This window comes from Felis catus, chromosome A2 (assembly GCF_018350175.1).
Source record: "Felis catus isolate Fca126 chromosome A2, F.catus_Fca126_mat1.0, whole genome shotgun sequence".
NCBI lineage: Eukaryota > Metazoa > Chordata > Mammalia > Carnivora > Felidae > Felis > Felis catus.
Genome location: NC_058369.1, coordinates 151564255 through 151852612, shown reverse-complemented (window position 1 = coordinate 151852612; position 288358 = coordinate 151564255). Strand labels below are relative to the sequence as shown.

Here is a 288358-nt window from a genome sequence, read left to right as displayed (position 1 = left end):
CCTTCTCTAATTAGTTGAAATATCATAATCCGAATTATAGCAATCCCTTGCATCTGCTTCGAATATTTTGTCCCTCTCTTGCCTCAACTTACTTTGTTAAATCCAGTGCTCTTGCCTTTCTGCAGGTGAAAAATGGCCACATAAAAATATAGGCATGCTGGCTTGTCTCACTTCCAACTGGCATTCACCAATCTTATATGGACCACTCACTGATGGCAACCCTTCGACATTTCTCACACATAACTGTTTTGTAAGTTAACTTCTTCTAAAACCCCAAACCCCTTCTCCCCAGTATTTAGGTTCGGCTGATGACCTTGCTTTTCTTTCAGAAAGAGAACAGAAGAAACCAAGGGGGATTTTTCCAATTTCCACAACACATCTATTCACTCACCTTTATCTTTGCCTTGCTTTCCTCCCTGTGCGATGGCTACAGTGTCTCAAGCCCCAGCTAAGGCCGCATTCCACCTGTCCCTTGGCTCCCATCCTCTCTTACCTACTCAAGGATATCATTCTAGCAATTCTCCTCTTTCTCTCCTGTATCATCAGTTTCCCTTCGCTACAGCAACATTCCAGTAAGCACACAAACCTATTGTAATCTCTACTATCTAAAACAAATAATTAAAAAAAAAAAAAAAACCTTTCTTTACTACAAACCACCTTTTGTTTACCATATCGTTTCTACGCTACTTTTAAAAGAAGAAATTTCCCAAGAGTTGTCTCTATTCACTATCTCCATTCTGTAGGTCTCTGGTCTCTTTCAAAAAAGAAAAAAAAAGGCTGACTGAATGAGGGGTTTGTCCTCCCCCTCAAAACACCACTAAAACTTTCAAAGTCAGCAATAATCTCTTCCCGGTAAACTCAAAGGTCACTTTTCAATATTCCTCACACTTGACTGATCACCGGATGCCCTATTTCAGCAAAGAGTAACTCCCTCTTCTAACTACTCAGAGAAAAAAAAAAAAGAACTATCCAGGTCTTTGTATCCCTCATACGCACATCCAATCCATCATTAAATCCTGCCATCAGTTCTTTCAAAAGCTAAGTAGAATCAAACTCACCACATCCACAGCAATCGTGGATTCTGTGCTGTCACCATCATCCATGGCTGGAGAGCTGGCACGACTTGCTGACCGCCTCCCTGCTTCTGTCTTTGTCTTCTACGGTCTTTTCTAGAAAGCCAAGAAATTGACCCTCATAAAATGTAACCGATCTCCACGTGCCCCCCCTTAAATTCATGTATGCCAGCAGTGGTCAAACTCCTGTTTGCAGGTTAAATCCAGACAGAAGACTCCAACACACAAGCCAAATGTGATGTTCCCACTTTTAAGGGGGAAGCAGAAGGAGAAGCAGGAGCTTAAGTGGAGGAAGAGGATGAAGAAAAGGGAGAAGGAGGAGGAAGAGGAGGAGAATTGAGGAAAAGCAGAAGGAACAGAAGGGGGAGCGTATGTGACAGAGATTTCATGCATCCTGCAAAGCCTAAAATACTTACTGTCTAGTTCTTTAACTGCTATCCCCTGACCTGCACAAGCTGTCTCTCTCTAATCTCTAACTCTTCAACTTCCTCTACTTTAATCACATTAATATTCTTGTTCTTTTTTTTTTTTTAATCAATATTCCAAACATGCTTCTGCTTCAAGGCTTCTGCACTATTCCCAATTCTATGCCTTCCCTGACTATCCATACATGGGCATGCCCACCTACTTCTGGTCTTTGTTCAAATGCCATGTTCTCAATGAGACATTTATTGACTGCACCCCCCTTTTTAAATATCTATTTATTTTGAGAGGGGTGGAGGGGTCAGAGAGAGAAGGAGACAGAATCCCAGGGGGACTCCATGTTGAGATCATGACCTGACACTTAACCAACTGAGCCACCCATGCTTTTAAAACAGCAACGCTTTGCCTCTATGGCACTTCCTATATTCCTTCCTTGCTTCATTTTTCTCTCGAGCCCTTACTGTCGGAGGGCATGGAGAGACTCAAGAAACAGGCCAACCACCCCAGACCTGTAGGTCGCAGGTTTAACAAGAAAGAGAACTCATGTACAGAGTGTGCCTTGGGAGGCCACAAGACAGGAAGATCTCAGCACCCCCTTGCCAGATTCTTAAAAGTTTAGACAGAAGCCTGAACAATGTCCAGTCAGGTATTCAGTTGGTCTCAACTGATGGTCTCAACAACACCTTGCTGTCTGAAGGCTACACCTGTCCTTGAAAACAGTCCCCACAGTGGGCAGAACACACATCTGAGCATATGGTAAGGGGATGAGGAGACTCTGATGGCCCAGGTCCTGCTCTCAGGTCGACTGGTGGTCACATCTTCTTGAAGACCTCCTCCACTGATCACTATTTAGCCTATTATATATTTAACTCAAGTTTTATTGACTGTCTACCCCAACTTTAAGGTGAGATCCATGAGAATAGGAATGTGTGCTCACCTTATTCACAGCAACGTACCCAGCATATATGACTGTGCCTGGTACACGGTAAGCACTCAAAAAATATTTGTGGACCCAAAGAAATAACCTCATGTGAACTCTGCTAGGTTTTGGTCATATAAATATGCATCTTCTCTGCAGTCTTGTGGCTGCTTTTAAAACGTTAAAATGCCAAAGTTTTCTTTTGACTTGCAGTATATTTTGGTTGCTTATTGTTACCATCACAAACCTTATTCTACTATTTACCTAAGCTGAACCCAGTGTAAGAGGCAAGCATTCTCAGCAGGGATATACAAGAGTAGAATATTTTATTACGTCTTTCAGCAACTGCTTCACTTTGCTAATCTTCTCACAGGAAAGTGCCCCTCTTCTAGTCACACACGTCTGCCCTTCTCTCCCCTGTCCACTTCCCCTATTTTTCTTCATATCAAAAATATTTATGAGACACACAGAGAGAGAGATAGAGAGAGAGAGAGAATGAAAGGTTCAAGTAGAAAAAAAGGATAAGGCACTTTATATTCTGAATTAAAGATCCATTCAATCAATCAATAAGATTTATTTATGAATTAGGAAATAAGAGTACATTAATGAAAGAATGGGTAAAAGATCAGAAAAGTGAGTCAGAAGGCCACTCCCATTTAAAGATGGAGTGGCCATTACTAATCACCCCGTGCAAGGGGCTGGCATGGATCTTAATGCTGGGATATGGATGGGACTTAAAAAGGATGTTAGTGAGGCCATCATGGAAAGCTTGATTCTCATATTTACCAAATAAAAACTGTCATTTTCATTCCTGACTGTCAATTCTATAACTATAGATATAAATAAAAAATAGACTATAACTCAACCTTAATTTATCCTTACTTCTGTAAGCACATCAAAGCACATACTCTACTAGCAATGAATTTATAGAAACATCCTTGCCCATGAATTTCAGGACAATGAACCCATCAACTGATCTCAGACATCTGAGACTCCTTTCCATTGAAATTCTCACCAATTAATTCTACTACTTTCCATTCCTGGGAAGCAACAGTCCCCTGGAATTCTTGGGCTACGTTCTCTTCTTTTTTCTCTGGATGATTCTGACTTTTGCCCAGTCATGTCAGAAGCTGTAACTGTCGGTAACAGTCATCAGGAAACGGATGAAAAGCCAACATTAGACAATTTGAGGCGAATTTAATAAAGGCCATTTTCAATGACATGGGCAGGGTGCAGGGGGAAAATGCAATGATGTAGTACCCCAGGGTTGTTGAGATCAGGAAGCTACTCCTAGGCATGAAAAAGACAAGAGACAGGAGCGATAATAGAACTTAGAGAGAGTCCTCTACAGAGAGCGCCACCTAGGAGGAACTGTAGCCTTCAACAGAGGGCAGAGTTTACTCACAGATAACCTGCAGGAACTTCCTCTCCATCTCCTAATCTCTTATTGGTGTCTCCTATTGACAAAATCCAACTAGAAGTCACAGGACAAGGAAGACTGCCGACAGAGTCTATACGGGTCACTTTCCCAGGACAGAGAACAGGAAAGAGAAGCGTGGAGATGAATCGAGAACATTAAATGGCATCACTGGTTAACTGTAATCTCTATGCCAATTAAGTACTTTTCACAGACAGTTCCCAGATCAGTTAAACGCTGGGGGTCACAGAGAAAGAACAAGTATGTTCAAGAGACAGCATACAACTTTCAGCACATATTGGGAAAGACATTGAATAAGTGGAACCAGATTCTCGTTCCAGGTAAATTCCTAGGAGGATTCCTGTAATTTTTTCAGGTTAAAAGTTAATCAGGACTATGTTCGTAAATGTGTCACACAGCATGACTAACCGGGTAGAAGAGTCTTTATGAAATAGACCTCATTCTTTGCATCTAAAACACAAACTCAGTGGGTTTCTGAACTGGAATGACAACTCCCTCTGTCCCTTTGCTCCTTCCAACCTTGCTCTGTCCCTGTTCCCATTCCAGGTCACTGTTCAGCGTACTAATGCCAAGCCTGCTTTTACCCAAAGTGCCTGTTTCGTATGCTGTCATATATACGCTGCCGGTTGGATCTCAGCCAGTGGAATTAAATGAAATGGTTTTCTGTCAGACTGAATACTAATTATGTCTTCATGCCAAAGCTAGGTCTGCATAATGACATCATTCGCAAGTAGGCTGGAGATCGAGGCTCAGAGAAAGTTTGCTCTGATATTTATGGATTCAAGCAAAGCGGTGCTATGCTGTTTGGTCTACCTGTTTTGCATTGGTTTCTTTGCTTGATAGACTTGGCTTTGAAAATGGAAGGGCTTCTCTGAGCAGCACCATGGATTAAGTGAAAGCTTCGTCGCCTAAGTCAGCCGTTCTCCCATTTAAAGGCTACAAACCCACAATTCCATTCCCCAGGGAAGCCTTAGGGACACTAATTTTTTTGGACTGCCAGGAGCCTCACATCCTCTCCACGTCACTGACACATGCCTAGCATGATAAAGTCTCTGATTTGCTGAGGCAGGGTGGTTTACATCTGTTGGTGATTCTCAAATTTCCCCATCTTGTGCATGTCTGAACCTTGATCTCACCAGCCTATCAGAAGTAATATCCTTCATCCTTCAAAAGAGGTTTACATATCTTGTTGCATTCGCTGTGTTCAATTAGCTAAATTACTGATAATTCCATGCTACGATCATAATGAGAAGAACCTTTCCAAAGCCCTCGGTTTTCTCTCAGTTGGCATTTTAACAGATTTTCTAGAGCAGTAACTTTACCAATGGGAGCAAAAAGACAAGGAACGAACTAACGTTAAGGGAGGCCCACTGGGAACAGAAGTTCAGGTCAAGGGAAAACATATGTTATCTATTCAATTCAACATACCCATAACACAGTCTTTGAGTTTAAGGTATCTTGCTAGGTATATAAAGCATAGACGAACATATGAGAGTCCTATATCCCAACATCTCATAATTATATGGAGCTATGGAAAGAGAATCAGGCAGGTTATCAAAAGATGCCACTTTGAGGTCAATCTGTAGGTGGGTAGCCTTGGAAAACCATTTAATTCTTCTGGCCACTGAGTGTTGAGAATTTAATAAATGATCACTGGTTTATACAGGCTTTAAAATTACCCTCTCCTCTCAGGCTGTAATATATTGGAATTGAAATAATTCTTTTAAATTCTAAAAAATTTACTGTTATACAAACCTAATTGCTTTCTATTGCTGTCAGACAGTAGCCATTATCTCTGAACATTATAACAAGTTCCACTGATTTTTAGAGTGCCAGGCACAAGTTAGAAACTCAAGACACTGGTGATTTTTTTAACTTAAATATTTGGCCTACAATTAGGAAATTCTTTTTTCCAAATGAGGGATCCATACTGCTTATCCTCCCACAAAAGTCCCTTATGTAGCTTATATCTGTATGTAACTGAAAGGACACTTATATTCCCCATTTCCTTTATTATGTTGAAGCAGGCAAAAAGCATAGTAAACAAGCAAATGTCAACAAAGTTCAAGGCTGTGAAATATAAAGTCTGAAAACACTGAGGTCAAATCTCCAGACCAGTGCCCAGGGCAACTCAGTGGCAATCCACCACTGAGTCTTTTGTCAAAAAATTTCTTTCTTTCATTTGCTTGTACCACTAGAGCTACAAGGCATGACTCCAGGTGACTGTCCTGGAGTTGAAAAGTCTCGAACTGTTTAAAATTCATGTTCTGATCCACGCAGGGGGGAAAGATCATCATCATCTGTCCAAGACTTTTGTAGATGTGTTGGATAATAATCCATCATGAGAGTGATCATTAGAAGATTTTTTTGTTATACCAGTCAGTATATAATGTATACTTGATTTGGTATAAGCAAAGTTTTCTTGTACTTCAGAGTTTTAACCCCTTAATTCAAGATTTTTTTGAAAGAGGGGCCAAGATGTTGACCAGAGCTAATAAGCTTCTTAGACGATGGTATATACAATTATGTTTTACTTTGGTGTCTGTGCCACTAAAGGAATTTTTTAAAAACTAAAATATTTTTAAGAGAGAAGTTGACCAATGAATAAGTGAGGTCAAATGAGCAATGGTTCATTATCAAAGGCAACCTGAAGACATGACCACCACCTTCAAATACTTCAAGATCCAACGAATAGAAATATAAAGGTCAATGTAAGAAAAGTCCTCATGATCCTTTGTGCTTATGATGGCATGAACTTTTTGAGGAAACATATTTCCCCGCCACCTTGCTCCAAAAAGAATGTAAGGTGGTATTCAAGGATAAATAAAACTTTGGAAAGTTCTATGAATGAATTGCAGGCAAGAATATGTAAGAGATAGTAGGCTCCTACTGGCTTTAAGATCACATCCCAGGGCATTCTAGAAGGGACTTCCATGTAGGAGGTTGAACTAAATAATTCAGAAGAGTCACTGAATCTCAGAGTTAAAACTGTGTTAACCTCTGGACCAGCTACCTTATTCAAATGCAGAAAATCTTTCTTCAATAACTTTGATCGAGATAATCACTAGATTTTATGTTTGCTGTTACCTTTCTGGGCAATACCTCCTGCAGTGGTCTGTTCTCCTGAGGGATAATCAATTGTGATAGAGTTCTTTGAGGCAAAATCCACCATTTAACTTCTCTTCACTATTCCAAGCTTTAGAGCCTCTGGAATGGCCCAGGTGAAACGTATCCTTTTTGAAAATCAGTCCTTCAGGGACTGCAGACAGCTATCATGCCCCCGTTAATCTTCTCCTGTGCAGTGGTTAAGAGTTTAGGCTTTGAACTCAAATGGAATTGGGTCTGAATCCTGTATTCATAACAAGATAGCTTTTCCACCCAGACAAGTTACTTAAATGCTCTGAGCTTCCTCAGTTGTAAATGGGAAAAGAATATCTACCTAAACATTTTATTGTAAACATTTTTTTAAATGATATATAAAAAAGGACAATGGGGCACCTGGGTGCCTCGGTTGGTTAAGCATCCAACTCTTGATCTTGGCTCAGGTGGTGATCTCATGGTTCAGTCCTGGAGTTCATCCCCACTGGGTCTCTGCGTTAACAGCAGGGGTCCTGCTTGGGATTCTCTCTTTCACTCTCTCTGCTCCTTACCCCCTCAAAATAAATAAATAAACAAGCGTAATACTTGGTGCATATTATGTGTTCAATAAAGTTCCTCTCACATCGTCTCTATCCCCAGATATCTGACATTTTCCTTAAATGGCCCATATTCTAAATTCTTTATTAGCATGTCACAAACTGTCACTCTAATTCTAAATTATAAAGGACATCAAAATTTTTTATAGATGAGATATAGACATTTATAGCAGTGGCTTTCAAACCTATGTGATTCAACACCTCTTTGTATTAATAAATATTTTGTAAAACTCTCTTCACAATCCTTGAAATGTATTAGTAGAAAATTAATCTACCTGTAAAAAATTTTTTTAAATAATTAATATTTGAATATATCTGGATTCAGCGCCCTCAAGCCCTGAACCACAGACCTGACCATTGTAGCTGCTACAGCCTCAACGTGGCCAAGTAGCCCATGGTTGAGTGTGGCTAAGTGCCGAGCAGCAGCAAGGTTTGAACTTGGAGTTGGCCTGAAGCCTGTGAAGCCCTGAGGATGGCTGTGGCCACACCAGAGGCGATGAGATGTGTGTGCACATCTGAACCCTGTAGACACTGTCACCTCTGACTCCTTTAGCCCAAAGTACCTCATCTCTGACCCCCAGCACAGGAAAGTAGCGTAGACAGGAGGAACAAAGCTTTGCTGAGGCCAAGGTGCAGTGAACCTGCAGGCTGACCTCACTCTTGGCATTCACACCAAATCTGGGGAGAACCAACCCAATGCCAGCATGATGCTAAACATCTCAAGGCACAACTGGCAATCCTTGACCCCAAAGCCACCATTTCAGCTCTTCTACAACTAAGACCGTGCTTCTATGAGGCAGGGCCCTGATGGTGCTACTCCCAGAAGAGCATGGAGAGCCTGAAACCCAATGGGGGGTACCCCGCCGTCCTTCTCTTTCCCCTGGCAAGTCCAGCAGCAGCACTAACCAACTCAGACACCTCTGTAACAACAGAGACTTGGCTTATAGCTCCTCCTTCTCCCAGTTCTACAGTTCTGCAGGCTCTCTAAAAACTCCCTTCACAGAGGAATATTTGCTTACTACGCTAGAGAAGAGTCCAGAAAAGAGCCCTCCGGTATAGCCCAAGCAGAATTACACCGAGAAGGCCCAACCTTTCCAACCTCTGCCGCTGATGGGCATCCACCTGGTACCCTCCCTGGAGGCACACTTTGCCCAGGTGCCCCAGCCTTCCACGAGTAGTAACAGCAACATACTCCACCTTGCATTGGCCAAGGAAAGTGGACATACAGTTCCTTGGGAAGCTTGTGACAAGATGGCTGCCCTTGATGAGAACAGAAACCAAAATGCATCTAGAAGGCCTGAGTTTGCCTTCGATGAGCCCCTAGAATATGACTCAATGTCCCCAGTAGAGAGGAAACCTGAAACTTTAGCCAAATGTATCTCCTACAAAGCCTATTTCTCTTCCCTACCTGAAAACGAAGAGAATACCTCTCTAAAGAGACATCCCATACCTCTCCAAGGCAACAGCTCAGATTTCAGTGAGAGAAAGGGCACCCAGGGCAAGACATCATATAGCAATTCCCACAGCCTCAAACCCCCTCAAGCAAGTGGGTGAAGGGATCTTCCAGGATCTCAGGGCCTTGGGAGGACGATCTCCACAAAGACCACAATGAAGGCTAGAGAGAGAAGGCCTAGTCCAGAGCCTGTTGAGCAACTGTGACGGGACCAAGGCAGCTTTTTCCTCTTTCCACAACATTCCTGGAAGTCTAAGGAGCAAAACAGACTGGGGCGAGGAGGGGGAGCCCAGGAGGGCTACCCTGGAGGGCCTGCCCACCTGTCCAGCCAACGCCCAGGCAGAGGACGCTGGAAGGAAAGCCGTGACTGATCACAGGAGCCGGGGGGACAGACCAGTTTCCTATCCAAGGTTTGAGGGCAGAACCCGCACCTTGGTCACTTTCCTACCATCCAGACCCCAGGTAGAGGAGCCACCCTGCCTGCCACACCAGCACACATCCACTCTGGGCGGGAGCAGGCTCTGCGGGGCTATCCGTGCAGGAGACACCATGCTGGGGGCTGGAGGTTTCCAAAATGGAGCAGCAGAAGCAAGGAAGCCCGGACCCCCGAGTGTCGGCAGCTTCCGGTACAGCCACAACCACAGGCCCAACAGGGCCCTCCCAACTCCCAATACATTGGGAGGTGACTTCGAGGACATAAATACCAATATCTGGTTTTCTGAATTCCCTGAAGCCCTAGACAGCGGGGAGCAGCAATTTAAAAGGGGGGAGCCAAGGGGCACCTGGGTGGCTCAGTCGGTTAAGCCTGAAACTTTAGCTCAGGCCCTGAGCTCATGGTTCCTGAGCTCGAGCCCCGCAGCGGGGTCTGTGAAAACAGCTGGGAGCCTGAAGCTTGCTTCAGATTCTGTGACTCCCTCTCTCTCTCTGCCCCTTCCCCTGCTCACGCTCTGTCTCTCAAAAATAAATAAACATTGAAAAATAAACTTTTAATTAAAAAAAAAAAAAAAAGAGGGCGGGAGCCAAAGCTGGAAGAGGGTTCCTGACAGCCACAGGATGAACAGCTGAGGAGGGGTGTGGACAGGGGCCTGGCCCGCCACCCGCCACCCGCCACCCCCCACCCGGGGCCCGAGGACACTCACCAGCTCCGCAGCCTGGGCACCTTCGGGCTCTGAAGCCAGGACAAGGAGGCCCTGTGGCAGGACGACGGGCCCTCCACCCAAGTGGCCCACGCTGACGAGAACAGCCCAGGGGTGGGGGTGGGGGTGGGGGGGCACACAATCCTGCGTTCTCGAGGCTACCTACTTTGGAAAGGCGACCTCGAGCAGGGGAGCTGGTGTCTGTCTCCCTGCAGACCCTGCGGGAGCCGCACCACGTGACCCCAGGGGAGGGTGACCCCGCCCCTCCTCACCCCCCCCTCCCCGCTCCCACCCACTAGGGCCCTCGCTGAGCCTGCCCTCGGTCCCCCTGCCTGACCCCCAGCAGCTCCTACTGGAAGGCTGAGAACATGACCGAGGTGGGGGGGGGGGGGGGGGCTCAGGGGAGGCTGAGCCGGAGCCCCTGGGCGCGCAGAGGAAGGGGCTGTGTTTCCCAGGGAGCGCCACGACCCTCCAGGACCCGTGGGAATGCCTGGTGTTCCACATCCTGGCCAAGTACCTTCCTTTCTTTTTCTTTCTTTTTGTTTTTTTTTTTTTTCTTTTAACGTTTATTCATTTTCAGAGACACAGTGTGAGTAGGCGAGGGGCAGAGAGAGCGGGAGACGCAGAATCCGAAGCAGGCTCCAGGCTCTGAGCTGTCAGCCCAGAGCCCAGGGTGCTCGAACTCACAAACCGTGAGATCATGACCTGAGCTTAACCGACTGAGCCACGCACCCAGGCGCCCCTGACCAACTGCCTTTCTGAAGAGCAACTCTGATGACCAGCGTTTTGTGAAAACAAGTCAACCCTCCTCCCTCAGCAGCAAAAGCTGGGCAACAAGATCACAGGGGGCCCGGAGCAAGGCACGGGTCCGCTGGAGGTTCTTGCCTTGTATTTTCATTCCTCAGGCCTGGACTCTGGCTCTGCCCCCCAACTTTGCCAGTGAAATGACTCCTGGTGTGTGTGTGTGGGGGCGGGGGGTACTTTCAGTGACACTTTCCCAACATTAACTTCCTCTCCACTTTAACCTCTTCTGAAATACCCAACCAAAAGATTGCCCTTGATTTCAACACAATTTCAGCCGGAAAAGGATTCAATGTAAACCGCAGTTTAAACTGTATTAGTGGGGTTCCTCTGGATAAAAGGAAACAACTGTATCCTGTAAAAAGCCAATGTTTTCCTTCTCACTCTTCATGACTGATCTTTGAGAGCTTGAATGCTGTCGGGAAAGTACCCCTTTCTATTATTACTTTGTACTAGAAAGGGAATTCATGAAATCGTGAGAACTGATTGGAGGGTGTTTGATGTGTTTCAGTTTTTGTTTAATTTATTTATTTATTTATTTTTCATTTTTAAAAAGCTGAAGCAACATAAATCAGTGTGTGTCACCTTCAGGAATGTAGGCATAATGGTGTTCCTTACTTGTGGGCAGTGCCCCCTGAGGACAAGTAAAAATAGTCCTCATGAAGGGTCTGCAAAGCCTTAAAGACTTAAAAAGTGACATACATATAAAAGAAAACTGTAAAGCTTTGAACATTGTTGTTATTTAAATTTTTAAAAATGAAAAAGATTATTATGTCTGTATGCTAACCACGTATCTTACTCTATTTTGTGATGGACATAGACAACGATCTCTGAGTTTTGTATTTGGGGAAAACATTAATGAGATGAAGCACGCTAAAGATAGTAAAAAAAAAAAATAATGTAATATCCTAAGTGTAATATAAAGGAGACATTTTTAAAGAGTCGCATATAACAAAATAATGTGTATTTCAGTATGCAAAAGGCTAACAAAAAATGGCAGACATAACGAAGAAAAGAGATGATTGCACCTGTACATAAATAAAATCTGCATTGATGCACCAACCTCAAATGCTAGCTGATACAGGAGTGAATAGTATGGCTACTAGGGACATAATTTTCTGAACTTGTAAATAGCTCCTAGTAAAGTTCCGATCAAAAACCAAAGTATAAGCTTCCCTTTTTATACCTAGTAATTATACACCTGAAAAATTAATACTCTGTAGTAATATATTAAGATTTTATGTTACATGTAGTTAGGTTTTAAGCTTAGGTGATTATAAGCAATGTTTGCCTATAATAATACCCTGTAGGACGTTTGAAGGTCAAAAATGACAAAGGAAAATTCTTTGAACATGACCTGGTTCATGTACTGTAGGATGTGTAGCATTGCTGGATAGTAATGCTCACTGTTGCCAAAAGGTCTGGAATGATTAAAAAAAATTATATCTGCAAATTTCCAAAACACCTCTACTGCAAATCCCTGTTTTAACGGTTCTAGATCTATCTGTGCTCCTAATCTTTATCTGAGCCATTTTTTAGGAGCAACTATAGTATCATTTTGGTGACGTATCTGGCAGGTTGTGGATTTTCAACTACTTCTTTGAGAACTGTCCTCAATTTTTTACCCTTTAAACTAAGCCCTATCTGTCATATTGAGGTAAGTGACACTAAAACTAAATTCTGTATCTTACATTTGTTTTTGCTGAATTTCATTTTCTTTATTTCAGTCCATCTTTTCAGTCTATCATTCTGAATCTTGGTTCTGACATATCGTATTATCTCATCTTGGTTTTCATCACCTGCAAATTAGATAAGCATTTCTCATCTGCCTCCATCCAAGCTGCTACTAAAAATGAAGAAAGAGAAACAATGACAGAGCTGTTTGAACTTGACTAGAAACTTTCACATCTTGACATAGCTCCTTATACATTACCTTTGTATTTGTAAGGATACAGCCAAAAGGGACCCATGAGAAATGTGGTCAATAGCCTTACTACAACTAGGATAAACTACATCCATGGTATTTCTCTTATATGTGAAATTAATATTACCATCCACATCTAATTTTAGGGCAAAATGCTCAATAGACTTATTTTGGTCTTTAGTGGCCCCAATTTCCTTTTCTAAATTATCTCACAGGCTTAATTTTAATAACTTTAAGAACTCTGACATAAATATACACAGTCTTAAAATATTACTGTAGGAGTTTGGCTACTATAGACTCTGTTATCTCCATGGTCTAATGCAATAGAAGCCTATATCTTTCTCAAGCTTTAACCTGCAGGGCAGGTAGAGGGCTCTGTTTCACTAAATGGTTCATATAACCAAGACCAATCAGGTCATCTTTGGTCCATAGTTCCCAAGCTTACCCTGAATTTTTACCTATATCCAATAAAACAAAGGAAAAGCGAGCAGAATGTCATGTAGGAAGAGTATATAATAAGTTAAGTCAGAGAGTGGCATACATCATTTCTCTCCATACATTTACACACAACTCACTAGCTAGAACTCACATGGTCATACCTAACTCTAAGGAAATCTAGAAAATATCATCTTGCTGCCTGCCTAGAAGAAAAGCAAATGGATTTTTGGTAAACTAATAGTAGTCTGTGCCAATACCATTCTGAGACCTGTGCGAGAGGTGCTCCTGCTCTGTGCCCCCATGCTTCAGGCATCCCCATGTTTCAGAATGCCTTCCCACAATGTTCTAAGTCATCACCAGCCTATGCCTGGAACTCATCAGGGCCAGCACTGTTCTCTGGGCAGTGTACCTAGAGTCTAGACCTGGTCCCATATGAGTTTCTATCACTGGAAGCATCAAACTCAAAATTTTCTAACTCCTGGTAGCTCAAACCTGCCATGGCTAGTAATACTCTCCAGCTGGGGTGCCCTGAGTCAATACCAGGGGCTATGTGGGCCACAGTCTCTGCTTTTCCTCTTCAGATATTTGACCCTCTAAACAGACAGTGGGGTTGGCTAGACACTCCAATGAGACGGGGCCACTATGCACAATGTGCATAGTGCTGGCACATTGGTTTGGGATGACTTTTATCCAAGACAGAACATAGGACAAGCTTAGAACTCTGAGTTAGCAATGGTCCGCTGTCAGCCGTTGGGAATGAGTCTCATGGGTAGGACCCTGCATGGACCCCTTACCCTTCTGTGTTGGACCATGGTTGTGCCTCAGGTGTGTAGCACCCAAGGGTAACAGGGATGGCAGCAGCCAATATTTATTCTTAGGATTCCCACCATCAGTCCCCAGGGAGGTCACCCACTTTCTTCACAAGTTCTGCATCATGTTCCAGGCAGTCCCTCAGGAATGGCTGCACCTAATTCCTCTGAAGGTGATGAGACGGTACCTCCACAATGCCCAAGGGACCTTCTGATTAATGTCCTCTGGACTCCAACCAATGTGGCATGGTTGTGCTTTCCTCAGCCAAGCTTATACCCTCCTCAATGAGGGATGGATCTTCCTTACATGAGTGGATCCATGCTTGTTCTGAACACTGGGTCCTTGCCTCTCTTCTCTACCGGTGGCAGTATGTAGAAGGTATGGACAACATGAAACGAGATCATATTCTAAGAATGTAGTGATTGCGGCCTAAAGAGTTCAAGAGATGGAGTTGGAAATGTGTTGTTTTATGTTCTCAAATCATAACGTTACTATGACCAGATAAAGAATTACTGTTTACACTTTCCTTTGTTCTCTAGATAATGTTGGCCTTTGTGGTTATCATCAGTGAAGCAAAGTAACAACTTTTGAGTCATTGGGAACCAGAATTCATGGAGCGCACAATGAAGATGCTGTATCGTGGATAATAATGTGACCAGCATTAAACAAATGGTTATGAGGAGACTGCAGAAGCAAAAAGATCCATACTGTTTTTCATATGAATAGAATTCTAAGAGCCATGGTATTTGAGTATTAACAGCATTACAGCCTTTTACTCGGTAGGAGACAGGAAATAGCCAGGAATGTTGCATTTGACCCATGGATCAATTTGGGGAGTATTTTCATTTGAACAGTTTTAATTCTTCAGATCCAGGACTACGGGATGTTTTTCTTTCTGTGTCAATCTTCTATAATTTCTTTCAATGACATTTTGTAGTTTCCCGTGCATGCCTTGTGTTTAAGCAGTTTCTGAAGTATTTTATTTTTGGATGCCCTTTAAAGTAATTGCTTTCCCAATTTCATTTTCCTATTGTTCAGTGCTCGTGTACAGAAATGCCACTGATACTTGTGTATTGATTTTGTGTTCTGTGCCCTTGCTGAACTTGATTATTGCATGTTTAATATATGTTCAGATTTGTTTTCAGTGCTCCAAGAGGCAGTTTATAACTCTGCATTAGCCTTTACTTCCTGCTTGTACAGAGTCTCAAGGTCAGCCAGAGGTGAGAGCTTGGGGCCTTCTCAGGTCTTTCCTGGACATGTGCATAGCTTTGCACATGCTCTCAGTTCTGCATATGTGTACGGCCTTTTAGATTCCCAGGAATATATTAGAGCTTCTCAAAGCTGCTGAGGGATGTCTGATTCCCCAGGTTGCTTTTCCTTTTAAGGTTTTCTGTCTGGTCAGGCTTTTCTTAACCCCAACTGGTAATGCCACCTCAAGCAGCTAGCTGCAAGTTAAACATTTGCTAATGATTTGTTTGGTTTTTGTTCCTTTGTTTTTGTAAAAGGCCCTGTAGGTAGTTCACTTTGAGTGAGCTCCAAGTCAGGTGAAATAAAAACACACTCTGAGAATGAAGCTTTTCCAGAAGGGTCAAATGTGGCACATCAGTGGGAATGGGCTTTTGGGGTGCTCCAAACTCATTCTTCCCCATCCTGTGGGTGCCAGGCTGTCTGCTTTCCCAGCTACCATGGTTGGTTTTTTAAAGCTACTATGGAGCTGGGGAGAAGGGCTGGGATTAGAACAAGTTAAAAAGCCACAAGACTGTCTGTTCTTACCAAGATTCCACTGTTTGTCTTGAGTAAAAACATTACTCATTTTGTTGCACGTTGTTCGAGAATTCTGAAACTGCTGATTTTAACAGATTTTGCCAATGTTCTTGTTCTTATAGGGAGGAGCAGATTTTCAGAATACCATACTCCACCATTCTGGAAGTGAGATATCCACACCTACAATGCTTAGAAAAAAGTGAGATGCGCACAAAAATGCAGACAGTGTGAATTCACTTATATAATGTTCAAAATCAGGCACAACTAATTATGATATTAGAACTCAGAATAATGATTATCCTTTGGGGAGAAGCACGAGGAAAAGAACCCAAGGAGGACTTCTAATGTTCAGTTTGATGATCTGGGTGCCGGTTATGTCCGTTTATAACATCCATTACCTGTATATGTATGATTTGGGCATTTTTCTGTATGTATGTCACCCTTCAATAATTCTATAAACACAATCAAGAAATTAGGGATATGTTTTTGTATACTAGTTGTATAAGTAAGAGTCCTGTTGATAGCTCCAGTGATATTTGAGAATGTTCTAGTGCTTAGGTTGTTAGGTGGTTCATGCATGTTCTTTCAATCATGCATCAGATTGTACATGCATATTATGAATATTCTTTCATGTGGATCTAATATTCCATAATAAAATGTATTTAAAATATTTTCAGTGTTGGGGCGCCTGGGTGGCACAGTCGGTTAAGCGTCCGACTTCAGCCAGGTCACGATCTCGCGGTCCGTGAGTTCGAGCCCCGCGTCAGGCTCTGGGCTGATGGCTCAGAGCCTGGAGCCTGTTTCCGATTCTGTGTCTCCCTCTCTCTCTGCCCCTCCCCCGTTCATACTCTGTCTCTCTCTGTCCCAAAAATAAATAAACGTTGGAAAAAAAAATTAAAAAAAAAATATTTCCAGTGTTGTCCAAATCCTTCAATAGACTTTGACGTTTAGGGACGTAACTGCTTTCTATCCTTATTTGAATATTTAGAGTACTTCCAATATTTCATTTCATGATGTTGTAATTAGAATGCACACAAATAAATCCTTGAGTATACATCTGATTTCCTTAGGATATATGCCAAAAGTGGATTCAAGGGGTCAGAGTATGTGAACATTATACACACGTTTAGTATATAAAATCAGGTATCTGTTGGGAACATTTTACAAGTTAACTCTTTACTCTCCTCAGAAACAGAAGAGAAATTTCATTTTCCTGCCTCTTTTCAAACACGGGGATGAATACATACACACATATATATCAATATAATTATACACTAATATTTAGATATTTATTAGGTAGAATTTAATTGCAAGTTTGCCATATGTTAAGGGAAGGGTGTTATCTCATTTTGTCTTATATTCTCTTGAATAACAGCTATATTGAATATTTTTCCCTAAGCTTTTTTGTTTTATTTTTTTATTGGCTGTTTTGGTTTCTGACCCTTATTTATTATTTTATGTACATTTGGGTGTTTCCTATTTTTCTTATTGGTTTGTAAGATCACTGAGCATTTTTAATTGTCTTCTAAAGTCTATGAACCATATTTGATTAAGCCTGATCTTTAATTTTCTTTGATACATTAACCTCAAATATTGCTTGAGCATATTTGCTAAGGTTTCAACCACTTCCATTTCACCAAGGATCTCTTCACCGATGTTCGGAATGCTGTACAGAATAGTTTTCTCATTTTCTTTCCTTTCTCAAAATAAAATTTTCAGCTTCAATGCCGTCAGAGGTAATGGAGCTCTCACAGTGTTCTGTATGTTGTGGCCCCTTTTGGGTTCTCAAAACTGCCTTGCAAGAAGATGCCAAGGAATGAAAACATAACTTTATGTGTTCCTGCAGCTCCCCCCACCCTACCCCCCACCTTTCTCCAACAGTTGTAGTATCAACATCTAAATCTGTCTTGGAGACCATCAGAGACAATCCCGTCAAGCCTTCTGTCCCTGTTTGTATCAGTCGCCACGGAAAATATGGGCCCCCCAGATTCTCTCATCTAAACATTGTCCTGCCTATATGGCTTACTAAATCTTGAACTGACCCAATCTCATATGCCACCCGAAACCTCAAAGTGAGACACTGTGTCTTCTAGACCACACGATCAGTCACCCGAAAAATCCACTGTGTCCCTATCCTCATCTGTGAAAATTTCCCAAAGCATGACTTCTCCTGGGGATGATTCTTTTCACGTCGTTCTTTCAAGAGTTGTACATAGATCACTGTCCCTCATTTCTCCCTAAAACCCATGGGTGTAGGGATTAGCTTCCTAATTCATTTTATTAAAGGGATACCTGTTTGCCCTGTCAATGAGTTATGTTTTCTCTCAGTTTCTTCTCACATGTAATCAGTGACCAAATGCTATAGACTCTGCATCCTTAAGACTTTAATTTTCCTTTTCTTAATTATCCAGTTTAGTAACTTTTCACTTCTTTCCTGGGACATTGTAATATAGATCAACATGGTTCCAATTTTTTCACTTGAAAAATGTGATCCACTTGTCAGTTATTGTTTTATTTTTTTTTAAATTTTTTTAAATGTTTATTTATTTTTGAGACAGAGAGAGACAAAGCATGAACGGGGGAGGGGCAGAGAGAGAGGGAGACACAGAATCAGAAGCAGGCTCCAGGCTGGGCCATCAGCCCAGAGCCCGACGCGGGACTCGAACTCACGGACCACGAGATCGTGACCTGAGCTGAAGTTGGACGCTTAACCGACTGAGCCACCCAGGCGCCCCGTCAGTTATTGTTTTAAAACATAGATTTTATCAAGCCGCTGACATAAAACTCAAATATAATAATTGTGTACCTAAGTACACTTAATATGTACTTGATGCCTTATGCTCTTTTTTTTATGTTTTATTTATTTATTCTCATGGAGAGACAGAGTGTGAATGGAGGAGGGAGAGAGAGAGAGAGAGAGAAAGAGAGAGAGAGAGAGAGAGACAGAATCTGATGCAGGCTCCAGGCTCTGAGCCATCAGCATAGAGCCTGATGCAGGGCTCAAACCCAAAGACTGTGAGATCATGACCTGAGCTGAAGTCGGACGCTCAGCCAACTGAGCCACCCAGGTGTCCCTCGATGCCATATACTCTTATATATACTCTATGCCACTATTAGATAAACACCTCACACGTGATATCTAAGGTATCCTTGAACAAATCTTTGAGGAAATAGTATTATCATCAAGAGAGATTAACGAACTCGCCTCCAATATAGAGTTTGTGAAGGACAGAAGTGACAGGTGCAATTTAAACTCTGATCTGCATCCAGAGATCAACAAAGACTACCGGACATACTTTTCAAAAAATTTTTTTTAATGTTTATCTATTTTTGAGAGAGAGAGAGAGACAGAGCATGAGCAGGGGAGGGGCAGAGAGAGAGAGGAAGGCACAGAATCCAAAGCAAACTCAGGGCTCTGAGCTGTCAGCACAGATCATAACCTGAGTCAAGGTTGGACACTCAACCAACTGAGCCACCTAGGCGTCCCTACTGAACACACTTAAAAAAAAAAAAAAAAACAAACAAACAAACAAACCTTTCATTGACTCTCTGCTGAAATCTAAATTCCTAAATCGGGCATTCAATTTCAGTCATCAGATGAATGCCACTTATCCTTTTCAAGCTCATGTTTCTCTTTGCAACCTTCATCCTTTCTGTAATAAGAGCTCATATAAGTACAACAGGTGCATAATATTTCTTTAGGGTCTCGCTTCTCTATCAGTGGCGTTTATGTAGAGCAAATAATCTCTGTGAACACAATCAAATCTAACATTATGCGATTCTATAGTACTTTCCATCTCAAACTAGAAACAGCAAACAAGCCTGGCCATTCTTTCCCTTGGTTCATATTTTACCCTCCACCCAGAAATTGTATCTTGCTAACCCTACTTGTCCACATCTTTCACACGCTGTAAGGGCATGCCCAAGTGCCACTTTCTCCATAAAGTGCTGTCTGACCCCACAAAAATAATTATAATAAACCTATCTCTCTGCTCCTGTTACTCAGTTTGTGCTTGCATTGTAGGGCAATACGCACCACCTCACATTTTGCTTAGCTTTGTGCTTTCCCATCTCATTCACTTGACAAAAAGCTCCCCTAATTAAGCAGTCTGATTTTATCTAGCTTACTCTCCAGTCTACACTGCTACGGTTATTATGTTGCAAACAGTAGTCACTCAGTAAATTTTTAATAAATGATGTGATTATCAGCTCACTAGCTGAGTTCACTTTCATATGCGCTTGGCTAAATGGAAAAATAGTTTAGCACGGTGGTTAAGGGCTCGGATGGTGTGTATTTAAATCCTGACTCTGCTATCTGCTTAACTTTCTGAGCCTTCTTTTCTTCATCCATAAAATGGCAATACGAACAGTATATAACTCCTAGGGTTTTTGTGAGAATTATTTGAATCAATTCATATAAAGAACTGGGAGAGTATCTGTCATGCTTTAAGCAGTCAATGACTATATTATTACATATTATAAAACAAAAATAAGGATTTTAAAAAGAGATCTAAAATAATTTTCAACAAATGCAATGCATTTCTATAAGCTTTGTATGGGACTTCCTGGCAGGTGAAAAATAACAATAAACTTAATTAAGGGGTGACTTTTCTGGTCAGGATAAAGGACAGAGCAGTTTTAATCCTGGCAAGAAGCAGGATCTGGAAGCTTTTCATATTCAATCATTTTCTTTAACATGAATAAGTCGAGTGCTCCATTAGTTCTGGAGCAGAGAGTATAATAAAATCAGTTCTATAATAGGGGCATTAAGCCCTCTTACATTATAGGAAATTATTGAAAAAGGCTGCCAGGCTCTGATTTCCTTGCCAAAATATGGCTATGGATATTCAACAGTAGCATCAAGCCTAATAAAAACTTTTACTTTAAATAGCTAGAAACCCAAATGGCAGCATAGAATGTGGACGTCAGTCTTCAGCAAGAATAGGAATGAAAGGAAATAGACACAGGTCTGTCTTAAAGCAAGTGGATACCACTTTCTTCAGCTGCTTCCATCAGATGGAATTTCCATCACTTGTTTTTAATTTACGTTGTAACCATACGTTTTCAAGCCAACATCAGCCGTCTATGTAAAATACTGATATTTGTATCTTTTGAATGTTGACATGAGAGAGGGTCAACTCCATCATAGTAAATTGAGGAAAATTTAGCTTCATCATTCTTTCTGTTACCTGTCTTGAGAATTAGCTTATTTTCCTTCCATTACATTCTTTATTACCACTACATTTTTTAGAGGCACTAATTTGTCTGTCCATTATACACTGTTTTCCAATTTGCGAGGGGCAATTTTGAGTCAATCTAACACCACTAGGAAAATTCTCATGGTGGCATTTACCAGCCTTGCCTCAATTCCTTGTTAGTAGCGGTATCCTGTTTAGGGCTTATGCCACAGAGGAAAGAAAAAGGCAGACCACTGTCCAGAGGTGGAGAAGTCTTTGTGTAATAGGGTCAGAAATCCAGAGGCACGGAACATGCATGCATTAGGGTGATTTTTTTCTAGGCTTCAAACTGAGGGGAAAAAAACATAACTCATTGACAGGACACGTGGGCATTCTTTAATAAAATATGAGTTGATGAAGCTGACCCTTCAACCATCCTTTCTTTATCACACCTGTTTTGATTACTTGATGGTCACAATTCTCACACACACACTGTTCATATTCCCATCCCCACCATGGTAGGCCCAGACACAATCATTCCTCAGCTGGATTTCCTTCCTGCTTCTCATGCAGCACTCCATGAATCCAAATGGATTCATATCACCAGTGCATCCAGATAACTAACATCAGCCCTCTCTTCCACATCACATACAAATGAGTTTTTTTCCTTTCCCTTTGGCCTCAGTGCACTCTTATCAGCCCAAACATCTCATTATTCACAGAGACATTTTTAAATATAAAATTCAAAAGTAAAAGTAAAATTATTCAACACCACTGCAAATACTTCTCTTCCCAATGGCTTAAATGCAACAGTTTTCTTATGTCACCTTGCATTTCATTTAATAATCTAACAAAGCTTTTGATAACAATGTCCCATGTTCCCTTTTTGTATCTTTTAAATGAGAACCATCAGTGCCTTTTAGGATTTGTTCTTCACTCAGCATTATCAGATTTTAATAATTCAAAAAGAGAGAACAATAAAAAAATCAATAAAAGAAGGAGGTGCTTACAGATATGATTAAACTAAGATAAATGTAAAGAAGTTTAATCCCCACTTTTTTCCAAGACATATCTTCCCAGTAAAGAATCTAGGAGGCAGTTCTTAACAGTATCAATCCACACAAAAGGAGACCATTTCTCTGCCACCCAACCCCCCACCCTCAAATCCATGGTCGTGGTTAAAAAAAAGTAAAGTCTTCTTTCCTTATAAATAAAGTAAATACAACTTGAACCCCACCCACCAAGACCCAGATTATATCATGTTTTATAATATGCCAAGGATATGTTTATATTAAGTGATGAAATACACAAAATAGAATACAGAATAAAAGTACTTTAAATTTATTTTATATTTGTTCAAGTATATGTGTTATTATACCCTTAAAAGGCAGAGACTAGAGAATAACTGGAGGAAATGATACTATAGAATACTACAGAATTAGGGGTCAGGGAAAGAAATGCCATGGAGTTAAAAAAAAGTGTTATCTTTTTATGTTAAAGCCAGGTCCACTAAACTTGTAAATAGATAGACATCCTTCACTTAGGAAAAGTGACCTAAACTAGTTCAAGCTGGATCCCCAAGACCTTTTCCATAATGGCCTCTAGCTTCCCTGAGATAGGAGTGAACAGAAAGAAAATACAGCAAGAAGGAATCTCAGTCCACACACTGTCTTCCCATTGTTTCTATTTAGGACCTTCATCCAGCTAGAGTTGTGTTTCTGCCAAAATTGGTCCATGACATGTAGATATCAGATATGAGCTTACTGTGTATATTTCTTGGTTTGCAAACTCAAGATTTCCCCTGGTGAAATCTGAAACTGGCCCCTGTACACAGAGGACATGGAAAGGCTGAAGAGACAGACCGCACCCAAATTGGTAGGTGACAGGTTTAAGAAGCAAGGAAACTTATACATATAAGGCTTGTCTTGTATGCTGTGAGATGCATAGATCTCTGCATCTGCCCTCCAGAAGATTAAAAGTTTATACAGAGGTCTTAATGGGATTCGATCACATATTCAGTCCAGATGGTCTCAAGAACACCTTGCTTTCTCGAGGATACATTCTTGGAAATGGCTCCCACAATGGGAAGGACATAAAATCCAAGGACAGGCAAGGGGATTAAGAGCCTACAATTGCCTGGGGTCCAGCTCCTGGGTCAACCAGTGGTCACATCCTCTCAATGACCTCCTCTGATATTATTGGGGGTTAAGTTGTGGAAGTCGCACCAGATGGCCAATACAGTTTGACCATACATAAATCCACTAAGGCACCTGTCATCACTCCTGGTCCTTGGAGAGCTGACTGCTACCAAATGCATTTCTATTCACCTGGCCCCTTTGGGCCGATGGTGCTTTCTACTATGTCTTTCCATCTCAGGTACAAAGCAACCATTGTGCTACTTTGACAGTGTGCTAGGGTTGAGGAGATGTGAGATTACCTGAGACCACTTCTCCCCAGAGGTATCAGCCAGCCATTTCTTCTCCCAGGTCCAGATATTTCCCCTTGCTTTCAGCAGAAAATGACTTCAGTCTTGTTCTCATATCCCAGACACCTAATGGGGAGTTCTTTCCTCATTTCAGGGCTTATCCAGGGGAAAGCCAGTCTGGAGAAATTGATGATTTGGCTTCAATTGATTCTACTTCACTTTTCCAAGTCTCTTACCTGTGTTGAGTGTGCTTTTGGTTTTCCTCAGGACCTAAGCTTTTAAAACACAGCTTGGAGAGAAAATCCTTTCTTATTTTGAGTTACATTGTTTTATGTATCTCAGGACAACAAGGAACATAGAGTGACTGAACTATTTCAATAGTGGAAGGGCAGTAAGTTAATAAAGAAGAAAATAACTAGTTTAAAATGAGGCTGAAGACAGTTAAATTAAGACAAGCCTGTATAGCAACTTGAAGTTACACTATCTTTCCTACAAAGAATAGTTTACTCTTCAGCTATGTCTCTCGGTCAAGTTCTTTTTATGGCTTCCTGTAATGGATGCTTCCTTCAGCACTTGCCATCTAAATCCAACTGCTCCAACCTTTGCATGTGCTGAACATTAATACAAGAGAGCAAGGGATCCAGGGACATGAAGGAAGCTTGCCTTGTCAAGGTCACCTACTTGATCCTGTGACCCATCTAGACTGTGATGAAATACTAAGACAAAACGTCCATGAAGTTAGGAACTTGGTCTTTTTTGCTCATTACTGATCGCCTCCATTTAAAAGAGCCTTGCTCGTAGTAGCTGCTCAGCAATTATTTAGGTTATAAATACACCTTATAAGATCCCCCTTTTGAATGTATATACATCGAGATATATTTTGGTAGTTGCTCCTGAACATTATCCATTATTCTGAGGCTCTCTGAGGCACCAGGCAAAAAAGCTAATAAACCAACAATAGCAAAAAAATGGTAGAAAACTATATGAGGAGTGTAAGTTGAGAGTTGGGAAGAGGACAGAGATAAAATTTCCCCTAACAGCCTAGGGAACTGGCCTCCCCATGACAGCCTAGAGATCTGTAGCCTTCCTCCCAATTTTCAGTGAACAATGAGGATGCCCTAATCATATAACTGTTGTATTGGAGGGAAAAACCTTTTTCAGAGATGTTAACCTATCCAAATAAAAGCAATAGAAGCCACAGCTCCCCATCTCCCTCCAACATATTCTGAACCACAAAGACAACTAGGCTTTTCATGAGGAGGGTTCACTGTGCTGGTCATGCATCGTTGTCTTCTAAACCTGCTCCATTAGTACCTCCCCGTATTATACTCTAGAAAGAGAGCATAGAAACAAAGTTGGGATCCCAATGTGTTCTGGACAAATTCCTGATACGAATCTGAGCCCCAGGAGTTTTCTCGTGTAGCTGATAAATCTTCTTTGTGACATTATAACTAAGCCCTCAATCACTAGTTTCTGGTACCAATCCTGGCTTCTCTCCTCCCCTAACTTTTCTTCAGAGGTGTACCTGGCCTGACCCAGTGAAATATCCCTTTAGTTGCCAAGTAAAATGCACCTCAGTAAACTTAAATTTTTATGCCAGAGGCGTGAGTGTTTTATTTTTCCACTAGAGACTGTAAATGGGATATTTTATTAAAAACATCTCTTGAGCTATTGCTCTGAGTATTACGACTGGAATGCCTTTTCCACTGGAGAATGAAATGTACATCCATTATTAGTTCCATAATAATGCTAATAATATGAGCCAAACTCAATAAGCCTAACTAAATATGGATCTACAGAGTAATCTCCCGGATATGGAATAAGTGCTACACACAATGATTCATTTTAACATGCAACAATGCAGAACAATCTCCTGTGATGAGGTAGTTGCATTCCTAGAATACTGCAGCTTTCATTAAAATGCTTTGTATAAAATGAACACAGGCAAAATACGGAGCTACATCTTTCATAACTGGAGATGATCCAAAGCTATATGATGTTGGAAAATAGATAAAAGATTGAACCCATTAGAGATCCCTGAATTAATCAGGGCACTTTTGAGAAGCTCTGTTACAGAATGCACTTCCTGAAAGCAGCCCCCTCTCTTGCCACCTCAAGGCCCTGCCGATTTTGCTGTTTTTGCTTCGAATAGCCTTCTGGTCATTCCTCAAGTGGATGGCTCCTTCCTCCGTTAGAACTCAGCTGATAAATCAACTTTCACAGGAAGATTTATCTAAGCCTCTGTCCCCTGGCTACGCCAGATGCTTCTCCTCTAAGCTCCAAATCATTACCGAGAGTGTACAACTCTTCTGGGATTTATCACAATACTGTACTGTGTATTCATTTTTTGTGACGCCTCACTATGTCGTAAGCAGTTTCAAGATAACAACCACGTCCTTTATTTCTCTGGCTCCCGACTTGTCGTTGGCCTGGTATATAGCCATGGCTCAATGATTATGTGTTGATATCTCGATTATGTGTTGATATCTCTTTCCTTGGTCAACTGTTTCTCATAGCTGAGTTCTCAATTTAAATATGACTTTCACCAAAAGGCATTCCTTGATTCAGAATAAAAAGATAAAGAGATCACAATAACTAGACAGAAAACAATTCTCAGAAGAAAAGGCAATGTATCCAATTTATGGATAATTGGTCTCGGAAAGACAAACTAGAACACCCAGGAGTAAAACTTTTTTCCCCCAAGTATAAAGTATAGGGAAAATTTCCTGAAATAAAAGAATTTCCTGAAATAAATAGGGCATTCCTAAAGAGTCAGATTCAAAAGCAAGATGATTGAAAACAATGTGAACTAAAGCATATCCTGGTACATTTACAGAAGTCTGAAAATAAAGAATTTCCTAATTATCCCGGAAGTGCCTGCATGTAATTCAGAAGGAAAATTGAATATAGGTGACCTCTGACTTTTCTCCTAAGCAAAATTAGATTCCAGTATATTGATTGATCTACAGTGTGTTGGGAACAAAATTATGTAATTCGAAAATTCTACACAAATTTAAGTTTTTATTCCAGTTGGAAGACATTTTTCATAAACTGAAAAACATTTTCCTAAGCAAACAAAAAAAAAATTAGAAAACATAGGAGTAATACTTCCTTCATTTCACTCCTACTTGAAGTTGGAAAATACTAGGAACCAAAGCTGCATTAGAATATAGAAATTCTAGGGGTGCCTGGGTGGCTCAGTTGGTTAAGCGTCCGACTTCAGCTCAGATCATGATCTCGTGGTCCATGGGTTCGAACCCTGCATCGGGCTCTGTGCTGACAGCTCAGAGCCTAGAGCCTGCTTCAGATTCTGTGTCTCCCTCTCTCCCTGCCCCTCCCCCACTCGCACTCCGTCTCTCTCTCTCTCTCAAAAATAAATATTAAAAAAATTTTTAAATAAAAAGAATATATAAATTCTAACTGGTTAAATGATTAAATTATGGAAAGAAACGTCTGGCAGAGAGCGTTAAATCTGAATAAATGTATATAAGAAGGTCAATAACAATACTCTTAATAAGGACAGAAGGATATTTTATAAATCTTGAAAGAAATCTACATATTTAATAACAATAAATTGTTGATAATGGACTAGAATTAAGGTCACAGACATGCCTATAGGAAAGACAGGAGAAAGGAGGTGATACAAATGAAGTAACTTTATTATGTGCTGTGAAGGGAGTCAATATATTTGCTTGTATATTTGACATTACACATATATATGCATACATATATGTAAGCACATTTATATGTGACATATAGCTTTAAACACATCATTTTCTTAAGTTACCTATTAGTAGCATTGCATAGCTTCCAAGTAAAAAGATAACATAAAAACAAAGATCAAATAACAAAGACAGAAAAATTAAAAGAAGCAGTAAAGAGAAAGAAAAATAATCACCTATTAATTCAAACTATTGAAAGCCTACTATGAATTTGGGAGTATATAATAGAGAGTAAAAAAGACACCTTCCTCATCTCTAGGAAATTTAATAGTCCAAGAGCTTACACATATACACACACCACACACACACAAACACACACACACACACACACACACACACACACACACACACAGACAAAGAGACTCCAGACTGCAATCTTCATTGCTTTGAAGGCTGCCTTTCTAACCTCTAGTGCGCCTTCAGGGAAGTCTTCCTGTCAACATGGTATTCATAGGGAGCACTATCTTTCCCAGGGGACATGCCCATCACCTGTACTAAACCAAATCCTTCTTTCAAAAATATGGATTAAAAAACAAAGGTTCATTGAATATTTAAGAAAAACTACTTCTATAACACAATAAGCAACAAACTAAGAAAACTGATCCTAGGGGAAATAGATAATTTAGAGCCAAAGTGGAAATTCAAAAAATTGTTTTAAAAATCTATTAAGTTTCTCAGGATCCACATAAGAGTGAAAACATATGGTATCTGTCTTTCTCTGTATGGCTTATTTCACTTAGCATAACACTCTCCAGTTCCAACCACGTTGCTACAAAAGGCCACATTTCATTTCTTCTCATTGCCAAGTAGAATTCCATTGTATATATAAATACATCTTCTTTATCCATTCGTCAGTTGATGAACATATAGGCTCTTTCCACAATTTGGCTATTGTTGAAAGTGCTGCGATAAACATTGGGGTACAAGTGTCCCTATGCATCAACACTCCTGTATCCCTTGGGTAAATTCCTAGCAGTACTATTGCTGGGTCATAGGGTAGATCTATTTTCAATTTTTTGAGGAACCTCCACACTGTTTTCCAGAGCAGCTGCACCAGTTTGCATTCCCACCAACAGTATAAGAGGGTTCCCATTTCTCCATATCCCCTCCAGCATCTATAGGCTCCTGAAGAGGGCACCTGTTGGGATGAGCACTGAGTGTTGTATGGAAACCAATTTGACAATAAATTTCATATTAAAAAAAAGTAAAAAAAATCTAATTATTACCCTCAGATAGATTTAAGACAATAGTGCATCACGGGGTGCCTGGGTGGCTCAGTGGGTTAAGCGTCTGACTTAGGCTCAAGTCGTGATCTCCTGGTTTGTGAGTTTAAGCCCCGCATCAGTCTCTGTACTGACAGCTCAGAGCCTGGAGCCTGCTTTGGATTCTGTGTCTCCCTCTGCCCCTCCCCTCCTCCTACTCTGTCTCAGTCTCTCAAAAAGTGAATAAATGTCAAGAAAAAAATTGAAAAACAAAAAGACAATAGTGCATCCACCTACTAGGTATTTATCCAAAGGATACGAAATGGTGATTCAAAGTGGTACATGCACCTTAATGTTTATAGCAGCCCTGTCAACAATAGCCAAAGTATGGAAAGAGCCCAAACATCCAAATATCCATTGACTGATGAATGGATAAAGAAGATGTGTGTGAGTGTGTGTGTGTGTGTGTGTGTGTGTGTGTGTGCCCACACACACACACACACACACATACATATATAGAATAATATACTTGATCAAAAAGAATGAAACCTTACTATTTGAAACAATGTGAATGGAACTAGAGTGTATTATGTTAAGCGAAGCAAGTCAGAGAAAGACAAATATATGATTTCACTCATATGCGGACTTTGAGAAATACAACAGATGAACGTAGGGGAAGGGAAGCAAAAATAAAATAAACACGGGGGAGACAAACCATAAGAGACTCTTAAATACAGAGAACTAACTGACGATTATTGGTGGGGTGTTGGGTGGGGGGATGACTAAATGGGTGATGGACATTAAGGAGGGCACTGGTTGGGGTGAGCACCAGGTGTTATATTTAAATGACTAATCACAAAATTCTACTCCTGAAATCATTATTACATTACATGTTAACTAACTTGGATTTAAATTTTTTTAAAAGACAATCGTGCATCCTCCAACTAGGCAGGATGCTATGACATGATATTTGGCAAATAAATGTATAAAACAGAGAAACAAAGAGGGGAGGTTTGGAGGAGGGGGGAAAAGGAAGACATATCAGTTAATATACTAAACAATAAGATGGATAGTACTAAAATCCAAGCTGGTAATTTGAAAATTGAAATTTGTAATCTTACAGATGATAGAGCTAAAAGAAATGGAACGTATCCTGAAAAAGGGAGGGAAAAGGAGAAGTCCAAACAGGCCAACATCTACTTGTTAGCATGACAGTACCCATTACACTGGCCACAGAGGGCTACTGAACTCTTTAAATGTGGTTAGTTTGAATGGACACATATCCTAAGTATAAAGTACACAAAAGATTCCAAAGGCTTAATATTAAAAAAAGAAGAATGGATAATGTCTCATTAATAATTTTAACACCGTTTGAATATTAAAAGGATTATGTTTGTTATATGAGGCTAAGTACAATATGTAAATCTCTTCACTTGTTTCATTTTAGTTGTTTAGAATAGGGGTACTAGAAAATATAGCTACTAGAAAACTCGAAACAGCAGACATGGCTTGCATTATAGTTCTATTGGACATTACTAAAGCAGTTTCAGAAACAAAGGGGAAAAAAGAGACCAGAGATTATCAAGAAAATCAGAGCATATTTCCCAGAGCTCATAAAAGATAATATTCAAAGAGGCTTCCTAGTGCTAAGAAAAATAAAGACTCACAGCAAGACATATACTGTAGAAATTTCAAAACTCCAAGAATGAAAACAAACTATTAAAAGCTTATTAAAATTCTATATAATAGAATCTACATAAATAAAAAAGCAGCCTGACATCAGACTTCTCATCATCATTATTAGATGATAAATATAATTTCTCTGAATGTGTTTCAGCTGTAGAAATATATACTGAGCTAAGCTGTCAATCCAATGTAAGATTACAATCAGACATTTTTAAATAAGCAAGGACTCCGAAATTTACAAAGAAAATTATGAAAAACCTACTTGAAGAAAATTCAGGGGAATTTTTTTTAAGAAGAAATATTTAACAGGGAACAACATGGGATAGAAAACATAGTAACACATAAATCGTGATCGAGATCAAAGGAGTAACACTTGGAAGATTTTAAATGCCTGTAGCCAAACTGCCCATCCCAAACCCTGGCCAAAAAAAGAAAAAGAAAAAAAAAATCAATGTTTACAGGTGAGATTAGGTATCAGTATTTTGCAAAATTCCCAAGGCAACTGAAAACCGTAATTAAGTTGGAGAATCTAAATAAATTCAAAAGGAATGTCAAGATAATCCATGGGAAAAATGAGACTTAAGATTCACATTCAAGCACTTGGCTGTACCTAGTGATTTAATATTACAACCACATTACATTGGCTGTGTTGTGTATAATATTCTTATCATCATAAAAATGGAAATGCAGTTTTACTGCAGATTAAATCTTCAGGTGCAACCCTTAGAGAAAGCTCAGTAGACTTCATTGCAGTTACACAAAAAATGTTGTTGTCATAATCCTTGACAAGGTAAAGATAATAATCAATAAAAACCAGGGGTCAGAAACGGAAAAGCAATGAAAGGAAACTTGCATCAAATTCTTTATCTTTTCTAATGGGCAGTCAAAAGATACCATACAAACTTGATAAAAAAGAAAAGGGACCAAGATAAACAAGGGGGAAAATGTCCCAGAGAATAATTATGAATTGGGGGGAAAATTATAATTTTTTAAAAGGCTCCAGTTTTTTTCAAATGGTTTTGAAAAGCTGGGTCATCTTCAAAATCAAGAAGCAATGAAAAATGATCAGAGAACTATAGGAAATTCTTGAAAATTTAAAATACCAGTGGTGGGGGGCCCTGGGTGGCTCAGTGGGTTAAGCATCCACCTCTCGATTTTGGCTCAGGTCATTATCTCATGGGTCATGAGATCAAGCCCCGCATTGGGATCTGCACTGATAGTGCAGAGCCTGCTTGGGATTCTCTCTCTCTCTCTCTCTCTCTCTCTCTCTCTCTCTCTCTCTTTCTCCGTCCCTCCCATGTGCATGCTCTCTCTCTCTCTCTCAAAATAAATAAAAACTTTAAAAGAAAATAAAACATTAATGGTAAAAAAAAAAAATAGAGACATTTCAGAATACTGAGAAAAATCATCCATAATGCAAAAACAAAAACACAGAAAGGATAAATAATAAAAACAAAAAACAAAGAATCAATCCAGGAGAACATCTGCCTAATAGAGAAAAGAGAGAAATGCCAGGAAATTACAGAACAAATAACTGACATTTTCTCAGAGTTTCCAGATTGAAAAGGCCACCCAAGCAAATAAAGGAAGATCTATCTCTAGGAATATTACTGCAATATTTCATAACATTCCAGATAAAGAAAGATCCTAAAAATGTCCACAGGCAGGAAAGTTGAAACAATAATCCAAAAAGAAACAATAATCAAACTGACGGCCTACTTTCCATCCGTCAGACTGAATCCTAGGAAACAATACAGTGATACCTTCAAAGTTCTTTAGGTACATGAAAAATAATTTTCACCAAAATTTCCATATTCTACCTTGTTGTAGACTCTGGGTCTAAAGTTCTCTCTTGTCTGGCAAAAGAGCGGGATGCAGGATGAAAAACGAGAGATGGCTAACGTCTGGGAAAAGACAAGAGCCCCGAAAGGGGTCCTTGCCCCTTATTTATTAGGATCAGAAGGCTTACAAATATGGTGATGGATGGGCACAGAGAGACAATGAAACTGTGAACATTAACTCATGGATGTGAGGGAAAGGGGGTCTTGAAGATATTGGGGGTTTGGGGTTTGGGTTAATATGAAACAAAATCCGGGCACCAGGCAGTCGGGTGGAAGGTTGTTTACAGCGGACGTGAGGCAGCACCTCTGTTTATCTTAGGGAGCCTAGGAGGTGAGACAGGTAGGACACGTGACCTCAGAGGTAACAAGGCACCTTTTCTTTTGTCAATCATCTCCCATCTGGGCTGCTTCACCGGCAGCACAGCAGTCTCTAGCCCAATTTACCTGCTTACCCAACTTGGTCCTTCCTTCCTGTGAAAGCAGTTTTTTGCTATAATGCTAAATTGGGGGTGCTTCCACCCTGAAGATCTAGTCTTGGTTATTTTACATACCTATGTTCTATATTGGGGCCTCTGCACCCCCTCTCTATTCTGGGGCCTCTGCACCCCCTCTCTATTCTGGGGGCCTAAACCCCCTTTCTCTAATCCTTATTCACCTGATCTTATTTACCCAAACTCAGGTGTGAGCATCCTATGGCTTTGTCCTTCTTTATCCCTGGTAACCCACTGGGGTAAGCCCCAGGGATTCCTAAGCTTATTCCCCATGCTACCTAATTAGCAATCAAATGCCATGGATGGCTAAAAGCAATTTCAGATACATAAGAACTTGGAAAATTTTCTCCCACACACTCTGCCTTATGAAATTGGTTAGCAAACACATGAGTAATCTAAGAATTATGAAATATGAAGGAAAGGAAGTAAGAAATCAACCTAGAGGGGTGCCTGGGTGGCTCAGTCAGTTGAGTGTCTGACTTCGGCTCAGGTCATGATCTCACAGCTCATGAATTCAAGCCCCACGTCGGGCCCTGTGCTGACAGCTCAGAGCCTGGAGCCTGCTTCAGACTCTGTGTCTCCCTCTCTCTCTGCCCCTAACCCACTCGCATTCAGTCTCTGTCTCTCTCAAAAATAAACATTGAAAAAAAATTAAAAAAAAAAAGAAATCAACCTAGAAAAGCAGAGAAGGAATGTCAAGGTGAGAGCTCTTTGGATATTCTAAAGGACAACATTTGCATGAGGGGAAGGAATGCCAAGGGCCCTACCAGGGAGGTCTCTGGACCAAGTGGACTCCAGAGAAGGTGGAATTGGATGCAGGGCAGAGAGGGGGAAATGAGACTATGATAAAGGCCAACATAAAAAGAAAAATTGAACGTGAATGAAAAGACATGATAAATTATAGGTGGGATAGTAAAGACAAAAAATATAAATGTTGTGCTAGTACAATGCTTGGCTATGCAGTGAATAGTATTTCCACAGGTGCTATAATGTAAATACTGTTCAATATAGATTTTAGAAATTCTGGAATCAATCCACAGACAAATCACATACTCAAAAAGGACTTCATGGTTGTCTAACGCAATGTCGTAGAACATCAACCTTAGTAACGTTAAAATGAAAGTGTAGATGGCTGAAGTTATGAGGTAGAGCTGCAGGAGAAGGAAAAGAAAAGGTAGAGGCACTCACTTCCTCATCTTCTAAAGTGAAATATTAAAAGAAGTGCTATTCATTTCCCAACAAAGTTATATTTCCCAATCGCCTTTAACAATCTCCTTAGTTTTTCCTAAATAAGACAAAAGCAAAGGATGTCTTGTAACAGGGAGGGGTGGAGAAGGACAAATGGAAAAAGAAAAAAATCCCTAGCAAGTGCCATTAATATTTGAAGCAAACCGGTGACATCAACTCCATGGATTAGGCATCTCATACCTCCATGCCCAAATTTACCTTTGATATTGATGGTACACCAGCATTTGGTGATTTATTTTTTAAAACATTAACGCCAGGGGTTCCTGGGTGGCTCAGCTGGGTAAGCATCCAACTCTTGATATCGGCTCGGGTCATGATCTCACGGTTCATGAGCTCAAGCCCTGCATCAGGCTCTGTGCTGGCCGTGTGGAGCCTGTTTGGGATTCTCCCTCTGCCCCTCCCCGGGTCTCTCTCTCTCTCTTTCAAAAAAAGAAAACCTAAAAATGTTAATTCCATCAGTTCATTTTTATCTGTAAAATTTCCCCCCATCTTCTAAATTAAAACAGGTTTCCAAACTGAAGACATTATCCACCTAAAACTATTCATGCAACTCAGGGTCCGAATTGTATTCTACGAGGAGAGATGTGTGTGTTTTCTGAGCTGCCTTTATCAAATCCAAATCAGTGTTAAGCCTTGTTGATCTGTACTAGATAATAGGAATGAAAGTTTTCCACAAAGAGATCCCTCCTCAAAACATATTGTCCCAAAACATAACTAATAGGGTTTGCATCATATATGTTGAATGGTAACACAGTAGAAATTAAATCTATTTTATTATGCTTTTATTGACAGTGACTCTCTTTGCCTCATTTTTTTACTTCTACATTGTCTGATTAATAATATGGACATGTATTTTCTTGTTTGTATTATTCACCTTTCCTTTAAATCTTTTTTCTTTTTTTTAATAATGTTTATTTATTTTTGACAGAGAGAGAGACAGAGCATGAGCGGGGGAGAGACAGAGAGACAGGGAGACACAGAATCCGAAGCAGGCCCCAGGCTCTGAGCTGTCAGCACAGAGCCTGATGCGGGGCTCAAACTCATGGACTGCGAGATCATGACCTGAGCCGAAGTCAGACGCTCAACCGACTGAGCCACCCAGGCACCCCCTTTTAAATCTTTTTTCTATATTTGTGTTATGTATCTTGAAAGTGTCAGATGGTATTGATGCTAACACAATTCCAAACACTGCTTTTATAATAAAGTAGCTTCTCCCATTTAAACATTTTGTCATAATAGCTATACTTGCTCAAATTTATACTTAAATTTTTACACTCTGTTAATTTTTCCTTTGTCATCTATCTTGTGTTATAGTGTAGGTTTTATATACTTTTATTCTTCAGTGATTAGAAATGTTGATATTGGCTTTTAGAATACAAACTTTAGGGGTGCCTGGGTGGCTCAGTTGGCTACGCCTCTGACTTAGGCTCAAGTCATGATCTCACGGTTTGTGGGTTCAAGCCCCACCTTGGGCTCACTGCTGTCAGTGCAGAGCCCGCTTTGGATCCTTTGTCCCCCTCTCTCTCTGCCACCCTCACTCTTATGTGCTCTATCACTCTTTCAAAAATAAATAGCGCCTAGGAGGCACAGGAGACTATGGAGCAGGACAAGCCAGCCTGCCCATGCCACCCTGTAAGGGCTGCCTGAACAGCCTGGTTTGAGACACCTGGTCCAGGGAGGAGAGATTGGGGTGTTGCCATTTTTCTTTCTTTCTTTCTTTCTTTCTTTCTTTCTTTCTTTCTTTCTTTCTTTCTTTCTTTCTTTCTTTCCTTCTCTGTTATGGTTGTTTGTTTAATCAGGCATTTTTACTCTATTCTTTTTATACCTTTCTGCACCTCCTTCTTCTTTATTTTCCTCTCTCTCTCTCTCTCTCTCTCTCTCTCTCTGGATTAAGCCTTATAGTTTCTTTGATTCTCTGCCTGGTCTTTTTTTTTTCCATGCCTGTCATTTATCTCTTTGTATGCAATAAGGCTTCTTCCACCCACCCCCCTTTTTTCTTTTTTTCTAGGGTTACTTCAGTGAACAAATCAAAGTACACTTGGTGGAAGGTCGAAACCACCACTACAAGCAGTGAGATAAAGCCACCAAAGAGGCAACAGTGGAGTGCGAGCCACACACTCCAAGAACATTTCCTAAAGTTCCAGGCCCTGGACAGTGTATGACCCCTTTTTAACATAGTTGTACTCACAGGTGCGGTACACATAACAAGCTATTAAAACACATAAAAGACAGAAAACTAGCCAAAACGATGAAATGGAAGAATTGTCCTCAAAAGAAATTCCAGGAAGAAATGACATCCAGAGAATTGCTCAAAACATATATATATATATATATATATATATATAGCAACTTTATATATATATATATATATATATATATATATATATATATATATAAAGAATTTAGAATAATAGCCATAAGACTAATAGCTGGGCTTGAGAAAAGCATAGAAGACAGTGGAGAATCTATTGCTGCAGAGATCAAGGACCTAAGATAAAGTCATGGTGAATTAAGAAATGTTGTAAATGAAATGCAAAATAAACCAGTTGCAGTGACAGCAAGGATGGAAGAGGCAGAGGGGAGAATAAGTGAAATAGAAAATAAAATTGGAAAATGATGAAGCTGAGAAAAAGAGGGATAGAAAAAGAGGGATAAATTGCTGGACCCTGAGAGGAGACTTAGAGACCTAAGTGATTCAATAACACGTAATTAATATCCTTATCATAGGAGTTCCAGAAGATGAAGACAGAGGAAGGGGCAGAAGGTTTATTTGAACACATTATAGCTGAGAACCTCCCTAATGTGGGGAAGGAAGCAGACATCCAAGTCCAGGAGGCACAGAGAACTCCCTTCAAAATCAACAAAAACAGGTCAACACCATGACATATCATAGTGAAAATGGAAAAATACAAAGATAAAAAGAGGATTCTGAAAATAGCTAGGGACAACAGGCCTTAACCTACAAGGGTAGACACATAAGGATAATAGCAGATCTGTCCACTGAAACTTGCAGGCCAGAATGGAGTGTCAAGAAATATTCAATGTGCTGAATAGAAAAATATGCAGCCAAGAATCCTTTATCTGGCAAGGCGGTCATTCAGAATAGAAGGAGAGATAAAGGCTTTCCCAGAAAAACAAAAACTAAAGAAGTTCATGACCACTAACCAGCCCTGCAGGGGATCCTAAGGGAGACTCTGTGATGAAAAGCAGCAAAGACTACAGTGGACCAGAGACATCACCAAAGCACGAAACCTACAGATAACACAATGACACTGAACCCATATCTTTCAATAAACACTCTGAATGTAAAAGGACTAAATGCCCCAATCAAGAGACATAGGGTGTCAGAATGAATGAGAAACCAAGATCCATCTATATGCTGCCTACAAGAGACTCATTTAGATCTGAGGACACTTGCAGATTCAAAGTGAGGGGATGGAGAACCATCTATCATGCTACTGGAAGTCAAAAGAAAGCTGGAGTAGCTATACTTATATCAGACAAACTAGATTTTAAACCAAACATTGTAACAAGAGATTAAGAAGGGCATTATATCATAATTAAGGGTTCTATCCATCAAGAGCTAACAATTATAAATGTTTATACCCTCAACATGATTGCACCCAAATATATAAATCAATCACAAAAATAAGCACACTTATTGATAATAATACTGTAATTGTAGGCGACTTTAATACTGCACTTACAACAATGGACAGATGATCTAGGCAGAAAATCAATAAGAAAACAATGGCCTTGAGTGATACACTGGACCAGATGGACTTAACATATATTCAGAACTTTTCATCCAAAATCAGCAGAATACACATACTTCTCAAGTGCACATAGAACATTCTCCAAAATAGATCATATACTGGGTCACAAAAGAGTCTTCGACAAATATAAAAGGATTAAGATAATACCATGTATACTTTTGGATCACAACACTATGAAACTTGAAATCAATCACAAGAAAAAAATTTGGAAAGCCTCAAATATCATATGTTTTAATTCATATGTAGAATTTGAGAAAGTTAACCAAAGACCACAGGGGAAGGAAAGGAAAAATAAGTTACAAAATAGAGAGGGAGGCAAACCATAAAAGACTCTTAAATACAGAGAGCAAACTGAGGGTTGATGGAGGGTGGGGAGTTGGATTGCAGGGAAAATGGGAGATGGGCATTGAGGAGGGCACTTACTTGGATGAGCACTGGATATCGTATGTAAGTGATGAATCATGGGAATCTACTCCTGTAGTCAAAACTACACTGTATGTTATACACTGTATAAACTGTATGTTAGCTAACTTGACAATAAGTTATTTAAAAAATAATAAAAATAAAATAAAATTGAAAAAATAGACATTTAAAAAAAGAAATATATTTTAAAAAGTAAAATAATAAAATAAAATAAAAAATTTAAAAATTATCAATTACCAACTTAAGGACTTTCAAATGTATGTTTGAGCTTCCTGAAATTTTATGGGATTACAAAGAAGACACATTCTAATTTTTTTTGTTTCTTGATCTATGGAAGTATATTTCAAATAAGTATGACTTTCCCAAATATTCAAGTGACTGTTCCATGTTAGCTGCAAAAATTCTTACCACAATCCCTACACCATTTATCCATTCATCTGTCTTTAAATCTCATGGTTATCCAACTATACTAAGGATTTTTATTTGAAAGACATTTAATTAATTATAGTTCTTCTTGATCATATATTATATATTCCCAAAACAATTCCTTTTTTTCAGGTCTCTCCCATTCTCTGATAGCTCCTTCCTCAGCATAAGGTTTCTAGGGAGAGTCTACATCATTGTGTATGGTTCCCAACTGCTTATTTACCCCCACTCATGCCCTATTTTATACCAGGAATTGTATTTTCTAAGTACAGAAATAGCATTTCCAATGAGATATAAATAGTATACAGGGTATAAAGAGAAAACATGACCTGAATGAGCTCAGAAGACAATTACTAAATTTCTACCAAGAGGCTGCTTGGTGTTGGGTTTCACTTTTTAAGCCAGGTATATACAATCTTTTGCTGGCTAAACTGATAATTAGATTAACCTAATCAACTAATTGTAATTTTTGCATATAAGCTGATCCATGTAACCAACAGTAGAAATTCTTCCCTACAGTAAAGTTGTTGTTTGTTGTCCATAATTTCCAAATATAACTGAATATCCTTTTATTTGTCATTATTATTTTAATGAGAAGTTAAAAGAGAATATAGTGGACACTGTTAATCTAATTCCATCATATCTCAGGATGGGCTGAGGCTCTTCTTTATCTAAGTAAAGCTTGATTAGCATACAATGTTTACTTTACACAGAACTTGGAGTGGGAAACTAGCTCTGTGAAATCCACAGTAGCATATACAGAGAGCTAGAGCAAAGAGAAAATATTCACTTAAAACTGGAAAGAGGACAGCAAAGCAGAGACTTAGAAAAAATATATGTAAATTAATCAGAGAAATGGCAAGTTCCTAAAAACTGTCGCTGAAGGGTAGAGGCTTACTTTTCTCTCAACAGTCCTTGATGGACCTTGAGGGTGCTCTAGACCTGAAATGCATCATCATTGTAAGTGTCAGTGGTTGGAAAAGTAAAGGATACTGGATAACTCACTGACCTCATTAATCAATTAACAAGTGCCAACAATTAGCCAAAAACTAGATATACTCTAAGCCTCTACAGTGTTGGAGTTGCTGAAATTACCAGCATTCAAATAAGAGAAACTAATGTCAAATACGTTGCTAAAGGCAGCCATAAAAGCAAGTGCTTGTAATTAGGACACCTTAGCAGATTCTAAAGCTTACAGTTTATTTACATTTGAAGATGAAAGCTGTATGAAAGGGCTTTGTAGGCAGAGGCCATTAAGATTTGGATACTTAGAGGTAGCATGTCAATATTAGATCTTTCAGTTAAGGTCAATAGTCTCATCTGTTTAATGGAAAATTCTTTGATCAGGAATTCTTTTTGAAAAGGAGATCTGGAAAGCAAAGTTTTCCTTATCACCTGTGTAGTGGGGGTAACAGAATAACAAGAAGGAGAACTGACCCTGCCTTGTCCAGCTTAGTGATGCTAAGAAATGGAGATGCTAGCAACTGGCCAATGGTCTTGGAATTTAGAATTACTTCTGGTAATTTTTCAGAAATAAATGACACTCTACTTACTCAAAAAAGTCATTGATGGTCAGAACAATAGCATCTGGTAGTGTGGTAAGGCAGGAAGAGAAGTACAGCCCCTTTAATGAAATGAGCCACATCAGCCATGGCTACCAAGACAGTGAGAGACGCTTTCAGATTCCTAAATCCTAGCAGAAGTTGGTTCTAGACCCTGTACATTGTTCTGTTCCTTTTTTGAAAAGGAGATGCCTGCATCTCATTCCATAATTGATTATCTCTTGACCAAGCCATGAAATCACAATCTTGTGGTAGAGACAAAGAACACAACTATTGTAACCATAACATAAGGCAGTGATCAGTCCCATAGTAAAGGTGAAGCTAACTACAAATTGCTCTTTAGTTTCTTCAAGCCCAGAAGTGTAGTTCTTGGCAAATAGATTTCAGAAAGACATTCATGTAATTTCCAGACATGTCACTGAAATGGTTGGAGATAGTCAATACTCTGACTTCTTAAAGAATATGAAAATATATATATTTTAAGTGAGATAAATGAAATATAAGGGAGGAAAACATTTAATCCTATTAAAGCAATAGGTGAAGTCACCATGTTGACCTCTATCATGTGATGAAAATCCTTGGTGTATCCAACTGGGTTCCTAAGTATGAACATTATAAAAATCATATATACTGAGAGGGAAATTTGTTACTCTATTTTTATAACCCTAACTAACTTCATGTTTTTCCATACTGTAACACCAAAACTACCAGAATGAAGTCAGAAGGTTTTGGTCTACTATTTCACATATTTTGCCACAGAGAAACAACATCCCTTAGATTTCCCCAGAAAGTAACAACCTACTAGTATAATCCTTGAGTTTATTCTTCCCCTTAAACATCTGTTATAAAGACTTCAATCAAATGGAGACAATGTATGTTAAAGCACTGTAAGAAGTTTGAAACATTGTACAAATGTGAGATGGTATTTTGATCATAATTTACGTACATACTTGCCTCTGTGATTATGTGATTTGGGCACTATTATGGACGTTGAACCTAGGGTCCCTGAAAACAGAAACAAACGTCTAATCTTAAAGTGTTATTTTGGGGTCATGTGGGTTGATCAGTTGGTTAAGCATCCAGATAAAGTCTATCAGGGCAACTCCATGCTTCATCTTTGAATATGAAACCAAGCATTAAACCATAGTTACCTTTTTTTTTTAATTTTACTTATTTTCAGAGAGAGAGAGAGAGAGAGAGAGAATCCCAAGCAGGCTCCACACTGTCAGCGCAGAGCCCAATGAGGGGCTTGAACTCACAAACTCATCATGACCTGAGCCTAAGTTGGACGCTTAACTGACTGAGCCACCCAGGTACCCCATCTTTCTTGGAAGTGCCTCCTCTTGTTCTTTCAATAAAGATACTCTGATCATTGGACCCATCGGAGATATTGGTCTCTGTTTACAACTCCTTCAACATTCTGGATAAAAACGTGGCCCTGGGAGAGCAGAAAGTAATGATATTACCAGAGACCAATAGAGTCCTTTGACAAAGAGTAAGAATCTAAACTAAATGCCTACAGGTCAAAAAAGGGACAATTTAAAGACCAATAAAGGCACTAAGTATAATAAATGGAAACACATTCAATACATTTAAGACCACAAGGGCATACAGATACTAAATACAACACACAAATTCCGCTGGTCACTTCTGGGAGATGCTAGAGAACTGCTTCATTATCTCATATATATAAAGTGAGGTGACTGTTTACCCTGATTTTATTATGAAATCTGCACAACATGGTAACATAATTATTGAAGAAGGAATGTTTCCTTTTATATAAATTATGGCTAATAAATGCAAATGAATGACAGACATCATACAACCTCTAGTGGGTTAATGGGTTTATGCAATGGTTTTCAAGGGCTACTAGTGTTCCAGAAAGAGAGGCAACCAAACATCGTATGCCTCCTAATGGAAGAACACAGAACAATACCACCTATGAAGTAGTCTTGCAAAAGTAAACACATAAATAGGAACGTGAATTTAATTGCGCTTATAGATCTAACTAATGAATTACAGGAAATTCAAAGAACAAAGAAACACACAAAACATATTAAGTGATACCACGTAGATTCAGTCAAAAATTCACACTGTGGTAAAATCTATAGGATGGATGGATATATATATATATATATAAAATGGAAAAAGTCTTGACAGACAAGAAACCAACAAACCAGTTGTGATATATATACTGATTCAAACAAACAAAATGGGGGAAAAGGGAAAGAAAGAAAGAAAGAAAGAAAGAAAGAAAGAAAGAAAGAAAGAAAGAAAGAAAGAAAGAAGAAAGAAAGAAAGAAAGAAAGAAAGAAAGAAAAAGAAAGAAAGAAAGAAAGAAAAGCAATTCAAAGAAATAACATGTGAAAGATAATTCTGGAAATATCAACACTGCCTTAATATCTAAGGTTACTAAGGAATTATTGGTAATGATTTTTCAGTTATGACATTGATATGGTGGTTTTGTTAGAATAAAGACACCTTACCATTTAAAGTATATAATAAAATATTTAGAAATAAAATATGATTTCTGAGATTGACTCAAAAATAATACAGACAGAGTAAGTAGAGGTACAGATTAAACAAGATATTGGCCAGGTATTGGTAATAGTTGAATTCAAATGAATTGTCAAAGAGGGGTATGTTGAATTTATTGTATTATTCTCTTTGCTTTTGTACATATGTAAAACTGTTCACAGTAAAATATGTCTTGTCTTTTTTGTTTTTTTCATTTTTCTGAGAGAGAGAAAGAGAGAGAGAACGAGCATGGGAAGGGCAGAGGGAGAGAGAGAGAGAGAAAGAATCTTAAGCAGCCTCCACGCTCAGCGCCGAGAATGACTTGGGGCTTGATCTCACAAGTGTGAGATCCTGGACACCCTGAGGACACGGTCCTCAGACTGTGGACACCCTGATGAAAACCAGCAGAAATCCACATCATCTCCACAAATGGCCACAAGAAACCAGATCTCAAGATGTCCACGGCCAAGTATTCCCTCCCGTCCCCTGAGAGCATCCGATATTTTCATTTTTCAATCCAAATATATCTTTAATAAAATGGAATGATTCATAAAATCTGTCAAAATGGAAATTAATAGAAATCTATGTAAGAAAAGTCACTTCGATACAATTCTAAGTCAACATAATAGATTTTGGAAACAACACAGGAATATGAGATAGTAGAATAGACAGTAAGCTTACAGGAAGTCAATCATGTGAGTCTACCAAAAAGAAAGTGAATATTGCTGTGAATTCATAGCTGTGTACCAACCAGGACAAGGCAACGTGTCAGTCCCAGTCCACTCTCTGTCAGACCACACCTACTATATCTTCTCCACTAAAGGTAGTTGACCATATTGGAAAGGTTCTAGAATTAACTATATGACTAGGAAGTCTAAGAGACCTGTCCATCAGAAAAGTATGAAGTAAAATCATGCTTATCTTAGAGCAGAGAGGCTTGGGTGGGGCGGGGGCCTGATAGATCTATGCAGAAGATAGAAGTGTTGTCATATAAAATGAGTAGTTCCTCCCTTTTAGGCCCAATGGAAAAGGATTACAGGCAGCCCAAAGCCAGAAACCACAGAAAACTTTCAACTTTCAGGTTGGTTTACCAAAAGTATCAGAGGTCATCTCTCCCTGGAAATGTGCACGTACACACTGGACAGCTTTGTGATGTGATGTCATAAAAGGAATGATATTGATTCCTTATAAAGACCTGGATTTTATCATAACCACCCTGCTTGTTTGGCTTTTTTCCCCTCTCATTCTAAATGGCAGGTACTTCAGGGATTATTACTATTTCCTATTTGTGTCCAAATCACAGCTTCCATTCTTTAAAATTAGCCACCTTTCCCTCCTCCTGCCTGACGCGTTCACTGTTGTCATGATGTGTGGTTTGGGGTGTAACATTTGATCACAGACAGGCGGTTGTTACCTAGTTTGAGCTCAGCCAGAAGCAGATGGGTGATGAGAAAGGAGAAAGCTTCTATATATACACACCTAAGCATAAATGATGGGGAAGGGAAGAATCAAGATAAAGAACATGGCAAGTAAATTGTAGGCATTACTTTTAAAGTTTTTGAGTGGAAATAAAAGGCTTACATTGCAGTAGGTGTAAGTGGAAACTCTACTCTGTAGATTTAGGTTTCTAATTTACAGAAGAACATCCGGAACTTGTAGCCCACGGGTATACTTTGTCTATGTCTGTTCCAGCATCCTGCATTATTCTCTTGTCACTCCTTGACCTAAAGATGATGAGTGACTACTGTCAGAACTCTAAAAACAATGAAATACAATTAATGATATTGACTAACATTGACGTTATTCTGAGAGGATTGATTTCTTGCCCTCGAAATCCCTTTGGATTTTGTTTTGAAATGTGTAGCATCACAATAGAGGATTCTTTTTCCTTTTTTCCCCCCAGTACAATAAACTAAGCAATTTGTTGAAATGATAGATACTAAGACCTTTCTTCCCAAGCAGGATACATTTTGACTTTATATTCCTCTAGATATTTGGCCAGATTTTATGAATGTATGACATGACTAAAGCTAATAAAATCTAATGTGCACTGGAGACAAAATATTAGACTTCTATTTATGTAAAGTTATTTCTTTAATTATGTCATGCCACCACTAAAGCTAAAATAACCCAAAATGAATAATATAAACAATAACTGAGTTTTTAAAATGTGTTTCAATTTTAGAGCAGAATTTGGTTTTATATGGAGACATCAAAGTCCAAGCTCTGGCTCTCTGCTTTATTAGGTGTGTAACATTTGTGTAGTCTCAGTTTCTCAGTAAGTAAATGAGACATTCAGAATGGGATCGCCTTGTCGGTTCCTTCTAGTTTCAAGTCTTTGAATGTGAATTGAAAAAGTGGACCTAAAAATACATGAATAGCCAAAGTATTGTTGAAAAAGAAAACCAAAGCTGGAGACATCATACTTCCAGACTTCAAGCTGTATTACAAAGCTGTAGCCATCAAGACATTAATGATACAAAAAACAGACACATAGATCAATGGAATAGATAGAATAGAGAATAGAGAATAGAGAATAGAACAGAGAACCCAGAATTGGACCCATTAATGTATGGCCAGCTAATCTTCAACAAAGCTGGAAAGAGTATCAAATGGAAAAATGACAGTCTCTTCAGCAAATGGTGCTGGGAAAACTAGACAGCGACATGCAGAAGAATGAAACTGGACCACGTTCTCACACCATACATAAACATAAATTCAAAATAGATGGAAGACCTAAATGGGAGACAGAAAGCCATTGAAATCCTACAGGAGAAAACAGGCAGCAACCTCTTTACCTTGGCCACAGCAACTTCTTACTTGACATGTCTCTGAAGGCAAGGGGAAATAAAAACAAAAATGAACTATTGGGATCTCTCCAAGATAACAAGCTGCTGCACAGAAAAGGAAACAATCAACAAAATTAAAAGGCAACAGACAGAATAGGAGAAGATATTTGTGAAAGACATATCAGATAAATGGTTAGTTTCCAAAATCTATAAAGAAATTACCAAACTTGGGGCGCCTGGGTGGCACAGTCGGTTAAGCATCCGACTTCAGCCAGGTCACGATCTCGCGGTCCGTGAGTTTGAGCCCCGCGTCAGGCTCTGGGCTGATGGCTCAGAGCCTGGAGCCTGTTTCCGATTCTGTGTCTCCCTCTCTCTGCCCATCCCCCGTTCATGCTCTGTCTCTCTCTGTCCCAAAAATAAATAAACGTTGAAAAAAAAATTAAAAAAAAAAAAAAGAAATTACCAAACTTAACACTCGAAAAATAATCCAGTGAAGAAATGGGCAGATGACATGAATAGACAGTTTTCCAAAAAAGACATCTAGATGGCTAGCAGACACATGAGAAGATGCTCAACATCACTCATCATCAGGGAAATACAAATTAAAACCACAATGAGAGGGGCGCCTGGGTGGCTTAGTCGGTTAAGCGTCCGACTTTGGCTCAGGTCATGATCTCACAATCCGTGAGTTCGAGCCTCATGTCGGGCTCTGTGCTGACAGCTCAGAGCCTGGAGCCTGCTCCAGATTCTGTGTCTCCCTCTTTCTCTGCCCCTCCCCTGCTCATACTCTGTCTCTGTCTCAAAAAGAAATAAAAACATTAAAAAAATTAAAAAAAAAAATAAAACCACAATGAGATACCACCTCACAGTTGTCAGAATGGCTAAAATTAACAACTCAGGAAATAACAGATGTTGGTGAGGATGCAGAGAAAAGGGGAACCCTTTTGCACAGTTGATGGGAATGCAAACTGGGGCAGCCACTCTGGAAAATCGGATGGACGTTCCTCAAAAAATTAAAAATAGAACTACCCTATGACCCAGCAATTGCACTACTAGGTATTTATTCAAAGAATACAAAAATGCTGAGTCAAAGGGGCATATGTACCCCAATGTTTATAGCAGTGCTATCAACAATAGCCAAAATATGGGAAGAGCCCAAAAGTCCATTGACTGATGAATGGACAAAGAAGATATGACATATGTATATGTATATGTGTATATGTGTATATATACATATATATATATGTGTGTGTGTGTGTGTGTGTGTGTGTGTGTATACACACACACATATATAACGGAATATTACTCAGCAATCAAAAAAAATGAAATCTTGCCGTTTGCAACAATGTGGAATGAACTAGGGTGTATTATGTTAAGCGAAGTAAGTCAGAGAAAGATATACACCATATGATTTCACTCTTATGTGGAATTTAAGAAACACAACAGATGAACATAGGGGAAGAGAAGGAAAAATAAGATAAAAACACAAAGGGAGGCAAATCATAAGAGCCTCTTAAATACAGGGTTGCTCAAGGGGAGGTGGTGGGGAGATGGGTTGAATGGGTGATGGGCACTGAGGGCACTTTTAGTGATGAGCACTGGGTGTCATATGTAAGAGATCAATCACTGGTTTCTATCCCTGAAACCAAGACTACACTGTATGTTAACTAACTTGAATTTAAATTTAAAAAATAAAATAAAATACATGAATATCTTATATTTTAAAAAAAGAAGCACAATGTGTAGAATAATGTCATAGAAGCACAATATGTAGAAAGGTATTAGATGAAATTTTATCCAAAAGATAAGACCCTGCTTTGGGGGAAGGGGATGGGAAATAACTCATAGGTAATTTATATTTCTTCTGCTTATTTTTACTTGTATTTTCTTAAGAGTTTACAAATCATATGTGATAGATGTATAATAGGGGAAAGCAGACAACTTTCCCAACATTTAAGCGGCAATAGTTGTCTCAGGCCACTACTGTGTCTAAGTGTGAGACAGCAGATATTGTCAGCACAGGAAATAAGATTTGCCTCCCATGTGCTCCTTGTTTAGGATAAGGTTCCAAGCAGAACACTGCAGCGATGTGGTGTCAGTGAATAAAGCTGATGATATTAGTAGTGTCATTGGGCTCATTATGAAGAGAGGAATAAGGGACTCGAGTGAAACAAACATGCAATTTAAATATCACAGTATTTTATGCTGTAGCTTAAGGATGTAACACTTAAGTTCCAGTTCAAGATATTTTGCTAGATTAGAAACAATAAACCAGTAATTTTGGCCTATAATGTAGCTGTCTATATCCCACATACCACTGAAATTCATCATGGAGCTTGGTTCATGATTCTGTTCATTTCAAGCATTTGGTTGGAGTCTGAAAATTTATTTCTATGCCTATACCCGAGGTCTAGAACTTGGTTCCAAATTTGCCATTAAATAATGCACAATTCCCTCTAGATGAGTGAAGAGGCTCGTCATAAGTCCTGTATTCCCAGTGCTTTAGCAGAAAGGAAAAGATGGTCAATTCTTCCAGCAGAGAAGATGGTCTTAAAAGAAGTAATAGAGGATGTGAGGTTTTTACTGAATCCTTCCAGATGAGTCCATACTCCTTCCTATATTAGAAAGTAGACAGGAAGGCAAGGGAGAAGCAGAGAGGACATTCCAAACAGAGCAAGATAATATAATACAAGTTAGATTATGAAGAGTTTGTATCGACCACTATAGAGTGTGAACCTTGACCTTTAGGCAGTGAGCCAGAGAAGGACTATTTCAAGGCAATGGCAGATTCAGATTCAAATGTTACAAAGATTACTATGACAAGCAGTGTCGAAAGAGGATTGACGGGTTGGAAGAATGAAAGGGGGGGGAAGCTAGTAGAAAATAAAACATGAAATATTTAAAAATGAACCTGAGGCTAGTTTTATAGTCTTATATTCTTCTCATGGTATTCATTTCTAAACTGAAAGATCATATTAATTGGAAAGTATATAATGAAATTTTCTCATATTTTTTCCAGCTTCCAAGATCTATCCAACAGACACCATCATTTCATGCTAGATTGGATCTCTTTAAGTATGAGCTCCCAAAGTATAATATCAAAAAACTCATTGAGAAAAGATTTCCTGTTCTTCTCTTTCCTTAAAACCCAGCAATGACTATAACCTATAGGTAAGTGGAATATTTTGTTGTAATCAAGATGATTCTGAAGATAAAGTCCAGGCAAACTTTCTCTTTTACCCTGTGTGGTTGAGATAGAATATCCAATGTCGAAATGTGGAGATAGGGAAGGTTCTGGACTATTTGAAGAAATGTAGGTTGTGAAAGGGGTAATCATAGAATGAATCAGAAGAAGAAAAGTAATGGGGGAAAAACATAAAATCCATGGAACCTGTATGCTTTCAGAGAACACAAATGAAGGCCAAGAATGGGGAGAAAAAAAAAAAGACAAGAAAGAACAGTGATGGAAAGTAAGACCAGAGAAATCAATGCTAAATTGTGAGGTGAGTCTGGTCAAGCTGAAGAATGGCAGTAAATATAGGGTTCTGAGGGCTCAGATTTGTGGCATGATGGCAAATTTGAATGCATCTGGGACCCCCTGCAGAAGCAGCTTAATAATGAAAAGCACTGGAATTGGTATAAACAACAGAAAGTGGGGTCACATCAGGAGAAAAGATCCAGAAAGCTGCTGGAGAAGCTGGCGCATACAAACTGAAAAGACATTAACGAGACGCGGAACAGGGAGGAGGGTAGGTGGAATTAGGGAATGAGATGGAAAATTGTGATCTTAACAAGGTCTGATCACATTTGCATATTTTATAGAAAAAAAGTAGCACCATATGCTTTGTTTTGGGGATAATTGAGGACTCCCTGCATGAACTTGGACAAATTCTTTTACCTTGTTTGCGTCTGCACAAAAGAATGAACATAATTATATCTTCTAGAGCAGGGCTGTTGTATTACCTCAGTTAGAACCGGGAAAGGCATTGAGACCATAGATGAAAAGCTCTATAGCAACACAGCTTATAAAATCAGGAAGAGGATGTGTGGTCCCCCAGCTGCGACCATTAAACAAACCCTGTTCCCAGTGCAGAGCTGAGGTCACTGGATGAAGCTGGTACACAGAGGAGGACTTTGGCAGTGGCCAAGAGCTGCATGAATCAAAGTCGTGAAACAAAACGGCCATCAGCTGCATTCAAGCCCCATTGTGGATGAGAATCAATATTTGACAAACATTTTGTAGAGGACACAAATTAGAAAAGGAAAAACACTTAAAAATATTTCACAGGAGCCAAACAGCAGGAAATAAACATGCCAGGAAATGGGCTTAAACATCTGTGACGGCATTTCTGGGCACAAACGCCGGAAAACTCACACTCCGTAAGTGAGAATCTAAACCTGGCTCTGAGAAGGCTCTGATATTTATGGCAGATTCTGGATCATCTAAATCAAATACTCCACCACAGAGAGAAGCTAACTATGTCCGATGAGCAGGCCAAGCGAATCCCCATGCTTATTCAATAAACAGATGCTCAGTCAATAAATGGTAAGCGATTCTCATCAGTATGAAGCAACCACATGTAGGTCTTCCATGATTCTGTGATGGACTGAATGTACAGGAGGAAGAAATATGTCTAGGTAATTCACCAAAGAATAAAAATAAATGCCACTTCGGTACGTTATTCAGATGCTTAGTACACTCTACTCCATGACACCTTTTAGTTTTAAATCAGGGATCCACCAACTTGCTCTGTAAAGGACCAGAGAGTCGGTATTTTAGGCCCACAGACCATACGATCTCTGTCTCATCTGCTCAACCCTGTAGCTGCCATACAAAAACAACCACAGATAATATGTTGACAAATGGGTGTGACTGTGTCCCAATTAAACCTTATTTGCACAAACGCATGGCAGGTCTGATTCGGCTGTATTTGGCTGACCCCAGTACTACTGTGTGAGTCTAACTATCCCCAGGGCCTCACCATGTCAAGTGAATGTCAACACCGAACAGCTTTAATAGCTCTGTCCTCTCTTTCATTGCCTGCCCCACCCGCTCCAGATTCATCATCCAGTCACTGATAGATCCCCTGTTTTAACTCTGCACAGTTAACATGCTATGAACTTGTTATTTTCCTATTCATTTGCTGTTTCCTGTCGCTTCTCCCTACTCTCCAAGAAGAGGACAAACGTAATGAAAACAAAGACCTTGTCTGTGATCCTCGGTACCTGGAACAGCATCTGGCACTTAGTAGAACTACTAAATGATATTGGTTTATATCATACTAGGATGCTGAGGGACTTTTTCTGTTATCTCAGATTTCTAGCTAAAGCTCTGGACAATAGGCAATTAATATGGCCACATTCTAAAAAAAAATAGTAGATATAGCCTCACAGCATATGTTGTAATGTGGATTAACCTCCTCCACCTACTATTCTCAGCCTATAGAGAGAAAAGACTAGATATTCAATGTGAGGTCAAAGAATCAGGAACCATAGGCTTGGGGGAGAGTGCTTTTACTATGTTTCTGTTCCTCCGTCTTCTCAAAGCAAGTGAGAGTGGCTCCAAGAGACTCATTCTTTGAGTTAATGGGGGGTCTGTTTCAGATTCTGTGTCTCCCTACCTCTCTTTGCCCCACCCCTGCTCATGCTTGCTCGCTCTCTGTCTTTGTCTCTCTCTCAAAAATAAATAAACATTTTAAAAAAGAAAATGGGGGGGGGTCTGCAAGAAAAGAGGACTGAGGCCTCATTCCCCAGCTAGATGATGACTGGCCTTCAGAAACTCACAGGCCTCAGCCCACACATCATGAAAACTGTATGTTGGATAATGAAACTCAGGGACAAAGAATGTCATAGAGACTAATGCCTATGTCCAGCCAGGAGCATTCTGGGGGAAGGAGGTTCTTAAGCAGCCCAAAGGCAAAGCAAGAAAAGAGGGCATTTGATGTGCGCTTCTGCTATTTAGAAAAACAAAATGCATGAAGCCAGGCTCAGCACATCTTAAACACACCTCATAAAGAAGTTGGTTGGCAAGAGTGAACAACGAGGGGACAAAGGCTGGTCCTTTGTTTGATATTCGTCCAACTTAGATTTGCTTGGACAGGACTGGAGTGGGATAGACAATGGTAGCCAGTCACAAAGCATATACTCCATGCAATAAAACTGTTAAAAAGAGAGACCTCTAAAAAATGGCTGGCCACCAAATCCCTGCCACTCTTGGGGTGCCAGCTGTATAGATAACTACAAAAAACACCAGCCAGGTAAAACATTAGCTCCTTTTTCTATCACCTGTCTGTCCTCCTAGCCCAACATTGATTATCTCATGGTCTTGAGGGCTCAGCAGTTAGAGAAAAGGGGAAAGATCAGAAATTGTAAAGGGACAGTTTGCACCCTTTCCCATGCATCTTAGGGGTCACAAAGGGGTGAGAATTAGAATGTGTGATCAGAATTTAAGACTCTACTTTTAAATCACATAAGATTGGATTTTTGTTCCTGGGAGTTTTAAAATTACCAAAAGGAGACTCTTCTAATAATCAAAACAATTAGGAAGCCGTGGAATCTATAATAAAATATCATCAAAGGACATGGAAATCAGGTCCAGAGAATATTTAAATATAGTGATGGTGAAAAAAAAATGAAACCAAAACAAAACGATTTTTGTTTGTACAAGAGTTGAGGCCCATTAGGCAAACTCCTTAAAAGCACTGGTCTTTTCTTTCTCAGTCTTACGAGTCATTCAAAAGTCAAATGTACGTGTATGCACCCAGCAACATGCTTAGCTCGAAGAATGCAGAATGAAACTTGCCTTCCAAGTATAACCTCCTTCCACACAGCCTCAGTCGGGCACTTGGCTTGTTCACTTGTGGATTGCTACTATCTCTTCAATAATGTTAAAAACCACACTTTTCTCCCTCCCAAGTCAAATATCTTTTCCAATTCAGTTACCGTCTTCTATTGTCCCTACAGCACAAGGTTTAGAAATGTTGCCATTTTCTTGATGCTTCTCTCCCTTGCGCCCTACAGCCAGTCATTGTCTTTCACTTGGCACTCTTCCACATGTTCCTTGCTTTCAACCATCACAGTTGCCATCCTCATTCAAGTAGACTGGACTGTGGTGATGAAAGGTTGCTAGCCAACCAATGCCCATCGCTACTGAGTAATCATCCTAAGTGACTGAATACTATCAACCTTCACCGACACGATTTCCCGCTGTTAAAACCTCAGCCTCACAATGACAGCTGTCTACAGCCTGATAAACTGGTATATTTCCTATCTGATCACCTCTCATGACTTTATATTGTGGGCACCAAGGGCAGGCCACCACAAAATGTGCCCTTTACTTAAGAAACAGCAAGTGCAACAACACGCTGACCATACTTTTTCTCCAAAAAGTAGAAAAGAAATCTCCCATGTGAAAAGTACCATCTCTGTACCAGGAGGTAAAGAGACATCCTTACCACCAAAGATGGGGAATTCAGGGCCGAGAAATTATATAAACAAACTTTGTTCCTTTTATTAATTTACTGGCCTAGCCCAAATTCTGTTTATAATTCCTTACTAATTTTAACTCTCAAACATAAATTTTCTTTGTCCTGTCAATTCCTCATGGATTTATTGTTTCTTTGTCTAAGAAGTATGAAACCTGCCTGCCTTGGTCATTTCTTTGCTCCCAATTTTATTACTGGGCCTCCGTGAGCACGTAATTAAAAATTTCCCCCGTTAGTCTGTCTTGTATTGATTTCATTCTTAGACCAGCTAGAAGAATCTTGAAGGATAGAAAAAACATTTTCCTCCCCAACAATAGAAACCAACCTGAGTCACCTATTCGCCTTTCCCTAAATGTGCCTTTCCTTCCCACGTTCTAACTTCACCCACTGCATTCCCTTCTGCCTCTGAAGAGTCTTTTGAAAAAAAGGAGGTACAGTCATAAGAATGAGAGACAATATTCCAGACATAACCAATTATCATCTGGAATAAGAGTCCCCTATAAAGGGGTAACATTAGATCATGCATTCCTTGGGATTATCATCTAAAGTTTAGAATCATAGAAAAAGGAAGCTAAATCCTAAAAATAATTCCTCAAGAACAGTATTTCCCAAGCATGCTGTGATTCTGATTTTGTAGCTCCAGGGTGGAACCTATAAATCTCTAGGTTAAGAAAATTACTAATTGATTCTGTTGATCGGAAAGGTATGGGAACCTTTGTCACCTGTGCTTTGTCACTGCTCCTAGCTTGGGAGCCTAAGAGTCAGTGATCAAAGAACCCAATAGTAGTTCACCACTACCGGTATTGTCCCTAATTATTGTCATAACACGGGGAAGATCACATTGTCTTCCCCCAGCTATATACTACATCTCCTAAGAACTACATAGCACCCTGTACCTTACACTGTAGGCCTTTTTTTTAAAGAGTATATCACTTGTCCTTGGTTCTATCAACTACATAACATAAGCATCTAATCCAAAGGAATTTAGTCCATTAGCATGGCCACAAAGTCCTAATCTGAGTAAATTACCTCCCTTCTGAAGAGAAAAAGCAGCATTCTTCAATCCCCCCCCCCCACTCCCCCTGCACACACGCAGTAACTTCTTCACATAAAATCCAAACCTAAAAGAAGGCCCAGTGAGAAGAATTTTAGGATCCATGGCCAAGTGGAAGGGGAAGGGCATTGAAGGGCCTAATCAGAACCAAAGTTTCATCCAGCTGGGAGAATGGTCCTTGGTTACAGAATTTTCACCCTTCATCAAGTGAAGTCAGTCAACACAGTGTCTTTGAGTCATGGGCTGTTTGGGCAACAGCATCTGTGAAGGGGCATCTCCAGAGCTAACAGGTGTCTCGGCACTACAGCAACATATTGATGATATGGAACAGAATAGCATGCTGAACCTGCCCTCTACCTCCCCATCCTCTCATCTGCGAGGTAGAACAGAAAGCTCAGAACCAGCTCGACCACAAGCTTCTCTGCTTTCCTCTCCAGAGAGTGCTCTGTGTTTTAGCTGGGCTATATTGTATTAGCGATGTCATAATATTGTGATAATTGCCATAGCACTTGGTAATTAAAAAAAAAAATCAGCTTGGCAATGTTGTTGGTGGCTGTGAACCAGGTGAGACTAATTAGGGCTTAAGAAAACCAGACTCTTCTCACTGTCCTTGGTGAGTTTGTGCCAAGAGCCATTCATCTGCTTCCCTATGGAGACAGAAGGGTGAGTTTTACTCCTTCGGGGAAGCAAAGGCCATTCTCTAAAACAAACCTGGAAAATAAGTGGCCTGTGCTTTTGCTATTTAGCAAAGACCTAATATACCTTTCATTAGTGACCAGTTAGAATTTATTAAAATTCAATTACTTAAAAAACAAACAAACAAGAGCGACCTAAGTAAAATTTATTTTCTTGTATTTTAAGTTTATTTATTTTGGGAGAGAGAGAGAGAGAGAGAGAGAGAGAGAGAGAGAGAGAATGCATGCGTGCAAGAGCAAGAGTGGAGGAGGGGCAGAGACAGAGGGAGAGAGAATCCTAAGCAGGCTCCACACTGTTAGCACTGAGCTGATCTCAGAACCATGAGATCACGACCTGAGCTAGTATCAAGAGTTGGGAGCTTAGCCGACTGAGCCATAAGGCACCCCTAAAAGTTATTCTCTTAAATAAATAGAAGTCCAAAGTTAGGTAGTTCCCCCAGATGATTCAGTGGCTCAGTCATGTCAGGGCTTTGAGGGAGCATCTCTGAAATGACCTCACCTTTCCCTCGTGGTCACAAGATGGCTGCAGTGTTTCCAAGCAATATATCTTCACAGAGGAGTATCCAAAGTAGAAACAAAGAGAGTGGAGAGAAAAGCTGTATTTGTACCTTCTCTCTGAGGGAAGAAAATTATCCCCAAAAGACCTAAGATTCCCTTATGTCACTAGTGAGAATTAGCCACATGTCCTCCCGTAGTCAAATTACTGGCAAATAAGAATTTGATTACCACAAATGGCTTAAATCAATCATATTCCATATCCTGTGGCTTATAATCTTGCTGCTAGCACAAGGACTAATTGGGTAATGGTCCCTTCCATAGGAAAATGATGATATCTATACAATTAGCAAGGCAGAGTCCTTCACCTGATATGGGTTCAAAAGGGATAAGGGATGCTATCTACACACACCCCCTCTAGTTTTCATTGATAGTTATTAAGTGTGAGGTCAGGTTTCATGGTATTTGAACTAATAAGGGATGTACCACTGGAATGTCGCGGTAGAGTTGCGAGGAACAGTTTTAAGGATACAGCTCTATCAGGAACGCTAATAGGAGAGTGCCTGAAATTGCATTCGGAAGGGGTCACTAATGAAACTTCTCCCCCATTAGCTGCACAACCCCTCAGAGAATGTAGGATATCAGAGTTTCAAGTGGAGAAGTTATTTTCTGGAAGATATCATCAAGAGACTAGAAGACAATAGAAACCTATGGGGCCATGCTAGCTCATTTCAACCCAGAAGGAGCCAGAGAGCCTCAGTATTGATAGCTGTGGAAGATATCGGGACAGAGAGAGAGGAAGCCCAAGTCCCCAGCCTGTATATGAAAATAAGAACAGGTGATGAGAAGTTACGTCCATATCCCACTTTTCTACCAGTGGTTAGGAAAACTCTGAGCTACTATGAAAGGGAAAAGAGTGAAGTATTCCATTAAAAGATAAGTGGAGGTGCGCCTGGATGGTTCATTGGGTTAACTATGCGACTCTCGATTGCAGCTCAGGTCATGATCTCACGGTCTGTGGGATCGAGCCCCATGTCAGATGAGTGGAAAGGTATGTGGTGTTACAATACTTTCTATATAGCAACAACTGTAATTAGAAAATTTTAGCAAATGCATTCTTCACCAGGTATGACCTATGTTCTTGTTAAGACCACGCCCCTATAAAATTAAAAATAGTAATAAAATTAAGTATACTGGAATGAAAATAAGAAATGAAAATACCAGGCCCCTACAATTGTAGCTCTCTAAACCAACTGTCTCCAGATGTGGTCTGCAGAGCAGCAACATAAACATTACCTGGGAACTTGTCAGAAATGCAGATTCTCAGGCCTCACCTCAGCTGTCCTAAATCAAACTCTGGTGATGGGGTCTGGCAATCTGAGTTTTAACGGCACTCCAAATGACTCTTCCAATTCTAGTTGCTAATGTTTGAGAGCCATCCCCAAATACAAGTATTTAAATCTATTTTTAATACTAGCCAGAATCAGAGAATTGAACTGACCTGTTTGACTCTAGTTGTTGGTTTGTTTTTTGATTCTCATTTCTGGCCACATAACCCATCCCCCAGCTGATATTTCCATGCACTAAGCTGCTTTTGCATGTGACCTACCACTATATTTGTGGACTGAATCTAGAGATGAACTTGTCTAAAAAGTAGTGCTTTTACATTGAAATGAGCTTACTGTTCTGCTCTGAGAAATCATCGAGGTGTCAAACTTAGAAGTGGTCAATGCAAATTAGATAACACACAGATCCCTAAAAGACATCTAAAAGTGGCTCTCCCTGTTCAGCAGAAACAAATGAACTTGTCTTTCCTGCATTTTCTTGACAAGATTGTTTAAGAAACTTATGTCCAGCTATCCTGTCTCTTTAAGAATTCCTATGTGAGTTCTTGGCTGTGCTATAGAAAGGGGGATACTGTGCTTATCTCCTTTCCCCAGGAGGGCATAAACCAAGGCTATCATCAGAGCCAGATTTATGCTATTCTCCAAAAAAAAAAAATCATAGTTAGGAAAACCTATTTTCTTCTCTCCCAATAATAATGCCTAAAGATAAGGATAGTTAGCTAAAGAAAGCACTTAGGTGTTACAGAGCTTAATTTTCCCTCCTCAAAACTAGGATTTCTGTAAGCAATGAAGACTTCCCTACAACTCAAATACAAAATGCACCCCTAAATGTGAGAAATTTTCAGCACTGTTTCTCTTTGCCTTTGGCCCAACTGCTCCTTTTAACTTTGTTTTTTTTAGAGATAGCTTTGGGTGTTTGAGAAACATAGGTCCCAGTTGCAACGCAAAGGGTCCTAGAAAAGCAGTGCAAATGAGAGACAATGAATCCCATCCAAACATGACATTCCAGAATCAGAGATCACATCTCTTCCCGTCTAAGCAATTTATTTATTTATTTATTTATTTTTAATAGTTTTTTTTCAACGTTTATTTATTTTTTGGGACAGAGAGACAGAGCATGAACGGGGGAGGGGCAGAGAGAGAGGGAGACACAGAATCGGAAACAGGCTCCAGGCTCTGAGCCATCAGCCCAGAGCCCGACACGGGGCTCGAACTCACAGACCGCGAGATCGTGACCTGGCTGAAGTCGGACGCTTAACCGACTGCGCCACCCAGGCGCCCCATCGTCTAAGCAATTTAAAGACAATGTCTTGTGTACAAAACCTTGATCTTTTGGTACACCCACAATAATCTATCTTAGCTTTACACAGTCCTAAATTTCTGGCAGGCAACAGATGAGAGCTAAAGGAGCTAATGTTTGAAGGGTGGGCAGAGGGGTGGGGAGAGAACTAAGACTCAGGGGCTCCTGCTGAAAAGAAGTTGACTGAATGTAAGGACCGACTGAAGGGGGGAAGGGAAGGGGATAGGATGCCAGGAGACAAGAAGTTATCATTGTAGCCAAAATGTGAATTGTTGAAGCTATTGTGCAGTTACAGATGGACTGCCTTATAGTCCCGGACTGTCGTGATCTGTTATGGCTTCTCTTCCGGTTTTAAGAAGCCTTAGGCAAACATGGAAACCAAACAGCAACTGACCACATACATCAGGTTTGAAGGATAGTGGTAAAACTATTTCAAACAGATTCCTTCAGTCTTCTGTACCATAAGAAAGCGGCAATCATTATGGTTCCAACTCCAAAAGCCAATAGCAACTACAGGGCTTCAGAATGAATTGTTCCAAGATGTGCTACCTTGGCATGCAGATTATTTCAAGCTGAAAACAAACAAAGCCCAAGAGACCCAGGAAGAAATTCTGACCTTCTGTCTAACTGCCTAAAATAATTTAGATACAGGACTTGCTCCAGGAAGACAGTTATCGCCATAGATAGCTATGACATAAAATGACCTAGGTATGACAGATAGGGAGGAACCTAGTAAGGTCTGTTTGGTCAAAGTTCAATTTATGTCCCATTTTTTTCTGAAAAGTCCAAAAAACATTTGTTTAACAAACAGTCCTCTTTTTCATTTTCCTGTCAATTGCTTTCCTTTCCTTTGAAGTCCCAGACTCCTACCCACCTCTCTTTAGTTCAGGATGACCTATATACCTCACTCTGCCTGATTGTCCTTGGAATCGCATGTTTATGTGTATTCTCTATATGTACATATTTAAATTTGATTTTCTCCTGTTTATCTTTTTCATGTCAATGTAATTCCTTTTTTCAATGTTTAATTTTGAGAGGAAGAGATAGTGTAAGCAGGGAAGGGGCAGAGAGAGAGAGGGACAGAGGATCTAAAGTAAGCTCTGTGCTGATGCAGGGCTCAAACTCACGAACTTTGAGGTCGTCACCTGAGCCAAAGTTGGACTGAGCCACCAGGCACCTCTTTATTTTATGTTATTTTATTTATTTGTTTGTTTTAATGTTCATTTATTTTTGAGTCATGTCAATTTAATTCTTTTTTTTAATTTTTTTTTAACGTTTATTTATTTTTGAGACAGAGAGAGACAGAGCATGAACGGGGGAGGGACAGAGAGAGGGAGACACAGAATCTGAAACAGGCTCCAGGCTCTGAGCTGTCAGCACAGAGCCCGATGCGGGGCTCGAACTCACAGACCGTGAGATCATGACCTGAGCCGAAGTTGGCCGCTTAACCGACTGAGCCACCTAGGCGCCCCAAATTCTTAAACCAACCAGAAGAATCTTGAAGGATAAAGGAAAAACTTTCCTCCTCATCACAATACAATTTCTCATTCACCTTTCTCCCAAAGGCTTCAGGCCAGTTTTGGGGAGGGATGGGACTTCTTACAAGTTCAAGTCTCATAACAGTTACAAATGTCAATGCTACTTTCTAGAGGACGCCAATCTGGAAGAGGACAACAAAAGGATTAGAACTTTAATGCAATAAACCTTAATGTACTTCCAGCAGATGAACAGTCAACTCTGACAATAATCATCTAGAAAGTTCACCAAAATGATAGGAAAGTATAGTAACAAAAATGGAACCTGGGAATGACATTAGTCACTTAACTGGTTATTTTATATTTTGTGAAGTCAAATTCCTAAAGCAAGCAGTGTCTATATGAAAGGTTTAAGAAAAATCTTTAATAGCTTCATATTATTAGATTCAAATTATAGTTCCTTAAAGAAAGAAATAGACTAGGTTTATGCCAAGGGAAGGAAAGAAAGAAAAAGAAAGGAAAGAAAGAAAGAAAGAAAGAAAGAAAGAAAGAAAGAAAGAAAGAAAGAAAGAAAGAAAGACATGACAGAATAGAGGGGAGAAAAAAATTTAATGTGAAAAATTTCTTCTTTCTTTCCTAAGAGAAAAAAAAAGTCATTATGATACTTGTATGAACACAGAGCTAAATTTATCCCAAAAGGTAAAAAGGCCAATGTTAAAGAGGACTTAGAAATATTCTATGTGTTACTTTGAACCTGAAGTTTCTCTGAGCTAAACTAAAACTCTAGATGTACTGTATAGCCAACATAAGGCAACCAGTTGATTATGGGGCTCAGTATCTAATGAGGAGGACGGCAAATGAAGTTCAAAGTAGAAATTCAGAGTCTTAGACCTGAATAAGCTGTGATAGGAAGAGAAATTTCTAAGATAAGAAAGCATATCTGAGATTCTACTCGTATTCATTGCTCTTCTCCCATTACAGCTAACTGTAACCTTTTACTGGGTTGGTAATCTTTTTCACCAAGAAAGCAACTTTTTTGAAGTGATTACTAAAGCCTAAACTTTGAGGGCTAAAGAAACAAAGCTTCTGATGCCTTTTAACTAGCTTATACTAAGATTAAACTGGAGCTGTCCAAGTTACAGATGTCATTTGTACTATAACAAATTTATTTATTGCAAAAGGTATAGCAACTAGCTTTGATTTTTATTTCAAAGCTTAGAATTAGTGGACAAAATTATATCAATTTAGCTTTTCCTTAAACTACTTGTTAATAATATTTATTCTAGGGGCACCTGTGTGGCTCGGGTCATGATCTCACAGTTTGGGAGTTTGAGCCCTGCGTAGGGCTCTGTGCTGACAGCTCAGAGTCTGGAGCCTTCTTTGGATTCTGTGTCTCCCTCTCTCTCTGACCCTCCCCCTCTTGTACTCTGTCTCTGTCTCTCTTGCTCTCAAAAATAAATAAAAAATTAAAAATTTTTAATAAAAAATTAAAATATAGCATTTCTTCTAGACCAGAATTTCTCAACCTTAGATGCATGTTGGAGTCACCTGGGAAGTTTCAGAATTATTGATATGGGTTCTACACTATAAAGTTCATGATTTAGTTGTTCCAGGTTAGTGTCTGGATAATCACACTTCTAAGAGCTTCCTAGGTGATCACCTTTCTAGGTGATCCTAGGAGGAAAGAATATGGCTTAAGAGACATGGACATTGATGGAAAACCAACTTTGCCAGTTGTCTTAGTTATTAACAGCTACAAATTATACTTAAAAAAAGACCTCATAAAAAATTGTAATGTAAAATGCTTAGTTCCTTGACACATAGGTCAAACATCTAACGATGGTTAATATAAATTGTGGTCACAAATTATAGCTTTATTCTTCCCAGCCTGTTCTAACACCTGAGAAACTTGTTTTATACAACCTCAAAGGGCTACTTCTCTCTTCTTAACAACTTTCTGTACTTTTATTGAATTTGCCTCTATTGTGAATTAGGAGTTTATACCTAAAGTTGTCTAGTGCCATTGGCATTCAAATGCTCCAGTGGTTATACTCATACATTGCTTGATCTATTGAAAGAACAAGTCTTGTTTAAAGAATCTGGCTCTGGAAAACCGTGTGGAGGTTCCTCAAAAAATTAAAAATAGACCTACCCTATGACCCAGCAGTAGTGCTGCTAGGAATTTACCCAAGGGATACAGGAGTACTGATGCATAGGGGCACTTGTACCCCAATGTTTATAGCAGCACTCTCAACAATAGCCAAATTGTGGAAAGAGCCTAAATGTCCATCAACTGATGGATGGATAAAGAAATTGTGGTTTATATACACAATGGAGTACTACGTGGCAATGAGAAAGAATGAAATATGGCCTTTTGTAGCAACATGGATGGAACTGGAGAGCGTTATGCTAAGTGAAATAAGCCATACAGAGAAAGACAGATACCATATGTTTTCACTCTTATGTGGATCCTGAGAAACTTAATAGAAACCCATGGGGGAGAGGAAGGAAAAAAAAAGAAAAAAAAAAGAGGTTAGAGTGGGAGAGAGCCAAAGCATAAGAGACTCTTAAAAACTGAGAACAGGGGCGCCTGGGTGGCTCAGTCGGCTAAGCGTCCGACTTCAGCTCAGGTCACTATCTCGCAGTTCGTGGGTTCAAGGCCCACGTCAGACTCTGTGCTGACAGCTCAGAGTCTGGAGCCTGTTTCAGATTCTGTGTCTCCCTCTCTCTCTGACCCTCCCCCATTCATGCTCTATCTCTCTCTGTCTCAAAAATAAAAAAATAAATGTTAAAAAAAATTTAAAAAAAACTGAGAACAAACTGAGGGCTGATGGTGGGTGGGAGGGAGGAGAGGGTAGGTGATGGGCATTGAAGAGGGCATCTTTTGGGATGAGCACTGGGTGTTGTATGGAAACTAATTTGACAATAAATTTCATATAAAAATTGAAATAAAAAAATAAAAAATAAAGAATCTGGCTCATTTGATGCTTCAGTAGCCTTCAAATGGCACGTAATATAGATCTAGGGAATAATCCATCGCTAAAACTTAGATTGGACTCAGATATTTAGGATTTTAATGCTAGAGAACCATCGAGAAGAAATAAAAGTAACTCACCACATTGTGAATGACACCAGAAGACCTAAAAGCATCAATTCTGAACTGAAGATTATCTGCCTTGAGCCTTGGTGACATGAAGGTAGAAATAGCATCTGACTGAATATCCACCAGGCAACTAGATGTTGAAAGAGCCCTGGTTCATGAATTACTTTGTAGTTGGGAACTGACAAGGGAGCTTCATGTAATTTACCTTTTGAAATCAATAAAGACATGTCAAAGAGTCGGTTCTATGTTTCAAATTAGTGCACCTACACGTGAATCAATAAAGAGCCTTCAAGCAATGTGACTCCCCATGGGGACATCCGCTTGAACAGAAATAATATCTTAGAGTTGGAAGCCAGCATAGATCCTCTCAGCATCCCAAGTATCTGCATTAAGAGATCTATCACCTGTATAGCAACTAGTGGTGAAGAGTAGCCTCTAATTTATTCATGCCTCCATCTACCAGTCTTCAGTCTCATGGGAACTTAGGTCTCTGCTGAGACGACACAATAGAACTAAATGGAATCCAGCTGGGTTGGATGGTTTTGCTTCTCACATTGCCCCTGCAAATGAGACATTAATAGTAAACCAATTGAGGGAGGTGAAGTGGGGAATCGAGGTAGGGCAGGAGCAGCTATGAAACACCTCACTTGAGATAAGAACATTTTGCTGGTAGGATAGTCAGATTAATTCTCATGATACTAGACTTGTTGGCAGACAACGGAATGTAGTGTAGAACTGTGGCATACATCAGTGTATCAGAATTCATCTAGAAGCAATCAGACAAATATTTGTCACTTTAGTGGGATGATTTCTTGAGGGAGAGCTAGTATGTTGTATACATATATAATATATATAGTGGCATTTTCCACTATCTCTTAAACTCAAGAAGCTTTACACAGAGCCAGCTGGTATCTATATGTGAACACCATATGAAACTTACATTCCACACTAGTTTTTCCAGAGACTCATAAAAAAAACTGCATAAATCCAAGGTTCAGGATATAAATTAGACAAATCTGGGGTTTAGTCCTAACACTGCTAGTCATTACCTTTGTGGTCTCAAATTACTCAAACTCCCTAAACCTGTTTCTCCCCCTATAACATGATGAAAAGTAGGATTTGCCTCAAAGGGCTGAGGAAAAGTAATAGTTCTCACGTTGCATCAGACACAATTCTATGGGCAATTTGTCCTCAGAATTATATTATGAAGCTTATAGAAACTACTACTTCTCATAGCTTGATCTATTTTGATGAGATAGTTAACTCTTTTTTCAAGAGCAGAAAACATAAAGTGAAGCAACGTTAATGTGATTCTCAATATTCTCCACCAATGAATTAAAAGCATAGGAGCAGAAAGTTACCCAGACCCCCTAAAATGATGCTGACAGAGGCAGAACAAGAGTTCAGGTCTTCTGCTTTGGTTCAAACATTGTCATTATAGGTCAAAACAACATGACTTGCGTTTTCACACAAATAGGCCTTGTTATTCTTGGCTGTCTCAATTCTCAAGTAAAGTCTGTGGACTCCCTCATGGCAAGAGAGGGTCCCTAAACTCTATGAAGTCACTTGTTACAATAGCATAAGCTCCCTCACCTCAAAGCACACCAAGAATGAGAGAGTTGGTGCATGTAAGCCATGCATTTCACATTATCTTTTGCACACAGAAAAAGCAGTTGATTTGGTAGGCAATGAGAGTAAGATAGTTAGGTAGTTTGACCAACCTCCCAAAATGACTCTTAGAAGCAACTAGTTGAAGTCACGTCGTTTAAACGGAAGTACTCTATGTACTTCTTTATCCCTCTTGTTAGATTCTTAGTCAAACTATGGCATCTTAACAAATACCCAGTGAGGAGTCTTACCTGAACTGTACTGCCATGTTCATGAAGCCCACCTTCAAAGACAGCAGCATCGCTTATTGAGTCTTAATAGTTCTACCAGCAGCCAGCTGGGCCGAGACTCGAATGGGATGAGCTCGCCAGCTACCCTTTTCTAAACAACTCTCTCTAGTTACCACCCCCTTCTCTTCCTGACACCGCTCTTTAAAATAGGGAGTCATAAGGAGGAAGCCCTAGGAAGAGGAGTCTCCTGAGGAGCCCGAGAAGACACAGGAGAAGACTCTTATGCGGTCTTCCTATCTGTAAGCTGGAACTGGGTGGGAACAGGACCCCAAAATAGGAAAACCCCAAAGAGCAATGGACCCTGAAGGATTCACTGCCCATCAGGCTAATAGAAACCCAACCAGGTGCTGCTGGCCCATCTCATCTGCTGGCTACAACTAGCTACCTTAACAATCTAGAGGATATGACCTTTATATCCATCCCAAATAAACCAGCAGGCGCTGAAGTTAGATTGGAAATAATGCATGCAAGAATAACAGTCTACATCTGGAATTCAGCCAGCCTCTCCATGATTTAAGAAAGAGTCGCAAAGAGGAAGGAATCAAATGTTGACAAATTTTCAGTTTTCCTTAAGAAGGCACATGTGGTATTCCTTTTGGGAAGGTTGATGAGGCCCTGAAGGGGGTCACAACCTACAAAGGTTCAAGGTATACTTTCCTGTAACCAACAGCTGCCTTAAGTTGGTGAATTATGGCAGTAAACGGAGTTTTAAATCAAAGAGTTTAATTAGAAACTATTCTTGTCCTACTGACGCTAACAGGCAGCCATGCTGATTTTTTTTTCCCCTGCTAGGATTTTCAAGAATTCACAGTGGAGGGACTTTGAGAGGAGGTGGTTCAGATGGTTAACTGTCCAACTTGGGGGCAGGTCATGAGCACCACGTTGGGCTCTGCCTGGAGCCTGCTTCCGATTCTGTGTCTCCCTCTCTCTGCCCCTGTCCTGCTTGCTCTCTCTCTCTCTCTCTCAATCTCTCCCAAAAATAAATAAATATTTAAAATATTTTAATAAATAAATATCTTATAACTTAAAAAAAAAAGAAAAAGAAAGGAGCATCGAGCTAACCATGTGAAGGGAAACACAGTTACCCTTGAAATCAGCCACTGGTTGTTTTCTACACCAGCCACAAGCACTGACTGGGGCACAAGGGTCCAGCAGAAGAAAGTACGGGCCCTGGCGGGTGATAAAAATTGCCCCAAAGAAGCAGAACCAGGCGATACCCCTTTCATGTTTTACTTGCACTATTTTTAGTACTTTATTTATTTATCCCTTTAGGGGATAAATGTTGACTTCCCCACATTTTAATTCCCTGACCCCTGAGCTTCTAATCTGACAACTCTCAAATATCGATGTGAAGCAGATACATTTCGCCAATTTATTCAAAATGCAGACTGTCCCCACTCCTGGCCCCTGACGTTGCTCAACAGGTGTGGTTTGAACTCCACGATATCCACTTTAGTAAATTCCCCAGGTGATTTGATGCAATTGAGATGCTTCCTGGTCCCCTCGTTTCTGTTCTCCATCCTCCATCCTCTGTCATCGCTATTTCCTATGTCCTGTACACTTCAATCCATCTATTTCCTGCTTTTCTAATCCCCCTGCTTCGGCGACTATCTGATAAACGAGGAATCTTTGATCCAAAAAACTCTGGGGCATATTAATATGCAGAAAGCAGAGTAAAACCCATGGAGCAGTAGCATTACCTAAAAGGATGTTTACATTTTTACCAAGGAGGGTCAGATCCACATCACTCCAGGTCCTGGGAAGCCACCAAATTCTGGAGACTCTTGGAATTTTCTCTAGGGAGTCTTTAGGGTCTTAGACAATTTAAAACAGAGGTGGCTATGCCAGCCAGAATAAACCTTTGATCACAAAACTAGAAGGGGCCTTTGAGATAATTTAGGGCTCATGGGGCAGCAAAAGCAAAACACAGAGAGACGAATTGAATGGATAGAATCATGATAAATTCATTAGTTAGTGGTTAGTGACATTTCTGAGGATAAAATCTGGGTGGCTGCTCTCATTCCAGGAGTGGTGTATGTTGGGGGAGGGGAGGGATGCCTGGAGGGTGGAAACAGAAGAACATTGTTGATGATCCTTGAGCGAATCTGGCTTTCCTGGGGTTAAGGCCAATTTGCCTTCTGTCTCTTCCACTCCTACCCACCAAATAAGCCCACAGAGATCCACACAGGCTATCCAAGACTGGGGAAAGACAAACAAAGGAGTCTGAAGAGCATCGTGCCTATAAAACTTTATAAGAATGAAGATTTTAAATTTTAATGTTAAAAATAATAATAAATTTTAATCTTAAAAATAATAAGAAAACTGTATGCGTTAGCTGTGAGATCCCATTTTGACTTCTGCTCTCTTGGCTCTTCAAGCTGCACCTTTGAAAGTGAAAGGGCGGGCCTACGCCAGCCGACTCCATCTTGTTCTGTGTCCTTCACCTTGACCACACCTCCTCCCCTTGAGTAAACCCTCCCTCACCTGCCTAACAGGACTCGGACCCTTCCCCAGGACCCTTCCCCAGCCAATCGGCTGAGGCCATAGCCATTACCTCACCAACTGCCCCCAGGCCCCAATAAAACCTTTGTCCTTTTGAAACTCGCTCTCTTTCCCTGGTATCTCACCGCTGCGTCGGTGCAGGTAGGGGATTGAGCTCGAGCTAGCTCGAATAAAGGCTCTTTGCTTTTGCATCAGACTCGGCTCCCTGGTGGTCTTTGGGGATCACGAATTCTGGGCATAACAGAAAGCAGTCCCCTAGCTCCAATCTCCTCCCCTACAGGGCGATTTTCTTGTAAAAAGATTGTGTATGGTCATACGCACCATGCCAAATGTAAGCAGTAATCCTGTCTGACTTTGTCTTGTATATCTGTGGTGTATGGATATGTCTTTGAGTGTGTGTGTGTGTGTGTGTGTGACAGAGAGAGATTGAGTCAGCCTTGATTTCCGTCTTTTTAAAGCTGAGCCTCTTTAAAAGGGGAAAATAACCATTACTGATAACATTATAATTAATAAAATACATGAAAATAATCTCAGAACCAAGGGTGTTTGGGTGGAACACTTTCCCCTGCTCTCAGTTTCCGCAGGCAGAAATTTTCTGTAGCCCCACTCTTGGTCTCTTTATTTCCTCCTTGGGGAGCTGGAGAGACTTATCAGATCGCTCAACTCGAGAATGAAAGCAGACCAACCTTGGACTACCACACCCCTCATCAGTTGGGAGAGTCTGTCTTGAGAGTTCTCACTTCTCCTACATGGTAGAAGGCTCCCTGGGCATTGGCAGAAAATTCTGTTGAATCCTGGAGTCTAGTATTAGCAGATCTCAAGACTTGTTATTTTTCATTTGGACCATTTTTTGTTTCCAGTTACACCGGACTTTTCCAAGATATATTTCACATGGAATATAGAAAACCTACCGAAAGCCCGCGGGAGAGAAGGGCATGTTGACACACGACTCCTGGCTCATCCAAGTGGGAGAGAAAGTCTGACACTTGGTTTAGTGGAAGCTGCTCTAAGCCTTTCTCTAACCTTGTTCCGGGGCCACCTGGCTTAGCAACTCCTGCGTGCTTCTTTTAACTCGAATTCTTGAGCCCCACCTAGGATCTACTGAATCAACATTGGTGGTAGGGCCCCAGGGATTTATTTATTTTTTTCAATGGAAACATAGTTGTGATGAGCACCAGGTGTTGTATGTAAGTGTTGAAATCACTAAATTGTACCCCTGAAACTAAATTGTACCCCTGAAACTAATATTACACTATCTGTCAACTAACTGGAATTTAAATAAAAACTCAGAGAAGGAAATAGAATTCACATACAATATTATATTAATGTCATGGGCACATGGATTTGACTTTTATATACATTCAAAAATGCTCACTATGTCTAGTTGGCATCTGCCAGTATACAAAGTTACAAAAATATTACTGACTGTATTTCCTACGCTGTACTTCGGAACGTACACATTTAACAAGTTTCTCAGGTTATGCCCTTTTATTCAAAAGTTTGAGAACCATTACAACAGAAGTACCTCCTTTATTCCATAATATTCCACAACACTGTCCTCATGTAAGAGCACTCGAGATCTCTCAAGGAAGTTTCAAAAGCCTTCCTCGTAAGCATATACTTCTTCCCGTAAATATGTCCTCATTAGTACATTTAAATAAATAAAATAATTATAAATTATATATAAAGATACATAAGTTAATATATACATAAATTAGTAATTTATAATATATATAATTTATAATATATATATGAATTAGTGATATAAATACATAAACTTTAAAATAAATTAATTAAATAAATTTCCATTTTCCATCCCAGCACTGTTTCTTAGTTGGACATCCATGTTTGAACTAATAAGGATCTGTGAAATCTCTACAACGTATTAAATTTTGCATGTGTGTTAATATGTGCATTGTCCTAGAAAGAGTGTAGATTTCAATATTTCCCCGGGCTTCTACAATCCAAATTATTCTTGGAGTCACAAAATTAGAAGATAATGTCCATCCAGAAAGACTGATTTTTCCTCAACAACTTTTTTGGTGGCCAAAGCGTAACACAGTACAAGCCTTAGCAGTTAAACTTTTGTTAAAGGGCTTTATGTGTCTACATGTTAGTTCTCTGTAATTAAGCATACTTTGACTAATTTGAATTAAATATGCGTATACTCTAAACTCCCCAATGCTATTTGCCTTATACAAAGAACAAAAGAACAGGAAAGTCTGAGCTCCATTTTCAATGTTAGTTAGCTGTGGAGCATAGGTGTCTTGGCTTTTCTGAGGAATAAATTAACTCTAACATTTTCTCTGATGAGAGTCACAGATTCATCTGATTCCAGGTGCAAAAAGGAACCTTTGAAACTCCAGACGGATTAAGAATAAAGGAGGACCCCAGGGCACAAAGCAGATGCTGTAAGTAATCACAGAGGCAGAGATTTTAATCAGTTCTTCTGTTTTTCAGAGACAATTCTGTTTCCTGGATCAATAGGAAGCTGTTACGATGTTGAATTGCACAGGTGTGGCAGTATACTGTCCTACCTACCCTCTTCACCTTGGGAAGTTTAGAGCCCGGCATCTACATCTTTTCTATCATTTAGAGTCATCTAGAAAAAACTACTCGTTTGTTTTTAAAAATAACAATCCTATTAACATAATTTGTTAGGCTTTGGCTAACAAAAATAACAATCCTATTAACATAATTTGTTAGGCTTTGGCTATAAACAGTTTTTAGGGGGGTGGGGAAGATTACGTTACTTCTTCCAAATCTTCAATATGATAAAAATATTTAATACATGGGGTTGGTGAGTATGATATGCAAACACATATAAAACAATTTCTATCTTGGTGTTACTTTCTACCTATTTGGTGTTACTTCCTTCCCCTTACCAAGTCGAATGGAAGAGTAAACATTTTTAAGTATCTGAATTTCATTACAGTGGTGTGGGAGGCAGTTTCCAAGATGGCCCCCAATGATCCCTGACTCCTAATATCTATGATCTTGTGCAATCCCCACCTTTGAGTGGGCTGAATGGAGTGACTTCCTTTTAAATGACAGAATATGGTAAAAGTGATAGGATGTCACTTCTAAGATTAGGTAACAGACAGTGGTGACTTCCATCACTCTCTCTCTCTCTCTCTCTCTCTCTCTCTCTCTCTCTCCCCCTCCCTCCCTCTCCCTCTGCTTCCCCCTCTCCCTCTCTGTCCCTGCACTGGAGAAAGCAAACTGCCATATCGTGAGTAACCCTACAGAGATGCCCACATGTCAAGGAATGGATCTCTGGCCAACAATCAGTAATGATCTGAAGCCCGCCAACAGCCATGTTAGTAAGCTTGGACAGAGGATTCGCCCTAATGGAGTGTGGAAATGACTGTTGCTCCAGCTGATACTTGTTGATTAGAGTGTTAAGACAGACTCAAAGCTGCAGGACCCAGCTAAACTGCACCATCACTCTTGGCCAACACAAACTGTAAGGTACAATTGTTGCTTGCTTTAAAACACTTAGGTTTGGGGCATTTTGTTATATAGCAGTAGTTAGCTATGATAAATGGAAAGAAAGCATAATTCACCATCATGAGGAAGGAAGAGTTGTTTCTCTGGACAGCGATAACCCATTCAAACTCATTCTATAAACCTGTGGATTTTACAACAAAAACTATTACAGACGCACTGAAGTCGAAAGGATGAGACAGACATACAAAATCAGCTAGGCAACTTTCTCAGACATCATTTGCGTTACTACCCCAGTTTCTGGGACATAAATAATGATAACTTACTATTTGTGAAACTGTTAGTATGTACCTGAGTCTATGTAAAGTGCCTTATAGGGATCATTCCACTGAAACTTCACACTCACTCCAAGTGTTACTACTACGGACATTTGACAGCTGAGAAAACGGAAATAAAGACAGGTTAAATATCTTTCCCAGTCTACACAGCAAGGATCTGAATCCAGGTCCTTTGGAAACTAAGCTCCTATTTTGAAGCACAGCACTGTAAAGTGACCTAATAAGGGCGGGCATCAAGTGTCTACATGGCTTTCTTTGCCAAGTCCATTCAGTGATAATGGGAAAAATCCTCTCCCGAAGTGCGGAAAATCCTAGTTAACTCTATTAAGCTAACCTGTGATCGCTCCAATGCATTCATAAAAATGCACAGACTGTCAGAAGGAAATGTATTCCATTTACGTGTACATCTTTGTGTTCTATAGTGGTAGTTACACACAACCAAGAGATTTCAGAATTAGGTAGACTGACACGTAGGGCATATAGGACAATGACATTTAAATGTTTTGCTTTGCACTTTTCCTTCTCTTGCTCAGAAGAGCATTTCTGACCAGAATCATAGAATTATAATAGAAAGAGAAGGGGTCTTTTCAACCAGTCCAATAATTTCATTTGACAGGTAAGAAAATGGAGGCCTTTATTCGCTGACAGCCACATCGCTAGTTAATGGTAACAAAAATCAGAACCAGATCTGCTGAATCAATTAATCAATTATTAATTGATTAATCAATTATTAATCAATTAATAACCCAGTGCTGTGTATGCTCCAGTAAATTCTATGTAGTGCTGAAAATTCATCAGTTTCACTTTTTTTTTCCAATCAAAAAGTAGAATCACATTAACCAAGAATGAATTATTAAGCTCTCTTCGGAGGCCAAAATAAAATATAAAATTTATATTGAAAGACCAACAAGAAGGCTAATAGCTAATTCTTCAAGAGAAATAATAGAATCTGACGGTAATGGGACGTCATCTTTAAAGTGCTTAAAGAAAATACTTCCCAACCTAGACTTCTACACTTGGTAAAAAATCCTTCAAAAATGAAGGTTAAGATTAAATTCTTATTTTCAGGAAGCTAATAATTTATCATTAGCAGGAATTATGGAGGGAGATCTTTAGGCAATAAAGAAATATAGTTCTAAGCAGAAGCACAATCATGTAAGAAAGAATAAAGCCAGAAAAGACTAAATAAACTGGTAAAAAAAAAATGAGTCTTGACTACATAGATAATCATAATAATGATTTCAAGGCTGTAAAGTATAGTTAGCATAAAAAAGTATGACAGCAATAGTACAAAGAGATGATATTTAAAGTTGTCCTAAAGCTGTTCACATTTTTTCTGGTAGTTGGTAATGAATATATTTAAAGTTGATCTAATAAGTCAAAAATACATGTATGTCATCCCTAGGCTAACTGCTAAAAGAATGATAACACAAAGTATAATCCTGTGCTAAAGAGAAGAGAAAAATGAAAATGTTCAAATGTTTGAATACTCCAATATATATTAAGATTTTAATTTTTTTAGTGTTTATTTATTTTGAGAGAGAGAGAGGGAGAGAGAGAGAGAGAGAGCGCGTGCTCATGCAAGTGGGGGCAGGGCACAAGACAGAGGGACAGAGAATCCCAACTAGTCTCCATGCTGTCAGTACAGAGCCTGATGCCAGGTTCAAACTCAAGAATGGTGAGATGATGACCTAAGCCGAAAACAAGAGTTGGACACTTAACCAAGTGAGCCACCCGGGTGTCCCTAATTTTTGTTTATATTTTATGAATTTTTTTTGTAAAGCTTATTTATTTTGAGAGAGAGAGAGAACAAGTGGGCAGGGGCAGAGAGAGGGGGAGAGAGAGAATCCCAAGCAGGCTCCATGCTGCCAGTGCAGAGCCCAATACGGGGCTTGAACCCATCAACCATGAGATCATGACTTGGATGAAATCAAGAGTTGGATACTTAATCAGCTGAGCCACCCTAATTTGTTTCTTAAAAACCTTTTCACATTAAATAAGCCCAGATGGCTTCACTGAATTCTTTAAAAACATGTAAGGAATTAATAATTTCAAGAAGGCAAGTTTGTTTTAACATTTAGGACTCAATCAATATAATTAACCATATTAATAAAAACAAGAAGAAAAATTATGTAATCATCTCAAAAGATGCAGAAAAAGTATTCATTAAAATTTAATGAGTACTCATGATACTTGTAGCTGACTATGAATAGAAAGCTATCTTTAAAAGCAACTTAGAGGACATAGAATACTCAATGTTGAAATTTTGAAAGTTTAATCTTTTAGACCCAAAGTGAGGAAAGGATGCTCCATTATAACTTCCATTTAACCTTTTGTTGGATGTCTTAGGTAGTGCAATAAGGCAAGAAAAAGAAATAAAAGTACATGGACTGGAAAGACATAAATAAAAATGTGATTATTTGCAGACAACATGATTTTGTACATAGAAAATCCCCAGTAACCTATAAGTTGGTAGAATTAATAAATGAATTCAGCAAAGTTCCTAGATCACAGAAATACAAGGCCACAATTAAAAAGTTTCTATACTAATACCAAATAGAAGATTAAAAAGTTTAAAATCTAAAGATATGCATCTTCAGAGAAAACTACAAAATATCAAGGAAATTTAAAAAGACCTAAAAAAATAAAAGACTATATTATGCCACAGATTGGAAAACCAGTATTATAAAAATGTCAAATATCCTCATACATATTTATAGATTCAATGCAAAACCCAACCACAATCCCAATAATACTTTTTCTGTTAAAATCAACAAGTCACTTATAACTTTTAAATGGAAATTCAGAGTCAAGAATATTGAGGACAATTTGGAAAAAGAACTACAAAAAGAGTACTTATTAACAGCTATCAAGACTTATGTGATGGGGCGCCTGGGTGGCTCAGTCGGTTAAGCGACTGACTTCGGCTCAGGTCACGATCTCGCGGTTCGTGAGTTCCAGCCCCGCGTCGGGCTCTGTGCTGACAGCTCAGAACCTGGAGCCTGCTTTGGATTCTGTGTCTCCCTCTCTCTCTGACCCTCCCCCATTCTTGCTCTGTCTCTCTCTGTCTCAAAAATAAATAAACGTTAAAAAAAATTTTAAAGACATGTTAATAAGCATGGAGACTTATGTTAGAGCTGTTATAATTAAGACAGTGTGCTATTGATACAATATAGGAAGTAGATCTGTGCAGAGTCCTAAAACACATCTCCACAAATGTAACAAAGGTGTGACTACAGTTCAGTGGGGGAAAATTTATCTTTCCAATAAAGAGTGCTGGAAAAACGTGTTATTCTTATGGAAAAACACAAACACCATACCCAAAAATAAATTACACATAATACACTTAAATGTGAAAGGTAAAACAATACACGTTCCTGAATGTTGGAAGATATGTAAGTAGGGCATTATAAACACTAACCATGAAAAAATAACTAACTATAAAAAAGTACTAACTATCATAGAGCCTAATTAATCAGTATTCATAATCAGATGATTACTAAATTAAAATCATGGCATCTATTCATTAAGACACCAACTGAAAGGGGAAGGGTAAGTCAGAGTGAGAGAACATCTTTATAATACACATAGATGAAAAAGGACTCACATCTAAACTGTATTAAAAATGCATCAATAAGAAATTGATTGGCAAAAGACGAGCAAATACTTCTCAAAAGAAGATATACACTTGGTCAATAAGCAGATGAAAAGATGCTTAATGTCATTAGTCAGGGAAATGCAAATTGAATCCATACTCACTGGAATGGCTAAAATGAAAAGTGATCCTGAGAGTATCAAATATTGGCAAATACATGAAGCGATTTAAACTCATTCACCACTAGTGTATATTGATAAACCCACCTTAGAAATAATTTGACATTACCTACTAAAGTTCAGTATGTGCATATCCCATGCATATTAGTTTTTCATTGCCACAAACTTAGCAGCTCAAAACAACACACATTTACTATTTTACACTTTTAAGGTGGGGCGGCTCAAAACAACTTTGTTGCATTTTCGGTTCAGGGTCTCACAAGGTTGTAATCAAAGTAAACATTTGGACTGTCTTCTCATCTGGAAGTTCAACTGGGGAAGAATCCACTTCAAAGATCATTCAGACTGCTGGAAGAATTTGTTTGCAACCTGATGATTAAGGACCCCAAGTTTTGCTGTGGGGGTGGGGAGGGGATATTGGCTGGAGGCCAGCTGTCTTAGAGGCCACCCATAATTCCTTGCTAAAGGGTGTTTTCTTAACATAGTTGCTCATTTCATCAAGCCGAAAACATTTGCTCCACTCTGCTCACCTGTACCATGACACAGTCATAGGAGTTACATATCACCTTGGCCACATAATGTAACCTAATCAATGGAGAGACATCTCATGACTTTCGCCATATTGTATTGGTTGGAAGCAAGCTACAGGTCCTATCCTCATTGTGGGAGTGCTGGAGATAACACAAAGACCCGGATACCAGAAGGTAGAAATCACTGGGGGTGACCACAGGGTCCACCTGCCACACCGTGCCCAAACAATTGGACTACTGGACTTGTTATCAGAATATTCACAACAGCGTGATTTTAAATGTCAAAAACTATAAATGACCCAATGTCCATCAACCATAAAATGTATACATAAATCAGGGTGTATTCTAATAGTAGAAACTATATACCAATAAAAAATAAACTATTTTTCACTCAAAAATAGGGCCAAGCCTCTTAGATAAAATGATTAACCAAAGACACAAGACACAAAAGTACTTGTGGTATAATTTCACGTACGTACAACTCAAAAAGTGGCAAAAGTGGTTATAGAAATAAAATCAGTGGTGTTTTTAGGGAGAATGACTGGTAATGGCTATAAAAGAGGCTTTGGAGGTAAAAGAATGTTTATGTCTTTTCCTGAAAAAAAATTTTTTTAATGTTTATTTATTTTTGAGAGAGACAGAGACAGAATGCGAGTGGGTTAGGGGCAGAGGGAGAGGGAGACACAGAGTCCGAAGCGGGCTCCAGGCTCCGAGATGACAGCACGGAGCCCGACGTGAGGCTCGAACTCCCAGACCATGAGATCATGACCTGAGCCAAAGTCAGACGCTCAAGCGACTGAGCCACCCAGGCGCCCCAAGAAATGTTTATATCGTGGTGTGAGCATTGGTTCCATGCAGGCATACATCTTGCAAAAATGTACAAGCTCTACACCATATATATACACACATTCCATATAAAACTTCTCCCAATCTCTGAGTTATTTTCATTCCCTACACAAAAACATCCACTATTTCTGATTCTTCATCTCTTTAGGACTTTCCCTTCTTACATTTTTTGAGAAAAAATAATAGTACAATTTGTGAATGGCCAATATTAATGTTTGAGAGACACGAAAGATGCAACTGACTACCAGCTTCTCTTCCGTGTGGCGCTGGCTTCCTTGTTTCAGGCATCAGGTGTTCTCTTGCTTCGTAATCATGATGCTCCGGTTCCAGAAATCCCAGGATCCAGCGGTTAGAGTCTCCCACTTGGTCATTCAGCAAAGTGGTCATGCAACCAAAAGCGCTGTGGCTAGGCTTCGGGAAGAGCAGTATCATCAAAGAATAATAAAAAAATCTCTCTTTAGAGGTTTAGGGATGAATGGAAAGAACCCCTAAGTGTTATGAAACATGAATTAAATACTATAAGAGATCAAGGAAGGAAACACTTTATGTAGAGAATACAGGACTGTCTCCTCAAAGGAAGTGTTATGCAAACTGGTATTCAAAGCTGAGTGGGAGATTCTCTGAAAGAGATGGTCCCACAGCAGCTAACCTTTAAGTGTATACGCCTTGCTGGGCACCTTTCCAAATGTGCTCTCTCTCTCTCTCTCTCTCTCTCTCTCACACACACACACACATACATAAAATGTGTGTGTATAATTAATGTACTTAATTTCCATATCATTCTAGAGGTAGGCACGATGTTGTCAACTGTTACAGAAGAAGAAAGCAACAAAGAGGTAAAAATAAGTTGCCCAAGGACACAAGCTGGAAGTGGATCCGTAGAAGTTTGAATAGGAATTCTGCAAAGTCTGTGCTTTGCAACAGCAATGATAAAGGCAATGCCTTCTGGGAGAGTCTGGCCTCCTTTGAAGGCAAGCCTCAGAGCGTGGTTCAATGGTGGGAGAAGAGGCTGGCACGGTAGCAGGGATGATGGGGTCATTCCACAAAGGACATTGAGACTTGATTAAGTGGGAAGCCGTTAAAACGCTTTAAGGCATGAGTTCTGATATGATTCTGACTTAGATTACTTTAGGGGCCCCTGGGTGACTCAGTTGGTTGAGCATCTGACTTCGGCTCAGGTCACGATCTTGCAGTTCATGAGTTCGAGCCTCGCATTGGGTTTCTGCTCTCAGCACTTAGCCCACTTTGGATCTTCTGTCTCCCTCTCTCTCTCTCTCTCTCTGTCCCTCCCCTGTCTGCTCGCTCTCTCTCTCTCTCTCTCTCTCTCTCTCTCTCTCTCTCAAAAATAATAAATAAAACACTTTTAAAAATTAAAAAAAAAAGATTACTTTAGCAACAATTGGGGTAGAAGGTAGTAGCACAAGATGGGAACCTAAGGTAATAGTCTGGGCCAGAAATAAATTAAGACCTCTTGCAAGAAAGCCATGGGAATAGGGATGAAGAACTTTCAGAAGTGGTTCCCAAAGTGTGGACAGCTTTACCAGGAACCTGTTACACATAGGTATCTTCAAGCCCTACTTTAGACAAATGAATCCAAAGCCTTAGCAGCAAGGCCCAGAAATCTGAGGGTCAGGTCATCCTGAGTCACACAACAGTTGCAGGACCACAGGCCTAGATCATTAGTTTTGAATCGAAGAGTCCGCGATAGATTCACTGGGAAGGTTTTCAAGATTCATTACCCCTCCACCTACCCATTCTAATTTAGTAGATCCGGTGTGGTGCTCCAGCATGTACATTTTCTTGGAAGTTCCTTGGGGAAGGCTGAGACATCCCCTGATGCAGACCAACCAGAACGAGAATGGAATCTGATCTGGTTCTGGACTCCCCCATGAGCGAATACACGCCCACCTTTCAGAGAGTATTCCCTGCTTCAGAAAACTGAGAGCACCTCGCTAATATCTCCACCTGAGACTGTCTCTAAGTCTAAACCTTTACCTGGGGTCGTGCTTTTGTGTCTGCCTGTGCACACAGGGACGATCCTATCCCCTGATTCATATGCCATATGCCCTTCTGAGGTAGGTGGTCCATCCAGCAAATCCAAACAGGAAGAGTGGCGCATCTTCTAAACACTCATTTCTAAAATGTATCAGAGAATGGTTTCAGAGTGAATGACTCAGTCTCTAATAATAACACTGTATTAGCCAGTGAATCCAATTTAATCTGAATTCGTGGGAATCTTCACAAACAGTTTCATACTTGTCAGTCCTGAAATTTAACCAGCAAACAAACCAGCAACACAGGCGAGGCAGGCAGCTGTGCAAAGCTTAGCTCCAGTGTGGCCTCATTTCCTACCTGTCTCCCTCCATCACCGGGTTCATCTTTCAGTGCCTCCTTCGGCCACGTGAGTTTCTTTCTTCAGGCATTCACCATTGCCTGCTCCGGACACATGCGTAGGTAACTACCCATGCAGACATCCCCTTGGCTTGGTGAAAATTTCAGAAATCATACTAACTCTGGGGCGTATTCTCCCTCAGAGGCTCCCCAGAAGTTCTGGTATAAAGTCCAAACTCCTCAATGGCTTTTAACAGGGTGACCATGTAATTTCGCCTCCAATTCAAATGATTTGAGAATGAACAAGGGGTGCTAATAATATTTAGGGTGGGAGAGGGGTGCCTGGGTGGTTCAGTCGGGTAAAGGACCAACTCTCGGTTTGGGCTCAGGTCATGATCTCACAGTTCGTGGGATCAAGCCCCGCATGGGGCTCTGCGCTGACAGTGTGGAGCCGGCTTGGGATTCTCTCTCTCTCTCCCTCTCTCTCCACCCCTCTCCCACTCAAGCACCTGCACGCTCTCGCTCTCTTCCTCTCTCTCTAAATAAATAAACATTTTTAAACCATTTTAAATTTGTTAACATTTATTTATTATTACTGAGAGACAGACAGAGACAGAGCATGAGCAGGGGAGGAGCAGAGAGATAGGGAGACACAGAATCCGAAGCAGGCTCCAGGCTCTGAGCTGTCAGCACAGCGCCCCACGTGGGGTTCGAACTCACAAACGGCGAGCTCATGACCTGAGCCGAAGTCAGACGCTTAACCGACTGAGCCACCCAGGTGCCCCTAAATAAACCTTTTTTTTTTAGAAGTTAGAGTGGGACAGTTGGTAAACCAGGACAGGCTCCCATCAACAGGAATATCCATCAGCCTTGGGGATCTGGCCCCCAGTCACATAGCCAGTACTTTATTAACATCTACCTTGTAACAGACATGACCATATATCCTTTCCAGTCAGTACAAAAGCTCTGCAGTGTTTTATTACCATTATTTCATATACGAGGAAACGCGAAGGTATCCAATATTTTGCAGAACTCTTGCAAACAGAAAGAGGCAGAGTCAGAAGTCAGACACTGATCTGTTTGGTGTCTGTGCCTGAACTTTTCCTCAGATGGGTGTTTTCCTGAACACCTAATAGCTTTCTAAAATAGAATAAAAGAGGATTATTCCAATCCCCGCGTATACCAAAGCCTGTTTTTCAAAAGTGTCTATATAGCTCTCTTCCTGAAGAACAAATTATTTATGATGTAACTCAAAGCATATAAAGTAAAACATCTGAGTTCCCCTCTGCTGCTGCTCCCTGCTAACCCAGTCACCTTCTCAGAGGTAAATGCTGTTGGCAAAATCCCATTTATACTTCTGAAACATTTTAAAATGAAAACAAATGTGGTCTTCTTTTTCCCCCACTTAACTTGAGACGAGGTGTAAGAAGACCTTTCTTAACGCTTCATTAAGAAACCTGGACACTTTTAAAGCCAAAGATACAATGTGCTTCTGCCTATAAATCCGCTGACAAACAAACAAAAAGTCCACATTAATTTTTTAATAAAGATTGAAAGACACTTAGTAATAAATGCACGAGAGTGGAAGGAACAACGTACGTTTCGTGGTTAGTAAATTTTGTTCCTGGGATTGGCAGCTTCAAAGAGCTCAAACTATAATCGTCAAAGACTTCACCTGCTATGTGGAAGGTGAAGAATTTTTTTTTTTTGACTCCTGGATGTGGGTGACCATGAAGCCCCAACTCTTCCATGAATAACCTGGGTCATCACGCTATTACTCACCTGTCTGAATGTCAGCTTTCTAAGTACAAAATCAAAGATTCTAAAACCCTGTGTATCTACATGACACGAAGGCCTCGGCGACACCAGGCTGGGGTGGAGGGCTCCTTCTGTCTACCTCTTTCTCCGCAGGAGTGCATCAGACAACCATCACCACACTCTCTCCCTCTTTTATCTACCAACTGGGCCATTTTCTCTGAGGCAGAAAGAAAACAAACTTCCAAAAGGAAAACGCGCTGCAGAATTACTGAACTCTGGAGAGGAGATCAGCGCTCCCTTCCGCCACCCGCCGACTCCTGGACATGCTCCCACAGAGATTCACATCGAGAAGAAGAGAAATACAATTTAAAAAAATGGATGCATCCTTTCCCCTCCTGAAGTGTCCTTCTTGTCTTCTTAGATGTCAAAATAATGTAACCCTTGGGCACCCTCGACCTGTGTACTCATTAAGAAGGTCCTTATATGATTGGTAAGTCTTATAAGAATAAATGGTATGTTTGTTAGTCGGCTCCGGCTGCTATAACAAAATACCGTAGACTGGGTGACTTACACAACAGACGTCCCTTTCTCACAATTCTGGAGGATGGAAAGGTCAAGATTAAGGCGACAGCCCATTTTGTTCCTGGAGCGACAGGTTAATAAATTAGGGAACATTTTTATCGCAAATAGTAAGTTAGAGGGGACAGCTCCAAGACTGATTTATTCAAGCAGTTCATTTCAATATCTGGATCTCTTTTGACTTTAAACTCAACGTGTGTCACTTACTCACGGGAGCCTCTCTCATGGTCACTAAGTGGTTGCCACTGCTCCAAGCATCTCATCCATCCAGACATGACCAGATGCAGTGGAAATCAGGACTCAACCAGCAAGGAAGGACGAAAGCCTGTTGGGTTGGTAACCGGTAGTGTCTGTCACATTTCCCAGCCGGAAGTGATGGATAATGTAAGAATATGTTCATCTTGGCAGAATGTGGGCTCAGTTCTAATACCTGTCCTCCTCCACCCCTACTGCCCTCATGTGTGCCTCAAGTCCAAACTCCTCAATGGCTTATAACAGGGCGACCATGTAATTTAGGGGACTTCAAGGTAGATTGGAGACAAGGACTAAAAAACATTTGGGATGTTATCAACTGCATCGGCATATTGAGATAGGAAGGCAGTGATCACATTTAATTATATTATGTAAATCCTTTCCCAAATGGCTGGTGCTCTTGTTTCCTTTCATAAATGGATAAAATGAACAAATAAATTATAGAACTACTCAGATTCCTTTCCTTGGGAGCTGTCACATGGTCCTTGCCAACGAACACAGAGAGGCAGATATAGAGCATTGACTCTAATAGAATTTTCAGCAAGACAGTAGCCCGGCCAGCCTGGACTGAGGTTGAAATTAGATGTGCTTCTAGCAACACAAGAGAGAATCATTTAGCTGTTCTGACAGCTCCTTTCTGCAACCATTTATGTAGAATATACACAATTATTCAAGAAATGTTGGCAGTGATGTTATTCATATTAATTAGATAAGAGCCATCTGAGAATGCTAAAATATATCCTATTTTCAGCTAATAATTAAAGACTATTGCATAATAATCAAGCTTGGGAAACACTTTCTTAAACATTTCAATTTCCATTGACCATATTAATTACACTGAAGTTATAATAAAAATATCTGATGTTCCTGCCTTTTTTTTTTGGCTATGACGTTAAGAGCCAACTTGTGGATAGCCTAAACAGATCAAAGTGACAGGTTTCTAGCTAGCACTCATGGTAGATGGAAGGCAAAGCAATATGGCATAAAGATAAGATTTCAGGAGAGAAGACTGACTTTGGATTTCATCTCTGCTACTTAACTCTTTCTCACACAGGCCAATCAATTACTTCCAAACCGCACATCTATGAAGTGGGAATAATCTATCGTGTAGGTTGCTTGTATTAAACACTCAGTGCAGTGCCTGGCATGTAATAGGTACTCAGGGCTAACAGATATTAGTATTTATAATGGATCTGAAATCATTTACATATACTTGTGCTGTTAGGCTAAGTAATCCAAACCTAGAAATACAAGTAGCATCGATGTTATTTTTACAACCATGTGAACTAAATTTTCTAAACTGGTAAGAATTCAGACTACATATTCAAAAGATCAAACTTACAATCTCCTGTGATGGTTAATTTTGTATGTCGACTTGGCTAGACCACAGTGCCTAGATATGTGCTCAAACATTACCCTGGATATTTCTGTAAGGATGTTTTTAGTTGAGATTGACATTTAAATCAGCGGACTTTCAGGAAAGCACATCCCTCCCCGCCTCCCTGCCAAAATGTGGGTGGGCCTCATCTAATCAGTTGAAGGCCTAAATAGAAGAAAAGACTGAACTCCCTCTTGAGCAAGAGGGAATTCTGCCAATGCATAACCTTCAGACTTGAACTGAAGCATCAGCTTTTCTTGGGTCTGCAGCCTGCCACCTCACCCTGCAGATTTTGAACTTGTCAGCCTCCATAATCACCTGAGCCAATTCCTTAAAATCAATCTCTTCTACATATAAAGACATCTTACTCCTATACCTCCCCAGGCAAACACCCACCCACCCCCTCACACACACAAACCAAAAAACCTATCATGCGTTAGGCCATAACAGCAGTTGCCTATCATATGTTAGACCACGACAGCAGTTGACAGTGTGATGTTAGTTAGCATCATGGTCCTTCCTACTATCTCTACTCCCACCAGGCTCTACTCCCACCAGCCATGCCCCTTGACTTTGGATAAAAGGCAAAGTAAATTCTGTGTCCCTTCCTTGGGAACCAGAGCCATAATCTACTACTCTCGTTAATTTCCTTAAAAAGGAAGTTTGGTCTTTGCAATACCAGAGGTTTAAAGGTCTATTTACTGATTTCTCCGAAACATGTATCTACCTTAACAATATCCACTCATCTTATCTCCATTTCAGAATTCATTCAGGCTTCCTTGTCAAAATGTATTGTCTAACCTCTCAGATTCTCCACTGTCTCCTGCCATTTATCTATCTATATCTATCTATCTACTAATCTATCTAATCTATCCATCACATCTATCTATCTATCTATCTATCTATCTATCTATCTATCTATCATCTGGTATATTTCCAGGTGTTGTATCTATTTAGGTTTTGTTGTTGTTGTTGTTGTTTTCTGCTAAGGAAGAGAGCAACTCGCTAGAGGAATATATCTATACTTTCTAATGGCAAAATCGGGTCCACTTTTTAGCTAATTTATGGGAATATGCCTATCCCTTAAAGACAGTAATACTCTTTTGGAAGTGGTCTATGGCAGGTCAGGATAAAGTTTATAAAGCTAAACTGGGTTATTTCATTAAAAACAAGGACCGGGGCGGGGGGTGGGGAAGAGGTCTAGGGGACTGGATGTTTATCCGGTCGTCAAAGTTTATCTCTTTGAACTCAGTTTATGTTCATAGCAACCAAATTCATGGTAAAACTGTATATCCTGGCCAGAGTACTGGTGATGAATACTGTTTAGATGAACACCAATGTCTACAAAGTGAGCCAACAGTCAGCTATACTGTGAACTGACACCCAAACTGTGGAACTGTAAGCTTATGTGATAACCAGGTCACTTGTGTACTAACGAGGTCTTTTCACGTTGGTATTTACCCCTGAACCCTCCAGAGGCTCGACTCTCAATGAAATCATGGATTGCTTGGGAATATTTGTGTTCCACTTTCCCAGCAAGGATGAACATACACACTCATGTGAGACTTCAGAAACCCTGTTCTGAAACATCTACAGACAAAACTCCTCAAGGTGTGGATTTGGGGGAACCAACTCTCTGAATATCTGAAATGTATCAAATGTTTAGGCATAGCTTTGGAGGTTATCAAAACCATATTAACCTTTTGAAAATAGTGTGCGTACTCGTATCTCCAGGTTTTGAAGGGAAAAAAATATTGGCAACCGGCAAAATTTTAAAGATGTTCCCCCAAGATTCCATCTCCTGGTTATTCAAACACTGTCTAGGTAGGGCTGTGACGGGGCTTACAGATATAATTGAGGTTATGGATTAAATTAGGGAGGGTAGCCTGTTTTATCCAGGGGAGCCCAATCTAATTACTTGACTCCTTAAAAGCAGAGTTTCTCTAGCTAACGACAGAGAAGAGCTGGGGCAGCAGAGATGAGTCAGAGACACTCAGGAAGACTCACAGGAAACTGCAGTGGCTCTCTCCATGCTGAAAATGATCCCAGCCACAGCCAGCAAGGCAACGGGACCTCACTCCTGCAACCACACATAAGTCATTTCTGCCCACAAACTGAATGAGTCTGGAACCAGACCTTCTCCCAAAGCCTCTGATAAAAGCCTAGAGCATCCCGAACCATGATTTCAGTCCTTTGGGACCTGGAATAGAGCTCTTTGAGCCCCTGGATTCCTGACCTACAGAACTATGAGACAATAAATCCGTGTGGTTTTAAGCTGCTAAGTTTGTGTCTCCACTCCCTTGTTTCATTCTCTCCCCTCTAGAGTAGCAAATGAGGTTTCCAGAGGATCCACTAGAGAGACGACCTTTGCCTTGCAAATGCATCCTATAAATTTAAATTAGCCAAGAACAAATTATTCAAATTAGTATTTCTCCCTAAAATCAGATTGGTTAAAAAAACCCACACACATCTATATTGAGAAGGCATGTTCCAAATTCTCACTCTGCAATTTACTAGTCTCTAAGACTTTGTTCACAACTTGAATCCCTCATAACATAGTTATCACATTGATAAATGAGGGAGAATACACCTACATCACAGTGTCATTGTGAGCACTAAAAATGATTTTTTAAAAACGTATCCCCTGGGCGGTTTAGTCCATTAAATGTCCAACGCTTGATTTCAGCTCAGATCATGATCTCACAGTTCATTCTCCCTCTCTCTCTCTGCTCCTACCTCACTCACATGCACATGCTCTCACTCTCTCTCCCTCTCTCTCTCTCTCTCTCTCTCTCTCTCTCTCTCTCTCAAACACACACACACACACACACACATACACACAATCAATAAAGAAGCATTAAAATAATGTATCCCTTGGGGCACCTGAGTAGCTCAGTAAAGCATCTGACTCTTGATTTGGGCTCATGTCATGATCTCACTGTGAGTTCAAGCCCCACATCAGGCTCTGTGCTGACAGTGCAGAGCCTGCTTGGAATTCTCTCTTTCTCTATACTCTTCCCCTGCTCACACTCCCTCTCTCTCAAAATAAATAAACTTAAATTTTTTTAATGTATCCCTTATTTATGAAAGATTTTAAAATGGCTTTTAAAGATATAGAAGGACAAGGCTCTATTACCAAAAATTCATCTATATTCAATCTATATTTATTGTAAAATGAAAAATGAGAAAAACTAGATGACACAGATCTTTTTTTAAAAAAAAAAAGGAAGAAGATAATAACATAATTGGACATTTTAGAATAATTCCTGTCAATGTTTTGGTTATATATCCATTCAATCTTTACATCATACAATGCGTACATAATAAATTATATGCATTATAGACTGGCAGGGAAACTTATTCATGGTTTTTCTTTATTTTTTGTCACTATAAAAAGATCAGAAAGGAGGAGAATGGCTTCACTTTTTCATTTTTAAGGAAGTCAGAAATTGAGTTTCACAGACTCAATCTACCAACCTGAGACTCCTCCTTCAGTCCCCCGGGGAGAGAAGTTTCCCTTTACTGGGAAGAGAGGGTCACCCAGGTCCTTTGGGATGGGGATCCTCCTGGACAGTAGAGAACCCAGGGCCACAGTGACCTCTCAGAAGGACTACACCAGACTCTGCAAACGTCTCGTGCTAATACAAATCCCTGGTAACAATGTCAGATTACCTGCCCCCTAACTATATACAGTAGTGAAATTTGAAAATGTGGCATTTCTTATATCCAAAATGTGGAGGAAAAAATGTCTTATTCTTGTAATAGTTTTACAAAAATTCTATAACCTGCTGTTTCCCTGGATATCAACCTTTTTTCAACTCTGTAAATGTAGAGCAACAAAATCATTTTAATAGCTACATATTCTTTTGGATAGGTGGCCCATAATCTTTACTCATAGTTTGGGACATTTCAGTTAAATCCAAATTTTCATCGCTGTAAACAATTGTGCTTTCAAGTTCCATTGTCTTTCATATAATGAAAGGGTACATCAAGGTCCTTTTGCAAGGACCAAAGCCAGAAAACTGGGAGGCGCAACTGACGGAGGTCATAGCTAACCTACTTACCTGCATGGAAGAAAGGAAAGTCTCCATGTTAGGTCCATACAGCTTTGAACGTGGTCTCATACAGCTTTGTCATACCTTGTTACCTGTTACTTATTTTTCGGAGCCTTTTAGTTCAGTTTTCTCAAAGAGAGGTCGCATCTTGAGAGCAAGGCAACAAATGTATTGCTTTTCATCATCTCAGACTTCCTCCAGTGTTCATCAAAGAGGATGTGTATAAAACGTATAGAATGATGACTAGAATCATACAGGCTCCCCCCCACTTTCCGGAAGCACAGGGCTTCGATGAAAATTTTTGTAAACTTAAATGGCATAAAGCAAAGAAGGCATTACCATTAATGTATATGGAAAAAAGCTGTGAATGTTCCTAGACTCAAAAAATCACCTCTCTTAGGCTTTTCAGATACCTTAGGATACATCTTGGTAGCGGCTGCACAAAATAAACTGAGAGAGAGCACAGACTCCCACAGACACAGTTTAAGGCTCTGGCGACTTGATGCTGAGATGCTGAGTGTAGTTTCTGGGGAAGGAGCTGGGTGGGACCACTCTCACTGCTCAGGGTTGTTGCTGCCTCTGTAAGGGCTGACTGAAGCTATTTTTTGCTTTTTTTTGCTTTTTTTTTCCTAAAAGAGAAAGTCCTCTGGGGTGTCTGGGGGGCTCAGTCAGTTGAGCGTTGGATTCGACTTCAGCTCAGGTCATGATCCCACGTTGTGGGATCAAGCCTTGCATCAGGCTCCACACTGAGCATGGAGACTCCCTGGGATTCTTTCTCTTTCTCTTTCTCTTTCTCTTTCTCTTTCTCTTTCTCTTTCTCTTTCTCTTTCTCTTTCTCTTTCTCTTTCTTTCTCTTTCTCTTTCTCCTCTTTCTCTTTCTCTCTCTTTCTCAAATAAAAAAAAAGAGAAAATCCTCTTCAGATTTCTTCTAATTAGCGAAAACAGGTGCTAATGTAGGTCCTTCATAAAAGCAAAGTGGTATGATGCCAACATTCCAAAAGCAAGGGTTACCTGTGCTTGTTTTGTTGGCTAAACACATCTTAAGGTGAAAGGATTGTTTCATTTTTTTAAATGGGAATTAGACTTCCCTTTAAAATTATATTATGACTTGGCTGTCCCAAGTCCACAAGCCTGTGATGGTTCAGTGCCCTTTCTAGTATCTAAGATATGATTCTGTGACAGACACTTGCCCAACTGCTGCTTATCAAGGCAGCTGGACCATAAATGCACCTTCTTGAACCAATACAGATGCCAGTCTTGCCAGGGAGGCTGGATGTCTGGGTTTTTGTGATACTTACCCTTCGTGATTCGATAAATAAATGTGCTATAACTCGATAGGCTCATGTTTTACTAAATTTTATTATTCGAACATTTTCTTTTTATGTTATCGGTTCCCAGTGGTTGATTTTGCTTAAATATATGAAATTATGTCTCCAAGCAGAAACTTCAGATAGATCTAAAGAAGTCTAAACATTGAGCAAGAATTATTTTGAGGAGGGAAATCCCATGTATTGAATCTGGGCGGCAGTGTGTTGATAGAGTGCCAAGACAAATTAATGAACTATCTCATCTCATTGTTCACTGGTTAGATGGGGTCCCTTTCTCCCCTGGCTGGGATGCTTTTTCATTCAGGTGGCTTGTTAGCTAGAAAACTTCAGATGGACAGCCTATGGGTCCTGTTGCCTGGCTTCTGGCCTCCTTTCCCCCGAACTCCATTGGTGAGCAGCCACAGCGAATTCTCAAGATTGGACAATCATTAATTACCTCTCGGTAGTCAGGAATAAGCCCTGCGCGTAGAATTTAACTCTATCATCAATAAAATGCATCACGTAAAAACATGGCCTTGCTAACATGTCTTAAAAGTTCCATATAACTAGGAGAAGAGGGAAGTAGCCAGGAGAAAATCAATAGTCTCAGAGGGCTAGCCTTGCAAGCATAGTGCTGTGAAGTGATCCCCTGGCTCTCCAGCAAAAGCAACTATCCAAACTTCACCTATCTGTGTTCCTGCAGCGGGGTCTCAGACGTCCACCTTCACACAAATTCTTCAATGGGTGTAGAAGTCAGGGAAAAAATCACAGTGTTCTCTCTCTCCCTCTCAACATGTTACAGGTGCATTTTCTATCTTCAAACTAAAGAGACCTTTGAAAGGGAGAAAATGTTATCAAAAGGAAACAATCCAAAGTGATCTATACTGCAGGGGAGAGAAGTTTGACAATTGTGTCTCAGTTCTTGCTGGAATAAGGAAGAGAGAGAGGATTGTCGCCACACGCACCCACACACGCACACACACACGGTTTTATTTTTTTAACTTCAAATTTTATAGAAGCCCCAGATGATGAAATGGCTCTTCCTGAGGACACATCCATGAATCACTGTGCAGCCACCAGTAGCTTAGGGCCCGGCAAATGTCATCATCCTGATTTGTCTGTCTCCTGAAGAAGCAAAGTGCAGTAAATTAATAAATATAAAGATCAGCCTTGAGGGTGACTGTAATTATGTGGGAGATGAAAAAATAATCAGTCATTATTTTATTTTTTTATTTTTTTAACGTTTATTTATTTTTGAGAGAGAGAAACAGAGTGTGAGTTGGGGAAGGGCAGAGAAAGGAGACACAGAATCCGAAGCAGTCTCCAGGTTCTGAGCTGTCAGCACAGAGCTCCACGCGGGGCTCAAACCCACTGTTGAGATCATAACCTGAGCTGAAGTCAGATGCGTAACCGACTGAGCCACCCAGGTGCCCCAATCAGTCATTATTTTAAATTGACTTACAAGGATTAGTGGAGGGAGAGAGAAGATACTGCATATGTCCCTGGAATGCCATATGCATGTGCTGACTTTACTTTTGACCTCTTATGTCTTTCACATGTGTGTACTTGAATGCCACTGGAGATCCAGTGCGTTTTGTCAGGTAATTAAAGAATTCTAGGTTGGGTCCTACAGCATGACCAACAGGTGCCTATTGAGCAATTGTGAAATAACTGAATAACTGAATAACAAGAAAAATGCAGCTAAACTATTTGATTTTGATTTTCTGGTTTGTCTCAGCATCCATTTCTTTTCTAAAGAAAGAAGAGGGTAAACTAGCTGATGGCCAGAATGAATTTTATGTTAGAAACACATACAGCAGGTGTATGGACTTGAATTAGCATTTTACTTAGAAAATAGTTCCAGTTTCCATAATAACTTATAAGAGTGAGATATCTTGCAGGCCTTCAGACAAAAAAAAATTGATACATGACGTGCTAGATTCTGTTGCATGAATCACTCAGTACAATTGTAACTGAGCATGACAAACGGAAAGACACTGTCATTCTTCATATTTTTTTCTTTGTAGATGAAACCTTTGATTCAAATCAAAAGGAGAGACCTGCCCTTGAGATTCTGAAAAATGATCTTTGGAGTCACTGAAGTGCATCATACAAAGTAGATTCTCAAGTAGGAAATTATTCCTGTGCGGTTTTGGTGAAGTAACATATATGGAATTGTTTCTTCGGGATGCCAAGGCAGTATTGGGGTATTGACTCTGGTGTCCTGAAAGGGTTAATAACTGAAGCACTTCCTCCTTGTAGTCTTTTGGGGTAAGAAGAAAGCTCTAATTTCAAACAAATAAAACTATACAATGATTTAATTTCTAATGCTTAGACCATAATTAAGACCATCATTCGGAAACCAACAATACACTCAACCCATGCTCTGCAGTCAATTATTTGTGCAAAGGATTAAATCACTCAACACAATTTCATCAATTGAATTTCACAATTTCAATCTTGTAAACCCTAGATTTACACTTCTTTTAAAGAAGATACATCATTTACTTTAAACAACAAAAAAAAGGTAATGGAATAACCAAGTGTATTTCATTTCTGTTACTCAATGTGATTGGTCCAAAATGTTAGATGTGGTTTCTTTTTTTTTTTTTTAACGTTTATTTATTTTTGAGAGAGACAGACAAAGCATGAGCAGGGGAGGGGCAGAGAGACAGAGAGGGAGACACAGACTCTGAAGCAGGCTCCAGGCTCTGAGCTGTCAGCACTGAGATCGACATATAGGGCTCAAACCCTCAAACCAAGAGATCATGACCTGAGCCCAAGTCAGACGCTTAACCAACTGTGCCACCCAGGCACCCCGAAAATGTTAGATGTGGTTTCTAAGAGTGTTGTCAGTTACACAATCCAAGCCCAGTTTTAAATGTAGCATTATTTACATATCTGATTTTGTAATCTAAAGATTAGATGTCAGGTCGATGGACATGAAGGAAAAATCCTTTGGTGGTTTTACATGCAAATGTGAGATTTATCTACATTACTCCCCAATTCAGGAATCATAGCTAGTGAGATATATATATATATATATATATATATATATATATATATATATATACACATATATATATATAAAGATATATTTATACATATATCTATATCTATATAGATATAGATATATAAAGCTACCATTTTTAGAGTACTTAAGCATATCAGCTTTGTGCTATTTTCCATGAATTATTCATTAATTCTCACAGGAATTCTCTGAAATATCTATTACCATCTAGATTTTGAGGATGAGTAAGCTTAGATGTAAAAAATAATAGTAAGTAATCTGTCCAAGTTCAGATGGTAAGTGGTGAATTTGTGGCTTCATTTTTTTTTTTCTGACTTGAAAGCTCTCTTACTTGCTTTCAATATTTTGCTGTGAAGTGATGTTATTTTGATTTCTTTCCTAATTTAAGTAAGTTTTTGAGAACCTAATGAGTAAACGCCAGAAGAGGCTGAGTTACGCAACAACAGAGTAGAATTGGACCTCAAAACACCAAACTTGTTACAATGATCAAAAATGGAATACAACTGGGGAGCCTGGGGAGCTTAGTCGGTTAAGCGTCCAACTTCAGTTCAGGTCATGATCTCACCATTTGTGAATTCGAGCTCCGCATCGGGCTCTGTGTTGACAGCTCAGAGCCTGGAACCTGCTTCGGATTCTGTGTCTCCCTCTCTCTCTCTGCCCCTCCCCCACTCACACTCTGTCTCTGTCTCTCAAGAATAAATTAAAAACATTAAAAAAAATTTTTAATGGGATACAACTTTTTTTAAAACATAGATTTAATGTGTTTAAAGAAATGAAACAGGCAATCAAAAATATGAGCTGGTAACAAACCATAAAAATTTTCCAGTTTATTTTCTAGTCTACAGTGGTTTTATTCCTACCTCTGTTCAAATCCTAACCTCACCACGGAAAACTAGTTTCTCCTTTTAGCACCATTTTTTTAAAATACAAATCTTCAAACATATACAAAAGTAGAGAGAATAATATAACAAATAATATAACAAATCTCCATTACCCATCAATAATGTGCAGCAGTGGTCTACTCACAGAAACTTTGTTTGATAACATGCCCCCTACTTTCCCTACTGAATTTTGAAGTAAATTCCAGACATCATTTTATTTAACCCATAAACATTTCTGTATTTATCTCTAAAAGATAATCTTTAAAAATATACAGGCACAATACCCTTATCACCCTTAAAAAAAGACTCCTGTTTTCCTCAATTATCTCATAATGTTGTATTTTACGATTTGTTTTCATCAGGATTCAAATGAGAGCTATACACTGTGATTGTTTTTATGTCCCTTAAGTTTGTTTTAATCAACAGTTCATTCCACCATCTTTTTTTCTCCTTTTCCTCAAATCTATTTGTTGAAGCAACTAGACATTTATCTTCTCTAGTTTATTACAAACTGAATTTTATCGATTGCCTCTCTGTGGTGTCATTTAACATGTTCCTCTATTTCTTATATGCTGTACATTGGTACTTAGATCTAAAGCTCTGATTCAAGTTTTTTTGTTTTGGCTTTGTTTTTTTCGCATGGTTTTTTTATGGTAGCATCGCATACTTCTATCAAGAGACATGTAGTGTCTATTTGTCTCTCCTTTTTGATGTTAACAATTAATAATTACTGCCGAGATCCATTATTTCAGTCTGGGTTGCAAAAATGGCAATATTCAATTCCGTCATTCTTTCTTCAACCATTGGTTCAAATGCATCTACAAAGAGAACTTTCTCTTATCAACATTTGATTACCTTGAAGCCTAATACAAAAAGGAAAGACAGGATAAAAGCTTGATGCGATTCTTTTTTTTTTTTAAGTTTACTTTTTTATTTTGAGAGAGGGAGACAGAGAGAAAGGGTCAGAGAGAATCCCAAGCAGGCTCCACACCATCAGTGCAGAGCCCGATGTGGGACTTGAACTCACAGAACCATGAGATCATGACCTGAGCCAAAACCAACAGTGGGACACTTAACCGACTGAGCCACCCAGGTGCCCAAGCTTCATGCTATTCTTTTACCAATTTTCAAAACAATGCATTTGATCCACAGCCTTTTCCAAATGTCCAAATAACACTGTTTAAAATTGTTTTCTAATGTTTTTTTATTTTTGCGAGAGAGGGAGAGAAGGAGACACAGAATCTGAAGCAGGGTCCAGGCTCTGGGCTGTCAGCACAGAGCCTGACATGGGGCTCGAACTCACTAGCCGTGAGATCATGACTCGAGCTCAAAGTTGGACGCTTAACCTACTGAGCCACGCAAGGGCTCAACACCATTATTTTGTAAATTAATATTATTATTAACTTATAAACATATTGGTGTATTTTTTCTTAAGGGTTATCAAACTGGCCTGCTTTGGCAGCTTTTTCATATTGACTACTGAGTCTTTTTGACATGCCCAAATAATCTTTTAAATCTTCTCTGCTTTTCAGTAAAAGAAAAGAAAAAAAAATGGCTTTTCACTGTTTTTGTTTGTTTTTACTTCTTAAAGTAAAGCTTTCTTGCTTTTAGCCATAAAAAGGCTAAATAAGGCTCATACATGTGAGTGTAGCCATGCTGACAGTTGTCCATTGACATAATCACTCCTTCCAAGCAAAAAGATGGAAGAAATATCCAGCCAACCCACAGGAACATAAGAAAATGATAATTATTGTTTGAAGACACTCAGTCTTGTGGGGTTTTTAATGAAACAATATATAATCTTTAATATACTATACTCACATAACTCCATTATAGTTTGAATTTTTGTTGTTGCTGCTAGGGGCACCTGGGTGGCTCGGTCAGTTAAGCGTGCAACTCTTGGTGTTGGCTCAGGTCATGAGCTCACTGTTCATGAGTTCCAGCCCCATGTCTGGCTCTGTGCAGACAGCATGGAGCCTCCTTGGTATTCTCTCTCCCTCTCTCTCTGCCTCTGCCCAGTGTACTCCCTCTCTCTCTCTCTCAATCTCTCTCTGTCTCTAAATAAATATAAAAAAAATTTTCTAGTCTCTGAATACCACTTCATAGCAACATAAAAGGACAAAAACCACACAGAATAGATGGGAAAGTTAATCGTGATGACATTTACAGGAGACGACAGTAAGAGGCTGCTGAAAAGTATTACCTGAAGAGTTCATGGCCAAGAATATTCAAAACACATAGAAGACATGAATCATCAGAGTCAGTATAGTTTTTTTTTTAACGTTTATTCATTTTTGAAAGACAGGATAAGTGGGGAGAGGCAGAGAGAGAGAGGGAGACACAGAATCAGAAACAGGCTCCAGGCTCTGAGCTGTCAGCACAGAGCCCGATGTGGGCATCAAACCCAGGAGCCACAAGATAATGACCTGAGCTGAGGTCAGATGATTAATCCACTGAGCCACCTAGGCACCCCGCCACATAGTGTAATCAAAAGTAGTCCTTGCTAGATACACGGTAGTAAAATTGCAGACACCAAAGGCAGACTAAAAGGAGACTGGAGGAAAAAAAAATAAAGACCAATAAAAGAGCTACATTTATCCTGAGAGCTGGTCTCGCACTAGTAACAAATGAAACTAGAAACAAAGTGTAATAACATATATTCAGAGAGTTGACAGAAAGGAACTGCCAACCTAAAATTGGATACACAGAAAAAGCAGTCTTTCCAAAATGAAGGCGAAATAAAAATATTTTGGGCTTTAAAAATAAATGATCCTGAGGAATTTTACCACCAACAGACCCTCATCAAAGGAAAGCCTAAAAGGTGTACTTTGGGAAGAAAGAAAATGATCCCAGAAAAAAAAAAGGTCTACTATAAAAGGGACAATGACAAGCAAAAATAATTGTAAACACGTAGATAAGTGTGTCAACATAGATATGTATAAAAGTAATAATAATGTATAATTTGAAAGATTATCACCATTAAAATCATATTAAAACAGTAGATAATATAATGATATCTGAGAAATGGGTGATTTGAGTGACAGCCTTCTAGGATACTTGTTTTGATAGAAAGAAGGGTAAAGATATTGTTTATTTTAAAAATTAAGTGTAACTCAAGAGTTAACTATTAGTTACTATTAATTCAAGAGTAACTATTGGTAATTAAGTTACTAATAAGAGTAATTATTAATAAGCTAAAAAGACAGTATATAACGTCCAATTAAGAAAAGAAAAATGGGGGCGCCTGGGTGGCTCAGTCGGTTGAGCGGCCAACTTCGGCTCAGGTCACGATCTCGCGGTCTGTGAGTTCGAGCCCCGTGTCGGGCTCCATGCTGACAGCTCGGAGCCTGGGGCCTGTTTCCGATTCTGTGTCTCCCTCTCTCTGACCCTCCCCCATTCATGCTGTCTCTCTCTGTCTCAAAAATAAATAAACGTTAAAAAAAATTTTAAAAGAAAAGAAAAATGAAAAACACAATTATTTAATATCAAAATAAATGAGAAAGAGAAAATATGGAAAAAGATGTACTGCACAAGGAGCACACAAGTAAAAATATATGGATAACATAAAATTAATAATCCAAATAATTTAAATGGACTGAGTTTATTTATTAAAAAAAAACATTTTCAAAAAATTTTGATTTCTGACCTATATTGCTTACAAAGATACACATACATCATAAAAATAGAAAGAATGAGAAATTATATAACAGGCAAACACTCACCAAAATGAAACCACTATCGCTTTCAGATAAATAAAACCTAAGGCAAAAGTCTTTAACAAAGTGAAGAATCTCATTCACCAGAAAGATATGTCAATTTGAAATCTGAAGGCACCAAATAATACAGCCTCAAAAACAATAAAGTACAAGTTGAATGAAGTATAGGAGGAACTTGATAAATCCACCACCATGGTGGCTGAATCTCAGTTATTAGTAGATCAATCAAATAAAAGTGAGATCATTTAAGATAGAGAACATTTGAACCACGCAATTAACAAGCTTGATCAATGGATTTGTATAGAACTACATATTCAACACTGCAGGCTGGATTCTTCAGCATAAAAAGATATTTATGGAAATTACCTATATATTAAGCCATGAAACAAATCAAACATACACACACACACACACACACACACACACACACACACACACGAGTTAGAAAAAACACAGACCATGTTTTCTAAGTACAATGCAATTAATTTTAAATATAACCAAAAGAAAAACCCCCAGATCGCTTAAACTTAAAAAAAATTCAACGAAAAAATCATAATGGAAATTAGAAAATACTTACAAGTGAATAACAATAACAGTTCTGCACATTAAAAATGCATTAATGTAGTTAAAGTTATTCTCAAAGGAAAAATTTGATTTTTAAATTATATTTGAAAATGTTAAAAACCTGAAACATACTGAGCTATGCATCCAATCTGAAAAGTTAAAATAAAAGAATAAACTCCAAATACAGTGGAAGGTAAAGGGATTGTTAAAATCTAAATGTTTGTGTCCCCCCCTCCCCAAAATTCATATGTACAAAGCGTAACTACCAAAGTGGATAGTATTAGTAAGGGAGACCTTTGAGATGTGATTGGGTCATGAGGGTGAAACCCTCATGAATGGGACTAGTGCCTTTATAAAAGCGGCTGTAGAGAGATCTTCTTTCCTCCCATGATATGAGGACATAGCAAGAAGGTACCAGTTGTGCACCAGGAAGAAGGCTTTCATCATAAGGCTACTGCTGGTGCCTTGATCTTGGACATTGAGCCTCCTGAACTGTGAGAAATGAATTTCTGCTGTTTATTAGCCACCCAGCCCATTACAGCAGCCCAAACAGATTAAGACAGGGATTTAAAAACAATCCCCCCCAAAAATTAAGACAGGGATTAAAATTTATTTTTTTAATTGAAAAAATAAACAAAAATACAAAGATACAAACTGCCAAATAAAACTAACACACTCAGAGAGTTTAGTGTTGCATACGTGGAACACTACGAAGGTAATGAAAAAGTATAATTTGCTGATATTTAAAATAAGAGGCAAAAACAAATTGACAAAAGCTGAGCTTACATATTTTAATGAGTTTGAAGCCTAGTGAAAGAGGGACGAGTATTTGTCTCCTTACCCCTCAATCTGGAAATGTGGTAATTCAGACAAGTACCACGGAAAGGTGAACCCTGGGTGGGAATCACATTACTGCAGGAACATGAGGTACGCAGGAGAAATCATGACGAAAAAGGGTCATCAGGAGAGCCGTAGGGCTCCAGGTCGGGGGAGAAAAGCCCCTGAAGGGAGCATGGTAAGTACACACTTTCTGCAGCCTCTGGAAGGCATAAGTCATGGTACCATGTTACAGAGTGCACAGATTCCTGTCCTGTGGTCTGACAAGCTTATAGATGTACAATGAACATCTTTTTCATGTTTTATTTATTTTTGAGAGAAAGAAAGAGTGTGTGAAAAGGGGAGGGGCTGAGAGAGAGGGAGAGAGAGAGAATCCCAAGCAGGCTCCACACTGTCAGTGTAGAGCCCAATGGAGGGCTTTAACTCATGAACCATGAGATCATGACCTGAGTAGAAGTCAGACACTTAACTGACTGAACCATGCAGGCATCCCAGAGCTATAACTCTTAACTGGTTAACCATTTTCTCATTATTCAACCTCCCTGTCTGTCTTCTATGTTTTCATATTTCAAATCTCTAGAAAAATAATTTTCAAGTTGTTCCCCATAGATGAGCTAGCTGGCAAAGCAGATCTCTAAGAAGGTGAAACTTTCTAATCTGATCATAGAGAATGTTGAATATGGCTTACTGTCAAGATGAGTTATAGCTTTCAGTCACTAAAAGAAGAAGTCATGAAGAGATGCTAAAAATCTTCTGTACCGAACATTGCATTTTATTAACGAGTTCAATGAAATCAGCCCAAGAAACCACAGGAGAGATTCTTTTTCTTAATTCAGCTTTATTGACTTCTTTGGATTCAAAACACTAATATTTATGTGGCAGAAATTTCCCATTGCTTCTTAAAAACTAGTTTATTTTGTTTTGTTTGAAAGATTAGACCATGAAAATAGTGCGGTGAATAAGCATTTTGCACACATTTCCATGGAGCATTTCCTCCCTCCCTACAGTAAACATATTCACCCCGTAGAACCCCTGCCTTGGGCTTACTGTCAGGGAGAAAACTGGGAAGATTTTCATGCTCAGAAAAAGCAGATATATGCCATTCTAAGCCAAAGATGGGGATTGAAAGAAATAGGGAATAGCTACTTGGTGAACAAGAGAAAAAGGAAAGGGAGAACACTTCACAAAAGACATATGGATGGCAAAAACAAAACAAAACAAAACAAAGATACATCAGGAGATGTCCACCAACCTTAGTCATCGGGGGAATGCTAATAAAAACCACCACAAGGAGTTACTACTATGCCTCCGTAGAATGGCTGAAAGGGAGATCAAATGTAGGTGCGGATGTGGAGTGATTAGATCTCTCATACGCTACTGGTAAGAACGTAAAATGGTACAGTCACTTGGAAAGATATTTTGGCAGTTTCTTATGAAATTAAACACATGACTTACGAATTCCACTCTCAGGTCTGTGCCCAGGAGAAATGAAAGCATACATCCACAGAAAGACTTGTACAACAATGTTTATAGCAACTTTATTCATAATAGCTTAGAAGTGGGCACAACTCAAATGGCCAGGAGCAGGTGAATGAATAGACAAGTTCATTCAATGGAATGCTGCTCATTAAAAACAAAACAAAACAAACAAACAAACAAACAAACAAAGGAATTGCTGGTACAGGCAACATCACGGATATATCTCAAACACATTCTGGCAGCCAGATACAAACGAGTGCATACTGCATGATTCCATCCCTAGAAAACTATAGAAAATGCAAAAGAACCTATAGAAGCATAAAGGAGACCAGTGGTTGCTTGGCGGCACAGGTAGAGAGAGGGATAGGAAGTGCAAAAGAGCATTAGGAAACTTTTGCAGTGATGAAAATATTCTGCACCATGATTGGGGTAATGGCTACCTAAATGTTTATATTTGTCAATACTCATCAGGGAGGAGGGAAGATGGCGGCGTAGGAGGACACTGGGCTCACCGCGCGTCCTGCTGATCACTTAGATTCCACCTACACCTGCCTAAATAACGCAGAAAACCGCCAGAGGATTAGCAGAACGGAGTCTCCGGAGCCAAGCGCAGACGAGAGGCCCACGGAAGAGGGTAGGAAGGGCGGCGAGGCGGTGCGCACTCCACGGACTGGCGGGAGGGAGCCGGGGCGGAGGGGCAGCTCGCCGGCCAAGCAGAGCCCCCGAGTCTGGCTGGCAAAAGTGGAGGGGCCTGACGGACTGTGTTCCGACAGCAAACGCGACTTAGCGTCTGGGAGGTCATAAGTTAACAGCTCTGCTCGGAAAGCAGGAAGGCTGGAGGACAAAGGGAGGGAGAGCTGCTGAGCCCCCGGACGACAGAGCTCAGTTTGGTGGGGAACAAAGGCGCTCGCCAGCGCCATCTCCCCCGCCCATCCCCCAGCCAAAATCCCAAAGAGAACCAGTTCCTGCCAGGGAACTTGCTCGATCCGCGCAAACACCCAACTCTGCACTTCTGCGGAGCCAAACCTCCGGCAGCGGATCTGACTCCCTCCTGCTGCCACAGGGCCCCTCCTGAAGTGGATCACCTAAGGAGAAGCGAGCTAAGCCTGCCCCTCCTGCCCCCGTGCACCTTGCCTACCCACCCCAGCTAATACACCAGATCCCCAGCATCACAAGCCTGGCAGTGTGCAAGTAGCCCAGACGGGCCACGCCACCCCACAGTGAATCCCGCCCCTAGGAGAGGGGAAGAGAAGGCACACACCAGTCTGAGTGTGGCCCCAGCGGTGGGCTGGGAGCAGACATCAGGTCTGACTGCGGCTCCGCCCATCAACTCCAGTTATACACCACAGCACAGGAGAAGTGCCCTTCAGGTCCTACCTACGCCAGGGACTATCCAAAATGACCAAGCGGAAGAATTCCCCTCAGAAGAATCTCCAGGAAATAACAACAGCTAATGAGCTGATCAAAAAGGATTTAAATAATATAACAGAAAGTGAATTTAGAATAATAGTCATAAAATTAATCGCTGGGCTTGAAAACAATATACAGGACAGCAGAGAATCTCTTGCTACAGAGATCAAGGGACTAAGGAACAGTCACGAGGAGCTGAAAAACACTTTAAACGAAATGCATAACAAAATGGAAACCACCACAGCTCGGCTTGAAGAGGCAGAGGAGAGAATAGGTGAACTAGAAGATAAAGTTATGGAAAAAGAGGAAGCTGAGAAAAAGAGAGATAAAAAAATCCAGGAGTATGAGGGGAAAATTAGAGAACTAAGTGATACACTAAAAAGAAATAATATATGCATAATTGGTATCCCAGAGGAGGAAGAGAGAGGGAAAGGTGCTGAAGGGGTACTTGAAGAAATAATAGCTGAGAACTTCCCTGAACTGGGGAAGGAAAAAGGCATTGAAATCCAAGAGGCACAGAGAACTCCCTTCAGATGTAACTTGAATCGATCTTCTGCGCGACATATCATAGTGAAACTGGCAAAATACAAGGATAAAGAGAAAATTCTGAAAGCAGCAAGGGGTAAACGTGCCCTCACATATAAAGGGAGACCTATAAGACTCGTGACTGATCTCTCTTTTGAAACTTGGCAGGCCAGAAAGAATTGGCACGAGATTTTCAGGGTGCTAGACAGAAAAAATATGCAGCCGAGAATCCTTTATCCAGCAAGTCTGTCATTTAGAATAGAAGGAGAGATAAAGGTTTTCCCAAACAAACAAAAACTGAAGGAATTTGTCACCACTAAACCAGCCCTACAAGAGATCCTAAGGGGGACCCTGTGAGACAAAGTACCAGAGACATCACTACAAGCATAAAACATACAGACATCACAATGACTCTAAACCCGTATCTTTCTATAATAACACTGAATGTAAATGGATTAAATGCGCCAACCAAAAGACATAGGGTATCAGAATGGATAAAAAAACAAGACCCATCTATTTGCTGTCTACAAGAGACTCATTTTAGACCTGAGGACACCTTTAGATTGAGAGTGAGGGGATGGAGAACTATTTATCATGCTATTGGAAGCCAAAAGAAAGCTGGAGTAGCCATACTTATATCAGACAAACTAGACTTTAAATTAAAGACTGTAACAAGAGATGAAGAAGGACATTATATAATAGTTACAGGGTCTATCCATCAGGAAGAGCTAACAATTATAAATGTCTATGCGCCGAATACCAGAGCCCCCAAATATATAAAACAATTACTCATAAACATAAGCAACCTTATTGATAAGAATGTGGTAATTGCAGGGGACTTTAACACCCCACTTACAGAAATGGATAGATCATCTAGACACACGGTCAATAAAGAAACAAGGGCCCTGAATGAGACATTGGATCAGATGGACTTGACAGATATATTTAGAACTCTGCATCCCAAAGCAACAGAATATACTTTCTTCTCGAGTGCACATGGAACATTTTCCAAGATAGATCATACACTGGGTCACAAAACAGCCTTTCATAAGTTTACAAGAATTGAAATTATACCATGTATACTTTCAGACCACAATGCTATGAAGCTTGAAATCAACCACAGAAAAAAGTCTGGAAAACCTCCAAAAGCATGGAGGTTAAAGAACACCCTACTAACGAATGAGTGGGTCAACCAGGCAATTAGAGAAGAAATTAAAAAATATATGGAAACAAATGAAAATGAAAATACAACAATCCAAATGCTTTGGGACACAGTGAAGGCAGTCCTGAGAGGAAAATACATTGCAATCCAGGCCTATCTCAAGAAACAAGAAAAATCCCAAATACAAAATCTAACAGCACACCTAAAGGAACTAGAAGCAGAACAGCAAAGGCAGCCTAAACCCAGCAGAAGAAGAGAAATAATAAAGATCAGAGCAGAAATAAACAATATAGAATCTAAAAAAACTGTAGAGCAGATCAACGAAACCAAGAGTTGGTTTTTTGAAAAAATAAACAAAATTGACAAACCTCTAGCCAGGCTTCTCAAAAAGAAAAGGGAGATGACCCAAATAGATAAAATCATGAATGAAAATGGAATTATTACAACCAATTCCTCAGAGATACAAACAATTATCAGGGAATACTATGAAAAATTATATGCCAACAAATTGGACAACCTAGAAGAAATGGACAAATTCCTGAACACCCACACTCTTCCAAAACTCAATCAGGAGGAAATAGAAAGCTTGAACAGACCCATAACCAGCGAAGAAATTGAATCGGTTATCAAAAATCTCCCAACAAATAAGAGTCCAGGACCAGATGGCTTCCCAGGGGAGTTCTACCAGACGTTTAAAGCAGAGATAATACCTATCCTTCTCAAGCTATTCCAAGAAATAGAAAGGGAAGGAAAACTTCCAGACTCATTCTATGAAGCCAGTATTACTTTGATTCCTAAACCAGACAGAGACCCAGTAAAAAAAGAGAACTACAGGCCAATATCCCTGATGAATATGGATGCAAAAATTCTCAACAAGATACTAGCAAATCGAATTCAACGGCATATAAAAAGAATTATTCACCATGATCAAGTGGGATTCATTCCTGGGATGCAGGGCTGGTTCAACATTCGCAAATCAATCAACGTGATACATCACATTAACAAAAAAAAAAAAGAGAAGAACCATATGATCCTGTCAATCGATGCAGAAAAGGCCTTTGACAAAATCCAGCACCCTTTCTTAATAAAAACCCTTGAGAAAGTCGGGATAGAAGGAACATACTTAAAGATCATAAAAGCCATTTATGAAAAGCCCACAGCTAACATCATCCTCAACGGGGAAAAACTGAGAGCTTTCTCCCTGAGATCAGGAACACGACAGGGATGCCCACTCTCACTGCTGCTGTTTAACATAGTGCTGGAAGTTCTAGCATCAGCAATCAGACAACAAAAGGAAATCAAAGGCATCCAAATTGGCAAAGATGAAGTCAAGCTTTCGCTTTTTGCAGATGACATGATATTATACATGGAAAATCCGATAGACTCCACCAAAAGTCTGCTAGAACTGATACAGGAATTCAGCAAAGTTGCAGGATACAAAATCAATGTACAGAAATCAGTTGCATTCTTATACACTAACAATGAAGCAACAGAAAGACAAATAAAGAAACTGATCCCATTCACAATTGCACCAAGAAGCATAAAATACCTAGGAATAAATCTAACCAAAGATGTAAAGGATCTGTATGCTGAAAACTATAGAAAGCTTATGAAGGTAATTGAAGAAGATTTAAAGAAATGGAAAGACATTCCCTGCTCATGGATTGGAAGAATAAATATTGTCAAAATGTCAATACTAGCCAAAGCTATCTACACATTCAATGCAATCCCAATCAAAATTGCACCAGCATTCTTCTCGAAACTAGAACAAGCAATCCTAAAATTCATATGGAACCACAAAAGGCCCCGAATAGCCAAAGTAATTTTGAAGAAGAAGACCAAAGCAGGAGGCATCACAATCCCAGACTTTAGCCTCTACTACAAAGCTGTAATCATCAAGACAGCATGGTATTGGCACAAAAACAGACACATAGACCAATGGAATAGAATAGAAACCCCAGAACTAGACCCACAAACGTATGGCCAACTCATCTTTGACAAAGCAGGAAAGAACATCCAATGGAAAAAAGACAGCCTCTTTAACAAATGGTGCTGGGAGAACTGGGCAGCAACATGCAGAAGGTTGAAACTAGACCACTTTCTCACACCATTCACAAAAATAAACTCAAAATGGATAAAGGACCTGAATGTGAGACAGGAAACCATCAAAACCTTAGAGGAGAAAGCAGGAAAAGACCTCTCTGACCTCAGCCGTAGCAATCTCTTACTCGACACATCCCCAAAGGCAAGGGAATTAAAAGCAAAAGTGAATTACTGGGACCTTATGAAGATAAAAAGCTTCTGCACAGCAAAGGAAACAACCAACAAAACTAAAAGGCAACCAACGGAATGGGAAAAGATATTTGCAAATGACATATCGGACAAAGGGCTAGTATCCAAAATCTATAAAGAGCTCACCAAACTCCACACCCAAAAAACAAATAACCCAGTGAAGAAATGGGCAGAAAACATGAATAGACACTTCTCTAAAGAAGACATCCGGATGGCCAACAGGCACATGAAAAGATGTTCAGCGTCGCTCCTTATCAGGGAAATACAAATCAAAACCACACTCAGGTATCACCTCACGCCAGTCAGAGTGGCCAAAATGAACAAATCAGGAGACTATAGATGCTGGAGAGGATGTGGAGAAACGGGAACCCTCTTGCACTGTTGGTGGGAATGCAAATTGGTGCAGCCGCTCTGGAAAGCAGTGTGGAGGTTCCTCAGAAAATTAAAAATAGACCTACCCTATGACCCAGCAATAGCACTGCTAGGAATTTATCCAAGAGATACAGGAGTACTGATGCATAGGGGCACTTGTACCCCAATGTTCATAGCAGCACTCTCAACAATAGCCAAATTATGGAAAGAGCCTAAATGTCCATCAACTGATGAATGGATAAAGAAATTGTGGTTTATATACACAATGGAATACTACGTGGCAATGAGAAAAAATGAAATATGGCCTTTTGTAGCAACGTGGATGGAACTGGAGAGTGTGATGCTAAGTGAAATAAGCCATACAGAGAAAGACAGATACCATATGGTTTCACTCTTATGTGGATCCTGAGAAACTTAACAGGAACCCATGGGGGAGGGGAAGGAAAAAAAAAAAAAGAGGTTAGAGTGGGAGAGAGCCAAAGCATAAGAGACTGTTAAAAACTGAGAACAAACTGAGGGTTGATGGGGGGTGGGAGGGAGGAGAGGGTGGGTGATGGGTATTGAAGAGGGCACCTTTTGGGATGAGCACTGGGTGTTGTATGGAAACCAATTTGACAATAAATTTCATATATAAAATAAAAAAAATACTCATCAAAGTTTATATTTAAAATGGGTGAATTGTGTTGAATGTGAATTATCCCTCAAAAAAATAAGAAAAAAAAGTTTAAACACATACACACAGAGAAGGGAAGGACAAAGAACACTGTGAGGGAATCACAACAAGTGTTGTGTTTGAAAACTTCTATAGACACGCTAATTGCTATCGAGTTTTAGGTGAGGTAGGAAGAAAAGGAGGGGGAGGAGCCAGCTCTTTGGCTCCGAGTCAAATGGACAGAACATAGGGTTTTATCCTTGGTTGTTCTGATCAACTATTTTATCCATGACTTAGGTTCTTTACACTCTAATATTTTATGATTCTGTGTTCTGCATTAATGTATTGAAATTTATTTAACACAACTACAAAAAGCTTACAGCCAGAAAGGATAGCTAGCTAATACTTCAGATGATAGATGCAGAATTCAAAATCATTTTGATGTACAGGAACTCTGGGCTAAAACCAACAAGATGAAATTGGAAAGGACAAACCTCTTGAAGTTAGGCTTAAAAACGTAATTTTGCAAACATAGTTTTGAAATAATTTGGCTTCTTTTAAGAAAAAACAAGTATATATTTGCCAAAGGAGAAAAATCCTTTGTGATAGATTATATAAGGGTATATGATTTCACTTATATGAAATTCTAGAAAACGCAAACTAACCTATAGTAGCATAAAGTAGATTGGAGGTTGCCCTGGGTCAGAGGTAGAGAGACTACACTGACTGAAAATGAGCATCAGGGAATTTTGGGGGTAGTGAATAAGTATATATATGTAATTTATCGCTAAGTGAGCAAGTCAGATTGTGAAATAATTACTAAAACCTCCATGCCAGGTTAGACTACATGAAGAAAAGTCAACATCCATAACTTTGCAAATCATAGCTTCATTGAGTTCTATATAAGTCAGACCACATTGAAAATATCACGCTTGGTTATGAATGGAAGGTTATAAGGAGGCTACCTATGAAAAAGAGACAAATCTGATGAGAGATTCCACAAAACATGTCATGAATTAGAAGACTAAAGTGAAGAGATTCATAGCAGTTTCCAAATATTTAAAGCATTGTAACATGCAAGAAAGAGAAACAGAAAGCATGCTGTTTTAAAACTTAGGATCTATATAAGTTTCACAGAGATAAGAATACCTTAAAAATAAGAAAGGAGTTGGATACAACAGCTAGTTCATGATGGCCTGAACTCTCTTTTTTCAACTACCTACAATCCAGTAATCACGCTCCTGGGCATTTACCCAAAGAATACAAAGACACTACTTCAAAGAGATACACGCACCCCTATGTTTATATTAGCATTATTTGCAATAGCCAAATTATGGAAGCAGCCCAAGTGTCCACTGACTGATGAATGGATAAAGAAAATGTGCTACACACACACACACACACACACACACGCACACGGAATAGTACTCAGCCATAAAAAAGAATGAAATCTTGCCATTTGCAATGACATGGATGGAGCTAAAGAGTATAATGCTAAGCAAAATAAATCAGTCAGAGAAAGACAAATACCATATGATTTCATTCATATTTGGAATTTAAGAAACAAAACAAAGGAGCAAAGGGAGAGAGAGAGAGAGAGAGAGAGAGAGAGAGAGAGAGAGAGAGAGAGACACCATGGAACAGACTCTTATGTATAGAGAACAAACTGATGGTTACCAGAAGGGCGATGGTTGGGGGGGGGCGTCAACATAGGTGATGTGGATGAAGGAGAGCACTTGTTGCGACGAGCACTAGATGTTTTACGGAAGTGTTGAATCACCATATTGTACACCTGAAACTAATATGACTCAGTATGTGAACTATACTGGAAGGGAAGGGAAGAGAGGGGAGGGGAGAGGAGGGGAGGGAAGGGGAGGGGAGGGGAGGGGAAGAGAAGGGAAGGGAAGGGAAGGGAAGGGAAAGGGATAGGGGACGGAAGGGAAGGGAAGGGAGGGAAGGGAAGGAAGGGGAGGGGAGGGGGACGTGAGGGAATGGAAGGGGAGGGGAAGGAAGGGAAGGGAGGGAAGGGAGGGAAGGGGGATGGGAGGGGAGGGAAAGGAAAGAAAGGGAAGGAAAAGGAAAAGTAAGGACTATCTGTTGATGTACCATGTAACCTGTCATTGCAAGTAATTGTGCAAAGCATGTGTGACCAGATTATAGAGATATCACAACAGAAATCCCACCTCTGGGGAGACGTGGGAATGATGTCACTGGTTAGGAAATGGAGAAGTGGAAATCAACCCAGCCTTGCGGGTGGAAAATCTGGAGAGGCAAAGAAACAGGGCAGGGGGATGTGAGGGAAACTTGAAGGGGGACAGACGGCATATGTAATGATGTAGTCACGTGAAAGTTTAAAGAAAAAGAGTCATATATATGCAGCATACCATAATTCACCAACCGGCCTAAAAGGCAGTGTTCTAGTCAAGGACTAGCCCCCACACTGGTTCAGGTGAGTAAGAAAGCTTTAATACTAGGATGGGTAGTTTAATACTTCTGGACTAGACTGAGCCAAGAGCTGGAAGATGCTGCTTTCAAGTACATTTTAGAGTCAAATGTCTCGGTTCCTTGCTCCCACCATTAATAAAGGGAGGTAAATTAAGGAAAGACAGCCACGGGATGTGCCCACGTGGTTAAGAGGGAAAACAGCTCTGTGAAGAACAAAAGAAGTAAAAGTGAGGAGGGTGTCGAGGGGGGAAGCAAGACTATAAAGACCAAGCAGATTTATTGTCAAACCCAAATCCTAACTGGAGTTGGATACATTTCATGCCCAGCTCTAATTTGTGTGTGTAAGGGAAAATGGAGAGGAGGTAACCGGCGGGTTAATAAAGAAGTTGTGGCAAAATAGAATAGCATTAACCATCATAGCAACAGCTGTAAGGGAAAAAGAAACGCCTTCTAAGGAAGGGCTGATCTTTTGAACCGATGCCATGAATAGCGCCCAGGCACGTGCCAAGCTCCAAACTGATGCTCTCAGAGAGAGGCTCCTTCCGTCGTTGTATTTGTGTTTGTGTTTGTTAAGATGGACCCATTCTCTGCTTCACTGAGTACAATAGTTAAAGTAAGTGAAAATTAGATGTTGATTCGGTCTGATTAAAACATAAATCTGAATGCAGCCCTGAGAGAGAGAATCAGAGTGAGAAGAGAGATTCACTAAACACTTTACATACAGAGATCTGGCTCCTAACTATCCTTATAATGGGTTGAAAGTCATAAAGTCGTTGGCATGACAGTTTTACTTTAACTGCAAGTTGTACCCTAAGCATTCATAATTCCAGGAGCCTCAGGGTGCCTGGGTAGCTCAGTTGGTTGAGCGTCTGACTGTTGATTTTAGCTCAAGTCAAGATCCCAGGGTCATGGGTCAAGCCCCAGGTCAAACTCTGTGCTGAGTGTGGAGCTTGCTTAAGATTGTCTCCCTCTCTTGGGGCGCCTGGGTGGCTCAGTCAGTTGAACGTCTGACTTCAGCTCAGGTCATGATCTCGCGGTTTGTGAGTTCGAGCCCCATGTGGGGCTCTGTGCTGACAGCTCAGAGCATGGAGCCTGCTTCAGATTCTGTGTCTCCTTCTCTCTCTGCCCCTTCCCCACTCATGCTCTGTCTCTCTCTGTCTCTCAAAAATGAATAAACGTTAAAAAAAATTTTTTTTTAAAGATTCTCTCTCTCTCTCTCTCTCATAGTAAATAAATAAATAAATAAGTCATAAAATTCCAGAAAGCTGAATTTACATACTAAAGCCAAAAGAAATTAAACCCTTAGAGCCTAAAGCAAGAGGCCAAAAAGTCCAAGCTCCTCCTTGTCTTGTCCAAGCTCCCCCACTTGTCTTTTTAAAAAATATTTTATTTATTTTTGATAGAGAGAGACAGAGCACAAGTGGGGGAGGGGCAGAGAGAGAGGAAGACACAGAATCTGAAGCAGGCTCCACGCTCTGAGCTGTCAGCACAGAGCCCCATGTGGGGCTCTAACTCACAAACTGCGAGACCATGACCTGAGCTGAAGTCGGATGCTCAAGCGACTGAGCCATCCTGGTGCCCCATGTTGTCTTTTATACAGAGGAAACTGTGGAGGTTGTAGTCACGCAGCTATATGTTCAAGTGGCTAATCAATGTGTAAAAATATGTAAAACTTCAGCAGTAGTCAAATAAATGCACATTAACTATATGAGATGTTATCTATCTCATGGGTTGGTAAAAATGAAGAAGATGAATAATATTCATTGGTATTGGGGAATGCTGACATGGGCACATCGTAGAATGAAGTTTGCAACTTTCCTAAGTACAACCTAATATATTGTACATATGTTTCGATCCAGTCATTTCACTTCTAGAATAATGTGCTAAGGAAATTGGGAAAGAGTACAGAAAAGCCAATACAAAACTGTCTGAGTAAGCATAGACAGCTATAATAGTGCAGACAATTTCAATGCCTACTATGAGGGAATTGGTTTAAATTAACTATAGTTTATTTATAAATATTTTTTATGTTTACTCATTTTTGAAAGACAGAGACAGAGCACAAGCAGGGGTGGGGCGGAGGGGGGGGGGGAGGGTGGACACAGAATCCGAAGCAGACTCCAGGCTCCGAGCTGTCAGCACAGAGCCTGATGCAGGGCTCAAACTCACGAACCATGAGATCATGACCTGAGCCGAAGTCAGATGGTCAACCGACTGAGCCACCCAGGTGCCCCAACTATAGTTTATTTATAAAGTGAAATACTAGAAATCTGTTTAAAAGGGTGAATTTATCATTATGTATTAATAGGCATTAATTTGCCATTTTATATTATTAAATGAAAATTAGTTTTAAATATATTTTCAAGATGCTATGCTGTTCATTTCATATCTTTCAATTTGGGTAAATAATCTGTGCCAAATTATGTTTTTAACTGTTAGTTACATCCGGCTAGAGTTACATACTTTTCACTTTCTAGTCTATAAATACAGGCTTTCCTTAATGAATTAGGAGCTTGCATTATTTTGCAATCAGCAAAATCAATTAAATGATTCAATGCGGTAGACTCCAGTATTCTGAGTGCAGTTGAAGCCAGGCAAGCGGGTGCCTGAAGCAGCATGTAGGTGAAGGGTGTTGGAGTTGAGACATAAGTGGATAATCACACGCGTGATAATCGCAAAAGCCCAAGCGGAAGAAACAGAGTGAATTATATTTTGACTTTAACAAACAACCCAGAAAGCGATGAATGGTAAGAAAGGCCACAGGGCAGAATTGAGGTGGCATGAATCTCAAATGACTGAGACTTCTGGCATGAGGTGGGAAAAGTGACGGTCAGGAAGACACAATAGGGAGCTGGGAGAAAACCCACGCCCCTAAGTCCTGGTACTTACTGGTCTGGTGGTCTCTAAAGACAGGGCGACTGGGGAGGCCCTGCTCTCTGGGGAGCATGAGTCAGAAGGGCCCGGTAGGGACGTTTCGATTCAAATCAATATTTATGGAGCCTTTACCACATACTGGTTACCGTACCAGTTTCTGAATAATAATTTAATGCTCACAGAAAGCGCTACGGAAAAGGTCTGGAGGAGGTGAAGAAAGAAGGGGAGAAGCAGCAGATAGTATAATGAGGATAAAGGTTCATGATTAAGATGTCTTGTCTGAATCTTTTTTTCTGGGTGGTGACAAAAGATGGCGATGATCATAAGGGTCCTATCATAAAGGACACAGGGACAAGCGCAATAATGAACAACAGGTTTGAAAATGCCAAAGCGCTGAATATATACAAATGGAAATGTCAAGACATAAATATATCCTAAAAGCTAGAAGGCCATATTATGTATCTGGCTTTATCATTCTCCAGAGTCTTGCTACTCCCAAGTGTGGTCCATGGGCCATCAGCACTGGCATCCCCTGGGAACTTTCTAGAAATGCGCAATCTTCAACCTCATTCCTAATTTCCTGAATTAGAATGTGCATTTTAACAATTCCCTAGGTGACTCACAACCATGTTCAAGTTTGAGAACTGTTGCTCTAAAACATAGATTCCCAACTACTCGAACACAACAGGTGGAATTAGATTTGGAGATACAACCAGGATTCACACATAAGCCTGTGTCCTGTTGTGTCTATGCAGCAGTCTGCTGAACTACTTATTATTGGGAGTCTATAGGGCTAGATAAACTCATTTCCTCTGTATCTCTTTAGAAAAACAGGGGGGTGGCCGTAAAAGAGGACTCCAGAACAGTTTAACTGCAAGGCTGTGGCTGGACACTCCAGGGCACATTTGTGCCTGAGTGCTGAAAGGTTGTTGAGAGAGCCGTGCGGACTTATGTCCTATTTAAGAGGGAATTCTGTTTTATAGAGAATCAGTAATGTGTACTTCGACCATATGCACGAGTTTAATTGGGCAGGCTGGTCTCTGCTGCAGCCAGAACCTTTAGGGACCAGCAGGTCTAGAGCCATAGGATGAGTGAATGTTTCTAACCAGGGATTAGGAGAGGACTGGAAAGGGAGGAATGTTGAACTGCCCTCCGGTGGACATTAGGACTCTGGCAGTAAAAGTCCACCCATTAGGACTCAGGCCAAGACACAATTTATAACTGTGTTACTTACTAAGTACATTATGAGCCTGGGCAATGAGATGGGTGGACAGTGGGAACAGGGCGGGGGGCTACTCAAACTCACCTCAGTTTCCAAGATGTCCACAAGAGTTTGTCAAAGGCTCAACGCAGTCCACAGGAAGCTACCCTGAGCTCAGGGCAGGCAGCAGGGAGCTGAGAAACCTCCCCTGTCATGTTTAGTCATTGATAGTCCCACAGCTGCAAGAGAGAAGCAGGGCTCCAACCATTCAAAAGCAAGCTCCCCTTCTTTGTACCATCTACTAAGGCATGCCCTTCTCAGATAAATGTTTGGGGGGGGGGATCTACCTTTTGGGACAGTGAGCATTCTGAGCTGAGAGCCTCATAGCCTCCAGTAGGAGGCTCCGTGGGACTGGTAAGGTTATTATTTTTCACTGTACCATTTATCTCTTTTTGGGCTCCTCCCCTCCAAGAGACGGGTCTATATGTGTGTGGCTGTATTACTTTAAATTGATTTATTGAACATACTGCTGGACAACCTCATTTGAGATGACTTCGTGTTTCTCAAGTCAATATTTATTTTACAAGAAAGTACAATTTGAAATTAAAAGAGTAGAAAGGAAAAATATCCTTAGATTATCGGGGTCTCATTATATATTCAAAAGGGGAGGGGCGCCTGGATGGCTCAGTAGGTTAAGCATCTGACTTCGGCTCAGGTCATGATCTCGCAGTTCGTGAGTTCGAGCCCCACGTTGGGCTCTGTGCTGACGGCTCAGAGCCTGGAGCCTGCTTCAAATTCTGTGTCTCCCTCTCTCTCTGTGCCTCCCCTGTTCACCGTCTGTCTCTCTCTGTCTCTTAATAATAAATAAATGTTAAAAAAAAATTTTTTTTAAAAGGGGGAATGGTAACTTGACTATTCTGTATCAGTTGGCAATCCATCTGGGAAAAAACTGCCCTTGTGCAGCAACCAAAAGGGCTCCACAGGGGCAAGTTTGCAGGAGAGCTCTGAGTGCCTGAAGCCGTGAGTTGGGGACATGAAAGAGACAGCCTTGCAGAGACCTTTTCACTCTATTACACTTCCTTGGCACTCACTTGGATTTCATCCTTCAAAAAAGACATCTTAACATTGTCTAAAATTCCCAGAATCCTTGGAAGAGCAACGTAAAAATCACTACCCTGTGTGTCACACGTCAAACGGGGGGCCAAGTGGCATTGGAATGATACAAAGAAATTGAACCTGCATGGGATCTTTTCCTAAATCTTCTACACTCTAAATCTTAATTATTCTCGTCTTTTCTTTGATTTCATGACAACCCACGGAAGGACCACTAAATTATGCCAGAATGAAAGGTACAGAGTGACAGACAGCCCTGAGTCGGAGTCTATTCATTTTCTCAACTGAAATAATCACTGATCCTTGCAACATCAATTGGATTGAAATACGGAAGATTTGATTTGTTCCTGGAGGTTACCAAAATAGCTAAACCATGACATATCTGAGAGAATTATTCCTGTCAATATAAAAACAGATAAACTGGGCAGTGACCTGCTTCATTATGGGGCCAGTGTTTATCATGATAGCTGAAATAAAAATTAATGACAGAACAGGTGCTTTAGGTGTGCTGTATAAACAAAGCCTTGACGTATCTGCCATGGAGATGTGGTATCTTTCCAACTTTTATAAATAATGGATCAATTTGCTGGCAAAAGTCTCTATAGGCCAACCACGTCACCAGCTTACAAACCATTCCACTATGGGAGAGAAAGAGAGAAAGAGAGAGTTTTCTCCCAAGCACTGTTGACATGCATATATGTAAATAAATCAACAAATAACTAAATAAATGTATGTTTTCATTTTGCAAGGCCCCACTGAAAAATATAAAGGGTGAACTATGCTTTTATGATAGAAAGAGGTGGCAAATGTCCAGCCACAGAAGTTGATTTCCCCCACTTGTTTTTCCGGGCATTTTACATCTAGCTAACATTCTGGGCTGTATACATAAACTAGAACAGCAACAGTCAAAACACAACACGATGTCCCCCCAACAAATGAACCAACTGGCAATGGGAGTCATTCTTTTCATGCTTCCGTCCTGGTGAGGGTCACTTATGGGAAGAACCAATTGTTAGCCCCCCATGAGGGACCAAATCAGGATGTGCTGTCTCCTGTAAACATATATAATGGTATAAAACCCGTATGAAATCTATTTTATGGAGGATACGATTTTAATCATTTAAGTGTTAATCCTTCAAATGTCAAGCACTTAAATTTCACAATTTTATTGTAAAAATTATACGTAGTATAAAAGAACAGGAAGGTACAAATAGTGAAACAAAAGGAAGTCACTGAGAGGCATTTAAGGACTCAGTTAGACAGTCATATTTATACCCCTTTCTTCCTTCTTTTTTGCTGAAAAAGTATTAGTAAAACCAATTGCATTTGTATAAGACTATAGCTTTGAAGCGCTTTAAGCACATGACACTGCTAATATTTTCTGCCTAGAAGCAGACATCTATACAGTGTCGTGTCTTAAGCAAAGAAATAAAACAAAACAGCTAGAAAGTTTTATAGCTCACACAGATCTAGCCTTAAGCGTCAGTGGTCAAGGAGGTGGAAGAAAGGGTAAGTGGTTCCCAACATCTAGAAAGGCAATGGAAATCTTGCCAGTCCGTTCATACACCAAATAACGAAATGCATGATTTACTGATATATAATAGATCAATAGATTGATAGATCAATCTATCAGTTGATTGATAGACCTAAGCGAGAATCAACATAAGGCATTTTATAACCCATTCAAGATTAATCTGATACTGGGTGCCATCATTATAAAATTGTCCTATGGCACGCATTTTTGGGCAGCTCTAAGACAAGGATCCAGCATAGGTACTCGGAATCTGTACGATTTTAAGACCGAAATGATATAAAGCACAAACACGTAAATAGGGCCAGTATTTCCCAAAAAGTACAGTGCGTGCTCTTGGAGGATCCCCAAATGACTTACGTAGCATGCAGATGTTAAATAACATCACCCCACACCTCCAAAGTTAGTTCCTCTCTGATCAGTATGATTAAGTCAAGGGAGGAAAATCTCGTTCTAGTGCTGTTGTGTCATCCAAAACTCATAGCACAAAGTTTAGTAAACAAACAAAAAGCAAAACACAACAGCAGAAATATATGGGGACTATATGGAGACTTGTGTTTAACGCACATCCGGACACACTTCTTTTTTTTTTAAGCCATTTTTTAAAATGTTTATTTATTTTTGAGAGAGAGAGAGAAAGAAAGAGAGGGGGGAGGGACAAAGAGAGAGGGGGACCAAGGATCTGGCAGCAGACAGCCAAACGCAGGGCTCAAACTCAGGAACCGCGAGATCATGACCTGAGCCAAAGTCTGATGTTTAACAGACTGAGCCACCCAGGCACCTCCCTTTATTATTATTATTTTAATGTTTATTTATTTACTTTTGAGAAAGAGAAAGAGAGAGAGAGAGAGAGGCAGAGAGAGAGGGAGAGAGAGAATCCCAAGCAGGCTCCGCACTGTCAGTGTAGAGCCTGACGCGGGGCTCGAACTCACGAAACTGAGATCACGACCTGAGCTGAAATCAAGAGTCGGCTGCTTAACCGACTGAGCCACCCAGGTGCCCCTGGAAACACTTCTACCTCTTCCTGGGTTACAAGCCACAAACTGAGGTTGACGTAGGTCTTGGTATCTCTCAAGGGTTCACAAATGTGTGTCTCTTGGACATAAAATAAACCACCTCTAAGGTGCTTCCACACTGACACGCCTTTGGAATCGCCTGATATGAGGAATGTTCTTCACTTTCAGGACCTCATACTTCTGTGGCCAGGTTCCTTATCACACTAGAAACACCTTACTTTTGGTGCACCATCACCGCTGACGGGGAAGGCAAATTCAGGGGACATTCACGGTCCATGACGCTTTCTTTTCTTTCAGACTTCTACCTTCAGCCAGGCCTGGCGTCACACAAGGCAGACATCCAGCATACCGTTAAGGTAGGTTTCCTCTCGTTTCTGTCAACTGGAAATTGACCTGTCATACCATGGATGTGAATGATATATTACCTGACCAGAGAGAATGGTATCCCCTGTACTTTAGACTTATAATTTATAACTAAAATGAAATATAAGAATAGTCCAGTAACCAACTAAAGGGGGCTAATAAATATTTTTCAAAGGGCAAATGACAAAGGTGAATTTTGTATACCTGCCCGGTCACCTTCCTGAAACACATCAGCGGTTCCTGGCTCACCGGCCCCCGAGAAACCACGGCCCACCGGCCCCCTGGACCTCAGTGAGTCCGTTGTGCTGTTGCACACACCTGATGGAAAGCAACCCAACAGTCCCACCCGTGCTGCCCCTCTTCCTGGGTGACGTCTCCAGCTTCCTTCACACCGGGGCCTCCTCCCGTGTTAGTACCATCTTCTCCAAGAAGCCCGCCTCCCCCACCTTCTGAAGCTCTAGGCTTTCTCTTCACTCTAGTCCCTAGTCCTTTACATGTGTTTCTAAATTACAGCATATAACACACGATGTGCCTATTTGATTACACGTCAGTTTCCCTGAAGAACCCCCTCCCTTCGGTGGGAAGTGACAGAGGACAAGACGATACTCTCAACCATCTGCCCATCTCCAGCCTCCAATCCTGGCAAGGTACTGGCTTCCAGGAGCTGTGTAATAAATACGTGCGGAATGAACGCGTCACCGGATGACCCCCCCCCTAATTTGCTTTGACTTCTGGCCCAATGGGAAAATCGGAAAAATCCCCTCATCTTTTATACACGGTGGGAGGTGGGGGAGGGGTGTGTCCGGTGATAGGCTCAAAAATATAACTAAATGAATCTCCAGGTTGGATTCATGAGGAATCGGGATGAAATGAAGCCTTCAAAACCCCTGTTATTGACTGTCTCCTATTTCAAATGTTTAGCTGAGAATGCGATACTACTTTCAGGGAGCTTGCTTGTATTAACTGCCTTGCATTTGTCATTTCAATAGGACCTTCCATCATTTCCCCTTAGTCTGTTAGCACCTGTCACATATAAAATTACCACAAATAAAAGACAGAGGCGGAATATAAATGGCCAGAGGCGACACAGCAGGGCAAGCAGAGGAAAGAAAGGTGATACCCCACGCTTAGGTGGTTCCCCAGGGGACAAGGAATGTAGGGCAGATCACACCAGGAGCCTGATGACTGTTCAGCACAGGAATCTACATATCTATGTATCTACGTATGTATCTAATTTTTTCTTGTAGTCTTTTAGAATCTTTTTGACTCACTAGGCGTTACAGGCTTCTGCGCTCATAACTTAAAATCCTGTACCTCTTTTTGCTGCGTGAAGCGAAGGCTGAGCTCATTCCTGGGAAACCTTCCTCCGCTTCCAGTCACTTCCGCAAGGTAAGGAGGACAGACCAGAGGGGGAGCTTCCCAGGTGAGAAAGCCAATGAGGGGAAGAGGGAAAGCACATATTCTGGCTCCACAGATCGAATTGTTCTTCTCTGAATTGCAGCTAAACAGCTGTCAGTACAGACAGTGGGGAGCTAATAAAGAATTTTTATCAGGGGAGGGAATGACCGTATTTGCTTTGGTGGAGGGCTCAGCGAACTGCCCCGGTACTGGGGGGGCGGGGGGGTGAACTGGAAGGTGCTAAAAGCACACGGATGAAAAAGGCACAGGACAGAGACAGAGAAGGAAGAGTCCAAGGGGAATACTTTGGGGAGGTGTTGAGATAGTACTTAGAGAGAAATTAGAGAAAGGCTGGAAGAAAAAAGCGTCCCAGTGACTCTCAGCCTTCAGAAACCTCTTATATACTGTGGAGTCATTACTTATAATACTTGACTGCAAGTCTAATGAGGTGTCGATTGCCGTATATAATGCCTGTTCTGACATCTAATTTCAAGGCCTTGGATGAGTCACATGGCCCTTCTGTCCTCCTTGATCGTCAAATGAAAAAGGGCAGCAATCTTAAATTGCTCCCCTGATCCCTGACCCCACTTCCTAAGCCAAGCTCTCTCGCCCAACTAAAGCGAGGTGGGATCTCTTCGCTAATCAGAAGGATTAGATAATCTCATAACTGTGAGCTCTCCACCTCTGAAGATGAGAACGAGGAAGGATGCATCTTTGGGATGGTCTTAGGAGTGTAGGCATGAGATGAGACGCAGCCACGAGATAATGGGCCCAGGGATGCAAGGGTCCCTCTAGGTGTATCTAGCTGGGGATCAACCCCTTTGGCACAATTTCCTGGTGGAAATTGAAACGGATGCATACAACCTACGTTATCAAGACTCTCTCCTCAGGCTTTATTAACATCACGGAATCAGACCACAAAGAATTTGGTGATCAGGGTCACTCAGACACTTGTGCACGGGTTTGTGGATAGGATGAGACCATGTGAACCTCGACCTGGGCTCTGGGTTCGCTTCCGGTTCAGGCTGGCCCGGTAATTAAAAGCAAGTCATTTCCCATGCTGAGACTTAGTTTTCTTATTTACAAAATAAGTCATTTGGACTCTAAAGTGTTTCCAGGCTGGATACTCTGTGCCTCAGGGAATTTCTATGGTTTTAATTTTCATCAACTCTGGCAAATGTGAGCCATTGTACTCATTCGAGATATAATAATTTACCTAAAATTTGTTAGGTCGACAGAAACAATGTGATTAAAAATATGGAACTTACATTTTCCCTTCTTCCTGTCAATCTCACACCAGAGACAAGGAAAAGCTTTGCTTAATAGTGAAACAGCATGTTCTAACAGATGCCATGATTTACCACATACATGATAGGGAAAGCATTGCCAAGCGGGGAAAAGTAAAAAAGTTTATTAATTTTTTTCCACTTAGAATTAAGTGTTTTTCATTGCATTCTATGTCCACGGCTTTAGACTTTCAACCAGGTGTTATAAAGCTGATGAAAGCGAGCACCGAGTATTTGATGACTCTTTATCATCTCCCTGGGTACTACCGCAGAACGGCGATCTCAGAGTTGTGCCCTCTAGTGGAGAAACGCCCTGATTGCAGGTTTCTATCACCAGGAAGGAAAGCCGGATCTAACAGCATTTGGTACCATTTCTGTGTGTGAGAGAGGTATACCCTTTCAAATGATTTGCGTCTTTCATACAGCACAATAAAGAGAGAAAAATGAAATGAGGGATAGTCTCATCCCGGATGATGGCTTTGTGATTTCTTATCCGCGATAATGCATGAAGAGCACATGCCTTGAACAGCCTCATAGCTGAGTTCCAGCCCATCACCTAGTTCTGTGAATTTAGGAATTGAACTCTCAAAGTCCCAGTGTTTCCATCAATTACGTGGGGGTCACCTTCCACGCCAGGTTGTGATGTTAATTAAGTGAATGAAGTCGTACATCCACCTGTACTTTGTAAAATGTCAAGTATCAATTTCTATTATTAGTAAAATTTTACAAAAAAATATTTAGTCTCTTGAATGCTTACGTCAATATTAAAACAAAAATACGCCTCTGAATAATAGGTAAGTTTGTGTATATTTGAAGTTTAAAAAGCTGCTTCCACATTTCTCTACCTCATCAACCAAGTCTCACGCTTATCTGGCATCTTCTCTGAATTCACCACTGCACTATCAAGTAAAAGATCTTAGATGAGGGAGGGGAAGGAAAAAAAAAATAAAAAGAGGTCAGAGTGGAAGAGAGCCAAAGCATAAGAGACTCTTAAAAACTGAGAACAAACTGAGGGTTGATGGGGGGTGGGAGGGAGGGGAGGGTGGGTGATGGGTATTGAGGAGGGCACCTTTTGGGATGAGCACTGGGTGTTGTATGGAAACCAATTTGACAATAAACTTCATATATTGAAAAAAAAAAGAAAAAAAAGAAGCAAGCTAATAACTGAAAATGAGATATAGAATTGACGATAATAGCGAACACTATTTTAAGTCAAAAAATTAAAAATAACTTGTCGTTGATAAAAAAAAATCTTAGATGAAGCGTTAATAGTTGACTGAAGCCACCTCAAATCAACTGAAGAGTTCATAAGAAATCTGCCAAGTTCCTGGACTTCAGTAAAAATACAAATTACAATAGTTAACACCAACAAATAACCTACAAAAAAAATCACCTTTAAGAAACCCACTTGAAATCTATAGTAAATGTATAAAAATAAAGGAAATTAAAAGCATGGAAAAATATGCCATTTTAACATCAGTGCCTCTTTGGTAAAAGTCCCTAATGGATTAGTGGCTACTTATGGATGATTGGATTAGGTATCCTTTTCTTTTTGTCTTTTTATTATTCTGTATTAACAATATATCGCAAACTGATCCTTGTTAAGATAAAAGCATTATCTCAAACCAATTAAAAAGTGATGGGTAATTCTGTGAGACGTGAGGAAGTGGTGGAAACTGACAGCGATGTTTGTCATTTTAATAGCCTCACTTAAGGTAAAACCTTGCCCTCCGCTCTGCCAATATCCACGCCGAGCAGCACGGCACATGAGTACCCTGCCACACGCACACAGCAGCCGACTGTCTACAAAGCATTCCTCTGTTTCGCCAGATGCACTTATACATCACCTCTGTCTACACACTACACCCACCTCTTTCTCCCCCTCACCTGGGTTTGAGATTAAGAACTTTTGAAATGAAAAGTAGAGACGGTGATTGCGTAATTGGATATTTTTCTGTGTGAAACTCATCAATTAACATTCCCTGTAACCAAACACGGGAATCGATCCCTCCGGGTCTGCCTCTATGGAAAGAATACAGAGTCGGAGAGAAAAGCCACCTTGCTAGATTAGCAAGGGAAAAAGGGTGAGGAGGGAGTGCCAGTCTCAGGGCAGTGACATTAAGGATGGGAGGTGGGGCTCCATACCTGGCCGGTTTCCAGAGTCTGAAACAAGAGAAATGCATTTGGGTGGGAGCCAGCGGAAACTGTGGTCAGCCCAGTCTCTCCAAGAGCCCGCCTTCCCACTTTCAGGTTCCGATGCCAACTTAACCCTCAGGAAATCTGAGAGGCCATGGAATGGTTTTACTCTGGGCCACAGGAAAGTTCTAGCTTCTCAGAGATACTGAGCTATCTTCTAAAAACGCCAACCTGCCAAATCAAGGCCCCTTCCTCAACTCTTCCATAGCACCCTGGAACTTTCCCTCACAGGACTTATTACAATTTAAGTATAAATTTATTTCGTTATTTAATATGTGTATCTTCTATGAGACAATAAACCCTCTCGGGGCAAGTTTTTTGTGTGTGTTTGCAACTATATAATTAGGCTAAGTACTAAGCAAATGCTCCGTTGGTATTTGTTGAATGAATAAATGAATCATCCAGATGATAAGGCCATCCTTGTATTTCTCCAGGGGAAGGAACCCTTTTTGATAGCTTTGCTATTACTCTCCTGTGCTTCTGGCTTCTTATGTGAGTAGGGAACTGAGTAATAATCAAGGGCTTACTGTACCGAATTTGTACATAATCACACAAAATTCAGAAGCACTCTGTGGGCACACCCCCAAAACTGCTAGCCTGGTTAGCATTTCCAAACTTTTCCATAAAAGCCATCCCAGACCAGGCAAGCACGCACAAAACCTCACAAGTCTGAGTTATAAACATCAGGTTCAGAATTATCGTCAATTGTCTCATTTGACTGCTTAACTTTTTACAATAGATTCTATAATCAGTGTCCTGAATTTTGTGAACCACGAGAGACAAAATAGAGAAGAAGAGAGAAAGCATTTCTATTTCTCGTTGTTGGATACCTTTGATTGTGGATCTAAGGCAGCTCCATAAACAGAGAGACGAAATTACTTGTAAGAGTGAATTTGCACTGCTTTTTCCACGGGTTTGTTGGCTCCCTTAAAAGCACAATAGAACAGGTTTAAAATCATACTCGGTGGATTTAATGCTAATTATGCAACTACAGAGGGGTCTTTAACCTTTATTCTTCACAGCACTAACCAACTAATCTGCTCGGCACACACAATGTGACTCACATTGAAAACCATAAAGCAACACGGCCCAAAAAACTGGGTGCTCCTTCTTAATTTGTCGCCCCCCCACCCCCGCCCCACCACAAACATCTAAGCTTCTATCTAGATGGTCCATCTGAATGCAGTTTCGGCAGTCAAAACAGTAGCAAGACTGGGGACAGAAGTCTCCCAGCCGATGTACTTATGAGAAAAAGATAAAGAATATCTTTATGAGGAAATATCTATATGAGGAAAAGATACAGAAGAGAGAGATGGTTAGAAAAGATTCATTTAACCTCATCAAAGCCTAGAAAACGTGATTTCTCTCTAAAGACAATTAAAACGAATCTTTGGATTTTGCTAGTTCATCGCGAAGAGTGAACTTTGATGGGGTTCCTATCAAAGAACCGTGGCCACGAGCCATCGCGCCTCTGGTGGAGTTTGCTTTCATAGCCCTCTTCTGTTATTCGAGAACGTTTTTCCTTATCAAGTGTTTTCGGTCTTCTTCTTCTTTTAGAAGAAAATTTAAGTCATGAATATACCTTTTAAACAACCCAAGGAAGAGAGTTCTACTTTGGAAGACAGTTTGGTGGTTTCTTACAAAACTAAACCTATTTTTACCATATGATCCAGCAATCCTGCTGAGCATTTACCCCAAGAAGTTGACAACTTCGGTCCACACAAAAGCCTGTGCATAGATATTTATATCAGCTTTACTCATCATTGCCAAAACTTGGAAGCAACGAAGATGTCCTTCAGTTAGCGAACGGATAAATACACGGGGGTACGTCCGCACAATGGAATATTCTTCGGCACCAAAAAGAAACGAGCTACCAACCATGAGAAAACATGCAGGAACTTTAGATGCATGTTACTAAGTGAAAGAAACCATTATGAAAAGGCTGCATGCATTGTGATTCTAACTATATGACATTCTAGAAATGGCAAAACTATGGAGATGGGAAGAAAAATCAGTGGTTGATGAGACTGGGAATGCGTAGAAGAGGGATGAGTAGGTGCAAACACAGAGAATTTTTAGAGCAGTGAAACTATTCTGTATGGTAGGATAATGATGGATACATGTCCTTATTTATACACTTGTCCAAACCCATAGAAGGTACAACACCAAGAGTTAACTCTAACATAAACTATGGACCTTGGGTGATTATATGTGTCAAGTCAGGTTCATCAGAGGTATCACTTTGGTGGGAGAATGTGGTTAATGAGGGAGGCTATGCATGGGAAGGGACAGAGAGGATATGGAAAAATCTTTTTACTATACACCTAAAAATGCTCTAAAAAAAAGGAAAATCTTCCAGTGTTAATTTAATAAAAGAAAAGGTTTTCCCTGAAGTAGTTTCCTTACCCAGAATGCCTATCATGGGGCATTGTTGTATTTTTCCCAATGTCATCATCCACGGAGCAATCTGCAGCAGGGGAAGTGAGCTTTGGGCTCTCTTCTGTAGGGACCGAGGGGGGCTTTGTCCAGAGCTTCTTGTTGACTCTGCCCACTTCCTAAGGAAGCGCTGTCACCCCTGTTTCTTTGAAAGAGTCTCCCCACAGACATTTTATTTCCCCTCCCACTTCCCATCCTTATACCCACGGCTGAGCACTAAGTTGGTCAACACCATTAAGTAGCTCACGAGGTTGAAATCCTACAATGAAACGTTTCTTCACAAGGAGAAACCCCTTCTCACTAAACTCTTTACATCTTTGGGGGAAAATGACCCTTGCTTATTAGTGACAAGGAAAACTGAGACTGAAGGGTGGGTGTACTGTCTACACTTTAGGCATCTGTCCACTCAGCATCAGAGTGCTGTGATGTGGCGAGAACGGACAGTGGTCAGCAGATATCGGAACCAAGCTGGACCAATTAAGTGTTCATCTTCAGAACTTTGGACTGGGTTGGGGCGCCTGGGTGGCGCAGTCGGTTAAGCGTCCGACTTCAGCCAGGTCACGATCTCACAGTCTGTGAGTTCGAGCCCCGCATCAGGCTCTGGGCTGATGGCTCAGAGCCTGGAGCCTGTTTCCGATTCTGTGTCTCCCTCTCTCTCTGCCCCTCCCCCATTTATGCTCTGTCTCTCTCTGTCCCAAAAATAAACAAACGTTGAAAAAAAAATTAAAAAAAAAAGAACTTTGGACTGGGTAATGAGAGACATCCGGTCAGCCTCTGGGTTGTGATGGATAATGGTGAGGATGGAATTATTTTCCTGGTAATACATTATTTATTTTTAAAATATTTCCTATTTATTTATTTATTTATTATTTATTTATTTATTTATTTTGAGAGAGAGAGAGAGTGTGTGTGTGTGTGAATGGGGGAGAGGAGTAGAGGAAGAGAGAAAGAGAATCTTAAGCAGGCTCCATGCTGAGCGTGGAACCCCATGTGAGGCAGGGCTCAGTCCCACAGCCCTGGGATCACGACCTGAGCTGAAATCAAGAGTCTGACGCTCAACCTACGGAGCCACTCAGGCTCCCCTACGGTAGCGCTGCAGGGGAGAGGAGCCCAAACTTGTGTGGAGGCCCATGGCACGCCCCTTGTCCCCACCCATCCTGAGGCACAGCTCTTCACCTCTTCCCAGGATCCGTGAGACACCGCAAATGCTCGTTTTTCTACAGGCCACCTCACTTCATTCCTGGAATGAATGAGAATCATTTATTCTTGTCAGCGTGGCACAAGGTGAAGAAATTACCTAGTTGTCTTTCTGACACTACTAACCACCGTTCTGGGTGTTGTTGACGAGGGTAGGGATGTTCAGCCCTTCCCACACTTCACTGTAAAGGACACTGCCGGCCCTCTGTCCAGTCTCGTTCAGCTTTTCCCCAAGATAAAAAGGGTTCCTCATCGATGGGTAGAAGCTGAGACCATAATGGAGTCTTTTTCTTTTCTTTTTTTTTAAATAAATAGAGCACTGGAGTGCTACGCAGTAAAAGACAGGGAGGCCTGTATGTTCTCTCTCTTCCTAGGCCCGTTAACCTTGGGTCTCTTGTGGCCTCTCTTGGTCTGTCCCCATGCTTGCCTTGGCCAGGCCCAGACATGGTCTCTTCTCTGATCCTGCATTTCTGTTCTTGTTTAGATTAGAAGGCAAGCAGTACAGATCGTGACCATAACAGTGGTATGGCAACTGGGTATGTGGATTGACATTCCACTATTCAGCTCAGCTATTTTTAGATACGTAGGTGCTGTGACCACTACTAAGAGGAGCCCCCACTTGGTTTCCATACCTAACCCACCTAAAGAATGTTCATGTTCCAGCATCTTCTAACAGAGAACTGATGCATTGAATTGGGATATCGGGCATTTGGTAAAAAAAAAAAAAAAAAAAAAAAAAAAAAAAAGTGGTACTTTCCACCCTTTGTGTACCTATGTCAGAACTTCTTCTTTTTTCTAATCTTTATTTATTTTTGAGAGAGAGAGGCAGAGTGTGAGCAGGGGAGGGGCAGAGAAAGAGGGAGATACAGAATTCAAAGCAGGCTCGAGGCTCTGAGCTGTCGGCACAGAGCCCAACGCGGGGGTCGGACCCAGGAACTGTGAGATTGTGACCTCAGCCAAAGTCGGATGCTTAACCGACTGAGCCATCCAGGCGCCCCTATGCCAGAACTTCTTAATTCCAAACTAGATAGAAATTGTGGTAAGGAGTAGAATTTAGGCACTAAACCTCACCTTAAATCCCTTTGGGGCATAATTCATTCTTGGTGTGCTCTATGCAGGTTTTCAATTTGGGCTACTTATTAGCTCCTCCTGAGAAGCCTTTATTAAAAGTCCCAGTGTTCAGAAAGTACGTATGTCAAATTAAATCAGAATTATTTTGATATATGAACCAGATAGCGGTGAACATGCAGAGCAGGCTGAGAACCGTTGCTGTCCCCTACTCTACCAATGACCCTTACGCCTTTCCTTTTCTTCTTGTTGACAACAGGGATCTCTTGATCAACTAATGGCACAGAGCCCAACGGGAGCAAGGAAGGGCAAGGGAACGGAGGGGAAAACGTTGGGGTGGTAGGAAGCAAACACAATGGCAGCAGTATGAGCAAAAGTCTTGTGCAAGACAATTTATTATAAAAGAGAAGAACAGACAGCTTTGATTGGAATTGTCTTCATCTTTCAAGACAAAACTTAGCGGGAAAAAAGGTGAAGTTCTGATTTAGGTTAAAAAGCTAACTTCCACATAGAGGCCCAGGGAGAGTTGACTAATCGTGAATAATTAAAGTTGAGAAAATTTAGGTGTATGTTAGTGTGCTCGGGCTGTGGTACAATACCATAGATTAGGCAGCTCGAACAACAGAAATTTATTTTCTTATGTTTCTACAGACTGGAAGTCCAAGATTGGGATTCCAATGTGGTCAGTTTCTGGTAAAAGCTCTTGACATGTGTTCAGATGGCCTTGCCTCGGTGTGTGCTCAGAGAGAGAGAGAGAGAGAGAGCAAGCGAGCGAGAGCTCTGGTGTCTCTTCCTCTTCTTATCAGGAAGCCACCGGCCCTATGGGATTGGGGCACCACCCTTACAACCTCACTTAATGTTCACCAACTCCTCACAGGCCCTATCTACAACATATGAATGGGGACAGGGGGGAGGGAGGACAAAATCTAGTCCATAACAAGGTGGCTTTGGTTGAGTCTACACAAACTGTAAGTCAATGATGATTTCTGAAATTTGACTATCTCAAGGTACATAAAAAGAATCGCGATTACTTATCCGAATCTACCAGGGGGCAGCTGCAGCATACAGGACAGCACATTGACACAGCCCTTGACACAGCCCTTGACACAGGGCCTTTAATGTATATTGACCATGAAGTGAATGGATGGAGACAAACAGACTTGTACACAGAGCAAGCCTTAGAAGTTCATGATGGCCGCGAGGGGGGGTCTCCCATTCCCGGGAAGAGCCGATTGTGTTCAAATCAATTTACCACCATACCAGCATCCCACATCCCCCACATCCTGAACTCAGTTTCTCGGAAAGTGACCAGGTACCTGCGGCTGGATCTCCGACACCTCCCGGCAGCTGGTGTTAAACTCACAGTTTATTCCAAACCGAAGTTCACATTTGCACTGTCAAGAAGGTGGCTGAGGAGGCAGGATGCCTCGCCTGGAAACACAAGCCCATCTACGTCCTGCACCTCCGCCCAGCCGCCTGTAGGCATCTCTACGATCTGGGCCAGTATGCCTCCTCCTGCTGAACTCTGGCTGGTCAGCGTCTCAAAAACAATCTTTCCCACAGAAAGCCGGTTTCTTTTCCAAGGCTTCTCAGATTTGTGTAAGCATATAAAAACACCTGGAGGATTCTGTTAAAATGCAGATCCTGAGTCTGGGGCTTTGGGGGCAGGGGGACTTGAGTTTCTGCATTTCTATCCAGCTTCACGCAATACCCATGCTGCTGAAACAGGAACCACATTTTGAGCGACAAGTATGTTCGGAGCAATTTACATTGTGATGTGTTTGTACCTGCCATCTCCCACCTCCCCTTAGTCCAGTGATCTCACCACACTCTCCCTCCTGACGTATTCCTGTGTATAATCGTAACCATTCATCATTTTGTGTACTAGAAAATTACGGCTCACGGAGGCCATGGAATCATAGAGAAAGATACTGAGGGGTCAGTTCATGTTCGGGTCGATTTTTTTTTTCTTTTTGAAAAGCAACAATGTCTCTCTTCTCTCTCTTTACAAATTCATTGATTTTATTCTGAAGGATTACAACCCTGTGTGATCAAGCAAATTCTAAGAAAATGCGAAGAAGGATCCAGGATTTTGACATGAATCACAACTCATCAGTCAACTTCCTGTCTTTCCTAGACCCAAGGAGCTATAACTTAGGGGGTGGCAATCGGGACCGACTTCAGAAGCAGCTAGGAGGCCACCAGCCTGGAAGTGTTGTAACTTTTCTTCTTAGTTTCACAAGAAGTTTAGTTTCCCTTTGCCGCCCAGTGAATGAAAGAATGGATAGAAAGAAATTAATAAATGTGCAGACAAGTAAATGAGATTTCCATGTTAGATCTAAAGGTTGAATAATGTTATTTTCCTTGAAGAAGACCAGGGGCTGGATGGATCGGATAGACAGGTGGGTAGGCAAGCACATAGGTAGGTAGGTAGGTAGGTAGGTAGACAGATAAACAGATAGACAGTACAAACATATATAGATACATGTATGTACATCTATATATAAAACCCATGCAAGTATGGTTTTTACTTTCCAGTATCATTTATATATTTAAATTTCAATCAACATAAAAGGTACGTGAAAATAGATACGTGTAGGTGCACCTGGGTGACTCAGTATGTTGAACATCCAACTCTTGATTTCAGATCAACTGTGATCTCACCCTCGGTAAGATCAGGCCCCCTGGCAAAGCCCCTGTCAATGCAGAGACTGCTGAGATCCTCTCTCTCTCCCCCTCTCTCCCTGTTCCTCCCCTGCTCTCACTCTCTCTCAAAATAAGTAAACATTAAAAGAAGAGATATGTGTATATCATAGAAAATAAGCACAAAGACGCATTCTCTCCCTCACGCCTGTCCTTAGAATACACTAGTCAGGAGCACTTCAAAATGATAATAAAAATCACACAATTCAAAAAAGAGATAAACTCGTGAGCTGGTCTGTATTCTGCCCACTTAAAATAATTTCACGTGGGTTTCCAAGTGATACTGTAAGCAGGTTCGCTTTGCTGAGTCCATTTGCATATTCATTTGAATGCAAAGCACAGGATTAAAGTGAATTGCTGTTTAGCTTTCTTTCCAGGGGTTCCCTGCAGGAGCCACCCCTCTCCCTGACCAGCATGCCTGAGCCCCCGGGGCAGCATTTACACAATGGGTTTACAAATTTGTTTCTGCGTGGAACCCTCCTCACCCAAACAGTAGAAGTCACCACGACCATGCCACTGAAGCAACTCTCCATTTAATCTGCCTCTTCCCACTCATTTTCTCCTCCACTCTATTTGGTACAGTTTTAATTTAAACTGTATCATTATCCTAGTTAACATTTTAAAAGTTATTTCACATGCATAGCAAGATATCAAATATTCATTAAGCACCTCTTATCCACTTAGCTCTATGTCAGGCACTGGATAGATACAGATAAAAGTTTCAACAATTTGCTTTATTATTACAAGAATAAAAATGCACGTATTAAAATTTCAAATCGTATGGAAGCACATTAAGTTGACTCAGTTCACCCCATTTTCAATATCTCTTCTGCATTCGCCACTTAAGAAAATTCTTTTAATGTTTATTTATTTTTGAGACAGAGAGAGAGAGAGACAGAGAGAGCATGAGCAAGGAGGGGCAGAGAGAGATAGGGGGACACAGAATCTGAAATGGGCTCCAGGCTCTGAGCTGTCAGCACAGAGCCTGATGTGGGGCTCCGACTCCGGAACGGCGAGATCATGACCTAGACTGAAGTCGGACGCTTAACCAACTGAGCCACCCAGGCGCCCCTGCTTTAACCACTTCTAATTATTTCTTCTGTTTTCTCCCAGAAAGTATATGTTTTATGTGAGAGCATATGTACGACACACTTAAGCTATATACACAGCTTTCTATATTTCCCGGGTAAATTTAATCCTTCCAAAATGAGAAACATAACTTCTCCTCTCTTGGTGTTATCCTCAAAATAGCATATCACATTGATTCTTGAGTGTAATAAGTGTCTGGTAATATACTTGGTAACTTGCCAGGCTTTGACATTCTATTCGTATTAATCCATTCTAGCTTGGAAAGGTAACGCTGTGTATGACCCTTCCCCTCAACGCCTACCACATTGCACGGCATTTGGTCGAGTTCCAATAAAACCATACTGAATCAACTTATTTCTGAAACATTAGGCCCCTCATGAAAAGGATCCTTCTGTAATTTGTCTGTTTCATACTTCTGTGTTTTACTGAGTTTGTTTAAAGAAAAGGCAATTGATGGAACCAGAACAGGCCTAACCGAGGATTTTAACATTGGATCAGAAATGTTGGAATATTTCTAAAATCCCATTTGCAGCTCCTATGTTCCTTGATTCATTTATTTGAAAATAGCTGCAGAAGACGCTCCAGACCCAGAGAGCCACGGTCATGGAAAGAGTGCTCTCTTTAAGAAAGACCACGGGAGAAGGGAGGGCCAGAGCTTGGAGAAGTGCATGAAGGGTAGGGCTGGGCAGGAAGCAGTCACGCTTCCAAAGCATGGAAAGGTAACGCTTGTGCACAAAAAACAAAGAGGGAGAAAACCCAGAGGCGGCCATCTGGGAACCAAGGGCAACCTAGTGTGCCTAGAAGAGAGGCGAGCTGTTTGAGACTCAGATGTTATGAAGATATAAGGCTGTTTGGAAGTTATTTCGTCTGCCTTAGAGAATGTGTATCGCATTTGCACATCAAAAATTATGGTTGCTGATATTAAAATTACTGCACACGTACATTATCCTCTAGTAGATGAAAAAGTCTTAAAATAATAATTCCAATTTTATTACTAACGGCCAGAGGACTGAATAAACCTGAAAATGTGTTTGCCACTCTATTTGTCCTTAGAATATATTACACTAAATATATGTGCTCAAGAGGCTGTTTCTAAAGCCACATGAAATAATTCATTCTCTCTGTGGGTAATACCACCATCCTGGTACATAGTTAAGTTCATTCATTTCACTCTTTTAATTTGTAGGGGTTACCTATTATATGCTTTCAATTCAACTTAATTTTGAAAATGTAAATTATAAGTTTCAAAAGTCAACATTATTTAACCAGCTATTTTCAGAAAAATTTTGCTTTTATATCTGTTCCTGTTTTTGAGTATAATATTTTATTATATACATGCACATATGCATGCACAAATGGTTTTGTATTTAATATACTCTTTTGAACCTCGTTTTTTTCACTTAAGAACACACACTGGAGATCACTCCCTATCAACTGATAGAGAGGGTATTGTTCCTTTTTTATAGCTGCATAATATTCCATTGTGTGACTGACTGTTTTATATTCAGTCAGAACCCTATTAATCAACGTCTAAAATGTTTCTAAGCTTTTTGGTTAAATTGTCATTTTTAGTGGTTAAATTATATGGATGTAACATACATAATTTAGCTAATACTGTATTTTCAAACATTTATTTCCAATATCCTGTAATATATTTCCAATTACAAAAAAAAACTGGCAATAATCTGTTGGCACAATCTATAAATAAGTCCTTAATTATTTTCTTCGAATGAACTTCTAGAAATGGAGTTTCTGGGTTAGAATCTTTGCACATATGTAATATCTTCATCAATTTGGGTCTATTTGACAGCCTATCACATCTTACAATAATCTGGATAACAATTCCCAATTTTACTATTCAGCAACATCATTCTGTCATGCTAAATATGGGGGTTTTTTTTCAAATCTAGTATTTATAGACATCAAAAAGCTGAGTTAAAAATAGAAATAAAAAACTATTCTAACATGTGAATATAGTTGCCACTATGGGAAAACAGCATTGGGTTCTATACCTGTAACGTGGAGATCCATTTGGTCTGTCAATGAGTCTGAATAAATAAAAGCTCTGATTGAAGGTATCATACAAATGAATTTTATCCACATAGATCACCTCTATTTTAGTTACTGGAGTGTAATTTGAATATTTACTTTGGGCTTTAAGGATAAGTCCTTTTCTATTTTATATATGCCCTATTGCACAGGGTACAAAGGCAGAAAACCTTGAAACTATTGCTAAGTTCCTTAGAAACCTGAAGTTTGACATTGCTGAAAAAAGAAATGTGTCTTACGCTGTTCTCATTAAGAAGCCACCAATAGGGGTAAAGCTAGCTGACTCTGAGTCAAGAATAAATTTAAGAAGATAAGAGAGCTGGGATTGTCTTCCTTCCTCTAGACAATCATAAAGTCTTGAATGACTTCCCCTAAAGATGTATCCCCAAAACCATATAGTATAGAGGAATTCACTCTGGAGGATTCCACAGAAGGCCATTTGTACAGGAAGCCCTGGAGAAAACAGAAATGACTAGTCAATGCTTTGATCCTGTCCAGGGAAGCAAATAATGAACCTAGTATGTACCTAGGGAGCTACCTATCCAGTGACAGATTATGAACATATCAACCGGTGCCAGTGAAGACAGCTGGTATAAAGATAAAAGGGCTAATATATCTCAAAGACAGATTCAACAGAACAGAGATTCCTGGCCAACAGAAACTATCGATACTCGGGATCCCCAAAAACTACATAAGGAGACATCATACAGAATATATTTTTTTTAAAGTTTATTTATTTTTGAGACAGAGAGAGACAGAGCATGAACGGGGGAGGGGCAGAGAGAGAGGGAGACACAGAATCTGAAACAGGCTGCAGGCTCTGAGCGGTCAGCACAGAGCCCGACGCGGGGCTCGAACTCACGGGCCGTGAGATCATGACCTGAGCCAAAGTCGGACGCTTAACCGACCAAGCCACCCAGGTGCCCCATTTTTTTTTTAAAGCAGAATATTAAGATAAGGTAGCAATGGCATCATAGATCCCATCTGAGCTTTAGGACCGAGAAAATTTTAAAGATAAGAGATGGGAGGGGCCAGAAGACAGACACCATGAGAAAAAGGGCTGTGGTAGAGATCCATTGAATGGAGAGAATAATTCTTGTAGGTGGAGACTCTGGAGATAAAGGTCCTATGCCATAATCAGCACATTCCATTATCTTACAGGACTGGATGCATAATCTCAATGACTGAGGCTAACCAGAGGATAGGGGGTAATGGGTAAGTCGAGGCGTGGAAGAGTGTTCTCCCACCTAAAGATAGCTGTGGCTACTCTGCCTCGGTTAACGGTTGCCACTAAGGAATTTGGGCCCAATATTGCCACATTGTCTGATTTTTCAAGAAGGGTTAGAAAATTGTTGTGTGACAAAATCAGACTGTTCTGTGAGAAACAATTTTTTTAATTGAAAAAAATTCTATATAGGCCAATCAAAACATGTCCACAGGCCCCCAGTTTGTTATCTCTACAATCTGTCTTCAGGCTCCTGGGCCTGACGGAGGAAGGAAGGCCCTACTGGGCCTTAGCATCACCTTCTCCCAAGAGGAACGAGAAATGCTGGGAACAATGGCCATCAAAAGAAAAAGCAATCTATTTTTTAAGGGTAAGACATAGTTCTCATTTACCTTGAATTGCACAAGCTCTGCCATTCAGAGCTAAGTTAACAACGTTAGCTCAAAATACACTTCAAGTTTCCTTTACTTTTTAAAAAGTGTAAGGCTAAAATAGGACTCTAATTTGCCAAATTTCAAACCGGTTCATAATGGTGCAATTCAGGCTTTTTGCATCGTGCTAATGAAAATGGCATACTGACTGGGCATTTCACGCATTCAAAGATGCTGATGCGGCCCTCTAAAAATAAATGAAAAGGAAAGACCCACCCCGCCCCCGATAATCAGTTGATTAATCTTCCCACTGAGATGACCAGATATTTTGGTGCTGCGTGGATAGACACAAGACACCCCTTGCAAGGTCAGTCCAGTGAGTTTAGAGAGCACAGATTGGAGTTGATGTTTTATAGCTCCCGGGATAGTATTCAATGCATTTCTATCCCTTTGCAGAGGCAAGAGCTGCTTTTAATCTGAGAGAAACTTTTCCTCTATATGAAAAATCACTCTGCCTCTTCCCACCCTGTTTCCACAAATGCGATTTTTTTCAAAATTCATTTATTTTTACAGTGAGGGAATTTCTAGCTGGAAAACACACTGGAAGTCATTCTGGTCAAATCTCTCGCTCAGTGGGGGAAATTCAGGCTAGAGAACCCCCAACAAATGAGCAGTTGGTGAAATAACTGCTGAGTTCTAACCAAGCCTCTAAGAGTTGTGACTCTAGGATGGAGAATGGGAAACGTGTGACTTGGCATCCTTCCCTCATCCTTCCCCCAACTTCTCCCCCTTGCACATAATACGAGGAAAGATCCCTGCTGTAAAATCTCACTCATCGTGCTCTGCTCTCTCCTTAGTAATCCTCAGCACCAACAAACACCCAACAGGCTGGCGTCCCAAGCACCGTTCGTGACTCACAAGTATCTGATTATTTAAAGCAGTGAAATATCACATTTGGCACCTCTTCTGAGAGGCAGCTGCTGCGTTTAGCTGGCGTGTGAGCAGTTGGTGGGTCCTGCCCACTGACAGGGCAAGTCAAAAATAGTGCCCACGTCAACCCTCAAAACCGCACGGTGTAGCTGAAATCTCAGAATTTGTGGGGCTAACTTGGCCACGGTAGGCAGTGGAAACCTGGATGAAAGTCAGGCAAATAACCTTCCCAGTTTGCTGGCCTTTCTGTCCTCCAAAGGGAGAACAAATCACTGGCTTGATAGAATTGGTCAGAATTGCTTGAATCGGTGACAAAGATACAATTTCATCATAAATCAGATGAATTCATTATGGACAAGTAATTTCAAAATAATAAATTATTTCCATTTTTATAGAAAAATAGATTGGCTATGGAAATTAGGTGCATTTTAAAACATTTCATTAAGGGGCGCCTGGGTGGCTCAGTCGGTTAGGCGGCCGACTTCGGCTCAGGTCATGATCTCACGCCTCGTGAGTTCGAGCCCCGCGTCGGGCTCTGTGCTGACAGCTCAGAGCCTGGAGCCTGTTTCAGATTCTGTGTCTCCCTCTCTCTGACCCTCCCCCGTTCATGCTCTGTCTCTCTCTGTCTCAAAAATAAATAAACGTTAAAAAAAAAATTAAAAAAAAAAACATTTCATTAAATGTGGTGTAGCATCTCAAATGGTAAGTGTGCCCATGGCTTCTAGAGCTCTTACAGTAATGTTCTGGAAGGTAGCTGTCCTCATTTCCCCTGTATGTGTTCATAACATGGCTCTTCATCCTTGGTCAGTTATATATCATTAAAATACCTTCCAATTTAATGTCTTGTCTTTTCATTTTCTTTCCTGGTAAATTTACATCAAAAAGAAGTACTTAATTTGTTGCAATCAGTTTTATTCATCTTTTCTTGTACATTTTGTTTCTTACGGGTTTTATTTACGAAATATTACCCATCATAAAGTGAAAAAGCATCAGCTATCTTTTCTCCTAAAAGGGTTACCGTTTTATCCTTGGAAAAATAAACCAACACTGTTTTATGTGTATGGTGCGAGGTAAGAATCGAATTTCATTGTTCCCCAACATGATAAATTGTGAGCATTTATCTTCCGCTGACCTAGAATGCTACCTCTATTGCAAATCAAAATGTCACAAATGTAGGTTCTAGAATTTTGAACTTTATTCACGAGTCAGTTTGTCTACCCCGTATAAACACCACTGAAATAAATACTGCAAATACAGAGTAAGCTGACACTCTGTGGAGCAAATCTCCATGCCAGGTTCTTCTTAGGAGAGTTTTGCCCATTTAGCTTTCCCTTAAACTTTTAGAAGCTGCATGTCAAGTTTCTCAAAAATTTCTATTGGTGTTTTTACTGATATTGCATTGAATCTCTAGCTTAACTTGTAGAGAACAGGCATCTCACGCTATTAAATGTTCTGAGTCACTAATTGGATTCATTTATTTATTCATTTATTTAATTCTTCCTTAATGTCTTTCAAAAGTTTTAAAATTTTCTCTATAAAAGTCTTACGCAGTACTTGTTAGATTTATTCCTATGCACCTTTATACTTTTGTGGTATCATAAAGATGGCCATTTTTGAATTACATTTTTGTTTTAGATGGTGTATAAAAATTCAGTTAACTTTTGTATGTCCTATAGCTGGACACGTTGTTAAAATCTCTTATTAATTCTAGTAAATCTGAAGAAATTCTGGATGTTTCTGTCTGGGTAACTATTTTCTGCAAATAATGGCAATTTTGTGTTCCTTCTTTATATCTTTTATTATATTTCTTTTGTAGTATCTTGACTATACTTAATACACTGAAACATAGAAAATAATATTGAACAGAGGGAGTTTTGTTGGTCATTCTTGTCTTCTTCCTAATTTTACAATGCTTCGCTTTTTTTTACCACTAATAATGTTTTAAAAACATTTTAATATGTAGCTTTTTTAGGTTAAGAGAGTTTCTTCTATTCCTAGTTTGAAAAATTTTTGTAATAAATGGGTATTGAATTTTATCAGTTTTTTCCAACTTCTGAGAAAATCTATATTTGTTTCTCTTTTGATCTGTTGATGTTGTGAATTTAATTTATATAATGCATTTAAAAAATAAAATATTCTTGAATTGGGGGGGGAATAAACTATGTATTCAGGATATATGATCTTACTATGCATAATAATTAGATTTCATGTGCCAATATTTTGCTCAGGATTTGTATACCTCCATATACCTAAGATGATCAGCCTATTATTTTCTTTTCTCATGGTGTTCTTATGTGGTTTTAGAAACAAGATTCTATTCGCTTCCTAAAATGTGTTTAGAGAATATCCTTTTTTTTTTCTATTATTTGGCAGGTGTATAATATTAGAACTATCCCTTGAAACTTTGGCAGAATTCTGCAACTAGTGTTTTCTTTGTGAGAAAATTGAGATGAATTTAATGGTTACAGAAATTTTCATGCTTTCTATTTCTTCTAAAGTCAGTTTAGGTAAAATATATGTTTCCAGGAATTTGTATATTTCATTTAACTTTTCAAATCTATTGACATAAGCCTATATACTTGGTATTTTCTTATTAGTTTTTGGATCTTTTCTGTATCTGTAACTATAACCCTTTTCTATATTTAATGTTAGACGGTTTTGTCTTCTTTAACTTCAATTAATCTCATCAGATATCTATTCTAGTAATCTTTTCAAAAAAGAACATTTGGTTTTGTCATTCTTCTTTATCTTCAATTTCTTTTTTTTACTAATTTGTTTCTAATGTAATTATAGTCTTTTTTGTACATTCTCTTAAGGATATTGTGCTACTTTTTTACTCTCTTCTTAGGATGAATAATTAGCTCATAATTTAACTTTTCACAGTAGCAAAAAAAGCTAAACAAGTATTTACGACTAGTGACAATTACAGATATTTTTGCATTGTATTTCTATAGTTGCAGAATCCCAAAATATCATGTCCATTTATAACTACTTTAAAATTATAGTTATTAGAGTCACCACCAGAAATTATTATTTAATAAAATAACAAAGAAGCACATATATTACTAAATCACAAATTTAAAAAACTACTTTGATAATTCTACTGTTAGGTAATTTGTTTTCTTTATACTTTCATGTGTTTTATTTTACGCATTAGGGATCATTGTTATTAAAGGAAACCATGGGCTCCACCAGATTTCCAGAAAGGAAAAAAAAGTTTAAACTCTTTGGTACAACTTTTTTTTTTAATTTTTTTTTAATGTTTATTTATTTTTGAGACAGAGAGAGACAGAGCATGAATGGGGGAGGGGCAGAGAGAGAGGGAGACACAGAATTGGAAGCAGGCTCCAGGCTCTGAGCCATCATCAGCCCAGAGCCTGACGCGGGGCTCGAACTCACGAACTGTGAGATCGTGACCTGAGCTGAAGTCGGACGCTCAACCAACTGAGCCACCCAGGCGCCCCTCTTTGGTACAACTTAATGCAGGATTCTCGGGTTTAGCTTTCTCACCTTGCCAGAGGCTGACTTCTATATATCAGTGCTTTTATAGGTATTTTCCTTCATGTAACCACACTTTACCATTCCTTGTTTGCTTTCTTTTCTATGACTTTACTTCCCTGGATTATATTTTTTTAGGTCACTGTTGCCCCTAGGTATTTTTCTTACTTTGTAGCAGATGAATTAGATATTATATTCGGGGCAATTTACTAAAGATCTCACTATATTCTAGAAAAAGGATCCCTCAGACTATGTAGCCCAGTATCCTATTGAATTCGAAGTCTTGTTCAAGATTTCCCAGCTCTTATTAAGCTAAGTTGGGAGGAAGATTCACCGTAATTTATTAAAAATTCTGGCTTCTGGATACAGAAGGACTGTATCCCTCAAAGAACAATTTTCCCCAGTGAGAACTTGTACCTCTTACTCATAGAGCCACGAAGCATTCTTCTCTCACTGCAAAATTCAACATTTGTTATATAGAAAACTAGTCCTCAGGTTTCAACATCCACTGCTCCCATCCATTTTGATGGGGACATACACTCTTCTCTCTGGTGAGATGGAGAGCATATGAGCACCACTGACAATTCTTGAGGGCTCCACCCTCCATCAGGACTCAGTGGCCACTATCCTCTGTGCCCTCAGTCCTCACACAATGCTTCAGAGTGCTCCTAGCCTGATACTGCCATCTCTCAGTGAATTTCCCAATCCCAATTTTCCCTTAGAATTCATCCAATGGACCAGGAATTGGAATTATCTCTTTTTTCTTATATTCTATAGTATTCATACCAATTAATTATTCTTACTTATCTTTTAAGATTCCTACCGGTAGAGGAATAAGTCTCTTGACCTATAGAATCTCCTTTCTCTCTCTCCCCACTACACACACACACACACACACACACACACACACACCACAATGAATTGTACATATATATGTGAAGGGCACCACCTCTTTCGTTGATTTATATCAAGGCTGTTCTCTGAATACTATTGAGGCTAATGAGCCACAATTTATTTTTCTTTGCTTCCAGTAATTCTGCATCTGGTTGCTTTAACTAGTACTTCCCCACCCACTCTACATTTATCAGCCTTAGTTATTATGTTCTATCTAGGCTTTTTCAAATCTCATAGGCAAAACATTTTCTTTTTTTTTTTTAATTTTTTTTAACGTTTATTTATTTTTGAGACAGAGAGAGACAGAGCATAAACGGGGGAGGGTCAGCGAGAGGGAGACACAGAATCCGAAACAGGCTCCAGGCTCTGAGCTGTCAGCACAGAGCCCGACGCGGGGCTCGAACTCACGGACCATAAGATCATGACCTGAGCCGAAGTCGGCTGCTTAACCGACTGAGCCACCCAGGTGCCCCAACATTTTCTTGTTTTAACTTACATTTCTATGACCAGTGATGTTGAGAATTTTATCTTGCTCGTGACTAAGTTATTCTAACATGAACTCACTCTCCTCTCAAAATGTATGTTATTTTTCAAATTTAGGCCAGATGGTGGCTACTATAATAATTAACTACTTGTTTTCACATAATCTTTTTGGAGGAACTCTAGGAAGTGATTATTTTCAAAGGTGATTAGAGCCGATTTCTATTGCTTCACTGCTCGAATTCTTTTATTGTTTCTGACTCACTTATTTTAATTATCTAAGGATTAAACTAAATAAATTGAGTGACTGGAAGTACCTAAATAATAGCATCAGCTCTTTATGGGGTTGACTGCAGCCTTAGGATATTTTTATAAGACTTCAAAACAGTCATTTGATTTGGCCGGAGCTTCAAACATTTATAGATATTTGAAGGAGGAAGGTCCTTGAGGAGAGTCAGATCCAGTCTTGTTATTTTGTAAATCCAGCAACTCATATCCAGAAATGTCGGCTGATTTACCAATATTACAGAGGAAGTTACTGGAAAATTTCGGATTACAACCCAGATGTCCTGGCTCTTTTTGTACTTATTTATAAACATTTTGCCACCATACAAATTTTTCCAAATTGGAAAAAGAAACTATGGCAAATAGTACATTTCGTATATTCAGACAGACTTGATACGTAGACTCCAGGAAAGGATATCAACCTTTCTGGTGGCAGGACTTGATTTAATCCATATTCAACTCGGTTTTTGCTTAGTAGTTTCAAATTCTTAAAACAAAAACATAAGTAGGCTAGAACCAGTTTAGGAAGTGTGTCAGAGAGGCAGCTAGAGACAGGGCCTGATACAGTGATGTTTCTAGTATCTTTTTAAAATAAAGACATTTCAGTGCCAGTTGAAGAAAAAATAGCTCAACTGGAGTTAGTGACTTAATGAGTGACTTTTTTCTGCATAGCATCACACTGAACATGGAATTTAGCTCCTGTACCACTTGCCCCCAGACTCAACCCACACAGAGAATTTGGGAGTATAGTAGATTTAAACACACACACACACACACACACACACACACACACACACAAACTGGAGTCTGTTGCAGCTACAAATTTCTACATCGGAGGAGATTATGAACAGCAATCAAGTTGGAAGAAGAGGTGGGTAGGGGACATGTTTTGAAGAGGTTTTTGTGTACAAGCTTACCATCGGGGGTTTGATTGTGTAGTTTTGCTGTTGCTGCTGTGTATTTGTTTTTGTTTTTTGCAGGACCAGGGAGATGCCTGAATCTAAGAAATTTCTTTACCCAGAAGAGCTTGTTGGTCAGCGGGCTACGAAATGTGCCAACTGGACCTTTCCTGACACAGCATCTAGCACATATCACGTTATGCTTGATTTCTCATCCCGTCTTTCTCTCCTCTCTGTCCCTTCAGCTCTCTTCTCATTGTGTGAAGGGCAGAAAATCTTTTCCTTCTCTCTGATGCCTTGGAACCAGCATGCCTTCCGTAAACACTTAAATAAAATCCCAGCCAAAGACAGTTCCCTCTATAAGAGCAACTCTAATGCCAGCTGTTTAGGCGATAATATCTTTTGACCATATTATACAATAAGCAAAGAGTCGACTACGAGGGTTTAATGGAGGTGCGGAGTCTACCATAGTTCTTAACAGTCTCCAATCTCTGAACAATCTCTAAGCCATAGCACTTAACAATCTTTAAACTCTGCTTATCTTCCTCTACTTGCCTAAATTTATTCCATTTCCGATCAAGTACTACTCTCTCCATGAAAGTGAACATTCTTTTGCTTGTTCTACCCAATTCTCATCTTGTTCTTAGGCAAAGTTTTTCTCAGCCTTCCTCTGCACTGAAGAGACTCTTTTTGCCAATTCCCATCTGGCTCCAAATGGCTGTCATCCCTTGCCTAGTGCTCCTATATAAACGAATAATTAATAATCCTCAACATATTCTTCCCTTTCTTTATTCATTGTTTGCAATTTTCAACCCAAGTACCCAAATATCTACTACTGTTCTGTTCCAGAGCCTTGGAGTGAACATGGTGGTCTCCCATTCACATGCTTCCTGTAGTGCATTCTGGCAGTAATCTAAAACTCGTACATTGAAAACACTCCGAGTGAAAGTCTTTTCACAGAAAACATGCCAAATAATGAGAACAGAGAACTTTCCTTAAAAATGTCCATGTCTTTGTAATGATTGTATACTCTCTCCCCCCAAATCAAGAAAACAGATTTCATTACCCTTTCAGATCCTATTTTTAAAAAGAAATAGCTACTCTTCATTCTTCCTATGACATCAGAGGCCAACCTCATTCCCTCTGCTTTTCTGCCTCTGATGGAAGTCTCCATTCAACCCATACACAAAACCATGTTGCAACAAGGGAATTTAACATCACCGGGAGAATGGTGGGCTCAGTTGTATCTCTTGGTAGGTGAAGACACGTCTGTATAGCTCTTACAAGTGTTCCTGCTTTAGTACTCCCCAATAGATTACTTCAGGACTCTTTGGATCCATGACATCATTTGATTATGACCTCAGTTGTGAAACTAATTTCCAATAACAGGTGTCTTAAAACAGACACTGTTCTCATGAGATAGTTTTTCTCTGTGGTTCCTATTCCTTCTCTCTGCCTTTTCAAAAAACCATTTGGCTGGCCAAAGAAGTAATTTAATTCAGAGGGAGGGGGAAGGCAGGCAGCCAAGAGAGAGGGAGGACAACAGATCAGAAGGCCATAGACTTCATTCTCAGGTGCTGTACAACCTGCAAGCATCAGTACAGGAGGCAGCATGATGCTTGATAAATGGGTGTTTTCTAGGAAATACCACTTAGGTTTTGAGAAGGCTGCAGATACCAGTCAGTTGAGGCAGGTATAATATGGATGGAGAGTGGCCCCTAAGGTAAGACGAGGTGTAGAAGGACCTCATGTATCTATCACCTCATGAGATTCTCTAGGTCACAGTTTTCTTTCTTTTCTAGATCTCCAATTATTGAAATTAACATTGGCCCTCTCCTTCTAAAGGAAAGATATTATTTTTACTAAGAAAATATTGGGAAATATTTTTCTGGCCGTTTCATTATTTTCATAGCAACCTTTACAATAACCTATAATTTTAAAGCGACCCATGAACACCCAATACCTAGTCCTTGCAAGTTGGAGCATTTTAGCTCAATATATGCTTAATATCACTAAGCTTGCTGCTACAGATAATTTTTGATGTTTCTGTGTGTGTGTGTGTTTTTTTTTAGTTTTAGGATCACTTATTAGCCAGGGGCTAAGAAGGAAAAAAAAATAGATGCATTATCTTGAAAAGACAAGAACATGATTGACAAGCAAGAATTGGCCCCCAAGCTAGTTCCAGTCAATTTCCTGAACAAAAGATTCATTCTCAATCTTTCTTCCCACATGAAACAGGCCTAACTGAGGAATTCTTACATAACCCCAAATCTGTAGGACAATTGTAAACAGGAATTAAGGTGTTAACTCCATCAGGATGAGGTTAAAAGTCTTCTGCTTCCACTTGGGTCTTTTAGAATCTTCAGTGTTTTTTTTTTTTTTGCCTTTATTATCAATATTACTTTCCTATCCTTCAGGGTGTGTGTATATATGTATGGCACACACAGAACATAGTATATATAGTGTGTATGCATTTGACATTAACTTAAAATCTTAATGTGCAGGATATTTCAATCCTATCAAGTAATAAGAAACAACCAAATCTGTCTTCAGGCATTGGAAAACTCTGCATTCATTTTTGTAGGTTAAATCATCCCTGTCTCAATAGTCTTTGCACACAGAATATTATTTTCGAAGGAAATACTTGGTTAGGCTCTTAGAGAATCTTACAAATGTCTACACATACCTAAGCTAGTGGAACTCAGAATAAGACTCTCACCAGCCTCTGACTAAGAGTGAAAATCAATGTAAATCACGCAACTTACTCTCCTAAACGTTTGAATGTAGAAATGCGCAGTTGGAAGAAACTTAGCTCCAAGTGATTCCCTGAGTATTCCACAAGTACAAAAAAGTAGGCTGGTAGCAACTCTCCTGCGAATTTCAGCCATGTGGAGAAGAAACCATAACCTCCCACAACTACCACGTTCCATCTCCGTGGGAGCAAGCTCAAAAGCCCTTCCTGCTCCCGATTCTGTGAGTTACCAAGGAAACTGCAGGCCATGTAAATATACTTGGTATTTGAGAGGTATTCCCTGAGGACCTACTCTTCCATTTGTGTTTAACGAGGTCTTTTTACTGACACACACTAAGTAACATAGAAAACTCTAATCAATGGTTCCCTGAATTCATAGATGGCCCTTGTAGTCCAGGAACGTACAATGTCAACGTCAACAACATGGGAAAATTGCGTACAAACAGCGCTCCCACCTAGCAGGTAACCTGGTGTTTGGAAATGCCTGAGAGTGTCCAGGGATCAGGTAGGTAATGCTTAGATGCAGAAAGTCTTAGAAGACTCCTAAGAGTTCAATCGTCCTGAGAAGAATGAAGCCAGGGAAACAGTCATTCTCCAATAACAGACTCTGTGCTCTTCTCCACCCTTATGGGCCTTCACTCCCCTCTTCCTTTCACTCTCCTCTACTTCCTCTCATGCCAAAGTCCCAACTCCTTTGAAGTGCATCCTCCAATGGGGGGTATCTGCCATTCATGCTTCCATTTGTTTCCACACTGTACAGGGGAAGGGGGAATTTTAGATCCTGAAATCTGAGTATAGAGGAAATGGAAGAAAGCCTCATGGTTATTTGGGCTTCAACTTGGATATCTGAAGGCCAGTAAGAATTTAGTTACTGCACAGGTACATCTACTACCGATATATCTCCTATATGTTACATTAAAACTGTCTGTATCCCTCCTAGCTCAAAGCTCCTTTAAAAAACACTTCTATTATCTTAACAGAAGACCATGGGGGAGGGGAAGGGAGGAAAAAAAACATTACAGGGAGGGAGGGAGGCAAACCATAAGAGACTCTTAAGGACTGAGAACAAACTAAGGGTAGATGGGGAGTGGGGGAGAGGGGAAAGTGGGTGACGGGCAGGGAGGAGGGCACTTGTTGGGATGAGCACTGGGTGTTATATGGAAACCAATTTGACAATAAATTATATTTTAAAAATAATTGAAAAAAATAAAAAGCACTTCTATTATAGCCAGGCAACTAGAAAAGAATGAAGGTAAAGGTGTAAATGAGGAAATCTGTTCCAGCTTAAGTTAAAAAATAAATTTGTAATATTCATTTATCCACATCCCAAAACATCTTCTATCACAATTTTAACATACAAATAACTCGAGAAAATCATACAATAATCCCTGCATACCCATCACCAAACTTCGACAATTATCAAACTTAAATTGTTTTGAAGCAAATCCCAACTGTTGCATAATTTTGCCCATAAAAACGTCAGTATGTACCTCTAAAAACATCATGACATCATGACCTTTTCTTTGAAAACCATAGCTACAATGGCATTAACCAAAAAAAGATAGCAATAATTCCTCAGTATCATCAAATATCCAATTAGTCTTCAAATTTCTCCAATTGTCTCTTTTTTTTTTAACAATGCATACATACAAATCAGGATCAAAATGTAGTATACTTGGTTGATAAATCTCTTAAGTCTTCTTGAATATATAAGTTCTCCTATCTTTTATTATTATTATTATTATTATTATTATTATTATTATTATTCATTTGTTGAAGACATGAGACTAGTTGTCCTGTGTATTTGGACCAGTCTAGCTTTTGCTGATTGCATCCTTATGGTCCTTTAGCATGTTCCTCTGCCCGATATATATTGATAGTCTAGCTGGAGGCTAGATTAGATTCAGGGTCTTTCTTTCTTTCTCTCTCTCTCTCTCTCTCTCTCTCTCTCTCTCTCTCTCTCTCTTTTCCAAGAAAACCTCAGAAGTAGTCTGTGTACCTTCATTAGAAGGTAAAATACAGACTGAATGTCTCTGTTTTACAATTTACAATCCATTATAATTGCCTAGATTCATTCCCTGGGGGGAAATTCAAAAAGATTTAGGCAAGGCATGTGTATACCCTAGGAACTAAGGACTCAAGAATAAGTAAGACATGGTCTTGCTCAGAAAAACCTTATAGCTGAAGATGTAGGAAACAAGAAACAGGCTGCTATAATGCCAGGCAGACCCTGTCAAGAGCAGGGAAGTCTGTAGTGTTGTATACAAGGGAGCTGAGCTAAGCAGCGTAAGAAGGCATTCCAGGTAAAATCAACACCAGAAAGAAGCAATTGTGCAGAAGATTACTGGGTGTATGTGGGGAAACCCAGCTACTCTGACCATCAATTTTTTTCAGCTATATAAGAAGGCTGACCTGCATGTTCTGTAAATGCCTTCTGCGTCTAAAGTTCTAGAAATCCATATACTTAAACCTGTAAGACAGCCAAAATCCTTGCATATTTGTAGAACAAGAATGTTAGTAGTAAATCAAATGATAACAAAATTCAAACAGTTTGTTACGCGCTGTTGAATTCAGCTTCTTCAATAAAATTTTAATCAGAGGAAGATAAGATATTTGAGACACTTCCGCAAAGGATTTCTGGCTAATTCAGAGGACTTTGGAGTGTGATCACTCCAGTTTTTCACTGAGTTAAGTTTAATGTCAAAACATGATTTTCTAAGCACTCGATGGGCTGTGGGCAGGTGTATAAATTAGAATAATGAACTTTGGAGGGGAAATTTGGAAATAACTGGTAACAATATAGATTTAAATACCTTTTGACCTAGCAGTATGCTTGAAGCAATAAATTCTATACAGATACTCACATAAATATGCAAAGATGGTGATTATAGCCTTGCTTTTAATAGTGGTAAACTGAAAACAATTACAGCTATCAACAGAGGATTGATTTTTAAAATAAAGATTTGTTGCCAAAAAAAAAAAAATGGTTTGCCACCAAAAAAGAATGGACCACAGCTCTAAGAACTTAAATGAACATCACCTTACAATTGCAGATTAATCTTGTGAAAAAAAAGTTTGTTGCTACCTGTAAATCTGTATGGTTGCATGTATATTTGTATTCATAATAGAAAAATGCCTGGAAGTACAAAAACCAAAAAAAATTTTTTACCAGCATTTGCTTTCAGAAGGTGTAATTATAGGAGATTTGCATATAGTGCCTTATTTCTATACTATTTGAATGCTTTATCTGTACCAATTGCTTTGCAAAGTAGGGCAGTAACATTTTTAACGAAGGCTTCTCTTTCCCTTGATAGATTTCCCTCATCCCCTCTCTCCCTCCCTTCTGATTGGATTCTCCCAACGCATAACCTTCCTCTATCTTCTAACACACCCAGAATAAGTCAATAATAAAACCTTTGCTTGATCTTGCACGCTCCCCTGGCTTCTGCCCAGTCTCCCTGCTTCTCCTCACAAACATGTCCGATTTGGAGGCCACACTCACTGCTGCACCACTACAGCTCCCTTTCACTTTTCAACACAACATCATTGGGTTCCTATCTTCATCACTACACTAAAACTTCCTTGATAAAAGCCAGCAAAAGCTTTCTGGATGTCAAATGGTTTCTTTCCTCGAAACCTCTTATTCGGATCACTCCTTGAATGTTCTTCCCTTTGTCCTCTTAATTCCATCCTCTCCCATTCCCTCAGGTATTATGTCTACCTTCCACACCTTCTCTGTCCCTTCAAGTCACATTACCAGCACGCTCATGTCACTCTATGAAGTACACACACACACACACACACACACACACACACACTTTTGCCCTCTGTTCTCCACTTCCACACACTGTAACTTTTCAATTTTTCTTCTTTCCTTCAAAACCAAGCCTCTTGAAGGCTTGCTGTTTCATCATCACCCACCCATTCTTCAGCCCAAAGATGAATTTGTGAAAAAGCAAATGAAGCTGTATGTCAGGACCCCTCATTGTGTGGACCCCTTCTAACACTCTATATACAGTTTTGAATTCATAATTGTGTATCCTTTTTCTTATAAAGGAGTCCCCAAACAGTACAGCTGAAGACTACCCATAATTTGGGCCTGTTCATGCTTCAGTGCATTGAAAACTGGCTTCTAATGTAACCATTCCTCTGAACTACTGTGATACATCTCAATTTAATTCTTAATTGATAAATCCATATGTCATTGTTAGTTTGTCTGACTTCTTTGAGATTTTGTCACAAGGAGTTAACTATCTCTTCTTTCTTAAAGCTGCCCTTCATTTTAACTTCCATTCTTCCCTGGATCTTTAAACATCACTTGAATCTCCTCATTCTCCTTCTCTCCTTGCCTGCCCACTCCTACATTTTAATCAATCATCAGTCCTGTCGAGTGTACTTCTAAAAGTGTACTTCCTCTGTGTTTATTCCATTGTCATTCAGACTTGCTCTTGGCTTCTACTCTCAAAAGATCCAATCTCTGTAATTATGTCATCTCTCTGCCTTCACCTACCCCCACTTTTAAAATTCTGAAAGGTGGCCCGTAGCTTAATGATGAAATTCAAACTCTTCACAATGACATATAAAGCCTTCCCTGGCATATTTTCTCCTTTTCCAGCCTCATCTCAAAACATGGCTCAATCAGTACTCTAAGTTCCAGCCAGAATACTTGCTGTTCCCAGAAGGCACATGTGTGCTTTGGACCTACTTCCTCCATTGTCTAAAGAATGATTTCCCATTTTCTTCTGTGCTCCCGGCCATCATTCTATCTAATTCCTACTCGATTTTTAGTATCAGCTTAAGAATCATTCCCTGAGAACCCTCTTTAGTTTTTGAAGTTTAATTATTATTATTCATATTTGAGGGAGAGAGAAAGAGTGCAGGGGAGGGGTAGACAGAGAGGGAGACAGAGAATCCTAAGCAGGATCTGTGCTGTCAGCACAGAGTCCAATGTGGGGCTCGAACCCACAAGCTGTGAGATCATGACCTGAGCTGAAACCAAGAGTCAGACACCTAACCAACTGAACCATGCAGGCACCCCCCTGACTACCCTCTTTTAAATGCAGCTGGTACTACTTACGTATGTTGGAATGGCATTCTGTTGTCTCTATTATGGTATTCACCAAAGTGGACTGTAATTGCTGACATAGCTGTCTGCTTCCCCTATTAGGAACATCCTTTAAGGACAAAGAATATGCTCAACTCATTCTGTACACTTAGTACAAAAAGTACTGCTTGGGACATGGTAGGCTCTTGACAAATGTTTGTGAAATAAATGAGTAAACAAATTAATGAATGTTCAATACTCTTCAGTAGGATCAGCTTAGGAGTCTTTTCCTTCCTTCCATATTTTTGTGCCTAAACCTTCTTTTAAACTTTAATAATAAGTTGGATATCCTATTTTCTATCTGTAATGAAGTGACTGGTTTCATTCTTTTTTAATATGTTATGTTCATGAAATATTTCTTTTCATCAGTCTAATCAATATTTATCCAGTGCCACATGGTACATGTATTAGGGTCTTTGGGGTTCCCAAAATATGAAGAACCAGGCAATGAAAGATGTTCTTACCAATCAGGTTAATATCCTCTGTGATTATCAGCCACACTTTCAAGTTTGAAGAGAATTTATTCACAGTGAAAGAATCAAAGATAGCACAAGTAAGTAAAATATCCATGAAGGTCTAATTTCAACAAGTATCAGTGCATAGATTGACAGTGAGCAACAAAGGTAGGGTATTGCAATAAGAACTCTGAAAGCCAGAATTCATGACCCTTAGTTGTTTTTCATCTAGAAATTTAAAAAATAATTCCTTAGCCTGCTGTTGACTTCACGCACTCCCACCTCACTGGAGACTTAAGGCACCCAGAAAAGTATAACATTTGGAGACATCACAGGATAAGAGGGGATGGAGGTAAAGGCAAAAGAAAACAAATGAAACATTTGATGATATCAGGATATTAACAAGGCATATATTATAAATAGGAAAAAAATAGCTGGGATTCATTCTCCCAAATGAAGCAGTTGATGGACTTTCTCTTCCTTCTCTACCCCTATGAAGCACAATGATCATGATTATGAAGATTCACGGGAGAGGGGGCTTGGGAGTCTTTTCCTCTTTAATGTTCACTTTCTCGTTCTCTTTTTCTCAGAGGGTGCCTTTAGCTCATGAAGGAACTGTATCTCTAAAGAGCACAGATTGGTCCAGATTAGAGTCCAGAAAAAAGGGAAAGAAACAAGTAACCATGTACTAGGATTAATCTACATTATTCTTGGTCTCAGGCTCACAGGGTGAACTTAAGGGCACTTGTAGATTTTCTTCCAGCTTAACTTGCCTAATTAACTTGAATGGGAAAATAGCCAAGAATTCAGGGGTGGCATTCTGATCTAGAGTAAATACTGTTCACCTTGACAAAATTCTCCAAAACAAATATAACTACAGATATTCATTCATGCCTTCAGCAAATATTTACTAAAGCTCTATTATGAACCAGGCGCTGTCCTAGGTACTGAAAATACAGAAATGGGCAAAATATACAAAAACAATACAGACAAGGGGATGGAGAGTGTTAAGCAGAGTTGGTTATTTAAAATAGGTTGGATATGGAAGGCCTCACTGAAAAGATGACATTTGACTAAGACTGGAAAGAGATGAGGGAATGAGTCACGGAAATATCTGGGAAAAGAGGCAATGAGCCATGGCATCTGGGAGATAAACTTTCCAGGGAAAGAGAACAACTGGTGTCAACCTCCTGAGAAAGTAAAATTTTAGAGGAACAAGGGTTTTAGAGGATTAAGGATGTGAGTCACTTGGCTGTATTCCAAAGTATGAAAGAAGAAATAAGAGAAGGCCAGAGAGCTACGTTAAGAGTAAATCATGTAGGGTCTTGAGACCAGAGGCAGGCAGTAGCCCTTACTCTGGATGAGATGGCAAACCACCCAAGGGTCTCCAGCAGACAAGTGGCATGATGTGACATGAGTATTAAAAGAGTGTATGTAGATTCTGTGTATGCATGCTAAGAGTACATTTTCCACAATAAATGCGTTCCTCTAAGAACTGTTAAGTTACATTTTAAAAAGTCAAATATTGTTTACATTAATTAGAGGATAGCAATTTTAATTAAATCACCTCACTCTACAGATGTTACCGTAAAATTCAGAAAATGGGACACTCCAAGGACAAACATCCAGGTTTTTGTTTTTAACAACAAATTGGGAATCTTCATATTAACTTGAAAATTTTCTGAGACAATTGGGGATATCTGAACACTGGACACTGGTGATGTTAAAGAATTATTGCTAGTTTTTGGCTTACAACTTTTCAAAAGCTCTTATCTTTTAGAGATAAATACTAAGATGTTCATAGATTAAATTATGGAATGGCTGGGATTTGCTTCAAAACAATGTATGTGGTGAGGGTGGGAGACTGGGTGAGGGAATTAGATGAAATGAGATGGGCCACGGGGTAAGTGTAGAAGCTGAGTGACAGGTACACAGGGGTTCATTTTGCCATTATCTTTGCTTTTATACTTGTTTCAAAATTTCCATAGTACAAATTCTAAAGATAGAATCAATGGGATCATTTTATAAAATGAAAAATAACCTAGTTCAAAAGAAATGCATGTTGGACACTTGAAATTTGATGTAAAAAAAACAATGATGTTTAAAGGAAATCCCCATCCATTCATATCTGTGATTTTCGAAGAATCTTACATCTATTTTTAAGGAGTTCAGTGTGGCATAGTGGACAGGGCATGGACTGGGACAAGAAAGGCAGGCACAGTAGGTTCCTCTTTGCCTCGAACTGACTTTGTGTCCCTGAGCTAGTGACACAAGGACCATGGAGTTCTGTTTCCTCCTCTAAAATAATAAAGGACTTAGACCAGATGATGACTCAGGTTTCTTTCAAATCTAAGACACAATCTTTGCAATGGTTGATTTACATTAATTTTAATTTTAGTGACTGCCTTAGAGCAAACATATGTTACCAAAGGGTGAAATCCAAGGGAATCAAACTAGAATCCTGACAGATCCAAAAATCTGCCTGAAAATCACGTTGATTCCATTATTTCAATGATTCCAGATTCTTCTTACAACAAAGCTAAATAATATTTTTTTTATTATTTATTTTTATTTTTGATAGAGAGACAGAGTGTGAGCAGGGGAGAGTCAGAGAGAGAGGAAGACACAATCTGAAGCAGGCCCCAGGCTCCGAGTTGTCAGCACAGAGCCCGATGCGGGGCTTGAACTCACGAACCGTGAGATCATGACCTGAGCTGAAGTCAGATGCTTAACTGACTGAGCCACCCAGGCACCCCCAGAGCTAAATAATAAAATGTAGAGAATAATTCTCTTTAGCTGGAGTCTGAATACTTTTTTCTGTAAAAGGCCAGATAGAAAATATCTTAGGTGTCGCTGCCCATAGGTCTTTGTCAGAATATCTCAACTTTGCTGTTATTATGCAAAAGTAGCCACATGGAATGCATAAATAAATGGGGAGGCTATGTTCCAAGACACTTTATTTACCAAACAAGCAACAGGCAGCATTGGGCCCACGGGCTATAGTTTGCTGGTCCTATCTACTTAGTATAATCAGATATTAGTATAAAATCTTAATATAATCAGATAATATGGAGATAGTAAGTCATATTCATCTGTTTCATGTTTTCTTCATTCTGACTTTCTGTAACCTAATGGTAACAGTGAGTAATAATGTGACCCAATGCTGTCTATTTTTATATCCCAAGTCCGTCTCTTTCCGTCATCTCCACTGCTTTCCCTCTAGTGCCAACCCCAACATCTCTTGCTTAGATTACAAGCATAACTTGTTTTATTGTGCTTCATGTTATTGTGCTCTGCAGATACTGCAATTTTCACCAGCTGAAGGTTTGCGGCAACCCTGCATCCAACAAGTCAGTCGGTACCATTTTTCCAACAGCATTTACTCACTTTGTGTCTGTGTCACGTTTTGGTCATTCTTGGGAGTATTTTTACAGTAGGTGGCTTCCCACTTTGTACTGAGGCATCTTTAAGTCTAGCCATCTCGAAGACAAAAGATTGTGGGGAGAAAAGTCAACTTGATATTTGAGATAACAAACTTGGAGGCACATGGCGCCTCCCCTCCCATTTCATTGGCTTGCACTTAGCCACATGGCTGCACCTGGATGCAAGGAATGCTGGGAAGTGTAGCTGTTGCCTGGGCGGACCCTTCCCAGACTACTCTACTAGAGTAGGAGCACAGATTTTTGTTGGATAGCTAACCATCTCTGCCAGAGCACCCATTCCTAAACTAAGCGTCACCATATTCAACTGCCAGCCAGCTTTGAATGTGATAGTCACAGGACTAACGCCACAGAATAAACACACCCATACGAGCAATTTTCACAAAATCTATAGCAATAAACATTTAATACAATCAAGAATGTTTGATAAAAATCTTTAGATTCACTACCAATTCTCACATTTTTCCTTTCTGTACCTAAACCCAGGACTTTCTACATCATATCAATCATTCCTCACCTGAATTTACCTAAAATCCCATCACTATTTTGTTTCAGACCACCAATTTTTTTCTCCACATTCTATTTTCTCTCTGACCAGCTAAGGAGTCATTCATGTGACTGTGTAGATTCATTGCTCATCCTGCTACCCTGATGTGCTTTTCTAAAACCTCCCCAAGATTTAATATGGAAAAGTCACAACTTGTGCCTAAAATATTCACAATATAACTATTATATACATGTGTGTGTGTGTGTGTGTGTGTGTGTGTGTGTGTGTGTGTATGAATTACCAAAATATTTTTTAAAGTCTACCTCTGGGTGTTGGGAAAATATATAAATTTTATGTTACTCCTTTTACTATCTATATTCTTAATACTTTGCTTATATTTTATGAGCAAAAATAAAATAAAAGTAAACTTCCAATCAACCTTAAGGCCTTTGTAAATTTCCCCTTACCCAATTCCCAAGGCCTCATTTGAGTTTTGTTCTGCTTTTGCTGTATTTTTTAAAAACTTTTATTTATTTCTGAGAGAGCACAAGCAGGGGAGGGGCAGAGAGAGGGGGAACGGAGGATCCAAAGCAGGCTCTGCACTGACAGCAGCAAGCCTGATGTGGGGCTTGAACTCACGAACCGTGAGATCATGACTTGAGCAGAAGTTGAATGCTCAACTGACCGAGCCACCCAGGCACCCCTGCTTTTGCTATATTTTTAAGAAACTTCATTTCTTGAAAGAGAGGAAAGTAGCTTCTGAAAATCTGCATATTGTATCTTTTCCTTTCATCATGTAACATGCTTGCCTGGTAAAGAGCTTTAACATAAAAAAAGATAGATTTTTATAGCTACAAGTCCAACATAGAACGGGACATTGAGCAAGATTTTAGTTGGTCCCATTATATCACTGCTAAAATTTTAACTATAAACGATTCAGGAACCTCATTTTAAGTAACAGCTTCTAACTCCTCTCTCTAATTTTCTCAGAACTGCTAAAAAGAAGCAAGACTGAAAAAGTTTATCTTTTCATTTCGCCTTCACTGAAGGGATCGTGGCTGTTGCCAAATATCAGACAACAGAGAGAAAGAAAAAGCCAAAGGAATAAAAATATCTAACAAATGGACAATGGCCTCTGAGTGATGGAAAATTCACATTATGTGGCACTTGGTGTCGCACAGGTCTTAGGCTAAACAACAAATTACTGAACCATAAGAAGCTATTTCTCTGTGTTCTTCCCAGGCCCTACAAACAGTAGACAAATGAGTCCCCACATTCAAGAATGCATCGGTCTTAGTTCATCCACCAAATATTGGGAAGGAATGTTGCCCTTCCCAAAGTGAAGAATCTCAACATGTAAACAAAAGTGAAATGTCATTCTGATGTCACTACAAGGATCCATATAGACTTTGATTCCTTTGACAAACCCACATAGTACAGGACCCCTTCCACACTTCCATGCCATGGAGGCAAGAGTGCTGTTCCCACTCCCTAACCTCCCTGTAAATACAGCTCTCCAGAGCAAGCCAAAGTCCTTCCACCCAGAATTCTCTCTCTTTCTCTCCCCACCCCAGTCTCTCTCTCTCTCTCACACACACACACATACGTCCATGTCATTTGTGGGTTCTATTATGAGTCTCACGTAAAAATTTGATATTTGTTTTAACACCACAGCCTGCATCCCCAGAATTGCTCTACTCTGTACTTGTTCAATCAATTCTAATTTTTCCAGATCATTTAAATCCTTTCTATTGTCTTACTCTTGCTGAATAACAATCACTCTGTCTGTACTGTCATCGTTTAGTGCCTGAATATAAAAGCCCTTTTCTGACAAAAATTTTCCATCTCTTCTGTCTTCGCATCGTGGCACGGCATGGCACGCTCCAGCGCCCTGACTGCCATGGGATCCCCAATCACACTTAAACATGTCTACCTAAAAGTGACATGGACAATAATATTTTCTAATGAAATCAGATTCCCTACACTGATTTCTTTGTTTTCGTTCCCCAGCAATGAAATATCACCGTGTGGTTACGCAAGTGGAACTGTACCTTGAGTATTTCTATGCAAATTAGAACAAGTACTTGCTGATGTGCACACAGGCACAGAAACACACACAGAGACTTGTAATGAGGTAAGTGTGTAGTAGGAGTGGATCGGAGGGACTTAGATGACTGCAGAGAGGAAATATTGACTCCAGATGACTAAGTCAACATAAAGTGTGAGGAACTCACCTCAGAACCCAGTCAAACTTCATTGCAAAGAATAATACCTTCCAATAGCGTGCCTTCACTGACACTCCTGTTCTCTTTCTCGCTTTTCCTCACTATGTATACCTACATGTGCACACTTCCCCTCATCCCTAGTCTACACAGCTAATCGCCTGGTGGTAATTGCAATCTGACTGTTACTAAGCTAGGATAGTCATAGATCCCATGTTCATGTATAAATTGCAACCACACTATTAGATAGTTATTATTTTCCTATTTTAGTGATGATGATAAAGGCACAGGACTGCTGTGACTTGGCTATGGTTTTATTCCTCGACCTACACCACAACTCCTGACAAGCAGCCCCTCTCACTCGGCTTCAGCTCTCATCATGTGCTGGTGGCCATTCCTTCCAGTTGCCGCCATAAGCCAAAGAAAGTTATGGGGGCCTCTGACTTTTGTTAGCCATAGATGCTCCATCATTGCTTGTCGAATCTCTTAGCTCTGCCTGTTCTTCTTCATGAATAAATAGCCCCTTCATGAAACTCTCCTCATTACCAAGTCAAAGAAGCAGAGACTTTATTCAACAGCACAAAGGTAAACATAAGAAAGATGATGCAATCAACTAAAAGATGGGTACAGAAGATAAAGAGGAAGGAAGGGAAAAGAGGAAATATCCTAATTTTGTCATTGTTTCCAGTAAGGCATTAGTGGAGACCATCTAAAACCAAGCATTAAAACATTTTTATGGAGTTGTAAGGATAATTTCTCGAGCAAAAACAAAAATACCCATACACAACAGTCTGAACAAACAGGCCATACAGTGAAACAAGTTTTTAAAATAGAGTAACTTAAGACAAAAATGGGACCAAACCTGTTTGTCATATGACAATGTGCTGAACTTGACAGCAAAAAAAAGGGAAGTTTCTACTGATCACAAAGCCTTCTGTTGGCCCAAGAAAATCACAAGGCAAGCCCAGATTCAGAGGTGTGGAAGTCACTTTATCCACTGATGAGAACCACAAAGTCCCATTGCAAATCATGTGGATAGAGACAGAGGGGAACAGTTAGGATCACTGGCCCATCAACCTACCACATAACTCATTCACCAAATTGCTTTCCACAGAAGTAACAATTTACGTTTCCCTCAACAATGTGTCAGAAGTGATTTCACCGCAGATGGTATTTTGTTTCCTTTGGGTTTATTTGTTGTTTTTAGAGGTTTGTTTTTGTAACCTTGTTCACTTTTGTTTTGCACTTTTATCATAAGGTATATTTCTAAGAATTTTCTCTTTTCAATGATATGAATATTAATTTGTGTCTCTCTATACTATTAAATTCTCTTATTGTTTGGGTAGTTTTTCAACATGGATTTTCCAAGCATACTGTCATGTCATCAGATAACAATTGTACACCTCCCTTCTAATGTTTTTATATCAAGTCCAATGTTTTATGCCCCTGTCCAATTGTGTAAGCTAATATTCCCCAGAACATTGTTAATAATAATGATGCTAATGCAGATATTTGCTTTACTGTTGGCTTTAATGAAAATGTTTTCTAATGTTTCTTAATTAAGAACTTGCTGGCTCTGAGATGAGATAGATATATTTTATCATCTTAAAAGCTTTAACGGCTTTTCATAATCTGATAGTTCCTAAGGTGTAGGACTATAATGTGTTTGAGGATCATTCATGAATAACTCTTAGGGAAAAAACATCAGAAAATAATCTGCTTCTTGAAACCCTCAGAAAATAATCTCAACTTTACAAAAGAATCATATACAAAGATTTTTAGCACTGTGTAGATGGCAATAGGAGAACCTAATGCCATAAAGTAGAGGTATGACTCAATGAACCAATGGTTAATGGTGCTACCAAGTAGAGGCAATACAACAGTCATTAAGACATATATTTAAGAAATATGTAATATTCATTATTCAATTAAAAATATAAATTACCTTGTTAAGCATAAATATGCAAAAATATGCACAGAAAAAATACAACACATGGATAATTGTGTAGCTTTAAATAATAGAACTATGTTTAATCTTTTTTCCTACTTTTCTCTACTTTGAAACTTCAATGAGAATTAGAAAATAAACAGTAAAAAAATAGCATAGTTTAGTGCCTGGCAGGGAACCCGATATCAACAAGGAGGCCAACCATGGACTCCACCCCAACACTCTGAAGACACATCGGTTTTAGATTCAAGCAAAAAAAAGTGCAACCAACTGTTTGACAAATGCTATAGTCAGTCAATTCAGTCAGTTAATTAGTTGGACTGATTTTTTTTTCCAAAATTAGTGGCAAGAGCTATAATATAATTAGGCGTACTAACTAGATATTTTTGCCTTTCATACACTCAGTTGCAGAACAAGGCTACAGAGGAGGGGATTCTTTTGCATCAGAAACCAGAGCCACAGTTACAGTGAGTGTCTGGTTGTGTCCATTTGGTGATATGGGGGAAGAGTGTAACCAAGTGTATATATTTACACTCCCTTCCTTAAATGCATCAACATACTTCTATTTATTTGACCACTTCTTCCTCTCCCACACCATACACTATAATTATCTAATGTAAGCATTACATTTCTGCCTTTTTTTTTCCCCTAGTTCTATGTGTCTTTGAGGGGCAATTTATCATGGTAAGGGAAACGGAAGTACAGAAAAGACTGGCCTCACGACTTACCTAAAGAGGATGCTTTGAACCTCATCCATGGTTACCACTGCTCTAGCTTCAGAGTTCCAGACGGAATCCTGGAAGTGGCAGGATTTTTGTCCATTCCCATCTCTCACATTGCATTTGACTTTTTCTTCTTTTTCTCTCGATTTTATTCCCTTTGTAACAGGTTGCACCTAAACACTGAAAATCACGCCATGTAAAAATGATTAAAAATAGTCATTCAATCAAGATAGGTTGCTCAACTGTCTGTCACGCATCAGCTTCGTGTCTGCCCTTCTCGTTCCTTATGCCAAAATCTTCAAAGATTTTTCTCGATAAAATTTGTAGGTCTCCTGCTCCAGTTTTCATTTTCACATTGCTCTTAATATTGGCAGCTTGTCTTTCTACTATCTTTCAACGGAATATTTTTATAAATTAGTCAGTGCTTTTTATATTAACAAGCTGACAGCTCTTTCTGTGTATAATACTTTGCTGACATGAATATAACTTTGATTTGACGTTGACAGACAAATCTGTACCATTGGTGGATTTTGAAATGTATTTCTTTACAGAAACATCACTCAATGATAGCCATGAAGTTACTAGTATGATTGAGTTTGTGTCCGCAAAATTCAGCCATTGACCCAGGCAGAACTTTAGGGTACTAGATAATCATCAACTAGTTAATAAAAATATATAACATGTACATGCCATTTACAGCATACTTTCTCATTCATACCTTATTCTATCTTTCAAATGACCCTGATAGTGATGTATTATTGTTGCTAGTAGCACATGACAGCAAAAGAACCCAAGGTCAAAAGAGGTAGAGTAGCTGCCTTCCAGAGTCAGTTAATGAACGACAGAAAAGATATTATTGTTCCATCAAATTCTTATCATCATCAATGGGCAGGAACACCTGCTCCCATAAAGTAAGTCTGTTACATGTTAATAACACCAACATTATCCTGCCACTGTATCAAGGCTACTGACTGGTCTACCATGAATATTTTTAATTCCCTCTTCTAATCTATTTTGTATGTGTGTTGTGTTTGCTTCGTTGAGATCAAACTATATGGATATGTCACTTACCTCTTTTTCATGTAAACTATGACATGTGCTCTTTACAAACATCGTTTTAAATGTATCCATACTTGTTCATCTCATGTCATTTAACCGTATCTTTATTGTTAATCATTCAAGCTTCTTCTAAATGCAGGCATGGGTGTGTTTCAAGCATCATTTTTATGCACGAGGCATTTCACCTTACGTTCTCAGATAAATTTCTATCAGTGGATGGAAGACTACTAATATTTTTTAGGTTCTCAGTACACTTTGGAATGCTTTCCAAAGGCTGTGTGATTTACATTCCCACAGTAGTATATGGGAAAATACTCCTGCCAGTATTAAGTGATTTACATTTTACAATTTCAGAGAAGTTCATAGTCAAGCTTAGTATTTTAGTGTTTTAATTGACACGTTCTTTATTCATGATTTAACATTTTCCCATTTTCAGCCACTTTGCCGTTTGTATTTCCACTATTATAAACTGTTTGTTAACCACTTGTTTTTTGAAATTTTAGTGTCTTAATCTAAATATGCAACTAATACATGTGTGTCTTGCATACGTTTTGTATATTAAACATTTTAACCTTTTGTCTTTAATATGTATTGTAAATATTCTCCAAATGTGTAGGCTGCTTAGTAAACTGGTCTTTAATTTTGAGCAACAGTTTTAAAAAACACGTTTAATTATAGTGAAATCTACTATCATTGCCAAAGTAATTTCTTTCTATGCTTTCCAAAATAGAAGATGCCCATGGAGTCTCTCTCTGTCCCAAAAATAAATAAACGTTGAAAAAAACATTAAAAAAAAAAATTAAAAATAGAAGATGCCCATGGAGATATTGATAAATATTTATTTGTTTGTTTCTGGTCTTTTATGGTTTGACATTTTATTAAACCTACTACTTTAAAATTTTCAATGAATATATTCTAGTGATATTGACTTGCACTGGCTAATCATTTAACAACTGATATTGATTAATCAACAGTCCTAGTATTATTGTATGACCCACAGCTCATTTATTGCTTTGTGATGTTTAATCATCATATAATCATCCTTTTTATTAAAAAGTCTTTTTCTGGTCCATTTATTTTGTCATTTTGTTTAGTTTAATGCCATTTTATAATTTAAACTATTATAGCATTATAAAGACATTGATATCTGAAGAATCTATTCCCTGTTCTGTACTTTCATTTTCAAATATCCTTATTTTATTCATACCTCAGGAAAATGTTCATTCCACCTTCCTTTACATTTTCAGACTCTAAGAAAATCCAAAAATATGAAGTAATTTGTGATTTTATGTATTTTTCTCTGAGAATCCTCTCATGTTTCTCAGTAGGCTTTGCAGGATTCTTTATTAGATTTTGCTAATATCTATTACTTTTTTCTTAAAAATATGGGAATAAATAGTCACACTTGCTCTAGGACTCTGCAGTGCATTTTATTTCTAAATTTAAATAGTTTTCTACCATGAAAGTGACACATGGATGCAGCTGGAAAATGCAAACACTACAAAAATTTTTTTTCAATCTCACCTCACAGATGTAATTACTATTTTTTTAATGTTTATTTATTTTTGAGGGAGAGAGAGAGCATATGAGCTGGGGAGAGGCAGAAAGAGAATGAGACAGAAAATCCAAAGTAGGCTCCAAGCTCTGTACTGTCAGCACAAAACCCAATAATGGGCTTGAACCCATGAACTGTGAGATCATGACCTGAACCAAAGTCGGACACTCAACTGAATGAGCCACCCAGGTGCCCCTAGGTGTGATTACTATTAAACATTTGTAAGTATCATGCCCCAAATTTTCTACATAATGCATGCATGTTTAAACACACACACACACACAAACACACACACACACACACACACACACACACATTTTGGAAGCCTTGCACACATAGTGTTGTCATTTTGATTTTCTCATTTTGCGATATCCCTTGCTGATTGTTTTGAAATGTATTAAACTGATTTCTATTAATTTCTTTTTCATTTTTGAGCACCTATATGAGAAATTCATGAATCTGAAATATGGACTTGTTGGTTGAAAGGATAGGTATATTTTGAAAAATTTGAAATACTCTATCAACCTCCGTCTGAAGAATCTCCACCAGTTTTGTATCCTACAAAACAATGCAGGAAAGATAGGCTATATCTTCCACAACAAGGTATATTACAAACCTTATACCTAACTATTTTAATTTGCTTCTCTTTAATCCAGAGTGATTTTGAGCCTTTTTCAAGAGACTATAAGGCACGTGTATTTCTTTATGAAACTTCATCATGGGTTTTGCCAATTATTTCTACTGAGTAGCTTATCTAGTTTTTTTTAATTTTTTTAATGTTTATTTATTTTTTGAGAGACAGTGAGAGAGACAGCATGAGCAAGAGAGGGGCAGAGAGAGAGAGAGACCCAGAATTGGAAGCAGGCTCCAGGCTCTGAGAGGTCAGCACAGAGCCCAACGCAGGGCTCGAACTCACGAGCCATGAGATCATGACCTAAGCCAAAGTCGGACACTCAACCGACAGCCACCCAGGTGCCCCACTTATCTAGTTTTTATTAGCAAGAACATAAATGAAGTTTTAGCTGTTATTAAATACATGTTTGAGTGTGGCTTTTGATTTTATTACATGTTTTTGAGTGCATTTTTAAAGTTTTAGTTAAAATTCAGCCATCATTTCATTTACACTTTCTGAGTTCTGTTATTGATTCAGGAAAGCTATCCTCATAATAATATTATTCTTTAACTTAATCTTCTTTAAGTCGTTTTATAGTTTCATTTTACTTTATCATCTAATACGATACCATTTCACAGGCGAGGAAAATACAGCAATAATTTGCCTGCGGTCACAGAGTTATGAGTGATAAACCCAGGGAGTGAATTCAGTTTGCTTGACACCAGAGTTCAATCAATACAATACGTCTATTCATGTCCTAAGGCCAAATGTATTTAATTACTCTCGCTTTCTTATCACCCCATTACTCTTATTTTTGAAGAATTTTTCTGACTATTTCCTCAGGATTATTTTTTCAGTACACATGGAAACAAACTGTCAAATTCCGTCCAACACCCCACCACACAGTCTCTTCCCAAATTGCGACATTCAGCATCATCACACTGAAGGTCTAGGTTAATGTATGAGAACTTGAACTCTTTACTGAGTTTTCCAATCTGAGAAAATGTCTTTCCAGTGACTCAAATATTCTTGTTTGTCCCTGAGTAAAACTTTCTTTGTATACATTCAATAAATTTCTTGACATTTTTGTTGACATTTTTTCCTACTGTCAACGAGAGATTTGATTTCCTGACATTTTCCGATTGCTGTTTTGCATACTAAAATGTGTTCATCTTTCATTTTTTTGTGATTCACCTTACTAAATCCTCTCATTGTTTTAGGTAGTTTTTCATTACAATCTCTCCAGTTTTCCATATAAATTGTCATCTCCTCTGCCAATAGCAAGAGTTGCCTGTTCCATTAGAATGTTTATATTTCTCATTTCAATAAAATTCTTTAGGATTTCCAAAAAATATTAAATATTACAAGTTCCAGGGCATACCATTGTCTTGTTCCTGACTTTCATGAGAATTCTTCAAGTTTTTCATTAGTTTAGATTTTTAAGAGAACGTTTTTCATGGAATCCTGTAAAATTGGGTTTTATTTTTATACAACAGAGACATTTCCAAAGAAATTTGCATTTCCCCAAGAAGGATGTATCTATATAATTTTTTAATATGTACTTAAAACACAATGCTCTCACTTCTAGCAAAAGACAATACTTTTAGTTTGTTATAGTCCAGTCATTTTTCAATCTAAATTTTCTCTAAACTATCATTTTGAGAAATTGATTTTGGTTCAATCGGGCTGTTTAGCCCTTGAATACTTTGCGATATTCCTATATTAAAACTTAGTAAAAGGTTCTGAACAATTTAACTTTGTACTCACTTTGATCTTTTATCTTATCACCTCTTTGAAGAAGTTTTAATAAAATTATTTTAAAGTAAAGAATTAATTTCACACGCCACAGACAAGACGTCTCAAGTTGTCCTGATCTTTTTCTTTTTAAAAAGAGGGTACGTAACAAGTCAGAATATATGAATACGAAGTCTTTGAAAGACATACAATCTGCTGGCGGTTTTTCTTAGCCTTAAAAAACTTGGCCCTGGCTTTCCATCACTGTAAGAAAAATGATGAACAAATGAAAGGCTCTTTGCTTAAAAGTTAAAAGTTATTGCTGGGATAGGGGCATGTGTACCCCAATGTTTATAGCAGCACTCTCAACAATAGCCAAATTATGGAAAGAGCCTAAATGTCCATCAACTGATGAATGGATAAAGAAGATGTGGTTTATATATTCCATGGAATACTACTTGGCAATAAGAATGAAATTTGGCCATTTGCACCAATGTGGATGGAACTGGAAGGTATTATGCTGAGTGAAATAAGTCAGTCAGACAAGGACAGATATCATATGTTTTCACTCATATGTGGATCTTGAGAAACTGAACACAAGAACTTGGGGAAGGGAAGGGGAAAAAGATACAAACAGAGAGGGAGGGAGGCAAACCACAAGAGACTCTTAAATACAGAGAACAAATTAAGGATGGATGGGGGGGTGGGGGAAAAGGGCAAAGCAGGTGATGGGCGTTGAGGAGGGCACTTGTTGGGATGAGCACTGGGTGTTGAATGTAAGCCAATTTGACAATAAATAATATTCATTAAAAAAAGAAATGAAAAAAATGTACTTCAAAGAAGAAAAAGAACACAAGTCATTGCCGGGGCACCTGGGTGGCTCAGTTGGCTAAGCATCCAACTCTTGATTTCAGGGTAGGTCACTGTCTCAGGTTTCATGGGATCAAGCCCGGCATTGGGCTCTGGCTGGAAGCATGGAGCCTGCTTGGACTCTCTCTCCCCGCTCTTTCTGCCCCTCCCCCCACTCACACATGCTGTCTCTCTCTCTCTCTCTCTCTCTCTCTCTCTCTCTCTCTCTCTCTGAAAGTAAATAAGTAAGCATTAAAAAAAAAGTTATTGCTGGCCTCAGCATACTGTTATGATCAAATGGATCCAAACACCCAGCGGGCAGAGGACAGGCAGGCAGTAACAGGGTGGGTGACTGCCTTTAGCAAAACATGGCAAAATAGTGACTTATCTTCCTGTGAAGCATTTTTGTTACTTCAGTTTCCAGGGAGAACAAGGAAGAACATGGCAGGTTTGAGTTCAATTAGATGATTTCAAAAAGGTGTCCTAGCTGGTTTCCATGTTTATTGTCTTAAGGGGAGCTACCAAAATAAAACCACAGACCATTTGACTTAAACAACAGAAGTTATTTTCTCATAGTTCTGAAAGCTCAAAGTCCAAGATCAAGGTGCCAGCATGATCAGTTTCTTGTAAGGGTTCTCTTTCCGATTGCAGACAGCCTCTTCTCTTTCTGTCCTCACCGGACAGTGAGGAGACAGAGAGCAAGCTCTCTGGTGTCTCTTCTTATACAATTCTTTTGTTTTTAATGTTTATTTATTTATTTTTGAGACAGACAGACAGACAGACAGACAGAATTGGGAGCAGACTCCAGGATCCCAGCTGTCAGCACAGAGCCTGACCCGGGGCTCGAACTCATGAGCCATGAGATCATGACCTGAGTTGAAGTCGAATGCTTAACCGACTGAGCCACCCAGGCACCCTTGGTGTCTCTTCTTATAAAGGTAGTAGTTCTATCATGAATATCCTACCTCACAATCTCATCTAAACCCAATTATCTCCCCAAAGTTACCACCTCCAAAAACCATCATACAAATGGGTGGGGGGCACAATTCAAAGAGGTGTCCCAGCCCTGGACTCCCCCCACCCCAAATTCCTGTCCTTCTCACATGCAAAATATTCATTTATTCCCAACAGCCCAAAAGTCTTAACTTGTTCCAGCATCAACTCTAAAACCAAATGTCCAAAATCTCCCCCCAAATCATCTAAATCAAATGCGGGTTAAGACTAAAGGTACAGGGGCGCCTGGGTGGCTCAGTCGGTTAAGCGTCCGACGTCGGCTCAGGTCATGATCTCACGGTCCGTGAGTTCGAGCCCCGCGTCGGGCTCTGTGCTGACAGCTCAGAGCCTGGAGCCTGCTTCAGATTCTGTGTCTCCCTCTCTCTCTGACCCTCTCCCATTCATGCTCTGTCTCTCTCTGTCTCAAAAATAAATAAACATTAAAAAAAAAATTAAAAAAAAAAAAGACTAAAGGTACAATTGATCCTGAGGCAAAATTCATGTCTAGCTGTGAACTTCTGAAAGCAGACATATTATGTGCTCCCAAAATACAGTGGTGAGACAAGCATGGGATAGACATACCCGTTCCCAAAGGGAGAAATTAGAAGGAAGAAAGAGGAAGAAGGCCCAAGCAGGTTCAAAGGCTATCAAGGCAAATTCCTTTTTTTTTTTTTTTTAGTTTTCTTAATGTTTTATTTATTTTTGTGAGAGAGAGAGAGAGTGAGCAGGGGAGGGGGAGAGAGAGATACACACAGAACCTGAAACAGGCTCTAGGCTTTGAGCTGTCAGCACAGAGCCTGATGTGGGACTTGAACCTATGAGCCACGAGATCATGACCTGAGCCGAAGTTGGACACTTAACCGACTGAGCCATCCAGGCGCCGCACCCTCACCCCCGCAGCTCCCCCCTCCCCGCCCTGGCCATGGCAAATTCTATTAGATTAGGTTTGCGAATAATCCCCTTTGCCTCTCTGTCCCACCTTCCAGGCCCACTAGGGTAGCAGCATCACCCCCATAGCTTACTGTACCAAAATCTGTGTTAGTCAAGATTCCCCAGAGAAACATATAAATATATGGCGATATATATAGTCACCAAGCTGGAGACCCAGGAGAGCTGATGGTGTAGTTATAGTCTGAGTCTGAGTCCAAAGACCTTACAAGCAGGTGAACCAATGGTCTCCTGTCTGAACACTGCCAGGCTTGAGACCCAAGCAGAAATATTTTTTCAGCTCAGTTCCTTCCTGAAGGCAGGAAAGACCAACATCCTAGATCAAACAATCAGGCTGCCTGTTATTCAGGCTTTATGTCTATTCAGGTATTCCACTGATTGGATGAGGCCCACCCACATTGAGGAGAGCAATTTGCTTTACTCAGTCTACCAACACAAATGTTAACCTTACCCAGAAACACCCTTAAGACACACCCAGAAAAACGTGTGGCCAACTCTCTGGGCCCCCCATGGCCCAGTTAAGTTAACACATAAAAATCAACCACCATGGTGCTCTTCCTGATTTGTGATTTTCCTTTGACCACAAAGAGTGAATCAAGACAAATATTTCCCACAGCTTTGTGTCTATTTGATGACACTCATCTTAGAAATGCCTGTCTCTCTCTCAGACTTTCTGTCTTCAAGAACAACAGACTATGCCTGCCAGGGTTAAGCTGCTCAACATAGGGATGTTTGAAAACCTCTAGATAAAAAGGAAAAAATGTTTCAACTTTATGTCACGGACAAAGAGCTGTAGTATGTTCGTTGATAGCAGTGTTATGAAAAAATGTTACCTAAATCGATATTGCAGGTAAACATCCCAATCTGTTGATTGACCTTCTAAGGGGAAATTTCTCCTTTACCCTCTTTGGGTCTCTGGCTGGGCCTAAGAATTAAACTGACTTAAGCAGGAGAACAGCACACACATTTCATTTAGTGATGCTGATAGGTCCATGGGAGCCTTCACAAGAGAAGTGAACAGCACAAAGAAGCAGTTAGGGCCAAATGCTTCCATAAGAGATTGGACAAGAGCAGTAAATTGTGAAAACGTGACAAGACAAAGGGGTTTGGTGGAGGGCAGTTAATTATGGGAAAGTAACTAGGAAGATAAGAGTTAGTTTAACAAAGCCTGTTTCTACAGGTTTCTTGGCCTTGACTCCCTGTCTTGATGATAAGAATGTTTTCCTTCCTCTGGTACTTACTGGTTGGGTACCTTTCACAAGGGAGTTTAATCTCCTGCTTTCTGGAAGAAGAAGGAAGGTCAGAACGCTTTTCATGCATCTACTGTTTCATGCATCAAGTGTCTTCCATTACGTATGCCATACATATTTTGGGGTGGCTTGCTCCGATTCCCTATCACCTCTATTGATATCTTCCCACAAAAGAAAATTCTACTATAAAGCATCACTGAAATAAAAATTCACCATTTTACAACATCAAGTCAACCATTAAACTGAGAATATTATATTGTTTCATAGGAGGAATGAGAGCAGTTTTGTGTTATGGAAAAAGATCTGTCCTAAGAATCAGACATTCTGGGTTCAAATGTCCTTGAAAAAGTTCCTTACCGTATCTGATCTCACCTTCCTTGTCTTTGAAATGGGGATAGGGCTGTTCTGAGGATTCAGTGAGACCACGTATAGGACAGTCTTTTGTGTATTCTGTTTTTAAAATGCATTCTCATACAGCTTTCAGGATATTCTATTTTAGAGAAGTTTTGAAATTGTCCTCCGAAGTTATAATTTCTGTTACAAATGTTCATATCTGCTGTCGGATATGAAGAGAGAGATAATTTCCCAATGCAGTTGCAAATTTGTGTAATGAGTTTCCATCTGCCTGTTCATCTGTCCAGCAATTCATTAAACAGACACACGTACACACATACATACGCACACCTATGCACACACTCATGCACACAGTGGGGGCGGGTATTAGCAAGTATTCTCAGCAAAAGCAGCTATAACCCCTGCCCTTGAACCTCTTACAGTCTAGTGGAGAAGGAAGATGTTAACCCAATAATCAAATAAATGTAAAACTGAGACGCAGAGATGGCCTGACAAGGGGGTTTCACCGACTCTGGAAGATCAGAAAGAGCTTCTTTTGGAAAAGGGACCAAGACTTGTCTGCCCAATGAACGGGAATTGATGGAGGAAAAACTGGAGCCGAGAATTGTTTATCTCGGGTAAAAGCTTGAGGATAGAGCACAGCCAGAACGCAGGACAGAACAACGGTCAGAAGGTTTGGAACAAAGAAAGCTTGAGTGGGGAATAAAATCAGGTTAAGTGGTCATTAAGGGCCTATTTTAAAATTCATACTGGGAAGTGACAGGACAGAGAAGGAAGAATTCAGAAAATGCATTCGGTTGATCATGCGAGGTTTGAAGAGTACTGAACTTTAGGGGCGCCTGGGTGGCTCAGTGGGTTGAGCATCCAACCTCGGCTCAGGTCATCATCTCACGGTTTGTGAGTTCAAGCTCCGTGTCGGGCTCTGTGCTGATGGCTCAGAGCCTGGAGCCTGCTTTGGATTCCGCGTCACCCTCTCGCTCTCTGTCCCTCCCCCACTCGCACTCTGTCTCTCTCAAAAATAAACTGTTAAAAAAAAAAAGAAAGAAAAACAGAAAAGTACTAAACTTAAAGAGAAATCCTGGCTTATTTTGAGAGAGCATGGGGCAAAGAGAAGCAATGGGGCTTGGGTGGGTGCAAAGGCAAGACAGAGATAGTCCTGGAGGTCAGGAAGCCTCAGAAATGCAGCCAAGGCCAAAGAAGAGTTATCCTAGGGTGTTCTCTGCCCTGTTTGTATTGTAAGTAAATACAGGATTCCCTTGGCCAGAGAGGGTTTACTAGAGTCACAGAAAGGTCAGAGAACTGCAAAGAAAGCCCGCTGCTACCACAATGCTGTGCCATAGACCTTGAGCAAGCACATACACCATCTCCCCGGTTTGGAGACCCCTGATCCCCAAGGCTGGGAACACTATCTTAGGTTTTTCAGGTATCTCACTTCCTCACAAATTATGTCTCCTTCAAGCATCACACTGTTCCTCCATAGAAGTTCAGATCACAAGTTAATTCGTTATTTTATTTATTTTTTAAATATTTTTTAACATTTATTTATTTTTGAGACAGAGAGAGACAGAGCATGAACAGGGGAGGGGCAGAGAGAGAGAGGGAGACGCAGAATCCGAAACAGGCTCTGGGCTCTGAGCTGTCAGCACAGAGCCCGATGCGGGGCTCGAACTCACGGACCGTGAGATCATGACCTGAGCCCAAGTCGGACGCTTAACCGACTGAGCCACCCAGGTGCCCCTGATTCGTTATTTTAAACCTTTGCTAGAATACTGTCTTTCGGTGAATGGCTATTTTTTTTTCAAAAAGAAACTAAGATTATATAACTTCCGAAAACGATTGCTTTTGAAAAACAACTAAAGCAAAAATCAACCAATGGAACTACGTCAAACTCAAAAGCTTCTGCCCAGCAAAAGAAACAATTAGCAAAATGAAAAGGCAGCCTGCAAAATGCGAGAAAATTTTTGCTCACCATATGTCAGATAAGGGGTTAATATCAAAAATATATAAAGAATGCATACAAATAATAACAAAAAAAAATCTGATTAGAAAATGGGCAGAAGAACTAAATAGACTTTTAATCAAAGAGGACATCCAGATGGCCAACAGGCATGGGAGGAGGTGCTCAACATCATGCATCATCAGGGAAAAGTAAATTATAATCACAATGAAAGACCACCTCACACTTGTCAGAATGGCCATTATCGAGAAAAGAGACAATAGGCATTGGGAAGGATGTGATGAATAAGGAACACTTACACTCGGTTGGTGGGAATGTAAATTAGTCCAACCACTATGGAAAACAATATGGAGGTTCCTCCAAAAATTAAAAATAGACCTACCGCATGATCCAGCAATTCCACTTTGGGAATATACCCAAAAGAAATGAAAACAGGAGTTTTGCAAGATATGCACCCCCAGGTTTATCACAGCACTATTCACAACAGCCAAGATATGGAAACAACTCAGATGTTTATCACAGCACTAGTCACCATAGCCACGATATGGAAACAGCCAACAAATGAATGGATTAAAATGATATGGCATGTACACGCAATGAAATACTATCCAGCCACAAGAAGGGAGGATCTCCTGCCATGTGCAACAACATGGATGGACCTTGAACACCAGACAGAGAAAGACAAGTACTGTATGATATCACTTAGATGTGGAATCTAAAATAACCAAGCATGTGAACAAACAGAACAGAGTAAAACAGTGGTTATCAGGGGATAGAGGCTGGGAGGGGAAGACTGAAGTGTTTAAGAGTAAACTTGTAACAAGTACTAAAATAGCCATAGATATTTATTGTACAGTTAACTGAACATAGACAATAATATTGCAGAACAAGTAAGCAATGTGATATATATTGTTACAACAGAAACCATTATTACAATATATATTCAGAGTAACATGTACAGCTTAAATTTACACAGTGTTACATGTCAAATTTATCCAATAAAATAATTTCAAAAAATTACATGAAATTGATTGTTTTGGCAAGGAGAGAACAAGAGAGCGGCCCTGACAGGTAGCTGCTGAGGGGTCAGCCAGGGCTCTCACTAGCTGAGTGACAGTCTTAGAGCATGGGTAAGCCAGACTCATGTGTCATTCAAATTACTGGTGACTCCCTATCATTCATCCCTAGGGGTGCTGAGCAAGGCCAAGGGTGTACCTCGCCCTTTCTAAGCACATGATTAGGCCAGGGATGCCTGCAAAACTGAGGTGTTTACATTCCCTCTATTCTTTCTAGAAACTACCAGAAAATTCTTAAAGTATCTGAATGTATAAAAACATTTTTTTTTTGCCTGTCAAAGAGCTCGTTTTAAGTTCATTTTTGGTTCAATCTGGTTGACCTCCATCTTTAACCTAAAAATACTACCTCAGCAAAATGAAATAAAGAGAATCAAGAAAGAGAAAGCAAAATGAAGAAGCAAAGGAAGAAAAAACCATACTAATACACTAAAAAAAAAAAAAAGGTTTTCAGATCAAAGGCTCAGAGAATGAGATTTGGGGCACAAGATAGCTATTCAGAAGATACTACTTCAAGTGGACAAATTAAACCGTCTAACACCCAAGTGATGTCACAAGCGATAATTAATGTCTAAATTAAAACTGCACATATCAAACCATGTGCTAATTATGACCAGTAGCGTCAGGCTAATCCAGGTAGACAATCGGTGGTTTTATTTTTAAATTGAAATACAGCATAGCTGGACAGAAAAATCATCAGAAAATATAACATGATAATTATACCATAACACACTTTCATTTGAAATAGGATATTGATCACTGGGATGATGCACATTTGTTATGCACTAATGCATTTCAACATACAAAGTAGGATGTTAGATCTGGAGTAATTATATAGAAATTGACAGCCCATTTATCACTGTTTGTGGTTATTTCACAGCATTGGCATTTCCATGAATTATGGCATGCCATCTCACATGTACACAAATGTTAAATCATTTATGGCAACAATTGATCATTAACTACAGCTTATGCTGAGGGGTAGCACCTATAAGACACTCAATTAAAGGAATGAGTTTGGTGTGTGGGTTGTGCAATTAATTTGACAGGCACACCACAAGTTTTAAAGGTGACTCATATTTCATTTATTTTGTTGCTTCCACCTATAAAATGTTACTGAAATGAGATAAAGGAGTATGCTGAGAGTAGGAAGTATTTTTCAACCCAGAAAGAGCCTGTGTTGAAATACCTTTGTTGGGGAATACCAACTCCCTGATCTCTGGGAGGGACAGCTCTATCACCCTATCTGCCAAGCGATTTTGTTTTCCAAATTTCTGAGCAGATAGTAAGATTGGTTACCAATTATTCTAGAAATGAAGTAGGGAAAAATACAACGATTGGAAGGGAAAAAAGCAACCCAAGAAACAGAAATAGGTATAGGCAAAGAACAAACAGAATGAAGAATGATCTAAGACAGAACAGGGGCGGGGGGGGGGGGGGGGCTGGTGGGAAGAACAGAGAATGAAATTTGTGAATAAATTTTCATTCAAACTCAATTTAATTCAACACATATTTAAAGAGCGTCTACTAAGGGCCAATCACCCTGACCTTGTCTGCCAAAATCAAGGTCTTAACTAAAAGGTTCTTGGGCTCATTTCTTCCTCTTTATTTATACCATGAGCACTCAAGTTCAAGTACTTGATTCCTTATTCCTGGATTATGTTAAGAGGCTCATAACTATTTACTGGCTACACAAGTCTCTCAATTCTTGCCTTTCCTATGTATCAGTGCCAGACTAATATCCTTAATATTCTCTTTGAAAACATTATTCCTCCTTTCAAAAGCTCTCAGTTGCCTACAGGAAAAATTCAACTTGATTCAACTCTTTGTACCTCATAATATTAGCTGAGGACAGTAGTGTAAATGGGGACAATGCTGTTGACTCCCCCCTCAAAAAAGCCCTAATTTTCACATTCACTGATTTGCGTAAGTGTGAATACCTTCCACGAGAGCTGGTTTCAAACTACCATGTGATGTCACTGAACCGACCGGACTTCTGGGACCAGGTGGGGTACAGTGCAGGGCTGAGCCACCCAGGTGCCCCTTGGGTCACAATCTTAGGCCAAAAGTATTTTTGCATAGGGGCGCCTGAGTGGCTCAGTGGGTTGAGCGTCTGACTTCGGCTCAGGTCATGACCTCACGGTCTGTGAGTTCGAGCCCCGCATTGGGCTCTGTGCAGACAGCTCAGAGCCTGGAGCCCGCTTCGGACTCTGTGTCTCCCTCTCTCCCTGCCCCTCCCCCGCTCATGCTCTGTCTCTCTCCAAAAGTAAACATTAACATTGGTGTCTCAGCTTAAAAAAAAAAAAAAGTCTTTTTGCATATGCAACCCCTCAGATCTCTCCCCAGTGATTCTGAAAATTGTGAACAGTCTCTGGGGTGCTTTGTGAATCAGCCCTCTTGCCTGCTACACAGTGTAGGCCGTTCTATTCCTCCCTCGGGCCCTGCGGGCTGTGCATCCAGTCCCCTGTCTCTGCCAAGACTAACAGCAGGAAATGTGCCGCTGGCACCCTCCGAAACCGCAGCCCCCACACCCGCCCCATCAGGGCACTGTAGGGCGCTACAGAGAGCGTCCGCGCCTGCCAACATCCGCTCCAGGCTGCCAGGGCCCGGTGTCGAGGACCGACATTTGAGCAGAGGGCAACTGAGCCTGATGTCGTGAGTCTTGTTACGTGTGCTGAGTCTCCTGTCTGTCGTCCTGACAAAAGCCGCTGGCACGGTCTTCTGCCGCCGTGAGATTTCTTGGCACGAATGCTGCTGATGCTTTGCGTTCTCGGGGCTCTCGCCCCGTCAGTGCGTTCTTGGTCTTCCGCTGCTGCCCTCCGGGGAGACGCTTTTGACACAAGTCATCGGAACGAGCCAGAAGATGCCCAGGAGAAGGAAACCGTGTTTTCCGTAGCCGCCCACGCAACCGAGGAACCCGGCCGTGCCCTTTCATTTGCCCTTAGGTGGAGGTTTGCCCAAACAAGGTACAGAGGGGGCGAGATTCTGGTTTGGTCCGAAGCTGGGGACTGGCAAGTTTTTCTCAGCTGCTAGAGAGCGAGAGGCAGAGGTGCACCTGGCATTGCGTCTTTTTCCTCCCCCTGTGAGGGGGTGGCCATGCAGGTACTGAACCAGGAGAGCCAAATCATGGTAAGCCCTTCCTGACGGCCGTTAGTGCAAAGTTCTTGGAATGGAAACACAGACAGAGTGCAGAAGAACTTGACTTCGTTATGGATCCTGGTGTACTCTTCCCTGGACTAAACATGCTGTAGGCAACTACGCAGCCCTGAGGAGACTACTGACAGAGGAAATACCGCACAGAAATATGCTGCCTTGACTCCTACTTCCATCGGTATCATTGGCAAAACAAATCAGAAACCTACAGCACATTGGGGTGGAGCCTCTGCCCACTGACCTGAACCATGGTTGCCAGTGTTAAGGGAAAGCAGCAGCTTCCTAGGCAAAGGCAGAATTAGAAACCAAGGGGCTGGTTTTGTAACCAGTCAGCAGGATAACCAACCGCAGGCCCCCAGTGGTTGTGTGCTGCCCACTAAATGCATATTGCCCTGCCCCTTGCACATGGGGGCCGTTTGACTAATTCTGGCCAATGGACAAGGACGGAAAAAACCTGCATCCTATCTGATCCAGAGTACGTAAGAACCGATGAGCAACCTTCCAGCACTCTTGACCTCTGCCATAGCGCCTGCAGAATGCACACACTGACATGCTCTCGCTCTCTGGTGTCTGGGTAAAATTCAGCCTCCCACCAACCACTGTTGGACTTTGAGTATAACATAAACCTTTGTAATGTTAAGTCGTGAGATTTAAGGATTCATTTTTCAGAGTGTTATACCCTGACTAGCACGCCTACTTTGTCTCAGCAGACCTTGCCGGTCCTTGCCTGATCAATCCATTTCCCTGGCTTGTCTGTCCTTTACTCAGGATCCCATTCCAAGTTCCTAGTTGAGCTCTCAGACCTTCCCTTATTTCTTGAACCATCGGTACTCCAAGTATGAACTCGAGGGAGATAGAAAAGAGAAGGCCCGGGAGGCACTATGTACAGAAGCAGAGAATATTGTGAGACAATGTGTTTCCTCTTCCATTCCTAGACATGCCCAAGGGAGCCCTATTTAATCTCAAGCCAGGATCTTTATCATACACTTGCAAAGACAATGCATTATTTCTGTGTTCAAACTTCAATCATAAGGACCACTTTTCTGGAGGTAGAACCTCAAATAGAGCATCATGCAATTCTCACCACTGTGCAACCATCCCTAGAGTCAACATTATTGTAATACCTAAGATCTAGTTGACATTGTTAATGCTGCAGTGTTTAGAAACAGGAAGTGGAAATGTTCCCACTTCTACCTAAATGTCATGGACAAATTACACTGAATGGATTCCTACGATGAGAAGAAAATAATTATGGATGAAAAAAAGTGGCCTGCACTATTCTCTCGCCATTTGAAAGGCATATAAAATATATTTATGAGATACATTAAAGAGCTTACTTTGCTAGTATCCAACTCTAAATGACCATTTCCAGTCTTCTCTAGGGTATATTTTTGTAACAGTATCAATTTATTATAAAGGTCAATATTTTTTCTCTTTCAAATTCTTTCAAGCGAGGTTTTTAAGTCCATTTTCTGAAGTACTTAAAATTCTAATAAACGGCTGCAAAATTACCAGGGAAGTCCTATGGGATTTTCTTTTTTAAACCTACTATTTGATGGAACATGAACTGGGTTACAGTAAAATACCATTAAGAAAAGGTCAGCTCTGAAAAACAAAAAACAAAGGCAAAGAACATCAAGCATCTTTGAGACACTGGAATCACTGGAGTTTACTCCATTTAGTCTTTCAGAGTATGAAGCTTGCAGTTCTTAAGTGCTAGCTTTCCAAGGAAATGGGAATACCCATCCTGCATGAAGGCTGATCTGGCATTCTCTCTTTCTCCCGTCATTTGGATCAACTCACTCGGTTTGATTTCTTTGTCAGTTACTGGGACCTGAGCGTCGCACTGTCAAGACTTTTTTTCTTAGTGATCTTTGCGACCACAAACGCTCTTCTGGTAGGTAGTCCTCAATACAGAGATTTGTTGGATGAATAAATCAGTATTTTCTGGGTCCTAGGACAAGTCTAAAAGTCAACAATTCCATCGATGAAGTTCCCTGTCTGCAAGGCAATTCTCATTGGTATCAAACCACTGAGACACTTTGCCCGCTGAATTATCTGAACAGAGCAGCCATTTTGTTACTCAGCGGGCATGGACAGAGTTTCCGCCTCCCACTCCACCCTAAGCCCTCTACCAAGAATGGGTCACGGTCATGGGAAAGAACGCTTTGATGGCCATCTGTGCCGAGTGTAGAGCTCTCACTGCAGTGAGCCTGGCTGAAGGTGTTCTTCCCCCTTGGCAACGTTTCTTTGCTGCCACACTTCATAGATGGTTCATCTTGAGGGCAGCCTGCCCGAACCAACGGAAGTCTGGATTTTGAGGTCACTGCTTTCTTATTTACTCCTCACTGGCTTGTTTGTTTTCCCACAGAGAGGATGAGACTCCTGGGTGTGCTTAGGAGAAAAGGGGCAGTGCTCACATGTTTTGAGAACGCAGATCTATTTCTAGCCTGGATTAAAGTTGCCTTGCCTGCAACACAGCCAAAATCACTATTCAGAATGTAGTTCGAGCCCCAAGCCCCAGCTAAGAACCTGGTATTCCTTGGCTTGGCCTTGTCCTTCATGCACGTTTTCTTTTTTTTTTTTTTTTTTGTTCCCCCTCAGAAGCTTCACAGAAACAGTGGCTATTGTACAGTAAGGTTGCATGCACCTCTGGGGTTCTGTCATCTCGCTCTTTCCATGGAAAAGTCTCTTACCACAACACTCCCCTTAACATAGCTTAGATCGATTTCACTTCAGCTAATCTAGCAGCGCTGTTCCCTATTTACACAAACCAACATAAACGGACTTATGCAGAAACACAATTAAAAATCTTATTCACCAGGGGGCGCCTGGGTGACTCAGTAGATCCGGTGTCCTGCTCCAGCTCAGGTCATAATCTCACGGTTCAGGGTCAGGGACAGTTTGAGCCCCACATCAGGCTCTGTGCTGAGGGCTCAGAGCCTGGAGCCTGCTTCGGATTCTGTGTCTCCCTCTTTTTCTGTCCCTCTCCTGCTCACCCCCCATCTTTCTCTCTCTCTTAAAGATAAATAATAAACCTTTAAAAAACTCTTATTCACCTTTTTGACTGAGGCAATCACAGCCTGTTCTATCACCTTGTTAAAAAGAAAGGGAAAGATTAGAAATTTTAAAAAATTAATGACTTCAGTATTAATTCACTGTAGGTTTTACAACAGATAATAAGACAGCTCTGAAATTGTCATCTAGAAATGCTGCTTGTCATACTTTTTGTTTAATGTTTATTTATTTTTGAGAGACAGAGACAGAGTGTGAGTGGAGGAGGGGCAGAGAAAGAGGGAGACACAGAATCCGAAGCAGGCTCCAGGCTCTGAGCTGTCAGCACAGAGCCTGACACGGGGCTCGAACCCACAAACCGTGAGATCATGACCTGAGCCGAAGTCGGACGCTTACCCGACTGAGCCACCCAGGCACCTCTGCTTATCATACTTTTTAAAAATACAGATGCAGGTCAACTTTGCCATGATGAAAGATCAGCTTGTGGGACGTGCCTGTCACACCTAACTCAGAAAGGAGGTGTGGGTACCTTCTGAACAGCCACGGTAGTGTTTCAATGTACTGTTTCTGAATTGAGACCACCTGGACATCTACCACTTAGGAACACATAAAGGGCAATCATTAAGTCACCATGGCCACATAAACCTGTGCAGAAAGATCCTTCTGGGCATTTTATGCTGCCAACACCCTCTCAGCAATGGAAAACAGATTTGTGTCGAAAAGCCCTGGAGCCCACTTTTGCCCAGTGTGTGGTCGATATGAAACATACCCAGGCATTGGAGAAAAGAATGGATTTGCAAGGGAAAGTAATTGTGGCAAAATCCTGTCTTTTCTAACCACCTGCAGAAGCCAACAGTAATTGCACATTCCGTCCCTGGTCTCAAATTCACATGTGTGCTGCCACTGTGTAGAAATACTGTATATGGAACCAATTCCAAGCCTTTAAATAGAGAATTGGGATAGTGAAGTTGGTCTTGTACATGCGGATTGGATCAGAACATGGACTCCAAACCAGAGTCTGCCACTAGCCACGGGCAAATTTCCTAATCCCCTAAACTTTGGTTCGTCCATACATAGAATGGGTATATTATAAACTTCCTTGACTAGCTTCCAGAGCTGCTACAAGGACTAAAGCAGTGATTCTCAATTTAGGCATGCCTTCGAATCACCTGGAGGGCTTGTTAAAACTGGGCCTCAGTGTTTCTGCCTTAGTAGGTTTCTGTTGGGGAGGCTGAGAATTAGCATTCCTAAGAAATTTCTAGATGCAGTTGATGCTACTGGTTGAAAAACCATGGGCGGGGAACCAATGAATTAAAGGAAAAGAAACAGACCTCCTTCTGCATAAGAGAAACCCTAGCGTCTATGGTTTCAAGCCCCACTTTGCCTTGTCTTCCCAAATTTCAATTATCCTAAAAAAAAAATCCTGTTTCTTTTCCAGCTAGGCCCCCGTCTTGATGAATGTGTGATTCATTTCTGTATCCTCAGAGCCCAAGGTAAGACCACCCTACCTTAGGCATTCAATTAAAAAAAAATCAGTAGAATGAAGTTATACATGTAAAGGTGTTTAGAAACAGTAAAACTATAAATATAAATATATATATATATGTATGTATGTATATATGGGATATATATATGGGATATATATATATGGGATATATATATATATACTACATATATGGGATACATATATATATACTATATATATGGGGGATATATATATATATACTATATATATGGGATATATATATATACTACATATATGGGATACATATATATATACTATATATATGGGATATATATATATACTATATATATGGGATATATATATATATATATACTACATATATGGGATATATATATATATGGGATATATGGGATATATATATATATATATATACACACTATATACATGGGATATATATATATGGGATATATATATATATGGGTATATATATGGATATATACCCATATATATATGGATATATATGGATATATATGGGATATATATATATATATAGCATATATAGGATACATCTATCTATATGGGACTTATGTTAATCATGGAATAGATTACTATGTACAAAGATACCCCAAAATAGAGTGAGCCATCCAAGGCTAGCATGACAACTGTGTTCCATGCTCTCATTCAAGAATCCACATGTCTTTCAATGCGTTGCTTCACCGTCTTCTGGGGTGTTGTCCTCATCTACATGGTTAAAAACGGTTTACCACCACGCCCATAAAAACCACGTTTGCAACCATGACTATATTCCAGGCCCGCTGGCAGGGGAAGAGGAAATTCAGGATCAGGGAGGGGCTCCATCCTCTCAAGCATCCATTGGCCTACATTTTGATACAGCACTACGACCAATAGCTGCAGGGGAGGCTGGGAAAGGTAGTCTCCAAATGGTCATGTATGTGTCCAGCTAAAATTTAAGGGTTCTAATACTAAAAGATACAAAAGGAAATGCATGCTAGTGTACAAATGGAAGCATCTGCCACGGGAGGTATTTTTTGTCCACCCAAGTATCTAGGTGAACCCTCTTCCCCAGAATTTATACTCCAGAGACCCACCCATCCTGTTCTTGCCTCCAGCTCAAAGGTCAGGATCTCTGACTTGTGCACAAGAAGATGAAAAAGGAATTTGAAAGAGAGCAGTTGATATTTAAGTTCACACCTTGAAGTCGCACATACTGCTTTTCATGCCCCATTGGCCCATATTCAGTCAAGCTTGTGGCAAAAAAAAAAAAGGCTGAAAATACAGTTTCCAGGTTGGGGGTCATGTCTTCAACGAACTCTTAGGCTTTTGACTAAGTTCTTATAAAGCAATTTGGAGAACACTTACTTCCCTAAGGAAAACTGAATTGCCATTAATTGCTATTCAGATATGTGACATTCATCTTTTTCTCCCCCAGATTGCCTCACTCCTTATAGATTTTCAATGGCTGCTGAATTGTTATTTTCTAAACACAAAAATTAATAGCAGTACAAACGACTAGAAGCTAGATGTACAGACCAGATGTACTTTGAAACAACTCACCAATTAGTTTCATATACCCATATGCCATAGTTCTTGAGCATTACATAGATAAAACTAGCTGGTTTTATAGCTAGTTCCATAGATTTATGGAACGTGATTAGATTTTAGCGACCAGTATTGTGAACAAAGGCTTCTTTTTAAGTTTATTTATTTATTTTAAGGGGGGAGGGGGAGCGTAGAGAGAGAGGGAGAGCGAGAATCCCAAGCAGACTCCACCCTTCAGCACAGAGCCCAACAGGGTTCAATCCCACAAACCATGAGATCCTGACGTGAGGCAAAGTCAACTGTCAGATGCTTAACCGACTGAGCCACCCAGGTGCTCCTGGGAACAAAGCCCTTTATGATATATTGCAAAGTGGGGGGTAAAATCTATTGTAATACCATTGAAGCCTCTTTTTCTAATTCAAATTCAAAAACAGAAGGACCGGAATTTATTGTCCTTCTGATGGTCTACAACATAAATACACACAGACCCTACCTACCAAGAGGTAGGAGTAGTAATCATTTGCTAAGCATCCACAAAACATACACTAGCTGATTTACATGTGTTATTTCCTAGTCCGCCAACAGCTCCCCAAGGGAGGGACTTTTGTTTTTACTCTTAAAATGACACATTAAAATTCAGAGAGGTTGGGTAACTTATTTTTTTGACACTGAAGTCCCAGGTGTTTGGTAATATCAAGAATTTCTTTGCTGAGTCTTTAAGGAAAGAATGGCTAGTATATAGGTACAGACTGACTTCATCAAATGTTTGGAGCAATAAAGACTTGATGTATAAAATACGTCCTTTTCCCTTATTAAAGTATATGATGCACAGGCCTGACAACTTTGATTATTTTTGAAAAACGGTTCTGTCACGGTATTATGCTTTCCAGACTGCTTGAGTTTTTTGTTTTTGTTTTTGTTTTTTTTATAACTCAGGGCATTTACATGAAAACAAGACTTTGTTTCCAAAGAATGTGGCTGTTTATGCACTGCCTGAAGTCACGATTCTCCCTTTGGGTGTGACAATTACTTCCATCACAACCAATTGAGAAATAAAATATAGAAGCAAAATTGTTTCCAAATTAATGGCTTTTAAAAGTTTCCCAGGGAGCTGTCTAAACATTTTTATGTTCCATATCAATCTCCAGCATGAGAAAGCGGCAAAACTGTACTAAAAGGAAAGCAAAGGTAACCGTTGTAGGTAAGTTTCACCATCTGGACGTGCAACAGATTTCTAGATTACAGAAGTTCCAGTTGGGTGCATGCCAATAGATGTAGTAGCTACTGTTGTACACAAGCACAGGTTTTATCCAACGTGGCAAGCATCCCCATTTGAGATGTCCTTTCGCGTAATGTCATCAGAAGAACCAGAGGCCGCCGGGTCACTCAGCTGACGGGAGATGCAGATTTCGATACACAGCCCTCCCATCAGAGGAGACTAATGTGCACATTCATGCAGCACGTGCACCTTTCGCCTTGCAACGCCTTGCAACGTCTTCCACCTTGCAACTGCAGAGGACTGACTGTTCTCTGCCTTTTGTAAAGCCTCTACTGCTCAGAGTGGGTGGTGTTTAAGAGTTCTCAATTGATATCATTTAGAGAATGGAATTGCTCTCGAACCATTTGCACTTGTTATGGTTGAATGCCTACGTATGCACGCATTGTGCCCAAGCCCACATGCCAGACATCGCTTTGTCATTCATGACTGGCCCGCCCCCAAAGTCTATGTAGGTGTGCACCTTTAAATTTTGTGGTGGTGGTCGTTGCTGTTGCTGAAAATAATAATCTTATGCATTTTTAATTCAGTGGGGTTGTGAACGTTCATGCTATCAAGGGCCAGGTAGTAACTAAAGAAAACAAACGAATCCGCAGGGTGTAATTACAAGGTGGGTGTTGGGCAAAAGAAACTAGAAGGGACCTGGGTCAATCAAGATTCGATGCATGATCGTGGGACTGCAGATAATGCATTTTCCTAGACTCGCAGGTCAGAAGACCCTCAGTATGAAGGCACAGGGCCTAAAACAGCCAATGTGAGGAGGCACGGAGTTAATGATAATTATTAAATCAATGGAGGTATAGGCGATTAATATTTTATGTTTAATAATTACACTAGCAATTATAATCTTTATGAGTTAGTGATTAGTAGTAACAAGTTAATGAATGATTTATGGTGATAAATGAATTATACATAAATCGGAACCGAATTCTGAAAAACGACTGGCGTGTATAAAACTATAAAAGAGGGAGTAAATTTCGAGCTCTGAGCCTCAGTTATAAACTATGACTGAGGAAGGATTTTGCATCCTCAGTGCTTGGCACAGCCTCTGACACATAATAAATACCAAATATTCTTGACAAAATATATACTAGCAGGATGAGTACGTGGTCCTTTGGATGACTGATGAGAGAGAGGGTCACTTAGAGTTGAGACACCAGACTAACATGTCATGTTCTTTTTTTTTTTTTTTGAGCATTAAAAAAATTTGTTTAATGTTTATTTTTGAGAGAGAGAGAGAGAGAGAGAGAGAGAGAGAGAGAGAGAGAGTGAGTGTGTGTGTGTGTGTGTGTGAGAGAGAGAGAGAGAGGAGGGGAGGGGAGGGGAGGGGAGGGGAGGGGAGGGGAGGGGAGGGGAGGGGAGGGAAAGAGACAGAGGGAGACACAGAATCTGAAGCTCCAGGCTCAGAGCTGTCAGCACAGAGCCCGACGCCAGGCTTGAACTCACAAACCGTGAGATCATGACCTGAGCTGAAGTCAGACATGTAACCGACTGAGCCACCCAGGTGCCCCAAAGGCATGTTTTTAATGTGTATTTATTTTTGAGAGAAAGAGCAAGCGAGTCCGGGAGGTGGGTGCAGAGAGAGAGGGGAACGGAGGATATGAAGCAGGCTCCACGCTGACAGCAGAGAGCCCGATGCCGGACTCGAACTCATAAACTGTGAGATCATGACCTGAGCCAAAGCGTGACACTTAACCGAGCCACCCAGGTGCCCTGAACACCTCACATTCTTAAAAGTAGAGGCTGACAGACCAGGGATGACAATGGGAAAGCACTGAAAACAACCCTAAGGTTTTTAACTCCCCCCTCTAGACGGTAGAGGACACCCAGGGCTAAACATGCTACAATGCACAGGACAGGTCCTCACAACAAAAACAATTATGCAGCCCGAAATATCAGCAGTGCTCGATTTGGGAAATCGTTGCCTCGCCGAATGGATTCCTCCATTCTTTCTGGCAAAGTACTGCCCATCCTTCAAAGTCCAGCCTAACTGCTGCCTAGAGCGTCACTGAAGGACGCTGAAGGACCTGAAGAAATCTCAGATTCATTTCAGGGAAAATGTAACAACCCAGAGTAGTACGCTGCATGCACAGCGGATGCAATAAGGGCCTGTTAACTAAAATTCCAACACAATACCTCCTCCAGACCTCAAGAGAATCGTACCTTTTCACTGAGAACTTCTGTTCCCAAAGTGTATTTTACCCATCACTAGCGCTGAACTTCTCACACATCACTGTTGTTTGGAATTGTATTTATGGTTGTGCATCGCTTCGGCTAAGCTGCAACAATAAAAATAGCTCCCACAAATTGAGCATTTACTATTTACAAGACACTTTGCTAAAAGCTTCGGATCATCTCATTTAGCCCGTGCGCAAGAAAATATGAGGCAGCGATCATGATCCCCATTATTACACGTGAGGAAAATGGATTGTAAGACAGAGTTAAGGAATAGATACCAGGCCACATAGCTAGAAAGTAGCAGAGCTAAGATCCAAACCAGACGTCAATCCTGCTGTCTCACGGGCCCCACAAGTACAGAGATAATACATCCTTGGTGGAGAATAACTGTTGTGGTACTTTTGAATCAGAGAAGATACAAAGATTCATGGCCAGTCTCTAGACCCACCCACAAAGTGAGCAGGGATAAGGGAACCCATCCTATATGCTGGTGCTGACAGTGGATGCCTTGGATATATACTCATGTAGAGTGTCCAGATGGTATAGAAATCATGGGCCAAAATGCAACCACATCAGAATAGGTGAGTTTAAATGCTGTAGTCATTAAATACACGGGTGAAATGAAAGGATAAAGAAACACAAACTATGGCCCAGTGTTCTAGCATGTAATGAAAACCTAACAACAGGCCATCTAGGCCTGAGGTCTAAAGTACGGAGAGATCAGATATGTAAGACTGGAAATCCTGTCCACAGCCTGTGATTCAGGAACAGGCTCGAGGAGAGGGTCTGGCAAGAAAGACGCAAAGCCCTGGACCAGGAGGAGGCAGAGTGCACAGGCTCACCAGAGCAGACCCTATTACGTGAGCCAAAGGTGGGGACAGGAGGGATGGGCAGGCGTGGGGCCTGGGAAACAATGGGAGCCCTAGTGCCAAACTTTGAGTGACATGTCCAGGAGGGATGGTAGTCAGGAATGGCCTGATAATGAAGCCGACTGGATTCAGGTGAGGCCATGCAGTGGGAACCAGGGGCAGGACTGAGCTCTCGCTGTGCAAGACAGAAGGATGGCAAATCTGGAGCCAGGTTGGGCTGATAAGGATCTTGCCTCTCAAGATAAGATCAGTCTTGGGCTCCAAGTCAGAGTTCTCTAAATGTAAATATAATGTTAATGTTTTTTACTACTTGGGAAACTTTTCTCCAAATCTGAAACGACTTCACAAACAAGGGAAAGTCATCTCTAGCTCTCCCCACGCGGGGCAGAGCACCCCTCTATGAATAGGAAAGACGCTGTCCTTTGTAGTTTTCAACTGGGTTGAGCACTTCCTGAGCACATCACCCAGGGGGTTCACCAGGTTGGTGGCAGGGGCTCAGAGTTGGTCCCACCACCAGAGAGAACCCCAAATTCTCTCCCTGTCTGCCCGTCTACCCAGGACCATGCAGGACCTCTTAGAACAACATAGTTGGGCCCACTGAATTGAGTGAAGGGACGCTGCATTAACCAGAAGGCTAGCTGCCCAGGAAAAAACAAAACCCTCCAGTGGTCCCCACCAAATAATCCCTTCCATAATCTCTCAGCAGCAATCTCCCTCAAAATCTTTTTTAAAATTTTCTTACCGTGAATGAACTCTGAGCGCTTGAAAATACGGAAGACTATACTCAAATCCCATTCCACGTGCATTAAGGGGCACTTCTCAAGTTAACAGCCTCCCTCTGTCCACGCATTTGTAGCAGCCAAAAAACTGGCCTCCTCCACAGAGGACTGAATCTGACTACTTTTCAGGTGGCCTGGAAACCCCACTTGTATTTTGACATTGGAAGCACTTATGGAAGCTCCTAACTTTCCAAGTAGAAAGCAGGAAAAAGCTGATTACACATGGCCAGTAGCTAGCATCATTTAAGCTAAATTAATAGGCTCTATAAATAACTTTGTCCTTCCTTTAAAAAAAAAAAAAAAGATTGTGAGGTTAGCGAACAATCAGAGGAGAGGAATGGCCTATTTCCGCCTTCAGGTTGTCAGAACCTGAAGGAATCTCAGATTAGTTTTAGGGAAAATGTAACAACCCAGGGTAGTACGCTCCATGCGCAGCGGATGCAATAAAGGCCTGTTAACTAAAATTGCAACACAGCTTTAGCAACACATTTGTCCATCCTTCTTTCCATAGCCCCTCATTTGCATTCTATTTAGTTTTAATGTGATTTCTTTACCAGTGGATTAGATTTTAGGCTTTGCGTGTTGAAGTCACCGGTTGTTTGTTTGTTTGTTTTACTTTGAATAATTTGTAAACCCCCAAATAAAGAGGATTTGTCATGGAACTTTTAAAAGAATATAGCATATGTCCTTGACTTTGACACCATAGATTGCTTTTAAGAAGCCCTATTATTTTACGTACCAACCAGAAAGAAAAACACTACCAACTAAACAGTGACATAATGTGTTCCTATCAGATTGAATTTTATCATATGGAAACTGAGAAGTTCTCCTAGATTTTTATCATATATTACTGTTGTACATACATATGGATAAAGGACACCTAAAATACATTGGTTAATGCATCTTCTTAAAATGTCTTCACGTTCGAAGTCTGACTCTTGAGATTACTTTTGCACCCTGAGTTGTTAATGCACAGATTTTTCCATAAAGTGCTACTGATGCAGTATATCTTACAAAGAATCTACAACAAAAAATCCTTTGGTGCTGAACCTTAAGCAATCAAGAAGAACCTACAGCATCTCCTTTCCCTGTAACTATTTGGTTCCTAGGGGTTAAAAGACTGCTCTCCTGTTTTCTTTGGAATTCTCTTCCAAGCCGCTGTCACAGTCATTGTGCAATTTTTTTGGGGGGGAGGGGGTGAGTTTTTTGCTGTTTTCATACTTCAGGCAATGACAAATAATCAAACTGATGGCCTGGCCATCAGCAATTTTTCAGCACTATCAAAGGCAAAATACAACCTAACACAGAGACATTCAGATTTGCACCTGAGAACCCATCAAATACAGTATATAGTTACTGAACTATCTGAGCTGGAAATTTATTCCCTGAACTGAGAATACTCTCTCTTTTCAATTTCCACTTCAACTGAGAATTGAAACCCAGAGTTTTGCTATCTTGATTTCTTGGCAGACATCTTGAGTTGTTTCTGGGTTCTTCTCAGGAAGCTTCCACCCCCAAATTTTTCACCCTAAATGTGAAGAAGATTCATTCATTTGGGTAAATCCTGAGCTACACCGGTGGCTAATTTATAGAATAGGCTATAATGTAATAAGATATCCCACAGAGTTTGATAAGGTGCAGAAAGGGAAGTAGGTTTCATAGCGTGAGTGGATGCCTAGAATAACTATGGACCCTGACCTTTGGCTCGCCCACCCCCTAGAGATCAGACACCTGTGCCAAGTGCTCTCTGGAAATGCAGTGAACAAAAAACACCATTGTAGTAGGTACAGAGGAAGGAGACGGGACAAATGAGCACACAAAACAAAGTCTACTTCATTTTTTCCTTCAGCCAGTCAATCAGACAACAAATATTTACAGAACCTCTGAAAAATGCAAGGTGCAAGCATTTTTGCTTCTCCCACTTTTACCCACGTCCATCCTCCATCAAAGACACAGATGGCCGCCCTGTAATCCCTTAACTGTTCTTTCTTCCAGATCTTACTCTCTGATGTTTCAAGGGTAGAAGGCTAATACAATAGCATACAATCAAATATTTCTCCCCATTCCTTACCTCCATTAACAAAACACCTCTAAGGGAAAAATCATTCTACCAGAATGCACAGCGTACTCCTGTTTATTCAGCTCCAGCTTTAAAATTCTGTAAAATCAGGATCTTGAGAATTGTAGTGACATCTCAGGCTTTCCACCAAATTAAATTTGCACGACACTGTGTTTCAGATCCTCCACCACTGGACAAATGCTGCTTATATTAATGGGAATTAAGGTTATTCATCCAAACAGCTGAAAATTGCCTTGGTTTAACTCTGAAAGACTTTGATGGGGATCCTTTTATTTACTTATTTCTTCTAGAAATGATCCAGCACTGAAACAAATTAGGCACTTTGTTATTTTTTCCTTTGCCAGCTCAGAAACTAGGTTATTGCTTCCCATACTACCAATCAGAAATACCCACTGATTTTTTTTTTAAGAAATGCTTCTTGCTTCCCCTCACTGTAGTTGTATAAATCACTGGTGCTGTGCTGGATATAGGCCACCTCTATAGCCTGCTGAACAAATGATTAGACACAGCATAGGGTACGTTGGTTTCGCTGTGAAGTGAGCCCCCTGCTCCCAGTGCCAGTTAAGAGTGTGATTTGTCTGCTCTGTTTTCCTGATTTCCGGCCACTTGATATTAACTTGTTAAAGCCTGTGTTCATATCATGCATTGTTTCTGGTCCTGGCCAGACTCTCCGGCTCCCTCCCTGGTTGGCCCGCTGCTGGTTGACAAACAAGCACTTCTCAGCCCCCAGTGACCTCTTTGAAGTTGTGTCCATATAACTTCCCGTGAAATCATTTTTTTTTCCTTGAAGTTTTCTTTGTTTTGTCCTCTGATGTTGAAGCAGCCTAAAATAGTTAAATTGGCTCCTGGTCTGTTTATTTATCTTTGAAGCAGTCTTAAAACGCTCTATCTGCCCTTCCAACTCGAACCTTTAAACACCCATGAGCAGTCATGGCTTTTATTTACTCAGGTTTCTTATTTTGACTATGTCAGTCGATCTAGAAACTAGAGGGTGAGATCTCCAATGGGCTGAGGAGGCTAAGATTGGAACAGGGACATGGATGGTACCATTAAGAGGCAGTCACTGGATATGCAGTTGGTGATTTACACACTCAGAGCACATGCCGGCTTGGAGGGGATTTAAATGCCCACTTGCACTGACCTTGGAAAGCTAGGGTTGCACTCTCCGTGAGTGAGTAGAAACCCAAGGCAATTCATTGATGCACAAGTAGTCAATCATTCCAAACCATTTTTATGGCCAAGAGAAAGACAGGATGTAGTTCCCAAGCTGTTTAAAAACTAGCAAAATCAACAAAGACCTGTTCACTTTTGACCAATATCCGCATATACAAAGAAGTCTTAAGGTACATTAATTATGATCCCATCAACCTAGGATCATCTGTTAAATAAGATCATAAAGTTCTTGACAAGCCTTGTTACCCAGCAGCTTTCTGCAGCAATCATCCTGTTCACTTGCTATCAGAGAGATGTCTGGACAAAGGTACTTGAGACCGCATCCTAAGGATTATTTGCCAACTGCTGGGTTCTGTGTGCAAAGGCTTATAGTGAAGAAATTAAATTCCTTTGACAAAAGAGAAGAAATCAAAATGCTCCTAGAGTAAATACACTGAGAACTCCTATCTAAAGCCTGCAAGGCTCACCAAGATCTAATTTTATCCTCTTCTATTACCTATACTTTTTAAAGGTGGGGAGACATGTATTATTTTAGTTTATGGGAAAACTGTAATTCCAATATGAAATCAGTGAAGCCATTTAAAAATCAAAGTTAACGTTAACAAGATGATCTATTTAATCCCCCCAATAGAAGCTAATGAATCATTGTGAATTTATTGTGGTAGAAAGACAGTGGCTGCTGGAAATTATACTGATGAGCAGAAATCCTCACAAGTGGGTACTTTAAAGCAATTATTTTCCATTTTGTTCTAAAAAAGCCTCTGAGTACAACTAAGCTCTGATTACCTGGCATCTGAAAATATACGTTCTCAGAGGGATATTTGCGATGATTATTTCAGTGGAAAGAAAGTAAACAGCTACTGTTTGTGAAAGCTCAGTTGTGAGCCTCTTTAAAGTTTGAAATACGAATTGTGCAAAAGACAGAGCTCTGACTTAACTGACTAGCACAGCACTGTGTTATTACCTTGCCAGTTGCAAAGAGTCAAGAACTCCCCCGGTTCCTGAGGACCAAAAAGGACTTCGAACTGCATTCTCTCCAACACAAACCTCTTCAAAGTCAAAAGCCAGTGTCATTTTTGCCAACACACGCTCCAGCCTCACGCCTAATATTCCTCCATTTTTTTCTGCTTGGCCCCTTCAGGGTCATGAAGAATGCTGAATCCAACAAGGGCAGATAGTACAGAGCTCAACCATTCAAGTTGATTACTTCAAGAGAGGGAAGCCAAAGGTCATCCAAAGAGGGAATCAGGTGGAGAGAACATTTGATTTGTTTTTCAAGCAGAGAAAGGTTGGGGGTTATTATAAAGAGGTCTTGTGCCCCTTTCTGTCTAATTCAAGTTTATTGGTGCATAGTGGAAGTCAAAAGGCCATATTTAAAAAGGAGTGAGGAATGTGGGCCAATCTAAGGTTAAAGGCTGTAAGAAACAAGTGTTTAAATTTGTAAACTCAGCTTATAACTCCAGGGCTGGAGATGGTGAACACAAGTACAGAGAGATATAATCAACTTTTTCATTGGCCTCGAGCATAATTCTTCCCCCAATGGGAGAAATATTAAAAATATATATATAGTTGATACACTTCAGTAACTGAGATGAAGACAAGAAAAGAGGATGTGTACCGGATTCTACCAGATTTGATTGTACCAAAACCAAAATCATCATTTTCATGACCATTTTCAATTGCCAGGGCCTTTACGGTTGACTAGATTGCCACCCAACTGTGTGGACTGCGATGTCGCCCCACATATGGAGTCACTTGCCCAATTTTCCTACAACTAACAGATTGTGAATCTTGGATTAGCTGCTGAGTGTTTGTCTGTGTTTTGTCCTCAATATGAAAATAATCCATGTTCATTTTGAAGAAAGTAGAAAATATATTCTATTTCAAAATCATGACCCCAATTCCCAGAGAAGTTGTTAAAATGTTACTCATTTCATGATTGTTTAATAGACTGCTGTGCCTACTCAATATCATTGTATTCTGCTTTAAAATAGTACCATAAACATTTTCCATATCCTTAAAACCTGCATGTGAATATCATATTTAATGTCTGTACATTACCCCAAATGTTCTCTTTCTTCCTTTCTTCCAGTCCATAATGGGTGAACATTCAGAAAGCCTTAGTTTACTCACTATTATAAATTATCCCACAAAAACATCAATAATTGAATTTCTGGCCCTAAAGTCATGAACATCTTTAAAACTCTTTACTCATATTTACAAATTACCTTATTTAAAGTTCAAAATACTTTCCACTTTTAGCAGTGTATAGACTCCCTGCTTCATGATACACCCCAACACTAAAACATCTTTGTGTCAGGTGCCTGGGTGGCTCAGTCAGGTAAGTGTTCGACTTTGGCTCAGGTCATGATTTCACGGCTCAAGAGTTTGAGCCCCGTGTTGGCCTCTGTGCTGACAGCTCAGAGCCTGGAGCCTGCTTCGGATTCTGTGTCTCCCTCTCTCTCTCTCTGCCTGCCCCCCCCCCCCCCCCCCCCCCCCCCCCCGCTCACACTCTGTATGTGTCTCTCTTTCAAAAATAAATAAACATTAAGAAATCTTTTTTAATCTTTGGGTATTTAATTAGTGCAATTCATATCTCATTTTTATTTGTAAGTTTTGGTCACAAAATAAGGCAAATACTTTTCGAATGTTTACTAATTATTTCCACTGTGTCTTCAGTAAAGTAAGCATGCATGGTTTTTGCCCATTTATTTATTGGAGTCTCACGGCTTTTCTCATTGATTTTTAAGACCATGTCTGTCATGCCGAGTGCTGAAACCCCAACAATGTATAGGACAAAATAAAAATTAATTGAATGACTTCCTTATAAATCAATATTATCAAGCATTTTCATATTTTTTGGAATGATTTTTCTTTGCCATCTTTTAATCTAATGTGCACATTCTAAACTCTTCAAAATAATTTGAATCTTTGCCTTTTCTTTTGCAAATTATTCCATTTGGTTCAAGTAGAGAAGGTCCTGCCCAATGTAGAGCCCAGATAAATAAACTCATTTTCCTTCCAGGCATTTTTTTTGGCTTAACATTTGCTAGGTAAGAATGATCCAGAATTTATTTTAATATGGGATAAGAGTTGAAGACAACATTTTTTTAAAGCAAATAACCTAAACCCATTACATAACTCTTTCCTTCCCCAAAGATTTTTTTAAAAGATCATTTTCACTTATTTAATTCATTTATGTACTAAAAGATATTTTTTGGTGTTATTCTGTTTCTTTGATCTCTCTGAAGATGCTTATGGTTGTATCACATTAAGTAATATGTTATATAGCTTTAAACTGATTTCATATCCTGCAGCAATAATTTAACTCATTAATAATCTTTTTATATTAATTGATATGAAATTTGTAATTATAAAATATATATTTTAAAAATATATTTTTAAAAATAAAAGTTAAGAAATCTTACTAGAAAAACATATGCACTATTTTTTTAAAAAAAGATGAAGCTGGGGGCGCCTGGGTGGCGCAGTTGGTTAAGCGTCCGACTTCAGCCAGGTCACGATCTCGCGGTCCGTGAGTTCGAGACCCGCGTCAGGCTCTGGGCTGATGGCTCGGAGCCTGGAGCCTGTTTCCGATTCTGTGTTTCCCTCTCTCTCTGCCCCTCCCCCGTTCATGCTCTGTCTTTCTCTGTCCCAAAAATAAATAAAAAACGTTGAAAAAAAAAAAAAAAAAGATGAAGCTGGAATACACACAATCAACCCCAATTCAGCCTTCCCTCCCCTTATCTTGGTCCCCCCCAAGAAACTAGTTTCCAATCTTCTAACAGTTTATGTTTTTAATTCATGTGGTAATTACCCCTAACGCTCAACATAATACACCCATGCTAATAGATTTTGCAATTTATCTACTCAAACATTATCTACTTCCAATGAAACAAAATAGGTTCCAAATCTAAACCTCTCCCTGACAACTCATCTCTCTATTACCTTTGTAACTTTAAATCATGTATTTTAATATTTATTTCTTGTTCAAACAAGCAGAGATTTTCTCTGGATTTCTTTCTTTGCACAATAAAGGGTTTAGTGTCCCTATCCATTTCAGTACCTACAGTCCCTCCCTCTACTTCCAGACTTCCCTCATCTGCACATTTATGTTCTATTGTCTGGTTTGTTAAAATCTGTGTTTTTGCTGATACAAAGGGTCTAAGGAGGAATCAAGTATCCAACAGATAGAGAGCTGCATTTGCCATCGTCCAGAGAATTTGAGACGAGTAACCTCCCAGTGATAGAGTCTCTGAAACACCCATGCGAGCATCCCCAGGAGGAAAAGTAGACTCTCGCCACCTGCCAAGTCTAGGGAGCATGGAAGCCACAGGAGGACCCACCAGAAGGAAGCACGCTCTCCTCCCTCCCCTTTTCTGCTCTTTGAGAGGTGGAAACCATTCATCAAGGGAGAAAAACTATATTACGACAAGAAAAAGAAGAAGCCTTAAGATTAAAGCAAAAGGAAAGTTTGAATATTATAGGAAATTAGACTTTTAAATACTGTGACCCTGTCTTGTGATTTCTAGTGACAGAAAATCTTTCTGCATTCCATAAAAATTACAACTTTTTATCCAGGAAGGGGACAGAGCCAGCACTAAAAGATCAATTTCAATGGAAAGACAAAGAGGAAAACTAAGCTATTTTATGATTATTTTCTATAAGTTTGTTTACAATGATTATTTAAGGGTTATAACTCAGATGAGAGTTGGGAGTACATGACTTTTTAACCCCATTTCAACCCTAGAGTTCTGTTTCTCATTTTTAAATTTATCCTTGATTGGTATCCATGGTACTTCAAGTGTATAGATACAACTGTATATAAGAAATAATTATAATTTTGGAAGGATGTATGATTTTAATTGAATCATAGGATTCATAGGATTTTAATTGACTCCTATGATTCATAGGATTTTAATTGAATCATAATTTCTTCCTAAGTTTCCATTAAAATTACTTCAGCTTCATGTCTAATATTTTTCAGATGACCAAGGATTCTAAGTTTCCATGTCTTTTGGAAAGATTTTGAATCATATAAAAACCAATAATGGGAATTTACCAGAGAAGCTAATTTTTTTTCAAATCTTCATTGCATTTCCATTGTGGTGTTAAGTACTTAGCCCTGCTTCTTCCCTTCATCATCTTTTAAATCCATACATTGTCCATGTGCGTTATTTCTCTCAAACAATAGAACTTACAGGAAAGTATATTATGTGGTGTGACCACAACTTGCTAAGTATCACTAGTGATAGTCCATTTGTTGGCTGGAGTCACCATGGCAGTTGAATGACCATCAAAAATACCATTTCCCTTTTAGGTTTCTGAATTTTATAGAATCGCTATCCTCTGGCCTTCTGAACAGCTCTTTCCTAGCCTACCCCTAAGAGTCTGCTTACACTTTCTGCTTTTCAAAAGGGATTTAAGGCACCTCCAAACAATTTGATGTATACAACAAGGTTCTGGAAAAAAAATTATCAAAAATACAAGAAAGCCTAGGAGAAAGCAAAAAAGCTAAGTATGAGGTTTCACATAATTATTGTGGTTGCCTATTCAGTTTTGCTCTGAGTTTCCTCAGAGGCCAAAACCCAGTGTGTTGAATGCTTCTAGTTCTTTGTTTAATGAAAGCAAACCAATTTTGAGAGAGAGAAAGAGACAGAGATACCGAGAAAATGGTACATGCGTTTCTTTCCCAGTTGTTAAGTTCAAATGAAACTGTGTACAGAGAAGGTAGGCAATGTGTCTTTGACTGAGACTATCTACCAAATACAAACAGAACCAAAGATATAATATTTAGAATTTTAATTTAGTAAAGGTGGTTGTCCAAGTGATAAGGTAATATGCAACGAGTATGTAATTTTCTAGTGTTTTGCCCTGATTCAAGGATAGGGGTGTGGATTACCTAGAGAAGCGAGTGGAAACCATGTGTTTAAATCTGGTTTACTTCTAAGGCACTGATCTTACAGGGTTTTAAGCAGCAGTTGGTTGGCAGATGGCCTGAGATCAAGCACTCCAGCAAGAGTCTAGGGAAGCAGCATTATTTGTTACATGCAAGACGTATGTTCAATACCACATTGGTGGGTGACAATTCTAATGCCACTGGTTTGCAAGTCATACCCTGAGACATGTGTTCTAGGCAGTAAGTGTCCACGCTATTCGTAAGTGGAAGTTCTACCATGTTCCACCTGTCTCCGAAAATATATTGATTTCTTTCTAAGCTTTACGTCAATAAAGTTGCATTAGTCTGACAAGCATATAGGTTTCTAACACTATCCTATGAAAAGCCTTATAATTCAAATCACTCAAAATGAAAAGCATTCTTTCCAGAAGAAAGTTTATGTCTATTCAAACTTTGGAAGAAGAAGCATAAGTTATAAATATTTTTTTAAGTGTGCTGTTCCTTCTCTAAGTTAAAAAAAAAATCTCCTCAGCTCCTTGGTATTTCGATATTTCAAAGCTTTTAAAGTCAAACCCCCAATGCAACCTGCCTTATTTAGAAAAGGTTCATTTGTTTTACAGTGTCGTGATCATGTTAATGTATTTTAAAAATCAATTAAACTTAATCTAAACATCTCAAGAGAGAGGAAGGTTTACTCCTTTTTCATCTAAACTCAGACACAAAGCCCTTCAGTAAATGCATTTTCATGCTGTGCTGGGAATATGTAACGTCCAGACAAACTGCTTAAATGTCACCCAGCAAAGTACAAATCCAGCATATAGTTTGGAGGAACAAATGTTTGAAAGCCTAATACACCCAGATTAATGGTGAGCCATAGTTACATATAATAATGTCATTATGCCAAGAAAGGATGCCAGCCAGATGAACTTACAAAATAACTTGGAAAACTTGACTGTAGTTTCTTGGGTCAGAATAGAACATAAAACCCACCGGGGCTCTCTTTAAGATAATTAACCAAATTCCCAAAAAGTGTTTTACACTAAACTCTGAAAGGAGGTCACAATCTTGTTTTGACAGCTGAATAAGAATCAGATAAAACCAAATTGTTTACTACCCCTAATATGCCCTCAGCTGTCTAAATAGTCCCAATAGGGGCGGGAAGGCAGAAAATGCATCGTCCTAACAGATGAAGACAATTGGACCAATTATATCTGTGAAGCACTTCATTCTACTCAAGTCGATCTCCCCACAAGTGAAGAGTCATTTCCCCCAATAAACCTCTTGGCTGACCATCTTTGCTTCTGTAACCTGATTTAAATATCTGAGTCTCTTTTGCAAATCTACCTCCCACTTAATGAATTCCCAAGCCGATGCTGAATCCTTATCCAATACACTGTTACATACGCTAAGGAAGAATCAAAATCCATTACAAGATACATTTGTACAACAAATAGCAGCCTGGGTGAAAAGGTGCAAACATTAGGAATATCCTATAAAGCAAGATGCATAAGCACGTGGGAAAAATTAACAGGTTGGAAATAAATCCACAAAAATAGGTGTTCTAACGTAGAACAGTAGATTATCTTTCTTTTCCAAGGAAAAAGAGAATTTACTAATTTTGCACAAAGAGAGTATCTGCAAGACTGTCTTACGATATAATTGGGGGAAGAAAAACAAAAATGCACGAAATGAGTCGGAACCATTCAAAGGCAGCATATCGATATGTAAAAAAGAACATGCTACAAAATCCATTCACAACTGTTAAGTAAGAACCAAACAAGGGGCAGCAGTTGGTTCCGGGTGGCTGCCCGAAGGAAGCGACTTTCTGGGCTCTGGGAAACAAAGCTATCCAGTGGTAGAGCATGATAAATTCGTGAGGACACCAGAAAAGCTGGAGCAGGTATAAACAGGAGTTTGCAAGAATGCTGACCCTGCAAGACCAAAGACAATCGCCTACACATTGCCAGAGTAGGTAGGGGAAAAAAACGACGTTTTTTCGAAAGCAGTTGGGTGGCAGGACAAGCTTTGTGCCAGGAATTAAATGACCTACATTTTTGGTTGGTCCTGTCATTTTCATGACTTTGGGTAACTCACATGAATTTTCAGTCTCAATTTCCTCAATTTGAAAAATGATAACAGTAATTATCCATAATCTCTCATCTTCCTCTGTTATTGTAAAGGTCAAATGATATGATGTTACTGGACTATGGAAATGGAAAGTGTTACTCGTATGAAAAGGGTTTTTAGGAAGAGTACGTTAATATGCATCCTCCAGGATTTCCGCATGGCCCAGGTCTTACCTCCAGACTTTCCATATGCTCTTCTAAATTAACCTTATTCATACCCGTGGCTTCAACCACCATCCACCTATATGCTGATGGCTTTCAAATCACAGTCTCTAACTCAGATCTGACTACTTATTAGATATTTCCACATCATGATCCAAGTGCACTTAAAATCAACATATCCCAAACTGCTTACTGTCCTTCCGCTAAAGTACTTGAGATAATCTATCTGGATACAATGCAAAGTCAACATGATCCCTGTCTTGGGTCAGGTTCCGCAAAAGCAGACCCTGAGATGAATGTTCATATGCAGTTGCAGAGTCAGGAAGTGCTCCCAGGAGAAAACTCGAAGGGAAAAGAGGATTGGAAAAACAGGAAGCCAGGCAGCTGTGTCACTTCAGCAAAAGATTAGCCCCAGCCTGATCCCACAGGGAGAGTATATTACGTCTCTTGGTTCGTGCCACCTCGAGGCAATGGAGTTGAGCTTTCGCATTACTGTACAGTCTTTGTTTCTAAAGCTATATTGGGGGTCGGGCTGGGGAGACATAAATTCCCAGGCACTTCCAGCTCCCTATACATGTGAGTAAAAGCGCCCCGGAAGCTGTTGCATAGTCTTTCAAGAGGCAAAAAGAAACCCACAGAAACCTGGGGAGGGACATAGAGATCCGTGAGGATGTGAGTAGGGTTAGCGTGGTTAACATCTTTTGAAAGATCCAACCCAGAAGCCTGAGTCACCCTGGAGTCTTGGCTCTCCTTCATCCTGCACCAGTCACCAAGTCCTGTAGAAATCCAGTATTTCCCTCAAGTCTATTCTGACTGCTCTTTTGCTATCCTTTGAGCCCTCATCACTTCCAGCTCGAACTCCTAGAGCAGCCTCCCATCTGATCACTATGCCCCATCTCAAAGCCTCCACGGAACTAAACCATTAAACTATCCTCCGAAGGACAGGGAGAACCGATACTCCAAAACACGTAAGTGGATTTGATTTGTCACCCCCCCTACGCAAAACCCTTAAAGATCTCCTCGTAATTTTTTGGCTGTTTCAAAATGATTTCTAAAATATATTCTTATTTTTTTAATGTATTTATTTAAATTCAAGTTAGTTAACATACAGCATGGTACCGGTTTCAGGGCTAGAACCCAGTGATTCATCACTTACATATGTCACCCAGTGCTCATCCTATGGAGTACCCTCCTAAAACCTCTTAGCTTTGCACACCTGGCCTCTAACTATGTTGCCAGCTCAGCATTCTCAAAAAATTTTGTTCTCAGGACCACTCACACTCTAAACATTTACTGGAGATTCCAAAGAGCTTTGGATTGTGTGGGTTACAACGACTAATAAGTACCGTATTCAAAATTAAAACAGAAAAAAACAAAAACACGTGCTTATTTAATTTTAGATTACTGTCGAGGCAGAGGCCTCCCTTGGTACAAAACCTACCAACACTCTGCCCACAAGATGCAGGGACGGGTGCTCCTGAGCCCATCTCCACTAGAATTGCGCCCCTCATCCCCCATGCCTCCATGAAGGTTGGATTATGTATCCCTCCTCCCTTCCTCTCCTTTCTGGAGCAGGAACATGCGCAGATCTGGGAGGCCGACCTACCCCCACACAAGCTGGTATCCAGGCCTCTCACAGCAATTATAATCCCGTGAGCCTCTTCCAATTCATGACTCCTAAACAAGCACCTTACACTCTTCAGTGTAATTATACCTCTACTCCTAGTCAAATCACTCCATCATGCCTAATCCTCTAGATTTCCAGCCTGACTTGACTTATGTCCAAGTTCGCCTCTGCCACCCCATCCCAGAGACTGTTAGCACCCCAAGTGTGCTTCTTCCAAAGCAATTCCAAAAAATAATAATAATAATCAATTGTCTTGTCTATTCTTCCCCCTCCACCCTTCAGTCCTTTAAGGCCAGACGCCATGGCTGAGTTGAGTGTTTATCCTATCTGCCAACTCACCCCTATCTATGGCAAATAGGAGGCAGTTGGCCAACATCTGTTGAAAAATGCTTGCCAAATTTTTTGTAAGTGTAGTAAGTGTAAGTATAGTATGTTAGACTGGAATCGGCACTGGGGGACAAGGGTTAAGTTGTAAAACAAGAAGTTGAGAAGGGAAAGGGAAGCACTCTGACAAAGAGTGCATGCTTGTCTGTGGGAAACCAGAAGAATGGAAACCAATTAAAAGGCTAATGAACTATGTACACAAGAAATACCAGAGAGAGGCCTGTCTACAGCCGTAACACCCTGAACATGCCCGATCCCGTCTGATCTCGGAAGCTAAGCAGGGTCGGGCCTGGTTAGTGCCTGGATGGGAGAAACACCAGAGGCCTAAAGAAAGTTAGTGAAAATGGAGAAGGGGAGAAATCATTGAGATGAACCCAGCAGGTGGATTAGATGGGGCAATGTTCTCAAGTGTGGCGGTGAAGAGATAGAATGAAGACGTACACACCTTTTCAATATAAGAAAAATGAGGGAGTACCTTATACGTGTTTTCGTTATTAGAACACAAGCATGTGAGAGTTTGATGTGAAATTTTGTTCTCCCATTTAAAAACTGTGTAATATAGGAGAAATTTCTTAAACTAAGTTACTTTTTTGTACAAAAATGTGAAAGTTATAACTAAACCTTGTAAATTGTGGTGAAACTAGATATTATGCAAATAACAGCTCTCACAGCGCCTGACACCTAATAAATACTACTCCTACTTTTTTGTCCACTATTTGTTCTTTTGCCCTCTGTCGCTTTTGCCCCTGTGACTGATTTAGAGTTGGTCAACCTTCTCACACCTCGACAACAGGAAATAACGCACAGGTACTGTGACCATGCTACCTGTCCTTTCCCAACCCTCATTCTCTCTCCCTCATCCCATCTTGTCTAATTCATTCAGTCTCTACACATGACCAAAGCAGCTACCCACCCCCCCATCCATGCTCAAGAAATTAAAATTCTGATACATACAAATGTACATATATCCTCATGTATTCCTGTATCTGGGAGCAAGGATCAGTAACGTAAGAAGTGATTCCATTTTTAAAGCCTTTATATCAATAATAAACATGGAGATAGGTGCCCTTCCTTGACCACATTTTGAACGGCCTTTTTTCTCATTACCAATTCGTTTCTGAAGTTCTGACTTTCTCAAACACCATTTGGATTTCAAGATCTAAAGAGAGGAAACACATCATTTTTTCCAATGTGAAACACAATAGATCCCCTTTGTATCCCCAGAAGGAGTGCAAAGAGAACGGCCTTTGCCTGGAATTGTTTTTACCAAATATATTTAATTTAATGGTGTCAACAGTTTAGATTTGAAGTCAGTCATCTTTTTTCTAGATTGCTGGATGCTTAGCCAGATGAGTTGTACAACCAATGCTGGAGTGTCCTTAAAAAAGACATGACTTTGAACATCAGAACACTATATACATGTCATAGCTATAAGCAATGAATAGCTATTACCGAATTCAAGAACAATCTTGTTTGTCAAAGGTAATGATATATGAAGGTAAGTAACTCCCCAAGCTTTACTTAAAGAATATTCATTTTCTGAATTGTATCATGCTTGAAAGGCTCTCACTTATGAAATTCAAGTGCCAATATCTATTACTGACTGAAAGAAATAAAGGTTGTAACAGCTAAGAAGACTTGAATTTAGTAAATTATTTTAGCTTCTAGTATAAGTTTAATTATGATTTTAATAATCTGACTATTGTTCATTCACTTTTATTTAGGTGTTTGTAGCACATAATTACATACAAGATTCAAGCACTCACCATTTTTAAGTAATATGAATCTATAAGAAAGGACAGAGAAAACATTTTGCATTTACTATGCAAAAAAACAGAATAGAAGAAGCAAGGACATCTTAGAACAGTACGTTAGCATCATTGTTCCTTCAGGTATATAGATCTTTCCTTATGACACTCAACGAGTCTTTGCATTTGAGAATGAAAAGTAGGAAACCTCCTATATTCCTGCATTTATCTGACTTCAAATCAGAATCAACTGTGCCTCAAATTTCTTCCAGGCTGATTATACAAAATCTAATTTGAAAACATTCCTGAGAAGGGGTTGGGGGGCGCCTTGGTGGCTGAGTCAGTTAAGCAACCAACTTCAGCTCAGGTCAAGCCCTGTGTCTAGCTTACTGCTATCAGCACAGAGCCCGCTTCAGATCCTCTGTCCCCCCTCTCTCTCTGCACCCCCCCCACACACAAATAAACATTTAACATAAAAATTAACAGGATGACTTAAATTTTAAATGCTCGAAGTTTAATCTAATTACCTCATTGAAAGAACCGGATAGGAAAGTTTTCTTCCCATAGAAGGAAAGCGTGTGTAAGGTTCTGCATTTTGGATCCTCCTTACCACTCTCCCTGAATGATTAAATAAACAAAAGATGAAGGCACGGTTTTCCACATTTAGAAAATGAATTAGAGGGCTTTAGTGGCATCAGTGTAATGATCTAAAAGCTCCCCTGAGAACTGGATAGCTAAACGAAACGAAACACTTGTTAGCATGAAAAGGAAGGCAACCAGTGGTAGCAAATGTCAGAGGCTCTAAGAACACAACGACTGTTTCAAATATCTAAAGAACCAACACATGATTGGAAAATCATAATTGTTTAGGGACTTACCGGGCACTAAGCGAGGCCCAGTGAAACTAAGGGGAAGTTAAGAATTACTGCCACTTACTATGAAGAAGATAAATGCTTTAAAGTATTTTTCTTCATTTAAGAAGAAATATCTTTAAAACCACCCATACTCCTACTCTTCAGACACAACCACGGTTAATGCTGCTTCGTCTCCTTTCAGGGATCTCACCGCATATATTGTTCTGGGACCAGAATGTTTCCTTAAAACCATAGTGAACATCTTTACTTGTAAATGAATATAGGTGCGTATCTATTACACCTTCCAGAATGGCTGCAGAGCATTTCTTGGTATAGCACAACCACTGGTTACTTATCAGTATTTTGGAGCATCTCGATTTTTTTCCCAGGTTAATACTATTCAAAACAAGAATGCAGATAAAAAACATTTACACATGCACTTGTGTGCTTCTACCCACTTCCATCATGAGGACAAATTTCTAACAATCCCATTTCTGCTTGATCAGAGGTTATGCATATCGTTTAATTTTGTCACATTGCTAATTTGCCAACCAGAAATGTCCCATCACCTATATTTCCACTGCGAGATGGCTCATTTTTCCCCCTCATTACTAACATTAGGTATTAGCATTCTTTTATTCTTTATCAATTCGACAGATTAAAAACATGGCATCTCATTGTTGTAAGTGTGGATCTTTGAGTATCGGCAAGAATATACGTATGTATAATTTGCACTATGTGTATTTTTCCTTTTAATTTTACATGCAATGCTTTTTATCAAAAGATTGTTTGCTCATTTCCTTTCATCACAAAATTTTCTCCTTCTCCCTCTTCCTCTCTCTCTCTCTTCCTCTCTTTTAATTTATGGATTTTGCATTTGGGGTCATACTTATAAAGCTGAGACAATACCACTTACGGAAAAGGCTAAAGAAGAATTTACCTTAAAAAATGGTAAATCAGGGGGCGCCTGGGTGGCTCGGTCGGTTGAGCGTCCGACTTTGGCTCAGGTCATGATCTCACAGTCTGTGACTTCGAGCCCCGTGTCGGGCTCTGTGCTGGCAGCTCAGAGCCTGGAGCCTGCTTCAGATTCTGTGTCCCCCTCTCTCTCCACCCCACCCCTGCTTGTGCTCTGTCTCTCTCTGTCTTTCAAAAATAAATAAACATAAAAAATTTTTTTTAATAAAAAAAAAAACGGTAAACCAGTCATCAAGGTAGTTAAGATGAGGCTGCGTGATTTCCAGCTGGTATTTTCTTGCTGTTGCAGAGGCCTATATGAGACCTTTGAGATTTTATAATGATGTGTATAAAAATATTAAAAGTGGTTTGTGAATGTAATTAATAGAAAAAATAAACAGAAGGATCAAAATCAGAACTGAGGCAGAATAACACTGTAGGACAGGAGCTGGGTAGCCTTTCACTATTCACTTTAAAGCCTGTGTCTGCTGCAGCTTTGCAAACATGTTCGAGTGAGCTTTTTTAATATTATTTTAACTTTATTTTTATTTATTTTGAGAGAGCTAGAGAGCAAGTGGGGGAGGGGCAGAGAGACAGGGAGACAGAGAGAGAATCCCAAGCAGGCTCTGCACTGTCAGCTCAGAGCCCGATGCGGAGCTGGAACTCACAGACTAGGAGATCACACCCTGAGCCAAAGTCAAGAGCTGGACGCTTAACCAACTGAGCCACCCAAGAGCCCCTGTTCAAGTGAGGGTTTAAAAAAAAAAAAGTAAATAATCATAACCAAATCTATTATTATTTTTCTAAAGATTTTATTTTTAAGTCATAAGTAAACAACATGGGACTCAAATTTACAACCCCAAGATCAAGAGTCTCACGCTCTACTGGCTAAGCCAGCCGGGTACTCCATAATCCTAACAAAATTTAGCGATAAAACAATAAATAGAGAAGACCCACATAAAAAGAGAAGAATACATTATGAGGCAGAGACGCACGTAAGCTACCAGTCTCCTAGGCTGGCTTAGTCATCTACCAGGTGACCACAACTTCTCTACTTCCTTGTCCACGAGCCCTAACCATCTCAGCAATTTTTAGGCTCAGTTTTGCTGGTTATCTCGACAATTCCTATTCTGAAGAAAGGAAGTCTGGGCTAGACCTAAGCAGGCTAGTGTCTGATTGCTTCTCTTGGCTGACACTGTCAGCACTAAGCATGCATGTCACTGAAGCCCATTTTTCCTGCTCAAGTACCTTCTAATTTATCTCATTTCTACCTTGCTCGAACCAGAGTATTCCTTGACATGACAGTTACTCTTGATTTTGCTCATCGCTTCCTTCTTTCTGAAATATTATCTTAGGGATCAGGGCAACTGGGACTTACTTATCATCCCTCTGGGGCACCACCGGTGCTTGAGTGATTATGCAAGTATCTGGACAAATTCAAAGCCCCTGTATGGAAACAATTCTAACAAGGAGAGACTGAGTCTATGACCCTAACCCAGAGTTTCTATAGATCTAAAGGACTGGAATGCTCTGAATCAGAGAGGATGCCTGAGAACCCAGTCAAGAGCAGACCGAAATCCTGAGTCATGGCACTGGAATAGAGCCCAACTCTCTCACCTCCCTTATTCAGCAGTGGGAGAGCTTTCTTGGATCCAGACAACCTCTTTCAACTTCAAATTCTAGCTGGGAAGCCTGGAGAAACTGGAGCAGTTGGTTGACTTCATGCATCACTGAGAGATCTGTAGTCCTCTCACCTATTTGGCAAGGCTATAAAGCAAACAGGACAAATCCTACTTCACCTACAGACTCCTTTACAACATATTACATTGCTGTGTGGGTCAATGCATCGGTATACAGACAAAAAGTGTGTAGAAACAAGAGGGAACCAGGTCATCAGACATTTTCTGTAAATGGTCAGTAAGCAGTAGCTTAGGCTTTTCAGGACACAGACACTCTCCTTTGCATATTTTTCTGTTGGCATGCCTGTTTACAACTTTTTAAATATGTAATAACCATTCTTAGCTAATGGGCAATATGAAAACAGACCCCAGGCCACAGGCCACAGTTCACCAACCCTTGGTCTAAGTGCATCAGTTAAAAGACAAAGGTCATCAGATTGGATGGAAAAAAAAAAAAACACGACACAGCTATCATGACTACAAGAAATCCACTTTATTTATTATTTTTTTTAATTTTTTTTTCAACGTTTATTTATTTTTGGGACAGACAGAGACAGAGCATGAATGGGGGAGGGGCAGAGAGAGAGGGAGACACAGAATCAGAAACAGGCTCCAGGCTCTGAGCCATCAGCCCAGAGCCTGACGCGGGGCTCGAACTCACGGACCGCGAGATCGTGACCTGGCTGAAGTCGGACGCTTAACCGACTGCGCCACCCAGGCGCCCCAAGAAATCCACTTTAAATGCAATGATATAGATAGGCTAAAAGAAAGATGGTTTAAAAGATATGCCGTGTAAATACAAAGCAGAAGAAAGCTGGAGGGTCTATATAATATCAGAAAAACTAGATTTAAAAACCATGAACATTACCAAGGTTAAAATGGATGTTATAAAGTTATCAAAGGATCCATTCAACAAGAATGCACAACAATTCTAAGTATGAGTGAACCGAACAACAGAGCAGTTAAATATACGAAGCAGAAACTGATAGTACTGAGAGAAGAAAATGATTATTTCCAAGATTACAGCTGGAGACTTTTCCACCACTCTCTCGGTAATCAGGAGAGTGAGCAGAGAGAAAATCATCAAGGATGAAAAAGACGCAAACAGCAGCAAAAACAACTTCACCTAACTGACATTTACAGAAAATTCTCCTCTCTCTCCCCCCAATGGAAGGAGAATACTCATTCTGCCCAAGTGCGAATGAAATATTCACCAAAAGAGACCACGTCCCAGGTCATAAAAGAAACTTGAATGTAAAAGAATTGAAATCATATGAAGTATCTCTTTGACCACAATGGAATTAAACTGGAAATTAATCACAGAAAAATATCAAGAAAGCCTTCAAATACTTGGAAATGAAACACTATACTTTTAAATAGGTCAAAGAGGAATTCTTAAGAAGTGTATTAATCTTCCCAGGTTGCTCTAACGAAATACCATAGACTGGATGGTTTAAATGATAGACTTTCATTTCTCACAGTTCTAAAGGCTGAGAAGTTCAAGATCAATGTGCCAGCAGATTTGGTTCCTGGTAACAGCCCTGTCCCTGGCCTGCAGGTGGCTGCCTTCTCACTGTATCCACACATGGTGGACAGAGAGAGAGAGAGCGAGAGAGAGAGAGAGAGAGAGAACGCTCTTTCTCCCTTTATCAAAACACCAATCCCATCTTGGAGGTCTCATTCTCATGACTTCATTTAATCCTTCCCAAAGGCCCCATCTCCAAATATCATCACATTGGGGGTTAGGGTTTCAACATGTGAATTTGAGGGAGCTCCATTCAGTTCATAAGAGGAAGTTAGAAAATATAGAACTAAATGAAATGGAAATGCACCATCTCAAAATTTGTGGAAATAACTAAAACAATGTCTGTCAAGGGTGTTTATAAAATTAAGTGTATATAATAGTTAAGAAAAAATTTCTGGAATTGATAAAAGCAGCTTCTACATTAAGAAACTAGAAAAATGAGAAAAAGTAACACCAAAGCAACCAGAAGAAAAGGAATCTAAAGATAAGACCAGAAATAAATAAAGTTGAAAAGAGAAAAACAATAGAGAAACCAACAAACCCAAAGTAGGTTATGTGAAAGGATCCATAAATCTGATAAACCTTTCAGGTTAATCATGCAAATGTCAATTCCTCCAATTTTCTGACTATGGGAAGGATCGTGAGGTCTTCAGACTTTGTGACCTTAGATCTTGGACTTTATGTCTATAACTCTCTACTTCCACCTAATGTTAGAGTACAGACAATGCAGAAAGCTTCTTTTAAAAAGAGAAATTTATGCCCAGAATGCTCAGATTTCAATACAGCTTTATGGCTGCGTATAACGAACAAGCAACAAAGTCACGTTTTCAGTCATGTTCCTTTATAAGACAAGGAGCTGAATTACAAGTTAATCATGTGCACACGAAGGGCAAGCTATTCATAAGCCCCATCTTAATTCTAGTTGGTGTCTCCAGCGAAGCTTTCTCCAGCCTCTGATTCCCTCTGGCCTCCTTCCAGAATCCACAGCTTCGCTTCCCAAAACATGATCTCAACAACTGCCCTGCAAAAAGGACGACCTGAAAAACAGAAGTTATTTGGCCAAGACTCCCTTACTTGAGAAGAAGCTTCCCAACTTCCCCGGGTATGATTTCACACTTGTCCCCTTCTTACAGCCATTGCAAACCGGAGACACTTCTATCTCATGTAACATCTTCAGTCATTCAGCAGCTATGTAGACCTACGCCCTCAAGGGATTTGTAATGAAGTGAGAGGGACACAAAATAAACACATCTAAAGGAGCAGGCAACCTGACCATATGTGATGCTAAAACTCCTGTGATTCCGGTGGGGACTACAGAATGTTAGAGAATGAGGAGATCCGTGAGAAGCAGAATGGTCCTCATGTGTCAAGTTGAACCTAGAGGAAAATACAAGGTGCCAGGAATATGGGAGCCACGTGAATAGAGGCACGGAAATAAAAATACCCACGGAGCAGAAAAGAGACTAGCACAACAAGAGTACAGAAGGCATATTAGGAAACAAAATGTGGTTTGAGAGATATGAAACCAAGCAGAAGCACTCAGACAGAAAGGTGTGGGAAACGGGTTCAGTGAAGTGGTAGGTAGTCACAAGGAAAGTGGTCTTTGGGGAAGATACATGGAGCATAATGGGGGAGGAGGAGGAAGTCTGCTGCCACGCAGCACCCGGGGAATTATCTCTGATGGCCACAGTGGAAAGAGAAAGTAAAAGACACACATAAAATATTTTCAGAGATAGAACTGGCTGTACTTGGCAAATGGGGGCAGAAGATAAAGAAGCATCGAGTCTCTGGGAGGATGTGACAAGATATAAGTTAAGAAAACAGAAAGACAGAGAGACAATAGAGAAATGAGGGGCTCCTGGGTGGCTCAGTTGGTTGGGCTCTCACTCTTGATTTTGGCTCAGGTTATGATCTCACGATTTGCAGGATCAAGCCTCTCCTTGGGCTCCGTGCTGTCAGCGTGGAGTCTGCTTGATATTCTCTCTCTCTCTCCCCTTCCCCTACATGGATACCCCCCTCAAAATACATACATACATACATACATACATACATACATACATACATACATACATACCTAAAAATAGAGAAATGAGTTATGGGAGAGATAACAGAATAAAATCCTTGAAAACCCTAAGAATGAGGTGAGGGTGACAGTCTTGAGTTGGGATGTGTGTACCCTCGAGATTAGAGTGCTAACACAGAACCAGAAACAAATTTCTGAATTGACTAAATAGACATGATAAAGTCACATACACACAGCCAATGTCTTGGGGACAAGCGCTAATGAGAGAAGTAGGCTAAAGATCATGACTGAAGTTTCCTGAATTTCCACTTAACCACTCCATCCAGGAAGCAGAAGAGCTGTTGAAGCAAACGGAGAGAGATGCTAAGAAACAAAACAAAACCAGAAACAAAACAAAACAAACTTTCAAAAAGCTGAAGTTGTACCATGGTGTCCACCGCAACAAAGTGGTAAAGGGAATGGGGATGGAATTAAGGTAACTGAACTCGAGATTTAGAAGTTTTGGCCAGTGGTTGCCAGGGACCGCAGGGTGGGAGAGTGGGGAGCTATTGTAGGATGAATGCAGAGTTTCAGTTTTGCAAGCTGAGAAAGGCTGGAGACGACTGGCGGTGCAAAACGATATGAATGAACTGAATGTCGATTGACTGTACACATAAAAATTCTCTTCGTCAGGGGCGCCTGGGTGGCTCGGTTGGTTAAGCGTCCGACTTCGGCTCAGGTCATGATCTCACGTTTTGTGGGTTCGAGCCCCATGTCGGGCTGTGTGCTGACAGCTCAGAGCCCGGAGCCTGCTTCGGATTCTGTGTTTCCCTCTCTCTCTGCCCCACCCCTGCTTGCTCTCTGTCTCTCTCTCTCAAAAATGAATAAATGTTAAAAAAAATTTTAAGAAATACTCTTCATCCTACTCTTCCAATGCACAGTTTTCCTCACGGATAATCGGGTAAATTTGTGCAGGAATCACAGGTAGGACTTAAGTTGGTAAAAAAAAAAAAACCTTTAGGGAAGAAAACTTCTTGTTCCAGAAAGAGGACACAGGCTACGGTATTTGAAATTAATTGTTGGATCAGAGTACTATTCATTCCAATTAGTCTATCAGCCTGGAAATGACTGTGAGGCACAGTTAGAATGCAGTGCTCAGAAGATCGTCATAAATAGAACCAATCCCTTAATTAGATATTTTTAATAGACTTACTGTACTATGTCACCTAACAGTATTCCGAAACCTGGAAAAATACGTGATTTATAATCCATTAACTGGTTTCGTCCAACAATCATTAGTTAGACTGGAGAAGGAAAAATAAGTGAAAAATACAACCAGTGAGGGTCACACTAGACATTATTCATCCTTTTGTACCCGTTGCTCTCTCACTAACCTATTTCTTGGTAATCATAAAATTAATTTTTTAGGGGCTACTGGGTGGCTCAGTCCGTTAAGCATCTGACTCTGGATTTCAGCTCGGGTCATGATCTCATGGTTTGCAATACTGAGCCCCGCCTCGGGCTCTGCTTGGGATTCATCTCTCCCTCTCTCTCTCTGTCCCTCCCCTGCTTGTGCTCGCTTTCTCTCTCAAAAATAAAAATAAACATATAAAATAAAATAAGGCTACTTATTTACTGAAAGCTATCCAGCACGGTCAACTGCTGTTTTCCCCTGTGGATGCACAAATTACTACATCCTTTATAAAGAGAAAAGGTACTTGTGTTTTTCTTCCATCTCTTGGGTATAACCAAAACACATAAATGCTTGAGAAATGGAGAGTGACATTTCTCTGAGCAGAGTCCACCCAGGGCCTGAATATGGACCAAACGTTGTCCTCATAAGCAGAGGCTTTACGTCCATTCACACAGCACACGTATCTGAGGTTACTATAGCAAACGAATGGCTTGTAGCCACAATGGAACGAAGGGTCCTTTGAGAAGTCCAGCTTAATCTCTTAGCCAAATCATTCCTGGCCACTTTTGTAGTTTGTCTTAAATAAAACAATTGTGCTTGGCAGCCTAGGGAGGAGGAGAGGAGAATTCTTAAATTATAGGATGAGAAAAATCAACTTAAATCATGAACAACGTACATATCCAATTAAGAGTGGGTACCAAGAAGGCTCTCCTTGCACTCCAAAGCGGATCTATTTTCATCAAGGAGAAGAAAATGTCCTTTGAATTATATAAGAAAAAAATGGATTTATGAATCCATGGCAGGAAACACCAATTACTAGTTTATGTAAGTTACAGAATCACATTCAGCATTGATGGCATGGAAATGTATAATTTAGCTGTACGGAGTCCCCATTGTTATTGGTGGGGTTGCTGTACACATTTCCTAAATCCCAGTAATTTCCTTGTGAGGTTGTGTAATTCTGATAGCTGGTAATAACAGGGCCAGGTTCAGGGTATGGTAATGACAGATTTCTTCAGGCACCGCCAGGTGAGACTCAGTATAGAAGGCTACTTGCACACGAAACGTGCTTATTCTTTTCCTAAAAAACTGCCATTGTTAAAATAATATTGTGAATTAGCCTAAAAATAGGTCACACTGTATTTTAATAGCCAATGAATGATGAAAAGACTATATCCTTAAAGGATAAAACAAAACAAAACAAAACAAAAAAACCTTTTAAAAGTATTTTTTGAAGAAAGAATCAAAACTGAAATTTCAGAATATTTTAGAAATTATTGACAATGAGGCTACAATAAAAAAAAAGATCTTTTGTAAAAGAAATCAGAGGCAAATTCATAGTCATAAATGCCTTTTTTCTTGAAGAAGAAAAATGAGATAAACATTTAACTCAATAAGCTAATAGAGCAAAACAAAACCCCCAATATGAAGACATCCCAGTTACATCTGTAGAACAGTCATAGGCATGTCCATAAAATAGATATTCTGAAACATTTTGTTCAGTGAGGTATTTCTGTATGGACTGAAATGGTACATGTCCAAAAAGATGTTAAATGAAGAAACCAAGGTTTTAAATCACTAGTGTAGTATTGCAACCATTCATGTTTCTTTTTTCTTTTTGAGTTAAAAAACCCATGTCTATTCCTCGATCACCTCTAAATAGAAACCCGAAATGGATAGGCGAGGTGGGGGATCGAAGATCCAAGAATGGGGAAGGGAGCGTGATTTACACTTTATACTGTCTGCCTTTCAGGTACCTTTCAATACTTTTTTTTTGCCGTGAGAATGTATTATTTATTCAAATAAATAAATTTAAAATAAAAGTGGTCAGAGGAATAGCTTCACCCAGCAGCTCATTCTTTATTCTCTTTGAAGACAGAAAAGTTTCCCAGTGGTCCGCTCTCCCTTTGTACCTCTCTTGATCCCACTCTGCCTTGAGATGAGCTTGTTTGCCCCTTAACTATGCAAAGTAGGAAGGTCCCCCAGGCCAGATACTTGGGCTGACACCATTTTCTCTCACAATCTCACTTTACCATCCAGAAATCACGCCCTGGTTAAGTTAGCCTCTATGTCTGTAATTTCTATTCTTTTTCCTTTGACTTTCATCCCCCACTCTTTACATTTAAAATCAGTATTGCTTATCTATACAAGAATGTTCTTCAGTGAAATGGGTATCACGGAGTTCTCAGAGATGCTGACTTTTTCTCATCAATATTGACATCTTTCCCCTTCTGAAGCATTTAAACATTTTCTAAATTAAAGAGCTTTATGGATGACTGTTTAAATTCACAAATTTCCAAAACCTCTATGCTAATTATTTAATTATTTAATGCGTATGAAAGTAATGCATTAACAATCTATGTCTCTGTGAAATTATTTTTTGAAAAGGTATTTTGGAATTTATTTATGGTGGGTACGTATAACCCGTTAAGATGGCTAAAAATCAAGTCTACTGAAAGAGACAGATTCAGCTGCAAACTGGTGCAGCCACTCTGGAAAACAGTGTGGAGGTTCCACAAAAAATTAAAAGTAGATCTACCCTATGACCCAGCAATAGCACAGCTAGGAATTTACCCAAGAGATACAGGAGTGCTGATGCATAGGGGCACTTGTACCCCAAGTGTTGAAAGCAGCACTTTCAACAATAGCCAAATTATGGAAAGAGCCTAAAGGTCCATCAACTGATGAATGGTAAAGAAATTGTGGTTTAAATACACAATGGAATACTACTTGGCAATGAGAAAGAATGAAAACTGGCTTTTTGTAGCAACGTGGATGGAACTGGAGAGTGTTATGCTAAGTGAAATTAGTCCTACAGAGAAAGACAGATACCATATGGTTTCACTCTTATGTGGATCCTGAGAAACTTAACAGAAGACCATGGAGGAGGGGAAGGAAAAAAAAAAACAAAAGTTAGAGAGGGAGAGAGCCAAACCATAAGAGACTCTTAAAAACTGAGAATAAACTGAGCGTTAATGGGGAGTGGGAGGGAGGGGAAAGTGGGTGATGGGCATTGAGGAAGGCACCTGTTGGGATGAGCACTGGGTGTTGTATGGAAACCAATTTGACAATAAATTTCATATTAAAAAAAGGGAGAGAGAGAGATTCAGCAACATTGCAACTTAGGAAAAGCAACATTTCCTAGGGTTTGAGTTTCAAGTATTCTTGCCTACTTCTTCAGTTCACACTATCTATTCACACTTCCCATTTCACATGGGAGAAATGAAAAAGCTCAGAAGCCGAGCTTCTGTCAGCTTCAGGAGAGACCATTTCCCGGAGCTCTTGGTTCCCCACACTCCCACCCAGCTTTACTCCCAACGGGAGATGGTTCGGACGTTGACATGTTGAAACCACTGCTAGGTTTCTAAGAGTAGTCGCCCTACGAAGTGAGACAGCATAACCATTAAAAAATGGAGAGGCAATCTCTTCTCCCTGCACAAATGTTGACAGAGAACTGCGTCTCTGTGCAAAGTTGAACCGAGTTCCCACTTGCTGGATAAAGAATTCACTTCTTTTCTGTTTGGAGTTAAAATAATTATGGCTCACCTTTCCCATAAGACCATAAGGTCTTCAAACAAATCCATTCTAAAGTAGCTTTTCTCTGCCTAGTAATTTTCCTTTGCATTTCTGGATACCAGCTGAACCAAAACATTGCCGGCTTATGTAGAGCATTTTACAGGAATCCATAATCCTGAGGATAACAGGAGGTAAAAACCAGAGTTTCCAAAGTTAGCTGCCCCAAAACAAATTGGACCTCCTAAGAAATAGGGAATGAACGGCCCTGGGATAAAACCTACTCCTATCTGACATAACTCTCTGCTCCCTGCAATGGCTGAACAGAATTCATTCCTGGACCTCCTGGTTCCAGAGCCCCACAGAGTGGCTCCTCTACCCCCTCATCATTGACTGTGATTACTCCCAGTCAACCACCCTTGACGTTGCCTTCCTTTCACAACGCTATGCATGGCACCCTACCCTTTCGATTCTAGCTCATATCAGGTGCAACTGTTAATCAACTTTGAATCAAAGATATCCAACTTGAGCCCAATAAAAATAAGTAAATAATAATAATTTGTGCATGAATCACAAAAATGCTAAAATACTTTTCTTGAATGAAGTCCAAACTCAATAATGATTCTTGAAAGAATGGATGTAGTGCATTTTTCTTCATTATCACTGCATATATATATATATATATATATATATATATATATATATGTAATTTATTGTCAAATTGGTTTCCATACAACACCCAGTGTTCATCCCAACAGGTGCCCTCCTCAATGCCCATCACCCACTTCCCCCTCCCTCCCACCCCCCATCAACCTTCAGCTTATTCTCAGTTTTTAACAGTCTCCTATGGTTTGGCTCCCTCCCTCTCTAACCTTTTTTTTCCTTCCCCTCCCCCATGGTCTTCTGTTAAGTTTCTGTTAAGATCCACATAAGAGTGAAAACATATGGTATCTGTCTTTCTTTGTAGGACTAATTTCACTTAGCATAACACTCTCCAGTTCCATCCACGTTGCTACCAATGGTCAGATTTCATTCTTCCTCATTGCCAAGTAGTATTCCATTGTACATATAAACCACATCTTTATCCATTCATCAGTTGATGAATGGCTCTTTCCATAATTTGGCTATTGTTGAAAGTGCTGCGATAAACATTGGGGTACGATTGCCCCTATGCATCAGCACTCCTGTATTCCTTGGGTAAATTCCTAGCAGTGCTATTGCTAGGGTCACAGGATAGATCTACTTTTAATTTTTTTGTGGAACCTCCCCTATGTTTTCCAGAGCGGCTGCACCAGTTTTCATTCCCACCAACAGTGCAAGAGGGTTCCCGTTTCTCCACATCCTCGCCAGAATCTAGAGTCTCCTGATTTGTTCATTTTAGCTGGCGTGAGATGGTATCTCTGTGTGGTTTTGATTTGTGTTTCCCTGATGAGGAGTGACATTGCGCATCTTTCCATGTGCCTGTTGGCAATCTTCAGCATCCCTCTTAATATCTTAATACAATGCTGGGTAGAGAATCAGCATATCTTTAAATACTGGATGCTTACTTGATAAATAATTTAATTGACTTCTTATTTAAATATATTTACCATATTAGTTTGCCAAGGCTGCCATAACAAAATACCACAGACTGGGTGGCTTCAACAGCATATTTATTATCTCAAAGTGCTAGAGACTGGAAAGTCCAAGATCAAGGTGTCAGTACATTGGCTTCTTCTGAGGTTTCTCTGCTTGGCTTACAGACGGTGACCTTCACCCCAAATCTTCACGTGGTCTTTCCTCTATGCATACTCATGTCTGTGTCCTAATCTCCCCCTTTTTATAAAGGGCACCAATTATATTGGATTATGGACCACCCATATGACCTCATTTTACCTTCATTACCTCTTTAAAGGCCCTGTTTATAAATACCGAGGTGCTGGGAACTTGTTTTCAGATACTGGAAACTAGGACTTCAACAAATGAGTTTGAGAAGACACAATTCAGTCCATAAAGTTTACTAAAACAAATTGACCAAACAAATCCACGATAACAGATTCTCACTATAATTTGGTCTCTAGAATCACGTCTCTTTGTAAGAAGATTTTTACCATAAAGTTCCTGCCACACTTTTGCAACTAAACCTCCTCTGGTTTAATGACCAACTAAAAAATAAAATAAAATAAAAAACTGAATTCTATTATAAAGTATAATTATGGCAACGTTTCAGTGTATAATCTTTTGATAAATTCTTTGGGGAAAAAAAAAAGCCACAGTAATGCTGCTGTCTGTATCCAAAGCCCTTCCGTGTGTGCTCTCAAGCTGAGTCTGATCTTAGCCATATGTGTCTTCCTTTGGCCAAATAGACATGAGTAGATATGACATAAGCAGCGGCTTGGAAATTGCTTGTGCGCATTGGGCATGCCCTTTTGATGTTCTTGGAACCCTTTCAGCCATGCAAGTGAGACCAGAGGAGCCTGCTGGTGACAAGAGACATGGGGCCCATGTTCCCCTCACTCCAGCCAACAGCAAACCACGCCTCGGATTCAGAACCAACCCATGTGAGCGCACTTACCTCAGGGAGCCCAGCCAGAGCCACACAAGAACCTTCCAGCTGAACTCACACCAAACTACCAACCCACTGGATCATGAGCCAAACTCAAGGTTACCGTTTTAAGCAATTAAGTGCGGAGGTAGTTTGTGAAGCGAGTCACATCATGAAAAGCTTTGCACCTTAGAACGTACTTACTTAAACGCAGATGAATGGAATTAACATTTGCCTGTTAAAGCACCCAAACCAGAGTGGATACAAATGTCCAGAGACTAAAAAAGCCCCCCAAAGTGAACTGATACCCTGTTAAAGAGGCCACATGATGACAAAGACATACTGGTGGGAGCCACAGGCAGGGGATGTTATCAACATCATATCAGAATAACTCAAAAGATAGTATTGAGGCAAACGGGGTCAAATCACAGCTGCAGAAGTGAAATATCAGCCACGTTGTAGGGTCCCCTTGGGAAATGAGGTAACCTGAACCCAATTTGGGTGAAGAGCAGTGTAGTTCGGTGGTAGAAACGTGAATGAATAAACTATTCAAGAGGAGGACACAGAAGCATTTTCAATGCTACAAATCAATGGCTAAGAAATTGTGGCTAACGTAAGATTTTGCTACACCAGATACAATCAACAAGTAAAATTATTTGCTGATTCGTGAAGGTTACGCCCATGAGACACATGCAGGCTAAAAAAAAAAAAAAAAAAAAGAAAGAAAGAAAGAATGAAAGAAAAAGAGAAAGAAATTTCAATTCATTCTTGACTAGCAGGCCTGTTCACAAACAGCAAGGCATTCATTTGGCCGAAGAGGAAGAAGAGGAGATGAGAAGTTTGCAAATATTGAAGGCTGTGGGCTCTTGGCTGATGACTCAGCGTTCTGAGGCAGGCAGTTCCCTGGGCAAAGCCCAGCTCAGCAGCTCTGGGGAGGCGAATTGTTAATTGCTAATTCATCTCACCTAGATAAATTAGTCCGTCTGCCCTGGCACGAGAAGGTGGTGGCCGCAAAGCCCGCACTGGAGCCCCACGGCCAGATGTGACAGTTGGTGATGAGGGCTCCCTGGGGACCAACAGAGAATGCAATGCCACCTGAGACCCCTCACCAGGAGGGATAAAAGCCGGGGAAACAGAGGCTCACGACAAAAGAGCAGGAAAAACTTAGACGACTTGGAGGAGCAAAGGGAGGGTCGTTCATAATCATGCTGAGACCACAGTGTGAAACCGGAACTGGCCCATTTGGAGTCAAGAGGTCACAGACTCTTTATCATACACGTGCGTATGTATCACGATCATAGAAAATCCAAAAGGAAAACATTCTGAAAAAGTACAAGGGGATCAAGAGGAAGTTGGCAGAAGACTGTGGCTTCACAGGAAAAGGACAGTCTAGAGCTGCCCTCTTGGGATGAGGCAGCCCTAACGCTCAGGATCCAGTAGCCTGATCCTGAAAAGATCAGCCTGGAACAGCCTGGAAAGATCCAGAAACCAATCAACTGCCACAGGAAGACGGGATGCATTGTGGGAGTTGGTGACTCACTGAGCAGAGATCTGACTGCTTGTGAAACAATGTTCCTGGTGTAAATGTTTAAGAAAGAGAAGAAGCTCTTTGGGGTGCACCTGCCATTCATTTTTTAACCAGTGTTTACAGAGAGGCAACTCTTGGCTAAGCCCTGCACCCAGTGACACAGAGGGAAACTCCTGGGAGCCTAGTTTCCAATGGGAGATACACAATAACCACAGAAACATACTCCCCTATAATCATGTGAGGGTCATGAGGAAAATAAGGACAGTGGTGTCATTGCCAGCATCTCTGGGTAGCGAGTGAAGTGATAAACGGTTCAGTTCATAAGGAGAGACCTGAGAAGCTGACTTTTGAACTGAGGCATTAAATGGAGCTGGTCGTGCAAAGATCTTGGGGGGAAGAACATTTCAGACAGAAGAAACAGCTTCTACAGTAAGTGCTACAACCAGAACAAGGCTGTGTGGCTGGAACAAAGAGAGGGTGAGATTGGAGCATCTGGGAGGGGCCAGATACTGTAAGAACTGTGGGTTTTCTCTCAGTGTGCCAAGAAATCGTGAAAGGTTCTCTGCAGACAGAGTCATAATCCAGTTTACCATTTTTAAAAATTTATCTTCAAGTTAGTTAACATACAGTGTTGTCTTGGCTTCAGGAGTGGAACCCAGTGATTCATCTCTTACATAAGACACCCAGTGCTCATCCCAAAAAGTGCCCTCCTTAATGCCTGTCACCCATTTAACAACCCCCCCCCCTTAAACATGGCTTCCTGTCTGTTCCCAGGTTGTAAGCAGGAAAGAGGAGAATTTGGAGGAGTCCAGCAGAGAGAGGATTTGGACTGGCAGAGATGGACAGATGCTGTTTGCTTTGGGCTCTGTTTTGCTTCTGGTTCAGAAGTGGAGCCTGTGAGAAAGAAAAATGAAGAATGAGGCGGGTTCTTACTTGGAAGGATAATGCCATACGACAGACATAATGAAAATTGGGGGAAATGCAGGTGTACTTCCGCCTCGTAAATCTTAAACAAGATAATGATCAAACATCCAAATGTAAACATCAAAAAAAGCAATTGCATATAAGACCCGAATCCTGAAAGAGGATGCCAGAGGTACAGTTAAAATTTTGGAATCACTGAGTATAAATGTCATTTAAACCAAAGCACTTAATGAGATTAGTGATGGAGGAAGAGCAAATAGAGAAAAGCATGTGCCCAACACCCAGCCGCATGGCATTCTGACACTTAGGTGATGCACTCAAGGAGCCAACACAGACAACTGGGGAAGAGCGGCCAACGAAGCAGAACAAAAATGCAGAAAATGCAGTGTCACAGAAGTCAAGAGAAGACAGTGTCTTAAGAGAGACAGAGCGGTCAGCTACGCACACACTGCATAGTGACTGAATCAGGAGACTACAGAGAAGCGATCTTTGAATTTTGTAACATGAAAACTAATAATCTTGACAGAAACAGTTTCCAAAGCCTGACAGAGATAGTTGGTTTACCAGAGTTGAGAAGATGAATTGGAGGCTGTGGCCATTCAGACGAATCTTTCTAGAGATTTTGCTGTGACTCCTATCTATTCCTGTAGATTTGTGTGAAATAAATCGTAGTGCTCACAGGGGTCAGTGCTGGAGGTTCATCCCATGTCCCTTTGGGTAGCTTAGCAGAGCGCTGACTTAGCAGGTGTAAGTTGCGTCCAGAGAACATGCCGGCAAGGTAGGTACTGAGTTCCAAAAGCTCTCCCTTTCTATCAAGACCACTTTTGAATAGGAAGTGCTCACTCTTATGTCACTATCTAGATACAGGGTTGGTAAGCTGGCCCCATGAGTCAAATCTGGCCCACCACTTGGTTTCTAAACAAAGCTTCATTAATACACAGCCATTCTCATTAATGCGCATATTGCATATGGCTGCTTTCACATTACAATGGCAGAGTTGAGCGCTTGTGACAGAACCGGTGGCCCACAGAGCTAAAAACGTTTACTCGTGAGCCCTTCACAGAACAGATTTTGCCAGTCGTGTTCTAAGTAACAATTCCCTTTCGATATGCCTTTCCCCTTATTACATCCTATTGTAGATCTTTCTCTAACTATGGTGGCCTATGTCTAGGACCACTTTGCCACATGACAGGTCATGATTGAATCATTTCCTCCACATCGTATTGGGGTTTCAAAAAGGAAAGAATATGGGCAGTAATTTGTATTATTGTATAATTATAATATATAAATAATATATTTTGGTTCTCTAGACCAAAACTCCATTGTTCCAAAAAGAACAGGGTTTTAGCTAGGGATGTTGATTATAGTTGATGGAAAGAGATACTCCACCAGGGATCCTAAGTCCTTGGATCTTTGGCTAGCTGACACTGTAATAGGTCACATTGTGTGATGAGGGATCCATGTGCACAGAATACATCCCAGGAAAATCTAAAGCTCTATGCTTAGTGAAATCTTTGATATCTAAACCTCAGTGGGACCTACTATCCTGGTGAGCTGGGTGAAAGTTCAGGGTGGGACTTGGTATCCAGATCACCACTTTTCCCTTGTCCCCTCCAGGATACAAACACAGTGAACTAGCCACATAGGCATCAAACTATCAGCCTAATTGGCAATAAATCCGGATCAGAGGCCACTGCAAAGCTTCCTTTACCACTTCCCAAACCTAGAGTTTGGTTAAGTATGCAACCCTTAGGTACCTATGCAGTTACGGTCTTGAAGAAGCTGAAATTAAGAGCAGAGAACTGCAAATCCCTGCCAACCCTGAAAGCTGCATAGAGGAGATGTCCCATGTCACCTGAGTCACAGGGCAGTGGCCACGTCCCCATCAAGAAGACTCAAAGGCTTCCAAGGGCTCCATACCGCCTCACCAGCTGAATTTGTCTCACTCTCCTCTTGAAAAAAAAAGTTGGGTGAAAGGGCCAGAAGTATTTCTCTAACACTGTTCCTTCCTTAAGAATGGAACAGAAACCCCCGTATGTAAATATAAGGATAGGTTTGTAATTTTTTTCCTTCACAGTGGTCTGGATGAGCCATGGCCATTATTCTACCTTTTAGGTTTGGGCTTTAACTAAAATGAGGCTGAAGGGTTTTCTTCTTGGCTTTCTAGATCTTACTATTCTCCTAGTGACAGCATTGACAAAGAAAGCGCGCTTGCCAGAGTTCCAGAGCCAAATGTATCTTACCAGGCTCTCCTTGCCAGCCTTCCTCTTCTTTTTTAAAAAAATTGTATGGGGGCGCCTGGGTGGCTCAGTCGGTTAAGCGGCCGACTTCGGCTCAGGTCATGATCTCGCGGTCCGTGAGTTCAAGCCCCGCGTCGGGCTCTGTGCTGATGGCTCAGAGCCTGGAGCCTGTTTCGGATTCTGTGTCTCCCTCTCTCTGCCCCTCCCACGTTCATGCTCTGTCTCTCTCTGTCTCAAAAATAAATAAACGTTAAAAAAAATTTAAAAAAATTGTATGTATGTATGTAGATAGGTATGTATGTATGTATGTATGTATGTATGTATTTAGAAAGAAAGAGAGAGACTGATTGGGGTAGGGGCAGGGAGAGCGGGAGAGGGAAAATCCCAACCAGGCTCCATGCTGTCAGCACAGAGCCTGAGGTAGGGCTGGAATGCACAAATCATGAGATCATGACCTGAGCTGAAATCAAGAGTCAGAGGCTTAACTGACTGAACCACAAAGGCACCCTGTCCTCTTCTGTCTTCCATGATCAAGGACTCCTTCCAAATAGAAGTATTCCCAGCTCATTTGGCAAGGAAGAAAAAGTAAGGAGAAAAGAGGCTCTAGTGATGTTATCCAGGCTTGAGAGAGAGATTTTCCTGTCCCTGCTAAAAGCCACTAATTCTATAGTGAAGATACACACACACACACGTACACACACACACACACACACACACACACACTTCTTCCCCGACTTTGGAAAGAGGGAGCAGTACAGCACGTATCCTTGAGTTCCGCCTAGAGGTTATAGAATATCTCTGACAAAAAGTATATCATGATGACTGGGAAGAAAATAATTTGTTATTCTGATTTAGGGGACTTTCACTTGCAATTGGAAGGAAAGATGAAATATTCTCAGTTAAAATGGGAAAAATATTAAGACAGTCCACATCACTTCTGACATTAAAAAAAAAAAAAAGATTAACAGTGGATAAGGTGCCTGGTAATTCAAAGGAGAACACAGGGGAAAGTACAAGAATCTACATATGTTTCAGCAGACATACTGATGCATTTAATATAGGTTGGGGTAAAAAGTCAAGGTGAACTGGAGGCTCAGCAAAAAAGATCAATTTTACCTCATAAATATCACTGAGACTTGGTAGTATAGAATTCATCATGAAGACGGCGATCAAAGGTGTATCTTGTTCAAATGAAATCAATCAGGTAGGAATGGAAGCAAAATGAAATTACAGCTTAAAGAATCTGTAACCGAGTGTAAATCTACAAATGTGAATATGTCAGTGCCTAGAAACCATAGTGGGTGAAGAAAAAAGAGAGAGGCTCGCAGGCAGACAGTCTAGTGGGAGCATTCTATGAAGGATATAATGTCTTTCTGAAGTAGTCAACAAAATTGGACCTGAGTTATGGTGGAGATATAAAGGTTGTTAGAAGGGACCCTACTCCCTGCCTGCACGTATCGATGAAATAGCTCTCACTCCAGCAAGGGATGGCACGCCAGTAAAACTTCTATCTGTTCTCCCCACGCTTTATTTACTCCCCAACAGTGGACTCCCCAACATGGGAACAGCTATCCAACAGGTATGCGTAGGCAGATTCTGACATCAGTTGATTTCCTTTTTGGATGTGAACAAGATAATGACCTAAAAGTCAGGTGTCATATGTTGTCTTTATCTCTTTGGCCCCTCTCTCGGGGCTTGATACAGATGAGGCAGTGACTCTTCTAGATGGATAATTGCCTGTCTGGATAGGAGTTCCACCTAGAAGTTATAGAGCACCCAGGATAACAAGAATATCATGCTGACTACCTTAAAGACTCCTCTCCCCAAGATCCAACCAGGGAGGTCTTAGAAGGCACAGTTGTGGTCACAGGTCCAAGCCACCTGCTTCCGTCCAGATCTAGTAATAACAGGAATAGAGATAGATCTAGATATACGGATCTCATGTCTGTCTTTTGTGTCTATTTCTCACGTGGGCGCCTAAACTTCTAATAACGGGTACCTGAGTTGTTTCCGTTTTAGAAATATTTAGGAATCCAAAAAACAGTTCCTTTAAAAAATGTCTTCAGAGATCAAGGCACAGAGCTCACCTTTGGCCTCACGTCTCCTTGTGTCTTTCTGGGGATCTGAATCCTACGTTCTTTACGATCCAGCTGGGATGCCACTTCTGTGCTTCTCTTCCGTAGCCACAAAAGGTCAGGTTTTCTCTAGATTGTAAAGCCATGGAGCAGAAACCAACAAACCACAAACTTCTTCCTACATCATCATCCTCACTTAAAAAAAATTTTTTTTGAATGTTTATTAATTTTTGAGAGAAAGAGACAGGGCGCAAGTGGGGAGGGGCAGAGAGAGAGGGAGACAGAATCAGAAGCAGGCTCTGAGCTGTCAGTGCACAGCCCAATGAGGGGCTCAAACCCACAAACCGTGAGATCAGGACCTGAACCGAAGTCGGACGCTCAACTGACTGAGCCACCCAGGAGCCCCTCGTCATCTTCACTTCTAAACCTGTTCCTATCTCTGTCAACTGAGTCAGGAGACTCAGAGTCATGCCAGGCTCCTCACTCGAAATCATGCCCCTTCATCTCTCATACGGGAATGTACTCCATTTGCCCTGGACTGTTTCACCTAAAGGACCTCGCCCCTGGCGTAACTATCCAATGCCAATTTTCACTTTCAAATCACCCTTTATAGATGATCAGCTATACGGACACCTTGAACCCATATCTGACCTTGCCTTCTCCCTAGGTCTTAAACGGAGTCCCCTTGTCTGCCTCATCAAGTCTCCATACAACACCCAGTGCTCAACCCAACAGGTGCCCTCCTCAATACCCATCACCCACCCTCCGCTCCCTCCCACCCCCCATCAACCCTCAGTTTGTTCTCAGATTTTAAGAGTCTCTTATGGTTTGGCTCCCTCCCTCTCTAACCCTTTTTTTTTTTGTTGTTCCTTCCCCTCCCCCATGGTCTTCTGTTAATTTTTTCAGGATCCACATAAGAGTGAACAAGTCTCATTACTGTAACTGTCCAACTACTCCTCTGAATGCCATACTTTGATTCTACCCCCCACAGCTGCCAGAGAAGACTGCTGGAAACTCAAATGTACTCATGATGTTTCCTTATTTATAATCATTCTATACGCCCCCACCCCCCCACAAACAAGCCCAAACTGACATGTCTGACCTTTGATTATATCTAGCATCCCACCAGTTTCTTCTTGTAAATTGAACTTTAGTCACACCAAAATGCAGGTGCTTACACACCTCATGCTGTCTTTCTTCTTTATCTTGGCCCGTGACGCCTCCTTTACCTGGAGACAATGCTCCCTCTGCCCTCCTTCCCCACATTACGTGGCAAACTGCTCTTCCCTTAGGATTCACCTAATATCAGGCACCTTCCTTTACCACCTCTGACCTCCCCAGGTTTGGATTATGGGTTCCTTTCTCTGTGTTGCTGTAATAACTTGTTTTCATGTCTACTGAATTTATAGTACAGTGTCTTTATTGTTTATATGTTTGTTCTCTCCTTAGACTGGGAGATCCTTGAGAATAAAGAACTACCTTTTCCTGATTTGGGGGACCATGGTGAGAAATACAAGTCCACAGTGGGCAGTCCATAAATATTTTTTACAATATTTATCACAACACACTTGAAACATGCAGAGAAATATACCGAAGAAATATACAGAGAAATATAATACTATTAGCACCTGTATCCCTACCACTTGAAATCATGATGACAATTTTGCTAATCTGCTTTGTCACATTTTTGCTCATTCCTCTATCCATGCATCAATGCATCTTGTTTTTAATGTATTTCAAAGTAAATCGAAGACAGTGTTCCATCCTGCCCCAAATCTGTCAATATACATATCATTAACTGAAGTTCATTATTGTGTGAGTGTGTTTTCCCTTTTAAGATGAACATACACTGAAACGCGTAAATCATAAGTGTACGTTTGTTGAGTTTTGACACATACATATATTTGGGTAACTTCTGCTTTCTCCACTAAATTGTGTTTACATCTTTGTCAAAAATCAGTTGACTATATTTGTGTGGCTGTATTTCTGAGCTCTCTATTCTATCGCATTGATTTATGTGTCTCCTCTTTCGCCAATACCATGCTGTCTTGACTACTCTATCTTTCTGGTAACTCTTGAACTTGATCATTTCTATTTGCTGTCATTTCCTCTCAGACTGAAGAACTTCTTTCAACACTGCTTCCAGTTCAGGTCTGTTGGTAAGAGAGTCTCTTGATTTTACTGAAAACTGTCTTCATTTTGCATTCACTCTTGAAGGATATTTTTCCTGCATAGAGAATTCTGGGTTAACAGTTTGCCATTTAAAGCCTCTTTAAAGATTCTGCTCTAGGGGCGCCTGGGTGGCGCAGTCGGTTAAGCGTCCGACTTCAGCCAGGTCACGATCTCGCGGTCCGTGAGTTCGAGCCCCGCGTCAGGCTCTGGGCTGATGGCTCGGAGCCTGTTCCGATTCTGTGTCTCCCTCTCTCTCTGCCCCTCCCCCGTTCATGCTCTGTCTCTCTCTGTCCCAGAAATAAATAAACGTTGAAAAAAAAATTAAAAAAAAATAAAATAAAAAATAAAGATTTTGCTCTAGGGGCGCCTGGGTGGCTCAGTCGGTTGAACGTCCGGCTTCCGCTCAGGTCATGATCTCGCAGTTCGTGAGTTCAAGCCCCGCGTCGGGCTCTGTGCTGATAAGTCAGAGCCTGGAGCCTGCTTCGGATTCTGTGTGCCCCCCTCTCTCTCTGCCCCTCCCCCACTCATGCTCTGTCTCTATCTCAGAAATAAACATTAAAAAAAAATTTTGTTCTAATGTATCCTAGCCTCCATCTCTTTCTAACAAGAGATCAGTAATGACTTAAATTGTCATTCCCCTTTACACAAATGTTGATTTTCTCCAGTTGCATTCAAGATTTTCTCCTAATCTTTGGTTTCTCGCAGTTTATGTTTTGCCTAGGCATGTTTTCGATGTATATATCCTGCTTTAAGTTTTTCTAAGCTCCTCAAATTTGTAAATGTCTTTCAACAAAGTAAAAGAGAAAAATAGCCATTATTTCTTCCCCATTCCCACTCTCTTCTCCTGGGATTTGAGTTATGGTAAATGTTTTCATATTTTGCTGCATGTTTCTGAGGTCCTGTTCTTCCTTTTTTTATTTGACAGAGAGATAGAGAGACAGACAGACAGACAGACGGCACATGAGCAGGGGAGGAGCACAGGGACAGAGAGAAAACCCCAAGCAGATTCTGCGCTGATCGTGCAACTCTGGGCTTGATCTCATGAACCACAAGATCGTGACCTGAGCCAAAATCAAGAGTCAGATACTCAACCGATTGAGCCACCCAGGTGCCTCTCCTTTTCTTTCTTTAATTTTTTTTCCTATTCTTCAAATTCATTAATTTCTATTGATCTTCAAGATCACAGACTCGCCCATCATCACCTCTTTTTACCGAAGCTGACCGGTGAATTTTCTAAATTTCAAATATTCACTTCCTCAACTGTAGAATTTCCACTTATTCTTTGCTATTCTTTTTACTTCTCCGCTAAGATTTACTTTAAAACAAATTCATGATGAACGTATTTTCTTCAAGAGCTTGAGCAACATTCTAATAGCTACTTCAGAATCCTTGCCTGCTAATGCCAACATCTGGCTCATCTTGGGGTTGGCCTTTCCTTATTTTCTTTCCTCTTAATAATGAATCAAATTTTCCTGATTCTTTGTGTGTTAAATAATTTTAGATTATGGATTTCTAGATCCTGCTTTATTCCTCTAAAGAGAGTTTTGTTGTTAAGATTGTTTATGTTAGCAGGCAATTAGCATGAGAGGCCTTGAACTTCAAACTCTTTCTTGGATGACAGTTTCAATCTAATCCTTAACTAGGATGCTTGGAACCTGCTCTAGACATTCTCATGTCAGGAGTCAGTCAGATGGTTGGAATGCGTGTATAGACAAACCTTTAGGCTCCTTCTTTCTGGTTCCATCACTTTCCAGAGGCTGTGTTGTCCAGAACTTTGTCGTCTGATTCCATCAACCAAGAAGAATTCAGATTTTGTATCACAGTTTTAGAGCTCCATATGTATAGGGCAAACTGAGCCTTCACTCAGTTCATGAGCCATGGAAATGGGAACTCAGCCAATGTCTTCTGCTTCATCAAAGTGTTGATTCCCCTACAGAAACTACCTACATTTGGTTGTTCTCGAGCATCTTCTGGCCATTGGTTTTGCTTTTTTGTTCTGTTTTATTTTTGTTTTGTCTAGAGTTTATACTTGTTAACTGAAGAAGGGTCAGTCAGAGAGGAGCTTACTCAGACATTATTAGAAGCGAGTCTCAATAATTCATAAATATTTATTGAGTTAAACCTTAGTCTGGCACCTCAAGGACAGAGATCTTTATCTATTTATTTAGATAAAGTGCCAGGAATCATGGATGGTATATTTTAAGTACTCCAAAAACATTTCTTGAATAAATGAACAGATGAATATACAATTAACATCTACATTTTCCATGTGCCTTAACTGACTTTCTCGGAAACTGAACACATAATTAAAAGGAGCATAACCCATAATCTCTTTTCAAAACTAACAATTGTTAACACTGTCATATTTGCTTTTTGTATATTGTTAAAGAGTCATGAAATTAGATATAAAGTAGAAGACCCCTAAATCTATTAATTTTTTGCCCTAACTTTGAATGCCAGGACACATATATTTTCATCTAAATTATAGAGAATTCATTAATCTTTCTAATTTCCCAGAAGGAGAAAAGGGACATAATGAGTGGTTCTTCTAAAAGAGTTCAGTGGGCAAATAAGATAGAAAAAATCTGTATTCAACAAAATAAACCTTTATGGAAAATCTCGAACTAGTGGTTCAAAACCATTAAGGATAGTGTATACTACATAGAACTTCCCTAACCTATCTGACCTTGGAACACTATCTTAGAACACTTCATGGGACTACGGTTCTCTGCAACTCACTTTAGGGAAAGCTAATATGGAACAGTCCCATATTTCCGATGCAAAAATTTAGGCATGGAAAGTCCTCCTTTGATAGACTGGATCTGCATCCTATATCTCTGGTTCCCCAAATGGCATATTCTCTCCTTCCCCCATTGAGCCTGGATTTCATTTCTACCTTTCCATTACATCTGCCTTAAGTAAAATCAGCCATCAACTTTGGCTATTTACATGTTGATCCAAACATAAAAGAGAATAAAACAGCAGAGGCAGACTGGAGGAACGATTAAGAACCTGGAGATATAAAAGGCAATTGCTTTCAAGAGGATTCACCTGGCACACAGGGCTTTCTTTCATGATTAAATTCTTTTTGAAAGCCTAAATCAAAGGCGCAGCCTATCAGAGAGCTAGGAAATCCATAATAAAAAAAAAATGTCATTGATGAGAGCCGTTTTGTTATCATACTGAGTGCTTTTGACAGCATTCGCTGCCTAAGCACATGAGGGAAACTGCAATACTTGCTGAAGGTTTCCTTTTATACAAAACGCTACAATGAAGTGCCCAGTGAGCGAGAAAAAAAGAAATAAAACACAGTTGGCAAAGTCAAAGCAAGCAGAATTAATGCCTCCGAACCACAGCCCTGGCATCTCTAGCTCCCCAGGGGGATTGGTGGGAAACTATAGCTTTTGTTCAGTCCTTTCAGAACACTATTAATTTTTTTCTGCTTGGCTGAGTCAGGACTGTATAGGGGACAGGCAAGGGGCAGGACAAACCCATTTTTAAGTCTTCACGTCCTGAATAGGCACCAGTAATATTCAAGAAGTAACAACCATGAGTAATAAGTGTCCTTGGGGACCCAGGAATGTTTTCTCATCCAGGACCACAGAGTCCCAAACAGGGCCCCGCATGTATAAGGCATGTTCATCAGTCGGCAAGTCCCGCTGATGAATATGGCTCCTGTTGTGCAATATTTCCGTTTATCACCTTTACTTAGAAGAAACTGACGTCAAAGGAAATTTAGGAAGGGGTGGAAGGAAGGGAGAGTCAAGAGGATGTGTACTTAGATCTGCCCTACTTGGGCAGACAAAAAAAAAGGAGATGGATAAAAAGCCCAGTAAGTCTTTTAATGTGGGGACCCAGAAATCCACCTCATGTGATCGGGGATCCCAGGTGAAAAGGAGTACATACACTGGCCACAGGGTATATGGTGGCCCGAGCATTTATCTTTACTTTCCTTTTTAAACACTGGAGATAATCATTCTCTGATTGCCACACTAATATCTTCCTATTTAATCAGACCATACAGAGAGGTATAATGAAGAAAGGAAAATCACCCCAAGTTCCACTTTGCAGATATTAGCACTGTTAAAACCTTGATTCATGTTCATAAGGTTTCCATGATACATAAATCACAGACTTTGAATATGCTATAAAGATAGATTCATCCTTCGCTTGCCATTTTATAACTTTATTCCACTTAACTATAAATCATGATCATCTTTCTATATCAATACTTACATCATCATTTTGAATAAATGTAAAGTATGTCCTTAGTTGGATATATAATTATTCATTTGCCTAAGCTCACTGCTGAATAATTTCCCACTGTCATAAACAATGCACTGTAAATATCCTTGCTTATATATCCTTGCATACTTCTTTATTTACTTAGGAAAAAAGCCTAGATGTAGAACCACTGGGTCAAAGAGCACATGTATTCGAGTTTTATATACATTTTGCCAGATTGAGTTATGTTGGGGGAAAATAGTGTATCGATTTACACTGGCACCAACAGTATATGAGAGTCAGCACTTAGCTTCAGCACTTGGGATATGAGAAGCTTCTCACCCATATTGGGGCTGTACCCATACTACAGAGTCAGAACTCACTGACGACAGTCTGAGTCTGATTCATCTTTGCACCCTCCAAAGCACTGAAAATGGCATTGGTTCTAACAGTGGATGCCCCATAAAGGTTCTGATAAGTAGGTGACATTCTCATCATGACCTCCAGACCCTATAGTCTCTGTCCACCCCCATCACCTCCCCGGCTCCCTCCCTAGTGATTCTTCCACTTTGCCTGCTCTAGGCACACTGATATCCTTACTGTTCCTCCACACTCCTACACACTTAGCATACTCTCTCCAGGGTGCTGGCACCTGCTATTCCTTCTTTCTGGAACTTTCTTCCCCTGATACCCAAAGGACTCATTCCCTCAGGATGCTGCTCAAAGGCCACATTATCAGTGAGTCTTCCAATTTTCAACCGCAATTCCCTCAACATCCACTGTCCTCCTTCCATCATATTAATTTTCTCCAATGTCTGTATTGCCATGTGACACTACATATGTTACTTGTTTATGGTGTTTACTTTCTGCCTCCACCCACCAGGGTGGGAGTTTTTGTATATTTTGTTTACTGCTGGATTCCCAGCACCTAGAAGAGGTGCTGAGTGATACACAGTAAATGAGGATATTGAATTATTAAACTAAAAAATGAATGAAGACATTTGCAAGCAGAAAGTTCACTGCTGGAGCCATAAATGAGGGCACAGTGAGAGAAAGGGTACGCATGGCTGAACAGAATAAGGCTGCAACATAGGCTCGAGTCATATGATCAGAATGGTCATTCCATATCTAGTCATTTCATATCTAGTTGAAGTTGGAAGTGAAAGAATCCAGATCATCTTGAAAAGTGTGCCATTTGGGAATACAAAACTCACATGACATTTCTATAAAATGCGTATCACAAAGTAAAAATGGATTAGCAAGTAGAAATCAATATGGTGTCAATATGGATGAGGCGCTATTGGAGATACCATTTATGAAAAGAGATTGTGTTCCAGAAAAGAAGAGAAAGTGCTCCCAAAGGATGTGAAACTGGGAACATGTGACTGGTGGGTTCAGGGTATGGAAGAGCGGAGAAGACAGTGCTTTCATTTACTCGTGAACTTCAGGAAGGCAGTTTGATAACCCAGGCATTAAAGCGAGAACTGAAAAAAGAAACACAGACCTGCCCTCAAGGAATCTACAACCCAGCGGGGAAGAAATATGGGTAAGCTACCACTGTGGCACCATGTTGTGGGTGCTATTTGTGGCAGAACTGAGGGGTCCTTAACCCAGATGAGTAGGTGCGGGAGGAGGGCATTGTCAGGAATGGTAGTCTCTGGGCTGAGTTGAGAAAGATGTGTCAGATAGGAATTGGCCAGAAGGCACAAAGGACACACTCCCAAGGAGGGGAAAGTCACCTGTGCAAAAGCTCTAAGGCAAAGAGAAGGTGTGGTGCTCAAGGAACTATGAGGAGAAGAGCACAGCCTTCTCTGCTCAAGGCAGAGGCTGCAACAGTTCTGAGACATGTGGCTGGAGAGGTGAGCAAGCCCAGGGAGTAGGAGTCTCCTCTCTGGGATTCATCCCTATTGGGAGACACTGGGCTCCATGGAAGGAATTGAGAAGGGAGATCAACCCTAATCCTTAATAAACTCATTTCACAAAATTCCAGGCATATTGAACAGACTAAAAGAGAACAAGAGCCCGTTTAATATGACCTGAAGCCTGCCAGGATCAAAGGAAAAAGCATCAAAGGTGAAACTCAGACATCAGCCTTCCACAGGCCTGCAGCAGAGGACATCATAGGTAACAGAGGGGAATGGCAGCCAAGGGCACTGGATTTGGGAGGTGGTCCTGGCTGCTGCTTCCTGAAAAACAGAAGCATTGTGGACAGAAATCAAGGTGAGACTTGGCTTACTTTCCGGTTACTTCCATTGCCTCTTGAAATTCCACCCATTCCCCCATCACTAGTGATTCATAGGATGTTTCTCTGATAAAAGTTGACTTTCATTGAATAAAGAACCGAATCTATGACAAGCTACAAAAGCCTCCCTACATTGTGTCATGTGTCATCATTTCTTCTCCACTGTGACAAACAGTTGTGGATACAAGAAGCAACTGGCCTCCAGCTTGAGCATAGGTACTAGAAGAATGTTCCATTACAGTAGCATTTCCGCATACCAAAATCACCTGGAATTTTTTTCTTTTTACAATACCAACGCCTGAGTCTCACCCCAGAGATTCTCATTCAATGGGTTTAGGGTGCCTGAGAATCAGTGATTACAGTGTTCCCATTAAAAGTTCTAACGAAACCAATTATAAACAGGAAGTTTGACCGTGTATCCTCTAGAATTTCCTACGTTTATTTCACGGTGGGACCAGCAATTTTTGGCAGAGTACTGATTAACATCCAACAAGATGCTAATCTTCAGCAAAATATAGTTTAAGAAGTTCTCATCTTTCTTTTTAAAGAAATAAAAATGCCTGGGACTACTCGTGTACATTTATTGTTTTCTATTTACCATCAATCACAGCATCAATCAGTGAAAGAAGCCAGGATTTTCATTAATCCTTCTCATTTAGGTTTAATTATTTTGAGACAAATGATAAGCAAACAAGCAAGTACGAACATTTCCCTCTTCTACTGGAGACTACCTTCTAAACAGAGTAAGAAGCCCACTACCCCATGACTCTGTCCTCTTCTCAGCCAGCTGAACTTCACTAAACCCTGCCCCAGGATAGCGAATACTATTCCCTCGAAGCACATGTCTTCATTATTTACAACTCTCCCTCACTTTTCTCCTGACAGGTGGGCACAGCTTTGTGATCCACAAAATATCTAGCCCATGTAAGTATAAATATTAAATAAACTCCTGGGAGGCAGGCGGCACATGGCAGTGACAATGGCATGCTCTCTTGAAACAGCCAGTCCAGACCTGTTTAAATCCCGTCTCCACTACTTACTAGTTTTGTGTCCTAGGGCAAGCTTATCTCTCTAATCCCAAGTTTGACCAATAAAGTGAAGAAGCCTGACACATCTAATTTCCGGGACTCAGAGATTAAGGGTTAAAAAGTGAACTGCCTGACTTAAGTATGGTGCCCAATAAATATTTGTGGATTGATTGAAAGGATTTCTAAGGTAATGACATAGCTATTTTTTTTTTTTATCAGAAATTGCTTTAAAATTTTTTCAGGGTATAATGTGAGCAAAGGTTTAAAATGAAGGTATTTCCTCTGTTCACAGGTCATTTTCGAAAGAGTGTGCATTCTGGGAATTGAAATACCCCTAGCCCTCTGCTATAGTTAAGGTCAGGGCCATACTCAGAAATCCTCGACTTTCTGTTCCTGAGCAGATATTAGCAATGAGCTCCTTTATATTTCTGCCCACACGAACATATTAATGTCAAAGGACAAGTATAAATGAAGAGGCTTGGGCAGCCAAACTTGAAGTTATTCATGAAAACACACATTTTTTGGCTGCTTTTGGAGCACATTTTCAAGCAAGAATATTGAAAGACCAAAGAAATCCAGGGGTTGGGTTATCTACACATACCTGCTCCGATTCAGAACTAATACTCAAAACTGTCCAATTGCAGACACACTTCCTTGGGTAGATGGCAATGTCATTTTATTTATGTTCTTAGAGACCAAATGTAAAGTAACCTGAGGTGTAAATCCAATGGATAAGGAGTTCTATCTCACACAGTGATTTACTATTTATTAAATATTTAATACTACTTATTTGCTCCTTATTGAAGGTTTCTTCAACAGTGACCACCCATATCTTTCAAAATGGATTCCCACTCTAGACCACTCTGGAAAGGAGTTGATAAGAAATGATTGTCTTCTTCTCGTATTCAAACCTCCCAAACATTGGAGAATCCTTCAATGGCTTCCCTTTGGGTTAGAGGTTAAAGCTGAAAAAATTTTTTTGTAAGTCTTTTTTGTAACTTCTTTATTGAGCTATAATTAATACATATGATGCTGTAGATATTTAATGTATACAACTTAATGACTTTGGAGATAAGTATATGCCATGAAACCATAATAATTATCAATGCCATATCCACTTATACATCACCTCCAAAAGTTTCCACCTGTCCCCTGCTTTGTGTTTCTGTTTTGGGGGTCTTTTCTTTTACAGTAAGACCATTTAACGTAAGATCTACCCTCTTAGCAAATTTTGTAAGTATGCAGTACAGAATTGTTCAACATAAGCCTATGTTGTATAGCAGATCTCCAGAAATTATTTATTTTGCAAAACATAAATTTTATATGCTTTGACCAGTATTTCCCCCCCAATGCCTCACCAATCCCTAGCAACCATCATTCTACTCTCTGCTTCTACGTGTTTGACTATTGTACATTCCACGTATAAGTGAAATCGTGCCATATTTGTCTTTCTGTGTCTGGCTTCTTTCACTTAGCATAACATCCTCCGGGTCCATCCATGTTGTTGCAAAGAGGAGGATTTCTTTTTTCAAGGCTGAATAAGAGTCCACTCTGTGTCTATACTACGTTTTCTTTATCCATTTATCTGGGCACTCGTGTGGCTTCCCTGTGTTGGCTATGGTCACTAATGCCACAATCAACATGGGAGTGAAAGTATCTCTTTGATATTCAGATTTCAATTCCTTTGGATACATACCAGGAAGTGGGATTGCTGAAAATTCTTCATGGGATGCCTTAGAGGGCCACCTTGCCTATGGTCCCCCTGAGGCTCTGTGCTTCAGTCATATGACATAAGAATGTAACGGTTTCTCACATTCTGCTGCTCACCTTAGGCCCTGACACAGGCCAGGAATATTCTACCTACCACTCCCTACATCTAGCCAGCACTTCCTCAACCTCCCTTGATCTTCTCTGTCCCACATCCGGCTGGGTTTTGTCCCCTGTTATTCCTATAATACCATGTATGACACTCATGATTACGTACTCCAAATCTACTCTCCTTTATAAATTGTACACTTGCTGGAGGGCTGGGACGTTTTCTGTCTTGCTCACCACTCTCACCAGCACTAAGACACTATATTTTTAACAATTAAATGGACATGGTGAATGAAGAATAAGTTAGGGGAAAAGCTGAGCTTTTAACCTGCTTTCAGTGTTTTGTTTTGTTTTTTCTGACCTTGTTACTTACCTCACAGAAGGTATAAGAAAGAACGTGCTGTCACATTTTTTACATGAGCTGTGTCTTAATGTATGAGTAATTTCACAGACGTCAATCAGAGCCTTTTACTCCCAGTGGCTACTTCAAGAAAGGCTTTGTTAATATTCTACCTCTTCAATTCAATTGTAATTAGCAATAAAAAGTATGTAATACATACTTATTAACCATGGTCCAGAGACTGAAAATAATTTATTAAATAAACATAGTTAAGGGACTCGCTGTACACAGTTTTTCATTACAGCATCTGATTTTATAAATCAGCTACAAGTTTTGCTAATTTCCTCCTGGAAATCTGACTTATGCATTTTAAAATTTTAAATGAGCCAAATGTACTAAATAAGATAAACTTCAGTCCATCTCTGCTCATCCTTTACTTCCGTGTAATGGTAAGAACCTGGCCCCGAGGGTGGACCTGTGCTGGCAGGTCATCTTTAGTTACAGCCGTAAAAACCCACATTTCAAAACTGGCATAACAGAATGGCCTAGTTTCTCGTGAAAGGAGAGTCAACTAGTGCCATTAAACTTGAGTTTTGTGAACACCCCTGTTTTTTTTTTTTTTTCTCAGTAGACATATAAAATGGAAAGAAGTCCAATTTGGCTTATACTAAATCAAAAGTATCAAGTCTCACCTTGATGGTGCCAACCAACATTTAGCTAGTTTATTCAAAGAGAAAGCTATATGCATATAATGGAGGCAAATTCTATCCCATTAAACTAAACCCAAACCACTTGCCCATAACCGTTTGTTATAACCTCCTTTAAGCACTGATCCTAGCATTCTCACTCTCCATGTCAGTCATGGGGTTCACCCTTTTATTAATTTCTTTTTTTTCTTTTCTTTCTTCTTTCTTGTTGTTGTTTTTGTTTAAAAACTTAATTACGCATGCTTTCTGTTGCCTATTTGTCTCAACGGAGAGAACTTTAATCATGTTAGACCCCAGGTTGACAGTGAAGGATAGAATGGAGTTTCACAGACTCTGCCGCACAGAAATAGCTTTAAATCTGCTAACGATGTTACATATGCAGTGTGGCGTGATGGAGAGTGCCTGGCTCATGGTCACAGGAGGACTGTGGCTTAAATCTCAGGTTTGTGATTAAGTGACTCTGCTCTGTGACCCCAAATGAATAATTTTAACCTGCAGGTCTCTTTCTCCTTTTCAAAGGGTTCCTGTGAGGGCTAAAGGAAATAACACATATCACACGATTAATGTGATCCCCAGCAAATGGTAAACATTCAAGGTATTTTAATTATAACTTATTATCTATAAAGTAATTAAGTTATCTGCTGTGATATTTAAGACCCCTAGTTTTCAAATACTTAAATTTATAAGTACTATTTATAAACATATAATCAAAGCTATTGATATACTCAATATATATTTAAAGTGGTGGCCATAGTCATTAACAGTGAATGAGTATGAATTTTCAATTTTTATATTAAAAATTTGACAGCTAAGGGATGCCTGGGTGGCTGGGTCAGTTAAGCATCCAACTCTTGACTTCAGCTCAGGTCATGATCTCGCAGTTTGTGGGTTCGAGCCCCGTATGGGCTCTGCACTGTCAGCTCTCTCTGCCTCTTCCTCTGTCTCTCTCAAAATCAATAAATAAACATTTTAAAAAATAAATAACAATTTGACACCTAATGTGTGATATTTTGTTATCTAGTAAGTATTTATAGCTGGTTTTTATCTTAAAGTTGATAACTAATCCTGGATATTTTAAGGACCATCAGAATCCTGATTTCAATTTAACAATCTGGGTGAATTTACAGAAGGAATGTAGTCTTGTAGTTCAATTCTATATCCATTTATTTGAGACTCACTCAGAATTTTAAAAACTTATCTAACAAACATTCATTGAGCTATAAGCACTATTCTAGGTGGAAGTAAACAATGTTAATTGTGTTTGCCATATTTTTGATAATTAGATTGTCAGAGGTGCCCACAAAACCCTATGTGTGGAAATGGAAATTTGCAATGAAAACATCACAAAATGTAATACTTTCGTAATGCCAGGAATGAAGCAAAGATGAAAAATACAATTGATGCAAGACTGTTTTTCTCTTAAAGGTTGCTTGACGAAAAACAGGTTTAATAGAGAGGGTAAATAATAACAGAGAATATCTAGAACACATGATCTTAAGGGTTGATGGTACTTTTTCATGTCTTATTTCATCTCAAAACTTAAGATTTACTTTTTCCTTGATGAGTGGATGCCATCAAAACATGCTTATGGTCATCAAATAGAAGTGTCATTTATTAGCTCATCAGTGGAATAAGGATAAGGCAGTAACAGAGTTAAAAGATGAGAGAAATTTCTGAGAAGAAACTATGAAGAAAGAGGTTGCAGGTAAGTTAGTGCATGCGTGCGTGTGTGTGCGCGCGTGTATGTTAGGAATTACCCAATTGGGAAACAACTGAGCTGTAAAGGTGACCACCAAGAGGATAAACAAAACCACACGTGTACAACCTCTCTGCAGAATAAAGAGAAGACGGCAAAGATCAGATATTTCATCCGTAAGCTCTCACCCCCATCCACTAAGTAGACTTATTGACTCAGGACAGGCTGGTTGCTCTCTGGAAAAAAACAAAACCGTTTTCATAGAGGTGACTGAGCGACCGTTGCATATGCTTTCTTCCTCTTCATTTCAGCCCAGACAGAATTTGGGATTGGCTGATGCATTATGTTTTCAGAAAAAAGAAAGATCCTCCAAATCAAAAAGAAATCTCCCCTGGCCCATCTCCTTCTTAGGACTTGAATCTTAATGCAAAACATTGGCAAATTATCTCTTTTGCTGTGGCCGGCCCTTTAGCTAAGGTTTTTCTCAGAATTTGCATTTTTTAAATTACAGCTTATTTTTAAGCTGAATTTGACATAAAGACCAACTGCTCCATGAACTGTGGAAAAATCTCCTACTCTGTGGCATGAGGTATCATTTATCTTAAGCAATGGGGTGTAACACTATTGTTTCAGATACCGATTAGTTCTCATTCTGAACCCATTTAAGCTAGTTCAGCTTGAGAGCTGTTCATTACTCCGCCAAAAGAAAGAAAGGAAGGAAGGCAGGATACAAGGGAGGGAGGAGGGCAGAAAGGAATGGCTGAACTCACTTCGGGCAATCCTACTGAAAACTGGAGTGTTCCTGTGTATACACAGGTCAGACATCTATTCCCATGACATACCCACTTTTTCCTTTCCCCAGAGTTAACAGAACAATCACGCTTTAGTCCAAATTCTCAACACGACCACAGGAAAACCGAGTATTTCTGAGGAGACTCTGCATAGGCTGTGTACTCAGAAGTCGGTAACTTCAGAGAACGTGTCTCTTCCTGCATTTTCTCAGTGTGTGGCTAGAATCAAGAATCTCGAAGGTGCTTACCAGTGGCTAACAAGTTCTGTAATCAAGACTTCTTAAGAAAGCATATCACTAAAAAAACAGGGAAGTTCATTCCAGCAGGAAACTGGCTACTTGGTGAGCTACAAGCTCATGACTCCTTAGGGAAAGTTTAAAGAGCAGCCACTTGGTCTCATGCATCCACAACTAGGAATAAGGGCATATAAAGGTTCGCATAGCATAGCAACTAAATCTCTCTCAAGAGAAAAGTCTTTGAAGTTGGAGCTGTTGGTATATCTCTCTGTTAATTATGCTGGTATGTTAAGCAGAGGTTGGGCTAAGAAAAGAAAAATCATTATTATTTCCGGCGTGGACACCACTGAGTATCAACTACAAACTTACAGAATTAACTTCTATGTGGACATGAATCCCATTACATCAGAGTCCACAAACCAAGGCTCTTATAAGAACTGGTAAATCATTCCAAACACTAAAAAAAAGATGATGGGTTTCATTTCCTTTGATCTAAAGCTACACTAATTCATGTACAAGACAGAGTACACAATGTAGTAGTCTCCTAAACACATGACTCAAAATGTCAGAATACAGAGGAATTAATGCAAAGCATATCCAAAAGAAAATAAAACACTAGGAAAGGCCACCTCGTCTTTTTACTGAATCTTATTGGCATTTAGAACCACCCCTATAATGACCACTTGTTGGGTTTACCCAGAATCCCTTCCTCTTCTTTTGCTAAGAGTACCCTACTTTTCCTTATTGTAGGATAATAACACATCAAGACATACACATCAAGGATAATAACACATCAATAATAACATATTCAAGGATAACCCGATATCACACTGTGTCTTGAGGCTTTAAGATTTAGCACAGTGACAACTGTAACACAAGTTAGCAAACAGCGAGTTCCATGTCCTAATGACCACAATGACATCCTCTAGAGATAGTTTTGTTTTGCTTTCTCATGGCTACAGATGACATCCCTGGCCCTATATAGCCTTCTCCCCCAAAAGAAGCTTAATGCCTTTTGTAACTCGGACTTGAGAAATATCACGGAGACAAGGATTTCCAACCATGAGCGTGCTTAGGTTAGGTCAACAGATAGGTCAACGGTGCCTCTCTCCTACAGGAAGAACACAGCCCATGTAAGAACTGCAGGAACTGTAATGCCTGGGTTTTTTTTCCTTTGGTTATTATAGGAAACAAATATTTCAGTCGCTTTAGTTACTGACTTTCTCAGTGCCATGAGGAGAATATGATAGAAGCCCAGACCTAAACTCAAGTATTATGAAAAAGCTTCCAAAATGGCACACAGCTCAGCGAGGGCATGTTTCTATCCTGAAGTCTGCTCCGTGATTTTCATATATAGCCTTCGAGTGTCCTTAACTTTTAGCTGCAGGCTAAATTTGGTGGTTGTAGCTGTTGTTTTTATAACTTGGGACTATACACGTGATCTTGAATCCAACACAACAAACTTCAGTATTCTGACCCTCTGAATTAAAGAAATTCCATAAAGTCATCATGCAAATTCCATTGTAACCAACCCAGGCCTCTGTTTTTTTTTTAATTTTTTTAAGTTTATTTATTGATTTTGAGAGAGAGCGAGCAAGCGAGCAAGTGGGGAGGGGCAGAGAGGGAGAGAGAATCCCAAGCGAGCCCCATGTGGAGCCAAAGTGGGTCGTGAACTCAAGAACTGCAAGATCATGACCTGAGCCAAAGCCTAGAGTCAGATGCTCAGCTGACTGAGCCACCCATGCACCCCACCAAGCCAGCCTTCTTTAAACAAAGTTTCCCTTTTCCCATCCAGTTCTGAAAGATTCAAAAGGAATCTTGCTCTGTGCATTACCTAATAATTACTTAACTCAGAACCCAGTAGAGCTCTCTATCCAGTTGCACAGGACCGAGAAAGTTGGAAAAGCAGAGGCAAGAACTGAACTATAGCTTCCAGGCTGTAAGAAAGTTGGGGAATCCTGTGGCGACTAAGCCATAGCAATGTATATCATCCATTTCTCCCTCTCTTCTTAAGCCATGATTCCAATGACATATACATCCCAGAAAATGGAGAAGACAAGTATTATAAAGTGGCTAAAACAGTCCCCTGTCCTACAGAAGCTTCAAGGAGAAATTGCCACTGAAATTTTATTACAACGTTTCTTATAGCAATTTATACCGAGGCTATAAAAATGTATCATTCCCTTCGACCAAAAACTCCACTCCTGGGAATGTTGTTTCCTCAGGAAATAACTCAATGGGAGGAAAAACCAACTGCACAATAATGTTATTTGCAGCTCAATCTAAAATTGCAAAGTACCAGAATCAATCTAAATGTATAGCAGTAAGGAATTTTTAAATAAATTATTGTGCATAATTTAATGGAATATTACACAGCCATAAAATGATAATTATACTGTCTTGATAGAACATTCAGGGGAAATGTATAAAATGTTACATTCTTTATTATAATTACAAGTATTAAAACTAAGAAGGTACATATATAAACATCAGGATAGAATAAAAAAAAATAAAAGTAATCATATTGAAAGTATGAGCTCATTGGTGATATTTCTTTGGCCACACTTAATTTATGTCATGTTATAAATCCACAGCAGCAATGACAACACTCTGCCTTCTCCTTCGGGGGAGAAAAATCAACCTTAGTTACCCATTTGTTTCTTAAAAAGGCTCTCACTGAGCAGCTGCGATGAGTCAGTGTTCATTCAGAATTAGAGATATATTCACCTAAAGTCAAATATGCTCGGGCCAAGATTTCTTCAGCTTCATTCCATGTGATTAGAAAATATTTACAGGACTTTGTCACCCCATATATCTGTAACTACCACAGTTCATCTAAAACTGGATGCCTGTTTCCCCTCACATACTCAATGTCTCTGAAACTGAGATGCATTTTCTAACTGATGTCATCATCAACGAGATATAGTCCCTGTCACTGTCACCTGTTATAATGAAGTTGTAACTATCTGCATGTGTGCAAACTTGGTCATGGATCTTCATATGCTCGTCATCTTAGCTAAGCTATTTGCACTGCTGGTAGCACAAATCATCATTTGTGCTTGTTTTTCACAGGCATTTAAAATTTGGACACGGGGCGCCTGGGTGGCTCAGTCGGTTAAGCGTCCGACTTCGGCTCAGGCCATGATTCCACAGTTCGCGAGCCCTGCATCAGGCTCTGTGCTGACAGCTCGGAGCCTGGAGCCTGCTTCAGATTCTGTGTCTCTGTGTCTCCCTCTCTCTCTGCCTCTCCCCTGCTTGTTCTCTCTCTCTCTCTCTCTCTCTCTCTCTCTCTCTCAAAAATAAGTAAAATTTGTGTGATTATTCAGCATTAAGTAAAAAGTGTACATGCTGGAAGGCACAGATACTGAGTAGCGGTATAAATCTAATAGCAGGGGAGCAAATATCTTTGTTAGAGAAACGACTGCATTTCGTCTTCTTCCTGCACCAACAACCAGATTATTTTACCTGCATTTTCTCCTTTCTCTGGCTGATAGAAGGCCTTCCATAATTTGCTATCCTTGTGACCCAAGTACTGGAGAACTCATGTGCTAAAGCAAAAGACCAACCCACTTAATATTCTCCAGCCTGGACATCAGCCCTCTAGATGGGAACTTGTCCGGGCAATTCTATGGGAAACAACAATTTCTGGGAAAAATGTGTTAGAAGCAACACATTTTTCTCATTGGTGATTTCATAAAATTGGGTAATAATGCTCTAATCTCCTAACAGAGAGTATCTCCTAATCAGTCATATCTAGCACTGCAACAATCACTTAGAGGACCTGACTGTGTTTGCTAATGGACAATCTGGCCTGCTTCAAGCAGGAAGGTGGTTTCACAGCACTAACTGGAACCTCGGGAGAGCAAGGTTTGAATACATACCATTGCATCCCCAAAAGTGTTCTCCTAACATTATTCCTTGGACCTGGAATTTCATTCATTTCTCTCCTTATTCTTTTTTATATTCTTTTCAAATTTTTATTTGAATTCTAGTTAGTTAACATCCACTGAAATACTGGTTTCAGTATTCATCACTGAATAGTGATGAAATAGTGATTCATCACTGACAGTATAACACCCCATGTTTATCACAACAAGTACCCTCCTTGTACCCATCGCCCACCGAGTCCTCCCCCCTCAACCCCCCTCCATCAACCCTCAGTTTGTACTCTATTGGTAAGAATCTCTCATGGTGTGTTTCCCTCCCTCTTTCCCCCACCTCCCATATATTCATCTGTTTTGTTTCTTAAATTCCACATATGAGTGAGACCATTTGGCATTTTTCTTTCTCTGATTGTCTTATTTCGCTTAGCATAAGACACTCTAGCTCCACCCACGCTGTTGCAAATGGCAAGTTTTCATTCTTTTTGACGGCTGAGTAATATTCCACTGTATATATCTATACACCAAATATCTCTCATCAGTCGATGGACATCTCGGATCTCTCTATCATTTGGCTATTGTTGATAATGCTGCAATGAACATCAGAGTGCATGTACCCCTTCGATCTATATTTTCCCGTCCATATTCTTAATTCTGGCTAGAAACCTTTGTCAAAATCTTCACCAGAGCATAGAGCACAGGTATTATTTAGTACCTTTTTTCCTTCTTTCTTCACCTCTCTTCCCATCCCTTTCTTTCCACGGCAGAAACGGAGGTTCAGAAGCCTTGTGTCCCAGCACCAGCCAGGCCAAACCAGGAGAGACTCTTCCTTCATGCAAAAAAAAAAAAAAAAAGACATTAAGGAAAATTGGGGATGGGGAAAGTGAATTGGAATTATGACTGATGGTACCCAAGCAAGCATATACTGCACCTCATACTGTGGCTGTTTGAGGATGATGAGGCTCAGATACACACTGGAAGGAAACTCTGGCTTCATTCCTCTATAATAGTTTGTCTTAAATCATGACTTTTAAGGAAATCCAAATGAGAAGCTTAGCGGGTACCAGGACGCAGGGACACATGCATGTTATATGCAGCGATGCTAGAGCACTGATTACCTCTGCCTTTGCCTGGAACGTGGCCCACACTATACATCCTGATGATCAGAGCTTTGGTCAACTTCTCTCTCCCTCCCTTTTCTCTTCCCACTACACAAGCACCCTAGCTTTTCTCCAAAGAGCTAATGCGGATGTTCAGAGCATGATTGTGTTTGCATTTTGGGGAGGTATTTCTGGCGGCAGTGAGGAAAATACACTGGAATAAAAATACTTAAGGCAGAGGTTGCAGTTAGGAAGATAAGAGATGGTTTTCATGCAAAGCAGGGCTGCAATGGATCAATGGGAGCAGAAGGAGCTGGGTTCAGTGGTAAGAAGGGGTCGCAGAATAGACTGCCTCCAGTTAAAAGCTCCGTGGTGACTGGTCAGCAGCACGGCTATCTAATGGCCTTCATTCCTAACCTTGACACTGTTGGGAGTGGATGCCCTCTCTCGTTTATCACACTTCCCTGTTACCCCTACTTCCACTGCCTTTGGAAATGTTAGTTGACTCTCACTTAACTCAGTTCTCTCCTCCCAGTAAATCACCTTCATACCTGGCTTCATGCCTTTATGGGCCATCGTGAGCACAGCAGGGACAAATGTCTAAGATTTCTGTGAGGGTCTATAATCCACAGCAGAGATGAATCAAAAAGATCATCATTTTGAGTACTGAGTTGCTTGAATTAATTTAAACCTTGTTCCGAATAATATCTACCAACAAATCTACATAAATGTTTGTCATCGCAGACTCATGAATAATTGTGATTTGATTAGGAACAGGTTTCTAATGAAAACTGTATTGTCATTGAACACGATAGGCTTCTTCTATGTGCTTAGGCTTATTCTTAGTTGGTTCAAGCAGGATTGCCAGACTCAGCTCCTCACCTGGTGGTGGCTGATGGAAAGTGGAAATACAACAGTGAATTTTTCCAGATGGTCCAGAGACCCTATGGATTAAAAAAAAAAGAAAGGTTCTTGATCAAATAAATTTAGGAAATGCTGCGTACCCTAATCCCTTCTTGAAGCAACTCTGATGTTATATTAACATCTCAAAGGCTCTGGGAAGTCCTACATTAAATAACTACTGAACAGAGCATTCCCTAAACACTGCAGCCAGTAAAGCCCATATAAACTTGGAAAACCTATTTAACCTAACTGTGCTTCACTGCCTCTCTGTGGTGGGAGTATTGGACCTTGCTTCCTACAGAAAATGCTAGAAAGAGCTGACAAGCACAATTAAGAGTCACTTCACAAACGGGAACTCACTGGCCCTTAAAACCATGGAAGGGCCAAGTTTGTGCCACATTTAGACGATTGTTCCATTATCCCATGGCCTTCCTTTCCCAAAATAAGCCACGGTCATCTCTCACATTGAAAGGATGAAATCACACCATGGCCATTGCAGAGTGAGCTTAAGAGAGAAAAAGGAAAGAGAGAGACAGATCTGCCCCCAGAATGAAGTGCCCTGTGAGGTTAATGGGGGTTGCACCTTACAGACCCCTTAGAGAAGACCTGGCCACGTACGATATGATCACGTATTCTTGTCAAATTTGCAAATAAGAAATATTTAAACTGCAATCGTTTGGATACTATTTCTTCCCACCCTGATTCGCCATCTGTTACATCTTTTCCTGTGCCGGGTAATGTTGGTGTAATCGTGAATCATTTTGTTTTTTTGGCTAAGAAGTTGAGTTGGGGACACACCGAGTTTGGGTTTCATAGGGTATGTTTATGCAGCTTCCAGTCATTTCTGTTAAGTTGTGACCAGCCATCCCAGTGAAGGAATGGGCTTCCAAAACTCTTCCTCCAGCCCACTGTGCCAACCTACCTGGCGTCATGATCTAAAGCACGGTGAGAAGGAAACATGTCCTACGATTGACGCAGCAACAGAATGGTGTTGTTTGTGAATGGAAAGCAGCGCGTGAACTGTAGGGAGTCAGACACTAATTTGTATGATATTTCACACGGAAGATTCCATTGTCAATGCACAATCAGAATTGAAGTTTTCTCCTGTCAAAAATGTACTTGATTGTGCCACATACATAAATGTACATGGACCATACATTTTCCTTTTTTGATGAGAATCCTTTTTTTTAATTACATTTACAAGAATTTCCATGTTCGTAGGGCACAAGCCTACAACTATTCCATTGTTGTATACATCCCAAGATGTTAGATGATGTCTTAGAATATCCCTCACAGGGGCACCTGGGTGGCTCAGTCAGTTGAGCGTCCGACTTCGGCTGAGGTCATGATCTCACTGCTCGCGGGTTCGAGCCATGTTGGGCTCCATGCTGACAGCTCAGAGCCTGGAGCCTTCTTTGGATTCTGTGTCTCCCTCTCTCTCTTCCCTTCCCCCTGCTCGCACTCTGTCTGTCTGTCTGTCTGTCTCTCTCTCTGTCTCACTCTGTCTTTCAAAAATAAACATTAAAAAAATTTTTTTTAAGTTCAAAAAAAAGAATATCCCTCACATACTGGCTGGATAAAGTCTAGCAGCTCTAGATGAAATAGTGCACAATATTGTCACTGACCTAGTGACACAGATAAAGAAATAAGTGAAATATTTATTAATAAGTGACTGCATGAGACCTAAGATTCATTTCATTAGAACACTTTCAGCTCCATACAATACAGCACCAACTTAAAATGACTTGAACTACTCTCGTTCATGCTCTAATTTCAGATTTATTTTATATTATTTCAGAATTAGAGATAATACCAAAATTCAAATATGGTCAAAAGAAGCCAAAATGTAAATTGAAAGACAATACTGGTGAAGTTTCAATATTACCAAAATTCTTATTATATCATGATGGAAACTAAAACGTGTGGATCAGTATCATGACCATGAGGACAAGAATCATATTCAAACAGTCCCAAATCAGAAGTAAAAAAGCAAGAGGCAAATGAATGTTGCAGGAAACACAATTTGCAGTATTTAAAAAATGCTGTCAGATTAAAAAGATGCTCAACATCACTCATCATCGGAAAAATACAAATCAAAACCACATTGAGATACCACCTCACACCTGTCAGAATGGCTAAAATTAACAACTCAGAAAACAACAGATGCTGGTGAGGATATGGAGATACGGGAACCCTCTTGCACTGTTGGTGGGAAGGCACACTGGTACAGCCACTTTGGAAAACAGTGTGGAAGCTCCGCAAAAAATTAAAAATAGAACTACCCTACGACCCAGAAATAGCACCACTAGGAATTTATCCAAAGGATGCAGGAGTGCTGATTCATAGGGGCACATGCACCCCAATGTTTATAGCAGTGCTTTCAACAATAGCCAAATTATCGAAAGAGCTCAAATGTCCACCAACAGATGAATGGATAAAGAACATGTGGTTTATATACACAATGGAATACTACTTGGCAATGAGGAAGAATGAAATCCTGCTGTTTGCAACAACATGGATGGAACTGGAAGGTATACTGATAAGTGAAATAAGTCAATCAGAGAAAGACAGATATCATATGTTTTCACTCGTAGGTGGAACTTGAGAAATTTAACAGAAGACCATGGGGGAAGGAAAGGGGAAAAAGTCATTTCAAACAGAGAGGGAAGCAAACCCACAAGAGACTCTTAAACACAGAGAACAAACTGAGGGTTGATTGGGGGGAGGGGGGAGAGGGGAAAATGGATGATGGGCATTGAGGAGGGCACTTGTTGGGTTGAGCACTGGGTGGTGTATATAAGCGATGAATCACAGGAATCTACCCCTGAAACCAAGAGCATGCTGTATACACTGTATGTTGGCTAAATTACAATAAATTATATTTTAAAAAATAATAAATAAATAAATAAATAAATAAATAAATAAATAAATAAAGTCCCGATTAGACTGCCTAAGAAAACTTCAAATGTTTAACATTGTAAAGTTTACGTACAAAGCCCAGTTTAAAGAGGTTTTTTCTAATTTCACAAAAATCCTAAACACTTGCATAGCATTACCAACAGAAGGTTGCTAAGCCAAAATAAATGTTTCTAAACTATCAGTGATACAAATCAATTTTGAGTCAATCATTTGAAGGGAAAAAACTATTATCTCTCTACTTTCTTTATAGAAAATGATATTTAAAATTTTATTGTCATTTGAAGAGGCAAAAAGAAGGCAACCAAAAAATGTTGCAATTATAAAAGTCCATTGGGAAGTGAATTAATAAAATTGTGTTCTTCTTCAAGATTCTGTGACAATTTGGATATCTGTATACTTTTAAAAAATGAATAACTTGTGATTTGTCATCCTAAGTAAATATTTATTTTCATACCTAATTTAAAGTTACATTTGTAACTTTGTATTCTTTTTCTTACAGAAGTCTCCCCAAGTCATCAAAGCCTCAGAGCCCACACAACATGGACCCACTCCTGATCCATCCTTTCTTAGACTTTGGTAAGGGAAGTCATTCAAACAGATTGACCAGTTGGTTATTTGATAGCATTTATATATTGACTCAACTACCAGTGAATTTAATGAAAGTGGATCCCATACCTAGACCTCCAAAGATAAGCTTCTCTGAGCTCAAATCACATCCTGATAGTGAAATAATTCTCTAAAATGAAGAAAGCTGGTAGGAGTGAATCTTGCCTTCTATTCTGGAAGTTTCAAGTTCTGTCCATTGGAAATGAGTCCATGGCCTAGAATTGAGATTTTTGAAGATACGCAAAAATAGTTAAGGGCATCTAAACGTAATCCCTTGGTTTTAGAAAGCCAATTTCATGAAGAAATGCTTCATGAAAGAAATTTCATGAGTAAATGCTAGGAAGCATTTACTCATGACAGTGTTCATAAGCAAGGTGATATAAAACTAATATTTGCCTTGTGGCCTATTGCTATGATGGCACAGACAGATTAATAGAGGAAGTTGAAGACACTGCAAATGATCATTTGTCTTTCCCTGCTTACAGCAACCCGACCCTTGGAATATACTACCCCCCCACCCCCCGCCAACCACTATAACAAAGATCAATAACCCAGGCTCTGTGTGGCATTAAATAAAGTGTGTGGAGGTGGGGAGATAAGGTAAATCTTTTCTAGGGACTTTCCTAAATTCTAAAGAGTCTGGCCTGTGACTCTTAGGTAAGTTTAACTGCTTGCTTCCTTTGCTATCCCCAAGATCCTCTCCACCATAACAAAAAGGCTAAAGAAAATTAAGGAAAAGGGGGAAAAAGTAAACTAAATAGCTAGTAGTTCAACAGGGACAACAGGGTAAATGGGATAAAATATATTAAACCAAGATTAAGATTCTTACATTTTTAGGGCACCTGGGTGGCTCAGGTCAGCATCTGACTCTTGATTTCAGGTCAGGTCATGATCTCACGGTTCATGGGTTCGAGCCCCATGTTCGGCTCTGTGCTGACATTGTGGAGCCTGCTTGGGATTCTCTCTCTCTCTCTCTCTCTCTCTCTCTCTCTGCTCCTCCCCAATCTGTGCACTCTGTTTCTCTCTCTCAAAATAAATAAATAAACTTAAAAAAAAAAAAGATTCTCATGTTTTCAACCTGGCATCCTCCTTCAGTCTTTGCAAAGCATTAAAAATAGGTGCACTGTGCATCCCGTCTACAATGCTTCGTCTTCGTAATTGGCCGGTGTATATGCTACATTCACAGAAAGCTATTAAACAAGATGACGGCTTGGCAACGTCGCAGCAACTCTTCCATTTTTCATTGTTATGCTGATGAGCAATTGAAATGGCTGTAATCAAAATAACTGTTATTCTATTTTTAGTGATCTGTTTACTCTCCAAATTAAATACATATAGCAAGAAAAAGTAACCTGACACGGTCAGTGCTATAAAAAGAAACAAATGCCTCTCTCACGATGCCCTTCTACAGTCACACAGGAGAAGATTCACTGAAATGCGCATAATATGGTCCATTTTCCAACAACGTGGTTTGCATCTCCTACTCCATATAATATCAATTATCAGAGGAATGTTCTGAATTCCTCTGATGACAAGCGTGTCATTAACCCTGCAAGCACTCCCCCTTGACTTGGCGGTAACCTCAGGTTAGCCATGCCCTAGCAGGCTGACTTGAACATCTGTGGCAGCATGAGCTGAGGGCCCTATGACTCATGGGTAATGGGAAGCGTGGAGACTGGTGCCATTTTGAGGGTACTGAGCAGGTGAGCCACTCTCCCCAGTTACATAAAGGAAACTGACAGTCAAGCAATGCCATAGCTGCTGTCCAAATTATGCAGAAGAAATGACCCTTGACCTCCCAGTGTTTAGTAGTCATTTCAGGTAGAGATTCTGGACTTTGGGTCTGAGAATCATCATTTGTTCCAGACTCTCTCCCTCCAGGCAGGTGAACCCCTAAGCCATCCACCACCTATGACTGTCTCTTTCTTGCCTCTGTCTACAGGGACGCCAGAGGACAGCTTGAGACAGCTGAAACCAAGTCACGTAACAAGACAGCCATCAAGAGGAAGAAAAGATTCCACCAGCAGAAGGTAATGTTCCTGTTACAGGAAAGATTGTACAAGAACACATCCCGATCATAGCAATGATCACTATTATACTGTGCCAGCTCGTGTCACAACACATATCTATCAATGTCAGCTTGGCCTTCCTATTCTGCTTCCAATACAGCAAGAGACGATCCAAGATCCGACAGCTATCTATCATGGCTGTTATTTTCCTGTTTTCGCAAGACAGGAAGAAATGATGACCTTCAAGCCTTGGTGAAGTGGAACCTTTCTCTCCTTTATTTTCCTTCTGAAGAAGGGACACTCCATATTACTTACCACTCTTTAAATCTGTTTTGTCGAGCCCAAAGATCTATATAAATGTATCGTATTGTTTTCATCATGATCGTTAATATTGTGTAAATCCTTAGTTTTTCTTTATAGGTTCATATTATTCCAAGAGAAAACATGGTGAAATTCTCGAGGCCTAACAACCCAATCTATCTCCGTTAACTTAATCTTAGGACATCCCAGTTTCCATTCCTTGCATCCATATTTAGTTGGACGGGAAGCAAATAACCAAGACCATATTGTGTAGAGACTCTGCCTTTAAAGGTCTCACAAGCCAGGAGATTTATTACAACTACAAACATATGCTCAAGATGCCATATGAGTTAAGAAAGGGAAGTTTCTTCCTTCCTCAGAGTCCTCATATATATTGTTCCCTTGGTCTCGGGGGGACACTTAGCCTACTCTCTGCCTGGAGAACTCCTGTATCTCCTTGGCTTAGATGGCTTTTCTCCAGAGAAGCTTTCTCACTTCCATTATTTCAAGTAGAGTCTACCTGTTGGATGCTCCCTTCCACAGTACTTACAACATGAAAACAAAATAATTTACGATTATCAGTTTGATGTATATATGCCCCACTAGACTGCAACTGCCTCACTGTTACACGCCTAGCATGTAGAAAAAGGGAGACCATGCATCTGGGATATCTTAAAGGGTAAGTGCACTTCAGCAGACGAGCATGGAAGCCAAAGAAGGAATGGCTTTCCAGAAAGCGAAAAAAATGGGGAAAGATGAAAAAATTGGAAAAACTGGCAGGAAACGGGCAGACTGATGGAGAGGTGGCACGCCAAGGAATTCACACACAGTCCTATATGTACTGGGCAGCCACTGAAGACGCAAGCAAAAAAGTGATACGCATTTTAGAAATATGGCTTTGGCGGCCGTGAGGGCAAGAAGAGCTTTCAGGCAAGGAACTCAGTGAGAAGTTACTGAGAAATGTGGAGTGTCTGAATCAAGGTAGGACCTGAAAATGTAGAGGAAGGGATGGATTTGAAGGACATTAGGAAAGCAGAAATAATCGTTATTGGCAATAACTTAGATGCCGTTGGGAAGGGAATGGAGGGGTTACGGATGACATGGCGGTCTGGGATTGGGTGACTTGTGATATGAGTACAGTGTGATACCACTAATCAATATTTCAAATGGGAGGTTAGGTTTGGGTCAGAGATAATAGTCATCATTAGGCACTTACTGAGTCTGAGGTGCCCATGGGTCTTCCAGTAAGGAAGTCAATAATCCAGTTGAGTAAATGGATTGAAGGCTCAGGAGAGAGGAGTGGGCTGGAGCTGGAGGTTTGGGGTTCTCAATGAATGAGGGGGACTGATGCCATGAGAGCACACGGGAGTGACAAAGAGCAGGGGTAGATTGAAAAAAAAGGGGGCTGGTTGCAGAGCCCTCATAAACTCTCTTGCCTCTTCCATCCAGCCCACCACTTGCCATCTTCCGCTGGCTCAGCACTCCTCCTCTGCAAGACCCCTCATTCCAGCCCCCTGGCCAGGCCTTTGCTTACCAACAACCCAGTCCTCATACCTTCAACAGGAAAATAAAATTCCAATTCTGAATGCCGCCAGAAAAGTGAGAAAAGGCCAAGTTGTAACTCTCAAGATGGTGGCATGATCACAAAAAACATGGCTGTGCTGCTGACGGCTGGGCTTGTTTGCTGGGGCTGACATAACAAAACACCACTGGAAGCCAAAAGTCCAAGATCAAGGTGTTGGCAGGGTTGATTCCTTTTGAAGGCCGTGAGGAAGAATCTGTTCCGTGCTTCTCCCCTTGTTCTGGTGGTTTCTGGCAATCTTCGGTGTTTCTTGGCTTATAGACACACCACCCTGATCTCTGCTTTCATGCCCTGTGACGTTCTTCCTGCATGCATGTGCTTGGATCCAAATTTCCCCTTTTGCTAAGGACACGAGTCATGTTGAAGTAGGTCCTACCCTAATGACATCATCTTAAATCAACTAATTACATCTGCAACAGCTTTCTTTCCAAACAAGGTCACATTCTAAAGTATTAGAAGTTAAGACTTGAAAATTTGAATTTTGAGGGAACGCAATTTAAGCCGTAACAACCGCTGAACACCATCCATTTGTTTTTTGCTTTGTAGAGAAGCTATTTCTTGCATAAAGTAATATAACGAGAAAGTGCTCTATGACCTGGAAATTGTTAAAAGTACTGTAGTTATTACTTTTGATAAGACATTAGCAATTTACATAAATGGTATTGCAAAATCGTTAAGGGTGAAGCTAAGGGCCTTCCTAATCCAAATGCTGAGTCTATGGACACAATGATACGGCATGATCACAATGATCACCATGCCAAATTTTTAGTCCTTTCTATGCAACAAAAACACGGGATCAGACTGTTGATAGCTATTCTATAACTATTTTTAGGCTTTGTGACTGTCTGCCTCATCATCCCCATGAGTTTTGTAATGGCTTTGTGTAAAATGAGTTTATTCATCTCTGAAGATTTAACACTTAACTGTTAGGACTGTGGCCATTAGTCCCTGACTCGTCGCGGGGGTATCAGTGCTCATGAGGTCATTGCTTGGCACCCCCCAGCAACTGAGCGTCAGTGGCATCATTCAGAGCTTGCGGTGTGACAGGTGTAGGAACATCCCAGGGGGTGCACGCGCGATCCCATGCTCCGTCACCAGCCTGATTTCTCCATGTTTCTGAATTAACGTTTTTAATGAAACTCTGCCTCGCACTTTTCGTTGGCTTCAAAGCTTCTTCCCGGCATCTTAGAACTGAACTTGTAGATACTGACATGCCTCTAAATCCCATTCTCTACCTGAGAAAAGGGATCAAAAGCTTAGACCTCCTTTTGATCTGCATGGCACAATGCTATCCTCAGAACCCTCCAACTGGTGATATTTTGCTCCAGTTTCTTTGAGGTTGTTTTCATTCAGAAGAAGTTCTACCAAACAGAACCACAGAAAACCTTTTACTCGTATGCACCTTTGCACTTCCTCTTGCTCCAAAACCTATCTCCACGCGGCTAACTTCTCCCTCACAATATAACTGTAAACATCGGCGTAGCATTCTGCATAAACCCTACGAGGGATTATAGTCCCTCTTAGTCCCACGATGTAGCTACCGCCCCTGCGAGTTTCCATCCAGCTGAATGGAGGGCCACAAAGAAGGCCTTCCCTCCTGGGTGTTTTTATTTGTCGTTTATTATATTGGGACAGACACAAGTCAGTTAACTTGCCAGCCTCGATCGACGCGGGTGGAAACCAGAAGTCTTCCTTGCCTTCATTTAAACTCCCTGCCTCGTTCCTTGTCAAGCTAATTCTAAAGTTCATTCAGACTCTACTAATAGGCTGTATAAAATGGCCCTACATCAGAATTCCCACCTTGCTAGTCACAAAATAGGGACAGTCAGTGCTTTGGCACAATACGTACTCCTCGACTCAGAGCCAATAATGCGATATGAAATTTTAAGTGCAGAATTCTTAAAATTAAGTTGCTGCCAAACCAGAAAGGACATATATTGTGAATCACTGGAGAGAAAAATTACAAAGGGCTTGGGTTGGCTGCGTTCAGCTGGGTTGATAGCTATGGGGCAGAGGGAGAAAAGCAAGGAAGCGGTGTTATAGAAAATGAAAATCCACTTTTATAGAAAATTAGGTGGTCAGGGACATGGTTGGGGGGGGGGCAGAAAACCCCACAATGTCCAGGATGACCTAATGGAGTGAGTCGGGTCTTAGGGAGAAAAGTGATGAGACAGGGAGAGGATTAAAAGGATTCCAAGGAGCACAGATTTGTGAGGACTGTCTACGGGGTCATCATGCCCTCCAACCAAAAGCCAATGGAAATAACTAAATTCCAGAGGCTGAATGGAGGCAACAAGGCCAATGCCACAAAAAAAAAGGGGGGCTTGGAGAAAGAGCAATAACGAGAGGAAGATATTGAGAGGGACTGTTCGCTGTTTTGAAACCAGCCACGATTGGGAGAAATTGGGAGAATTTTGTCTCTCTCACCTGGGAGGCACCGCCCTGACACTGCCTTTACCGCTTCCTGCCATCTCGGCTGCCCCGTGCCCTGCCCCCCAGCCTGCACCCAGAGGGGTATCCAGGGTCACTCTTGTTAAGGAACACCTTTCTGCCTGGGTCTGTAGCCAGCCAGCTTTTGTATCATCTTAATGGCAAATCAGATTTTTCTATGGATGTGGCCAACACCTAAATGGGCTTTGACTCCCCAAGATTCTTGCAACAGGCTATTTACCAGCCCCATTTCCTCTCCTGAAATGTTTTCACCCCTTCTTCATTCTGGTTGAACCATTTGAAATCCCTTTCCAACTGGCGTGGGAGAGGAATCAGCAGCATTAGCTGCTCTCCACTTGAACCTTCTCAGAAAATGAATCAAACCAGCAAATGAGGGGGCCCCCCAGGTGGCTCAGTCGGTGAAGCGTCTGACTTTGGCTCAGGTCATGCTCTCACGGTTCATGGGTTCGAGCCCCGCATTGGGCTCTGTGCTGACAGCTCGGAGCCTGGAGCCTGCTTTGGATTCTGTGTCTCCCCGCTCTCTCCCTGCCCCTCCCCTGCTCACACTTTGTCTCTCTTTCTCTCAAAAATAAACACGAAAGAAAATTAAAAAACAAAACAAAACGAAAACCAACGGACGAGGAGGAGCACTTTGTAACGTGCACATTTGCTTACTATTCACCCTCACTCTCTATAGCCCATATCCTCAATCCAACAGTGAACACTAAAGCAATGCCTAGGTTTGCACTTGGCTGATTTAAATGTTTATTTATTTATTTTGAAAGAGAGAGAGAGACAGAACGAGAGCACATGCGCGTGCCTGAGCAGGGGAGGGGCAGAGAGAAAGAGAGAGGGAGAGAGAGAGAATCCCAAGCAGGCTCTGGCAAGCAAACAGTCCCACGTGGGGCTCCACCTCATGAACCATGAGATCACGACCTGAGCCGAAATCAAGAGCCAGACGCTTAACCGACGGAGCCACCCAGGTGCCCCCTGCACTTGACCCGTTTAAACGTCCTCCTCTCTGTACCGGAAAAAGTCAAGTGGGACTATTTCCAAAAGCAACAAGACGAGGTAAAATCCGCAGTTCTACAAGTCCCTCTCAAAGCATCCCTTTACTCCTCTTTATTCACAGGATAACGGCATCAAAGCATCAGTCCAAGATCTGCTAAAAAACGGGGCAAGAGTGTTGCATTTTATTTGGTCTTGGATAGATTAAGTTGAAATGAGTTAAGAAAAAAAACATAGCAGGCAGTAAGAGCATCCCAACAGAGTTTTCCTTTTTTCTAAAGAAAAAAAGTGCAGGAGGATTGAAAGCTTGAGTGATGTGGTGCAATACAGATGCTATTGACCAATAAATCACAAAGGTAAGAGACGTCTAGAAAACGCACACATAAGCGATTCGACCATCCAGATGAAAGGCTGCCAAAAAGTGCCGTCAGAAACTGCCAGCCTCCCTGCTCAGGCTGCTCCTTCTCTTACTTTCTCTGTCCGTGACCTCAGTCCTGCCTGCACGCTGGCCTCACCCTGGTTCACTGCGGACAATACATGATACAGTCCTTACCAAGCTCACAATATGTGTTAGCAAAGTCTTTGGTTGTTTTTTTTTTTTTCCTTTTTGCTGTGTATTTTCTAATTCCATCTGCTGCCCAGGCATGGAGTCTGGGCACTGACTTCTTCTATCTGACCCTCTGAGCCAGTGTTCCGGCCTTTGTCACTCAACTTGTCTGTGTACGTGTTTCCCAGGCTCCAGCATTCCTGGGGCTGCTCCCGCACACTCTGATGGGCTGGACGCCTCTGGTTTTTTTTTCTTCCGTGCTCCCCCATGTCTTTGCTAAGGTCCTAAACCTGCTGTGCTGCCCTAGTACGTGGGCTTCTGACTTCTTGAGACCTCACTACCTCTGTCAGAGCCTCCCTCCTAGATAATTCTCAGGCCCTACGCTGATGCTACCCTGATCCATGCATGGATAAGCATAAAGAAAAGGATTTGGGGGTCACAAGAGAATTACTTATTACTCTGGGTGTATGGATATTTGCTAAGAGCCAGATATAGATGTAAGTGCAAATCCATATCGCTATTCTCTGCTATATGAAGGGAGAAAAAGGTTACCATCGGGCAAATGTGAATAATAACTGAAGCGGGTTAAGATATGAAATAGGAAATGGGTAAATTAATCAGGGGCTGGGGACACTTAAAAAAATAACTTGGAGCCTCTAGGTGGCTCAGTCGGTTGAGTGTCCAGCTTCGGCTCAGGTCATGATCTCACGGTTCGTGGGTTCGAGACTTGCATCGGGCTCTGTGCCGACAGCTCAGAGCCTGGAGCCTGCTTCGGATTCTGTGTCTCCCTCTCTCTGCTCCTTTCTCTCTCTCTCTCTCTCTCTCTCTCTCTCTCTCTCTCTCTCAAAAATGAACATTAAAAAAAGAAGAAAAAATAATAATTTACTCCAACAATGAAATATTCCACAGAGATTTTAAAATTGGTTTGCAAACTAATAATAATAATGATAATTAAGTCAATAGAGAATGGAGAGCATCCCTTGGTGAATATACTCAGAACCAGTGACCTACCAGCTCAGAAGTTTCTTGCCAGACTGATAGAAATCCTGCTTCTGTCACAGACTGAAATTAGCACAGGAGAGAGATTATGTAGCTATGCTCAAGAAGCTATCAGGGGACCGGAAAGCAGTGTCAGAATATGCTTCCTGTCCTCGGTAAAACCCTTCCAGGCAGGAAACTACAAACATTATCAAAAGTCCTAATGAAAACTGATCATTTAGAGGTGAGCACCCACCAAAAACTGTGTTCTTAAACCTGACCCCAGAAAAACATTTGTATCCAAGTAGTTACAAAAATGGTCTGCAAATCAACTAATGCAACAGACTTTTTAAAAAGGCTAAGAATGTAAATGCAAATACATTTGCCAACTGGCAGGTGAGAAGCCCTCAATACAAGTGACTTAACCTGGAATTCAGACTTGAAGAGAATGTCTGATATCAGCTGTCCATGTTTAAAAAATTTTTTCAGGGCGCCTGGGTGGCTCAGTCAGCTAAGCGTCCGACTTCAGCTCAGGTCAGGATCTCACAGCTCCTGGGTTTGAGTCCCGCATGGGGCTCTGTGCAGACAACTCAGAGCCTGGAGCCTGCTTCGGATTCTGTGTCTCCCTCTCTGTCTGCCCCTTCCCCACTCGCACTCTGTCTCTCTTTCTCAAAGATAGACATTTAAAAAAATCCAAAAAAAATTTTTTTCAAGTTATTGGTATTTTGGTCAGCAGAAAAGCAGAAGATTATATCCAAGGGTTTCAGTCTGCTTTGGGAAGACAACAGACAGAAGGTGACGCTGGGGACTGACCAAACAATTAACTCATGGTAAGTAGAGGGAGAAGCAGCAGGCTGGGGACCAGCTTCAGTCACCAGGCCAACTCATAGAGCTCTGTTCACTGTTATCCAGAAAAGATTCTACACAGTGATAGGTTTTTATGGCTGGGGTCCACTATTAGCTAATCTAAAGTTGTATTTAAAAGAAAAATGAATATTCTCACCCATGATCCCTTTGAAAATCTGAGAAATTCCTTGACTTCTCCCTCAAGGAGAAAAATGCACCTAAGGTACAAATTTTACAAACAAGTGCTCGGGGCTCCATGGATCAATGCCAAACTCATGAAGCCACAAGCCACATATTAAAAACCCCTGCATTTGACTAATCAAGGGAGAGAGACAGGTGTCTTAGAGGACATAATCTGCTATGAACATTGCAAGGGATGTGAATAGGCATACGGAATGGTGTGCCGAGAGCCACAGTGCAAATGTGCAGGAGGCCAGCAGACCTGAGCGCTATCATCACGTTTCAAGCATAATGTGTGAAGCTATCTTAGTGAATTATCCCATGATGGCCAAACCTATGAAGTGAAACCCTCTCGGTTCCTCCATGTTGTCACCACTTTTTAAACCTCCCTACCTCATGCACTCCTCTCTCCTCTCTGTGATTTCGCTCCCTTATCCCACATCAGCTTGTTCTTTCATTCCTTGATTTGTTCTTCTGACCACCAGGGACTCTACTCCTGACCCATGAAGTACAAGCAGGAACACCCTGCTGTCCAGCCAAAGGAAGCTAAATACCCCAAGTGCCCAACAAGTTAAGCTTCTGAAAAGTTTCCTCAATGTCACGGCAAAGCTCATTGAATTTCAAATTGCAAGACAGGGTCACCCCCCAAAAATATGGGAGTGAGACTGGATTATTCAATGCGGAAGCAAGTCATTCATTCTGCTGACAACAGCAGGGCCTTCTGTCACAGTTTCGTGGGACGGGCCATGCACTGAGAATGGATGACCGCTCTATGATGATCTGGAAAAGGGCCACTGTAAAGAGAAGTAATCAGAAGGCCAAACAGCAGAGAGAGTAATCAGAGATAGGGCGGCTTTCTGGAACAAATACATCACTTAGATTATGTTTGAAGCCCCAGAAGACTCTGAAAATAGCAGCAGCCAAGATCTGAAGGGCAGTGTTTTAATGTTCGTAATACGGAGCAGCCATTTGTCACACATCAGTCTTCTCAGCCATATCCAGTCCTTCCAGCTGGCGACATAGTCAACAGGGTCATCTTCTCCCACCCACAAAGGACTAATACAAATTTTAAAAAGCACCATCAGATTTGTCAAGTACTTTTGGAAGGACAACGAAAAGTCTTGGCCATTTGATTATGATTATGCACAATAAAACAAAAGAGAGTACATTGGAATTGAGTTTTGTCAGGTGAAGCACAAGAAAAAGAGGAAAAAAATGAAATAAGCAGGATGGACCCAGGTTATGTCACAATCCTAAGTGATTCAGGCTTCAAAATGAAGAAACATTTTGAGCACTTACTAAATGCAAGGCAGCGTTCCATGCTGTCAGCCATTAATTTTTAAATCTAACTGTCCATAAAAATTATCTGGATGAACGTTAAAAAAAAAAAAAAAACAACACTCTTGGGATTCTCCTTACAGCTTCTAAATCAGAATCTCTAATCTGAGACCCTAGACTCTAAATTTTTTAAAGGGCACCTTGGGTGATCTTGATGTAGCTTCTAATTCTGTAGAATTAACAGGACATAGCCCCTGCCCTCATGTATTCGACAGTACAATTTCTGAGGAAATGCCTAAGTGTAGATAAAATGTGAATGTGTAAAATATTAAATAACAATATAGCAACACAAGGGATATCATGATGCAATAAATAATAATGTCCCCTTTTCTCTGTCCTTTGACCAAGCACAGAGAAGTAAAGGTAATGATACATAGATAGAACAGGAGCAAAAAAGAAAAAAAAATTCTCCCTATTTTACTGGATTATTTCAAATCAAATTTTATGTGATTGTAAATTATAAAAAAGGAACCGAGAAATCGTGTGAGGAGAGAAAATGCAAGTAAATAAAAAGATTTAGCTGCAGCCAAAATGATTTTTCCTATGGTTTTGAACATGCAAATCATTCTCCAAACTAACAATTAGCACAGAGCTAATAATTAAACAACATTTGTAATAATAATTAAAGTGCATTAGAAGAATGTTAGCATCCTTCAAGTTTTAACAGCCCCTAAAAAATAATTTTCATTTTAATGTGCCTAACTAATTAAATTGACTACATTTGTCTGGCAGTAGTCTAAAAACCTGGCTGAAAATCATGAGCAAAACACTGTACAAAAATAACAGGAAAGAGGAACTATAAGGGCATACAGTTTATTACACATTAACCAAGTTTTAGAGGAATTATATAGGTTTCATGTTCAAATCCCTCTGGTCTGCCTTTGTCCTGAACCTGCTCAGGTAACCTCCCTGTGACCCTCAAGTGTAGGGCAGCCCCTAGTTATCCACAGGCAGAGTTCCCTGAAGTCATCTACCAAAAGGACTTGACTTTGGAGTCACCCAGCTACCCTAGAATTCCCTGAGACCCTGTTAGAACACCCAACTTCATTATACTGAAACCCACCCCCCAAATTAACCCTCTCTGGGCTTCCATATGTTGACGTTGTACCCTTCTTATGCCCCGCCAGGCCATATTCATCTTTAACTGGCATGAATTTCACAATGTGGGCAATATTTCTAACAAGAATTTCATTTGCCCTTGAAATGCTGTATCTAAAAGCATCTTGCCATACCAAGCGGATTATCTGAAGATGCTAAGAAATTAATCGTTAATTATTTTTGCCCTCTTAATATTGGCTCATCATTTAGCTACTTCCCTTCAGAAATATAAAAGAATTTAAAGATGGGTTATCTGTTCTTTGTAAATTTAAAAGATAAGAAAATACCGTATGTATACACAAGAAACTACAAGAAGCAACCCAAAACAATTTGGAACAAATGTAAGAGCTGTATGTGCCCTCCAAATATTGGAGAATTAAAAAAAAATTTTTTTACAGGAAGCCACATCTAAACTTCCTGCCTGTAAGCTAATTGAAAGAACACCAATTGAAGAAACTATAGTTTTAAAGAATGAAGCCCCCGCCCTGACTCTGTTCCCCAGATAAACAGAAAACCTTACCCCAACTTCTCTATGTTTCAGAGACCCTGTTTGTTAAAAGAGAGACTGAATTAAATCCATGTTCGTGACTGGAGGAGGGAGGATCAGAACCACCATGAAGAATTTCCCAATTCACACCATCCACTTCACGGCCTAGAAGAGTCACACATTACCTGCCCTCAGACTTGCCCCTGAAAAACAGTAGAATATGGGATGTCGCAAATGTAGCTCGAAAAATCACTCCATGAAACTGTTATCCCTCCTCGCTTTCCATCTGAAAGCCACTGACTGATGGTCCCAAGGACTTTTCTATCCCTCACATTCTTGGAAACATCAGCACCGTATTGGAAAATCTTCATCTATAAGCCTTGAAATATGAGAAGATAGCAAATAGGCAGAGGCAGCGATCCTCAAGTCTCTACGTGCATAAAAATTCAATTTAATGAGAGTTACGCACCTACTTTGCCCCAAGACAGTCTTGGGGAATCAGCAGTAAGGAAACGTACATATACACACATGACTTGAAGCCAAAGTCCCTGACCTCGTAAAGCGTGCCTTCTCTAGTCCTGTCCCAAGAGATTCTGACACAGTAGAGCTTGGGTATAGGCCAGAAAGCTGCGTTTGAAGACACAGAGTGATACAGATGATCTAAAGACCACACTGAGAAACACCTGATTAAGGAATTAGGTTGTTGGATCACTGGAAACTTGAAGCTTATATAAATTCGGTGGGTCCTCTTTAAGAATATTATGAGAGCACAGACAGTAGCTTAACTGTACAACAGAGTGACTATGAGGTCCATGAACATATCCCACTAAACTCATCAAATGTATGCTCCCTTCAACGTCCCCTAAGCTGAGTGCCCAGAAGGTCAGCTCCAGCACTGCCCCACACCAAAGAAAGCTTAACAGAAAGGAAGTCAGAATGGAAAGAGACAATGGTCCTGACTGCCATTAAAACATCTCACTTTTACCAACCTTACAAACACATGGCTATGTATCCCATTGCTAGGCTCTTCCCAGAGACCTGGAACGACCCAGTCAAGTGAGAGGCCCTGAGACTTCAGTTCCACAGACCTCCCTGTAAATCCCCTACAGCTGGGGTCAGGGGTAGTGGCCAACAGAATAACAACACAGGCAAACAAGAACCCATGTGTGAAGCAGACAGTGTGGAATCTGAGCTTGATTCCAGCTCCACGTTAAAAGTTCAATAAATGCTTTTGCTAGATTATCATGAAAGCCTATTTGGTATTACCTGCTAACAGTAACTCATAAGGGAGGAGGAGAAAGAATTGTTTTAAACTATCTTTTAGAAGTGAGAAGTATATATAATAGTTTGAAAACTCATATTCAATGTTTCTATTGTTTTTTCTTTTTAAATGTAAACTAAAGGTTAGATTTGATCAAATCTTGAGGTGCCTGGGTGGCTAGGTTGGTTAAGTGTCTGACTTTGGCTCAGGTCATGATCTCACAGTTCATGGGTTCAAGTCCCATGTCAGGTTCTGTGCTCACAGCTCGGAGCCTGGAGCCTGCTTCAGATTCTGTATCTCCCTCTCTCTCTGCCCCTCTCCTGCTTGCACTCTGTCTCTCTGTCTCTCTGTCTCTCTCTCTTCCTTATCTCTCTCTCTCTCAAAAATAAACATTAAAATTTTTTTTAAAAAGATTTGATCAAATATTCTTGACTTGGGAAGACATATGGACTATAGATTGAGAAAGCATTGCAGGAGTTGTGAATTTTAAAGAAATAAATACCTCCTCTACTATGCTATGATTACTAAGCTGTAATCATCAAGACAGCATGGTATTGGCACAAAAACAGACACGTAAACCAATGAAATCGAATAGAGAACCCAGAATTGGACACACAAATGTATGGCCAACTAATATTTGACAAAGCAGGAAAGTATCCAATGGAAAAAAGACAGTCTCTTTAGCAAATGGGGCTGGTAAGACTGGACAGTGACATGCAGAAGAATAAAATTGGACCACTTTGTGACACTACACACAAATATAAACTCAAAATGGATGAAAGACCTACGTGTGAGACAGAAAACCATCAAAACCCTAAAGGAGAAAACAGGCAACAAACTCTTTGACCTCAGCCACAGCAACTTCTTACTTGACACGTCTCTGAAGGCAAGGGAAATAAAAGCAAAAATGAACTATTGAGACCTCACCAAAATAAAAAGCTTCTTCACTCCAAAGGAAACGATCAAAAGGCAACCGACGGAATGGGAAAAGATATTTGAAAATGACATATCAGATGAAGGGTTAGTATCAAAAATCTATAAAGAACTTACCAAACTCAATACCTGAAAAACAAATAATCCAGTGAAGAAATGGGCAGAAGGCATGAATAGACACTTTTCCAAAGAAGACATCCAGATGGCCAACAGACACATGAAAAGATGCTCAACATCACTCATCATCAGGGAAATACAAATCAAAACCACACTGAGACACCACCTCACACTGGTCAGAGTGACTAAAATTAACAGCTCAGGAAACAACCGTTGTTGGTGAGGATGTGGGGAAACGGGAACCGTCTCGCGCTGTTGGTGGGAAGGCAAACTGGCACAGCTGCTCAGGAAAACAGATTGGAGGTTCCCCAAAAAATTAAAAATAGAACTACCCTATGACCCAGAAATAGTACTACTAGGGATTTATCCAAAGAATACAGGAGCGCTGATTCATAGGGGCACAGGCACCCCAATGTTTATAGCAGCACTTTCAGCAATAGCCAAATCATGGAAAGAGCCCAAATGTCCATCAACACATGAACGGATAAAGAAGATGTGGTTTATGTATACAATAGAATACTTGGCAATGAGAAAGAATGAAATCCTGCCATTTGCAACAGTGTGGATGGAACTGGCATGTGTTATGCTAAGTGAAATAAGTCAGTCAGAGAAAGACAGGTATCATATATTTTCACTCATATGTGGAACTTGAGACACTTAACAGAAGACCATGGGGGAAGGGAAGGGGAAAAAAATAGTTTCAAACAGAGAGGGAAGCAAACCCATAAGAGACTTTTAAAAACAGAGAACAAACTGAGGGTTGATGGTGGGGGGGGGGTGGAGAGGGGGAAATGGGTGACAGGCACTGAGGAGGGCATTTGTTGGGATGAGCACTGGGTGTTGTATGTAAGTGGTAAATCACAGGAATCTACCCCTGAAACCAAGAGCACGCTGTATACACTGTATGTTAGCTAACTTGACAATAAATTATGTTTTTTTAAAAAAAAAAAGGAACTAAATTCCTTTAAGATTCAAGAAGGTGAGAGCTGCCGCACACATTTGGGTATGGATGAGGGACAGGCAGAACGGAGAGGGAGAAGATCTTGATCCGTCTCACTTCTGGTGTGGGTTCCCTGTCTTTGCCTTTCCCAGCTCCCTACAGGTAGGGCAGCAGCGGATCCAGATGGTAGACTGGACTATGACAAGATCCAGCCCTTCTGGGGGGCAGGGAAGACCCAAGTCACACTGTAAGGGACTTCGAAACTAGTCTGGCTAGTTTAGATTTTATCCTAGAGCCCTAGGGGTTGATAGTGATCAACGGGGAGTTGGCGAGATGGCTCCGGTCATGGCAGGGAGGTAGGACACCGAGAGCCTATGGAGCAGTCAGGAGTCTGTGGCAATGGTCCAGGAGAGAGATGGTGAAGCACAACCGAGGGTAGTGACAGCGACTATGAAGATCACAGGCTCTGGAGCTACAAGGAGGGAGGGCAGGTACCAGTGCCTTTTCCCCCAGCCCCCAGTCTAGCCTCCCAGGAAAGCACTCATTCGCTGTTCTCCCACCACCTTCCTGAGAGAATCACTGGTCACAGGTCCTCAAGAACCATGGTTCTATTTCAGCTTTATTCCCACACCTGCCTAACAAGCCTTGTTCGCCTTGGAGAGCACACCGGGGTCAAAGAAACTCAAGAACTCTCCAAGAGGGTAGGCCAAACTGGGTATCCTCTGGTGCCCAGCTACGTTATCTTCAGTATGATCAATATCACATAGCAAGTGGAGTGCATCTTCTGGGATTGAATTTTTTTCCACGTTCTACCAATATAAACAATCTAAACTCCAAACTTCAATGTCTGCCTTATCCCAGCCTGTCTGGATTTCTTCCTCCACCTCAGACTTCCCCCAGGCAATTTCCTGTCGAGGTAGACAAGCTTCAGAACTCCCCATCACGTACCTACCTGTTGGAGATTCAGAACTGCCTCCTCTGCCGGATTCATTTCCCGAAGAGACTAATCTTCTTGTTGCAGAACCATCGTGCTCCAGACAAAAAGCTCAAAAGACCCATCTAGATCACAAAGGATCAGGGAGCCAGAGAGCCACCCTCTGTAAGATATAGATTAGTATTAAAAAAAAAAAAAAAAAAAAAGGAAAGGTCTGGCTTCACCTACCTTCCAAAAAGTTTTCCATCCTACTAGGAGGATGAGGAAGAAGGATATTTACTGATAAAACAGAAGTTATTTTTCCTATGACAATTTCACACGCACACACACAAGCAAAGTGAGTCCCAGTACTCTTTTTTTCTAGAAAACGTAGATAGATAGACACACAGACAGACAGATAAGGTAGATATAGAGAATCTCATGTCTGGTCACTTTGAAGAAAATACTAAAGTCCAGAGAGGTTGAGTGACTAACTCGAGACCACACAGCAGGCCATCAGGCATAGAATCTTCATTGTCTTACTGCCGAACCAGTTTTTTTGCAACCACACTGAGCCTCTCCCTCACACACTGGAGAGAGTAGGACAGGGAACAGTTAAGAATCAGACTTACTGTGCTGATATCCCCATTCTTATGCTATGTGATGCCCCGGACAACTTGTTTAACCTCTCTGTGCCCCATGCCTTCATCTGAGTAACAGGCATCATCCCAATTACCTATTTTATAGGACTATTATGACAACTAAATAGAATAATATACGTCAAGTACTGGCATATGTAAGTGTGCAATTGATAGAATATAACCAATATTATCACTATTACTGCCCAATTGAACCAGTTGAGCATTTGTGAGTCTTGGATGGCCTATTTCCATGGAATTGGTTGGTTAAAGCATAAATGAACAATTTAAAAAAACCCTAAATGAGTTTGTAGGGTGGCACAAATTTCCATAATTTTAAGGCTGGTGCATGAATGTATGCACTTCCTCTGCCTTTTAGATGCAGTTTTCTGGCTTCTCCTTAAATATACATTAAGAATTGAGCTCCCCCAAGATTTTCCTGAGTATGCAGGTCCAAAACTCCTATAAAGATTACTACCTTAAATCTGCTTCGCCAAATACTCCGTGCCTTGTTCTTCATGTTACTTCCCTGGATTTTACTACGTTAGATGCTATAACGCCCCTGCATTTGAACCTGGCCAGATACGGCCGCTGATCTCTACTGCACAACAGCACCCTTCTTTCCTTTTGCCCACTAGCCATCTTGGAATATAACAGAGTCTCCAAACCGTAAGAGGCTCCCTTCTTCCCAACTCTTACATGTGAATTCCCAAAGTCTCATTTTAGGACAGTGCTCTTCGAACCTGGCTCCATTTGGGGATCACCGAAAGCAGGGACTATTTCTCTCTCATTCCCAACACCTTCAAGAGAAGCCAAATAAGGAGCTCCACGGATGTCTGTTGCATCACACTGAAAGTATGCATTCTTTCTTACTCCGGAAGCAAAGTAACCAAGCTAGAGCAAGAGCAAGTCTTTCTAGAAATCCAGGACTACAATGCTACCAGAGAGCACTTGAAGGGCACCCCCAAGAGCATCCCCTGAATGAATCTGCCCCCTCATCAATATGTCAGAGTCACATGTGCAGCTCTGTCACTGGCCGTTTTTAACTCGCAAAGTCTGGAGGCTCCTCGAGTGTGAATATAATTAAAGCCTCTGCATCTTGCCTCTTCCATTGTGCCTGGCGCTGGTCCCCGCTGGCTGTTCCGATAAGACAAGACTGATGAATGTGAATATGTCCGAAGTTAAAGCAGGCAGGAGATAATGAAAAAGGCTGATTGGAAAGTCCTTATCAACTAAAGAGAGTTCTGAGAGATACAGAGCACAAGGACTATACGCACACCTATCTTCCAAAGTCAAGAAGCGCAACACCTGTTCTGCCAACTCTACAGCCTTCTCCCCACGGACACAAGCCAGGCAGATGGGCCACTGCCACACAACTCCAGCAGGAAGAATATTCCGGGTGCCTTATGGAGTTAGGCGACTCGGCGGCCCCTACATCACCTGTGGTGTGAAGATTCACAGCACTTGTAACACACACAGGGTTGCTGCCACTGTTAAGCTGCAAAGCAATCAAAATCACTTACGGTAGTAACTACGACTTTTCACGACACAGTCGTGGCTCTCGTTCTCAGACCTCCCTTCTCCGTTCAGATCACGTGGTCAATTTCTGAGCCCGTCTGGTTCCGACGTCCTGCTCCGAGCTCTCCTCTCCTCTCCTCCCCAAGCTCTACCCGCTAACCTTGCATCATGGGGAGTGTTAAAACCCCTGGAAAATTTGGTGGAGGTCTACGTTGCAAATGTTGATTGCCGTCTTTATTCTCTGTTGTGATGATTACCTTGCTGTGGTCAAAGTAGATTTGAGCCTCAACTCCCATCCCACGGCTGCCGTGACAGACGCTGGTTCGGTCTTTACCTATCGGTCCATTCTTAGACCAAATCATCATCACTCCCATTGTCCAAAGCTTCCCCCCGAGGTAGTATGGTATAGTGATGAAGGTGACTGACCTTGGCACCTGAAGGTCTGGGTTCAAATCTCAGATTCACTACTCATAAGCATTGACACCTTTGGCAAGTAGGTGTGCTTCAGTATTCTCACCTATAGTAAGTGGGTGATGGTGATAGTATCTACCTCATAAGATTGTTATGGGGATTAAATATTTTATCTTGTAGACCAGTGCCTTACACATTATAATATTCAATATTCTTCCTAGGTTTGAGGTTTTGTGAGACTGACCCACCCAGAGTCACGCTAATAGGACAAGCAAGTGCCTGCTCAGCCCTCTTTAGTTCCCAAGATGGGTAAATTCCTTCCTTGTCTTTCTTTTTCTTCCAGCGTAGAACTTAGAATATTCTAGGGGATGTGTTGGCTATTTTTTCCACCCTTGCTGATAAAATTTACTTAAAATTGAGATTATTTTTCGATGTTAAAAATGTCTGTGGAAACCCTCCGTGGATCTCTGATGGTGGACACTTTCTCTACTCTCAGATTTCCAGTTCACCCTCTCAGTGTCCATTATTTTCTCATTGGGCTTCCTTCTTTAGTTACAGCCTGCCCATATCTACCCCAGCCACGAGTTCTCAACTCCTACCCTAGCCAGGAAATTATTTCCTTTTATGATATTTTATTCATGCTTTTGAAACATGAACTGACTTTTGAAGAACCATCATAACCATACCTTAGAAAAATTCTTAGAACTATATATTTATATTTTAACACCCAACTCCAGGTAGTTCCCACTCCTAAAATCACTTCTTAGGACATGAGATGTTTTCCCAAACTGGAAGTAAGAAGATGAAACTTAGGTGAATTCAAATACTGAAACAAAGAAACTGAACAGGATACTGCCAGATAAGGATGGGAAGGAAGAGTTGGACCTTAGATTCCCTCTTAGATGTGGCAACAGAACAGACAGGATGATGGTAAGTTCAACAGGCTGATGAATGTTATCTCCAAAGGGCCACTCTGACTCCGATTCTGTTTCTCTTACCAGCACATGCCTGGAAGTTATTTCCTGCTTAGTTGTAACCTGAAGTTACTTGCTCCTTTGGGTGGAGAAGATCCAATTTTGAGAGAATGCATTACTTCTAAGAGCTTTTCAGAGCAATGAGCTACTGTGTTTCATCCACAAACGACTCCCATGAAGAGCTTTTAGATCCCAGAATGGCCAGGTCTGTGGTCTAAAGATGTCCCCAAGAACTTTTTTTCTCCTTCAACTTCCTGTCATTGGAATGTTTATCCAACTTGTCTCCTAGTGGCATTTCTCAGGGCTTTATACCTCCTCATGAGCACATGCCTATCACCATGGCTTGGTAGACTGCAATACGATAGGCACTGATGAGGGGAGGATGGAGACTGCCTGGAAGAACAATAGTCTGGACATGCACCAAAACAGATAACCACGTCCTTTTATTTAGTTCCAAACTGTGTCTGTATTCAACCAATGCCTGCCCTTGCCCCCGCTCCCCCGACCTGCCCCACTGTCTTATAAGGCACTTCTTCATTTTGCAGTATAATAGGAGTAAGTTTGGACCCTGAGCTAATCACCCAGTTCTGTCAACAAATGCTTCCCATGCACCACTGTATGTTTGGGCTAATACAGCCTTTTTAAGAAGAATACGATTTGGGTGGGGAAGAAAGGTTAGCCTGTTTGAGCAGGCAGGGAGACAGGCAAGAACTGAGGCATAGGATAATTGGAAATTGGGGTCTCATGTCAAACTTGGAAATAAATACGAAAAAATATAAATGCGGAATGTTCAATATCGCTTTGTGTTGAAAGAGCACTAAATAGCACTTAGACAACGATTCCTTAACTAACAAATGAATTTGGAGAGCTGGATGAATAGACCAATGTCCTGATGGGATGGTCAAGGCTATGGAGAAGTAGAGAAGCTCTATGAAATCATAGGAACGGAGTGTGAACACTGTATAATACAAGAGTAATTAAGACAGACTTTAACAGCTTCCTATTGCTGCTGTAACAAACTATCACAACACAGATGGCCTAAAACAACACACATTTATTGTCTTTCATGCCTGGAGGTCAGAAGGCCAAACCTGATCTCACTGAGCTGAAATCAAGGTGTTGGACGTCTGCATTGTTTCTGCAGATTCCGGCATAGAACTTATTTCCTTGTCCTTTCCAGCTTCTAGAAGCCACTGGCATTCCTTGGCTTGTGGTCCTTTCCTCCATCTTCAAGGCCAGCAACAACCAATTATCTGTCCCATCCTATCACTCTGACAGACTTCAGCCTCCCTCTTCTAGTTTCAGAACCCTTGTAATTATGCTGGGCCATCTAGGTGGTTCAAGACAATGCCCTTACCTTAGGATCAGATAATTAGCAGTCTTAATTCCATCTGCCACTATAATTCCCACCACCACCACTGTTTTTTTAGAGGCAGGGGTGGGGGGGGGAGAGAATCTTAAGCAGGTTCCATGCTCAGCACGGAGCCCAATGCAGGGCTTGATCCCACAACTGTGAGGTCATGACCTGAGCTGAACTCAAGAGTCAGAGGCTTAACCGACTAAGCCAACAAGGTGCCCTTATAACCCCCTTTTCCAATGCAAGGTAACATATTCACAGGATCTGGGTATCAGGATGTGGACATCTTTGGGAGGCCATTATTCTGCCTCCCACAACCACCCTTAAAAAAAAAGCATTAAGAGAATGATGATCGAGAGAAGAAAACCCAAATGTGGAGAGGAGGTACAGCTCAAGAGTTAGCTTAAATTAGGATTAACAAGTTGACATAACTTTAGGTCTAGTTCTCTAGAGGAACTGTATTAGACCATACATTATGTTCTAACTCAGGTTTATTTGTAATGTTCTCCAACTGAAGGGGAGAGAGGGGAGTTTCGTTATCCTTTTCTGTGTCTGCATATTAATTAGAACAAAATTCTTCAACAAAGATTACTCATCTAGCCATCACTCAAGGAATAATTCAAGCACTGCCTTCCTGTGAAGCTCTCCCTACTCCACAGGCAGAATTAATTTCTCTTCCTTGGATCACTGTCCCTGGTGCTTTCCTTTCCAACAGTACTTATCATTCTGTAATGTAATTTCCTGTTTTCCTGCCTGTCTCCCTACTGGATGATGAGGTCCTTTTGAGGACAGAGACCATGACTTATACATCTTTGTATTCTAAGCACCTAGCAAGGTGGCTAGCATAAGAAAGGCATTCAACATGTTTACCGAATGAAAACCTGCAGGTAAATTAAGAGGATTCTGAACTACCTGCAGTCATAGGGGAAGGTGAGAGGGTGGTACTTGGGGACTGAACATGAGATGATAACTTTAAAAATGAGAATAATACACATGAAATCTCTAAGTCTTGAGGATGCATCTGAGAGGGAGACAGGAAACTGATAGGAATTAAGAAATGAAGACATTTTCCTCTGAGAGACTGCGGATTGAAAAAGCAAGGTCAAAATGCAGACAAGGAAATTTACCTGCTACGACTTTATACATTCTGGACCACACTTAGCATACAAATGAATATTGAAAACAGACAAAACAAAGTAAAACACCAAAACTACAGTCCCAGGGAGAGGAGTATGATGTTATACAATTTTTAAGCAGTCAAAACTTTGAGTCAATTGATGATGTATGTTAGAAAAATGTTCTCCACACACACTTTTTTTTCCAAATGACTTTCTGAATAGTGTTAACACAAGCTACCTAGGAAGAAGAGCACGTTTCTCAACTGCTTGCACCCTCCCTGGAAACACAAGATTGATTTGAAGTTTCACTGATTCCCACTTCATTAAGGGGAAAAAGGAAACAAATACGCTGACCCAGCTCTCTTCAAGAAGAAGAAATAGACAAGAGGAGTAAGTAAAAAGAGAAGATGGATTATATAACACAATAAATATTCACAATTCCTCTCTCTCACACTCTCCTTTACCCAAATCCTTCCTCTCCCTCCAAACAAATCAAACACATGGTCATTCTATTCTGCATGTACTAGTCATTAAAAAGAGAAAAAAAAGGGGGGGCGCCTGGTGGCTCAGTTTCTTAAGCATCTGATATCGGCTCAGGTCATGATCTCACAGTTCATGAGTTTGAGCCCCACATCGGGCTCTGTGCTGACACTGAGGAGCCTGCTTGGAATTCTCTCTCTCTCTCTCTCTCTCTCTGCCCCTCCTCCACTCATGCTTTCTCTCTCTCAAATAATAATAATAATAATAAACTTAAAAAGAAAAGAAAAAACAAGTTAGATAACAGTTAAAGAAGCCTAAAGCTCAACCCTAGTAAAGACTGGGATGAGAATTTGGTAAAACCATTCTTACTCGGTAATACTGGAATTTCTTGGATGCTCTACTTGACCTGCTCTTCTCCTTCCTGTTGTGCACACAATTCGCAAACACACATGGTTCCACCATCTTAGGCTCATGGAACCCCACCCTGTTTTTCCCGATCCCCTTACCCACTTACTGTCCCTAACTGTTGCTCATGAGGTATGAGGAGAAAAATGGAGAACTACTAATTCTTGGCCTAAACAATGGAGCCCATTGAAGTACTTGATAAGGATAAAATGAAGAGGTCAGAGGAGAATTGGGAGAAAAATGCCCAGGAAACCACAGAGAACTGTGTGTCAAGCAGCCACTCAGAAAGAGAATCAAATACTGCAAACAAACAAACAAACAAAAAAAAACATTGGGTAAACAAGATAAATGAGATAGGCCTAAATATTTCCATTATGCATGGCACAAAAGAAAGAAGTAGCTTCTAGAAATATTGGGATTTTTCTCAGTGAAGTTTATTTTTGTATCATATATTCCTCTCTAAAACGCCATCCTCACCTCAAACACATAAATTCAAGCACGCGCTCACATGCTTGTGCGCACGGGCGTGCGCGCGCACACACACACACACACACACACACACATTCATGTTGATGCCTAAGTAAAAAGGAATTGGAGTCCGTCTTGACAAATGTTCCAATAGGTAAGAAGAAAACACAAAATACAGCTCTCGTTGTTGCTGTTTTCATTTTCATAAAGGTCAGCGGGCCAGTGGGCTCCACTGATTTGGAAAGAACGCAACTAAAGCATTCAGCCACAAAGCTAAAGGTTAGGGCGTGGTTAATTTACTGCAACCCTGCCATTTTTAGAAGAAGGATTTACCAGCTAACCAAAGGCGAACTGTCTTCATCAGGTAAATATCATTGACTTCAAATTATCTCCGAATATGACTTTTACTAAGTTTAAAGACCTAAGGCTATGGGTTAGAAGTATTATGTCAAAGGAAAAAAAGAGAATAATGGGATATCAGCAGTTAATCATTATTTGTAAATCATTTTATATTCAATTCATCATGAGGTAGTAAAGGTAGTTACTATTGTTCTAATTTCTATATAAATAGCCTCAGAAGTTATATTACTAGAGTCTTCTAGACAGAGGGATAGAGCTGACCATACATGATTACAACAGCAGCAAAACCAAGAATCTTAGAGGAAGAGCTCTAAATCACCGTCAGGTTTCCAGCACATAGAAACAAACCTGAGTTGTTGACAAAATTGGACAGACATACCACTTTGGGAAAAGAATGAGTGTCATGCAAAAGTTGGCTTACACCGGCCAGCCACAGCCTAATGTGTGCATTTCATTCCCACCCTGTGTTCAGTAACATCATGCTGGTATTTTGAAATCAGTCTTAATGGGAGTATTTTTCTCCAGCTTTATTGGAGTATGACTGGCAAATAAAAACTGTATATATTTGAGGTGTATAACGTGATGTTTTGATATATGTACACATTATGAAATAGTGACAAAAATCAAACTAATTAAAATAGCCATCACCTCACATAGTTACCCGTCTGTGTGTGTGTGTGTGTGTGTGTGTGTGCGCACGCGCGCACTGGAAATCTACTCTCTTAACACATTTCAAGTATAGAATACATTATTATTAACTACAGTCACCATGCTGTACATTAGGTCTCTAGAGTTATTTAACTCAAAACTGCAAGTTTCTACCCTTTGCTCAGTATCTCCTCTTTTCCCCCACTTCCCCTCTGGTGACCATAATTCTACTCTCATATTACTATGAGTTCAACCTTTTTAGATTCCATATCTATGTGACATCATGGAGTGTTTGTCTTTCTGTGTCTGAGTATTGCACTTAACATAATTTTCTCCAGGTTCATCCGTGTCATCACGAATGGCAGAATTTCCTTCCTTTTTTAGGCTGATTAATAGTCCATTCATATTGTGCGTGCGTGTGTGTGTGTGTGTGTGTGTGTGTATCACATTGTCTTTATCTATTTGTCTGTTGATGGGTACTTAGTTGTTTCCAAATCTTGACTATTGTGAATAATCCTGAAATGAACATGAGCGTACAGATATCTTTTTGTACTTTGAGATAGTGATTTTATTTCTTTTGAACATATACCCCGAAGTGGGATTAATAGACCCTATAATAGTTATATTTTGAATTTTCTGAAGTACCTCCATACTGTTTTCAGTAATGGCTATACCCATTCACATCCCTACCAACAGTGTACAAGGGTTCCGTTTCTCTACATCCTTGCCAACAGTTGTTATCTTTTGACTTTTTGATAATAGCCACCCTAACATCTTAAGGCAGATAATATTTCATTATGGTTTTGATTTGCATTTCTCTGAATGTTGAGTGATGTTGAGCATCTTTTCATATACCTGTTGGCCATCTGTACGCCTTCCTTGGAAAACCGTCTATTCAGTTCCTTTGCCCATTTTTAAACCAGGTTAATTGGGTTTTTTTTCCTACTGAGTTGTATGAGTTCCTTTTATATTATGAATATGACATCCTTATTAAATAGATGGTTTGTAACTATTTTCTGCCATTCTGTGGGATGCCTTTTCATTTTGCTGGTTGTTTCCTTTGCGGTGCAGAAACTGTAGTTTCATGTGGTCCCACTTGCTTGTTTTTTTCCTTTTGTGCCCTGCGCTTTTGATGTTTCCTTACATTTTGTACCCCAGGCACCTTAATTTGCTTCAATCCAGTTCCAGTCCTGCCTCATTGTCAAAAGCACCAGCCAAATCAAACTTACTTTGCATGAAGAGATGACTTCCATTTTCCAATTTAATTAAACAAGTAACACATATTGGCTTGAGAATCATCTCATCCCTGCATACTAGAGTGTATAAATAAATCAACTGATCGATCAGTAGATCAAAAGATGGATAGAAGACAGGCAGTAGGAAAGTGAGCCTGGCCATACTTGTGCCGACTGTAGAAAACAAGGTGTTCTAGCTCCGTTATTCCTTACATGCACTTCCTCTGCTTTGTTTTCGAAGAAATTTCCCTTAAGAAAGAAGGGACTGGGTGGCTCAGTTGGTTGAGCATCCAACTCTTCGTTTCAGCTCAGGTCATGATCTCATGGTTTCCTGGGTTCGAACCTTGCATCGGGCTCTGAGCTGGCAGCATGGCGCCTGCTTGAGATTCTGTTTCCCTCTCTCTGCCCCTCCCCAACTCACGCTCTGTCTCTCTCCAAATAAATAAATCAACTTTAAAAAAAGAGGAAGAAAGCAAGGACAATAATCAGTAGATGAGAAGCTTTAAATAACCAACAAGTGTGTTGCCTCTCCTGGCTGGCCAGGAGAAGTTGACAGTTTCTGAAGAGAGAGCCCACATACAGGCTCTTGGCTTTATCAAAGCAGACTTGCCTCATGCTTCTGTCCCTGCAGGACATGGCCCTACATCTAATAAGGAACCTCAAGGGGACACAGTAGTGCATTCAGTTCACCCTGTGACCAACAGGACTTTGATTTCTCTCTAGGTGGCTACTAGATGCCCCTTTTCTCGGTTATGTGGGGATTTGTTCCAAGTAATTCCAGTGTATTTACCCAGCATTTCCATGTGTGAAAATCAGGAAATCCACTTCATTTCAATCTTCCATCAGACCAGCCATGCCATTGATTTTATAATTAAATGTCAGTGGTAACGGTATTAGGTATGTATCACTGCACAGCAAATTATACCAAAACTTAATGTCTTAAAGGAGCAGTAAATATTTACTATCTCCCATGATTTCCGTAGGTTGGAGATTCAGGAGTGACTTGGCTGAGTGTTTCTGGTTCAGGGTCCCCCCGGAAGCTGCCTGCCCTTAAATTCATTGGAGGGCCTTTTGTATCACCAAATGGTTCTCTGACTTCTTCACAAAGAACTCAGTAGTGACACTCCCAGCTTTACCTTTACATTGTGTTTTTCTCAGAGTACCCTGGATTTTACCTTTGCCCCAAAGCCTATTCCTTCACTGGAGCACTGTTTGCCATCTGAAGAGGCTAGGAATTTTCAAACCCACCAGGTCCCACTTCCTTTGCCTAGGACAATCTTTCCTTGGCTTGTCTCTCCCCTCTTGCTTTTTGTTGGAAGCCACAGGAAGAAACCAGGAGGCATCTCCAACACTTTTCCCGGAGTTCTCCTTCAGTCAATAACTCAATTCACTATGGTGCATTTTCTGTATTATCACCGGTGACTAGGTTACTGAACTCCCTGCCATTACTGGACAAGAATTCCCTTTCCTTTCAGTTTCCAAAAACAGTTTCCCTCGCTTTCCTTAAAGCCATCATCAAAAGCCTCCTTGAAGGCATTCACATTTGTATAACAGTCTCTTCCAGGAGGCAGCTTGGCTTCCCTCACACCTCCTCAAAGTCTTTCCAGGATCTGCCTACCACCCTCTCCAAATGCCAGGCTCACCTACTTATGATTTTCTCATGGCGGCAGTCCATTACCAACATCTGTATTGGTTAGCTATTGCGGCATAAAACATCACCCCCAACACCTAGTCGCTTAAAAGAGCACGAATCCCATATTACCTTTCACAATTTCCGCAGGCTAGGAATTCAGGAGCAGCTCGACTGGATGGTTCCAGCTTAATACCTATGCTAAAGTTGCAGTCAGAGGCCAGTGGGATTGCCGTCATCCGAAGGTTCGACCGAGGCTTGAGAGCCGGCTCTCAGCGCGACTCACTCTCATAGCCTGTCCGTGCTGGCCTTTAGCACGTCTGAATTCTTCTCCATGTGGGCCCCCTCCCCGCGGGGCCGCTTGGGCTTTCTCACCGCATGGGAGCTGACTTACCCCAGAGTGAGCAAAACGAGAACCAGAGCTACAGGGCAGGAGCTGTATCCTTTTTGTGACCTTAGCTCTGCAGGTCACATAGCATGATGTTTGTCACATTCTATTCATTGGAAGTGAGTCCCTAAGTTTGGCCCATCATCGAGGACAGGTGAATTAAACTCTGCCTTTTGAAGCAGGGGGTATCCAGGAATTTGTGAACACATTTTAAAACCACCGCTCTTAGAACTCTACAGTAAGCTGATGCTAATAAAACTGCACTTAGGTGTTTTAACTTGGAGAAAAAAGTGTATATGTCTTTGAGAATCTAGAAGGCAGTGTAAGATGAAGGGGTCAGAAGAATTAGGTTGACTCTTCACACCTGTATTTTCTGAGGGTCCCCATGCTCCTCATCCTCTAACAGAAGAGTGGGTGCTGGGATGATCATGTCCAAGAGCACAGAAGGCCAAATTGTCAATCATACTTGCCCCAAAGAGAAAGCTGGCTTGATGCCAAACTCTGCCAATGATTAGCCAAAAAGGTTCTACAGCACATGCCACAGGGATATTTGGGAGGCCCTAAATTCCCATTTCTCTGCTGGGATGCAATGGACTAGCATGGGGTAGAAATGAACATAGAATAATCACTTGCTATTAAGGTGTCCCTAGTTAGTCTTATAGCTAATCTTCTATCTTTAAGTGTAGCTGCACCTCATCAATGCACACAATGCAAGTTTACTTGCAAAAAACAAACTTTCCAGACATCCCTGAAATATTCCTTGGTTTAGTAATCAGTACATTATACACTCCTAAAAGACCCTCTATTATCTTCAAGTTAATAAATTCCACCCGTCTGTGCACACAAACTGCCCACAGTGTCTTAGAAGAAAGAGCCTTTGGTTAACCCAGACTTTCTCAGAAGGAATCAAGGAAATCCACAGAGGGGTCATTTGTTGGACACCCATCTCCTTACCGTTTTATCCTTCCCGTTTAACCATCCTAATTCCATACTCAAAAAAAAAAAAAACACTCATCTAAAATTCCTTCTGATTTATTTTCCCTTCCTTTGAGAATTTCACAGGTAAACTTTAACACGACATTATTACAGAAATAGATGCCATAGGAGCACTTCACTGAGGAACTCGGGCCTCTGGGGTGCTTAATCACACACATGCTATGATGGTGAGGTATAGTTCCCTGTTCACAGGGCAGTTTATGGGAAGGACGCTCAGACAGAGACAGAGACAGAGAGAGATCTAAATACAATTTTAACTTGCTGAAACTCTTCACTACTCATTGAATGTTCGGCTACAGAAATTCAGTAGATTTTGAGGTGTAGGGAGTGCCCAGGAAAAACTGTGACGCCAACATGTAAAATGTGCTTAAATTACGCCTAATAGATTATTTACCTTTGATCATTTTTTGCATGTTTCACCTTCACTTGTTCCCCAGTCCTCCAGTGTTGTTCATTTCCCCCACGTTCTTTTAAATTGTCTTTTCTGCCACACCTCCACCACCCTGCAATTCACTTTCTGAGCCCCAAACAGTCACCTCTGCCTTAAACACCATTAAGATCAGTTTTAAAGTATTCAAATATTCATGAGAATAGAAGTATAATCTCTTTAATACCGAGTAAGTCCTCTGACAATGGCCAGGCTTGGGGAAAACATAATTAAGAAGTCAGCTAGAGGAGTTTCTAAGGAAATTAGTTTTTAAATGAATGGAAGTAATTAATCAGTAAGAACAAATACCTGCTGGAAAGAGAGAGGCTGTCCTCGTGATTAGAAAAGAACAATTAAGTGAGGATTCAGGATAGTGTCCAGTGTACTTACTGTGGCGGTAATCTCTCCTTTCTGGCCTTTGAGAAGCTAAATAGAGCATAAAGCAATCTTTCCATGATTCAGATAAATACGGATTAACCAAGCTGAATAGAGAGTAGCAGTAATGGACAGCCTGTAGAGACTTTCAGTTAAAGGAAAACTGTAGGAGTTTTAACATTGAGAAGGGATTCCTAGGGGTCTCAGAGCCATGAATAAGCCTCAAACAAGCAAGGAAATATTGAGAGTACATTGTTTAAAAAAAAAAAAAAACTCAAATACAGGCACAGAGCTAGGGCTGAATTAGGTAAATTTTGCAAAGAGTTAAATAACTCCTAACTTGTGCCAGGTGTATATGTCTATTTTAAAACTATTTTAGGGACGTCTGGGTGGCTCAGTCAAGCATCCCGGCTCTAGATTTTGGCTCAGATCCTGATCTTATGGTTCATGGGTTCAAGCCTCATGTCAGGCTCTGGGCTCTCAGTGTGGAGCCAGCTTGGGATTCTCTCTCTCTCTCTCCTTCTCTCTGCTCCTCTCCAGCTTGCTCATGCTTGCTCTCTCTCTCTCAAAGCAAATAAATAACTTTAAATAATAATAACCGTTTTAAGCCATATCATAGTCATATAAATAAATATTTTAATATTGAGCAAGAGTAAGGGTACAAGTCTAGTTGTTCATGCCTTTGAGAAGCCCAGCTGTTCAATACGCCATTCAAATAATAGAGGCAATCCACTCTGGCTGGAATCAGTTCATCTGAACTATAGCTACCCCGACTCAGTTATCGTCGTCCCCATATACTTTCTAGCATATGACAGGACTTATTACATGTCCTGGACCTTCTACCACCCTTTCCTCAAACATTCACTTCTTGAGGGGAGGATTTTACCTACTTTGTTCACTGTTACATTCCCAGCACTTGGAACAGTGCTTGCATGTAAAAGGTATTCAATAAATATTAGTTGAATGAATGAACTGTAAGCGGCATAGTACTTAGGGCATTAAGAACATTCTTAGGGATCCCATCTGTTGTGATCCCCCAAATACAGAAAGCAGTGGCACCCTTCAATTTCAACTTCCTACTTTTGCATTCCTGCCATGCCTCACCTTGTTCTCCATTTCCACCTTGAGTTGCCTCACATCCTTTCTCAGACTCACTCACACTCCAAATTCAAGTACTTTTTTTCCTACAACTTCTCAAATGATCAAAAACCATTGGATTAACCTGGAGAGTCATCGGCTAAGGAGTACATAGGTAAATCCCCTGTAATCACAATAAAGAACATCTTCCTATCTTCTGTCTACTAAGAAGTGTGTGGGAAACATCAATTAAGCGTGAGCATTACATATAAGGCACCGGGCATACAAGAAGAAATAGATACCCGCATTTACCCGGAGCAAGGTAACATGAGCAGTCAGGTTTATGTTCACCTGAGAGAGTGAAGTGCTATAAGCTAATATTCCAACTGCAAATTATAATTCTAGTCTTGAATTCAAACCTTGAACATTCCTTGCTTTGTGATTTTGAATTCTTTTGCTTCTTTTCTCAGATTTTTTTCATTTACAAGCTGTATCGTATGATGCTAACTTGCCTATGCATACCATTGGATAGTGCTACCAATTCCAAACACTCTTATCCTGGGAACAGAACAGTAGGCTCTGATTCATCCTCATCTAAAGTCCAATTTACATACTTTTAATGACATAGACTGAATATACCTGTTTCTCCGTTCCCCCAGATTTGCATGTTAAAATCTATCCCCCCAATGTGATGATATTAGGAGGTAATTCGGTCATGAGGATAGAGTCCTCACGAATGGACTCGATCTTTAAGATAGAGACTCCAGAGGGACTCCAGAGGGCTCCTTTCTTCCTTCTGCCAAATTAGGAAGCAGTGAGAAAACAGCCATCTATGAATTGGGAAGCAAGACCTTAACCACACACCGAACTTCTGGCACCTTGATCTTAGCCTCCCCAGCTTCCAGAATATGAGAAGTCAATTTCTGTTGTTCATAAGCCACGAGAGCTATGGTATTTTTGTTACAGCAGTCTGAAAAACCTAAGACATATGCAGATGCAGAGAAAGACAAAATATAGCACGAATCACACAGACAGTATCTGAAATGTCACCATAACATCCACTAATGACAAGTTTCAAACTTAAGTTGAGTCCTATTAGCCTTTCTCTCTTCAGGCCCTTGGACTTGACTTTGCAGAATATCAAGTGCTGATACAGGAGCCGAGTGTAGACGTACCGTAGCCTCAGCTGCAATGACACAACAAGACGAGAATAGAAGAAATAAAGAGAAAATGAAGAGCCCTTTGAGGAGCATGTACTGGAAAGGGAAGAACGATCATCACAGATACACAGGGAAAAACGTGTATCTGGTTTGGGGGCGTGGAGTGGTCTGAGTTCAGCCTGAAAGATACTTTTCCTTTTCAAGAGGACCCTATCTTTCCTGCTTGGATGATTGCGTGATTATTTTCTTCAACTGAAATCTGCCAGGTTCTACCTAAATGTGTGTTTCCTGCTGCCCAGCAGAGAACTGGAGAGATACTGCAAAGAGCCTGGGTGACTGCAGTAGACTTGTGCCAGATAAATGCTTGCTGGTCCCGAACACTGGGGTACATTTCAAGGCAATATTTGGCAAAGAACATATTCGAGAACCAATAGGGATAATGAGAGGGGCTAAGGTATTAAGGACACGCTATTTATTGTCAAGCTTGTGTTGACTTCTTCTCCTTTAAAAATTAATAAAGTCGAAGGGGTATCAAATTTGGAAAAGTACTTGGTATAAGCACTGTCCATATTTCACACAAAAAAGTAAGTTTAAATTATCAACTCTGATAAGAGAGAAGACAAAATCAAGTCGTGAAAAAGACAAGTGAATTGAGGAGTGAGTTAGCTCCAATGAGGAAAGACCGTAAGATCACTGAAAATAGGGTCATAGAATTGGAATCTACAAAGATATCAAGACAGAGCAAATGTTACTGAAAAGAAAATCAGTAATATGGAGGACAGACGTGAGAAGGATTTCTGGCATACAGACCAATATATTTAAGGTACAAAGTATAAGACTGACGAAGAATATTATAAAATTTAACATGTTATATGAATGCGAAAATGCACATAATCCCAGAAGGAAAACAAAGCCAAAAAATGAAATTAAAATCATAATTTACATGAGAAGAAAATGTCCTTAGCTTAAAGAACATGGGCAAAGTCTGCAAACTGAAAGAGCTGAACTTGTACCAAGGGAAAACCAGGAAACACACATTTAGGTAGAACCTGGCAGATTTCAGTCGAAGAAAATAATCATGCAATCATCCAAGCAGGAAAGATAGAGTCCTCTTGAAAAGGAAAAGTATCTTTCAGGCTGAACTCAGACCACTCCACGCCCCCAAACCAGACAAAATACAATGATTTGTAGGTTTCATATGAGAATAATGGTGAATCGTGGTAAACTGTTTTTATTTGCTTGGGAAAAGGAAGGCATTCATGATATAGAAGCATTCAGGGAACTCTTTTAAAAAGATGAACCTGGTATAAAAGACTTGGTAGGAAGCATATGGACTCACGCGTCAATTTTAATCATGGCGCGACAGGGGATATATATGCAAAATGACTGTTAATAGAAAAGATATGTAATATTAAAATAATAAGTGAAATCTACCTATAATTTCACTTAAGTTAGCAATTACTAGAAACCAGGAAGTAAGAAAAGGACACATTCTTTAACTTACATGCATGAGGAGAAGTCAAAATTAATTCATTTACATTTTGCCAAAAGAAATCTTTTTGAGGGTTTAAAAAAAAAAGTAAAAGCATCTAGTAATAGCATTTAAAACAGGATATACAAGGAAGATCCTTAGATCAGTATAAATATAATCCTGTAAATGTTTTTTTGTTATATTGCTAGGAGAAAAACTCTCCTTAACTGGACTTAAAAATAAATCTCAACTGCATTCGGCAAGAAAAAAATTAAATGAAATTACATAGAATCAACAAACTAAGATGCTTATCAAAACAGTTACGTTCAAGCACAAATGAAGTTAGAAATGGCAATATCAGTACAGCAACATAGAAATGTGGGCTACAAGTCCTATTATAAAGGAATTTCTCTGATAGATAGATATGACTTAAGACTTGATATTTATTGACCTTTAAGAGCTTATAAGAAACCATCAAAATATATGAAATAAGATTGTAAATACACAGAAAAGTCATCAAAAATACAATTGCACTAAGTCAACCACACAACCTTTAATCTAAGACGTGTGGAGAAGGTTCCAAGATAAAGACAAAAGTCAGAAACAGAATAAAACTGAATCCTTACATGAGAACATCATTTATAAGAGAACCTAAATAATGAGTGCATCCAAACAATTAAGTTAATTCTGAAATTATTTTTAAGTTCTTTGGGACCGCTAATGGCTGTGGTGATCTCCCTGGACATGATGAGTGACCACGGGTGATTTCTCTGGGGCTCCACAGTAAAGCAAATGCCAGAAGTGTGGATCTAAAATGCCAACCAGTCTGACACCACAGCAAGGTGACGCTTCACAAACACGCGGGAGTGCTTTTTCATTATGCTAAGTGATGGAAACCAGGGACAAAAGAGTGTCTTGGGTATGATTCCATTTATATAAAATTCTAGAAAACTTAAATTAATCTACAGAGACAAGAGTGGGTCAACAGTTGCCTGGGGCCAGGAGCAAAGGAGAAATGGGCTGTCAACAGGCACAAAGAACCTAGTAAGAGTGATGGAAATAGTATATTGTGGTTATGCTTTCACAGACATATACTTGCGTCAAATCTTAACAAGCTTTTTTATTTAAATGAATGTAGTTTATTGTACTTAAGTTACAATTCAATGAAGTTGATAAAAAAATAAAATTTCAATACCATCAAAATAAATAACTCTATATATCACAAAATATCAACATATATCTTTAATGTTGACAAAGGAAAATAGCATAAAAAAAAAAGGAAAACAGCATGATCAAGTCAACAGACCTTAAAGGCATTTGCAAAAACTCAATACTAGTTCTTGATTAGATATACATACCTACATATATATATGTATACACACACACACACACACACACACACACATATATTATAGATAGATAGATAGATAGATAGATAGATAGATATCAAATACCTAATAAGGAGCATCAAAAACTAACATTCAGGGGAGCCTGGGTGTCTCAGTCACTTAAGCGTCCAACTCTTGATCTTGGTTCAGGTCATGATTTCATAGTTCATGGGATGGGGCCCAGCGTCAGGCTCTATGCTGACAGCCCAGAGCCTGCTTGGGATTCTCCCTCTTCCTCTCTCTCTGCTCCTCTCCTACTTGCACATGTGCACTCTTTCTCGCTCTCACTCTCTCTGTCAAAATAAATAAACTAAAAAAAATTAAAAACAAAAAAAATAATGAAACTAAAATTCAGCAGTCATCTCAATAGTGGCACAGTACACGCATCCATTCCCTCTCAAATCAGAAACAAGACCAGCCATCATCACTTACGTTAGGAATTGTGTGTGTCTACTGAAAATGAAGAACTGGGGAGAAAAGCAAAATGAAGCGACAAAAAAGTGAATTATCAACAACAACAAAAAATGTACAGCTTTCAAAATAATTGGATGCAAGATGAAAGTGTAAAAATCCATTTTAATATGTTAGTAATAACCAGTTAAAAAGGAAAATGGAAGATAAATCCCATTCATCATTGATAATTGTAGCCCAAAGCATAAAATACTGGTGATCAGACTTAATAATAAAATGCGGTACCCTAATAAAGAAAATTATTAAACATAACTGAAAGACATAAAAGTCGTCTGTAAAAACCCTACAGATACTCCAAGATTCTAGATAAGAAATAAGTCAACCCTCCACAAATTAATTAATAATTTTAATTCAGTGCCAATTAAAACCTCCTTTGGTGACATAAAAGGGATCCTAAGTGAATCTAGAAGACAGTGGACTATACCACCCAAGCAGAAGATTCCGGAAACAAAGTGTCACGAAGCATTTTTCATACCACATAGGGAAATCACACCACCACAATAATCAAAACCATTTAGGTCAAACACTGAACAGATCAGCCAAAGGTAAACCCTGGAATATACCAGAACTCAATATATAAAAAATGGGGCATCGAAATAAATACAAAGACCAAATGGAGCTAGAACATCAGTTAACTATTTTTATTTTTATTTTTTAAATTTTATTAAAATCCAAGACAGTTAACTTATTGTTACAACAATGGTTTCAGGAGAATTTAGTGATTCATCACTTACATGTAACACCCAGTGCTCATTCCAACGAGTGCCCTCCTTATGATTTAAAGTTAGATAAAAACCTCACGTCATACGCTAAAAAAATTCACAAATAGATTAAGGAGATAATGATTTTAAAAACAAAACCTAAAATGTAAAAACCTGCAAGAAAATATAAGTGAATATCTAATTTCTAAAAGGAGAGTACTAAAACAATGGAAAAGAGTTAAGCAGGAAATGGTTGCATCTTTGAATACCTAGTTTTAAATTATTCTTTTCTTCATTTTTTAAGGTGCAAAAGTGACACACACTCAGAACGCATTTGAAGCACACTTATACAAGGTAGAATGCATCCTTTGGCTCAACCCATGTCAATTTATCACACCTCCCGGAACTAAAAACCATGTATATCTTCCTAGATTTCTTGGAACCATGCAATATGTATTCTTTTGAGATTGGCTTCTTTTCACTCGGCATAATTTCCTTGATGTTCATCAAAGTTATTGCATATATCCGTAATTAGTTATTTATTATTGCTAAGCAGTATTCATTCCACGGCATGGATAGACGAAAGTTTGTTTGACCACTTAATTACTACAAGAAATTTGGGTACGGGTCACCTGGGTGGCTCAGTCAGTTATGCATTTGACTCTTGATTTCAGCTCAGGTCACGATCTCACCAGTTTATGAGTTTGAGCCCTGTGTGGGGTTCTGTACTAACAGGACCTGAGTCTGCTTGGGGTTCTTTCTCTCCCTCTCTCTCTGCCCCTCCTCTCTCTTTCTCTTTTTCTCTCTCAAAATAAATAAACTAATAAAAAAAAGATAATAAAATAAAATAAAATAAAATAAAATAAAATAAAATAAAATAAAATAAAAAGTTTGAGCAGTTTAGAGTTTTCAAATATTAAGAACAAAGTTTCTGTGAACATCCATGCTCAAGTTTCTCTGTGTGAAAATAAGTTTTTATTTCTCTGGGATAAATTCCCAAGAGTGCAACTGGTAGAATATGATAGTGAGCAAAATAAGTTATATAAAAATACGTTAATGCAGTATGACTCCAAAAACATTTTTAAAGTGTATTTTTATATAGAAAAATAAACTGTTGAAAAATATACAAAAAGAGTATTTGTCAAATATACAAAATGTGTTAAAATTTGAATCGTTTTTCATTTTTATACTTCTCTGTATTGTCTGCCTTTTCTACATTAAACATGTATCCGTTTTATCACCAGAAAAATATTTATCAATAAAATGCCAAACAATTTTAGTCATCGGCCTAATTTTCCTAACTCAGATTATAGGCTGATGTAGCAGTGGCCTACTTATGAAGTCCTTCTGGGGACTGGTTGTGTGGGAGTAAGGGAGTCTGAGTCCCTCAATAAGTAGAAATATTTTTCCTCATGTACAGTTCCAGGAATGAACTAATTAAAATCGAAAAGAAAGACTAAAATGGAATAATAATAATTTAAAAAATAGCACTAATATTAAGTTTTTCCCAAAGGGAGTCACATCCCCTTTTAGGGTATTTGGTGCCTCTGTTCTCTTGATCTGTTTCCAGAATGAGTCCCTGTGGATGTCCCGCTGCTGGAGAAAGCAGGAAGTAAGGTAAGACACACAAAACCACACTTGGCATGCTAATTGGAAATCGAGTCATTCAAAGATTGGTGGCCTGGTCTATAAATGTTCTATAACTGCCAGAGGTACAATGGGCTCGCAGTTTTTAAAAAATAATTTACATGCAAATTATACCATGACGAAAACTTAAAGCACATTTCAAAGTATTAAAAGTTCAAGCCTCATTAACATCATAACTGCACTCAGTAATTACTTAGCTTAGCAATTAAAACAAACTTCAGGCCATATCAAATTGTTGTCTTTGAATATTTATCAGATTGACCATCAGGACACTTTGTGCATGTGAAAATGGGTTGCCATTAATAGTTAAGCTGGGACAAGAAATGTAAACGAGAACTGGCTGAACAAATTGGGCTGCATGATTGACTGCCTTATGGTATGATGAAATTTCATGCAGCCACATTCCGCAAAGGATTCAACATCATATAGAAGTTGGGTTCGCATTAAATTAGTAAGTAATTCTCTCTCTAAATAAATAAACATTAAAAAAAATCATAGCATTTTGCACACTTATGAATATCTACCAGAATAAAAAACTGTTCAGGTAGTAATCTTTGTATGGTCATGGAGCATCACATTGTTGTTAAGGACTTCTCTGTCAATTCCATAGATTAGACTGGTAGATAGAGAGAGTTGGGGGGAGAGAGGGAGGTTGGAGAGGAGCAGACAGAGGGAGACAGAGACTCCCAAGGAGGCTCCACAGCTGTCAGCGCAAAACCTGACACGGGGCTCAAACTCACAAACCGTGAGATCGTGACCTGAGCTGAAACCAAGAGGCAGACACTTAACCAACTGAGCCACCCAGGAGCCATTCAAACTGCTATGACTTCGGACAGATAACTTTGGGTCTAGGTCACACACACGAAGATGAGCAAGCACATCCATGTTAAGTTTAAGGCAGTATAAAAAGATATCTATTTACAAATGGTTCCTGCACGATTCCATTTGGATAATTTACCCTTCATGGACCTTCACCACATTTTCCCCCAACGTTCAATTCTATGGCCAGACCATGAAATTGCATTTTGATGCTTTCTGACATACACATCTATACCCCAAGCCTGTTACTCCCTCAGAACCTATCCTTCTGCCTTACTGAAATCTTCAATGTTTTGAGCACAACTTTCCTTTAAGTAGTTAGTTCGTCTTGATTTTTTCATCCATCCCTGGGCCCTAAGCTGTATGTGCTAGATGAGGTAATTAACGTCAGCTACCGTATTGGATAATCCCAACGTCTCAGTGACTTAATACAATAAAAGGGTTCTTCTTGCTCACTCAACATCAAATGTAGTTTAGACAGTTCTCTTTGGCAGAAACTCTGGGATCCAGGAACGCTGTGTGCTAAATATATGAACTCTGATATTTTTCGGAAGGAGAAAGTGGAAAGCCAAAGTTTTACTGGACACACTTTTAAGGGCCAGGCCAAAAGTAGATGAACATCACTCGTGCCCAAGTTTCATTGGCCAGAACTGAGTCCTTAGGATGCTTACCTGATTTCAAGTGAGGCTAGGAAAGGCAGGCTTCCGGTGTGTTCAAGAAGAGGAAATGAGATTCGTGAGCATCTAGCAAGCGTCTGTCATCAGATAACTTTAACTTTCGGCAGAGTGAACTCTCCCGTCACTTGTCTTTCTCCTACAACTATTAAAAGCATATTTTTTTCGGCGGAGGGGACACCATTCACCATCCACCAAGGGACCAGGAACTTAGGCAAGCGTGTGTCGTGGCCCTGGCTCACCATCCTGTGCACAGACTTGCACAACTACACACACAACGAGATACCTGACAGGGAGGGAATTGGATCAAACAAGGAGATAGAAACACTGGAAACCTCACTAGTCTTCAAAGAAATAATTTTTTTAAAAAGACCCTCTTTTCACCTATAAAATTAACAACGACTAAAAAATAACACTAAATATCAAAGGGGATGCAATTAAGTTTGGCCCTTAAAGGCGTCCATGGTAGCATCAGAGGGAAATGCCCAGAAGTACAGTCTTCCTGAAGGACAGTTCAGAAAGTATCAAGATCTTCATTCAAATCACTCAAGAAATATTTACTGAATATTTACTAGGCACTGAGTGCTGTTCTAAATCCTCTAACCTAGTAATTCCACTTTCAGAAATGCATCCAAAGAAAACGAGTGGAAATGCAGGCGTATTTATGTCCAGGGAATCCACTGCGGTATAAAAATTGCCGAAATGTCTGATGATAGGGAAGCGATTAAATAAGTTATGGTACATCTGTATTTAAAATGCTATGGAATGATAAAAGAAAAATTTGCAGATTAGTTATGGTCTAGGGAAATTCTAGAATAATTTTACGGAAGAAAAAGGATAATTAAGATTTGTATTCATAGTATAATCACTACATCTATATCTATATCTATATCTATATCTGTATCTATCTATATATTTAGCCAATATGTACTTATATACTATCAAACATGTGCTGGGACTTAAAAAGAGAGACTCCATAAGATCGCTAGGGAAGACTAAAAATTAGCTTGTATTTTTTCCATGATTGTTTCTCTATTTCACAGAAATCGCTGAAGAACAAGCCAGCATATAGTATAGGACTTGGTGCTTTAGTCATGAATAAAAATTTGTCCTAGGATAGAAAAGAAGAATAGAAGTCAAGAAAAAAAGTGTAATTTCTGTTTCAAGTACTTTCTGTTTAACAAGAGGTGGAAATTTGAATTTGAATTCCCATTTGAATTCACCTATGAGAGCAGACAGGTCCTTTGGAGAAAAAGAAAGGCTATAGTGAGTCTTTGAAATTACGCATGGGTAAAGAGAAAACTGCTCAAGTGGAGAAGTTTGGAAAATCTGAGGCTGAAAATCTGGAAAGAGTAAATGCACAAGACCGGAGAGGGCAGCATTCTGGGGAGAGATTGCTTGGGGGGAGGAAATGGTTGCAACTCCAGGAAAGGAAAACAATGAAGAAGGCAGTCATCGGTTCCTCGGTCTGGGTTACACCCTGGGTTAGGGGATAGTGGGCAGGGGGACAGGGTAGCCAGGGGGTGACAGAGGCCCTCACTGAGACTAGAAGTGATTCTGCACCAAGCTGAGCTTCCTGGAGGCCCAGATGGCCACACGCGTGGCTCTGACTTGAAACAAGGCGCACCTACGGATGGAACCGTCAATTTCTTGATGGTGCCCCTGGCACAGAGAACCATTTCTCCTAAGTGGTGGCGGTGAAAGCCTTCCAAGCACAGTGTGACCAACAGGCGTGGACAGTTGGGACCTGAAGCAAGAGTCCTAAAAACAGAGGTGAGAGCACCAGGAGTCTGCACCAAAGTAACAGATGAAGGCACTTTGAGGTGGGCCAGAGGCTTTGTTATCACACAGGGAGAGGCTTGAGGCTTTGTGACCAAGACCTGAGTATTTTCTAGTCAAAGGCTAATAACACCAAGGAATAAGAGTGTATAGGCAATTTTCAATTCTATCCACATGTTCTACAATGAACATGTTATTTCTTTTAAAATCAGGAAAAATAATTTAATGCTCCCTCCACCCTGTCCTGTTTTCCCCTATTGAAGGCAAAGACTTTTTGAAGAAATGCACCCCCATCTTCTCTCTGGAATCCCCAACCCCAGCAATGGTCTTAGGAAGGAAGGTCGCCAACCACTTTCTGAGGCTCAAACCCAAAGACACCTTCTAGCCATTTTTTTTGGGGGGGGGTCTTCTTAGGCACATTGGATACTATTAACCACCTTATCCTTCCTGAAACTTCTCCCCCAATGCTCCTGACTCTACTGTCTCATACCTCCCCTCCCAGTGCTCTATCAGTTCCTTATTCATCTTTTGGTGGCTTTCTCTTCTAAAGTCTGTGTCTTAGAAGCTGGTGTTTTCCAGAGCATGGCACTGGGCAGCCTTCCTTTCTCCTCCACATTCTTCTGAGCCATCTCATCCACACCAACCTTTACACTCTCATTTACTGCTAAGTCTACCGAGCCAAGAACAGTTCCTCAGACACCGGATGGGTATGATCAGGCTCACCTAGCACACTGGACATCAGAAGCAGATCATTTTTAACAGTCCCCTCCCCTCTAAGACAAAATCGTTTTCAGCAATTCATCGCAAAACGATTAGCAGGAATCGTTGTTTTCTTGAGTTGCTTTCCATCTTAAAACAACGGACGATGAAGAGTAAATTCCCATTTTCAAATGTTCAAATTCAGTAAAATATTTCACGTATAAACTAAAATTCAGACTTCACAGTTTCACGCTGCTTTACATGGGGACACAAGTTCAAAAACTCCAAGTGTCAAACGGTATGCCAGATTGGCAAAACCCAAGTACCGTCTCTTCCGTCTTCACAATTCACCGTGCGGGCACTGTTTCTTTCTTAGCTACCATATAAATGCAAAAACATGTAGCATCACAGAGGACAGAGATAAGAGCTGCTGTCACAGTGAGCTCAAGGGGCTCCAGATGATTATAATCTTACTACTGAAACAAAAGTTGAGTTCCCACTGGCAGGGGCCGAACACATAACAGAGAGGTCTCCAAATTAACTTCCCCATCTAGAAGACAAAGTCTGTAAAAGGATAAGAGCAAACATGTGCTAAATGGAAGATTGCAGTTATATTGTTAAAAGTCAATAGTAACCATAGCAAGTGTTTAGAACGTAAACTAACGAAAGATTTTTCTTCAGGATGGTGTCTTTTATCACTGGCATCGTGGCTCATAAGGAAAACAGAAAAGAAGATCAACTCTCGTTTAGTTTTGTGCTGACAATGCAGTCGTCTACTGCCTCTGCCTGGGGCTGGCTGTCCCCACCACCCTGCCATTGGTATGGTATTGACAATAGTTACCTGTTGAACGGACAAGTGACTATAACTCTTGTATGATTCTAATATGGCTTCTTCAGCAAGACTTCTCTCTTAAATTCTAGGCCTGTATTTCTGTCACCTGACTCCACCTGACAGTCCCATGGGAACCTCAGATTTGTGACCCAAAATGTCTGCTCCCTTTTCTGCCTTATGTTGGTGAACGGCACCGAATTCCCCTGAGTAGCTCAAGCCAGAAACTTGAGATTCCTGCCTTCCTATTTCTCCCAAGCAGACACAAAAATCCATTTATCCTATCTCCTCAGCGTTTCTAGAATCCATGCTCCATTCTCACTAACCTGGGCTAATTCCGCATTTGATCCTTCTCTCCGAGACCATTACAACACCCACCTGTCTATCTACTTCAGTCTGTCTGTACCCCAATCACCCTGAACTCCCCTCAACCCCTCATCTTTAAAAGGGCAGACCAATCCCTGCTGCCATATTTTGCTGTTTGCTATTGCTGTGAGTTTTAAATATCACATACAGGCTGCCTCATACAGGGTCTCGTCCATAGAAGATACTCAAGAGTAATGTTGGTTTTCTTTCCTAAAATAGTGCTTAATACTCTACTGCCTCCCAAGTCTGAATTTTTTGAAAGATAGCAGTTATATTTTGAGACTGAATTGATGAAGCATCATTTTATGTGCATAAAAAGCCAAATTATGCAGATAATTTCAGTTTGTAAATATGACCTAATTCAAACATCCCCAAACTCGTGTTTATCATAACAACAAACACTTACTGATTATCACAAAGAAACAAAACAAAGCGTCATCTCAACATATTGATATAGGTATATGTAGATACAAAAAAATCTGTGTTCTCAAGGACTTTATACACCATCCACATGTAACTCAAAGTGAGGCAGGGTAATACATAAGAGTAAATGAATACCACAACCATCCACAAAAGAGGCAGAGAAATTGAGAGAAGACAGCCCAATCCACTGGGGCATCAGAATAATGTTGCAGGTGAGAAACTGAGACATATTTTAAAGGAAAAGCTATACAGCGATGTTTAGGTAGGAAAAGGAGAGGTAAGTACGAAACATTAAGGGTATAATTACCATGTAACCTAGAAATTCCACTACTGGGTATTCGACCAAAAGAACTGAAAACAGAGTCTCAAAGAGATATTCACAAACCCATGTTCGTAGCAGCATTGTTCACAGTAGCCAAACAGTGGAAGCAACTCAAGTGTCCATCAACAGATGACGAGATAAACAAAATGTGGCATATACACACAATGGAATGTTGTTTATCCTTAAAAAGGAAGAAAATTTTGACACATGCTACAACATGGATGAAGCTTGAGGACATTATGCTAAGTGAAATAAGCCAGTCACAAAAACACAAATACTGTGTAAAGCCACTTATACGAGGTACCTAGAGTAGTCAAGTTCGTAGAGACAGAAAGTAGCACAGGGGTTGGGGAAGGGGAGAATAGGGAATTGTTGTTTAATAGATAGAGCTTCCTATCTTCAAGATGAAGAGTTCTGGAGATTGGCTGCATAAAACTATGTACCTAACACGACTGAATTGCACACTTCTAAAATGGTTAAGACGGTAAATATTATGCTGTGTATGTTTCACCACAGTTAAAAATAAAATGCTTTTAAAAATCTCTTCTGTAGGCTTCCACCAACAGGATCAATTTGGAACCCAGTAGAGCAACATGCAAAGCTCTCCATGGCTGACCTCTTCCCTCTGTGGGAGAAGAAGTAAACATAACCAAAAACATGAG

General features: G+C 40.3%; 2 long non-coding RNA genes and 1 pseudogene across 5 annotated transcripts; 2 read left to right on the top strand and 1 right to left on the bottom strand.

Moving 5' to 3' along the window:
• Positions 1–8355: 8355 nt before the first annotated feature.
• LOC123383998 lies at positions 8356–9102 on the top strand (annotated as a pseudogene).
• A 78072-nt stretch (positions 9103–87174) lies between these two features.
• On the bottom strand, positions 87175–262597 carry LOC111557297. Of its 4 annotated transcripts, none has more exons than XR_006594619.1 (6): positions 262521–262597; positions 260482–260626; positions 239930–239991; positions 238663–238776; positions 155711–155884; positions 87175–88231 (listed from the first exon to the last, which is right to left on the bottom strand). It is a non-coding gene; the product is annotated as an uncharacterized LOC111557297 (long non-coding RNA). The 4 variants fall into 4 exon arrangements; XR_006594618.1 differs by having other exon boundaries at positions 260478–260626; positions 262360–262590; XR_002737265.2 differs by having other exon boundaries at positions 262360–262590.
• On the top strand, positions 141373–153069 carry LOC123384048. The gene is made up of 3 exons (XR_006594620.1): positions 141373–141831; positions 150185–150235; positions 151803–153069. It is a non-coding gene; the product is annotated as an uncharacterized LOC123384048 (long non-coding RNA).
• Positions 262598–288358: the final 25761 nt, after the last annotated feature.